General features: G+C 31.7%; 17 protein-coding genes, 2 non-coding genes and 3 pseudogenes across 22 annotated transcripts; 14 read left to right on the top strand and 8 right to left on the bottom strand.

Moving 5' to 3' along the window:
• Positions 1-14,317: 14,317 nt before the first annotated feature.
• Positions 14,318-14,944, bottom strand: LOC137825376 (uncharacterized). Its single transcript, XM_068631048.1, has one exon. The coding sequence runs from the start codon at positions 14,942-14,944 to the stop codon at positions 14,318-14,320; it is 627 nt and encodes a 208-aa protein (XP_068487149.1).
• Positions 14,945-17,340: 2,396 nt separating this feature from the next.
• On the top strand, positions 17,341-22,366 carry LOC137826682 (lysM domain receptor-like kinase 3). Its single transcript, XM_068632755.1, has 11 exons — positions 17,341-18,111; positions 18,994-19,027; positions 19,282-19,439; positions 19,913-20,091; positions 20,480-20,569; positions 20,650-20,743; positions 20,850-21,001; positions 21,092-21,186; positions 21,770-21,905; positions 22,028-22,126; positions 22,202-22,366. The coding sequence occupies exons 1-11, from the start codon at positions 17,490-17,492 to the stop codon at positions 22,364-22,366; spliced, it is 1,824 nt and encodes a 607-aa protein (XP_068488856.1). The 5' UTR covers positions 17,341-17,489.
• A 2,648-nt stretch (positions 22,367-25,014) lies between these two features.
• LOC137827025 (lysM domain receptor-like kinase 3) lies at positions 25,015-29,599 on the top strand (annotated as a pseudogene).
• A 2,989-nt stretch (positions 29,600-32,588) lies between these two features.
• On the top strand, positions 32,589-34,175 carry LOC137825797 (UPF0481 protein At3g47200-like). Its single transcript, XM_068631587.1, has 2 exons — positions 32,589-33,175; positions 33,261-34,175. The coding sequence occupies exons 1-2, from the start codon at positions 32,603-32,605 to the stop codon at positions 34,062-34,064; spliced, it is 1,377 nt and encodes a 458-aa protein (XP_068487688.1). The 5' UTR covers positions 32,589-32,602; the 3' UTR covers positions 34,065-34,175.
• Positions 34,176-38,472: 4,297 nt separating this feature from the next.
• Positions 38,473-43,256, top strand: LOC137824038 (uncharacterized). The gene is made up of 3 exons (XM_068629461.1): positions 38,473-38,900; positions 40,271-41,575; positions 42,645-43,256. The coding sequence occupies exons 1-3, from the start codon at positions 38,718-38,720 to the stop codon at positions 42,870-42,872; spliced, it is 1,716 nt and encodes a 571-aa protein (XP_068485562.1). The 5' UTR covers positions 38,473-38,717; the 3' UTR covers positions 42,873-43,256.
• A 1,812-nt stretch (positions 43,257-45,068) lies between these two features.
• Positions 45,069-45,139, top strand: TRNAG-GCC (transfer RNA glycine (anticodon GCC)). The gene has a single exon. It is a non-coding gene; the product is annotated as a tRNA-Gly (tRNA).
• Positions 45,140-45,144: 5 nt separating this feature from the next.
• Positions 45,145-45,230, top strand: LOC137827337 (small nucleolar RNA snoR114). The gene has a single exon (XR_011083728.1). It is a non-coding gene; the product is annotated as a small nucleolar RNA snoR114 (small nucleolar RNA).
• Positions 45,231-45,592: 362 nt separating this feature from the next.
• Positions 45,593-48,493, top strand: LOC137826256 (receptor-like protein Cf-9 homolog). Its single transcript, XM_068632151.1, has one exon. The coding sequence runs from the start codon at positions 45,668-45,670 to the stop codon at positions 48,485-48,487; it is 2,820 nt and encodes a 939-aa protein (XP_068488252.1). The 5' UTR covers positions 45,593-45,667; the 3' UTR covers positions 48,488-48,493.
• A 4,870-nt stretch (positions 48,494-53,363) lies between these two features.
• Positions 53,364-56,228, top strand: LOC137827072 (receptor like protein 27-like; annotated as a pseudogene).
• Positions 56,229-67,311: 11,083 nt separating this feature from the next.
• On the top strand, positions 67,312-73,041 carry LOC137826079 (CSC1-like protein At3g21620). Its single transcript, XM_068631925.1, is given in 12 exon segments — positions 67,312-67,686; positions 67,882-68,028; positions 68,362-68,497; positions 68,716-68,817; positions 69,331-69,450; positions 69,601-69,681; positions 70,044-70,384; positions 70,572-70,817; positions 71,412-71,736; positions 72,127-72,360; positions 72,526-72,717; positions 72,719-73,041. Coding segments are annotated over 12 exon segments (2,286 nt in total). The 5' UTR covers positions 67,312-67,366; the 3' UTR covers positions 72,761-73,041.
• Positions 73,042-75,679: 2,638 nt separating this feature from the next.
• Positions 75,680-78,100, bottom strand: LOC137826350 (protein BUNDLE SHEATH DEFECTIVE 2, chloroplastic). The gene is made up of 4 exons (XM_068632284.1): positions 77,777-78,100; positions 77,153-77,189; positions 76,112-76,195; positions 75,680-75,876 (listed from the first exon to the last, which is right to left on the bottom strand). The coding sequence occupies exons 1-4, from the start codon at positions 78,053-78,055 to the stop codon at positions 75,824-75,826; spliced, it is 453 nt and encodes a 150-aa protein (XP_068488385.1). The 5' UTR covers positions 78,056-78,100; the 3' UTR covers positions 75,680-75,823.
• A 7,747-nt stretch (positions 78,101-85,847) lies between these two features.
• On the top strand, positions 85,848-88,545 carry LOC137826242 (polygalacturonase 1 beta-like protein 1). Its single transcript, XM_068632136.1, has 2 exons — positions 85,848-86,329; positions 86,475-88,545. Exons 1-2 carry the CDS (start codon positions 86,285-86,287, stop codon positions 88,263-88,265), a joined length of 1,836 nt encoding a protein of 611 aa, XP_068488237.1. The 5' UTR covers positions 85,848-86,284; the 3' UTR covers positions 88,266-88,545.
• A 374-nt stretch (positions 88,546-88,919) lies between these two features.
• On the top strand, positions 88,920-89,023 carry LOC137827313 (U2 spliceosomal RNA; annotated as a pseudogene).
• A 15,075-nt stretch (positions 89,024-104,098) lies between these two features.
• On the bottom strand, positions 104,099-107,180 carry LOC137826817 (receptor-like protein Cf-9 homolog). The gene has a single exon (XM_068632955.1). The coding sequence runs from the start codon at positions 107,152-107,154 to the stop codon at positions 104,314-104,316; it is 2,841 nt and encodes a 946-aa protein (XP_068489056.1). The 5' UTR covers positions 107,155-107,180; the 3' UTR covers positions 104,099-104,313.
• Positions 107,181-113,709: 6,529 nt separating this feature from the next.
• LOC137827040 (ubiquitin C-terminal hydrolase 13-like) lies at positions 113,710-126,031 on the bottom strand. Its single transcript, XM_068633240.1, has 32 exons — positions 125,710-126,031; positions 125,277-125,346; positions 124,738-124,888; positions 124,489-124,646; positions 123,736-124,001; positions 123,417-123,635; positions 123,220-123,328; positions 123,018-123,133; positions 122,690-122,788; positions 121,986-122,095; positions 121,337-121,411; positions 120,167-120,245; positions 119,939-120,085; positions 119,663-119,743; positions 119,412-119,531; positions 118,192-118,314; positions 117,645-117,722; positions 117,461-117,549; positions 117,265-117,373; positions 116,991-117,059; positions 116,802-116,912; positions 116,517-116,572; positions 116,209-116,386; positions 116,025-116,126; positions 115,876-115,947; positions 115,607-115,672; positions 115,383-115,448; positions 115,115-115,201; positions 114,867-114,983; positions 114,639-114,713; positions 114,448-114,534; positions 113,710-114,283 (listed from the first exon to the last, which is right to left on the bottom strand). Exons 1-32 carry the CDS (start codon positions 125,737-125,739, stop codon positions 114,242-114,244), a joined length of 3,357 nt encoding a protein of 1,118 aa, XP_068489341.1. The 5' UTR covers positions 125,740-126,031; the 3' UTR covers positions 113,710-114,241.
• Positions 126,032-138,243: 12,212 nt separating this feature from the next.
• LOC137824112 (serine/threonine-protein kinase TOUSLED) lies at positions 138,244-146,915 on the top strand. 2 transcript variants are annotated; one of them, XM_068629569.1, is made up of 17 exons: positions 138,287-138,661; positions 138,794-139,039; positions 139,353-139,442; positions 139,674-139,880; positions 140,425-140,475; positions 140,684-140,791; positions 141,669-141,713; positions 142,200-142,312; positions 142,567-142,633; positions 143,181-143,247; positions 143,943-144,037; positions 144,110-144,289; positions 144,622-144,832; positions 144,990-145,254; positions 145,571-145,625; positions 145,844-146,005; positions 146,491-146,915. In XM_068629569.1, the coding sequence occupies exons 2-17, from the start codon at positions 138,812-138,814 to the stop codon at positions 146,584-146,586; spliced, it is 2,040 nt and encodes a 679-aa protein (XP_068485670.1). In that variant the 5' UTR covers positions 138,287-138,661; positions 138,794-138,811; the 3' UTR covers positions 146,587-146,915. The 2 variants fall into 2 exon arrangements, with proteins under 2 accessions (XP_068485671.1, XP_068485670.1); XM_068629570.1 differs by lacking the exon at positions 140,425-140,475 and having other exon boundaries at positions 138,244-138,661.
• A 3,093-nt stretch (positions 146,916-150,008) lies between these two features.
• On the bottom strand, positions 150,009-154,016 carry LOC137825516 (uncharacterized). Its single transcript, XM_068631198.1, has 10 exons — positions 153,870-154,016; positions 153,481-153,720; positions 153,082-153,286; positions 152,669-152,759; positions 152,437-152,582; positions 151,821-152,064; positions 151,517-151,621; positions 151,242-151,424; positions 150,962-151,166; positions 150,009-150,647 (listed from the first exon to the last, which is right to left on the bottom strand). Exons 2-10 carry the CDS (start codon positions 153,698-153,700, stop codon positions 150,163-150,165), a joined length of 1,884 nt encoding a protein of 627 aa, XP_068487299.1. The 5' UTR covers positions 153,701-153,720; positions 153,870-154,016; the 3' UTR covers positions 150,009-150,162.
• A 2,024-nt stretch (positions 154,017-156,040) lies between these two features.
• Positions 156,041-164,936, bottom strand: LOC137823413 (abscisic-aldehyde oxidase-like). The gene is made up of 10 exons (XM_068628532.1): positions 164,604-164,936; positions 162,535-164,229; positions 161,612-161,871; positions 161,292-161,501; positions 160,922-161,140; positions 158,488-159,453; positions 157,897-157,992; positions 157,625-157,723; positions 157,026-157,215; positions 156,041-156,532 (listed from the first exon to the last, which is right to left on the bottom strand). The coding sequence occupies exons 1-10, from the start codon at positions 164,749-164,751 to the stop codon at positions 156,315-156,317; spliced, it is 4,101 nt and encodes a 1,366-aa protein (XP_068484633.1). The 5' UTR covers positions 164,752-164,936; the 3' UTR covers positions 156,041-156,314.
• On the bottom strand, positions 164,604-175,883 carry LOC137823412 (abscisic-aldehyde oxidase-like). Of its 2 annotated transcripts, XM_068628531.1 has the most exons (11): positions 175,518-175,883; positions 173,438-175,132; positions 172,688-172,947; positions 172,368-172,577; positions 171,982-172,200; positions 170,548-171,513; positions 169,927-170,022; positions 169,645-169,743; positions 169,005-169,194; positions 168,321-168,587; positions 164,604-164,739 (listed from the first exon to the last, which is right to left on the bottom strand). In XM_068628531.1, exons 1-10 carry the CDS (start codon positions 175,663-175,665, stop codon positions 168,370-168,372), a joined length of 4,101 nt encoding a protein of 1,366 aa, XP_068484632.1. In that variant the 5' UTR covers positions 175,666-175,883; the 3' UTR covers positions 164,604-164,739; positions 168,321-168,369. The 2 variants fall into 2 exon arrangements, with proteins under 2 accessions (XP_068484632.1, XP_068484631.1); XM_068628530.1 differs by lacking the exon at positions 164,604-164,739 and having other exon boundaries at positions 168,235-168,587.
• A 5,572-nt stretch (positions 175,884-181,455) lies between these two features.
• Positions 181,456-182,840, top strand: LOC137826783 (inactive protein RESTRICTED TEV MOVEMENT 2-like). Its single transcript, XM_068632920.1, has 2 exons — positions 181,456-181,613; positions 181,982-182,840. The coding sequence occupies exons 1-2, from the start codon at positions 181,514-181,516 to the stop codon at positions 182,677-182,679; spliced, it is 798 nt and encodes a 265-aa protein (XP_068489021.1). The 5' UTR covers positions 181,456-181,513; the 3' UTR covers positions 182,680-182,840.
• A 2,333-nt stretch (positions 182,841-185,173) lies between these two features.
• On the top strand, positions 185,174-186,269 carry LOC137826520 (inactive protein RESTRICTED TEV MOVEMENT 2-like). The gene is made up of 2 exons (XM_068632510.1): positions 185,174-185,351; positions 185,532-186,269. The coding sequence occupies exons 1-2, from the start codon at positions 185,249-185,251 to the stop codon at positions 186,152-186,154; spliced, it is 726 nt and encodes a 241-aa protein (XP_068488611.1). The 5' UTR covers positions 185,174-185,248; the 3' UTR covers positions 186,155-186,269.
• Positions 186,270-190,293: 4,024 nt separating this feature from the next.
• Positions 190,294-199,803, bottom strand: LOC137823738 (molybdopterin biosynthesis protein CNX1). Of its 2 annotated transcripts, none has more exons than XM_068628988.1 (13): positions 199,315-199,803; positions 198,872-199,002; positions 198,589-198,690; positions 198,365-198,448; positions 197,556-197,783; positions 197,196-197,374; positions 197,013-197,117; positions 196,498-196,806; positions 194,025-194,182; positions 193,822-193,928; positions 192,845-192,901; positions 191,675-191,883; positions 190,294-190,999 (listed from the first exon to the last, which is right to left on the bottom strand). In XM_068628988.1, exons 1-13 carry the CDS (start codon positions 199,592-199,594, stop codon positions 190,939-190,941), a joined length of 2,010 nt encoding a protein of 669 aa, XP_068485089.1. In that variant the 5' UTR covers positions 199,595-199,803; the 3' UTR covers positions 190,294-190,938. The 2 variants fall into 2 exon arrangements, with proteins under 2 accessions (XP_068485089.1, XP_068485090.1); XM_068628989.1 differs by having other exon boundaries at positions 190,294-190,942; positions 199,315-199,800.
• Between the last annotated feature and the right edge of the window lie 3,644 nt (positions 199,804-203,447).

Genomic DNA, 203,447 nt, shown 5'->3' with positions numbered 1-203,447 from the left:
TGAAATTAATAAATTGCTACAAATAGATACCATATGATCTAAATAATATTTTCTCATTTCTTTACCTATAAACAGTGACGGTATGTAAAGAAGCAAACAGATTCTAAATAAGTTTTTTTTTCATACACTTTTTATGCCTTTTTTTTTTCATACTCAAAATATATTTTACATGTACCTACCTATTTCCATTCTACAAGCCATAAACAGTATATTTTACAAATTAATCAAGATCTCTAATAATTAGTCAAGAATATTTTACCTACCTACCTATTTTTATTATTAATCTATTTATGAAATTTCTGTTAATCATGTGATCATTACAGATAAGTTATCAGGCTCAGTTTCACAACTGCATCGAATAAAACTATGATAAAATCTATTGACCTTAAAAGGTTAATCAAATCTTTAAATGTTTTGTATTCTGTTTAATGTAAACAATTCAAAAGTCATTCTGATTCCGTACCCAGCATGTGCTCTCAATCATTTCATTTTTAAATCATTAAACAAAAAGTCTATTAATTATCACAAGATTGTTGAATCATTGTGGTCACAAATTAAAAATTCTGATGCTTTCTTACGCATTAAATCCTCTTCAATTAGTTCAATAAGCATGTCTGCATTTTTCTTCTAAATTTTTTCATACCTTCTGATATAAATTTCTTTCAAAATTAAATAAATTGAACCAATAATAATTAAACACATTTAGAATTTAATTAAAATACATTAAAAATATACATTTTTTTACAGTATTACCTAATAATAAATTATTATATTTGGGTAGATTTATCGTCATAACAATTAAGCTACAATTATTTTCTAATTAGTTGATAATGTAATGATACTTACACCGACCAACATTTCACAAAGAAACATTCATATTTTTAATATTACACAATATATTAAGCAATAAACAAATATTAAGTAATGTGAAAATTAATTTACGCAAAATTTTATACTAAGTTTAGATTATCATATTACATGTCTACAGAAAAATAAATAACGGAATATATATATATATATATATATATATATATGATTTTTTATTAAAAATATTTTTTAATCAATTATGTGTATTTTCTTATTGGCCAACTTTCTTTCCCCAATAAGTTGAAGCATAATTTTTAACATCGATTTGCAACTAATTTTAATATATTTTTAATGATATTTAACCAGTTTTACTATTCTTTTACTCTACCACTTTTTAAAAATTTAATATAGACCAATAACCAATAGTCTAAACGGCGTTTTAGAAATTATGAAAATTGTAATAGCTATTACCATTAACGTAGCTAGCGCGTGAATGGTCTCTAAAACAATCATCAATACTAACTTTTTTTGGTGCTTAACTAAATTTTTTATATTATTGGATTATTGTGATATCTACTTATTTATAATCTTTTTATAGTATTAAAAAGTTTAATATACATTACATAAATATTAATTGATGCCGATAACACATAATAAAATATCAGGTTAATATTATAAACCTGAATTTGTTTAATTTTTCGACACATCTTTTATGCTCTTTGAGAAAAAGAAAAGAAAGAAAATGAATGAAAGAAAAAAAAATGTGAGAAATGAGTATAAACAAAGGTTTTTTTGGTTGAAAAAAAAATAAAAATAAATAAGAGAATAGAAAAATGTATTTTATTAAAGAAAAGCAAAATAAAAATATTTATTATTATTGTTACTTACTATTGATATATGCAATGTTTTCCAAGAGGAAAATTATCATGTTTGTAATAAAGTTAAAAGAAACAATCTCTTAGGGACAATAATGCTAAAGAAATTGATGTTTAGAAGGAGATTTTAAATCACTCTTTATTCTTTAATTTTAATTGGAAATATGTTTCAAGATATAAAAAATCGTATGTATTTAAAATTCTAAGTATTTTTTAAATGTCATATATTATCAATCTACTTTTATATATATATATATATATTAAAATTGTGTTGTGATAATTTTAAAAATTGAATTTTTTATTTTCCTTCTCTAAAAATTTGTAGAAATAATTTTTGTGTAAATATATACAGTGAAAGGCACTTAAAATGGTGGTGGTGGTGGCTAGGCAAAGGGCAATGGACACTACCTGTGATGGAGAATATTATTTAATTTTGTTACTTTTGATTTATTTTCCAACTACACAATTATTTGCCTGAACCATGGTGTTCAAAAATCTACACGCGCACACCATAAAGGCTATAGCTGGAGGTGGTGGTGACCTTGGTGGGGTTCCTGTAACCAGAATTAGTATATGCACTTATTCCACCCTCTGTGGACCACAACCCCTCCACCTTAATTTCACACCCAAACCAAATCACTTCCAATTCCCTATGGATTTTGGGTGCATGCAACTGTTCATCTCTGTACCTTTTCTTCTTCCTAACTACCACCCTACCGTTTTGGAGAAAAATCTCTTTTTAAATCGCAAGTTCAAATGGAAAAAATAAATGTACAAGAGCTTCTGGGACCTCAATGTTATGTAGGTAGGGTGAGACTAAGAGCATGTGGACTCTATCACCTTCTGCCAACAAATATTCTTGTGTGTGCTCAAGATGATGGAGTTTTATTAATTATTTGCATGGTTGTTGTGTGGAGTAATGGGTATTAAACACACTGCATTCAAGCTTTGGGGCCTATCACACCAGAGGAGCCATAATGACTGAACTCTTTCATCACTCACGACTCACTGCATCCCATTTCATTTTCATATATTTTCAACTCAAGGGTCCCCCCCCCCTCTCTTCTTCCTCCCCGAAACAGAGCTAATTTGGAACAGTTTCAACATCAATTCATACAAAGCATGAAATCTCACAAAATCTGTTGGCCAACAACCCTGTGTTCTGTATTCTTCTTCTCTCAACAGTTGTTTTCAAGAGAGGAGGGCCTTTGCAAATATCTGATGGTGGATCCCCTAGTTTCACTTGTGAAAAAGAAAATTCATATGGTGTACTCAACAAATGCAACCCCAAAAACTGTCAATTATGGCCACCCGTGTTTGATTTTGAGCCGTGGAAGAAGAAGCTAAACTATGATGGTATGTATGAAGACTAAGGCATACAATTCTGATCTTAAAAAAACTGGCTTTAATTGCAATGCAACAGGGAAGTTTGGCTGAGGCAAGGAAAATGTAAAAACTGTACAAACAAACAAACAAACTCTAGTTTATAATATTTTGTTTCATACTTCTAAAGCTCAAAATCTCCTTTACCTTCTGTACAAGGACTCTGTACTAATCTAGCCAATAAAAAACAATCACTATTTCTAACATGACTCTGCTAGCATATAACATATAACATATATCTGTATTCCCTGTATATGACAAAGAAGGTACTGAATAAGAAACCATATCTGATTACACTATTTATCCTGCTACATAAAACCTGAGAAATCACGCTATCTCCTGTTGTGTAAAGGGTTGGACCCTGTTGGCACTCTGCGTTTCTCTGACATAAAAACTCTATCTCTGCTGCTGATTGGAGAATTTCCCCACGGATGAAAATCTTGATGGGTTGAAGTGGAGGGGCCTGAGAATTTGGTCCTGATGCAGTGAATTCTTGGTGTAAGGAACAGAAGCGTGATGAGGATGAGGATGAGCAAGTGGAAGTGCTTCATGGTCATGGTATTTTTTTTTTGTTTAACAAGGTCAAGGAGAAACAAACACAAAGTGATGGAACTGCAGAATTTGGTGTAGGCTACGCTTGTTATATTGTGTATATATTTATATGGACACGGTTAGGTCCAACATGTGCATACTAAATCTGGTGATATTTATGAAACACTTGTGGTGTTTCCGTGTGAGTTTGGGTGGTGGGGCATGGCCTAATTACCGTCTGATTGTGATCAAATGGTCAATGATGGGTGGATACATGAATGCTGTGAGTAGGGTCTGGCATTGGATCAGGGTGTCTAGAATGACGGTTGTGTGGGTGAGGGTGGTGGGGTGGCAATATTCAATGAAAGACAGTGACATACAAAACTCAACACACATAGGAACGACAGACATATATGTGAAAGCCTGAAACAAAGAAAGGTACTGTTTTTTTATTTTGCAAGCTATGACTTTAGTTAACTTCCTGAGATGGCCAAAACACCCTCAATGTTTCATTCTGAAAGAGTCAAAGCACGCGCATTATACCAGGGGTGTTCTTGTCATGAAAAGTCAAACATCGCCGACGCACTCGAGAGCCATGTGGCCTTGTAATACTACTATCTAATTAATCCTAAAGAGTTAAAATAATAAACATGTTGAAAGAGAACATACCACTGCTGTTGAGGCTATTCACATACACACCTCCATAAGGTAGGTTAAGTAGATCAGAATATGCTGGGTCTAAGTCAAAATGAGGATTTTGAATATTGGTCCCTTTTAAGGACTTCACATATGATATGCAAGAATTTGGACCCTTCAAATAGTTTCTATAACTGGCTTAGTCTTTCATGAAAATCAATGGGAAAGCTTTCATTTTTGACTAATGAAATGGTAAAAATATTTGTGATGATACCGTAATCTTTTTATGAATAGTATAGAAGTTTGTTTTAAGACTTATTCAGCAAACGCACCAATCAAAACCTGTTGCTTGTTATAAATGGTTCAAAATATAATAGATTAAGGGTGTCGTAATGCTGATAGTCTTGTGTTGAATGATTGTGTCATGTATAACGCATGTAATTAGTATCATACATTTAGACTATACCAGAAAAAGTATCATTTTAAAAAAAAGCATGTCAATAAAGAGAAGAGCACCAATTGTCAATGTTATTAGATCTAGTGGATGATGTATCTTCTTGCACGGGTGAGAATTGGCAAAGGCCCAAAGGCTTCATCGTGAAGCGTCTCTGAAAACTCGTTTCCACGTAGCTTTTTGCTTTTGGTATGGCAAAAGATGAAACCATTTATAATGAGAAGAAGAAGAACAACAAGAAGAAGAAACACTTTTGTTCTGTGACTGAGCTGTTTCACACTCAAAGCTGCAAGCATTCCTCAAAAGGGTATGCATATGGTTGGGCGTTAATTCAAGATTAAATATTGGAGACAAGTGAGTAGTCAAGAACTGTTGTAAAAGGGAAAGTGATTATAGACAGACAAATAGTAGTTTAGAGAAAGGGATATGTTGATTTTTGAAGAAATGAAAATTCTTGGCGGAAAGTTACTTAGATTATCTAACTAACCAACAAAATGGTAACCCTTCTTTATTACGTTTAGTGATTTATCACAGCTGATCTAATGTGAGAGAAACACAAGACAAAGTCATATATTTTGTTCAAAAAGAAAGAGAGAAAAAAAAGAGGTCAATAGATGCACTTTTTGAGGTTGTACGGCTCAAAGCCATCGTTTTCTCATCCAACCAAGTGAGACATTGGCACTGAAATTCTGTGGTCCGCCCACAAATGCAGATAAACTTTCAAATATGTGTTCATGTGGGCATATGCATTTTTTAACCTTTTTAAGGGGCAATGAAAATTGCACTTTGGTATCATTTTTACCACTCTATAAACTGTAGTGTAATAATAACAAGAGGCTACGTAGGATATGAGTTTCCAACTGGAATGACCCCACACAGGGAGTTAACTCATACCATATTTCACCCTCTTTCCAATTTTGCAGTTCATCCACATTTCTATTCATAATATATATGTACAGCTTCTATTCTTGTGTAAGGGCCATTTATGAGCATCATTAGCAACTAATGAGTGGTTTCATGGTGATTCAAAGTTTTATCTTCATAGCTGTCACAAACAGAAGATTTCAATCTGAATTAAGATATTAATTATAGCCATCAAATGTATCGTTGACTATTATGGTTTACAATTAAACTGATGTCTCCTGATCTCGGGTTTCACCTACTCTCAAAACCTGGTTAAAATTGCCACTATTCTTATAACTTTTAATCAATCTCTCAGGTAAATTATTGGAGATTCTGATTTGGAAGTCTAAAGATATCTTAATTTTCTAATCAATGAGCACAACATGGAGATTTTATTCTTAAATGCAGGATTAGTTAAGTATCATTAACTCATATGTATACTTAAAAGGAAGTTATGTCTTTCACACATTTATAACCTAAGCCAAGCATAATAATTAGATTTTATATTTGTTTACTGTGCAAAAAGAGCCCTAATAAAGAAACTTATGTTATGAACATGTTTAAGTGTTAGATCTTGATGATGAACTAGATTGGAAGCTATAGCCTAAAGATTGATGTTGTCACAGCACATAATTAGTGTCATTGGTAGAGACAACTTAATTTTGTTTGACCACCTGAACTTTGTTTGGATGAGATTAGTTAGCTGTATTAAAGTGTGTTTGAAGGAACTGAATTTAACAGTGTTGGATGTTGTAGAAGAGAAGCATTGAGAGAGAGAATTTGGTGAGTGAAAAATGTGTGTTGTTGTGTTGGGTGTGGGATGAAGTCCACTAGCTGAGAGACATCCTTTTACTTTTGTGCGGTTGATCAGAAGTTACTTGAGTGGTTTGTTGAACAAAGTTTACATTCACTACTTCTCTTTAATCTTTATGATGCCATATTACAGATAAGTCAACCCACTGGATTCAACTTTCAAGTGCTATTCATATGTTTCAGATGCTGCTTCTTGGTTAGGCTATAAATTAACAGATCTTAATTTGGCAATTACCAAAATACTAAATTAACATTTATTCATAATAGTATACAATGTAATATAATCAAATTTATTTAATTTTCCTCATTTAATAATATGATGAGAAACTTATTTTTTTATTTATTTTTTTACTCATATTTTATCAGAGATATTTCACATTTTAATTTAACTTAAGAATATTTTTAAAATAATGGTATTTAATTTGATTAAATTAGTTAAAAATAAATTATATTTTAGTCTATCAGACTTGCACTTTTTATTTATTTAAATATAAGCGATGACCAAACTTTTAATTCTCCACACCCTTCTTTGCAGTTTGTAAGAGTTACTTATTTTGGGCTTTCAAAGTTTGGAATGCCAAATCCTAGGATTGGGGGCATTAAAATTTGAAAATATATTTTAAAATGTGATCCAAAATGTATTAATATATTGTAGAATGTATATCTCATAATATATTTCCAAATCTAAAAATACATACTAAAATATATTAATATATTCTGAAATATATATTTAAAATGAAATATGTTAGAATGCATATTTTGTAATGATTTTCTGGAAATACATTCTAGAATATATTAATATATTATTATGTATATTAATATATTCAAGATTGTACATTCTATAATCATGATTATACATTTTTAAAAAATTAAAAATATATTTCAAAAATATGGTTCAATCTAAAATGTATTAATATATTCTGAATTGTATATTTTTGAAAGGTATTACATATTGCAATATGCAATCCATAATGTAATTTTTAAGGATAAATTTATCATTTCAGCCCTCATGGGGGTGCTGGTATAGAAACATGGGAGTGCAAAATGCAATGCCTTTTGGATGGTCACACAAATATTGGGCTTAGAGTTACTTAAATTTTGGGGTTACGAGTTGGCAAATATTTCTTGCACCTCTATTTCCCTTACTTCCATATAATTTTAAAATTCAAAACGTATCCATTTGTGTGTATTGGACTGAGCAATCCATAACACTTCCCATTTAAAATGCACACATCCGATTGAATAATTAGAAGCTAAAATCGGATCAGCATATTAAATTGTAATGCAGTTTGTAAATTTATTTGTTATATCGGAATCTACAGTCCAGTAGACAATCTTAATCCGATTTTAGCTTTCAAATCGTTCAATTTTAAAATCGTTCAATTTGTACATTTAATTTATATTGCAAATCGGATTGTAATCCGGTATGTATAATGGAATTGTACAATCTAATATTTAATTTTCTAATAATATTTTGAATTGTACGATCCGATATGTATGTCCCAGATTCGGATAACAAATTGTCCAATCCAATATGTTAATAAAAAAAAAATTGGATTGTATGATTTGATATCAATGTAACACAACAAAAAGTAGCAAGGTCGAAAAATAGTGTAAGAAAGATTCACATAACAAAAAAATTAAACTTACATTCACACAATAATGGAAGTCCTTCACGCTGTTGTTATCATTGTGGCAACCCGTATGGAGAGAGAAACTATACTTTCATGGATGCAGTTCAAATCATTTTTGGTAACAAAAATACACATTTATTATGAGTAGTTGTAGCGACTTCACAAGAGAAAGAGAAAGGAAATGAAGAGTGTAGTGTAATGTAAGGAGAGAATTAGGGTATTTAAATTTTTAAGAAAGGAACAAAAAGGAATTTCACATTTATTATGGAGATGTAGGAAGAACCTATAGAGGTGGAGGGAGAATTTGCCTTCAAAGTTTAGGTCACATTCATCCCACCAACATAGTTGAATTATGTGAAGGTCACTTCTTTTTTTCTGCAGTCTCATAGCTTCCATATGTAATCCCCATCGAGGTAATTAAAAGATCAAACATCGTGGTTCCCTGGTTGTTACCGTCGTGTTATGTTATGGATGAACTCAAAACCAAAGTATTTTAAATTATACAATTTTAAAGTATTTTTTACATTAAAAAAAACTTCTAAAGTGAATGTAGATTCTAAAGTGAATGTAGAATGAATTTTGAGATTGAACAATTGAAAAGTCAAAAATTGAATTTAAAATTGTAAAATCCAAAGTTTTTTTCATAAAAAATTAATTTTCAAATTACATAATTCAAAAAACAATTTTTCATAAGCTAGAAGAACAAAGTGAAAAAATTTCATATTTATGGGAAAGAAGAAAGAAATTATGGGATTAAAAAGAAAAACTATCTTATTATAAAATGAAAAATATCACTACTTTTAACTGTTTACATTTAGGTACTATTTTTACGTGTTTAGACAAACTACTTGTTCTTACAACAAGGACCAAGAACACTAGAATAAGGTTGATAAGATCAACTCCTTTACAAATCTTCCGGACTTGGGCTGGACTCTCTCGGCTTCTCCTCGAGTTGGGCTCTCGGCTTCTTCTCGGGTTGGGCTCTCGCGGCTTCTACTCGAGTTGGGCTCTCGGCTTCTTCTCCTCACAGGTGGGTGTGTGTACCTGCAAGGCGCTCCGATGCCAAAGTCAGATATAGTTTTATGTTCATCAGATCAATTGAATCTTACTTACCTCTTGAGTTGAACCTCTATTTATAAGGCTCTCTTATTGGGCTTAAGAGTTACTTGGGTATTTTCTTTTTGCACCTAACATTTTGAAAACACACACCTGTATATTTGGGTCCATCTTATGGGCTTTGCTATAATCACTAATTTAATTTTACTTATTTACTTTTTATATTTAACCTTTCGGTTGAGACTTTCGGTACAACCTTTCGGTCGAGACTTTTGGTACAACCTTTCGGTTGACCTTTCGGCCTAGACAGTACACTAGCCCCCCAGGCATGAGGATTTGAAAAAGACGTTATGCCTAATGAAAAGGACAAATTTTGTATTTAATACCTTTCGTATCAAAGTATTGCCTTGTTTCATGTACTTTTCTTGATTATGCCGCTTGACATGATGAGTTATAATTGTGATATCATAACGCTTCGTTTGGAAGGGTTTTTTGTTTTTATTGATTCAGAAAGATTGAACTGAATACTCTCAAAAGATATAATGTCTTCTTCAAGCTCTGTTTCTATTTCTGATGAATTTACAGAATTTTTGGACATGAGTAACGAGGCTATCAGGAAAGTAATTGAGATGAATGAGGATATTCATTCAATTGTTTCATCTGCCATCATTTCTGTTGTGAAGAATAAAGCTAGTAGTGATATGAGTTCAAGTGAAGAAGCTATAGATCTTGAAGCTGAATAAAGAGTTGGTTGAATCTAGCAAGAGTCTTGAATAACATAATTTTTTTTTTTGAAGATGTTTACCTTTCGGATTTCCTTTCGGTCAACCTTTCGGCCTATAACTAATAGAAAATTGATAACAATTGTTTGAAGCCGTTTACCTTTCGGATTTCCTTTCGGCCTATAACTTGTTGAAAATTGATAACAATTGTTTGAAGGCGTTTACCTTTCGGATTTCCTTTCGGCCAACTTTTCGGCCTATAACTTTCGGATTTTGTGCATACTAGTCCCAATGCTTCTTCTCGTGACATGTTCTCGTAGGCTACTATTCCTTCTCTTACAAATTCGGTGATTGAGCTTGCTAGTCGGACTTTACTAATTGGCAAAGCAATAAGAGAAGAGACTAAGGATGTTGTTTCTTCTTTTGAACTTGAAAAATTGAAAAAGGAAGCAACTGAATCAAATGAGAAGATCAGATCCTTAACTTCCCAAGTTGAAGAGTTGTCTAAGGCTAAGGATTGTTATGAAGCCGAGAAAGAGTCTGAAGGATGAGATTACTGAGTTAACGACTCATAAGTTATCCCTTGACGAAGAGATTCAACGTTTGAAAGGAAACTTCGCTGATCTTTCTGCTGCGAAGAAAGCTGAAGCTGATAATAATCTTCGTTTAGAATCTGTGATAAACCAGTTGAATTCAAGGGTTACTCGAGCTGAGGGTTATGTTGTTCAGCAACACAAGTTGGGTTTTGAAAAACCTCTCCAGCAAGCCGAGTATTTTTACAAGATTCCATTGGATGCTGGAAATTTCGACGTGGGCAAAGATTTTTATAATGACGAACTGATGCCCATCAGTGAAATTCCTTATGATGAAGATGAAGATGAAGATGGTGGGCTGATGATGATAGGCATGCCGGCGTCGAATAGCTTGTTTTAGTTTGTTGTTTTGTAAGAACTCCCAAGTAAAGTTCCAGGGTTCTTAACATGTTTTGTCCCAGCCACTTGATGGTTATTTTGGATGTATAACATCAAGTTATATATAATATTCTATTTACTTTGCACGTATCCCAATTATTTGCTAGTGAATAATCTTCATTTATCACAAATGTGCATGAAAGATAAAGTGAAGATGTGATTGTCCACGTTCACCGCACCATATATCACCTAATATAACCAACGTGTCGGATCTTAACTTTCGGTTTTAGTATTTTTCCAACCTAAAATAAATACATCTCGCATTTTCGGTTTCAGTATCCGGCTTAGTATTTGGCTAACTATGCTTAAAAGATATATCTTAGTTTAACTCATCTAATATAACAAACATGTTCGACCTCATCTTTCGGCATCATCAGTATTCGACATTAGTTTTCGATAATATTCGATAATTTTCGATGCACTTTGCCCAACTAAAAAAAAGCATCTTTGACGACGAGAACTACATATAATATTCTTTGGAAAAAAGTTTAAGTGAAAGTAGTTTATGCCTAAAGATTTACATGAAATAGTTCCTTTGGAAAGTTTTAGGTTCGTCGTGAAACCACCTTTTGAACTTAATATAATTGTTTATTGTTTTCTTTTAATTCGAGCCATTTTTTGTTACCAATTAAATATCATTTTAGACCTCTCGGCCTAACCAACTTGTTATTTGTTTGAAATATTTAATGTTATTTTTCGGTTACCCATAAATATTATCACAGACTTCTCAATCTTGTTCTTTCGGTTATGTGATCTGATTGATTAATTTTGTTTTTCGGTAGAGCAAATGCTATCATAGACTTCTCGGTCTTAACTTCTCCGTGCCAACCTAACCTTTCAGTCATTTGACTTAAATGCTTTAAATGTTATCTTTCGATCATAAGCTATTATTTATTTATTATTGACATAAAATCCTGAAGAAGTTATTTTGGATGTATAGCATCAAACCATATATAATATTTTACTTACTTAGCACGTAACCTAATTGCTTGCTAGTGAATAATCTTATTTAACATAAGTATGCAGAAAAGATAAAATTAGATCATCTAATATAACCAATTTATCCGTTCGGTTTTGAAGTATAAAATTATTTAAATACTTTGCAACCTGGACCTTTCGATTTTTGAGTTTGAACCGAAAATAATTGTTTATGAACTTCCTAATTAAAGTTCTCGGTTTTTCTAGTTAGAGACCAATTTTGACTATTTTTATAGGTTTGAACTTTTGGACTTGATACTGATACGCCAATGTTTATTTAGACTTCTCGATTTTGTCTTAAGACCTCTCGGTTTTGCATTAGAACCTTTCGGTTTTTTCGATAAGACCTCTCGGTTTTTGTTTTGTGCAATACAAAAAATGAGACATTTCGGTTTTGTATTATAACCTTTCGGTTTTTTATAAGATCTCTCGGTTTTTGTTTTCTGTCATGCAAAAAATGAGACCTCTCGGTTTTGTATTGGAACCTTTCGGTTTTTTCATAAGACCTCTCGGTTTTTGTATTAGAACCTTTCGATTTTTTAATAAGACCTCTCGGTTTTTGTTTTCTGCCATGCAAAAAATGAGACCTCTCGGTTTTTGTAATAGAACCTTTCGGTTTTTTTATAAGACCTCTCGGTTTTGTATTGGAACCTTTCGGTTTTTTTATAAGACCTCTCGGTTTTTGTTTTCTGACATGCAAAAAATGAGACCTCTCGGTTTTTGTATTAGAACCTTTCGGTTTTTTCATAAGACCTCTCGGTTTTTGTATTAGAACCTTTCGATTTTTTAATAAGACCTCTCGGTTTTTGTATTAGAACCTTTCGATTTTTTAATAAGACCTCTCGGTTTTTGTTTTCTGCCATGCAAAAAATGAGACCTCTCGGTTTTTGTAATAGAACCTTTCGGTTTTTTTATAAGACATCTCGGTTTTGTATTGGAACCTTTCGGTTTTTTGATAAGACCTCTCGGTTTTTGTTTTCTGACATGCAAAAAATGAGACCTCTCGGTTTTTGTATTAGAACCTTTCGGTTTTTTCATAAGACCTCTCGGTTTTTGTATTAGAACCTTTCGATTTTTTAATAAGACCTCTCGGTTTTTGTTTTCTGCCATGCAAAAAATGAGACATCTCGGTTTTTGTATTAGAACCTTTCGGTTTTTTCATAAGACCTCTCGGTTTTTGTATTAGAACCTTTCGATTTTTTAATAAGACCTCTCGGTTTTTGTATTAGAACCTTTCGATTTTTTAATAAGACCTCTCGGTTTTTGTTTTCTGCCATGCAAAAAATGAGACCTCTCGGTTTTTGTAATAGAACCTTTCGGTTTTTTTATAAGACATCTCGGTTTTGTATTGGAACCTTTCGGTTTTTTGATAAGACCTCTCGGTTTTTGTTTTCTGACATGCAAAAAATGAGACCTCTCGGTTTTTGTATTAGAACCTTTCGGTTTTTTCATAAGACCTCTCGGTTTTTGTATTAGAACCTTTCGGTTTTTTATAAGACCTCTCGGTTTTGTTTTAGAACCTTTCGGTTTTTTGATAAGACCTCTCGGTTTTTTGGTTTTCTGCCTACCTTTCGGACTATAACTTTTCGACTTCTTAAATAAGAACTCCGTTGATTGAGATTTGATTTGAATGAAACACACTCGAGAGAGGGATTTCACCTGGAGTGAAAGCATCTTGATCCGAGAGGCTTGAAGTATGAGATACACTCTCGGGAGGGATTTCACCTGAAGTGAAAACATCCTGGACCGAGAGGTTTGAAGTACGAGACACTCTCGGGAGGGATTTCACTTGAAGTGAAAGCATCCAGGACCGAGAGGTTTGAAGAACGAGATACACTCTCGGGAGGGATCTCACCTGGAGTGAAAACATCCTGGACCGAGAGGTTTGAAGTACGAGATACACTCTCGGGAGGGATTTCACTTGAAGTGAAAGCATCCAGGACCGATAGGTTTGAAGAACGAGATACACTCAGGAGGGATTTCACCTGGAGTGAAAACATCTTGATCCGAGAGGCTTGAAGTACGAGATACACTCTCGGGAGGGATTTCACCTGAAGTGAAAGCATCCTGGACCGAGAGGTTTGAAGTATACGAAGCATTGATGAATTTAACAGTTTGACTGTTCATATGAATAACTTCTTCATTAAGTGTTTCAATCTTGAATAAGACTTTCTTTATACATAAAAACCATCCTTGACCGAAAGGTTTTATATACAATGATGAGTGTTTAACTACCTTGGACTTTGTCTGCTCCTTATCCCTACATCTCTAACAAAGCGTTTCAACTGCCCAACTTGAATCAGTTCTTCAATTCTATCTTTCAAAGCTACACATTCTTCTGTATGACGACCATGATTCTTGTGGTATTGGCAATGTTTACTCTGATATGCTCTTTCTGAAGTTCTTTCCTTCTTTGGTGGTGGGATTATCTTTACTGCCATTGCTTATTGTAAGATTCTTGCTCCATTACTACTCAACAGTGTATATTGTTGAAACTTTCGGCTACAAAATTATTCTCTTCCTTTTCTAAACGAATGTCCTCCTTCCTTTTCACTTATTTTCTTATCATTTCCATCCGCCCTCGAAATTCTCTCAACTCTTCCATTTGCATAAACTTTGATGCACGTTGCCTTAACTCATCAAGATTGGTTGCCGGTTTTTTGCAAAGACTGTCGGCAAATGGTCCCGGTTTCAGTGCTGTAATCATATGATGCATTGTGACTTTCGGACTGAGATTGCGGATACTTAGTGCTACCTTTCCAAAGCGCTCCATAAATGTTCTTAGGGATTCTCCCTTTTCTTGCCTTATATTCACTAAGGCAATTGATGTCAGATGATATGATCGGCTTGTAGCAAAATGAGCTCCAAACTTTTTTACTAAAGTGTTGAAACAATCAATGGATAACGGTGGCAACCGAGTAAACCAACTCAGAGCCCCTCCCTTCAAAGTTGTTGGGAATACTCGGCACAAAATGGCATCATTCCACGTATACAAACTTATCTGCGTTGTGTATACTGCAATGTGTTCATCAGGATCTGTACCTCCATCATATTTCTCCATGGTAAAATTCTTCCAATTTTCGGGCAGTGGGGTTTCTATAATGGCTTCGGAAAATGGATGCCTCCTAACAGATATTCCTAACAGGTATTCTCTTCCTTGTAGTTTCAAATCTTTCCTCATTATGTACCCTTTTGTGGATATGTGTTCTTGGTTGAACAATTTCAAATGATGTGTTTAAAATCGTCTCTTCATTCAACTTCCTTTTCATGTATTCATTCTCCGCCCTTAACATACTTAACTCCTCTTCATTGCTTTTCTTTAGTGTTTCGAACTCTCTTTGTAACTGCATGAGCATAGCCATTGACATGGAATTTTGATTATCTCTCTGCTCCCCAGATTGCTCTCCACCTTGTTCTTCTCTTTGATTCATCTTGTGTTCAACCTTTTTCAGTTACTTCTCGGCCCCACGGTGGGCGCCAAAATGTTCTTACAACAAGGACCAAGAACACTAGAATAAGGTTGATAAGATCAACTCCTTTACAAATCTTCCGAACTTGGGCTGGACTCTCTCGGCTTCTCCTCGAGTTGGGCTCTCGGCTTCTTCTCGGGTTGGGCTCTCGCGGCTTCTACTCGAGTTGGGCTCTCGGCTTCTTCTCCTCACAGGTGGGTGTGTGTACCTGCAAGGCGCTCCGATGCCAAAGTCAGATATAGTTTTATGTTCATCAGATCAATTGAATCTTACTTACCTCTTGAGTTGAACCTCTATTTATAAGGCTCTCTTATTGGGCTTAAGAGTTACTTGGGTATTTTCTTTTTGCACCTAACATTTTGAAAACACACACCTGTATATTTGGGTCCATCTTATGGGCTTTGCTATAATCACTAATTTAATTTTACTTATTTACTTTTTATATTTAACCTTTCGGTTGAGACTTTCGGTACAACCTTTCGGTCGAGACTTTTGGTACAACCTTTCGGTTGACCTTTCGGCCTAGATAGTACACTACTAAAGTAAATTTTGTTTCTCTTAATAAAAGTATTTTCCATTAATCTGATCAGAAATCCAACCACGGAAATATATTTAAGAAATTGAAAAAACCATGCAAAACTTTATCGAGTGATTAGGGTTGAGCTAGTATGAGTGTGGATTAAGGTTAATAAAATGAATTAGTTTATGTTTAAACTTATTATATAAATGGAACATAAATTAATTTGCCAAGATATGTGCATAGAGGAGAAAAAGAAGCAGAATTAATGAAAGAGGAAGACTTGATGTGAAGAGGTGGAGAAGTCAATAGTCATTCTCAGCTTGTCGTGTGGGCAATGCCAACAAACCTTGTCAGAAAAATTTAACGAGTTAATATAAATTTTATTTCGAATTATAATACAGTATACTATTTTTTAATTTATTTTGTTCGATAAAAAAGTAATTAAAAACTCAATCCAATTAATTTATTAACAATTTTTTTATATATGAATATTCTAATCACCCATAAAAATAATATATTTTTAAAACAATTTTAAAGAGTAACTTTTGTAAAAGAATTTTAAAAAGTGTTTTTTTTTTTAAAAAGCTTTCAGAATAAAACAAGCTTACGTGTGAACAAAATTAATTAGACTAGTTTTGATATTGACCAGAGTATCTATTTTTTATAAAACAATATATGTATCATAAAATTAATTGAATGAATTTGAAATCATGAATGGATGGGATGAATTTACTTGTGGATGTATTAATAATGGAATATATAAATGAATTGTTTTGATTCTCCTAGTCATTAATATGAACATGTCTATGAAATATGAAAATTGTCTAAAGTTAAAAGTAAGGATATATTCGCATAGTTTTTAATTAATACAATTATATACCAGAATAAAATATGAAGGACCTACAGATAAACAAACAAAAGAAACTTAAGAGGAAAAAGAAGAAAAGTCTCTAAATTTATTTGAAAAACTGTCGCTTGAGAGAATAATCTAGAAAGTTATTAATATATGCTCAAGTCGTGAAAAGAAAATTATAATAAATATCAAAATTTATTCAGCATATAGTACATGGTATCTATAAGTAACCTATGTAGCAAGACACGGATATTGATATTATTATGGAGATACGTAAAATTTTTAAAATGTAGAATACGAGGACAAAGATCTATATATTATATAATTATGAATTATATAATTTGATAATAAAAATTTATGTGTACAAGTATGTTTTATATTATTTTTTTGGAACAAAAAGATGTTTTTCATGACTGATTCACAATTATTTATTTCTTATTTTTATAATCATAATAACAATTTATACAATAAAGTTTGAAGTTTTAAAAAATTAATGTATTTTTACTTTTTAAAATTATGTCAGAACTGAATTATAATTATTAGAAATCTAACAAAAAACTTTTTGAATTGAACACTTCACGGATACATGTCCTGTCATATGAATGATGTCAGTGTCCGATACAACTATCGAACACCGACACACGCCATTTAAGAAGAGGAGTGTCCAAATTTCATATTTAACAAATACATTCAAACATCTTTAAATCCGACATGCTCAACAAGTAAGGCAAAAGACTACTAAAGACTTTTGTAAAAGAGTACAACGTTTCAAATAGTGTTTCAGTTTAATATTCCAATCCCAATTTGGTGTGTTCAACACGTCCAGATTCTTGACTGTGTTCCTCTTGGATAGCTTCACAAAGCTGGTACACTCTACCACCCAATGGAGAACAGATTCAGTTTATCAGTTTTCTTCATGTTATGGGCTATGGTGCTTAGTGCAGAATCCAAGTGTAGGAGGGACTGTGATTTAGCTCTAGCTTCCTACTATCTAACAGGAGGTGATTTGACATATATATCAAAGATTATGAAATCTCAGGTTGTTTCAAAAGCTGAAGATATTCTCCCCTACAACAGTGAAACCATAAAAAACAAAGACCAGGTGCAAGCCTTTACCAGAGTGAACGTTCCATTCCCTTGTGATTGCATTGGAGAGTTTCTTGGCCATATATTCCATTATGACGTTGTATCAGGTGACACTTACACGTCCATTGCCAGTCAGAATTATTCCGATTTGACCACTACTCAGTTGTTGCAGAACTTCAACTCATATTCACCAACTGGTATTCCTGATACCGTGACTCTTGATGTCTTCATTAACTGTTCCTGTGGGAATAGTGAAGTTTCCAAGGATTATGGATTGTTCATCACATACCCGCTTAGACCTGAGGATTCTTTGCAGTCAATTGCCAACGAGACTAGGATAGAAAGTGACTTGCTGCTTAAGTACAACCCCGGTGTGAATTTTAGCCAAGGGAGTGGTTTGGTTTATATTCCAGGGAAAGGTACATTCTTGCTTTGCTGCCATGCCTTGTTCTTCTGATTTAAGTTTATGATGTTTTTGGACATATTTCATGTTTCATATGGATTGAAGGGTACTCTTTATTTATCTTTTTATATATATAAAAAAAAGATCTATGGGTAGAACTTCCTCTATAGCTGTTCTATAACTCTTCTTTGCGTTTTGATCTTAAACTTGAACCTCCAATTTGCTTATCCTGTGTTTGGAAATATGTTCACCGGGGAACAAATCACGTTAAATGATGCAAAAGTTACAACTGATGGCTTCTGTCTTGAAGTGAAAAACCAAGTTCCTAACTTGTGACCAAACACATTATTAGTTTGCTTCCTGAGAATTTGCTTTTGAAGAAAACATCTCAAAAGCATTAGTCATGTTCAATGGGATTTTGAATTTGTTGCATCTTCATCGATCTAATGAAATAATCTGAATTGCAATTTGAATGTACTGTACCAAGGTCTGTTTAAGCCAGAATATCATTGTTGACCTAGTTTAAAAGGCTCTTGCTCTCTTGTATATCGTAAATGAAGGGAAATTTTCATTCCTTTTTAGTCACTTTTCCAGTGTCCTGTGTTACTAAAATAGATTTTTAGTCTTGTCATGTCACTACCACATTAACTATGGTTTTGGCATTATTGACGATGATTTCATTCTTAGTCATTGAAAAATATGTATGTACATATACATGAAGAAATGCTCATAAATTTCTGATATCTTCAAGATGTTTACATGATAAGAATTACGCATTTAAAGAGTAGACTAATTTATATGCATCATGCTTATATCTATGGTTGTATCTTTCAACATATTTCCTTGGAACTGTTAACTTTGACACATGCGTCACATCTTCTTGTTTCTTTACTTTCAGACCAAAATGGTGGCTATGTGCCCCTTCATCTAAGGTGATTCTTTTTCCTTAATGTCCATTCTATTTGCAGATGAAGTTGACTAATTTTTCAATCTCAGTAACCTGCTAATTTTAACAGCTGTATTTTCATTACTTTTTCAGAACCGGAGGTTGGACCTTCTCACTCCCTCAGAAAGTTGTTTAGTTGATGAATGATTTCATTTGAGTTTGATTTTAGTATCAGACACAAGGTCAGGATATTCTCAAAGTACAATGTAAACCTACTCTCTTCTCATATATTGTTTCTACAAAAGCAGGTCTTGCACTTCGAGTTATCGCTGGAATATCTGTTGGAGTAGTAACGATACTTCTGCTATTGGCATTTTGTGTGTATGTTACATATTACCGAAGAAAGAAGAATTTGCTCCCAGAAGAATTCAGGATGAACTCGACTAGAGTTAAGAATGGTATATTTTCTTCTACTTTGATTTCATCTAGTTCTCCCTTAACTTTATAAAACTAACTTATAAAATAAATAGTCTGTACTCACTTTATATATATATATATTAATTTGACTCGTCTAATTCTCCTTTTTTTCTATTTTCTATTACAAAATGCACTTTTAACTCTAACTCATCTTTCCATAATCAATCAGATTTACACCTACTTATATATTATATTATATTTTGATCATATCTCTAAATCAGGATCTCCAATACTCCTCCCTCCACCTTGCAAATAATCTGAAGGGACAAAGTTTACAGTTTAATTCTGTCATTTAAAGTTTAATTCAGTTTTTGTTGCCAGTGTAAAACTAGTTTGGTGTTCTGATTGCACTCTGTCTTCCTCTGCTTTATATCATGAAATAGAAGAGCAGCACACATAGAAAATGAAAATATAGTTGATGATAGGGTATAGTAACTTCTGTTCATCGTCCCAGTTTCAGATGAAGCCTCTAGTGGCCCTGATGCAGAAAATGGAGCCAACACCATTAGGGTGGACAAATCAGGAGAGTTTTCATATGAAGAACTAGCCAATGCCACAAATAACTTCAATCTGGCTAATAAAATTGGTCAAGGTGGTTTCGGGGAAGTCTATTACGCAGAGCTTAATGGCGAGGTTTGTAATGTGTATTGTAATCTTTTACTTTCGATCACAAGTATTTGAAATAGAAATTGCATATTCTTCTAGTTATCATGTCTTCACGCGGTTTTCAATTAATATGTAGCATTATTCTCTCTCTGACTTTTCACCTTTTTCTAGAGCGAGTGCCTCCCTCACACAACATTACTTGTTACAGATTCTTTACATAATTGCCTTTTTGATCCTAAACAACAAACGAATACGGTTTTTTCATTTGACACATACATCAAGAAGCATAATTTTTATATATGACAATGCTACTAGGATCAAATATGCAATTGCTTATATTTCTATCTTTCCCAAGTTTCCCATTTTAATATTTATATCTCCTATTGTTATAAAGAAGTCCTCTCTAATTACACAGAAAGTTGCGGTAAAAAAGATGAACTTGCAAGCATCAAGAGAATTTTTAGCTGAACTGAAAGTGTTGACACGTGTTCATCACTTGAACCTGGTATTATTTGAAACTTGGAGCATTTTTTGTTTTGTTTTTCCTTTTAGAACCTAAATATCTTTCTATTGATAACCATGCAGGTGCGCTTGATTGGATATTGTATCAAGGATTCCCTTTTCCTTGTTTATGAATACATTGACAATGGCAACTTAAGACAACATCTACGTGGATCAGGTTATATGAGCACATTAAAAATGTCCATTTTCAGTACTATGCATTTGATTGATTGTTTAGTGTAATGCTTTTGTAAGTTAACGATCAAGTCAAAGTTTGTTTCCAGGTTTTGATCCTTTGCCATGGTCAGCCCGAGTGCAAATTGCTCTGGATTCAGCCAGAGGTCTGCAGTACTTTCATGAGCATACTGTGCCTGCATATATCCATCGCGACATAAAGTCAGAAAACATTTTAATAGACAAAAAATTGTGTGCCAAGGTACAATCTGTTTCAATGACTTTGTGGATCTTATTACTACTTTTCTACTTGGGAATTTTGTGAGAGATCCTATATTATTTTTTTTTGCAGGTTGCAGACTTTGGTTTAACCAAGTTGATTGATGTTGGAAGTTCGTCACTTCACACAGCTAATATGAAGGGCACATTTGGTTACATGCCACCAGAGTACGATGAATTGTGTTTCTCTCTTTTAAGTGATACCTTCCTTTTAGTAAATAGGATTTGTGGAGTTTGGGAATTAAGGATCAGAGAATCTTAACATATAGGTCTGTAGCACACCCATTCACTATCATAAAACTGATTCGTGTCGGTCACATTCAAATAAATGCACAATATGTAAGCATACAATAATCCTTAATGAACTAAAACTGAGAAATCCTTTATCATAATCAAATGCACATTTTGTCCAGTTTGAATCTTTGCCGGAAGAGACACTCACATTTAATGCTTGACTATGTCTCAAACAAGATTATCTTATATAAAGAATCTGTGTCACAAACTAAAACAAATCTTAAAAATTGGGTTGATAGATTGCTATATGGGTTTGTCCTGTTGGGTTATTGAAAGTCTGTTCTTTTCCCTTTTATGAATATTGAAAGTGTTAACTGTTGTGCAGCTCTTGTTTTACTTAAACTGCATTTGAGAGAGAAGTTTTTCATTGTTAACACATGCTTTTGTGGTTGTAGACATAAAAATAAGTATGCTTCTCATGAGCCTGAATTCAATTTTTCCGTTGTCTTGTCTTCAGATATGCATATGGCAATGTTTCTCCCAAAATAGATGTCTATGCTTTCGGAGTTGTTCTTTATGAACTAATTTCTGCTAAAGAAGCATTGTTCGTGGGTGGTGTACATGGTGCTGAATCAAAGGGCCTTGTGTCTTTGGTGAGTCTTCACACCCTACTATTTATCACTTTTCAATGACAACCTAGTAATCTTACATAAACAATCAAGAACTACATTTTCCCTTTCTTGTGTTTAATCTGTTAGTGATATATATATGACAGTTTGATGAAGTTTTTGATGAGCAAGATCCCACAGAAGGTCTTAAAAAACTGGTGGATCCTAGGTTAGGAGATAACTACCCAATCGATTCAGTTAGTAAGGTATGAGTTATCACAAAGCATAAACATTTTTTGTATTTCTGATTTAAGAAACTCAGGCCATTTTTCTTCTTGCAGATGGCACAACTTGGAAAAGCATGCACAGAGAGTAATCCACAACAACGTCCAAATATGAGTTCTGTTGTGGTTACTCTCACAGCACTTACTTCAACTAGTGAGGATTGGGATATTGCTTCCATCATTGAAAATCCAACTCTAGCAAATCTAATGTCAGGGAAATAGGAAAAAAAAATGCAGAACACAAAATGTCACCTTTCATCTACAAATTTTGTGATAACTCTATTTCCTTTCTCACAATTATCTACAACCGAAATCTGTATTGCTTGTAGCATGATTTGTAGCAGTGATTGTTTGCAGAAGTAAACAAACTCTGTTTCCTCACTGTTTTTTTCTTGCTTTGGGAAAAGTTGCATGGCAAAAACTTTCAAATATCAATATCTTACCTTTTCATGGAAATCAACACGCATTTGAATATCAAATTACATTTTAATATATTTTTTGTTTTATTACCTATTTTTCCAATATATCAAAGACTAAATACTGTTGATGATAATAACGTGATTATAATTGAATCCACAATTTTATTTGATTTTTGCATAAAAGAGAAATTGAACTTCTGAGTATATTTGAATAGACGGTAACTAACCTAAGTTTAAAATAAGGACAATTCACTAAAGTATTTCTTAATCCCAGAGATGCAGTAAGAAAAACGGCCAAAGATTAATATACCTGCTTAATTTAACGTGTTTTTGTTTCAAGGAAATTGAAAAATGAAGAAAAATAGTAAAAAATAGATTATTTGGATTAAGAGAAAAAGAGTAAATAGTAAAAGGAAAATGAAAAAAAAGTTTGTAAAAATTGAAGAATTATTTGATTGATGTAATAAATTTTAAAAAAATTATAAAGTTATATATTTATAAAATGATCAAATTACTGTTTTTTTATTATAGATTAGTTTTATTATTATATATTAATATTAATATTATTATTTTTATTTACTTTTTGGTATTAATTTTATTATTGTATAAATTTATTTTACTATTATTATTATAATAATATTGTTATTATGTAATTTTTTTATTATTCATTATTTAATTTTTTAATTTTTTAATTATTAATATTTATATTATTTAAATTTATTTTAATATTACTATTATTATTTAAATTTATTTTACTATTATTTTTTATTTTTTATTATTAACATCATTATATAAATTTATTTGACTACTACTATTATTATTATCATTTATTTTTTATTTTTTTACTTTTTATTATTAATATTATATAAAATTATTTTATTATATTATATAATGTAATAATAAAATTATATTATATACTATAATTATATAGCGTAAAATTATCTTTGCTAAAAGCAAGGACAGTTAAGTGATTTTTCTTTTATTGAGTTGACTATCTTCATATTTCTTTTCACAATTTTGAAAGACCACAAGAATTTTCCTCTAAACAAACAGGATGTAGAAGTTAACAATTAAAAGATATATGAATAACAACTAATTAATAATAAGATCTATGGTGAATAAAATAATTAAAAATATAATTTATCTATAAATAATAAATACAATCGAAAATTGAATGTATAAGAATAAAGACAAATGAATTATGTTTCTACATAGAGATTACAACAAATATAAAAATAACAAAAGAAGAGATTTTAATAAAGAAATTAACATAATACGTTATAATCAATTGGATAGTTTTGAATCCATGATAATACACGTAGAAAGAGAAAATAAATATATATAGAAGAGAAAACAAAAGATAAAATAAATAAGTGAGAAAGTAAAAACTAGAAAGATATTCCCTACAAAGAAAGAGAGAAGAGGGTAGAATAAAAACTTTAAATTTTAACCCCACCTACTAAGTAATTACCTGAAAAAATATATGTAAACCATCAAAATATTAAAAAATATATATGTGTAATAAACTTAACAAAAATCTATTTATGTAATTAATTAAGAGCCTAACTATTTTACATAAAAATAAATAAATTTTATATAAATAAATATTAAGTATACAGAAGGCAGTAGACCTCACCTTGAGTCATTTTAATTTATTTTAATTTTTTCCACTATAGCAGACTAATCAAATATTAACTATATTTTCAACTTTATCAAATGTCGTTTCTTATATTGATATTAGGTGTAATGAAGAGCATTAACAAAGTAAGAGAAAATATAATTAAAAAATAAAAATTATATTGTTTTAATTAATTGATAATGCTTATTAAGATAATATTAATTTATTAGGGGAGCATCAAATAACATTATCAATTAATTAATCTCTAGACATTAAGTCATTGATTGTTTCATATAAATTAGAAGAAAGATTCCATGTCAGATGAAGATTGTTGAGGTCACAAATCGTATTACAAAATATTTCTCCACGAAGAACTCTTTGAAGCTTCTAATAAAGCTAATAATATAGATTAGGCAGAGGATCTAGATTCTCCTATTCGAAGATGTGGGACTTTATATGGTATTGGTGTTATCACGCAGATTCCTTTTTGTTTGTTACGGGTGAAGTCAAGTTGGACCACAGGCGTGCTTCAAAATATAAAATGGAAAATTGTTCTTTGTTTGTTAGAATCATGAGAGGACGCAATACGAAGTGGTTAATTTGTTGGCACATTGGCAGACACTGTTGGCATTTCGGATACAAAGGATTAAACAAAGCCAACTTTGGCAATCACAAAGATTCCTTTCTGGTTGTGCAATGCATCCTCGTCAAACATAACAATTATTATATGCAAAGTTCAACAAATCTTCCCTCAATAAATGACATGCAAGTTGTTACCCAGAAATAAACAAATAAACAAATGACATGGAAGTCAACTTCAATAATTTTCTACCCAATTGTACTGTTTCCTTCCACACTCTAGTGGAAACTGTTAAACGTTATAACCTATCAGGTGTTTGAGCAGAAAAAAAAAAGAGCATAAACGTGTGCTATGAATTCATAGTTTATGTTCATTCACTTAAGTAATTACGCCTTTATACTTCTATTTTATGTTTGAGTTATTTTTTATAGTATGTGTGTTTAGAAGTGAAAGTGTGCATGGTTTCAAGACAAAGGAAATGAATATGATTATTGGCTTTTAGAAGTTGCAGAAAATACTAGAACTCCACTTTTCTGATTTACGTTTCTTTATGTTTCTCTTAGTGATCATTGATCCAATGGAACTCAAAAAAGGGCTGCTGCTGTTATTTTTGTTGCTGGAGTATGTTTGTTGCAATGTTGAAGCAAAGTGTTTGAAGGGATGTGGTGCAGCTTTAGCTTCCTATTATGTGAGTCCAGGAATTTCAACCTTGGATGATATAACACACTTGATGAAATCAAGTGTTGTGTCCAATTCTGACGATATAGTAAGCTACAATAAAGACAGAATATTCAATAAAAATGTCCTCTTCTTTTACAGAATCAATATTCCATTTCCCTGTGAATGTATCCGTGATGAGTTTCTGGGGCATGTGTTTGAGTACTCAGCTGCTGCAGGTGACACCTATGATTCGATTGCTAAAGTGACATATGCCAATCTCACCACTGTTGAGCTTTTGAGGAGGTTCAACAGTTATGGCCAAAATGATATACCCACAAATGCCAAGGTTAATGTCACGGTCAATTGTTCTTGTGGGAACAGCCAGGTTTCACAAGACTATGGGTTGTTTATTACCTATCCACTTAGGCCTGGCAATAATCTGCATGATATTGCCAACGAGACTCAACTTGATGCACAGTTGCTGCAGAATTATAATCCTGGAGTCAATTTCAGCCAAGAGAGTGGGATTGTTTTCATTCCAGGAAGAGGTATGCTCTCATCTTACTATCATGTTAGTTTGGTGTACTCGTCAATGTATTTTGACATTGACAAAATTTAGATACAGTTAGATACTTCTACTAATGTTTTTCAATGTTTTGGAGTTTTATTTTGGTAAGCTGTGCTAACCTTTAATGCAAACCTTATGATGTAAGTTACAAGACAAAAATTCAACAATTCTGATTAGAGAACAACACAATAAACAATTGTTTCTAAGTACCTTTCTATTGGTATTATTAGGGGTTAAATATAACCACTTTGTTCTTGTTCAAAGCATTTTGGATAACCTTTCATGCATTTGCTTGACGTTTTAATTTTATTTAACTTGCCAGATCAATTTGGAGACTATGTTCCCTTGCACCCTAGGTGGGTAACTTCGATTGTCTCACCTTCTATGCTGAATTATGCATATACAATTGAATATTGCTAAATGTTTGATTCTATCTTCTTAACTTTAATTTTCTTCTCCATCTTGCAGAAACACAGGTTTGGCTCTCAAACTTCATAGGGAGTTGGTTAAGATTATGATTTTCAGCTTAACGTTCACATAAATATGAGAACGCAAAGAAAAAGTCAGTGTCTCAGAGCTTAAATTCGCTTCTGTATTAAAGCAGGTCTATCTAGGGGTGCTGCTGCTGGAATATCCATAGCAGGAATATGCGGTCTTCTATTATTAGTAATTTGCATTTATGCTAAATTCTTCCAGAAGAAGGAAGGAGAGAAATCCAAATTGCCAACTATGGTGTTTTCAACTCAATATGGTACAGTTAAATTTTCGTAATCATACAACACATACCTTTTAAACTATTCACATAACATATTCTTGGTTACGGAGGAATGTTAGTGTGATACCCCTTATTTTCATTAACACATTCTCCTTTTAATCTTGCACCCCTTGTAAAAAATGCCTGCTATTTATCAACCTTTTCAAAGTTTACATGTCATCAACTCTTGCATACTCCTAGAATTTGATATGTGCTAGCTTAATGGCCATGGAACTACTTGTTGATTTTTCTTCCTCTTCCGAGTAAAGCCTCTGGAAGTGCAGAATATGAAACTTCAGGATCCAGTGGGACTGCTACTGCTACTGGGCTTACAGGCATTATGGTGGCAAAATCAATGGAGTTCACATATCAAGAACTAGCAAAGGCTACAAATAACTTCAGCTTGGAGAATAAAATTGGTCAAGGTGGATTTGGAGCTGTATATTATGCAGAATTGAGAGGCGAGGTACATACATCTATAACCAATTTTATGGCATAATCAGACAAAATATTGGTAAAGGAAAAAAGGAAAACAAAAATGAAAGATAGAAGATTTTACTTTTAGCCATGTGATTTATTGTTGATATATAAAGGCTTTTCCAGGTGATTGATATTTTAGAATTTAGATTAGAATAGTTGTGATGTGTTTAAATTGTAAGGCTCTAAGTTCATTATGTGGTGTATTAGATAAATAAAATAATTAATAGTGTAAGAAACAAGTAATTTCATTGAATATATGTTGTGTAGAATTGTTTAGTTATGAATGGATAATGTTCTTGAGTGTGTATATTCAAGTTCTTGCTTTTAATTCCATTTCAGATTAACCATTTACCTTTGTTACTTTATTCTCTCATTATGCAGAAAACTGCAATTAAAAAGATGGACGTGCAAGCATCCACTGAATTTCTTTGTGAGTTGAAGGTCTTAACTCATGTTCATCACTTGAATCTGGTACAACATCCTTCAAATCACTCCAAGCATGTGTATATCTGGGAAGGATACTTAATCATTTTCCGTATAGTTTGAATAACACTAAGTCTGTTACAAAATAAATATTCAGGGTGAGTTCGTGAATAAGAATTACAAAACAGTCTAAATTATCCTGAAAAATGATTTCTTCAAATCCACGTGATAATCCTACAAATTAACATGGATCTACATTACTTATATAACATGGCAAACATAACCTGTGAAATCTTATCTTACTTCTGTTGTGGTCGTTTGTGAGTATCAACGGGGTTTACTTTTTGGGCTAAACAGTTGAAAAGAGTGTTCTATATCTTCTTCTGCAATTACGTAACTACCTTTCATGTAAACCACAGGTGCGTTTGATTGGATATTGCGTTGAGGGATCTCTTTTCCTTGTGTATGAATACATTGACAACGGAAACTTAGGCCAATATTTGCATGGTATAGGTGAGATCAGCTTGGATTGATGAATGATTATCTTTATCTGTAATGTTACCTTATTGTCGAACGATCAATGATGATAATAACATGATTCCAGGGAAAGATCCTTTGCCATGGTCTAGCAGAGTGCAAATTGCGCTAGATTCTGCAAGAGGCCTTGAATATATTCACGAGCACACTGTGCCAGTGTATATCCACCGTGATGTAAAATCTGCAAACATATTAATAGACAAAAACTTCCGTGGAAAGGTTGCACTGCTACCACTCTTCATAAACCTGATTTTCCCATTCTTCTTGAAGACTAGATAAAAATAAGTAATATTTTAAATACAGGTAGCAGATTTTGGCTTGACTAAACTTATTGAAGTTGGAGGCTCCACACTTCACACTCGCCTTGTGGGAACATTTGGATACATGCCACCAGAGTATGATTTGTTATGTTGTGTTAAATGATACCACACCCCTGTATGAAATTTGGATTTAGTTGAAAAAAGAACGTGTGTGATCTGTATTATTATTAGTAGACCATCTTATAATTGATGAATCATATGCTTATCTTATTGATGAACAGATCATAATCATAAAAATGGGGTCAATATTGTTTGAATAAGTAGTAAAATCAAATTCAGTTTAGCTTCTTTTGTCCCTTTTCTTTAAAATGATCTTATCTCAATTGTGAAAAATCAGTCCTTGAGTTTTGATGGTGTATATTCACACAACTGAGTTTATTGATTATGTGAATTTTCTGCAGATATGCTCAATATGGTGACGTCTCTCCAAAAGTAGATGTATATGCTTTTGGAGTGGTTCTTTATGAACTTATTTCTGCAAAGAATGCTGTTCTGAAAACAGGTGAATATGTTGCTGAATCCAAGGGCCTTGTAGCTTTGGTGAGTCTACACACTCCTCTGAACCATTCTACTAACAAAACACTCCCAGTTCACAAATTTACATTTCAAAGCCAGTAAACAGAATGCACCCACCTGAACAGAAATCAATTTAGCCTTCACTTGTTTTGTGTTGCAGTTTGAAGAAGCACTTAATCAGAGTAATCCTTCAGAAGTTATTCGCAAACTGGTGGATCCCAGGCTTGGAGAAAACTATCCAATTGATTCAGTTCTCAAGGTGGAAACATTTTTCTGTGAAAATAATTTGAATGTTTAATATAGTTTTATCCTAGCCAAAACTTAGTATGTTGATTGTTTGAGTTGCAGATTGCTCAACTTGGGAGAGCTTGTACAAGGGATAATCCACTACTACGCCCAAGTATGAGGTCTATAGTTGTTGCTCTTATGACACTTTCATCACCTACTGAGGATTTGGACGATTCCTACGAAAATCAAACTCTCATAAATCTACTGTCTGTGAGATGAAGGTTCTTTGGACCTATTACACCCTGTGTAAGGTTTTACAAGTTTGTACATGAATGGAATTGGGAGTTTAAAATTAGTTTTGTAGATTTTCTTAAGATCTCCAAGTGTAGATAACTTGCAACCAACAAGCTTCATTTTCACATTCAGATAGGCTTGTGTTTGTAGTTTAGTTACTTTGAACTTAACCCCATGCAACGCCACTTTGCTTTTACCTTTTATCATTCGAAAGTGGAAAAATGTCCATTTAGCAAGATTTCAATGATAAAATCAAACGTGGTCCAATTTTGAATAGTTTAAGTGCAACAAAAAAAAGCTTTGTTTTTATGTCTAGTGGTAAGTTTAAATGTCCAATTTTAGAAATTTTAAGCTCAAATGGTAAGTTCAAAACCTTTTGATTATGAAAGCTCCTAACTGATCTTCTAGCCATACACATAACACATGCTGCATAATTCAGTTTAATTTTTTGTTTTGTGTTTTAATTGTAATGGGCTTGGTCCTTAGGTTTAAGTAGACTTTTTTTAGAATATAAAAAATGCAAAGGTCTTAAAAAATACATGCATAAGATTTTAGTTTATTTTATTTGGATCCCATTATATTATATTCTTATTGATAAATTATAAATTTGTTTCGAGGTGTTATAAGAATCACACTTTTATAAAAAAAACAATTGTATTTTAGATTTTTATAACTTAAAAAGTCAATTGAATTATTATAATTAATTTAATGTTGGTGTTGTGAAAATATATTGTTGATTTTGAAGATTAATTTTTATTCTTAAAATTTAATATCTTATCCAAGATCCCGTATTAATTTTAAGACCTTTAGGCCAAACTCAGCACGTTCCAATTTCTAATTTATAAAACTTCAATTTTAAATTTAAGATATTCATCACTTGATTCACTTCTCAACAGGAGATGTTTTTAGAACATGTTTTAGTAAGCCCCCACTAAAAAAAGCCCAAAAAGAAGAGACAACATAATGTTTAAGGATCGAGAACAATTAATCTCTTATCCTCTTTCTAGGTTTGAATGTTCCTGCTCCATTTTTATATGATTATGATCGAGTTCTTTCTTTAGTTTTTGAGATTAGACAATATAACACCACATGACTATTATTGTTCTTTCACACATGGTATCTCTTGGGTAAGCGGTGGAGCATGTGGTTTAATTAGATGCAAAGAACCTTACCAGGACTTCACAGATATCACAAATATTTAATAAAATAGGACTAACTAGGAAGTTTTTAACAATACTATAAATACTAATGGCCCTAATATTTCTCTAAGGTTTTTCAATATATTTTATGATGATTGTGTTTGATTCTTTTTAGGATATTTAGTAGTTCATATGCTTTTTATTGTCTTTTTTCTATTAAAATAAAAAAGTTGGATTATTGATAATTTTGTATTACAGAATATCCTTACAATACTCTCATTTATTTATTTTTTTATTTATTAATTGATATATATATATATTAATTATGGTAATTAATTCAATTTTTGGTTTCTAAATTAATTTATATTATTATTAAATGGTTTCTAAATTGATATCTAATTAGCAATCAAGGTTTTTGCTACCAAATTTAAAACTAATTTAGAAATCAATTTCTTTTAGTTTCTAAAATGGGTTCTAATTTAGTTAGTATATCAACTAATTATTTTTTTTGTCTCTAAAATTAGTTTCTAATTTAGAAATCAAATTATTTTTTTAGTTTCTAAAATGATTTCTAATTTAGTTAGTATTACAACTAATTATTTTTTGGTTTCTAAAATTAGTTTTTATTTCATGTTTTTCTTATAGAGTATAGTTAAAGTTAAAGTTTCTTCAACCGAAAACTTATGAAAATGGTGCATTTTTATTCGATAATATTTAAATGAACATATTTTTAAAAAGTTATGTTGATGGATATAAGTTATATTTACATAACACGATTTTTTTTTGAAGAAGTGGTGTTATATAAACACAAACACTATTTTTATGGTTTGAAAAGGTATTGTCGTCTTTCACACTATTAGGAGAAAATGACACAAAAAGATATTTGATCACCAACGAATGGAGACATGCGATGACTTCAGCTTCAATCGCACAACACTAAAGTCATGCACCCTACACCACCTCAACTTCAATTTCAATTACCTTAAAGTTGTAACATGTCTTAACAATTTTAGTGTAAATAAAATAAATTAATAAAAATAGAATATTGTGTCTTAACAACTTTAGTGTAAACAAAATAAATTAATAAAAATAAAATATTAACTCAAAATTATATTAAACAAATTTGTTCATGTGTCATACAACTTTCCCATTAACATAAAAGTTATTGAAAAATAACAATTTCACTTAAAATCTTTAGAGTCATATTTATATAACAGGATATTTTTTTACAATTAATATAGTTTCCTCATTTGAAGCATACTTTTTCCATAATGGAATTTTTAACAATTTGTCCATCCGATAAAAAAAAAAATCATTATTTTTGTAAATTTTTCTCCTTTTTAACTCTTTAAACATGTGAGAAACCATCATAAGTGATTTGTAAGACGAATATGTGGAACTCCTAGGTTGTCTAGATGAGTCATCCAAGGTGAATAATCCTCAAGCATATTAACGAGTTCCCTTTAACTTTGAGTTTCTTAATCCTTTACGTGATTTCCAAAATGCAGTTTTCATTTTCTGCAACTTTTTTCAATCATCTTTACCTCGTCTTCCATGACGGTTTATACATATAATATGTATATTTGCAAAATAACAACAAACCGGCAAATATAGCTGTCCAGTCTCTTAACAATTGAGCTTTAATGGCTTGTGACAGTCTTGTATACATTCCTTTCTTCGTATATAAGAGTACTCCAAGAAGAAATTAGAAGCAAGAAATGTTCAATTATAAATTACAGTTTCTTTACACACTATGTTGGTTAATATGCATAAAGTGAAGATTCCAATTAGACATTCATATCTTTGAGGCTTATGGTCGTGAATATTTTATCCTTGATTTTCACCTGCATAACATTCTATAAGATCCAGAAAAACCTATCCTTGTATATGTCATGATCAAGAGAGACACTGAAGAGATATATATGGAAGAAACGAAGTGGGTGGTCCAAATCAACGAGGAGCTCAAGAGCAATGGTATCTCATCAGTGCATGAGAAGGAGCAATGGAAGAGACATTCCATATACAGAATACCTTCACGAGTCACTGCGTTGAATGAAAAGGCCTACAAGCCTCAAGCAGTTTCATTTGGTCCTTATCACCATGGAGAGGAGCATCTGAAGGACATGGAAGATCACAAGCATCGAGCTCTGCTCCATTTTCTCAAGAGATGCAGAAAACCGATTGAGCTTATCTTCCACTGCATGGATCAAGTGGTGGAAGAGTTGAGAGGCTCGTACAATCCACTGGATGAAATTTGGATGCAGGATAGGGCAAGGTTCGTACAAATGATGATTGTTGATGGGTGTTTCATGTTGGAGATTCTGAGAGGCAGTGATGGTGTTCCGGATGATTATGCTGACAATGATCCTGTGTTTGGACAACACGGGAAACTGAATGTGGTGCCATATATCAAACGTGACATGCTTATGCTCCAGAATCAGCTTCCCTTGACCGTTCTTCGTATATTGATTGAGGTTGAGAATGACACAAACCAGGTAACCGATTGTTGTTGTTATGCAGAAGGCATGTAAATTATATTGCATGTTTCTGAACTGATTCTGAAATTCAAATACGTGACAGGGAGAAGAGTTACTGATGAAACAAATGTTGAAGTTCTTCTCCCCAGGCACACCCGAAACAAGAACCCTAGGCAGATGCATGCATGTGTTGGACGTCTACAGAAAAAGCCTCATCTACCAAGGACCCACTCACCGAACACGCGTCTCCAAACCAAAACGCAGAAGAAGGCTATGGCGGAGCGAGGAGGACCACGGCGAGGACGAGATCATCCGCTCCGCAACAGAGCTCCGCGACGCCGGAATCCGCTTCGTGAAAAGCCGCACCCAGAGCCTCGGCGACGTCTCCTTCGGCGGCGGCGTGCTTCGGCTCCCAACCCTAGTCGTTGACGACAGCACTGAGTACATGTTTCTGAACCTGATCGCCTTCGAGCGGCTCCACGCGGAAACAGGAAACGACGTGACCTCCTACATATTCTTCATGGACACGATCATCGACAGCGAGATGGACGTGGCGCTTCTCCACCGGAACGGGATTCTGGTGAACGCTCTCGGCAGCGATAAGGCCGTTGCGAAACTGTTCAACTCGCTTTCGAAGGACATTGCTGTGGATCCGCATGGAGTGTTAGATGTGGTGAGGATGAGCATGAGTAACTACTGCAAGAAACCCTGGAACATGTGGCGCGCCAATCTCATCCAGACCTACTTCAGAAACCCTTGGGCTATTGTGTCGCTTGTTGCTGCGGTTTTTCTCTTCGCTCTTACCATTGTTCAGACCGTTTACACTATTGCTCAGTTTTATCAACCTCCAACTCCTAACTCCTCCTCCTCCTTCAAACCTTCTCCAAAACCATGGCATCATCCCTGATTCATTCATATTCTTCACAACTTCTCCTTCTTCATCTTTTCTCTCCCTTCAACTTTTATTTATGCTGTTTCATTGTTTTTCATTCTCGCTCATGTATATTTCTGGTTTTTTTTTTATCTGATAGGTTTTTTTTTTTTTACCAAAATGGGATTGTTTTTAAAAAAATTAAAAATTTTGCCATGACTTTGCCACCTTAATCTTGGGTAATGTCATGTTTTGAAAACAATTATTAACTTCATTATAAACATAAACATGTTAATATTGTTAAAAGTAAAATATATAAATATGAATTAACTTACATCGTCAAATGACGATTCCTGAGCAGATATGTAACGGATAGTGTGATTAATGTATCACGGCATGTATGTTGTGGAATCATGCAAATGACCATTATAATTAAACTGAATGCCTTCTATTAGACAATTATGTCTATCAGTCCACATTACTTTCCTGATGGTATTCTGGCCAGTATCTGTCTATTCTGTCCCTCATATCTTCTCTGTAAACTCATCTAAGTTTTGTGACTTTAATGGAATATCTTGTTGAAAATCAAATTGTCGCACAACCGGGTCAGCTTGGTGAAATTCAACGATGGCAAAACAATAAGGGGAACAATTGCCCTACTAACTGGAGAAACATCATCAATGATACAACGATGTTTGGCCTGTTGTATGGAGTCCACAAGAACTACAAAATACTTGACATTATTAGTATTGGACAAAATATATACTTATACATTGGATTGAAAATATAAATTTATGTTTTTTATGAACCATTTTATCAAACTAATTGTCCTCGTAGGTGGGTTGTTCCTTATCACAAATCAAATAATAATTTTTTGTAAACTTATTTATTTGTTTAAATGTCATTTATATTAAAGTATAAAAATATATAAGTATGGGAATTCTTTTGAAATAATTAAATAATTGTAAATAATTATATATATTATGAATATAATTATATATAATTGCAATTTTGTCTCAATGTTTGATACTGTAAGAGTTTGCAAACAAATGTAGCCATGTAGCAAGATTTTTTGCCAATGTAGTTGGGGAAGAGAGGATTTTCATATCAAACGAGAATGTTATGGCTATAAAGATTCACAACTTATCAAATATTACTAATCCTATATAGAAAATAATTATTGTAATAAGTATATAAAAAAAATCTATAACAATTTTTATAAATTAAATCATACAACAAACACAATTTTGTGGTTGATGAGAACTTACAGGATGTACTATGGAGACTATGAATCAATGTGAGTTAGTAACACTCAGTTACAGTAAAGAACTCTACATATTGAACTGAAAGATAGATTCTTTCAACACTGTGCCTACAAGTAGGTTAGAGGTGTAGTTGGTAATAAGATTTCTTTTTTTTTTCCAGCATGGTTTGGCAACAAGGTGGTTTGGCTAAGGAGTGTAGGTTCATTGGCAAAGGAGTGGAGGTTGCTATTTAATTGTACATGAGTCTGTGTATCAGGCCAAAAAATATACTTCATTTTTTTCCTTCATTTAATGAGTCAAAATTGTTGAACAACGAATTTATCTTACTGTTTTGAACCACGTTTTGTTGGAGATCCCACATCGACTAGAGATTAGAGCCTTTCATTGTATATAAGTGGGTGCAAACCTCAACCTTATGAGCCGGTTTTATGGGGTTGAGTTAGGCTTAAAGTCCACTTTCGTAATATGGTATCAGAGCTCTAGCTGCGCTTCTCTCTGATTTTTATTTCCCTCTTTGCTGTTCTTGTTTTTTTTTTGTTTTTTTTTTCTTTCTTTCTTTAAATCCTTGTAGGCAACGGCTAATGCAAATCCCACACCGGCTTCCTCTTCAAATGGAAACCCTACACTGATGCCCCTTTTGGAACAGCCGATGAACAATTTCCTATACTTACACCCAAGCGAGAATCCTGCAGCCTCGTTGGTGTCGCCTGTTCTTGATTCAACAAACTACCATTCGTGGAGTCGGTCCTTCATCACTGCTCTTAGTGCCAAGAACAAAGTGGAGTTCATACTTGGCTCACACCCGTGCCCACAAAGGGATGATCCCACTTTCTCGTCTTGGACACGCTGTAACAACATGGTTGTCTCTTGGTTAGTACACTCTGTTTCAATCCCTATTAGGCAAAGCATTGTTTGGATGGACATAGCCTTTGACATCTGGAATGATTTAAAAGTTAGATATTCACAAGTGGATTTATCTCGCATTTCTGATTTGCAATTTGAAGCTATTTCTTTAAACCATGGGATATGTCTGTCACAGAGTATTTTACAAAATTGCGTATTATTTGGGACGAATTAGAGAATTTTAGACCTAATCCTGTGTGCACATGCCCAGTAAAATGTTCTTGTTCTGTCATTTCTATTATAAATCAAAGAAAATGTGAGGATCGTGCTATGCAATTTTTAAGAGGATTAAATGATCAGTATAAAAATATCTGTTCTCATGTTTTGCTCATGGATCCCATTCCTGCCATATCCAAAAAAATTTCATTGGTTGTTCAACAAGAGAGACAATTATGCATTGTTGTTCCTGCCCCTAGTCTTCATAGTCTTAACAGTAGTCGCACTACTACATGCAATTTTTGTGGTAAATACGGTCATACTGAAGCTGTTTGTTTTAGAAAAGTGGGTTTTCCTTCTGGTGATGTTAAAACCTCAAAGTTTTCTTCTACTAGAAAAAATTGTACTTTTTGTAATCGTCTTGGCCACACTGTCGACACCTGTTATAAAAAGCATGAGTTTCCTCCTGGCTACAAATCCATCAATAGGACATCCCAAGCCAACAATATGTTTACTACTAACTCTTCTTCTGAGTCTTTTTCTAAAGAACAAGATGTAAAGGGGATTCAACTTACATCACAACAGTGTCAATTCCTAACCAACATTTTGCGTCAGCAAAACCTTGAGGATCCTGCCCCTCACGCTCAAATTAATCAAGTCGGAACCTTCTCGACAGACAAAATCACCAATACCGAGCAATCTTCAACGGGTAAGTTTTTCTCTTCACTATCTGCTATAAAAGAATCTTGGCTTGTTGATTCTGGTGCCACTGATCATGTTTGCCACAATTTGAGCGCTTTTACTACTTGGACTAAAATCAAACCTGTCTTAATTAGTCTCCCAAATGGTCAAACTGTTTATGCCACATATTCTGGTTTAGTACACTTTTCGGCTAAGTTTTATTTGTCTTATGTGTTATATGTGCCTCATTTTCAATTAAACTTAATATTTGTTTCTAAACTCACACACCAACTTAAATGCACTTTAACTTTCACTTTAACTCTCACTGCATTATACAGGACAATCTCACCCAAGAGAGGATTGGTACAGTTGAAGCCACTGGTGGCTTGTACCCTGTGGCTACCTTGCCTGCTTCTAGTCGCTCTAAACCACATAACTTTGCTCCTCTTATTAATTGTAATATCACGGACAAAACACTGTGGTACTATAGACTGGGGCACCCTTCACATGAAAGATTGCATGTCTTACGTAAACAATACCCTTTTATTACTATTGATACTCATAATGTATGTGACACTTGTAGTCGTGCAAAACAAAGAAAACTTCATTTCACTTTATGTACTACTGCTACCTCTGCTATTTTTGATCTTGTACACTTTGATATTTGGGAACCCTGTTCCATAACTTCTATGCAAGGTTTTCGTTATTTCTTAACTATTGTTGATGATTACTCGCGTTATACTTGGGTTATTTTGTTGCATAATAAATCTGAAGTGCGTTCGCACATCATTAACTTCACTGTTTTTGTTCAAAATCATTTCCCAACTAATATCACTTTCGTAATACGTTTCTTAAATGTACTTTAAAGTTGCTGTGCATTTTGGAATTGAAAGATTTCCTTCTTTTACTAATGAAGACAAAAAAACCTGCCAACCTGTGAACTTGTGACCCTTGCATGTGAATTTAGTGCGTGAGTGAGAGAACCCGTCATGTTCTATAACCTACCAACCTGTGAACTTGTGACCTTCACATATAAATTTAGTGTGTGAGTGAGAGAACCCACAACATGTGAATTAATGCGTGAGTGAGAGAACCCACTATGATCTATAAAAACGAGAGTTTGAATAAGCTCGGTAGTCATGCAACTTAGATACTATATTTGGTGAGAATCCATCCTCAAACCATTGATCTCCTCATCTCTATGGGTAACAAATTATTATATTTTCTCTTCTAATATAATTTAATGCAGTTTTTTAACAAATAATTATATTTTCTCTTCTAATATAATTTAATGAATTTTTTAGAGTTACTTTAAGTGATATTCTAATACAATATAATTTATTTCCTGATTTATGAAAAGGGAGAAATGGAATGAAGGGTAGCAATGGAAGTTGTGTTTGTGATGACGATAGAAAGAAAACAAAATCGAATATTTACACGTTTCTTAAAACATGAAAGACGGGCTTTAGTTGATCGCAGAAGAAAGGCCCAGACTTTTCTAGAACCAAACAACTTAATATTAAAACATTAAATTAAATTAATCTTAGAAGCATAGCGACCAACAACAATAAAAGGGAAAACAAAAAACAACGGTTTATTCAAAATTCACTTCTTGTTTTGATTCGATTCGATTCATTCACAAATTGCAATTCCTTTTCTTAACCAACACACCACTTAGAGAGAGATGGATTTTGAACTGAGAAGAGCGAGAGAAAAGCTAGAGAAAGAGCAGAAGGAGAGGAAGGAAAGAGCAAGATTGAAATTGCAGAAGGAAAGAAAGGCCAAAGAAGAGGCTCAGAAGCAAAAGGAAGCCCTCGAAGCTGTTCAAAGATCTCGTCGTATTGATGCGGCACAAGCGCAACTCAAGGTATCCACACCCTTTTCACCCCTTTCATTACTATCAAACCTTTTTCAAGATTATTTTTAGGTAATCTTGTTATTGGGTCCTTCAGATTGATTTCTCTGTGTTCAATTTTTTGAAAACTAGAGATGCAATACTGTAGATTGTTCTTTAAAGATATTAACTTTGAAGCAAACATAGGTAGGGTTGGAGAATCTGACACGTGAAATTGATGGCATGTATTCCAACCCTTTTGTTGTCTCCAGTTATTATATTTTTCTTTTTTGTTTTTGGCTGTTCAGTATATTCTGTCTACCTTTTGCTATGATCAGGCCTCTTCAATTGTCAGATCATGCCCTAGGATGATTATCTCTCTCAATAAATTTATCCTTCAGTTGGTCCTTGCAGTTTAACGGCAAGGGTAGTCAAATTTCTACTTTTTATGATTTTTATGTCTATTTATGCTCCCTGATTTTCTACCTTTTTTTAATGCTGAATCGCTTTTATGCCCTTTACATATGTCTGTTGAATCGCTTTCTTTATACTTGTACGAAAATGTGATTCGACAATTATATTTATTGGAAAGTTACAAGTTGTGTGGAGTATTCAGAGTAGTCCATGCTGGATTTTTCTATGCCCCTTACTGGTACAAGCACCGGAATTGTTATGAGGTGTTATGTTATGGTGGTGTGATTGTCGAACCTTCAAAAAGTGGTATATTAAAAAGAGCTAGTTGCTATCAAACAACCATTCACACGAAAGCTTGAGAGTTGGTGGCCTAGAAATATATGTCTGTTGAATCGTTTTCTTTATACATGTACAAAAATGTGATTCAACAATTATATTCATCGGTTGGATTAAGAGTGGTATATTAAAAAGAGCTAGTTGCTATCGAACAACCATTCACACGAAAGCTTGAGAGTTGGTGGCCTAGAAATATATGTCTGTTGAATCGCTTTCTTTATACATGTACAAAAATGTGATTCAGCAATTATATTCATTGGTTGGATTCAGAGAAGTCCATGCTGGACTTTTCTATACCCCTTACTGGTGCAAGCACCAAAATTGTTATGAGGTGTTATGGTGGTGTGATTTGTCGAACCTTCAAAAAGTGGTATATTAAAAAATGCTAGTTGCTATCGAACAACCATTCACACGAAAGCTTGAGCTGTTAGTTGGTTGCCTTGAAAGAGTTTAATCTCTAACGTGGCCCTTCAAGCAATAAGCTTTTGAGGGGCTGACCTAGTGAGTTTAATCTCTAACTAGCGAAAATAATCTTGCTAATATAAGCATAAATGTTTACCTTACCTTCCAGCACAAAAGCTGTGGCTGCAAATATTTCCTTTTTGTCGACATTGTTAATGTGAAAACACTAAATGATTCTCTTCTCAATTCAGGCTGACCAACAGATGCAAGAAAACATTCTTGCTGGCAGAGGAATCGTATTTTATCGATTACTAGAGGCTGTGCCCTATCAAGGTGGTGGAGATAAGATCAAGCTTCCTCCTTCTTGCTTCACAGAACTGTCTGATCAGGGTGCTTTTGATAAGGGACCCATATACTTTCAACTGTCATTAGTTCACAAGGAAAGCTCTTCAAGCATCCAAGATATTGATAAAGAGAAACAAGGGACCACCCATTCAGGAGTTTTAGAATTCACTGCTGATGAAGGTTCAGTGGGACTTCCTCCTCATGTTTGGAATAATTTATTTTCCGAAGGCACTTCAGAATCTCCATTAGTTGAAGTCCGCTATGTTTGGCTTCCGAAAGGGACATATGCAAAACTTCAACCTGAAAGAGCAGGATTTTCTGACTTACCGAATCATAAGGCTATCCTTGAAACTTCTCTTCGGCAGCATGCTACCCTTTCTCAAGGTGACATTTTAATTGTAAACTATGGAGAACTTGCATACAAATTAAGGGTCCTGGAGTTAAAACCTTCTTCAAGTGTATCTGTTTTAGAAACAGATATTGAAGTTGACATAGTTGATCCTGATACCTCTTCAGAAAAGAGAGATGAGCATGTTTTAATGCCACTTTCATTTGGAATGTCACAAATTGGAACAGTAGAAGAAGGAAAGTTTGTGTATTATAAATTTTCTATAGACAATAATGTCATATGGGAGAAACTATCTTCTGGGAATTCTTGTATTGAGGTAAAATTAGAATCAGAGACTGGTGAGGGGGACACTGATCTTTTTATCTCTAAACATCCTCTCATATTTCCTACACGGCACCAGCATGAGTGGTCGTCTCATGATATTGGCTCAAAGACTTTGATTCTTAGCTGTAAAGATGAAAGCTTGGGTGTGGGGACTTACAGCATCGGTATCTATGGCTTCAAGGGAATGACTAAGTATAAAATATCAGTAGTGGTCCAGGATAACTTTAATCAAAAAGTTGGTCAGCAAGCATCATCTTCTGTGTCATCTATGGAAATAGATACTGAACAATGTAGGAACTGCAAGCATTATATTCCCACTAGGACTATTGCACTGCATGAAGCCTACTGTAGGAGGCACATTGTTGTATGTCCGCGTGCAGGCTGTGGAGTTGTTCTTAGGATTGAAGAGTCCAAGAACCACGTTCACTGTGACAGATGTGATCTGGCATTCCAGCAGGTAGAATTAGAAAAGCACATGAAAGTTTTTCACGAGCCACTTCAGTGCCCTTGTGGAATTATCCTCGAGAAAGAGAAAATGGTAAGCTGCACATCTCTTGTCCTTTCTTACCAGTTTTGTGTCTGCCCATGTTTCTTTCTCTTTTTGGTGTTCTAATTCTTGTTTCTGTCTCTATATCTGTGATTCATTATTTACTGGGTTCTGTTGATGCTGTTATGTCCATCCAAATTTATATTTTACTGAGATAGGTGAGTTTAATTTGGAGAATCAATGGCAAAAGCCTTCATCTTATTTAAATTTAATTGAAACAATGTTGAGGAGGCAATGAATAAACCGTTTCCAGTTGAAAGTGTAGTGTGCAAACTTTTTACTAGATAAAAAAAATTTATTGGGACTTCTTTCATTATTTACACAAACTTCTATGGAATTATACTCATTTTTCCAAAGGTATTATCTGACTGGCATGTTGGCCTTCTAAAAGTTGCAAGTTTAGTGTTGGGAGTTGAGCTTAAAGCCATTTCTAAGTCTCTTGAAATTTTGTTTTCAATAATACAGGGGGTTGGAGAGTGACTATTGAAATGATGTTTTTTTTTCCAAACCAAACCATGTGTTTTTACGACAAACCAAACCATGTGTTTTTACGACTACCTTTGTCTATGTTGAACAATGAACAGTAAGCCTCCTCTATTCGTATTTATTTCTACTCTCAACTCAACTATTAGAATCATTTTATTGACGGACTATCATGTGAATTGTGATGGGACTTCAAATTTTGAAGAAAGGAGAAGCTAAACTGTGATATTTGGCATGACGGCTGGCACACACATCCCTACTTTCCATTTTTATTCCAGATGATAGGAATCCCAAATTTTCTTTATATCTTGGTAGTAAAAAATGTCCTATGTTTTTTCCCAAACTTTTGGAGAGTAGGGTTTACTGCCTATCAACAACATTTGGAGAGGTTTAAGTAGATGGATGTATTTCAAACGAACAGGTTTGGCATAGAAATTACAAATAATTAAGAGGTCAATAGAAATTCTTGAAATGTGTATCTTAATTTCTTAATCTTAAGGAGTGGCAGGGTTCCTAAAGTTTGTCTTTTGTTGTGAATTTGTATAAAAACTGAGTATCTAAGATTTCCTTTTACCAGATGGAGCATCAAGCTTCAGTTTGCCCCCTGCGTCTTATTTCATGCCGGTTTTGTGGTGATATGGTTCAAGCTGGGAATTCAGCCATGGATGTCCGTGACAGATTAAGAGGTTTGTCAGAGCATGAGAGTGTTTGTGGTTCCAGGACTGCCCCCTGTGATTCTTGTGGGCGTTCTGTGATGTTGAAGGACATGGACATTCACCAAGTTGCTGTTCACCAAAAAGGCTAATTCTGATATTTCAGAACAGAAACTTGTGAAGGATTGCATGCATCTATGTAATAAATAGAAATGAATAGGAACAGAAGGAAATTAAAGCACAAGAAGACTGGTAGATGGTGGAGCATAAACATCTCTATGTTCTAGAATGGGCAACCGGCTGTTGATATATTTTACACCGGATGTAAGAAACTATGATTATGATTTGCTTCTCTTTCTTTGTGGAAAATGTTTGGTGCAGTATGTTTTAGATTACAATTGTTCTATGCAGAAGGAAAAATTACAATTCTTTTATGAATATTTGGTTAAAGAAACCACTTGCAAGCTGCAAGTGGGTTTATTGTACTAATATTTGACGAAATAGTGATTACTAGTGTAAGCTGTTGTGAGTTCTCAGGTGTGGCATGATAAAGAGGTTTTATGTTTTCTTCAAAATAAGCTATTTATCAGTTTAGAACATATAATTAAAAAAATCATTAATTAGAAATTAGCTCACTATATAAAATCTGAAAAATAATATCTATTTTATTAGCTATCTAGCTTACCAGGTAGTTTCTTACAAGCAACCTTAATATTAAAATACCAAATAAATACATACTAATGTGATCTCAAAAGCCAAGATAAGCATCTACTAATTTTTTAATTAAAATAAATAAATAAATTTAAATATAAATATTGTCTATATTTTTTTAATTATTTTAGAATAAATTAATAAATATTAACATATTTTATTTTTAGTACAATAAAAAGGATATAATCTTAGTATAAAAAATTTAATTCTATTAGTTATATATTATCATTAATTTTATTTTAATAAACATGTGATAATTTTAATTTTATTAATTATATATTATTATTAATTTTATTTTAATAAACATACGTGTGATAATTTACTAAAGACTAAATAAGTGTTCTTTTATATTATTATTAAAGAGTTTAAACAAAATGTTATCAACATCCCTGTTACTAAAGAATTTTCTATATGTGTATATCTCTCCGACCTATGTGGGCTTAGTCACATCCCTGTTATCAACATTTAGTGTAATTTCCTACATTAGTGCATATTACACAACATTTAGTGTAATTTTCTACATGAGTGCATATTACACCATGTGGATACAAATACAATCTATGATAGAATTGACACAATATTTTTTGTATGAGCTTCTTCCATACAGTCAATTCCTTAGGATCAAATTTGTTGCAATTTTTTATAACATTTTGATCAAACTTTTGTTTAACTTTTTATACGAATACATCTTACAAATTTAGACGTAACTACAATTATTATTTCTTCAAAATATAAGTATTTTATATTTTGATAAATTTATGTAATTATGTATAGATATTACAATGTTTTTGATAATTTATGTTTTATTTTAAAAAAAAATTAATGAGACTTGCATTAATCATAAAATTATTATTATATTTTTTCTTTAATTCAAAATAAATTCTTTGATATAAAATAAAAATGTAAATATATGTTATACATAAGTTTAGATGAATCACTAAGAATGAAAAACTTGCACATATATATCATACATACAATTTACGCTTTTAAATAATAAAAAAAGAAATAGAAAAATCTACACACTAACATATTATGTATATATTTTAATAAAAAGTTACCACATAACATTGTAGCGTTACTGTAATTATTAGTATTTAAAATAATTTATATTATTAAAAAAATTATAAATTAATTTATAAATTAATGTCTAATCAACATCAAAGTTTTAATTCTAATTTTAGAATTTAAAATAATTGATAGCTAAAATCTTCCTAGTTAATTAGATTCCAATTATAAAAATTAGTTTATAAATTTTATTAATAATAAAAACTATTTTAAATATCAATATTTTTTTGTCTTTAAAATAATATTTAATTTAATAAATATAATGGATAATTATTTTTTATCTCTGAAATTGATTTTTATTTAGTGTATATAATTATTAGTTTTAAAACTTTTATTATCTGTTCAGACGTTTTTCTCTAAATATTCTCTTACTTTTCCAAGCTACAAATATAATTTTCTTCATAAAATAACACTAAAAATAAATTATTGATTTGAAGATTTATTTCTACTAGGTGAAATAATCTTGAGAGTTTAACTATTATATTTAATCATGTCAAATGAATTCAAGGAAACCAAAATAAATTTGATAAGGATCGAAATTATTAATAAGAGGGAAAATCCTACCAACAGAAGCACCAGTGGTCTAGTGGTAGAATAGTACCCTGCCACGGTACAGACCCGGGTTCGATTCCCGGCTGGTGCATTTCATAGCTATGACGAATCTGTGTCCACAGTGATGGATGGGTTCATCACACTCCTCTGATCCTCAGAAGATCCGTGACACATCTGAGCTTTATATCTTTTTGCACTTTTTCTAACATCTCCTTCTAATCTCAACTTATTTGTTCTTTATCTATGTTTTTTTGTTTCTATATATTTAGATATAAGTTAATGTCAATGAAAAGTATTCAACCTTTGCTGTTGTTTTTATGTATTTGTCCTTTTTCTTTCTCTTTTATAATAATTAGTTACTTTCAATAAAATCATTATTGATTTCCCATAAAATTTATTTAAATTTTGGTTGCAGTAGTGTGATGGCTTGTTCTGTATGTCTTATTACATCCCAAAGTAGATAAAAAAAATGGAGAAAGAGAAAATAATAAATTTGATTAATCCTAGGAGCCTCACCTAGCTTATAAATTAAAGTTCTTCCATGGTTGCATTCAAAGTCTTTTACTTGAAGATAAGAAAAACAAGAGGAAAAGTATTTTGTAGAAAGTTGTTCTCCCATATGGGGTGGTTTCTATTGGCCTATGTTATGCTTCATTTGCTGCTTTTAAATTTTCCTTCTTACACTTGTTCATGCAACCATCATGATAAATCTTCCTTGTTACAATTCAAAAACTCAATTACTGTCAACACTTCCCATTATTATTCATGGCTTGATGTCTGTTCCTCTTTTTCTTCCAAGACAGAATCTTGGACAAATGGAACAAATTGTTGCCAGTGGAATGGAGTCACGTGCGACATGTCTGGCCACGTGATTGCTCTTGACCTTAGCTGCAGTCATCTTCAAGGTCAATTCCATCCCAATAGCTCCATCTTTAGGTTAAGGCACCTTCAACAACTCAATCTAGCCTACAATGATTTTTCTGGGTCTTCACTATCTTCTGGAATTGGTGATCTTGTGAATCTCGTGTATCTAAATTTATCATACTCTGTGATCAGTGGTGATGTTCCCTCCACAATCTCTCACTTGTCAAAGTTAGTATCACTTGATCTCAGTGCTGTCTGGGGACTAGTTGATGATCCTATGCCCATATACTTGTCTATCAGAATGCATCCATACACTTGGAACAAACTCATTCACAATGCAACTAAGTTAAGAGAGATCCATTTAGATGGCATGAACATGTTTTCTATCAAAGAGAACTCTTTGTCATTGCTAACCAATCTATCTTCCACTTTGGTTTCTCTTAGTCTCTCAAACACCAACTTGCAAGGCAAGTTTCCAAGTGACATACTTTGCTTACCAAATCTTCAAAAACTAGATCTTTCATCTAATGCATGGTTAAGAGGTGAGCTTCCAAAATCTAACTTGAGCCTTCTGTTGAGGTACTTGGATCTCTCTGGCACTGCTTTCTCAGGACAAATTCCTAATTCCATAGGTCATTCGAAGTATTTCAACCATATCAGTCTTTCTAGATGCAAATTTGATGGATTGATTCCCTCATCATTGTTTCATTTGACTCAGCTTTCTCTTTTAGATTTATCAGATAATGAGTTAGTTGGCCCGATTCCACATACAATCACTCAATTTCCAAAATTACACACTCTGGGTTTAACTGCTAACAAGTTAAATGGGACAATTCCAAGTTGGTGTTATTCTCTTCCATCCTTGTCACGGTTGTTTCTCAGTGGCAACCAGTTCACAGGCTCAGTTGGTGAATTCTCGACTTATTCTTTAGAATATTTGTATCTCTCTAATAACAAACTGCAAGGTAATATCCCATATTCAATATTTGAAATGGAAAATCTTGTTGACTTGCGTCTGTCATCAAATAATTTTACTAGTTTTGTGGATTCTCACCGATTTTTAAAGTTAAAAAATCTACTTTTACTTGATCTTTCACACAATACTTTTATCTCTATCAACTTTGATAGTAGTGTTGAAATCTTACCAAACCTTCAATTCTTATATTTATCCTCCTGTAACATGAGTACTTTTCCAAAATTCTTAGAAATTCTTCAAAATATGGTAGTATTGGATCTGTCTAATAACAAAATTCGTGGAAGCATTCCCCAAGGATTTCGTGAGCAACTCTTGCACTGGAAGGACATTGAAACTATTGATCTGAGTTATAACAGGCTGCAGGGAGATCTTCCAATTCCACCCAGTGGTATAGAATACTTTCTAATCTCAAATAATGAGCTAACTGGGGACATTTCTTCAACAATGTGCAACGCAAGCTCTCTCCGTATACTCAACTTGGCTCACAACAACTTGATAGGACACATTCCACAATGCCTTGCAACATTTCCTTTTCTTATAGTGTTGGATTTGCAAGTGAACAACCTTTACGGAAACATACCTCAGAACTTTCCTGAGAAAAATGCATTTGAGACAATAAAGTTGAATGGCAACAGGTTCAAGGGACCATTACCACAATCTTTGGCTCACTGCACAAAGCTCCAAGTTTTGGACCTTGGAAACAATGACATTCAGGATACATTTCCCCATTGGCTGGAAACTTTGCAAGAGTTACAGGTACTTAGTCTACGATCAAATAAACTTCATGGTGTCATCACTTGTTTGGGTACCGAGCATCCATTTCCCATGTTGAGAATATTTGATGTCTCTAATAACAGTTTCAGTGGCCCTTTGCCAACATCATACTTTAAGAACTTTCAAGGAATGAAGAACGTGAGTGACAGCCAAACTGGTTCGTTATATATGGATATTCACGAATCCTATAATGATTCTATAGTGGTCGTAATGAAAGGTCAATACATGGAGTTGGTGAGAATATTGACTGCTTTCACAACTATTGATTTATCAGACAACATGTTTGAAGGAGAAATTCCAAAAGTCATAGGAGAATTGCTTTCCCTTAGAGGGCTAAACCTTTCCCACAATGAAATCACTGGTACCATTCCACAATCTTTGAGTAATTTGAGAAATTTGGAATGGTTGGATCTCTCACGAAACCAGTTGAAAGGTGAGATTCCCATGGCTTTGAGTAATTTGAATTTTCTGGCGGTCTTGAACCTTTCACAAAACCAGTTTGAGGGAATGATACCTAGAGGTGGACAATTTGACACATTTGAAAATGATTCATATGCTGGAAATTTAATGTTATGTGGAAACCCTTTGTCAAAACGATGCAATGAGGATAAAAAATTGTCACCACATTCAACACTTGATCATAAAGAATTAGGATTTGGGTGGGAAATTGTGGTAGTGGGATATGCATGTGGGATGCTCTTTGGAATCATCTTGGGCTCTCATTTATTCTTCACTGGAAAACCTCAATGGCTTGCCACACTCGTTGAAGTTGTGTTAAATGTAAGAGTGACAAAAACAAAAGGCATAAACCTTGCAAATCGCTAAGGAATTGACTAGTTTAAATTGGTTCTGTGTTTCTATTATGTTATATATTAATAGTATATTTTTTAAATACATGTTTACGATTCTAGTTTATATGTACATTATGCATTTTTGTTTATTATATAGTGTTCCTACTGGAAATGAATATGGGGAGTGCAACTCGCGAGATTAGGATGTTCCTGAGGATCGATCTTTGTTTGTAAAGAGGATATTGGCATAATACGTGGTGGTAGGAGACTGATAGAATTGACACTCTTGATATGTCTTTTTCTAGTCGAGCTGGTAGGGCCACCACCAGTGATAGTGTTGATTTCTCCCCAACCGATGCTAACCCCGGATCTCTCCTGGTTCTCTAGCTCTTGATGGGATTCCCCATCTCGTGTTGGGTGGTTCTTGCCTTGCTCTTCTCTGGGGTGTCAGTTCAGCACGAGCTTCTTGCTTTGTTATCGCGTCCTCGTCCTAACCTGCCCCTATCGTGACCTCGATTTGACCTCCTACAACGGGTGTTATCAACCCGGTAGATGAAACGGGGCCCTCGATCTAACAAGTTCTTCAAGGAGGTCTTTTACCTTGAAGCATTCTCTTGTGTTATGCCCCTGGTTTCGGTGGTAGCTACAATCCCCTAGGGGGTTGTTATAGGTTGGAGATGGTAGGTGAACCAGCTCCAAGTTGCAGGCCTCCTGTAGTACAATCTCCCTCTAGGCGTTTAGAGGAGTGTAGCTCTCAAACTTCCCTGACCTATTTCTTTTCTAACTAGGGAAGGTCATCGTGGTTGATGCCTTCATCGCCTTCTTGTAGGCGTCGACGTTCTCTTCAATGTTCATATACCTTGTCGCCCTAACCCGTAGTTGGTCCATGTCTTTCGGTGGCTTAACATACAACGTGTTCAAGAATTTCCTTGGACGTAACCCTACTGACAAGGCGTGCATGAACACTGTCGGATGTAGGTCGAGTATGTTCAGCGTGGCCCGGGAAAATTTGGCCATGTACTGTCTCAAGCCTCTAATAGCTGTCGTTTTGCTGTCACATTAAAATGATTCCAATGTGGACCTGTCTTACGTTGGAGAGATGATAGTGTAATCGTGGTCAGATGACCCCAAGTCGTCTCCTAGCAAATCCAATAGTGAAATTAGTAAATCAATGTTTAGAAAGTATCTGCAAGCAATACAAGTTAACAATAACAATAAAGATAAAAAGGGGTTGAGATAGTTCTACAAAAAATATAAAAGAGATTAAAATAGTAATTAAAAAGTGGTTGATCCCAAGTTCTTTCAGCGTTGAATTCTTCACAGGTTCTTTAAAAATTAATCTTTTCTCAATCATCCAACAGAGTTAAACTAGATTGAATATGCGTCAATCTTGTTCAATTGAAACTCACCAATAAAGCATGTGTCTACTAGTTTAATCAGTACCTACTTTGTTCCATGCGTATACTCTATGGGAATGTTAATCTCCTCTCTCTTGAATCATACGCTCAATAAATTAATCAGAACAATATGAAGTAACTAAGAAACCAAAGTTTAAAATAAGGAAGACTCTCAATCATGCATTCAAGTATAACCTCTCAGAAAAACCAGTTTTCCAGAAGATTAGAATATTATAACAACTACTATAGAGAATTAAAAAATGAATTTTTTATTGATCAAAACCTCAGAACTCAATGGGAAATTACAAAGAATCAATCAAAAAGGTTTAGCCTTCCATGCTAAGGCGAAACAAAAGAATTACAAAGAAGAAAATAAACTAAGAAAATCCTATGAAGCTCTCCCCTTTCTCCTTAAGTCTTATGTCTTTTTATAGGTTTTTTTGCTCCAAGGATCTTGGAAAAATATTTTGGTTTAAATTTTGTTAACATTCTCTCAGTTTCCAACTTTCCAGAATTCTTGTATTTTGCAGAAGATTTGTTTCCAATTTTGTTTATGAGATATTGTACATTTTATTTTCTCCTATTTCTCTTTAAAATTTGTTTTATGTTTTGATTCAAAGAAGCAAGTTGGACTTTTGCATATTTGGCTCATTCACAAAGGTAGACACTTCCTTCAAACTAATATAAAAAACACAAAATTTACACAAAAAATAGTTAAGGCCCAAATAAACCCAATTATATGAATTTGAATTAAAAGAATGAATTTATTTATTATTATGGTCAATAATTTATGATTAAAACTATTGATTGTGAATAAATATATGTTTATCACCCCCCCCCCCTTTCCTTGTATCATGTTGTGCAAGGATGCTAAGGTTGTGATTATGGGCTTACAATCTGCAAATCGAGTCAGGAATCGGCCACACGAACTCAAAAGAGTCAACCAGGGCTACCCTTGCCAGAGTGGTGGGGAACAGCCTGCAATGCACGACCATATTTTTCGAGAACAAGTGAGCATGTGCCATTTAGGCCTTAACGTAGGCCTTAGGATCGGAGGTTCCCGAGTACTTCTCCAAATTGGGCCACCACGACCTCCGAGCTAACTGGGTGCCCATGACCTCGTTGGTAAATGGGTGGAAACCCTTCAAATTCGCCTTCATTTGCGGTTAATCAGTGGATTGTGAATCGCCTTGAAGGTTGGTGCTCGTGTCCCCATCTTTCCTGCCCCGTTGTACCCTGAGCGGTGCTTGTCAGGGTCCTCCTCCAAGATGATCTCCTAGTGTGAGTGCGGGACGCCGATTTCTCCCAAAGAGAGGAGTTCTTAGGGGAGTTTCGCTGGGACTCTACAATATGGCCCGAATATTCAAGGTCTTCCTGAGTGTGATCACCATCCCTGCAGGCCATCTGGTCCTGCGGTGCTAGCAACTCTACCCTGTGTTGTTCTTTCAGGGACACCATGTCCTGCTCCATCTTTTCCTACATTTGGCCTAGGGTGTCCCTCATGGTTCTATGCAAGTTTTCCTCACTCCTTCGGAGGAAAGCCTCGAGTTGTTGGTTTGTGTTATCTTGTTGGAAACTTATGTTAAGAGTGTATGTCTAGTTGTTATGGTGGTCTTGGAAAAAAAATTGTCAGACCCCACGGCGAGCGCCAAATGTTTCTACCAAAAATGAATTCCAGGAGTGCAACTCGATGAGGACAAGATGTTTCTCAGGGAACAAGCTTTCAGTTAGTCTTCGATGAGAGAGGGAGGTTCACCTGAAAATGGTTTTTCGATGCTTAGGTCAGTAGGAGCACAAAAATGATAAGTTCTTAACAATATGAGAGTTAAGAGTATGAGATAAAATAGATTATACTTCTTAAAGAGTGCATATTTATAGGTTCATTAGGTGGTATCCTATGTGTTAATAGTTACGAGTCCTTTAGATTGACCACATAACTGTTATTTATTATTCCATAAATAGTCACTCATCATTTAAGACTCATTGATTAGGCCGTTTTGTTCATAATGCTCATTAGTTGCCTCGATCTCTTAGACGTATCTCAACCTTTGGACGGGTAAGTACATTATTATAGTAATTATATTTTCTTTATTTTGTTTTATAATTTATTGAAGTTGTACTGTAATAAGGTAAAACATATACAAGAAAATATTAAAAATACTACGTTATACATAAGTGAAAAATACATAAAATTTTAAACACCTTTCATTATTTAGCAAGATTAACCACCTTTAAAAATTGGATTTTAATTAATCCAATTCTGGAGTTCATACTACATTCCCAAATTCTTAAAAAAACATAACCTAAAAGCTTAAAAATATTTTATTTTTCAAAATAAATGTGAGATCATATAAAAATGTGATTATTGCAGTGGTGCAAACACATTGTTGACGTGCGTGTATCATGTGTGGTGTGAGAAACATTTAAAAGTCTGAACCATAATTTTCATGTTCACAGTGAGAAGACTTTACGCTGTTAGACTATAAATGTTAAATGCTGAAAACATATATAGAACCCGTTCACACATTGTCTTATTGACAAGGGTAAAATAGTATTTTTATATTATATTTATTCTCACAGCCATTTTTAAATTATATTTTCGTTAGACATCGTAAATTAATATTTCGTATTTATTGTATTGTTAAGATTTTATTATCAAATTTTTAATAATAATGGATTAATTTATTTATCAAAATAATTTAAATTTAACTCATTTGTGCTTAGATTGTTTTATGAAACCGGAAAAACTCATCATCACCACAAAAAATCACCGTCCCTACATATTACATAATATCTGGCATTCGCTTTAAGGTTAAATAAGATTTTAATAACTCTAAATTTGTTTAATATTTTTTTAGTAAATATTAACACATGGACATCGTTCATTAAAAATAATATAATAATTATTACAATCAAAATTTTGTACTTATTAAATATTAAAAATGAAAAATGCCGAAATTTTGTTTAAAGTATATTTCCAGATTATTTTGGAGAAGCATTGACTATGAAATTTCTAATCATGCATAACATGGTATTTGTGAGTTGTCACTATTGTATTAGAAAGTCTTTAGTTCTTTATATGGAGCTAGGCTTGGAAATTTCAAACATACTACTTCCCCTTTCTAATTGATTTCGTATAATATAAATTAAATTAAGTATTATTATTATTTTTGTAAATTAAAAAAAAATATCGTAAAAATGACAAGAACCATAGAAAAAGAAGAGTGGTTTAACAAATGGCTTGCTTTCAAATAGCACAGCCTCTTATAAATAGACTTTTAAGGAAGTAAGATGACCATATATAATTCTAATTCATTCCCGTATAATACGAAATTTATTTTAAGTATTATTATGTTTTTGCAAATTTAAAACAGTCCAGCTTCCTATAAATAGATTAAACTTGATGGATTGGTTGCAACAAAAATGGGTTGCCTTATGCTCAAATACTTGATCATCTTCGAGTGCTTACTACTTCATTTTCCTGTTTACAATTGTTTGTTGTGCAACCCTGATGATAAATATGCCTTGTTGCAATTCAAACATTCATTTCTGGTTCTCAACTCTTCACTTCGTCTTTTTCCTGATTGCTCTCAATCTTCACTTAGAGAATCTTGGAACAACATCAGAGATTGTTGTGGGTGGGATGGGGTCACGTGCGACTCCAGGTCAGGCCACGTGATTGGCCTCGACCTTACCTGCAGTGATCTTAGAGGAGAGTTACTGGGTTCCAATAGCTCCATTTTCAGGCTAAGACACCTTCAACAACTCAACCTTGATTATAATGATTTCTCTGGATCTTCAATACACTCTGCCATTGGTGACCTTGTCAACCTCACCCATCTAACTTTGTCTGGCTCTGGAATCACTGGTGATGTTCCCTCCACAATCTCTCACTTGTCAAAATTACTATATCTTCATTTCAATACCATCGACTTATTACTACTTAATGATCCCACCACAAGCTACTCCAGAATGAGACTTCATTCATGCACTTGGAACAAACTCATTCAGAACGCAACTAATTTAAAAGAGATATTTTTAGGAGGAGTGAACATGTCCTCTGTCAGAGAGAGCTCTTTGTCATTGTTGACCAATTTGTCATCCTCTTTGGTTTCTCTATATCTCTTGGACACCCAAATCCAAGCCAAACTTCCAACTGACATCCTCCGTTTACCCAATCTCCAAGAAATAGATTTGTCATACAATGAAAACCTAAGAGGTCAACTTCCAAACTCCAACTGGACTACTCCTCTGAGATTCTTGTCTCTCTCTTCAACTGCTTTCTCAGGATACATTCCCGATTCCATAGCCCACTTGAAGTCTCTTAGCATACTATCTCTTTCGGGTTGCAATTTCAATGGATTTCTTCCACCATCATTATTTAATCTAACTCAACTTTATATCTTAGATTTATCAGATAATAAATTAGTTGGCCCCATTCCGACCCATATCACGAAACTCTCCAAATTAGTCGTCCTAAATTTGAATCATAACATGTTAAATGGACTAATTCCTCGTTGGTGTTATTCTTTGCCTTTCTTATTGTTTTTGGATCTTACTGACAACCAACTTGGAGGGTCAATAGGTCAATTCTCAACTAATTCTTTGCAATGTTTGTTGCTTTCTAATAACAAATTGCAAGGTAATTTTCCAAATTCAATATTTCAACTCCAAAATCTTAACTATTTGAGTTTATCATCAACGAACTTGAGTGGTATTGTGGACTTTCACCAATTTTCAAAGCTTAAAAATTTACATATTTTCGAACTTTCTCAAAATAGTTTTCTCTCTATAAACTTTGAAAATAATTTTGACTACATCTTACCCAACCTTCAATACTTGAATTTATCTTCAAGTAAACTAAGTAGTTTTCCAAAATTCTTAGCACCAATGCAAAATCTGCAAGTTTTCCAAAACTGAGATCTTTCTCATAACAGAATTCGTGGAAACATTCCCAAATGGTTTCATGAAAACCTCTTGCGCTCCTGGAAGAACATTAGTTCCATTGATCTCAGTTTCAACAAGTTGCAAGGACATCTTCCAATTCCACCAAATGGCATTGAAATCTTTTTAGTCTCAAATAACGAGCTGAGTGGGGACATTTCTTCAGCATTGTGCAACGCAAGCACCCTTTTTGTACTCAACTTGGCTTGCAACAACTTGACAGGGCTTATTCCAGAATGCTTGGGAACATTTCCTTCTCTTTGGGCGTTGGATTTGCAAAAGAACAACCTTTACGGAAGCCTACCTCATAACTTTTCTAAAGGAAATGCCTTTAAGACTATAAAGTTGAATAGAAATCAGTTGGAGGGACCTTTACCACAGTCTTTGGCTCACTGTACAACACTTGAAGTTTTGGACCTTGGAAACAATAACATAGAGGATACGTTTCCTTATTGGTTAGAAACTCTACCAACTTTACAGGTACTCAGTTTACGGTCTAATAAATTACATGGTGTCATCAATTCTTTTGGTACCAAACTTCCATTTCCCAGGTTGAGGATTTTTGACATCTCCAATAACTGTTTTACCGGACCCTTGCCAGCTTCATACATCCACAACTTTCAAGGAATGATGAATGCAAGTGACAACAAAGCTGGTTTGAAATATTTGGGTAATGGTTCATATATTGATTCAATAGTGATTGTAATGAAAGGGCAATACATGGAGCTGGAGAGGATATTGACTGTTTTGACAACCATTGATTTATCAAATAATATGTTTGAAGGAGAAGTTCCGAAAGCCATTGGAGAGTTGCATTCTCTCATAGGGCTTAACCTTTCACACAATAGAATCACTGGTACCATCCCACTTACATTGGCTAATTTAAGCAATTTGGAATCATTGGATCTCTCATGGAACCTGTTGAAGGGTGAGATTCCCATGGCTTTGAAAAATATGAATTTTTTGGAGGTATTGAACCTTTCACAAAACCAGTTTGAGGGAGTGATACCAACAGGTGGACAATTTAACACATTTGAAAACAATTCCTACGTTGGAAATCCAATGTTGTGTGGAATTCCTTTGTCAAAAGCCTGCAATGGGGATAAAGAAAGGGAAACACGTCCAACAGTTGATGAAGAAGAATCAGGATTTGGGTGGAAATGCGTTGTGGTGGGTTATGCATGTGGGATGATGTTTGGAATAATATTGGGTTATAATGTATTTTTTGTTGGAAAACCCCAATGGCTTGCAAGACTTGTTGAAGTCGTATTAAATGTGATACTGATAAGAACAAAGAACAGAAATCGTGCAAATAGTTAGGGAAGAGATTAATTTAATATAGTTTTTATCAGTACTTCTTTTTATTTTGTAAAACAAGAATAAAATCACAATAAAATCACAATTGGAATTGTTTTTTTATGGTTTACTACGAAGTCGTACTAAGGACCAACTCTGTATTAGCTTTTTTCTACCCAGCTCTCTATTAACTAACACATAATAATAGTTCAGTTAATATAATAGTATTCTATCATGTGAAAAAGTATTTCTCTATTAATTACATTTTAATTACAATTTTTTATTTGGAATCTTAATTGAGTTGAACCACCTTTCTCTGTTATTTCTCCATGTCATATTTAGAGTAGATGGCACTCCTTTTCTCTCCATATGTTGTTATTTATTGAATTTTCATTTCTATAGCAAACATCATTTTCTCTTATGGTTGAATATCATTAGTTTAGTTTACTCTCACTTTTGGATGTAAGGGACATTGATAAAGGACAAGAAATGTGTTGATAAGACAATACACTTTTCAAAATTCATAAACACATAATATAACTTTAAAAATGCAAATGTAAATTAATTACATATTCTTTTAAACATTATCGAAATAAAAAGTTATGAAGCATTGTGATTATAAATTACTTTATATATATATATATATATATATATATATATATATATATATATATATATACACACACGTAGAAATAACACTACCAATCTAAATAGTGTTTACATATTTTATATTACACATATTTTTATAAGTTTTTTTAAAATAATTTAAAAGTTTGGATACTTAACCAACATGAATAAAGTATCCAAAAACATCAGTATCTAATACTTGAAATATATATATATATATATATATATATATATATATATATTTTGATGGTTTAAATATGCTATCTATATGTATCAATAAATATCTTAAAATATCAAATTTGTATTAGACACAAATAGTTAAAATAAATTAAAGTTAAATATTTCATAGGTTACCTATTATTTCTCTTTTCATTTAGTAAGGAAGCATATATTGATTGTGTTCTAAGTGAGATTGTACATAATAAATCGATGAAGACACCAACTCATTATATCATCTTACATATAGAACTTTTCTTTTTGTAATGATTAGTTAAATTTTCATGTTCATTTGATACTTATTAAAATATTGATTTTTTTGTTTCTCGGTTAATGAATTATTATCTCCCTTAGTGGAGAGAAAATTGTTTACTCCTTAGTCCATCTTTTAGCTTTATATCTGGACAAGAAATTTTACAATTTTTTTACAAATATATATTAATTTTAATTATTTTTATTTCAGAGTATTTAACTTTTAAAATGTTTTATTTCATAAAAAAATTCAAATTTATTGAATTTAAATTTACTTGTTTGAATAGAATATTTCAATTACACAAAATATAAAATATATTTTTAGTATTAAATAATATTAAATAAATAAAAAAAATATCAATCAATAATGTTTTTCAATTGATATTGATTAAGATTATTTTTTAATTGAAATCTACTAAGATTTTTTTCAAGTTACATTGACACTAGCTTTTCTTTATTAAAAATCAGATAAGGTTATTTTTAGATGATATTGATTACAATTTAATGGAAAACAAAAATAGTTTCAGCGATAATTACTGAAAAAATAACTTCTATCAATGATGATTGAAAAAATCTTAAATAAATAATTAATTGTTATAAACAATAATAGATTATATTTGAGTGAGTCTATTAACTTATATGAAAATAATTGATTAAATGAAGCAGAAAGTATCAAAACCCTTATTCTACCTATTAAATAGGTGAATGAATTATGCTTAAATTAATTATTTGACTTTGTTTAATGAATTACATCTAATTTATCATCCGTAGAGGTTTATGAACTCAATTGAATTATCATATATTGTAATGGATGTTTAAAATTCTTGATGAATGATAAACGGGTTGATAGTAATGTATAAAACATCTTTATTTGTATAACTATCTTATCTTTAAATGGTATTGGATTTCCAAAAATAATTTTGAGAGTAAGATAAAATATGATAGAAAGATAGAAGGGAACACCACGAAAAAATTGTTAAATAAAAATTTAGAAATAAAAAATAATTAATTGTTATATAGACTGAATTGGATGTTATTTTATATATTAAAAAAACTATTAGTATCTAAATTAATTTCTATTATTAATAAATGATTTTCAAATTAGTATCTAATTAACTACCAAAATTTTAGAGACCAACTTATCAATAGAATCTAATTTAATTAATATAATAATTATATTGTACATTTTAAAAAATTAAAACCATTATATTAAATTGTTTTATATTGAACTTTAAAAAAATTGAAATGACGAACTTTTTATAATCTGAAAAATGGAAAATTTTTTGCTTTTAATATAAAAACTACAAATATGATTAAGTCTTTAATTATTTTTTAAAATCTGAAAGATAGAATAAGCGAATACCTGCGCACATCGAAACATGAATAAAGAAACAGTATATTAATATCATGAGTCCTATTTTCTTAAAATTAATAAATTAAGTTTCGTGAGTTCAGTATTCAAACTTTTTTCGTAACATATTCAAGCTTCGATACAAATAAATGGATAACAAAAGAAAAACTACATTCTATTTTTGGTTGGATTTTAATTAACCCAATTCTCCAGTGCAGTGGTGCAAACACATTGTTGACGTGCTTGTATCATGTGTGGTGTGAGAAACATTTAAAAGTCTGAACCATAATTTTCACGTTCACAGTCAGAAGACTTTACGCTGTTAGACTATAAATGTTAAATGCTGAAAACATATATAGAACCCGTTCACACATTGTCTTATTGACAAGGGTAAAATAGTATTTTTATATTATATTTATTCTCACAGCCATTTTTAAATTATATTTTCGTTAGAAATCGTAAATTAATATTTCGTATTTATTGTATTGTTAAGATTTTATTATCAAAATTTTAATAATAATGGATTAATTTATTTATCAAAATAATTTAAATTTAACTCATTTGTGTTTAGATTATTTTATGAAACCGGAAAAACTCAACATCACCTCAAAAAATCACCGTCAACATTTAATAAATAGATAAATCTGATTTTGATAATAATTTTATTATTTTCAAAATAATAACATTAAGTTATAACTATCATGGTATAATATTTGGAAATATGTTTTTATGAAATATTGTAAAAATTAACAGATAAACATCGTTAATTAAAAATATACTATTAGATATTGAGATGTCGAATCACACACCTCGAAACACAATCTAAATAAACCATTAATCCTAAACTCACGATAACTTAACCTTTCGACAAGTTTGATATACTTCTAAATTAATATTATAAAATATCACAACCAATTGAACTTTTAGACTGGGCAAATTAACACCTGTATAAGGTTAATTATAAATAAAATTTGATTACTCTTTAAAAGCATAATTAAGAAAACACTGGCCAAAAATAATCCCTCCCCAAAAAATGGCCCATGACAAAACTATGTGTATCTTTCATGGATTTAAATATGCTATCAATAGTATCAATAAACAACTTAAAGTATCAAATATGTATTACTGAGATGAGATTGTACATAATAAATCGATAAAGACACTAATTAATTATATACTAACACAAAACCTTTTTTTTGCAACTATTAGTTAATTTTTCTTTTTCATTGATACTTGCTAAGATATTGCATTTGTTTCACTGTTAATGAATTATTAATTCTCTCCCTTGATTAGTGGAGAGAAAAAATGTTTACTCCATAGTGCATCTTTTAACCTTCTGAACAAAAAGAATTATGATTTTAAAAATTAAATATATTAATTTGAATAAAAAAAATTCAAAATTATTTAATTTTAAAATATTTTATTTCATAAAACATTCAAATTTATTGAATTTAAATTTACTCGTTTGATTAGAATTTTTCAATTAAACAAAATATAAAAAAAAAACTTTTAGTATTAAATAATATATTAAATAAATAAAACATTTTTTTTTGTCTATGTTCGTTCAGATTATTTCTTAATTAAAATTTACCAAGATTTTCTTTATTAACATCATAACCTAATTAAAAAATGATGATTACTAAAAAATAACTCGTGTCGATGATGATTGAGAAATAACTTATTCTGCTGATTTTAGATTAAGTTTTAATTTTAACTTCACATAACAATAATAAATATAATGTTTATTATAAAATTGTCATTGAACCGTTTTTTTTAATTTGTTAATGCTCTATTACAGTTTTATCCGTAAAAGACATTAATCAGTTGGAGGATGTTCTAACACCTCATAATTTACATATAATTATTACAATAAAAGTTATATCCATTTCTATACAAACTTGGAGTTTTTCAAAACATTCATAATACATGATTAAGATTTATAGAAATATAAATATTTACATATCTATAGCTCAAATACATAGTACAGTCATCGTAGTTCAAACACAACACGAAAAGCAAGGATAAGCTAGTGCAAAGAAAATCCATAACATAATTCATGAAAATAGAACCAATTTAGACTAATAATTTATAAACATTTCTTTAAATGATTTCATGTAAAATTTCAATACTAATTCCATCATTCATATAGACCACACATGGATCTATTTTCAATCATAATCATTGGATTTCATTTCAATCCCACTTCGTCTTCCGAAAAACTCATTAAGTATGCCCCTACCAGAGATTAACACCTGATATAAAGATTATCAGCGAATCCAATAGAAAGGATCAGGGTAAGTTCAAACATCCAATACCGAGTGTCTACAGCGGGATCCAGTGTGTATGAACTTCCTCTCAGCTTCTCACCACCTAATATCTTAGTCTACATGACTTAGATCATTAGTGAAACCAGAGGATCTCCGTTAAACATAGACTTTTCATACTTAATGTACCAGCAAACAACAACTCATACATTATCCTAAATGTATGAGATCAATTTCATACAATTTACATCATTCATATATAATACATATCATTCAACCATATAACATTTAAATATTCATATCATTCAAGAACATTTCCAATATCAAAAACAATATTTAACTATCAAAATATAATATTTATAAAGTTTAAATAATATATAAACAAACACAATATATAAACAAACAACATCTGCAAGAGAAATTGAATATTGGGACCACGTCCCCTCCACATCCAAATCTTTTAACCTAGGGTTCTATTAAAAATTAAATTTAGTTTCCCTTACCTTAATTGCTTGCTTTTCAAACAACTTCTATAATTTTATCCCACTGTCTGAATAAGTTTCAAGATTTACGGGCTTAATGCAAGTTATCTAAATAGAACAAAAATTCAGTATATAGTAGAATAAGTTGAGAGGATTAAACTTCTCAACTGACCTCACCAAGATTGATAATTAAATCATAAGGAAAAACAGAAAACAAAGGATCTTAGAGCAAAAATGAACTTACTCTATTTGAAAATCTGATCGGGTAGAAATGTTCCTTAACTTCTCTGCTACAACGTGGTCCGAGCAAATTCTAAAATAGATGAGGTATGAAGTGAGAAATTAAGACAAAAGGGAGAAGAAAGAAGTTGGTAGAGAGAGAAAGTGATTTGGAAGAAAGAAGAAGAAAGTGATGGTGTAGGGTGAGGAAAAAACGCTGTTTTTTTTAGTATATAAACTGTTTTTGAGTTTAATACATAACTATGTGTTGTATATTGATAAAACATATTATATAAAAAACAGTTATGAAATTTACTTTTTTAATATTATATGAAGAATAGTTATGAATTAATTTTGTAGGCGTTAGAAATGTGTGAAGAAAAGTTTTGTGCAGGTAATTGCAATGAGTAATGGGTGTTGTGATTGTTAATGATGGGCTATAAAGAAAGGACAATTCACAAGAAAGGAGGTCCATTCAGTTTTCTTGTCTCTCTATTAGCTCTCTCTTTTCTCATTTCCCTTTCTTAATTCAATCATTTCTTCAACACTTTGGGCCATACTGGTCCACAACCTCCCAGCCCATGCCCCCAGTTTATGTCACTCAATTGGGCCTCCCAAGTCCCAACTACGTAATACACTGTCTCCTAACTACATCAAATCTCGTATCATCATCAGTGCATCATGCTTTTTATGAAAACAAAACCATTATGTTATACCAGTCAAATCTTTCATAAAATAATGTTCTTGGCAACATTATTTAAGAAAACAAAACTTTACATCTTTTATTCAGGATAACATTTAACGTTATCAATAAATTTCTGTAATCTTTTTTAATTAAATTTTAAGGGTTATTTCGATTGTTAAACGTGTTTTTTAAATTAAAAAGTGTCTCTTTATTTTGATTTTTTTTCTTTTAAAACACCTGTATAAAAATAGTAACAAATTTTTTTATTCTATTTTTATTATCCTATATATAAACTCGTAGAAAACAGAAAAAAATACAAATAAAGTATGTTTTTATAATTACAAGTAAAAGTAAAAAAGATAGAACATCTTTCTTTATTATAAAAATATGTAGCAGGAGATAGTGTTAGAGTCTAAGATAGAAAACATTTTCTAGACGCAAAGCGTATTTTCAGGAGTTGTTTAAAGAGACTGAAGAACTATTTTTCTCTTTTCGGTCAATTTTTTTTTATAGTTCTCCTTTTTAATCAAATAAAAGAGTGTAAATTGTTTAAGGTAGTGTCTTAAATTATTTTATATTTAATATAGACTCTTTATTGTATCAAAAGTCAAAAAATTAGAATATAAATATGATTAGTCAATCCAAATTATTTTCCATCAATTTAATTATAATCTCAGTTAAATGTTATTGATATATTATTTGTAAACAAATATTAATTAAAAAGAGCAATAAGTAAAAAGGAAGTTTTGTTGTGCAATAATTAAAAAAAATAAGGATAAAATGAGGTTCCAAGTCCATTCATTTTTAAATTCTTTATTAGTTGTTATATGATTTCTATCCATCCAAATTTTCAATCAAAATCAAATTTAATCAAAGTTTCAATCAATTCCAATAGAATATAACTAAAAAAACAAAGGTGTACTAATACCTCACTCGTATCTCAGCTTCTACTCATAATATTTTAGTTATTTAACTCTTGAATTTAGCAAACATATTATTGTTCAAAATAAATAAATAAAACAAAAAATTCAATTAAAAAATAAAACTGAATTATCAACTAACGTTCAAACACAATTTCAATAACAAAATTAGAATTTAAAAGATAAAACCGTTTAGCACAATCAATCTATTATAGAAATTGAAGAACAAATGTGAATTTCACAAAACCTTATAATTCAATGTTAGATCATAAGATAATCAATTCACTAAAGTTTAGGCTTTCATGTAAATACAAAACTAAGATAATTTATAAAGAAAAAAAAAACTAAAAAAACAACGCAACTAGATTATAATCTTCCCCTTGCTTGTATACATTTATAAGTTTAAGTTTCTTTTCCTTGTAGGTTTCGAATTCAAAATTTGTTTCAGTTCTAATATTATATTTTTCTCATATTTGTTTTTTAATTTTCAAATTTTGTTAATTTGTTTCTAAATCTATTTTAAATAAACGAATTGGACTTTGACTAATGAAGTCCACGTGCATCAGTGGAGCAAATTATTCCATAAGATCATCTATTGCAACAAGAATTGGTGAATTCTTCCTCCACTTCCACATTAATTATGAAAAGTCGATTTTAACATTTTTAAGAGTTTAAATAACTCCAAATGAAGCATAACCCCACATTTTTAAATAACCTTAACTCTCGCACCCCCATACTTCCCTTTCAACATATCTCTTTTCTAGCCACAACACTTCCATTATCTTTAGTTGTAGTGTTTGAGAGAGAAATCTCATCATTTGAGCGTGTACAAGAGGGTTGATAATAAGATATGTTGTATTTCACTTTTACACCTTGTTGGTTCTTTTTTGGATTTTGTGGCTTCCAAAAACATGAAAAAAAAAGATAATGAAAAACACCGCTACCACTAGTAAAAGCAATACAAAACTTATCTCAATTATCAACGTTCACCGTCACCCATCACAAACAACCATCACCACCACCCCTTGTAAATGAAAAGAAAAGTAACACACTCTCTCCAACATACTCGGGAAGACATTGCTGAAATTAAAAGAAAGTATGAAAGTGCAAGGGAAAGATATGAAGGTGCAAGAAGAATTTGTCCAAGAATTAAATTGTATACAGCATAGAAACACCGTTAAAGCCCAAATAAACCCAATCAGATAAATTCCAATTAAAAACATACAATTATAGTCCAAGAAAACTAATATTAAATGTTAAAGTTTTAATATTAAAAATAGAAAGTATTGTATTAATATAATATAATATCATTTGTTATTTTAATAAAAAGTTGTTCATATATATATATATATAACTTCTATCATCAGAGAAGTTTTTAAGTGATATTTTACTATTATAAAAATATTATTATTTATTTAATTATGGCTTTCTGATGTATAACCTGCAATATTTATTAATTAATTCGGTGTAAGATGTGATTTGAGGTTGCTAAATGTCGTTTTATGAGTTTATTTATTTCCAATAAATTATTTTTTCTTAGCTAACAAAATACGTTATTATTAAAACTTGTTATTATGTATCTATAAGTTGTTATTTAATTATTTTATATTTAGGCGTAATTGAAAACCTTATTGTTTTGTTTAACTATGACGTAAAAAGTAAGTATATCTTTTAGATTAGACAAATCTTTACTTACAAGTCCATTATTTTTTCATGTTGCGGTTATATTAATCTTTAATTATTACTTTTTTACAGTTAATCATCCTATTTAGAATCCCAACTTACTAAAATTATATAAAATAAGAGTTACATACTTTATAAATTTCTATCTTCCATTTATTATCTAAATAATTTTATGGATACATGGTTTTTTGGTGATATGTCTTCTAAATTTTTGTTGTGTAGTATGAAAAGAAATATTACAGGCTTTTGTTAAATAGAAGTCCCATCATATACAAGTTATAAAAGGTTTTACATTAAAGTCGATAAGCTATGATTTTTAAACACATTTGCATGATCTATTATTTGAATTTATTATATCAAAAGTATTATGTGAATATAATTAATGTAATATTTATAACAGAAATTACAAATTTTTCACCGTTTAATATGTAACAATATAATTTTTTTATGGTTCAATTAAAATAAAATCTTGATGTTCATGTACTCTACACTGTTTAATAGGCACTTGACAATGGAAACAATAAACATATTCATTAATTGAAAACTTTAAACTTATCTCAATAACTGCTTTCAACATTTTATCACGTGGGCCCGGGTTTATTTGAAACGTTAAACCTTATACCAACGATCAAGGGATGTGTCACTGTAAAATCAAAATTCTTCAGAATTAAGTCTCAATAATACAATAATTGTCAAAAATTAAAAACTTATATAAGAGAGGTCACAACTTAAATTAAAATAATAGAGTTGAAGTTACTTAGATAAAGAGTGTTCAAATATAAAATTTGATGACTATTATTGTACAAGTTTAACTGTACACATCTTCAACTGAATTAAAAATTATGTTCGGTTTAACTTTTAATGTGCAACTTTACACGTTTCTTGTTTTTTTAATTAGAGTTTAATTTCAAAAACCCTTAGTCTTAAAAAAACAATTTTCTTACCATAAACTATATGTATATTTTATGGAAGGCAATCATCACTGAGTCAAATAAAGTTAATATGAATCACAAAACTAACTTTATAAATATTTTGAACAATTAATAAGAATATTTGAATTCAAGCTCACTATTTAAGATTAAATAAGCTTTCTTTTAATTATTTAAACGTGGAGTATCAAAATATCTTTTTTTTTTTTAAAAAAAACCTCTCATTTTGGCTGGCCATGGCTTTTTAAACTGTTGTAGTGAATTAACAAAAGCAAAAAAAAAAAAATAGTAGCCGTTATGAAAAGAAAGGAAACGTCAAAGACACAGTATCTTCTTCTTTCTATAATACTCTCTCTCCGACCCAACCTCCTCGTGCCATGTGCAGCCAACCAAACATAATTTAATGTCAGAATTTTATTAATTCAAAATCCTAATTGTTTTATTTTAATTTTGTTTCATATTCCCTTACCATCATAGGATCATGTTATAAAAGGTAAAATAACAAAACTAATTGGAAAATATTCACTGTATTAGAAAAAGTAATTGTAATTTGTAAAATATCTTTTCACCATATGTTCATGAAATGATCCAAATTTGATTCACTGTTTTATCAATCCAATTTTCTTTTAGTTAAAGCTTTTGTTTTCAATTGCTTTTCATTATTTTACATGCAGGATTTATTATATACAGTGAATGGTCGACATGGTGTATATGAGTAGGCACGAATCTTACCTCACCTGACTAAGACGTGCCGCTACAAATTATAAATCCTTAACGCACCCCTTTGAAAAGAAATGCCATAAAGTTTGTAACTTTTGCTAATTGCTGACTTTCTGGCTTTTGGGTTTTCTCCCTGTGGTCGGTTGAACTAACAGTGGCAGTGTGATCATCTCAATTGCGTTGAAAAACTACTCCTTTCGTTTTTACCTTTTTGTTTCAGTTCGTTTTCTCCCGTCTTTCATTTTCTATTCGGAGAATTTGTTGTGGCAGACAAGGTAATGTACCCCAATGGAGTGGATCTATTGTGTAGTAATATTCAAGGACATTTTTTTTTTCATTGTGTTTTAGTTCCTTTGGTTTCCAATGCTGAATTTTTCTGGGTGCTGAACTCTGTTTTCTGTTGATTGGTGGCTAAGATGGTTAGAAGAACAAAATATGTCATTAAGTTTTGGCTTTAATTTTTGGTTTTGCATGGAAAATGGGAATTCAGAATCATGATCGGTTATGCCTAACAGAAAGACATTCTTTTGTTTAGAAGTGGATTATAGTTTGACCACCGAGAGATTTTGGGGTAGAAGGGTTGATTGTTACTTCCTCACTTGATTATGACTTTGGGTGAAAATTTGGGGAAGAGAAAACTTCATTTGACTGTGACTTTTCAGCCTCTCCCACTTGACAACTTTTTTTTTTAATATTATGGTTCTGTTTTTGTCTATATCATCACATGAAAATCAGTTTTACATCAGTTCTTATTTCAAATCGGATGTTAAATCTTCATGTCATTGTCTGCTTTGTCTTCCACCTATCACTGCTGCAAAATAAGGTTGTACTTTTAAGTTCAAAGCTTATAAAGAAATGGTGTTGATTTTGACATCATGCTTTATTTGTATATTTTACAGGGAGTAGCTTCTTACTTCTAAGTTGTCATATGCTTATGGCTTCTTTGAGTGATATCGGACTCGCAGCAGCAATTAACATCCTGAGTGCATTTACTTTCTTATTGGCTTTTGCCTTACTTCGAATTCAACCTATAAACGATAGGGTGTATTTTCCAAAATGGTATTTGAAGGGTTTAAGGAGCAGTCCATTGCAAGCAGGGTTATTTGTCAGCAAGTTTGTCAATTTGGACTTCAAGTCATATATAAGTTTCCTGAGCTGGATGCCTTCAGCATTGCAAATGCCAGAACCTGAACTAATTGACCATGCAGGCTTGGACTCTGCTGTTTTCTTGAGGATCTACTTACTTGGGTATGCTCTGATGAATCATTCTTTGTGGCATTTGTGGATGTCAACTATTCATTGCTTTCTTGCTTTCTCATCTGTTTTTTCCTTCACTTCCAATGGTAGTTTGTTTTTCAGAATTTCCCCAGTTTTTAGCTCCAACATTGCTTATGTCTTTTGATTTTTTTACTAACTGCGTATTCTTACCCGATTGAAATGCAGGCTGAAAATATTTGTCCCGATTGCATTCCTAGCATTTTCTGTTATGGTTCCTGTCAATTGGACAAATAGCACCTTGGAGCGTTCCAATTTGACTTATAGTGAGATTGATAAGCTTTCTATTTCAAATATTCCAACCGGATCAAATAGGTATGCAAACTTTTCAACGGTAGGATTGTTTGCTTTATTTTCTACCTTCCTTTGGCCTTGTACATATTCTTTCATCTGATATGAACTTTCTATTGATATGTGTTTGTTAATTTTAAAGAATTGCACATTAGTATTAGTATGTTGCGTACATTCATTTTTGTCCCTGTTGTAGAGTGGGTGAATTGGTATATACATCTGGTATTCCATGCAAATCTTCTAAGTCAAGTTGAAACAAATTAATAACTACTTGCAGAACCTTACTCTCTTCCTGAAGTAACTGCCTATTTTCGAACAAGCATGATTATCTTCCAATGCTTTTTACATGAATTGCAGATTCTGGACTCATTTGGTAATGGCCTATGCTTTTACCTTCTGGACATGCTATATCTTGAAAAGGGAGTATCAAATAGTTGCAACAATGAGATTGCATTTTCTAGCATCAGAAAGACGCCGTCCAGACCAATTTACAGTAAGAATAAGTTTTATAGCTGAACAAGACGATATGTTCATACTCGTAGTTCCACTGTTTCTGTAATAAGGATTTATATCCTAAGATTAGTAAAGTCCACATATCTCCTACCTTCTTACATCAAAAGGACTGTCCTTTCAAGTAGCGATCCAATTGTACCTTCATAAATATAGAAGAAAAACTTGTGACAATAAACTTTGTCCTTTACATCTGTGCAGGTACTTGTTAGAAATGTACCACCTGATCCTGATGAATCAGTTAGTGAGCTAGTGGAACATTTCTTTTTGGTCAACCATCCAGATCACTATCTCACTCACCAGGTCTGATCCTTTTTTATTACAATCACACTTGCCTAATTATTATTTTTTGTTTCAAAGCTTGTAATATGGTTTTTGCATTTGAGTGTATCAGATTAACAATATTTACCATTTATATCCTTATATTAATTTTGTTTTATTCAAATGGATAGTTATTTCCTAATCCTTTTTGTAGGATTGGTTATAATCAAAGAAATACATATTTCTTAGTTGGGTTTTATTGTACTATAGCTTCTCATAGTATATTTGACAAACTTCCTCTTCTGTTTTGTTTCTGTTAGCTAAAGATTACTTATTGGGCTAGAAACTTTCTGGCGATACCTATGTCAACTCTTCTCTTTGTAGCATGATCAAGTCAACCAAGATTTATTATGTTAAATGCACTGTTGATATAATGATACTTTGATATCAAGTTCAATCCGTCTTAACCCTTCATTCACAGACTGTTCATTCTGTTTTATCCTACGAAGTACTTTTGTTTTTGTTTTTCTCTTACTTTTAAAGATATTCCTGCAGGTTGTTCGCAATGCAAAGAAACTTTCTAGTCTAGTTTCTAAGAAGAAGAAAACCCAGAATTGGCTTGACTACTATGAACTTAAATATTCTAGAAATCAATCCACAAGGCCATATAAAAAGGTATGCCATTTTCACTAATCTGGTTCTTATGAGTTCTAAACTATCTTCCATTTTTAAAAAATTTCAGCATAAACTCTTGCTATTTTTCTAAAGGCATTCCAATTTTTTTTCGCCTGCACTATAATTCCATTATCTTGTACTTGCTTGCAGACTGGTTGTCTAGGTCTTTGGGGTGATCGAGTGGATGCAATTGATTTTTACACTGCTGAAATTGACAGATTATCAGAAGAAGTAAGCAGTGCTTTCTATGTTTATTTTACAATGCTGATAACTAGAAAGAAATTTTATTCCACTTAATTGTGAAAATAAAAAAGATGGAAGAGATCTGAGCTAATTATCGGCAGGCATACTTATCTGAAATGATTTTCTTTCACCTAAAACAGAATAAGAGATCCTTCTATCAGAGGTGTTTTCCATCAGTGATATAATTTGTCCTCATCTTTGAAATTCAAATATTCGCTTATGATCATCATCATTATACATCTCCAAATCCATTTTCTGTTATCTATGTTTCTTGCATCATAGATTATTGAGTTGTTAACTAATTTTCTTTTAAGAAAATGATTGAGTGTTATGTTCCTCTGCACTTTCAGATAGAGTTAGAGAAAGATAAGGTGATGAAGAATCCTAAATATATAATGCCAGCGGCTTTTGTTTCCTTCCGAACTCGTTGGGGTGCAGCTGTTTGTGCGCAAACACAACAGTCCAGAAATCCAACCGTATGGTTGACTGAGTGGGCTCCAGAACCTCGTGATGTGTATTGGGACAACATGGCAATACCATATGTTTCACTCACAATAAGGAGGCTTATAATTGCTGTAGCTTTCTTCTTTCTGACATTCTTTTTCATGATCCCCATTGCTTTTGTTCAGTCATTAGCTAACATTGAAGGCATTGAAAAAGCAGCACCTTTCCTTAAACCTTTTATTGAAATGTAAGTGCTATTATTTTTAATATCATCTCCTTTTCCTTTTTGCATAATACATATTTCCGCCTGAACAAAATTTATTGAACATAATATGATCGCAACCCAGAATATGTTACTGATAACCCTGTATTGCTCTTTGATATCTTAATGGTGTCTGTGGTGGAAACTAATCTTATGCTTCTCTTTTATCCAGGAAAGTCATAAAAGCTTTCGTACAAGGTTTCCTTCCCGGTATTGCTTTGAAGATATTTCTCATATTTCTGCCATCAATATTGATGATGATGTCCAAGTTCGAAGGGTATATTAGCACTTCTTCTCTGGAAATGAGAGCAGCCACAAGATATTACATCTTCCAGTTCATTAATGTATTTCTTGGGAGCATAATTACTGGGACTGCATTCCAACAGCTAGATAAATTTCTCCACCAGTCAGCAAATGAGTAAGCCCTCGTAGTACTACTATTACTATTGCATTTAACTTTCATTTATGTTAGCAATTCAGTTTGAATAAATTATATCTTGGAAACTAATTATTTTCGCTCATTCTTCTGGTCAACACAGTCAATTAGATAATAGTAAAACAATCACAGAAAATATCCTTTCATTAATGACCATGTGCTTCTTTGTTTTCCATTCAGTTCCCATTTTTCACTTTCCAAACGTTCAACTCAATCCACCTCTCACAATGAATTAACGTTAAACATGATTCAACTGAAGTATAGACACAGTCATATTGTATAAACTTGTTTGGCATTCCCCAGATTTTCCATTTTTTCCTCATGAAAATTGAGTTAAAAATAAGATTAGCGAATCGCACATGCAAGGTTATGTTTGTGTAAAATGTCTGAGGATTGAACAACATGAAATCAAGTGTTTGGTTGAATTTCTGGTTGTCTCTTCATTTTTAAGTAGTGGTATTTTGTGGCAAACTCTTCTAATTCTAGAGTTTTAATAACCTGAAGTAAAAAAGTGAGGTTATAAACCGTCACAAATAGCTTTCAATAACGTAAAGTAAACATATGCTGTGTATGCAGAATTCCAATAACAGTTGGTGTCTCAATTCCAATGAAGGCAACATTCTTCATAACTTACATAATGGTGGATGGGTGGGCTGGATGTGCTGGTGAGATTTTAAGGTTGAAGCCATTGATATTTTATCACTTGAAAATTTTCTTCTTAGTGAAGACTGAAAAGGATCGTGAAGAAGCAATGGATCCAGGGACCTTTGGTTTCAATACAGGAGAACCTCAGATACAACTTTATTTCTTACTTGGCCTTGTGTATGCTGTGGTCACACCATTTCTTCTTCCATACATCATAGTGTTCTTTGGCTTCGCATATGTCGTCTACCGTCATCAGGTAAAAGCTGGTTCATGACAGGTTTCTGTTTCTGTACATTTAGTTACTGTTTTCATAAACTGGCCACATACACACAAAAAATTCTGTATGATTATTCAACTTAAACATGGCACAAGGTATTTGCATAAAATTGATTACATAAAATGTTCTACAATATTATGGCATTATACTTACACCATAGCTTTTGAACGATAAATTATGTTACCTACAATGCAAGCTTATCATAGTTTGTGTCTGAAATTTTTTAGCAAGTGTTTATTAAAATTTCAACTGTTACGTAGAACTTAAACAGTATGTTCTAACATAAAAGTCTTCTCATTTATTTACTATGTGAGTGGAGTTCCAACTTGAGTTTTAATATCTAAGTTAATGCACGATATCTGATGGCAGATCATAAATGTCTACAACCAAGAGTATGAGAGTGCTGCAGCATTCTGGCCTGATGTTCATGGACGTATCATATTTGCATTAGTGATCTCACAGCTTCTGTTAATGGGATTATTGAGTACAAAAGAAGCTGCTAACTCAACTCCATTGCTCATCACTCTCCCAGTTTTGACAATATCATTCCATTTGTATTGCAAGGGACGATATCAACCTGCTTTCATTAAGCATCCATTACAGGTTGGTCTTGATATTGCAACACTGTTGGCATACAGCTTTTAACTTTGCAAGAAACCATTTGTTTTGAAATTGCTTTTTTTATCCTTTTCTTGATCATGGCATCTTAGCTCACCCATTTCTTCACCAAATTCGTGTTAATTTTCCTCTCTTTTGGTGAAACTTCAGGAAGCAATGATGAAGGACACATTGGAGCGTGCAAGAGAGCCAAACTTCAATTTGAAAGAGTTCCTTCAGAGTGCATATATCCATCCTGTATTTAAAGGTGATGATGATAGTGATAGTGAAGTAATGAGCGAAAAGTGGGAAGAGCAAGAGCCAGTAGTTGTACAAACAAAACGCCAGTCCCGGAGGAACACACACACCATTGGCAAGCAAACATAGCGGCTCATTGTCATCTTGAGTGAGTTTGAATGTGATGAAAATCACGTTTAATGCAGAGAATAAAACTAGCATTAGATAGTTTTTGAAGTTCACTATTGGTAGCATTGCTATATAATATCATAACTCTGCTACCTTTTCCTGTATATAAATCAAAGGCATGTGAATTTTCAATGAAGTATATAACAGAGATATTCAGGTCAAATTTTGACATTCTGATCTGTTGTCACAAATTTACTACTACTTTTTTTGTCATGTAGATGATATATGAATAAATTTTTAGTTACTGTTTGACACCAACTACATGTTTTTTCACTGTTTTGGAAGAAAAAAAAGGATGCAAAAGGGTTTGGTACCAAGTAGTTTGCAAATTTAGTATCACCTTTTTCTGTCAACTGACAACAATTTGGATATTTCAAATGCAAATAGCCAAATTCAATGAATGATTTTATTTAGTACATGTCATTGTCAAATAATTAAAATAACCTGTTTGTCTGATTTATCATCCCTATTAATACATGAAAATAACCAAACTCAATAAATGATTTTAGTGCACGTCATTGTCAAATAATTAAAATTATTTGTCGGATTCATTAATTAATTCATTTTTAAAAATTAAATAAAGATTAAATTTATTTAGAACCTGAATTCCATTAAAACCATCCGTGGTATTGATTTGAGAGGGTTAGCTGGTATAATAAGACCACAATTCAGGTGGTGGGTTCTATCAAAAAAATCTAATGTATTTTCTTGCAACTATTTAAATAAATAAAGAACTAAAATTCAAATTAAAAAAAAAGTACTTATACAATTAAGGGTTTTTGTAATTCTTTCTCCTTTTTATAGGAAAGTGCATTTCAAGTATATTTTTGTGACTTGGCAAAAAGTTATCTTTATAAATCGTCTCAAACTGTCATATCTATATATACACTTTTTTTAAAATGGGTATCCATTTTAATTTAGAAATATCTCATATCACCATTTAATTTTTTTATTATAAATTGAAGATTTAATTTATACATTTATTATGAATTACAATAATAAATTCATAAAAATAAATATTTATCTTATACACTACACAATATAAAACACTAGTCAAAACTAAAAGTATGCATATTAATAAAATAAAATAAAAAAATATATGCAGGATTTAATCTAAGTTCTATGATAACAAAAAATTATGCCATAAGAGTAAATTAAATAAAACTGTGATGGTTTGGAATGAAAAGTGATGGGTGCATCATATTTCAGAAGGTGAAATGAAATGGGGAGTTTTTATTTCATTTGAGAAATGAACAATTGTAGAAGAATTTTTGAATTATTTCTTTCTTACATTTTTATTATTAAATATTTGATGTTGTGTTTGCCCAATGATATATTATTGGCATTCTTATTCAGTATACACCGTGTTTGGTGGAAAATGAATTGGACAAAAAAAATATGTAGACTCTTCAGAGCAATTCCAAATAATACTAACAGTGAAAGTATGATATATAATTAATTATAAGTTGTGTTGCTTTTTAATGATAGTTTCTGTTGACTTATCAACTCATTTATTTTCAGATCATTATCAAATAATTTGTCAACGTTTATTCATCAACTTAAGTCCAATCCCTTCAACTTTTAATGATTTTTGTTTTCAATACAAAAGATTTTTAATTTTTTTAATTACATTATGTTTTGGTTTGTCTATGATTTTAATTTTAATACATTCTTTCAACTATTATATTAAGTAATCACATGTTCAATTTAATAACATTTAAGTTTAATGACAACTAATTGTTTTAATGATTTTTTTCCCTTTCAAACATCATTATAAGATAATCATTTGATAAAAATCAATATTTAATTATTATATTTATTAAATTAGATACTATTTTAAATATTAAAATAATTATTAATATTTAAATGAATTCTATTATTAATAAATAATTTCTAAATAAATATCTATTAACTACTGATTTTTTAATTTGGTAACTAAAATTTTAGTAGCTAATTAGATATTAATTTAAAAATTATTTATTAATAATAAAAATTAGTTTAAATATTAATATTTTTTAATATCTAATTTAATCAATATAATAATTAATTATTAAATAATTTTTTAATAGTGTATTGTTTGATAAAAGTTTTCATTAAAATTAAAAGAGAAGACGTTAATATTCTCATAATTTTTTATTATAATATATATATTACTTTATCAGATAACTTTTGGATAGTTCCCTTAATGATTTAATGATAAGTTTTGTCGATAATTTCTTCTATTAATATAAAAAAAGAATTTGATTCTAACCCATAGAATGCTAGCCTTCATATCAGATATATTAATTTTAGAACTTAAATAAAGAAAGACTAATACAAATAAATGGATTAAATAAGCTTTTCTTTATAATCAATGTTTTTCGTGATTTTTAATCATCGATAATTCTTTTAATTTTAGTAAATATTTTTATCGAGTAATGTTTAAAAGATAAAAATCATAATAAAAGATAGTTATCACTAAAAGTAATAAAATATTATTAAACTTAACATTACATATTCACTTAATGATAATAATTAAAAAAAAACACTTTAAAATAATAGACGAGATCAAAATACGATATACGAATACTAGTCCAATTTTAACTAATTGGTTAAAAATAAAAATCAGTGAATAACTTTTTTAATAAAAACCCAAAATGAAGTTACTGTGAGCAACTTCTTTAAAAAACAACTCTTTGTTTGGTTTTTGAAACTACTTTTTCCCTCCTTTTCTTTTACAAAAACTATGCTTCTTTGGTAAAAACAAAAACTATGTTTGTTAATCTTTTAAGTTTTTTTCTAAGCATGTTTTACCTAACTTACATTGTCAAGAAGAAGAAAAAACCAGATTAAACACTCCCCTAGTCAAATTTACATGACTACAACCATTTTTTACCTGTTATGATCAAAATTTGACTGATTCAATAGCTAAGACCTCAAAGGGCTTCAGAATAACTTGATTAAAATGATTCACAGAAAAAAAACACTATGAACAATAAAATTGTTACAAGATCTTACATATTTCAGAACAGATGGTTTTAATATATAACAGGAATTTCACAGCTCATAGCCGACGGGAATAGCCAGAACCTCCACATTTCTTGCAGAATATCAATCCTATAAGGTGGAAACATATGCATAAACAGAAAGAACAAGGAAGACCTTAAGTAAGACATTGTTGAACGTGGGGAAAAAGAGTATAATCTCTTCTTTTCCCCTCGAGGGGATACAATATGTTGATTTTCTCATACCAACATCAAACAATTTCTTAAAGGTGGTAACCCAAAATATTCATGTAAGAAAATGCAATCATAATAATTTGTTTTACGCATATGAGAACAGAAAGATATACCTGAACCCTTGCATACTTTACAGTTAATTAACCCCGTATCTTGCTTCATCTTGCCATTGTCACAAAACACGCATTTTGTCCCACCTGTTTGTCACCAATGTTATTCAAAATATAGTATCTTCTTTCAATACTAAAACAAGTTCCCCTTAATTTCACATGCAATGTAAAAACGCAGGTCAATGCAGACTTACAGGAATCCCAATAGTGAGAGGGACAATGACAGTAGAAAGTAGATCTCTCATTCATAACCATCACTAAAATAGGTACTAGACTTTCTTTATCCAGTCCAAATGACCTATTGCCATAGAGTACATCTCCATTCACAGTGATATAATTATTGAAGGAAGAAAGCATACGTGAAAAGGGGTAAGAAGAGAAAACTTTGAAGTTATTGGGATAATAGAAGCGCAATCTTATAATGCATAAACAATTGGTAGAAGCTTTATGCTCTATACCATACATTATAGTGGCTGAGAAACACAACACCTGTCATCTAGCATAAAATTCGAAGATCATATGTTATCCACAAACTTCTACATATTACCCTCATCCAAGCACTTGCCAGCACTCCCCTTATGAAAATACAATAGTCAGGCATGTAGTTGCTGGGAATACTTTTTGAAACTTCAACCAATTGCCCCTATATGTCTTCTTGGTTGAATAGGTGGAAATAAGAGGTGAAGATTTTCACATGAAAAGCACTACACATTTGATTGGTATAACAAAAACACGAAGAGTGGGAAATAAAACAATCTCCTTTCAATTCTCACCAATAACTTTAGTTCAAAACTGTTTTTATTTTCCACCTTCTCACTTGCTCAATCAAGCAGACCACAAGTATCCTCAGCCAAAACAATCATTATCCCACAAACTACAGTCATTCAAGTCAAGGTCCTAAACACATGAATAATGATATCCTCGTTACCAATATCTAAAATATTCCTCGTACTGTTACCATCATGATTCATGCCTCAATAATTCCCCTAAAATTCAACACTAAAGCACAACAATGTTTAAGTTCAAATGCAGAAAGATAATTACCGTTGCCAGCACATCGCTCACAAGGCACCGGATCACCCTGCAAAACCCCATCACTCGTTACCAAACATAAGTATCAACTTTAACCCACAGTGTTACTGTTAGAAAGTAGCCAACAAGCAAATGTTGATGCAATTATGCATATGAATACAACATTACACTTCTGAATGAGGTAGGTTGTCAACATTCACCACGACCACCACCCCTCCCAAAAAAATGTTTATCACTTTATCAAATCAAAACCTAAAAGTTTCAAAAGATAATTACAAGTGTACATTTTTTTCTTTCAACGTTTTCTATCACATCACTTATCTCATTTATCATTCCCACTCCACAATTTTCCAAAACCAAAATTGAAGCAGCAGAGAGTAAGCACTAAGCAGAAGTAAATGTCTTAATCAAAGCCAAAAAACATCATTCAACAAAAGGAAATAATTAGCAACATTGGAGCCATGATAAGCTAAACTGAACACATTTCTGAAATAATAGATAACTGAATACATAAACAATAAATGCATGTGGGTAGTATAGTAAGTCTTACATTACATCTAAAAAGGAAAATAAAAAAGTTTTGATTTTTATGTGAAGTCAGAGAAGCCCATAATTAAAAGAATGAAAATGAAGAACCTTGAGGCCAAGGAAGAGAGAAAGAGCAATGGCGGCCAACACACTGACAGTAACGATGACAGTTTGGGTGTCGAAATAGAAAGTGGTGGCGACGCCGTTAAAGAGCAAAATGGGGTGGACGATCATGAAGAGCCTGGGCTTCTTGGTGGGTTTGCGTCTGAGAATGGAGGGGAATTGGAGAAGATAAGAAGGAGAACGTGTGGAAGAGCATGAAGAAAGGTGAAGCGAAGTGGAAGAAGAAGATAGAGGATGCAGAGTGTAGTAAGGAAGAGTGGCCATTGATAAAACTAAATCAAATAATATTATTATTAGTATGTGGAGCTAAGCTCTTCAAACATGTCACATCGCGCCTTTTTCTTTTTCTTTTCTTTCACTTAATTTTTGTATTCTTTAATTTATTTACCAAAATAGATTTGATAAAAAGAATCATAGGCTTGGGCCATAATTCATGACCCAAACACAACAAAGCACGGGCAGTTTCTTCCTGCACGCCTACATTTTTCTTCCTGCACCCCCACAATTTTGTAAATTTCGAAACTGACCCCACTATTTTGGGATTTGGGAGTGTGCTACGGATTCATCAATCCGGAAGTCAATCATGTTGCATTCTGGATGAGGGAGTGTTCCAGAAGCAAAGTTTGTATAAATTATTGATTTCCAGATTGTTGAATCCGGAAGCCTAATTTCTATTACAGATTGGTGGATCCGGAATGATTTTTTTCAATTATGGATTTCTAAATTCTGAATGCATATTTTGAATTACGGATTGACGGATCTGGAATGATTTTTTCAAATATGGATGTTTTGCATTTTTTTATTTTGGATTAACACTATCATTCATGTTCTACCGGAAGCATCAATCCGGGAGATTACCGGATGCACCAATCTGAAAATTTACCGGAAGCACCAATCCGAAAATTTACCGGATTTCATAATCCAAAATACAAAAAAAAATGTACAATTTATATAGGGACACTTTTGTCTTTGCACAATCTTGTGGGGGTGCAGGAAGAAAAATGTAGGGGTGCAGAAAGAAACTCCCCAAAGAACGCATGGGTGTTTCTTCCTTCATCCCAACAAATATCTTCCTGTACCCATCAATTTCGGAAAAGACTGTTTTAACCCTTTTAAAAATGGCTTTCAGGTTTTTTTTTCTGGAATATTTTTGGAACATATTTTATGAATTCCGAATTTTTCATACCAAAAACAAAAAAATATGTTTCAGAATAGATATTCTGAAATAATTTTGTCTTCTGAATTTTCTATTCCAAAAACACCTTTTACTAATAAAACTTCTATTCCAGAAACATTTTTTCTTATAGAATCTCTACTTCAAATCATCAAAACTATCAAGAATAATTTCAATATTTTAAAGAATATATGGGTGCAGGAAGAAGAATGTAGGGATGTAAGAAAAAAAATATAGCGGTCCAGCCCAGCACACACATACCCTGCCTCCTCCTTTGCGGATGGCTATTTTTTCCTGCACCTTCATAGTTTCTCTTGACACCCCTACAGGCGAAAAGACCATTTTATTCTTACAAAATACATTATTATTCTAAAATCCAAAAATGTTATTTTTTCTATTTACACTGGACTAGATTGTAAAATTTAGAAGGTATAATCTATAACACCTGGACCACATCCAGAAATTTAGAATAATTTACTTTTTAAAAGTTCATTTAAATTATAGAATACGAAAGATATTTAATAGCTTTGGATTGTATAATCTATAACACCTTATAATATGTATTTCAAATTCTATAATTTATCATGTATTTTGAATTATATAATATGAGAGATATTTTTGGATTTAGAATTATATTTTAAATTACATAATTTAAAATACATATTATAATAGAAGAGTGTTACGGATTTTATAATTTTAAAATAAATGAAAAACATAAACAAATAAAAAACTCTAACATATACTCTGAAGGATATGATTGAAATTAAAAAAATATATAAAAATGTAGGAAAAATATATATGAAGGTGTAGAAAGAAGGTATAGATGCAAAAGGGCTTGCCTATTAACAATACCATTATTCACTGATTAACAATACCATTATTTGATTTCACGATTAAAGTTAACAATATAAGCTTAAATCCACTTATCATTCTTATAAAACTTTTTTTAGAATATGATATTGTTACAAATTATTATTTACTCCTGAAACTAACATTATGGGAACTTTAACACATTCTATTTCTTTCCTAATATGATTTATTTTGCAAATAAAGTGATTATAAAACTTTAATAACATTGGTTCTCCAGTTTTCCAAATTTAAATAATTTTAGTCCAATATTAAATTGTTTTCAGAATAACAATTTAGAATACTATTTTTTTTAAATTATTGGTCTTTGAGTCAGATTTGTTGTGCTTTTATATTGAAGTTCATGTACCACATAGCAGTGTCACCAGCCGCCATTGTCAAATCATAAAGCTTCAATTCAAATTTTAACAAATTTTATGCCAGGGTTAAATTTTAACAAATTTCAAATTAAATTTCGAGAAATATTAAAATTCTTAACACTTTAAAAATTAGTTTTTAGAACGTGTTAAAATGGTAAAATTTCTTAAATAAATTTAGAGACATAATTTCTGAAACTTGATTTGGAAAAATGCCTTCAGAAAAATAGCGAAAAAATGTATAAATAAAAGAAGTGTAAAATGCAAGGCCTATAACAAAGTGCAATTAATGGTTCTTGTTTTCAGCCGCCATCACATAGTGCGTTACACGTCGAGACCCACCCAAATAATAATGGGCTTTCAACATTTATTATAATATCTTATAAGTGAAGAAAAGGGAAAAAAAATATTATAATAACATGTGAATACAATTGTTGATTTGGAAAACTCTAGAAAATAAATTTCAAAGTACAAAATGTAAACCCAACAAATTGGTATACATTATTTTATTATATTTTTTATAATGAAAAGGTTTATTTTTTTTTATTTCTTATTAACCACATAATTTCTCTCATAATAGTGAAAACTATTATTTTAAATAAATATGTCGTTTTAATTTAATTTGATAAGCTTAGTCACACTTAAGTGTGTTTTTGTAGTTTTTCCGGTTTTTATTGTTTTCGGCTTTATAACTCATTGTTTTGTTCTTTTAGTGATAAATTTATTTTTTCTGCAAATGCTCTTTTCATGTACAGAGTTTTCGTATTTATTTTCTTTTCTTTTTTATTCTGCTTTTCATTTTACATGAATCTTTTACATTTTACTGCAAGCAAGATAACATGTAGTTCCAGTTCTTTAATGACTACAAGGATTTTAAGATGGTATCTCTTTCTCTTTCTTTATTATTTTAATCTCTTTCTTGATTTGCTTCTTCTTTCTTCAAAAAAGGTTTCAGGTGTTTTTTTTCCTTATTTTTTCGGTTGTGTTTGGATTCAAAGTGAATATGTGAATATTTGAGGAAAATGATGCGTGAAAGAAAAATATGAAGAAAATGAAAATGAATGTGTTTAGAATATGGTACGTTGGAGTCAATTTGTGAGAAAAAGTTATCAAAATTTATAACTAATGAGATGATCGTGATAAATTTTTTTATATTTTTAAAAAGTTTAAAATGTAAGTTTATAAATTTATTATTTTTTAAAAATATTTGAATAATAAAATATGATATATTTTTATATAGATTTGAGTTAATTAAAATTTTGTAAATTATTTTTTTATTGTTAAATAATTATTTTTACAAGAATTATGAGTTATTATCATTGTAAAAAAATTTAATAAAAATAAATTTTTTCCGTTATAAATTTAATTGTAATATTCAAAATTGTAAAAAATATTTTGAAAAATAATTTAAAATGAATTAAAATATTTATTTTTAGAAGATAACCTTGATATATATAAAAATATAATTATTAATCTTTTTATTATATAAAAATCATTAAATAAAAATAAATAATATTTAAATATTCATTATTACAAAAAAATTAATTAAAAGTAATTTTTATTTCAAATTTAAATAATAATAATAATAATTTTATATTTATAATCAACATTATTATTGTATAAATTATTTTTTTATTATAAATGATTATATATTCATTATTATTAATTTTTAATATTTATTTTTATTAATAATTATTATTATTTAACATTATTTTATTATATTATATAATCGATTATAATATTTATATAAATAATAATAAATTAATTATTATATTTTAAAATTAGTTTTAAATTTAAATTATAAATTGATATTTTGTAAAGATATGTAAATACAAAACCAAATAAAATGTAAATAAAAAAAGTAACAAAAATAAAATACATTTACTATTTAAATGAAAATGACATTGCTTAAGTGGCTTTCCTCTCAAATCTCAGCATCTATGTGAGGAACAATTTTGAACTCCTCCACTCTTTTCTACACTTTCAATTCTTCACAATTAAATTGATACAAACATACTTACTTCCTCCAAATCAATATCTTTCTATCCGAGTGAACTGTTCACTCGGATCCAAATTGAGCATTCATGATGACCGAAGAATTTACTCTTCTTTTATCTATACATAATTATATATACTTACACAGAATTCAACTATAACTCGTGTTTTTTTTGTTTTTGACTCTAATAACTATCACTTATGGCACTACAAGAAAATCATCAAATAGAAACCAATTTTTAGAAACCAAAATAATTAGTTGCAATAGTAACTAAATTAGAGACCATTTTAGAAACTAAAACAAAAATTGGTTTCTAAATTAGTTTCTATTATTTTCTATTTTTGTTAAATAGTTTCTAAATTAGTATCTAATTAGCCACCAGTGTTTTAACTACCAATTATTTAGTTTCTAAATTTAGTCTCTAAAACCTTGGTTGCTAATTACATACCAATTTAGAAACTATTTAACAATAATAGAAAATAATATAAACTAATTTAGAAACCAATTTTTGTTTTAGTTTCCAAAATGGTCTCTATTTTAGTTACTATTGTAACTAATTATTTTGGTCTCTAAAAATTGGTTTCTATTTCATAATTTTCTTGTAGTGTGGAGTAGATCTATGATCACAATCTTGAGTGCAAAGAACAAGCTCAAACTTATTAATGGGTTCACTATTGAATCATTGAAGGATGATGCATCTTATCAAGCTTAGAAGTAATGCAAGGCGGTTTCATGGCTTTTGCATTCCATGTCACCACCTATTTTACAAAGCATTCTTTGAATGGAGAAAGCACAAGACATATGAAACAACTTGAAGTCTAGATTTTTTTCAAGGAGACCTTTTAAGAGCATATAGTTACAAATGGAGGTCACATATCTAAAAGAGAGAGAATATACCATCACAAATTTTTTTACAAAAGTTTTATAATTATATGGGATGCGTTAGAGAACTTTAGACTTGATCTTATTTGCAGTTGCAACACGAGATGTTCTTGTGGGATTACATCTTTAATTGCATAGAGAAAAATAAAAGGTAGTGACATATAGTTTTTAAGAAGTCTAAATGATCGATCCTATATCTCCCATTTCTAAGAAAAATTCCTATGTCGCGCAACAAGAAAGACAATAGTTTTTTCACTAAATTAGAAATCAAGGTTGCGATTGCTACCATTTTAACATCTTGTGCATATTGTGGAAAGAATAGTTATGATGAATCTGTTTGTTTTAAGAAATAAGGGTTCCCTTAAAAGAGTTTCAAGAACCCTACAAAATGAAAAGTTTGTATTCATTGTGTGAAAGGTGAGCACATGGTTGATGTTTGCTATATAAAGCATGATTTCTACCTGGTCACGAGCACTATAGTGGAAAACAACAATTTGGCTAAGACTCAAGATACAAAGCAAGAAATAGAATCTAATAATGTTGAGCAAGATATATGGTTCACTCAATAGCATTATCGAGCTTTGACAGCTTTGATTAATCAAACAAATATTGATAAAGATACAAGCACATTGCATATAAAGTAAATAAGTGTTATCATTCCAAATTTTTGTAATCAAGGTAAAAGTTATTTAAGCTGAAGGTAAAAGTTTTTTCAGCATTAATTCTTTTAAGACAAATAGTGTGACAACATGTGTGTTAGATTCAGGAGTCACTAATCATGTGACTTCCTCTTTTGATAAATTTTATTCTAATAAGAAAATTGATTATGTTATTATTAATTTTCTTAATGGAACAAAGGTTAAAGCTACTCACATAGGAACAATCAAAATCAGTAATGAAATTTTGTTTTTATTTATTCTAGATTTTGCATATAACTTAATTTTTATTTCAAAATTGGTATCCTTCCATGACATTGATCCTTTTACAAAGAATGTATATGTGATCCAAGACCAGAAAATAAAAGGAAGGATTAGTACAATTGAAATCCATGTTGATCTCTATATTTTTAAAGGCTCAAATTGTTCACTTAATATGGTTGATAGGATTTAAATTTGTAAAATTGACAACGACAATCTTTGACATAATAGATTGAGCAAAAGTATTTACACATTAATGATTCTAGAACCGATGGTTGTAATGTTTGCCACTTAACCAAACAAAAAAGTTACCTTTCCACAAAATATATACCATGCATGCTAAGATATTTGATGTTATTTATCTTGATATTTATGGACCTTGTCCCATATCTTCATAAATATTTCTTTATCATTATTGATCATTACTCACATTATACTGGGATTTATCTAATGCATAATAAGTCTAAAACATGTATACATCTTGTTAATTTCATAGCGTATGTAAAAAACCAGGTTGCCGCTGCTATTAAAATCATAAGATCCAATAATGGGTGTGAATCTGCTATGAAGGAATTTTGCATCAAACTAGTTATGTTGAAACACCTAAACAAAATGTGATAATAAAAAAAATAAAATAAAACATCAACACCTCTTAAATGTTACTATAACTTTGATTTTCAATCTAATGTTTCTGCTCAATTTTGGACATATGTTGTCAATTATGTCAAGAGTTTGGTGTATTTTCTTGTAAAGAATTTCGTTTTTAGTGAAAATCACCTTGGTGTCAGGTGGGATTGGATGTAACTTTGTATATGAGTGAACTAATATAAAATTCTTGGTGTTTTTCTATATTTTTTATTCTACTTTATGAATTGTTTACATAATAATTTTTTTTTATATGATCAATTTGTTGGTTTTTTTTAAATAATTTATTTCTTTTGATGTTTCCAAACTTGTATTGATTTTCTGTAAAACTAGAGTTACTCAAATAATTGATATTGATTGTTATATCAAATCTTAATATATTTTGTTGTAATTTGTATCAATTTATGATTAATAAAATTATTTGAAACATAAACAATTTAATAAAATTCTGTTGATCTTTATACAATCAATGTTTTATAAAACAATTGATTATTTTTTCTGAAATATATATCTATCATATTAAATGTAAAATTATTTTTCTCTCCATTGTTGTTATATTTGACTGTGGAGGTTTGTTTTGTGTGTTGGAAAAAGTTTAAAAATTTCAATTACAAATTGTTTCTAGTTTTAATAAATTTTATATCAGTAAATTAATCTATTAATCCGGAAAACAATATTTTGAAATTATTTTTGATAAATTATTTTTTTTAAACATATTTAAGTCTTTTAAATGTAAATCTTATTTAAAATATAATCTGTTATTTTTCAAAATAATATATTAAAAATTATCACTAAATTTGAATTAAACAAATGGTTGTCCTCGTGATCTAACAGAGACCCTACATCCTATAGAATACTTATATATAGGGAGGCATATCTATTTTACTAATATAAGTGAAGATATAACACATGTGGTTCATCATCTTAGTCAGCTTTTTCTGCTTCTATAACTGCACATCATCAAGCTTCTTTTCGAATTCTGCATTATCTAAAAGGAATCTTTCTTAATGCTAACAATGAAGTTAAATTCAAACCCTTCAGTAACTTTGACTGAACAGGATGCCCTAATGCTAAAAAATTTATCACCGAATACATTTTACATGTTGAAAATTCACGCAATATAAGAAATAGTAAATTATTTCTAAAAGTTCTACAAAAGTTGAGTACAGAGTTCTTGTTAAGACCACTCTGAGAGTTGTAATGGTTGATCTATCTCATTAAAGATCTTCATATATCTCATTCTTAACCAACTATTATTTATTGTAATATAACTTGTCTGTCATAAAAAATTACATGCAACCAAGTGTTTCATGAGTGCACTAAGTGTATAGAGATACATTGGCACATTATGAGGGATTAGTGAAACTCCTCCCAATTCCTTCCAATTTGCAAAACTTGTTGACATATTTACCAAAATCTTGCCACCTTCAACTTTTCACTCTTTGTGCTTAAAGCTTGAAATGCTAAACATCTATTTTCAGTTTCAGGGGCTCTCTTAAAAGTGAAAACTATGATTCCAAACAAAATCTGCAACTTTCATTCAATATAGAGATCAGAACAATATTGACAGCAGCAGCCGCCGCTAAGTAGTATAAGTACACAACCCAAAATTCTCCATCACCACCATTCACATCACAACTGTCAGTGTCCATAAACATGATCACCCGCATCTTTCTCCTTCTCCTCCTTTCATCTCTCACTGTAATCACCTTTCTTTATCTCCATTTTCTTCCAACATTACTCTTCCCTACTTACTCCACTCTTTTAAATCTCAATTAACCAATTAACAAAATGTCAAATTCTATTTATATATTTCTATTATTCATGCTCATTATCAATATTGCAGGTTGCCAGCGTCAGAGATAAAAACCAAAATCCTTTCTCCCCAAAGGCTTTCTTAATTCGTTACTGGGACAACAAAATCACCAACAAATCACCAAAGCCACATTTTCTTCTCTCCAAGGCCTCTCCACTCACCGTAGCGGAAACCGCCACCTTCGCCAAACTTGCCGCCAACAACACCCTCTCCGCGCACCTCCCACGCTTCTGCTCCGCCGCACGCTTACTCTGTCATTCCAAACCTCTCTCTCTCTCCGCCCAACGCACCAGCAGAGACGCTAAATTTGCTGTCTACAACAACAGAAACTTCTCCGACTACGGAACGAGTCGACTCGGTGGACTCAACTCGTTCAAGAACTACTCCGACAACCAGCGCGAAAACGGCCCCCAAAATGACTTCCGCCAATACAGCAAAGCCTCCGTAAACCACAGCGACGATTTCATAACCTACGGCTCCTTCGGCAACGTCATCAACGACACATTCCGAAGCTATGGAGGCGGCGCCACCGCCGGCACCTCCAGTTACAAAAACTACGCCGAACCGGTCAACGGCTTTGACGACCTCGAATTCGCCTCCTACTCCGACGACGCCAGAAAAAGAACCCAATCCTTCATTGGATACACCGAGAACGGTAACGGCGGCCAACAATCGTTCGCCGGTTACGGGAAACGCGGCAATGAGACGGAAAACTCGTTCCAAAACTACGGCACAAGCTCCAACCCTACCCTAACCGGATTCTCGAGCTACGGCAACGACGGAGTTAGAGTGAACGACACGTTCAAGAACTACGCTAACCAAGGGAACAATCCAACGAACACGTTCGAGAGCTACGGTAACGGTGGAGACGGCGCCGTTGACAGGTTCGATACTTACAGGGTTGAGTCCAACGGTGGGAGTGACTCGTTTCAGAATTACGGAAAAGAATCTAACGGTGGTGACGTGGATTTCAAGGGGTATGATAAATCGGATAATAGTAACTCGGATAAGTTCATTGGGTATGGAAAGGGTGGTGAGAAACAGAGGTTTGGATTCTCTGGCTACCGAATCAACTCCTCTTTCACTGAGTATGCCAAACAGGGCGCTCAAACATTTGCGAGCTACAAAAACGAGAGTTTCAGTGGCACAATAGTAAAAAATTGGGTTGAGGAGGGTAAGTTTTTTCGGGAGTTTATGCTGAAAGAGGGAACGGTGATGGCTATGCCTGATATTAGAGATAAAATGCCTGAAAGGTCGTTTTTGCCCCGGGTAATTTTGTCTAAGTTACCGTTTACCGTTAGTGGGGTGAACCGGGTTTTTGAGGTTGGTGCCGGTTCAAGTTTGGATAAGATTGTGAAGGATTCAGTGAGCGAGTGCGAGAGAGTACCGAGCCAAGGTGAGAGCAAGAGGTGCGTGGGGTCCATGGAGGATATGGTGGACTTCGCCACAGGGGTGTTGGGTTCCAACGTTGTGGTTCGAACCACAGAGAACGTGAAGGGGTCGAAGGGGAATGTGATGGTGGGTTGGGTGAATGGGATTAACGGTGGGAGAGTTACTGAATCCGTTTCTTGTCACCAGAGTTTGTTTCCTTATTTGCTTTATTACTGCCATTCGGTTCCAAAGGTTCGGGTCTACGAAGCGGATCTGTTGGACCCGAAAAGCAAGGCCAAGATCAACCGTGGTGTTGCCATCTGTCACTTGGACACGTCAGCTTGGAGCCCATCTCACGGAGCTTTCTTGGCTCTCGGGTCGGGTCCGGGGCAAATTGAGGTGTGTCATTGGATCTTTGAGAATGACATGACTTGGACCATTGGTGATTAACTTGTTGAAGAATGGGAGCGTCTCTTCAAATGTTGGTGTTCTTGGCACCACGTTGTCTTTGGAAGCTTCACATATTGTCACTGAAATGAGAAGCTAGGGCAGCTTGGAATTGCGCTGCTAAGACCGATAAGTGCTTTTGCCATGCAACTGAGTAAGCAGCATAAAAAAGTGAAAATAAAGGGCGTTCAGAATCTTACAATTTCAAAGAAATTCAAATATATTAAATTTGAATTTCTTTACCTTCAATTTGTTGTTTTAAATAAGAGAATGCTTTTATCAATTGAGTTTAGTTGAAATTATTTTGCTTTTTTTTTCTTTTTTTTAACAGCAAATTATTTTGCTTGATATTGCCTACTGTATGTTTTCTTATGATGTTGATATATTATTTTTTATATATTATCAAAGAGAATTTTAGTCAAATTGAAAATTATGTAATTAATATTAAGAAAACAAATCTCTATCGACTTTTGATAAAAAAAATAAAACTAATGGTATAAATAAAAATAATAATCTCTATAATATTTTAAAAAAGAACTTAAATAGAGGTCAAGTAAAAGAATTCTTAATGACGTCAATCAAAATATAATCTTATTAATATTGGTAGACTTTTTTTTAACTTGATTAGAAATAATTCTACTACATAACAATACAAAAATATCTTTCTCGGCGTTTTGGCTAAGATCAAGTGTAGTTTTCTGTTTTGAATCATTGGTTCACAAGATATTATATTAATTTTTTAAATGAGAGAGTCAACTTAAGTAGTTTGCTATTGAAGCTTTGAAACATTGTTGTTTTTGCTTTGAATATATATATATATATATATATATATATATATATATATATATATATATATTACCTGTTTAGCTTCGGACGATTAATAGTTTGGGATGACTTTTCTACTTAGTAACGGAGTCGTTATTTGTTATTAATGATCATTATAAGTAAAACGATCTAATTAATGAACTTATAAAGTAGTTACATGGTCAATGTAAGGGCTCACAAACATCAACTCAAAAAATATCACTTGATGAATTTATAAATACGCACTCTCGAGGAATCTTTTCTCATACTCTTAACACTCACATTGTTAATAACTAGCTATCTTTGTGCTCTTAATGGCCTAATCATCATAAAGTCATTTTGAGGTGAACATTTCCTTTTCATCGGAGACCAACTGAAAGTTCATTCCTTGAGGAATATTCTGTCTTTGTCGAGTTGCACTCTCCGAGTTCAAACCCGGTAGGAACATATATACGAATTTAACTGTATCCGATTACATATAAGAACTAGTACGATGTCTGAATTGTTTAGAAAAATTTAAATAACAATATTAACAAATTAAGTAGATAACACAACATAATATCATTTCAGCAAGTAAATATGCAATAAATAAAAATAAAAGTAAAAATTAAATCTAACAATAGTAATTCCAAACATAGGTATGAATTATACTATTTTAATGTAGTTGTCAAATTTGAAGTGTAGACCACATGATAGGATCAAGTCAACACATTTTAAATAAGACAACACGTACGATTTAAATATAATACTATAGAAGCAAAATAAAAGAAAAAACCATAAATATAGTTGTAGAAATGTAATTACCAATATATACATTTGTATATGAAACAATATTACTTTAAAGTACATTATATTATTGAATTAACAAATTTAAATCAACAAATTTAAAATAAGCAACTCAATATGAAGAAGCAGTTATTAACGAATTTAATAACTATTACATAACGATATTGACAAAAAGTAGAAAAAAAATAAGAGAAAAAGGCAATCTTAATGACAAAATATGTCAACCAACAAATAATAGGCACTAGTACAAAAAGAAGAAAATGATACGCTTAATTTAGTGCGGTTTTTGCGCTACCCGCTTTCGTAAAAAACGCGGTGGCATTTTTGAAATTATTTTGATTTACAAATGCGGCTATTTGAATAGCCGCATTCGTAAATCAAAGCACTTAATTTACGAATGCGGCTATTTGTATAACCGCACTTGTAAATCAAAGAGCTTGATTTACGAATGCGGTTTTACCTTTAGCCGCATTCGTAAATCCTTTTTTACCCTAAATTTTGAAGCGCGCCACACACAATTTCAAACTTTCTTTCTCGTCTTTGCCTTCGTTTCGCGTTCGCACTCTGAGTTCGTCTCCTTCTGCTGCATCTGCATTCCATTTGTGCAATGTAAGTTTCTCGAACTCTCTTTCTTCTTCTTCATCTTCACAAATATATGCATAAATGTTTTCGTTTTTCTTATATATGTTTTTTCCTTGCATTGGTGGTCTCGAAGCACTGTTTTGTTGGCTGACATTCGTTTTTCTTACATTGTTTGGTTTCTTGCATTGCTCAGTACTCTTTCATTGTCTTCGTGGTTTCTTGTGGATTTTTTGGTTTGCTCCGTTGCTGCTTCCATGTCCGCCGTCGCTTCTACTGTCGCCACCGTTGTTGGCGCTCCCGTGACTCTTCATCAACGTTGCCTTCACACAAGATTGACGATGTTTTAAAATTTTTTTTTAATGATTTGCCATATACAAGTGCGGTTAAAGCAAATAACCGCACTTGTAAATGGTATATATAAATGCGGCTATATAGCCGCATTTATATTTCTTGATTTACAAGTGCGTGTTGATCAAATGCAGCCGCATTTGTTTCATGTTTCTGCACTAGTGAGGAAATGAATTAGATAAGTTTCTTGCTTTAGCTGCCATAAATTAAGTGTTGAGCAATATTAGATTATAATGTCAACACATTTCAATGACCACAACAGATAACTTAAATGTAAAATTGGTGAAAATATATGAAAAATAAGAGACTAATTTTGTACTGGTCATACTTGTATTGTTACGTCTTAAAAAAACAGTAAGTAAAAGTATTATTTTGTCCAAATGCAAACATATCAATAGAAGATTTTGATAAGACATTATATTTATTACAATTTTGTAGCAGAAGCACAACTATAATAAGAAAAACTATGTTATCATGCAAATTCAAATAAGAAACAATTAGTAAAAAAACAAATGTTATATTGACGGGTGGAGTTCACATTGGCCAAGAAAAAAGTAGATATTTGTACTTGTAATTATTGAAGTGTTATTTTCATGTAATAAGTCAAGAAATAGTGAGTTAAAAAATAGAAATGAGAAAGATAACTATTTTTTAATCCAAGAGCACAACTGTCATTACAATATGAAAAAACATTATTAGGTTATTTAATAACAAACTTATAATTACAAATTAAATTATTAAAAATTTCATAATGTTCATACCTCTTATTTATGATGTAATGTTTCACATATGATTGAATGCCATGTAAGTTTTGAAAAGAAAGTTGTCTCACCAAGAGCATATTCAAATTAGAGAGCAATATGCAACAAAACATTTATGATATATATAGTGGAATGACATATATGTTATGACAAAGCATATCATATTTTTTGATAAGATAATTTGAAATATAGTAAATATTTTAAAAGTTCAAATGCTTACCTATCGGATTCAACTGTTTTCTTCATCAAATGATTAAATGAACACTATTGAAATAAAACCATAAATTACTCCATCGTAGTTGATGAAGGTGATGGGTGACATCCTCGGTCAGAATGAAACCATGTTCACCTGGTGCACCGTTCTGAGGTGCTTCTTCCGGACGTTGTTGGAGCTTCCACCACCGGCAAACCCTCTATCGATGGTGTTGATGACTTCCCGGTCACCTCCCTCTCGTTCTCCCATGAGCGATCTTCTTTACGTGGAGGGTCATCCCTCCTCGGGTCGACGGTCATCCCGCGCCCTTGGAAGGGAGTGGTTCCTCCGCTTCACGGGCTAGTCCCACCTGGGGGATCATCTTGTGCCTCGATCACCTTGGACGAATCTTTGCAGGTGCCCGACCTGGATAAGTTTTTCTATCTTATCCTTGAGGGTCTGACATTCCTCAGTGGAATGTCCGTTGTTCTTGTGATACCGACACCGTTTCCTATAGTCAACATTCTCTGGGTTTTATGCTTTCCTGGGTGGAGGGATCAACTTGGTTGAGAGCCTCTTCCAGGATTCTTCCCCTCTCGGTCGTCAAGGTGGTGTATATTGAGAATTGGTTGCTTCGGTTATCCATGTGCATGTCTCCCTTATTGGTCGATCAGCCCTGGCGTTCCTTCTCCTCCTTTCCCTTCTCGGCGCTGGCTTTCGCCCGGGCCTGGTTACGGAACTTTCTCACTTCCTCCAACTGAATATACTTGGTAGCTCACTTCCGAAGCTTGTCCAAGCTAGCGGCCGGCTACATGCAGAGGTTGTCGGCAAACGGCCCCAACCGTAAGGCCGTTAACATTTGGTGCATGGCCATGTCCGGACTAAGGTTCTGAATGCTCATTGTTACCTTGTCGAACCTATCGACAAAGGTCCTCAAGGATTCTCCCTTCTTCTGGCGGATACCAACCAGGGTAATGGAGGTCAGGTGGTGCAGTCGGCTTGTGGCACATTGTGTCTCGAACTTAGACATCAGCGTCGCGAAGCTATCAACGGAGTTGGGAGAGAGCTTTGTGAACTAGTTAAGAGCTCCTCCCTTCAACGACGTAGGAAACACTCGGCATAAGACCGCATCGTTCGAGGTATACAGGCTCATGTGCGTAGTGTACGCATCCATGTGCCCATCTGGATCGGTTGTGTCATCATAGCGATCCTTGTTGAAGCCTTTCCACTTATCCCGTAGTGGAACCCGATGATAGAATCAGTGAAAGGGTGTCGACGCACCGAATCCATGGTACGGGTCGTGCGGACCGACTTGTTAGGAAAATACTCACTATCCATCTCCTGAGTCAGGGCCTTGTCCTTGGTCTCTCCAACAGCTCTCGGGTTGGGAGGGGAGGTGAATGACCTACCGACAAGGTTAGTCGGCACAACGGATGGTCCTCCCTTAACCAACTTCTTCTTCATATACTCGTTCTTCCTATGGAGAGCTTGGATGTCCTACTCACTTCTTCATTTCTCCTCCTCAACTCAGCCATCTCTATCTACAAAGACATCAACAACGTCAACTAGTCAGCTTCGGTCATCCTCTCGCTTGTCATGCTGCAGGTTGATACCATCTACTTGTTGAACCAAGTAGTGTTCAAGCTTTGAAGAATCCAAATCCTTTGAAGGATGTTGAAGCCTTTGTTGTGCTTCGTGTTGCTGTGCTGGTTTAGTATAGTTCTGGGGTAGTTTGAGTTTTGTAATCCACCCTTTGATTAAATCTAAAGCATAAGCATCTCAATCTTTGTGAAAGTAAAATGTTTTCAAACTAAGTTAAAACAACCGATTGTTTTGTCGAAACAACCAATTGTTTGTACTTAGGTATTTTGAGAAAAAGATTGAAAACTGTTTTTCAAATGGTTGAACTGTTAAGAACCAAAACAACCGATTGATTCGAGGAAACAACCGATTGTTTGTTTTGGGACCATAATAGAAAAACTGTTTTATCTTTGACTGAGCTTTAAATGATTTAACTGCTTACGCTCCAGTCATTAAATGCTTTGACCGATCTTTTAATGCAATTTAAGAGTTTGTTAAGACTTGATAACAAACTACATCTTTGAATAAATTCAAATAACAGATTTAAGAATATAATCTTTTGACAAGTTTTCACTAAGAGTTTTTGAGTTTTTCAAAGAGCTGAGATTGCTAAGAGTTTGTGATTGATCAAAGTTTGTGGAATAGGATTCTGCTTGTATTGATTTCAGATTATCTTTTGTAACAAGTGTAATCCTTGTACTTTGTAAACAACTTTGTTTCTGTGTTTGCTAAGATTGGCTGTGTGTTCTTGAGGGGATCAAGATCAGCAATCTTGGTGTTGTTGTGTTGACCAAGGAGAGTGTGTTTCTTGAGGTGTTCAAGGTCATTCTCTTGGTTGTTGTGTAAGTGATCAAGTTGTGGTTGCTTAGTGGATTTCCTCAGGGTTTCTGAGAAGACTGGATGTAGCTCTGGGTTTGGAGTGAACCAGTATAAACATCTGTGTACAATCTCTCTATCCTTATATCTTTAAATTCAGTTATGTTATTTGATAACTGGTATAAACAACCGATTGTTTCGGTAAAACAACCGATTGTTTTTCCAGTATTGTGTTTTTGCTTTATGTTTTGAAAAACTGATTTCTTAATCAAGGTTCTCTTGAAGTATTTTCATTCTAAGGCATAAAAGTTTACGAAAATCTTTATTAAACAATTCAGCCCCCCCCCCCCCTCTCGTTTAAGGCCATACATTCTAACAATTGGCATCAAAAGCTTGGTTCTTTAAAGTTATTCAAGTTGATCAAAAATCTTTTTTATGGCTGGAAAACTATCTTTTGAGGAAGGTGCTTCAATCTACAAACCACCTTTATTATGTGGATTGAATTATAAGTTTTGGGAAGCAAGAATGAAAATCTTTATTGAATCTATTGATCAAAGAATTTGGGATTCAATTGAGAATGGTCCTTACATTCCAAAGTTCAAAAAGAATAATTCTTTCATTTCAAAACCTTTGTCTCAATGGACAAATGATGAATGTAAGATGGCCCAGCTTGATAGATCTGCTCAAAACATTATAGCTTATGCACTGGATACTAATGAATTTTTCAGGATATCAAAGTGCAAAACTGCTAAGGAAATGTGGGACACACTCAAGGCTGCTCATGAACCAAAGGAAGCAATGACAAAGAGTCAAGCAAAAAGAAAAAGGAGGCAAAATAAGAAAAGAATCAATCTTTGCTTCATGGCCAGAAGGGAGGATGACTCAAATAGTGTAAGTTCATCAAACTCCTCAAACTCTGAAAATTATGGTCAATTACTTCAAGCCTTTCAAGAAACACATGAAGAAGCCAACCGATTGGCTCTCTTGAACAATCGGTTAAAAGAAAAGAACAACTGGCTTGAAAATAGAGTAAAGGCACTGGAAGAGGATTTAGAAAATTCAAAAACAGACTTTGAAAATCTGGAAATCATTTACAAAAACTCCTCCTGCAAGTGTGATACTCTAGTTTGTGAAAATTGCGAAAATCTTGAAAAGAAGGTCCACTATCTTGTTAAAACAGTGGATAAGCTTTGTAAAGGCCAATCCAACTTTGAGAGTGTTCTAGCATCTCAAAACTGTGTTTTTGGAAAAGCTGGATTGAGTTTTAATCCACAAAACAAACAAGATAGATTTTCAAAATCATTTTTGAAAATGCCAGAAAAACAATCGATTGGAAACCGATTGTTACATGCTTCTATTGCATGAAAAGAGGCCATTCTGTGAGGTTCTGTAAAATCAGAAAACATGTTGTTCCTAAAGGTCTTATGAAGTGGATTCCTAAGGGAAATAAAACTTTAATTGATGAGTATAAACTAGATAGACCCACATTCATAAGGGGACCAAATCTTTGTACTTGAAAATCTCTTTTGTAGGAAATCTTGGAGGAAGGCAAACAACTATGGTACTTGGATAGTGGATGCTCCAAACATATGACAGGGGATAAATCAAAGTTCCTGAGAATCTCCTTCAAGCAAGAGGGTCATGTCACCTATGGAGACAACAACAAAGGAAGAATTTTTGGGAGAGGATCCATAGGAGATGAGAACATCTTGGTGATCCATGATGTACTTTTTGTTGAAGGCCTAAAGCATAATCTGCTAAGCATTAGCCAACTATGTGACAAGGGATATCGAGTGATGTTCAAGACAAACACATGTGAAATCTGTCTACCTAACACCAAAGAGGTAATGTTGGTAGGTAAGAGAGTTAATAATGTGTATCTTCTAGATATCTCTTCACCATGTTCAATTGGATGTCTTCTATCCAAGCAAGATGAATCTTGGCTTTGGCATAGAAGAATTGCTCATATTCACATGAATCATTTGAACAAGCTTATTTCAAAGGATCTTGTGATTGGGCTGCCAAAACTCAAGTTTGAGAGGGATCACATTTGTGAAGCATGCCAAAAAGGGAAACAAGTGAAAAGTTCTTTCAAAATTAAAAATGTTGTTTCATCTTTGAGACCTCTTAAACTTCTTCACATGGATCTCTTTGGACCCTTAAGAACTATGAGTTTTGGTGGAAATTATTATGCTCTTGTTATTGTTGATGACTTCTCTAGGTACACTTGGACTCTTTTCTTGGAATCAAAGAGTGATGCCTTTTCTACATTCAAGAAGCTAGCAAGAAGGCTACAAAATACAAAGAACAGCAACATAGGTTCTATTAGAAGTGATCATGGAGGAGAATTTCAGAATGAGAAGTTTAGCAAATTCTGTGAGAAGTTGGGAATTCTGCACAATTTCTCTGCTCCAAGAACACCACAGCAGAATGGAGTGGTTGAAAGGAAGAACAAGTCTCTTGAAGAGCTTGCAAGGACAATGCTTAGTGAATCATCACTTCCTAAGTATTTTTGGGCAGATGCAGTGAGCACCTCTTGTTATGTGATGAATAGGGTGCTTATAAGGCCCATTTTGAAGAAAACTCCATATGAACTCTTCAATGGAAGGAAGCCTAACATCAGTCATCTCAAAGTCTTTTGCTGCAGTTGTTTCGTTCTCAACAATGGAAAGGAAAACTTGGAAAAGTTTGATGAGAAAGCGGACCTTGGTATCTTCATTGGTTATTCACTCACAAGTCATGCATATAGAGTCTACAACAAGAGGTTGATGACTGTAGAAGAATCAGTTCACGTTGTCTTTGATGAGGTAGATCGCAGAGTCAATCAAATCCCAAAAGACCAGTGTTGAGGAAGATGAACAGAGCATCAGTTTGGAGAAGCTGGATATCTATGCAAAAAAACAACCGGTTGATTCGCAGAAACAACCGTTTGAAATTCTGCAACAGAGTGAGCTGCCCAAAGAGTGGAGGATTCCTAGAGATCTGTCAGTGGACAACATCATAGGGCAGATAAAGGAAGGTGTCTCCACACGTAGCTCCATCTCAAACTTCTGCAGGCACACAACCTTTGTCTCTCAAATTGAACCAAAATCAATTGAGGAAGCTCTCAAGGATGAGAAATGGGTTGAAGCTATGCATGAAGAGTTGAATCAGTTTGCAAGGAATGAGGTATGGTTTCTGGTCCCTAAAACTAATGAAATGAATATTATTGGTTCGAAATGGGTTTTCAGGAACAAGCTAGATGAGGATGGTGTGATCACAAGGAACAAAGCAAGGCTAGTTGCAAAAGGCTACAATCAAGAAGAGGGCATAGATTATGGTGAGACCTTTGCTCTTGTTGCTAGATTGGAGGCTGTGAGGTTGCTGCTGGCGTTTGCGTGTATGAGTGGTTTTAAACTCTTTCAAATGGATGTCAAGAGTGCCTTCTTGAATGACTACATCAATGAGGAAGTCTTTGTAGATCAACCACCGGGCTTTGAAGATCATAAGTATCCCAACCATGTATTCAAGTTGAAGAAAGCTTTGTATGGACTGAAACAAGCTCCAAGGCAGTGGTATGAGAGGCTTAGCAACTTTCTGCTATCTCATGGTTATGAAAGAGGAATGGTAGACAAGACTCTCTTCATCAAGAAATCAAATGCAGAAATAATCCTTGTGCAAATCTATGTTGATGATATCATCTTTGGTGCTACTCAAGATAGATTGTGTGAAGAATTTGTGGCTGCAATGAAAGGTGAGTTTGAAATGTCTATGATGGGAGAACTATCTTTCTTTCTTGGATTGCAGGTTAAGCAAACAAAGGATGGGATCTTCTTAAGTCAATCAAAGTATTGCAAAGAGATTCTCAAGAAATTTAAAATGGAGAGTTGCAAAGAAGCAAGCACTTCAATGCCATCAAGCTGCTACATGGATGCGGATGCTGCTGGAAAATGTGTAGATAAAAAAAAATACAGAGGATTGATTGGATCTTTGCTCTATCTAACAGCTAGTAGGCCGAATATCATGTTTGCGGTATGTCTTTGTGCAAGATATCAAGCAAATCCTAAGGAGTCACACTTCAAAGCTGCAAAAAGAATTATGAAATATCTCAAAGGAACATCATCTGTAGGATTATGGTATCCTTCTCACTCTCCAATTCATTTAATTGGTTATTCAGATTCTGACTTTGCAGGTTGCAAGCTAGATAGAAAGAGCACAAGTGGCACTTGTCACCTTCTTGGCTCAAGCTTAATCTCATGGCATAGCAAGAAACAAGCATGTGTTGCTCTCTCTACTGCTGAGGCTGAATATATAGTTGTTGGTAGCTGCTATGCACAAATTATGTGGCTTAAGCAACAACTTGCAGATTTTGGTTTGCAAATCAGCAAGGTTCCTTTGATGTGTGATAACACAAGTGCCATCAATCTTACCAAAAATCAGATTCAGCACTCAAGGACCAAACATATTGAGATAAGGCATCATTTCATCAAGGATCATGTAAACAATGGGAACTGTGAAGTGAAGTTTGTGGAGACCAAACTGCAGTTAGCTGACATCTTCACAAAGCCTTTACCAAAAGAGAGGTTTTTCTTCTTAAGAAATGAGTTAGGTATCCTTGATCTTAATAATCTCTCCTAAATCTGTTTTTGTTTTCATGCTAAAGTCTATTTGTGAAGACAAATAGGGGGAGAATTGGTTGGTTCTTGTATATCTTTATCTGATACTGAATAATCTGTTAAAATCTCTGATATAAAAGGTTTTCTCTGCTGCTGATAAAAACAACCGATTGTTTCGTGTAAACAACCAATTGTTTATCATGGTTTATGCTTGAGATATGTAAAAAATCTAACTTGCTGTTGTTAGAAGCATTTGATAGGTTAAATGTTATTTTTACAGGTACTGCTTCAGATTCAATCAGTTCAAACATAAGCACCAGGGATTTGTCTTCATCAAATAGGGGGAGATTGTTGAACCAAGTAGTGTTCAAGATTTGAAGAATACAAATCTTTTGAAGGATGTTGAAGCCTTTGTTGTGCTTGGTGTTGTTGTGCTGGTTTAGTATAGTTCTGGGGTAGTTTGAGTTTTGTAAATTAAATCTAAAGAATAAGCATCTCAATCTTTGTGAAAGTAAAATGTTTTCAAACTAAGTTAAAACAACCGCTTGTTTTGTCAAAACAACCGATTGTTTGTACTTAGGTGTTTTGAGAAAAAGATTGAAAACTGTTTTTCAAATGGTTGAACTGTTAAGAACCAAAACAACCGATTGATTCGAGGAAACAACCGATTGTTTGTTTTGGGACCATAACAGAAAAACTGTTTTATCTTTGACTGAGCTTTAAATGATTTAACTGCTTACGCTCCAGTCATTAAATGCTTTGACCAATCTTTTAATGCAATTTAAGAGTTTGTTAAGATTTGATAACAAATTACATCTTTGAATAAATTCAAATAACAGATTTAAGAATGTAATCTTTTGACAAGTTTTCACTAAGAGTTTTTTAGTTTTTTAAAGAGCTGAGATTGCTAAGAGTTTGTGATTGATCAAAGTTTGTGGAATAGGATTCTGCTTGTATTGAATTCAGATTATCTTTTGTAACAAGTGTAATCCTTGTACTCTATAAACAACTTCGTTTTTGTGTTTGCTAAGATTGACTGTGTGTTCTTGAGGGGATCAAGATCCACAATCTTGGTGTTGTTGTGTTGACCAAGGAGAATGTGTTTCTTGAGGTGTTCAAGGTCATTCTCTTGGTTGTTGTGTAAGTGATCAAGTTGTGGTTGCTTAGTGGATTTCCTCAGGGTTTCTGAGAAGATTGGATGTAGCTCTGGGTTTGGAGTGAACCAGTATAAACATCTGTGTACAATCTCTCTATTCCTATCTCTTTAAATTCAGCTTTGTTATTTGATAACTAGTATAAACAACCGATTATTTTGTTAAAACAACCGATTTTTTTTCCAGTATTGTGTTTTTGCTTTATGTTTTGAAAAACTGATTTCTTAATCAAGGTTCTCTTGAAGTATTTTCATTCTAAGGCATAAAAGTTTACGAAAATCTTTATTAAACAATTCACCCCCCTCTCGTTTAAGGCCATACATTCTAACACTACTAGCGTTCTTTACTCAACTTCTTTCGGCCCCACGGTGGACGCCAATTGTTCTCGTACGGGGGTTGGGGCCTAGAGAACTATTGAGAGGATTCCTTCTATCGGTCGATCCTACTTTCCTTCAGCTCCCTTGCAAACTCCTCACTCTTCCTTCCTAACATCGATTCTTCGTCTTCTCGTAATCCAGACTCAGAGGGTACGTGTAGAAGGCACTCTGACACTCAAGTCAGCAAAGACGTTCGGTACTCTGTTCTCAGAGCACTACATATGATGACTTACCTAATTCTTGGAATATGTGCTATTTATATTACCTTTGGTGGGTTTTCCTTATTGGGTCAGGTTAAGGAGTTGGATCGCGTTTAGGGCTGCATTACCTAGCTTTTAATCGAGGATTAGCTTCGTTGACCTTGATTGAGCGTAATTGGACTTGTGTTGTTGGTCAGCCCTATGGACGTGGGCCTTTACCTCGGTTGATCCAGTGATGAGGACCCATACGTGACATCAGTCGTACGACCCTCACCGGTACAATGTCCTTCCCCATTGTCGTGATTCAACCCAATTACAGAAGCAAACTAGGCTAAATTATTTTTCCCATTCAGTTTCTATAAGTTGATGCTTTCTATCCCAAAAACAGAGAAAAGAGAACCTTGTGATTTCTCACCATTAGATTTTCCTGGTTATTGTGGAACCACTATTGTGTATGGATGGGTGTGCAGAGTGTGTTTCACAACATTACATTGCTAAATTTTTCACAGTTTAGGATGTGCAATGTGCCTGCTTCGGTAAATGAGGTTTGGGGAGTGATTTGGATTGCAGTAGTCAACGAGATTTGGAAGCATAAAAACAGTGTAATCTTTAAAGGGGGTGTAGTAGAGGTATTAGAAGTTTTTACTTTGGTCCAATTGGTCTTGTGTTACATCCAAGTCACATTCTGCGTTTTTCTCCTTTTCTGATTGGTGTCTTGATCCTCTGGTTTGTATGAGGATGATCTCATGATGTACTCATTTAAGATGTATGTTTGATTGCCTCAGGTGATTATCTATGGGTGCAGTTAGAAGTGTTATGTATAAGCATATATGAGAGTATGTCTAGTAAGAGAGATTAAAGGTTGTGTTTATGTATAAGGGTTATATCACTCCTAAAGTGGATCATATTTATTTATTTATTATCGATTAAAAAAAAACATTAGGGTTTACTGATGCCATTTTCCAACATTACAACGATGAGGAAACAACACAATGACAATGGCACTAAGACCCAAACCCCTAACCGTAAAACCACAATGAAACGTTAAATTAGAGACACAAAATACACAGACACGGTGCAACAAGTAGATTTGTATATATATACACTTCTCGATTAAGTGATTAATTACATTTGAATAATTGTTCTTGTACCGTCCCGTCCCCGGGCGTTGACCAAGGTCAAAGTCAAAGTCAAAGTCAACATATGGTGGGACCCATCAAGGGGTCCAATGGGAGAAAGTCAACGGGTTGACCGCTTGAGGCGTCGCCAGGACAAGGTGTCGCCAGGTTGAAGCGTCGCCAAGTTGAGGCATCGCCAGGTGGAGGGGTCGCCAAGTTGAGGCGTCGCCAAGATTGAGACATCGACAATGTTACCCCCGATACCCATAGGTAGGAAAGACCGTGGAGGGGGCGACACCACGAGGAGGTCTCGGGCCCCGATACATTAGAACAGTAATAAAGAGAAGAGAAATGTGGCTTCAAGGCCATATTCCCAGTACTAGTGAGGAGTAACCTGACTCGTGAAGTACTCATGCCACCTCGGGGAGACCCCTGGGATAGATACGACCCATGAGAGGGTCATGCCCAGGGGCGAACCATGTGCGTAGTGCGAGAGGAAGGTAGATACACTCCCAGGGCGAGTGATTAGAGGCTGGGGCGCATGAGTTGGCACCCAAAAAGTCACCCCCTGCGCCAGATGCACTTCAAATAGGGAGGACTTACACGATAGAATGTCCCTAAGTTGGGTTATGACGCTGTGAGGTTCTCCACGTAGAATAGTAATCAAGTCAGAAGAACACGTGGCAGTAAGCACTGAAACATCAATGTTTTCCTGAAAGTTTGCTAAGGTACGCTTTAATTTAGTTTACGTTTCGAACGCTTTAAAGCACTTTAAACGCTTTAAATGCTTTGAACGTTTTAAACGCGTTGAATGTTTTTAAGCGCCTTATATGCGCTTTAAGACGCTTTAAATGCGCTTTAAGATGCTTTAAATGCGCTTTAAGACGCTTTAAACGCTTTAGACGTTTAAAAGGGGCTTTAGCCGTTTGAGACGGAAAAAAAAAAATTGAGGCTCAGTTTACGCACACACTCTAGTTGCTTGCTCACATACCCACTGTATGCACAGGCAATTAGAGAGAAAATCATTTACTCAGTTATTGGACCACCTTCAGAGCATCCGTTCACGGTGTTCCGATACGGAGGTGCGTCCCCTTTGATGTTTCTCACTAGCTGACTTGATCGTCGGAGTGCAAACGACCGCGAGGGCGCTCCTTTGTTCACTTCTTTTCATGTACTCACAGACGGTACAGAACGAAAGTGCCCTAACTCACAAGGATAAGCCACGCACAAAGATGTCTCTGGTCAACCGGCGGGAACATTTCTATACATTAAACTTTGTTACCATAAATCATATCACCATTTCCAACAGAAACTACAGTCTCTAAATTTTCATAGCATTTTAGAAGTAAAAGCACAAAGCTCAAACAAACAAACAAACCTTGTGTAGACTCATAACCAAGCTACTTTATTTAATCGCGTCACCTAATATATTTAAATAACTTTCGAGTTCCCCAATCATTTTTATTTTGAATATTTAATAATTTCGTTTCTTTATATTAGGTATTTAATAAGTTAAACATTTGTATTAAATGTTCTTAAAGTTGAAAATTATGTTACATGATTTGAAGGGTTCATGAATTATATATATATATATATATATATATATATTATGTTATTAAATTTGTTTTTAAGCCCCAAATTTCTATTAGAGTAAGAATCATCATATAATTACATTAATAAGTCTTTATAATATATATCCAAATCATTAAATAAGTCTTTATTTTTTACAGCATCTTATAATATATATATCCAATTATCGTTTTTTAAATTATTCTGACATAATTTGTATCTTATTGGACATTAATAAATAGAGAAAAAATGTCCATTTTCAACATTAAAGAGTTGATAGAGTTGCAGAAATGAGTTCATATATGTCTCCTTCAAAGAATTTATACACCCACTCTCGCTCCACAAGCTTTTCATGTATTCTACTCAAGCATTATCTCCTTTCCCTAAATTTTCTATAATAAATAAAATTTTCAATTTTTCTTTTTGCTTTTACTTTAAACAATAAAAATATTACTTCGTTTTTGTTTTTTTTTTCTGTTTTTATGAATTTTTATATAAGATGATAAAAAGAGAGAATAACAAAAAAAAGTTGTTTTAATAATTTTATATTTCAAAATCAACAATAAATTCATATATTCTTAATTAAAAAAAGTAAAAATATATTATGAAAGAAACCTCTTTGAAGCTTCATTAAAAATTATTATAGAAATTTATTGATTTTACCTTAATGTTAATGCAGGTTTGACATTTTACCCCATATAAGGATTCATAATAACAATTCTTTATTATTTGCAAATTCAACAACATGAAATTGATCTCTTAAGATAGAGTAGAGAGAAATTAAAACTACAAAAGACATATAGGCACACACAAAAAATAACCATATTAAAGTAAAATTGTACTAATTCCTTCTCCAACGATTTGTACGGTTTTTGTTGTTTGTTTTTATCAGTCTCACATTTAATACGGTTTCAACAAGTCTTGCAAGTCATTGGGGTTTTCCAACAAAGAATACATTATAACCCAATATTATTCCAAACATCATCCCACATGCATACCCCACCACAACGCTTTTCCACCCAAAGCCTGATTCTACTTCATCAACGGACGTGCTTCCCTTTCAACTACATGAAATTGATCGTTTAAGATACAGTAAAGAGAAGTTAAAACTACATATAGGCACACAAAACCAACCATATTAAAGTAAAACTAAACTAATTCCTTCATCTATGATTTGTACGGTTTCTTGTTTGTTCTTATGAGCCTCATATTTAACACAACTTCAACAAGTCTTGCAAGCCATTGGGGTTTTCCAACGAAGAATACATTACAACCTAATATTATTCCAAACATTATCCCGCATGCATACCCCACCACAACGCATTTCCACCCAAATCCCGATTCTTCTTCATCAACTATTGAACGTGTTGCCCTTTCTTTATCCTCATTGCAGAATTTTGACAAAGGGATTCCACACAACATTGGATTTCCAACATACGAATCATTTTCAAATGTGTTAAATTGTCCACCTGTTGGTATCACTCCCTCAAATTGGTTTTGTGAAAGGTTCAATACCTCTAGAAAATTCATATTTGTCAAAGCCATGGGAATCTCACCCTTCAACTGGTTCCATGAGAGATCCAACCATTCCAAATTGCTTAAATTAGCCAATGTCAGTGGGATGGTTCCAGTGATTCTATTGTGTGAAAGGTTAAGCCCTATGAGAGAATGCAACTCTCCAATGGCTTTCGGAACTTCTCCTTCAAACATATTATTTGAAAAATCAATGGTTGTCAAAACAGTCAATATCCTCTCTAGCTCAATGGATTGCCCTTTCATTACAATCACTATTGAATCAGTATATGAACTATCATTACCCAAATATTTCAAACCAGTTTGGTTGTCATTCGCATTCATCATTCCTTGAAAATTATGGATGTATGACGCTGGCAAGGGTCCGATAAAGTAGTTATTGGAGATGTCAAAAATCTTCAACCTGGGAAATGGAAGTTTGGTATGGAAAGAATTGATGACACCGTGAAATTTATTAGACCGTAAACTGAGTACCTGTAAAGTTGGTAGAGTTTCTAACCAATAGGGAAACATATCCTCTATGTTATTGTTTCCGAGGTCCAAAACTTCGAGTTTTGTACAGTGGGTCAAAGACTGTGGTAACGGTCCATTCAACTGATTTCCATTCAACTTTAAAGTCTGAAAGGAATTTCCTTTAGAAAAGTTATGAGGTAGGCTTCCGTAAAGGTTGTTGTTTTGCAAATCCAACGCCCAGAGAGAAGGAAATGTTCCCAAGCATTGTGGAATAAGTCCTGTCAAGTTGTTGTGAGCCAAGTTGAGTACATAAAGGGTGGTTGCGTTGCACATTGCTGAAGAAATGTCCCCACTAAACTTGTTATTTGAGACTAAAAAGATTTGAATTCCATTTGGTGGAATTGGAAGATGTCCTTGCAACTTGTTGAAACTGAGATCAATGGAACTAATGTTCTTCCAGGAGCGCAAGAGGTTCTCACGAAACCAATTGGGAATGCTTCCACGAATTCTGTTATGAGAAAGATCTAAACCTTGCAAATTTTGCATTGGTGCTAAGAATTTTGGAAAACTAATTAGTTTACTTGAAAATAAATTTAAGTATTGAAGGTTGGGTAAGATGTAGTCAAAATTATTTTCAAAGTTTACAGAGAGAAAATTATTGCTAGAAAGATCCAAATAAACTAGAGCTCTAAGCTTTGAAAATTGGTGACAGTCCACAATACCACTCAAGTTCGTTGATGACAAACCCAAAAACTTAAGATTTTGGAGTTGAAATATTGAATTTGGAAAATTACCTTGCAGTTTGTTATTAGACAGCAACAAATATTGCAAAAAATTAGTTGAGAATTCACCGATTGACCCTGTGAGTTGGTTGTCTTGAAGATCCAAGGACAACATGGAAGGAAAAGAATAACACCAACGAGGAATCGGTCCATTTAACATGTTACCAGACAAATATAGGTACGATAATTTGGAGAGTTTCGTGATATGGGTCGGAATGGGGCCAACTAATTTATTTTCTGATAAATCTAACTGATCAAGTTGAGTTAGATTAAACAATGATAGTGGAAGAAGTCCATTGAAATTGCAATCCCGAAGAGTTAGTGAGCTAAGAGACTTCAAGTGGGCTATGGAATCGGGAATGTATCCTGAGAAAGCAGTTGAAGAGAGAGACAAGAATCTTAGAGGAGTAGTCCAGTTGGAGTTTGGAAGTTCACCTCTGAGGTTTTCATTGTATGAAAGATCTATTTCTTGGAGATTGGGTAAACGGAAGATGTCAGTTGGAAGTTTGGCTTGAATTTGGGTGTCTAAGAGATATAGAGAAACCAAAGAGGATGACAGATTGGTTAACAATGACAAAGAGCTCTCTCTGATGGAGGACATGTTCACTCTTCCTAAAGAAATCTCTTTTAAATTAGTTGCGTTCTGAATGAGTTTGTTCCAAGTGTATGGATCAAGTCTCATTTCGGAGTAGCTTGTGGTGGGATCATTAAGTAGTAATAATAAGTCGATGGAAATGAGACCAAGATATAGTAATTTTGACAAGTGAGAGATTGTGGAGGGAACATGACCAGTGATTCCAGAGCCAGACAAAGTTAGATGGGTGAGGTTGACAAGGTCACCAATGGCAGAGTGTATTGAAGATCCAGAAAAATCATTAAAATCAAGGTAGAGTTGTTGAAGGTGCCTTAGTCTGAAAATGGAGCTATTGGAACCCAGTAACTCTCCTCTAAGATCACTGCAGGTAAGGTCGAGGCCAATCACGTGGCCTGACTTGGAGTCGCACGTGACCCCATCCCACCCACAACAATCTGTGATGTTGTTCCAAGATTCCATCATTGAGAAATGGGAGGAACAAGGATCAAAGGCAAGTGAAGAGTTGGGAACAAGAAATGTGTTTTTGAATTGCAGCAAGGCATATTTGTCATCATGGTTGCACACTAAACAAATGTAGGAAGGAAAATGAAGTAGGAAGCAAAGGAAGATGATCAAGTATGAGAGTAGAACCCAATTCATTTTCATATGGATTTTGGTTGCAACCAATCCATTGAGTTTGATCTATTTATAACAAGGTAGACTATTTTAAATTTTCAAAATAAATAATAATGCTTAATTTACTTTTGTATTATACACAAATCAATTAGAATTATATATGGTGATCTAAAACTTCTTTCTTAAAGATTTTTTTATAATTTTATGACAGTTTTTTGAAAATTAGCTATCATGAAACTAATTCTTAAATTTGTATTTTTTGGAATTTTTCATTTTTCATTTTTTATTTTCCTATTTCGTATTTAAATCTTACGTCGTGAAGATGGCTAGGAATTTCCAAAATGAAATGGCATGTTTGAAATTTCCAGGTCTTGCATCCCTTCAAAAGGGCTAAAGACTTTCAAATAGAAATGACAATGGCAAGAGTAATATGTGTGACAATTTTCTAATTTTATCTTCACCAACACCACTAACAATTTCATAAAAGGATGCTTAAAAACGTTTTTGAAATCTCTAAAAATAATCTATATTCAAATGTATATTTCCAAAAGAAATATTTAGAATTTTTATATTTAATATTGAATAAATATATTAATTTGAGCTCAATAATTATTTTATTACTTTTAATTAATGGTATTACCCATCACAATATGTAGAAGTGTCAAGTCTCAATTTAGAAACGTCATTATCCGTTACAACTCATCACAACAATTGCAGCAATAATATGACTCTTAATTTTCCACTCTCAATAATTTTATTCCATTGCTGAAAGAAAAGAAGAAATACATAGAAGTTGGGAGTATTTTATATAATATAGAAGTGTGATTAAAATAAAAGGTCAAATTTGAACTAACATAAATATAAAATATAACACTTAAACTAAACAACGAAACCTTGATTCAATCATGCTCAAAGATTAAAAGAAACAAAGATTCGTAAATTAGAAAGAATGTAAGTTTGATGAAATGTATTTAAAAGAAAAACTTGCCAATTAAATTTGAGTATCACAAGTCCAACATAAGGTTCCGTAGTCTAACAGCTTATATTGTTGTCTTTGTCAAAATGAAAATTATGGTTGAAAAGTATTATTTATAACAGGTTATAGTATACCTATAATAGATGTAACACCCCATAATTTACATATAACTATTACAATAAAAGTTCTTCCAGTTTCTATACAAACTTGGAGTTTTTCAAAATATTCCTAATACATGATTAGGATTTATAGAAATATAAATATTTACAATACAAGTTTCAAAATCAACATCCTAAAGCTCTTCAGACCCTCCGATACCTGTAAAATCATCTGCTCGTGTACGTAGTACAGTCATCGCAGTTCAAACACAGCAAGAAAAGCAAGGGTAAGCTAATGTAAAGAAAATCCATAACATAATTCATGGAAATAGAACCAATTTATACTAATAATTTATAAACATTTCTTTAGTAATTTCATGTAAAATTCCAATATCAATTCCATCATTCATATAGACCACACATGGATCTATTTTCAATCACAATCATTGGATTTTATTTCAATCCCACTTCGTCTTCTGGAAGACTCATTAAGTATGCCCCTACCAGAGACTAACACCTGACCCAAAGATTACCAGTGAATCCAATAGAAAGGATCAGGGTAAGTTCAAACATTCAATAACGAGTGTCTACAGTGGGACCCGGTGTGTATGAACTCCCTCTCAGCTTCTCACCACCTAATATCTTAGTCTACATGACTTAGATCATTAGTGAAGCCAGAGGATCTCCGTTAAACATAGGTTTTTTCATACTTAACGTACCATCAAACAACAACTCATACATTATCCCAAATGTATGACATCAATTTCATACAATTTACATCATTCGTATATAATACATATCATTCAATCACATAACATTTAAAAATTCATATCATTCCAGAACTTTTCCAACGTCAAAAACAATATTTAACTCTCAAACTATCAAAATATAATATTTATAAATTTTAAATAATATATAAACAAACACACAATATATAAACAAATAACACCCCTGCAAGAGAAATTCAATATTGGGACCACGTTCCTTCCGCATTCAGATCTTCTATCCTAGGGTGCTATAAAAAAATTAAATTAGTTTCCCTTACCTCAATTGCTTGTTTTCCAAACAACTTCTATAATTTTATTCCCCACAGTCTGGATAAACTTCAAGATTTACGGGCCTAATGCAAATTATCCAAACAGAACAAAAATTCAGTATATAATAGAATAAGTTGAGAGGATTAAACTTCTCAACTGACCCCACGAAGATTGGTGACTAAATCTTAAAAAAAAACAGATAACAAAGGATATTTAGAATAAAAATGAACTTACTCTGTTTGAAAATCTGATCTGGTAGAAATGTTCCTTAACTCCTCTGCTACAGCGTGATATGATCAGATTTTAAAATAGATGAGGTATGAAGTGAGAAATTAAGAAAAAATGAAGAAGAGAGAAGTTGGTAGAGAGAGAAAGTGATTTGGAAAAAAGAGGAAGAAAGAAGAAGAAAAAAAAGAATGGTGGGGTGGGGTCTGCTTTTTTTTTTTAAAAAAAGCGCTGTTACAATAGATACAATATAATTAATTAAATACTAATTGAAACAGATACTAATTTGAGTAACAGGTTATATTGTTGTCTTTGTCTAAATGAAAATTATGGTTGAAAAGTATTATTTATAATATGTTATAGTATACCTATAATGGATACAATATAATTAATTATATAATACTAATTGAAACAGATACGCTTACATTTCTGTAGATTTGTCTCTACTTTTTACTATCATAATAAAAAATAAAAAACTAAAAAACATAGAAAAGATATTCAAAAAATACTAAAAAAAATTATAATTTTGTTATAAGTAGTTTTTTTTAGAGCGTAGATTTATTGTAAGTACACCATTAAGTTTAAAATGAGTTACAGAATCTAAAAGGTAAAATAGTAAAAAGTTGTTAAAAAGAAGTAGTTAAAAGGAAGAATTTTCTATTAATATTATAATCATTATAATTTTTTAAAATGTGTAGTTAGTTTTTGTTAATTAAATTAATTAATTAATTTTTTAAAAATTAAAAAATTTAAAGATAAGAAAAATTTGTATATCCAAATAAAATAGTTAAAAAGAAAAATATATTTATTAATGTTATAAATAATCTAATAAAAAGATAAATTAATAACAATAATACTAAAATTATTAAATAAATAAATAAATTATATTATATTATATTTAATTAAAATTAATTTACAATAATAAGAATAATTGAATTATTTGATATAATGACTCTATAATTTTTTTATATATAAACATTTATAAATAATTTTCATAGATTAAATTTATATATATATATATATAAATTACTAATAATATTTAAATATATCATTATTAAAAGTATATACATTAAACAATAATGTTTTTTAAAATTGATTAGAATATAATATATATATATATATATATATATTCATGGATATCAAGTACGTATATATATATATATATATATATATATATAAATATATATATATAAATGTTTAAAAATAAATTTTATTTTGATATATTTAATTTTCGTACATATGAATCACAAAGAACTTTATTTGTAAAGTTTTTACATTTAATAACATACGTCAAATATAAAAGAATATCTTTTTAATATTGTTTAAAGTATTCTTTTTACACATGTATATTATGTAATCACATGTCATTCATGATTGTCATAGTTATAAAAATATGAATAAGAAGAATAAGCTTAACTATTTAAATTGTTCATATAACTTAATTAGCTATGATAATTAAAGACAACCATTTATATTAAGTTATACAAATTATTATATTAGCTACAAACTCGCACACTAACAGACAATTGAATCTTCACAGAATATTGATTTTGATGAACATAATTTTAATTATAATTTTCTTGGATTATATTATTAAATAAATTCACATATTTTTAATTAGAATTTAAGTTTATTTGAACTCAACTGTTTTTATTAATAATCTTGTACTTTTAGTTACAATAAACATACTAATAATCTTGCATTTTTAACCACAATAAATATATTATCTAATTAGATAGTTTTATTAAATAATTAGATAAATAGGAGTATTTATTGAAGTGCTGTACAAGTTTGATAGACCTGTGAGTGGATCTAATCAAACAAAGATATTATATGAATCAAAATGAGAAAATAGAAGAATAAGTAAGAGCCAAGTTTGATAGATCTATGGGTGGATCTAGTTAAACAAAGATATTATATGAATCAAAATGAAAAACTAAAATGAAAAAAATAGAAGAATAAAAAAATAAAATCTAACTGAAAAATTTAGAATAATATATAAATTGAAATATAATTTTAAAATCCTTAAAATAAAATAAAAAAACAAACTTGAAAAAATGGTACGAAAAATTTAAACTAAACCAAGAGGAAAAAATTTAATTTAAAAATTCAAAATTTAACTATAGATTAGTTTGTGTTCTTTTTCTGAGTCATACTATCTATACTCCTTCAAACATGTCATGCCTAAATTCCTTCTTGACTTTGTTTTGCTTTTGATTGACTCAAATGTAAGTGGACCTCCTTGTCTTTGGGTGACTTAAAAATATTTGTTATTTCCTTTTCCTCTATCTTTTAATATTTATTTCTTCTAACTTTATTGTAAATAATAGCTCTAAATACAAAGTTATTATTTAACATAAAAAATTAATATGAATATTTAATTTCTAAAACTTACTATCAAAATAATATTCTATTCTACAATAATTTATTTAGTTAAGACCTATTTAATATCTTCATTTCCATAAACTCAAAAATTTCAACACATTTCAAAATTATACAGACACAGGGTAATATATATTCATGATCAATTACAGGAATTTTTTAAGAACGAAGATGTAGTAATTATGTTGTTTTTTATAATTAATTCTTACAAATGAAATTTTACAAATTTAAAATAATACAAGTTAGAAAGAGCGATTTTAGAAGAAAAATATTTTATAATTAACTCCAATAATTTTTCATTGAATATAATACAGTGTTTTGCTGTTAAATATATTAACAATAGCATATAGTACATGTTTTTTGTATTTATAGAATTAATAGAAAACTTAAATAATGGTAATATATAAGATTTTGAACAAATAATAGAAAATATATTATACCACTAAGATGGGTTAGGCCACATCCGTACAGTTAACTGGGTCTGGACAGCATGACGAACTTATCTCGGTCATCTAACAATTAGTTTATAATTTGAATTCCTCATCAAATTTTATGACAAGTTCAAAGGCAAGGGTTTGGTTTAATAGTGCAAAAACATCTCATAACTGCAAATGTTTTCTATGATCATAATTTGCTAATAAACAAAATTCCAAAATCCTACATAGAAAAATTGACTGCAGTAAAACACCAGGGGTGGCTGGAAGTGAGTCAGCACTAACCATTTACTTTCAATCTGAATTCTGAAGAACTAATCATACTGCAACTCTTGTATTTCCTATACACTAGTCATGGAGAGGCAGAAATGAAAAAAAATAACGAAATGATTATTTTTTTCTAAGCTTTCTATCCAAATACCAAAAAGAGTTTTAAAAATAAATAAAAAATTATCATCAAAGATATAATAGGATTACGAATAGATATTTCATTATATTTATATAATTATAATTAATTATATTTTTAGACATGATTATGTTTAAATAAATATAATATTACTCTAAAATTATAATACGATAAATAATATTATAATAATAAATAAAAGAATTTGAATATTAATATTTTACAAAATAAATTATTTTAAACTAGTTTGTTAGAAAAAAAATTAAGTTAAATCAATTGAATTTTAATGTAATTTATACATTTTTAAATTGATATGTAATAAATATTTCTAATTATATTTTACTACTATAATAAAATGAATAATTAAAATAAAAACATCAAAATAATTAATATAATAAAAAAATTAATATTTTGTTAACAACCTTTATATAAAAATAAATAATTAAATAAAATTATTTATTTAAATTTTGATATTTTTATTAAAAATTTATAATAATTTGTATTTTAATTTAAATTTTATTTTAACTTTAATTCACATTTTCAAAATAAATATTTTTTTACCGTAAATTCCTTTTAAACATATTAAAATAAAACCAATTTTATTCTATCACATCAATTTAGTGCAAATTTCTTTCTTATTTTCCATTCATTTTCTTTCTATCCAAACAATTCCAGTCTGTCATCCTTTCTGTCCTTTTTCAGTCTTCCGTAAGTCCAAACAAAGCCGTAATAAACCATTAGAGAAAAATGTTTCTAACTACGCAACATGAAAATTTAATCTTTGGTTGCATTGGATGGAAAAATAATAAAGTGCCATATAAAGCAGATTATACTATTGTCATCATGTCCAACAAAGTTGAAAATATGAAATGAAGGAATAGGCACATGTGGCAATAACCCATATATCAATGCATTACTTCTACTCTAAAGTTAATTGAGACTACCATGATAACGCTTATTCAGCTCTTACTAAAGATGGGTCAGGTGCAGGAAGAAACAGAAAATAAAAAGGTAAAACAGCCAAAGGAAATAGAAATGGACCAAATGGTGCGGCAGGAAACTATATTTATGCTATCGGGTTATACTGAGGCTGACAGGTCTCTTTTACAACATTACATGAACTCTGCTACACCATTCCACAGCTCTCACATAATTTGACAACTACTGACTGAACAAAATCTGGAAGCAATTAAGATGAACAAAAAAAAAGTCAACCAACTATACCCTGTATACACTCACTAATCCAAAAATCTTATGTACTGATACAGTGCAGCGATGATGATCAATGACCTCAACTTGAAGAACTTCCACAGTTGGAAGTAGTAAAGCTCAACGGGCTGTGGTCAGCAGATAGTGTTGAGAGCAATGTCACTCCTTTTGACAGAAAGAATTACATACCACAATTTTAATATAAAATCTGCAGAAACCACCTGGATTGCTGATCTCACTAGTTGGCCTATACAGAGTAGCTTTTGCTGTTTCCCTGTTTTTACAAGCCCATAGATGTAGAAGAATGCCAAATTCATCCCACGCAAGACGAGAGCTCGTCAATACCAAGTTTTCTAATTATAAATCTTTACTGGCTTCTCAAATGTATGGCGATTCTGAAACAAAACCCAAGAAATTTGAAATGGTGTAATCAAACCAGTTTTCTTAAACTTCAAAACTAAACTCCAGTATTATCAGAATAGTGAACAAACTCAACAAAAATAAATAAAAGACAAAAAATGTACTTAAGAAATTAGTTCTTGCAGACAAGGTTACTAACCTGGTTGACAGCATATGATCTTTTTGGAGCATTATCAGTATGCTCCAAGCCAAGATACTGCTCCCAAGCACCATAAACATCTCTCCTCTATATCACAAGATACATTAATTCAAATACATGCAAATGTTACAAAAAATGAATGGAATTAACACAACTAAAAATAAAAGGAATTAGCCTATAAATGGATGTACCTGAAAACGACTGGATACAATGTCAGAATCCTGAAGGTACTCAGGACGCCCTAAAGAAAAAAAAGCAAATTTCCACTGGCCAAACAAAAAATATAATAAAAAATTAGATAGACTAACATCAAATTTAATAATATTTATGGACAATGAAACTTCCACCAAACAAAAGAAAGTTACCCAAAAGGGAAGAAACAAAATATAAACACATAACACAAAAAAAGGAGGAAATACCTTTGCAAACTCATCATCAGGAACTTGAAGTTTCTTTTGTATTCGAACTTTAATTTCTGTCAAAGTCTCCCCTTCATGTATGACCAAGAAAAATGGTTCCCCAAAGTTCTGAATTTGCTGTCATACCAAATCAAATGGGAAAAACATTACAATTGATTTGGCATACAACTAAGTCAGAATGAAGTATCAAAGCCCATTACGATATTACAAACTGCATTAAGCAAAATGGATCAAATACAATTATATACCATTTGGTTCTGAGCCGTATCTTTAGTGAAATGATACACATGGATTAGGCGATCATGAGGACCCAGATTTTTCTCCTCTTCTGGAATCTGCAAACCACAAGAACAGCAACTCATTTATATTGTCACATAAACTGAATACGGTAATTGATTATGCATTTAGAAAAATCCACTGATGCAATAATTTCAGTAAATTAAAGCATGAACACTTCATGGACTAAAAGCTAACACCTCCCTTCCCAGCCCACTACAAACAGAAAGAGACTACTACCTCCTCTGCACGTAAAGTCCAGTATTGATCATTAATGTTTTCAATCTTTTCATTGGGAGGGAAAACCTGCACAAGCAGAGAGGCAGGGTAACAATTAATTGCAAGATCACAAGTCAATGTAAATTTAGTATTGTATTGAATTCCGAATCATCTTTTTTTGTCAGAAAAATATAAAAGAATAAGCAATAAATCCAGGATCAGTTAAAATAGAGGTAACACAAGACCTTGTATATCTTGTGATAGAAAACTTCAAGCAACCTAAGCTCAGCTTCAGGGTCGGACAATTCCACCTGTGAACAATAATAAATGAGCACAAGACTTACATTCAAACAGTCGCTACTCTATAACAACCTGGAGCACTCAACAAAAACAGTAAACATGCTTCACATATCTATTTTTTTAAAATAAAGGAGATTGATGATATGATTTCAGTGGTGAGTAAGAATACAATTTAGACATGTTAATGAACTGAACAATACTGAGGCAAAATCACCTTTGTTTTCAGATCATCAAGGACATCCCCCACAGTGCTCTGCTTTGGAAGTCTGGTGGTATGAATAACCACCTGAATAAAAATTTAAAAAAAGGGTCAGAAAAAATCTAGATAAAAACCAAAAGAAAATCAGATCACTATATACTCACTTCATCCTTGGTAGCATGGTGAAATGCAACTTTCAGAGTTTTCAAACCTTGTAATTCTGGCAGAGGGATGTCAAGTACTTCATAGTACAATATGTCCGAAGTCTGACATGCATGAAGGGAAATAAGATGTTTTGATTTTAAATAAGAAACAAAATGAAAGATTGTGCATTAAGTCAATGATTACCTGATTATAGTGAACCAGCATTTCAGACAAATGCTCCACACCCCGATACTTAACCGGCTGAGGTTTTGGCTGCTGAGAGTAACAATTGTGAGGAGTAAGCCTGATTATGGATGGATCATCCAAACCTAGTTGTTGAGCCACTCTCTCCACTACATCATCGTATTTATATAGCCTTGACCTAGAAATTAATGTGCAGAGCATATCCTAAGGATGTAATTCCAAGAAAAATAACAAGTACTTAATGTTCTCTCTGCTACTACAATATAATAGATCTAATGATTTGCTCCAATAAATTACACAATACTTACATCTCCAGACAGAAGTCATCTTCCTTGGGTTTATCAAGAGATCGAAAGTGAACAACCTAAAATCCATCAATTGGATATTAAAAAACTAGCTAACATCTTACACTAAAAATATAATGAAAAACACATGGTACATTGGTTACAAACATACAGATATGCACAGGCATGGACAGAGGAGGAAGGTGCAGAAAATCAAACATAATACAATTGAATGTTGGGTGGTGATCATTTTTGCATCACATCAATTTATACATATTGCCTTTAATTGAACCAAAAAAGGAAAAGTACCTGGCGGTTGTGCACATATTCTAGGTATGACGGCACATCTGGATAGCGTACATGTTCCACATTGTATATAGCAGGAGCTTTCTGAAAGCATATAATATCTCCATCTTCTAACTGCAAATTTAGAAAAACAAATCAATGAACAAATCAACAATAGTAGCACGAAGTGCTCCAATGGTGTTTATAATTTACCTGGCTAGCTCGAAATGTCAATTTCTTATCAATAGGTTCACACATAACATTTGGCTCAAACTTAATTTCCTGCACAATAATAGTAGGCACAGTAAATTTACAAATGCCACGAGTAAAGTCACTCATTGAGATCAGATCCAAACTTCTCTCGGAACATGATGCACTTTATTATCATCAATCATCAGTAAGTGTAGTTGTTAAACAAATATATAGTGTTTAGATCATACAAGGATGAAGTGCAATCTAAAAATATTAAATGAGAAGACAAACAAACCTCATATAGTCCAATCTCTTCATCAGGGTCATAACCAGCCATTTTGTTTAACTTTGTCAAGATTTCCAATGGCTTACCAGTATTCTTCACAAAGAGCCTTCCAACATAACTGCCACAAGAGGGAAATACATCTGATGTCAACAAAAACTCGTGTTTTACCACAACCAGACGTTAAAATATAGATATTACTCAGTACCGTAGCTCCTCTTTCTCAGGATCATATAACTTGAAGAAAAGTAATATATCATCCTTTGTCTTGTCAGGTGGTGCAATGGGACGTAAATCCTAAAGATTGATGTAGTTTGTCAGAAAGACAGAATTTGGATATTCATGTTCATGCAATCAAAGTGGAATACAACTTCCATAAACACAAATGTTACCAGCCCAAGCTCCACTTCCAAAAACAATTTCAATTCTGCATTGGGAACCTTGTTTGATACCTCTCTCAATTGTCCAACCTGCAACGCAAATTAGATTAACAAAAAGTTTGAACTTCAGATAACACAGAAAGACATGGCAGAAATTAACCAAAAGCAGAAAGATAAAAATAACAGTAGAATATCCACCACTCCCAACACAAAAAGCAAACCTCAGGGTCACAAAAATAGTTTAAAAAATGTTTACAGTTGCTTTCCTTATTCATTTTCAGAAATAAAATCAAATAAAATAAACTACCCAACCATGGGAGAAATGAAATGATTGAAAAAGCAAAGCCAACACAGAATTAACTGTTAGTCCAGCCCAAGAAATAAAATTCAAAATAGGCAAACAGCCAGGACAATTACGAAATAGGCATATTGATTAGACATGAAGCATAAAACACATTCAACATACAAGTGTGGGGCAACAAGCAATGCATATTAAGCTTGAAGGGGAGTATATAAGCAAAATAATACAGAAAAGCTTTAATCAAGCTCATGAACTTACAGATTGTGCTTCTTCCATGAGTGTCAACGGTCGGTTTGGACGGTATGTATGGTTTTGCCGCTTTGCCCATAGCCAAAAGCGCTGGAATTGGACTGGTATGCCAAACTCTTTAGCAACCTCTTCCTGTTTATCACACGGATCAACCAGTGATCAGATAAAAAAAATCAAACTAATGAAAATAGGATGTGTTTTGAACAAGCATATAGGAAAGCATTGATACTTCTTAATAGTAGTTGTAATGTCATAGCTGTGTTAGATAAGTATCCATGCTGAACACTTCATATACTTTTAGTTGCATTTTCTATTATTTTTAACCTTTTATGCTATATTAAACTAAAATACCATAATAAGTAGATAACACTGTTTAGTCAACAATAACTTGAGGTCATTTTTAAGACATGTACTCTTTTTTTCATTTAAGACTTTTCAAATTTGTGTGCTTATGTCCATATCAATCAAATCTGTGTCCAGCGTCACTTTTGGCTTTTCTTTATATCATCTTCAAATTCAAATAGAAAATCAAAGATCACAAAGTTGCATATGCGATATTTTTCATGCAGCTAAAGCATCGTAAGTTTTATATTTTAACAGTGTTCTAAAAATAATTATCATCTCAGAAGAAGCAACAAAACTAATGATTTTTCTTTAGTAGACAAATTAAACTTCTAGTTCCATAAATCACAAGTATAAAATTTTTAGTAGTAAGAAAAACTAAGATACTAAATCCTACTTGGATTACAACATATTATCAGTATTCCCACATCCCAAATCCTACGTGGGTTATATTCAGTCAAATGATATCTAGACAACTCATCAACTGTGAACATAATTTAGTGAAAGGAAGGGGCAATTTCCATATGCCACTGAATCCCTCTCCCAAGAAAAGAAAAAAAAATTATGTAGTGTTGCCCTTTCTTAGAAAAATAATTCTACTGAAAAAATACTCCTTTTTCAATCCTATTTTGATTTATTTTTCCATTCAACAGCATTTATAATAATATAATTTTCTGTCAATGGACAGTTTATAATATCCGCCTCAAAACAATCATAAACAAACAAGGCATGCTGTCGGAAATGTAGTTTGTCCTGAATTCCAATTTTTGCAGAGACTAAGAGAGATTTACTACAGAGACCAGACCAAACAAGACAAGAAATGAAAAAGATATGCCAAGTCAAAACACATCTAGCAGGAGAGCTAAAAGTGCAATTAAAGATTATACCTTAAAAAAGTTAAAAGAAATCTGTTTTTGAACACGGAAAGACCTCACTTTGGCATGGTCTACAAGATCAAAATATATATCCTTTCCAAGCTGCTCTCCAAGGTCTTCGTCTCGTGCCACCTAAGAAGTATGACATGCTATCAGGTTATATCTAAATACAATTTGATTAGGTAGCCTACGGCATATATGTACAGACACACACAAACAGTATTAAATTCTGAATAGCAAGTTAGAAACTAGCAACAAGGAACCTTTATAATAGTGTAAAGGTGAGCCTCCGCCTTTTCTTTCTTTTTGTGCTCCTTTTCTTCTTGTTCTTTCTTCAACCTCTCCTGCATTAATCCATTGAAGAAATTCAATGCAAATTTTCCAGAATAAAGCAGAAACAACAAAAAATAGAAATTTAAATGACAATTTGTTTGATTTTGGCTTGAAATACTTCTAAAAAACTTATCACGTACAAAAAATAACTTGTTGGTTTAGCATGACTTATATTGAGCCCAAAGTAACTAAGAATGATCGCTTACCCTTAAATGTTCAGCGATGTCTTTCTCATCCACGTTGCATATTACTTTGTCTTTGTCAGCTTCACGTATATACACCAGCATATAAGCATTTGAATATTTGGTGAATTTAAAAGGAGTGTTGTTAAACCCAGGATTTGTCTGTGGTAGCTGTTAAAATAGTTTAAACAATGAATAAGTAAATGTTCAAATATGTGGATCAATTTCACAGCCAATTGAAAAAATAATTACCTCTTCCTCACCACCATATTGCTCCTCTAATGCCCGTTTAGTGTCTTCTTTAGTTACCCTCTCGTCATCAAATTTATACCTAATAAGTCATATACATTCTATTAAAGCATGCAGTGAAGAGCTCAGTAAAAAAAAGCAAGAAAAGCAATTCAAAATAACAAAAAAAGGTGAAGGGACTATCAGAAAATTGCATGCTATATCCAAGTTCATTGACAACCATTATGAATTATCAATCTAACAAAAAGTGCGAAAAAAAAGATTCAGCATTTCAACTGTTTACCTTTGCAACACATTCATTTGAAATGTAAGATATGACCTACTCTTCGCACAACTAATAATGGTATCATTTACAGGCTACACATATAAATCAATGAATTCGAATTTTCAGTTTATGTTTAACTCACTGTTACCATTTACAAAATATATTCCTTATCTACGTCATCTCAATAACATGTATACTTTATTATTTTATCTGTTAAAAGAAACTCCTTATTTTGATTTATTGTGGTTCTGACTTTGATTTTTTAACTTTGATGGTAAAGCTTTAGCTCACATGTGAGCTGGTTATTAAATACTAGCTTCAGTTTTAAAATATTTGCTAACAATCCTATAAAATATGTTATGTACACTAATTTGACTAAGATTATATACTACAGATAAATATTAACAAAATTAGATTGTGTATTTTAAAACCATGTATTCATGTTCATAAATTAATATATACTTATCAACAATTTGTAAACACATAGTTATCACATATCCTATGCAGTATTTATAGTAACTCATAATAACAGGGTACTATCAATAGAACACTTAAAAATCAGTATTTATCAAGTTAACTAAAGTATGTTACACAAAGATTACATAGGTTAGTATGAGTTTATGGAAAGTTACCAGTATAAAATATGAATGTGAATTTTAAAATTAAGTTAAATGCTATCTTTTACAGGATATTTTCCTTCTATGTCATGTTTATCACATGTACATTCTATTTTATCAGTAATTGTGCATTTTGGTAGGATCCTATGAACCATTACAATGAATGCAGCAAAATCAACATTTAAGCATGTTGGAATGTGACCCCTGGTAGTCATCATCACAAATGCACAAAAGCACCTAGCTTGTATGGCACTGAACAATTCAGACCTGGTAATTCTAGTATATACATACCACTGCTCAGAGAGAGTTGGCCGGATAAAAGCGTAATAGTGTCCACCATGTACACCACCGCTGTGAACCAAAACACTGTGGAAAAAATTTAAATCTGTCAAAAAATATGCATTTGGAGAAAAAGTTGTAATTTCACAGTAATGGAAATCATCAGCATTGAGAAAGAAAAATTACAAATTTGATGGACTTTATTAAATTTTAATATTAACGATACAAATTGTATTGTTCCAAGATGATTTAAAAATTCAATGCCCCACTTTATTTGGAAAATTCAGAAAGCTTTAGACAGTGAACCCCAAGATAAAAAAATTTGTTCTTTTTATCCTCTATCCTCACAGCATTTTCTCCTTATTTTACTTAATCATTTTTTTTTTCTTTCTTTAGATTGTAGAAGTCATTGATTGATTGTACTTGACTCAAGTATATGGGTAAAATTACGATAAAATATATAATGCTGCCATTACCACAACATTACCTATGATAAAACACGCACCATGCACCAATCACAAACAACAAAATAAAATATCATGAAACAAGCACAAGTAATAAATAAGTCATGAAAAGATTCAAAAAAATCACTAGAAGACCAGTCCCAAAAAAAAACCATGTAGTCTGGCAACAAATACTGCTGCAATTACCACAACATTACCTATGAAGTGTGTAAAGATTGCGGACATTCCTATCAGCCTCGGGTGATAAATATTTTCCATTCTCACGATCAAGGTCGAGTTGCATGGGAAACTCATAACGGTCATTAATCTACATGGAAGAAGAAAAAAAATTAAACTTCCATTTATTGAAAAGAGAGTTTAACCATTCCATCAAATGAGAACCTATGGACAAAAACGTAAACTAAGTAATGCCCATGATCCCTCTAGCAGAAAATATTCCTTCAGGTGATTGTTTCAAATGAGGTACACAAATTTTAAATACATGGATATACACATGCAAACAAAAGAACCAACCAAAAGATTTCCCACCCAGAGCAAAGAAAAGCAAAATAGCAGTTTACATTTCAAAAAGGTATTAAGAAAAATGCTTGCAGAAATTCTTCATTATTTTCAACATCTTGGGGCACTATTGTCCCACACAAGATGTGCTGAATCACTTTCTTGCATGAAGTAACAGTATTGTAGATGAATACATACCACAAATGAAGAAGGATATCACAGTAGATAGTCCAGCATAAGGAATTAATTTAATCGAAATAATCTTCAATTGGCATTAATAGTTGAGCTACAGGAAATTGTTTGAACCTTACTCTGACTGAACGCGAACTAAATCAAATGGCAGCAAATAAAGCACCTAGAGAAAAAAAATATCCTATAGAGCAGAGTCTGTTTGACTACCAACCTTTACCATGGTATCCCGCATAAAGTCATATTCAAATCTTTTCAGCTGAAGCTGAAGAACAGGAGGGAAATCAATAAATAGGACACCCTTCTTAGCATCCTGAAAAAAAAATGAAAAATTGTCAGTTTATATATGAAACTATATTGAAAACTTGTATGTTTGAGTGCATTCAGACAGTAACTATAAAAAACTAAAAGGATTCAGTTCAGAACTTAAAATTTGAAAACAAAAATTAATTTTGTTAAGTCAAAATATAAGAACTAAAGATTTAGAACTTCTACAGATGATTTATTACAACCAGACTCAGAAATTAACGATTGCAACCAACCTGCAAGCCATATTGTTCGGCATGATATTTGTTGTCCCCTTCAAGACGTTCAACTTCAACATATTTGTCAAAGGAAGCATATACGTCAGGACAGCCTTTCACATCAAGCTGAAGATCTGCAAGCATATGTAAACCTAAATTAGAATCAAGTGGCATGGTACAATTAAACAAATAATTAACTTCAAAATGAACACGGAAGTACCATAAAACGACTCCTTTCTAGTTGATTTATAGTCCACATTAATGCATTCAATATAGTTCATATGATGTCCTTCAAATAACTTCTGTATAGTTCCCTCAACAACAGTTCCCTAATGACAAAATAAACATAATCATCATGAATTTGAGAGAATAATCCACAAAAAGTTGTTGACAAAACATCCAAATGCCATCCATTACCTTCATTTTGTCTTCAAGTTTTTCAGAAAGGACTCTGTTCAGTTCTTGAACATCATGCTGCATGAAAGAATCATACGTGTCCCATCCAAAAGATTTAGTGAGCTCCTTTGTTGCAACACTGGTGTCACTATACTGGAGCTTGTAGAATAAACTTTGCAATGCCAAAGGGATGCTTGCAGAGGGCATGTCATTCTCTGTTGTTGGCATGTGATACACAGCCTGAAATATGACCACCAGGACCCAAGTCCCAACTTCGTCATCACTATCAAGTCAAACAACTAAACTTACAAGAGAAAAGAAAAGAAAAATAGGGCCTGACCTTTCGAAAATAAGGAATGTGATATAAAGTTTGGAGTAGAGAATTCATATAACATGTAGCACCCTGGTTCTTAAGTCCAACATAGCCAGTCTCTTTTTTTGAATCATAAGTCCAGTAATCAACAATTCTACGGACAAGAACCTCGGCTTCAACTACAAGAGTGTCATTCACAAGATACCCTCTGGTAGGATCATACAATTCACCAAGTGGCATAAAGGACGTGAAACCCCAATCACTTTCTCGCGCATTGAATTGGTGTTGTGTGTCTATATCATGTAAAACAAAGTTAGAACACGACATACGAAATAAGTATACCCAAAAACCATGAGCATTTTCACTTTCTTCCCTTATTACTTTTATTCCATGGTAAATTAAAAAAAATAACAAATTATTAAATAAAAGGTCAAACACTTTAAATTCCCAACACATTACATGCACTAAATAATAAATACTTACCATTTATTTCTTAACCAATAACCAGTACCATTAGAGCATTCATTTGCAAAAGCCTTGTTTTATTTAGCATGTTAATGATGACAGTTCATTCAAGAGGTAATATAATATATCTAGATTTAGATACAATTCTACAAGGAAATAAATACACACACATGTATAAACTGTTCTTAAATTAATTGCAACAAAAATCCCACCACTTTCTATAACTTTAGTTCAAGCAATGATCTTTTCTACATACATACATATTACATCATCTTGTAACAATAACAATTGCAAGGAACAAACTTAAGAGACTACCTTTTCTGACAGAATATTTATTATGGATTTGATTAATAACAGCCAAGCTAAACTGTGCGTATCTACTCCAGCCATAGGGCAAATTAGATGAATCTGCAACATCCAAATACATGGACAAATAGTCCACATTGTTCCCTTTTGGGAAAATAAGTACACGCCTGCTCAGTAAAGACAAGAATCAGAAGAGATCATTAAAGATAAGCACATCATTAATCAACTAAGCCAATGTGAAAACACGATTGTCGTTACCATTTATATCCACCAACAACAAATATTTCTGAATAGAGCTTCTTCGAATTCATTCTAGAAAAGTTGTCAATTTTCCATGTGAATCTTGTCGATGAAGGATCCTCGACAGGCTGGCTCTCCACAGTGTTGGCAGCATCAGGTTGTGCCACAACTAACGATCAATAAAATCAATGAAAAAGAACAACTAAGTATCTGCTTTAAATGCTGAAACCAGGGCAAGAAACAAAAAATGAACTAGGCCATCCACTTGTTCAAAAAAAAAAGAGTAAGACGAGGAGAAAGAAAGACATTGAAAATACACAACATCCCTAGAATGTAAACTAACAAGAAATCACTTTTTGTCTAGAAAACCTAAAACTCTTGGACGAATTCGTCACTTAGTCCTTCTCTCTCTGTCTCTCTGGCAATCAAAAAATGCACGAAGTGGCTCCCTGTACTCTAACAGGAATACCAATCGATCACATAACAGCCAATAAATAGAGTAACAAAAATAGCGGGGGTTTCTCGACGGATCAAAAGAGTAAGAAAGCAACAAGTACCTTCCATGGGTTGGTGATTATTCTCCGGCAAATCAGTGTGTGGGACAAGCATCTCCTCATCCTCCTGCTGCTGCAAGAACCAAACACCCAACAAAAAATAATCACTATCACCGTACTTCGGATCCAGCGAAGAAACAAAACCAATTAAATCCCGAAAATCCGAGCACGAAATGCATCGCCAAATTGAAGCAAATTCCAGTCGCGCAGATCAAAAGCACAACCCCTGGACGAAACCCCATCAGTCCCCGCCAACCCAACCCTCCCACCAAAACGACAATCAAATTGACACCATTCGCCGGAAGAGCAAAAGGCACAAAATCATGCAAGCAGATAAGATAAAACGAGAAACGAGAAGCGAAATTGAAAAGGCGCGAGTGAATGGAGGCGTGAAAAGGAGCACGGGGAAGTTGCGGAGTGAGGGTAAGAAACGTACGTCAATGGGAGCAGGAGTCATGACAGTCATGGCGATTACGCAATTGACCTCGCGTTGCGTTACTTGTGGTGTAGCAATGGAAGAGAGAGAAAGATAAACAGAGAAAGAGAAAGAGAAAAGGGGGAAGAGCACTGTGAAAAAACGAGATCACCAGAAGCTATTGCTGTGTTCCTATTGCTCGAGACGAGAGGGAGAAATGTCTTTGGTTTTTATTTGGGGGGTTTACCCACTTTCGGTATTTCACCCCTCACTTTCTTGGACAAATTTGTATCTTCTTCTCTCTTCATTGTCTCTCTGCAAATTAAAATATCGAATTTCTTACACTTTTCTTAACACCTCTCTCATCATCTATAATTACTCTAATTCTAATTCATTTTCTGCTTTTACTTTTACTATTCCCTTCAATAATATATATATATATTATATTAATATAATTATTTCTCACACCTAGTTTTGAAAAAAAACTGGTCATTCTTTAAGATTATTATAATTCTTTTTTTATCTTTTTGATAAAAGAACATGACAGTGTTTAGTACATTGTCTTAAATACTTACCTAAATTAACTACAGTTAGTTTTACTCATACGTGTGAACATATTAAAAATATTCCATCTGAAGGATAGAACAAAACAAATTATTCAATTGTTTAATTAACAAATTTGTTTTTATAACAAAATAATTAATAAAAAACATATCATTATGATTTTTTTTCTCTCATTTATATACATGCGACAAGATATAAATATAAATATTTATTATGACTATTATAGTATAGATTAAGGATTTTAGCTCCTTTAAATGAGAAAATGAATTTTAGATAATAGTGTGCAATATTAGTTATTAATTAAAAGGATTTAAACTTGTTAAAAAGTATACATATATATAAAAAAAAATTGGTTTCTAAATTAGTTTATATTATTGTTATTTAGATTCTAAATTTGGTAGCAAAATCCTTAGTTGCTAATTAGATACCAATTTATAAACCATTTAACAATAATATAAATTAATTTGAAAACTAAACTTTTTTTTAATCTTTAAAATTGTTTCTAATTTATTTACTATAACAACTAAATATTTTTTTTTCTAAAATTGATTTTTATTTCATCATTTTGTTGTAGTGTAACAAAATATAAATCTAATTCATTTTGCAATAATGATTGTTATGGTTGCATTCTCTTCACTTTTAGAAAAGTCATGAAGATAAACCATTTTAAAATAATAGTAACCTTTTTTAGCATTTATTAATAATTATTATTTTCATAAATTGTTAATACATGCAATCCATTAATAGCATTTATTGAGATTTTTTTTTTTTAATGTTTTACTTCCTTCAAGTCATCCATTTCTATGTTAATATGCTATTGGCTAAGTAAGGAACATAGATCACTTAATTAAGTAGAATGGTTTAAGTGCCTTCCATTTTTACTAAACCCTCAATCGGCAAAAAGTGAACGCACTGAAACAAAGACATCATATATAAGTCACTCTAGTGAGTTTTTAGTCAGATACACTTAAATATGTGAGTTGTCTTCACTCTAGTGGAGTTATAGTTTAATGCTCATACTCTAATTAAAGAGATCACTAGCTTCATTAATTATCTGTTACATAAACTAAGACATTAGGTGACGAGAAGTTGGATGAGAATTTATTGCATATTTAGCACGCTACAAGTCCCGTTATAAACTCGTATCCATTGAAGCAAAGTGTGAGATGCTTATATGAAAAATGTGTTTGTCTCTAATATGACTTTTTCAATAGGAGTATTTTGAAAAATGTGAATAAATATATGTGTGCATGTGATGAGCATATGATGATTTGTAACAAATTGTGAATTTTGTAGTGGATGCAATAATATCAAATTCTAGTGTCTTCATGTTCGTTTTTTACAAACTGTCCTCATGTTTGTTGTCTGTGTGCTTGACATGCTATAAATGTACTGTGTACAAAATAAACTCAAATACAAACTTTGGGAACTATGTTTGGTGGTGCGTATGAAAACATGTGTAGATATCACCATGGAGTTTTCTACTATATCAGTGGACCGCCCTTTTATGTTTTTATTTCTTTTTGTTGTGACCAGTTTAATTTTGGTGTATATGAATTTGTTACATCAACTTTTTATTGAATGTTATCCTTTCTATAGTTTTTTTTGTTATATTATATAGATAAAATTTATATTTTTTAGATAAAAATATATTATTATGTAGTTATAAATTTAGATTTTTTTTAATATTGTTTTATTAAAAAAGTACTTCAATTTAATTTCCAAATTTTATATATAATTTTAAATATATACAATAATTTTATTCAAGCTAATTGATGTCATTGAATACTGATTAAATTTATTTTTTATTTATTTTAAAAAATGATTTCTCAATTTAAATTATCGTTACAGTGGTTTTTTTTAACAATTTTCAATGTGTGTAATTTTTACATTGATGTTATAAAATATTAATTATCTTAGTTTGTAATGTTAATTTTTTCAACTTGATATGCATAAAAATAAAAAGCAATTCAACAATTACTACAAATAAGTAAAAAGTTATTGTCGGTGTCAAATTGAAAATAAGAAAAAAAACAAAGAATGATAAAAAAAATATAAGAAAATAAATAAGCTACAAGTAAAAACTATTTGAAGTAACTTACTACATATGTTGAGTACAATAAATTAATTATCTTATATATTAATAAAAAATAGTCGATTCAATGTGATAAGTACATATTTTATTTTTAGTAAAATAAAAAAAAAAATTATGTAAGAATCCTTAAATATGAAAGAAAAAAAAACCGACCCTATCTCTTTCACTTTCTATTTCTCTCCCATAACTCGTCTATTTTTCAAAATTTGACCACACCGTGTAATAGCCGATGAGTCAGACTACATTTCTATCTGATCAAATTTTTAAACGAAGTAAATTCATTTTTGTTCTAAAAATCTTTTATTCTCTGTTTTTCCTCGAGATTTAGTCACCAATCTTTGTGGGGTCAGTCGAGAAGAGTAATCATCTCAACTTATTATACTATATACTAAATTTCTATTATGTTTTGATAACTTGCATTAGGCCCTTAAATCTTAAAGTTTATCCATAATGAAGAGATAAAATTATAGAAGTTGCTTTGACAACAAGTAATTAAGGTAAGAGAATCTAACTTTAATTTTTAATAACACCCTGGACTGGAAGATCTGGATGTGAAGGGGACGTGATCCCAATATTCAATTTTTCTTTCAGGGATGTTGTGTGTTTATATATTGTGTTGTTTGTTTATGTATTATTTAAACTTGTAGAAATATTAGATTTGTGTGGTTTAATATTTAAGTGTTGTTTTTTATGTTAAATAAACTTTTGAATGTTATGGATCGCGTTTTGAATGATACTGTATGATGAAAAATGGTATGAAATTGAATTCATACACTTTGGATAATGTATGAATGGATGTTTGTTTGTATATTAAGTAATGATGCCTATGTGATAACAGAGATCTTTGAGCTTCACTGGTAGACTAAGATATTAAGTGATGAGAAGCTGATGAGAGAGTTCATGCACACCGTGACATATGAGATGCACGACTTGGGTTGTATTGAACTTACCATTATCCTTTCTCTTGGATTCGCTGGTAATCTTTGGATCAAGTGTTAGTATTTTGTATGACTTACTTAATACGGGTATTCTGGAATATGTCAGTTGTTATTATGTTTGTTGAATATCCTAGATGTGTAGATCCATGTGAGATCTATGTGATTATTTTATGTTGGGATTTAAAGAAGATTGAATAATTGAGAAATTGATCAATGTAATTTAGTTTTCTCTTTTGAATTAATTGTATATTATAAAATTTTATTTTCACTTGTTTTATTGTTATGTTGTGAACTGCAATAATACAGGAGTAGATGATCATACATGTATTGGAGGATCTGAAAAGCTTTAGAGTGCTGTTTTGAAACTTATATTGTAAATATTTGTATTTCTATAAACTCTATGTATTAGGAAATTTGGAAAAACCCTAAGTTTATATAAAAATATGTAAAACTTGTATTATAATAGTTAGATGTATTTTTGAGGTGTTACAATAGTTTTAATGCAACAATTTGTATTTATTCTCTTAATGCAACAATTTGTATTTATTCTCTTAATGCAACAATTAGTAATTATTATAGTTTTATTTAAACTTCGTTACTAATTAATATCATTATTACTAATTAATATAATTGAACATGTATTTAATATTTAATAATTATCACATGTATTTAACATTAATATGTAATTATTTCTGAAATAATCATTAAAAAAAATTAATTTACACAAAAAAGGATAAAAAGACTTCAATTACATATTGACATTAATTTTCCATTTAATTAATAAACCCACATGATCATCAATAAAGGTAAATCACCTATGCAATTACCTTAAGCATTAACAAACTTAAAAATAAATTAATAAAATTGAATTTTTTATTGTATTTAGAAGGAAACATGTCAATACTTGTACTAAATTAACCATTTACCGTACAAGTTATAAGTCATTTCAGCTAACTGTTAACTTATCATTTTTCCATTACTACTTTATATAATTTAATATATTTTCTTATAATCTCTATTTTTATTTTACTTATTATTATATATTTAATTTTTATAAATACAATAATTACTATTGCATTATTTTTAGTACTTTTTAGGTGATTTTTGAATTTTATATTCTATTTAAATTAAAAAATTAATATTACAAATTTAAGTAACAAAAATGTCCTTACATGATGTTCTATTCAAATTACACACTATAAAAAATGTAAGAAAAATCGTTCAATGTAACAATAGTTTAAATTTAAAAAATTAAATAATTAACTCATTTAATTAAATTTACTTGTTCAAACATATATATTTAAAAAATATAAGTATTAAAAGGTTTAACAATAAATTAACTATTTAAAGAAATATATCTTATAACTACATCATAACATTTTTTTAGAAACATAAATTTATTTTATACAATAAAATTCATATAATTATATTTCTATTTTATATTTATCAATTAATTTATCATCTATTAGTTTAATTTATTCACTCAAAACTTAGAAATTAAAAGTTATCAATTGTCAGTTGGCTAGCTTTTCAACTACTAATTAACTTATAAGTCAGTTTTGTCAAATTTACTATATAATTCATAAACAAAAATAACTCATAATAAGTTATGTTGATGCATTAATTATGAAACATTTTTATACTGATTAAATTAATTTAAAATTAGTTAAATAAATTAGTAGCAACGTATTAGTATGAAACATATTTTATTTAGAAACTCTTGTAAAATTTAACCTTTAACAAAATTAACAAATATTTGCAACCTTGTGTGTATATGTATTTAGTATTTTTGAGGGTTTTTTTATTAAAAATTTGTAAATAATTAAAAAATATTATTACGATGTAAAATGTCTATTGTGTAATTTATATTTTAGCATATTTAGTTGTTATACTTTGATCGTAATATTTTTAAAAATTATTATTTTTATAAATATTAGTTGTATCAATAAAACATTTATTTTGCATAATACACCTACTAAAATATTCATATTTTTTAATTTTATTATTTTAAATAGACTTTTGAGACATGTGCAAAAACACGACCACGCATGTGTGTGTTATTTTCATCAATTTCTGTGTCTCGTTTGCATTTAAAAAACCAAAAATAGGTTTCAGAAGAATTCCTTTTTAATAAAAAATTAATTCATTTTTTAAAATAAAATATATTACAGTATTATTGTTATGCTCTCCCATCTTATTTTCTCGTTTACTTTCTTCCAACACATCTTAAAAACATGTTTTAAAGTTATTATAAAAGTATTGAATGAAGAAACAAAAAACATAATTAAAGATGTTTTAAAAAAACCATGGTTGACGGTGTCTGAGAACAAAATTTAAATGTTTGCACTCTAAAACAAAGAAAATAATCTATTAACTTTTTTCACTCTAAAAAATTATTTTAATTTTTGTTCGAACTTTTTTTATAAGATTGTGGAAGGATAAAGTTACTCTTATGTAATTTATTTCGGTATAAATTTGAGCTGTAATTAATACATATATATATATATATATTTTAAAAATTTATGATTATTAATTAGATTGTGTAAGTGAAAATCTAGATTTAACATTTATGTAGATAACTTTTCTTAAGTCGAAATGAGTGTAAGTAAATTACAATTTTTTAAACTTTATCTTTTAAATTTGGCCTTTTAAAGATCTTACATAAAAGATAAAATTATGAGTTGTTAAGTTCTGTATTTGTTTGATGAATAAGGAAAATTTATCCTTATATTTAATTATTTTTTAATTAAGTATCAACTCACAATAAAAACTTTTTTTCAAAATTAATTACTTTTGAAAAGGTTTTCATTTTCATGAGTGAGAGTAGAAAAAGAAGAAAATCAAGGAAAAATATGAAAATGAATTTGTTTATATTAAGAAAACTAATAATTAGAAACTAGTGAAAAGTTTGTAATAGATTTTATTGATATAATAGATTTTTTTTAAAAATAATTAAATAATATAATAAATTGCAATAATATCCCTAATTTAATTTAAAGAAGAATGAGTATGAATTATTTTAAAAAAATAACTATTAAGTAATTATTTTATAAATTTGAAAATAATATTTAAATTTATTTTGTTAATAAATTTCATAATATTGATTTGAAAAATAATTAATTTTTTCATATAAATTTATACTTTTACATAAATTTAATTTATTTTTTAACATTATTTTACAAAGTTTCAATTTCAAATAAAAGAAAATTAAGATTTGTTTAAAATAGGAGTGAACAAAAACATTAACTATTTTAATATATATATATTATTACAATTATTTGTACCAAAATATTTTTATCACATATTTTTGTCATATTTAATTTTCATCTTATTTTTTTTATATTTTTTCAATTCAAAGTAAATACAAACTACTTTAAAACGTTTTAAAATTTATAACTATTGTATTTATTAATTATATTTATTAATCGTGTTAATAGTTTTTAAATTCATAACCATTACATCCATTAATTTCATTTATTACTAGTGTTGTAGTGGAAAGAAGGTAGATGATCAATCATATCAAAAGACATAATCAATTATTTTATAAGACATAATCCATCATGCATATCATTCCACACTATTAATAATGCAATTAATTTTCAATCAATGTAATTAATTACATTAAATAATAATTTTCATGCATTAATTAATTTTATAATTTATTATATCATATAAATTTCATAAAAAATCAAAATTTATGAATAGAAAAATATTGTATAGGTTATAATTGTTTTTTTTTTAGAGTTGAGTTTGGGATAAATTTTAATCCCAAACAAAATCAATTTTTCAAAGAATATTTTTTTATATTTTTTCTATTTTTATTTTAGTTTTCTAAATAATTCAAGACATTTTGAGTGTATTTAAGTTTTTGTCATAAATTTATGGTCATCATACTTCTTAGTTGAATTTATAATAAAGGATGTGTTCAAGGAAACTCATACATGTTTTCACGTCCAAGATCCTTTAATTTATTTTATACCTTGTGTTAAGATCATTTTTCAAATTACGTAAACATTGAACATGTGAAAAAAATCAAATAAATATTTTTAAAATATATTAGGTAATTTTCGAAATCAGAACTTGTACACTTTTCTATTTATATATAATTATTTAATAAACAAAATCTAGGTTAATCTATTAGTAAATAATGAGAATTTAAAACATAATATATGATTATGGTGCTCAAGTAACCAAATCAAATTAATAGTCTTTTTTATTTTACATGTAATTCGAGAATTAATGTAGGTTTCATACAAATGATTATGAATTATACATATCATTATGATTATGGATTGTATTTTTTAAAATTAAGGTCACATCCAATCCATATCCAATAAAATAGGTTGTATATAAAATTCATATTATTTTAACTAGATCAAATTTATTTAGATTTTTTTAAGTCAGTTTAAATTAGATTAAATTTGATATGAGATTGACCTGACGTGGGATCAACTCAACTCAGTCGACTCAACCTTGTTCAGGTTGACTCAACTCGATCTAATCGGGTTGACTCGACTTGACCTGACTCAGGACAACTTGACTTAACTTGTCTAAGCCGACTCAGCTTGATCTAGACCAAGATTGACTTCCAATTTAACACTTTGATTTTTTTTTTCAATTTTTCATGCATATCAATATTTTAGTATTATAATCGATCTTGTGACCAATTTTTGTTAAACTTAATTTAGTTTGGTCATTAGTTCAATTATACATATCAATATTCAGTACTATACAAATTGAAACAATGTTAGTATTTTAATTTGTGTTATACAAAAGTGTTTATTTTATTAACACTTACATCAAATAACTATTTTTCTTTTAGTATTATGATCAGAAAACTAATATAAATCATTACAAGAAAATCATGAAATAGAAATCAATTTTAGACACCAAAATAATTAGTTGTTAGGGACTAAATTATAGACAATTTTAAAGATTAAAAAACCTTTAGTTTCTAAATTAGTTTCTATTATTGTTAAATGTTTTCTAAATTGTTATCTAATTAACAACAAATATTTTTCTACCAAATTTATAATTTAAATAATTGATAATTAAAACTTTGATAGTTAATTAAATATCAATTTAAAAATTATTTAACAATAATAACAAATAATTTAAAAATTATTTCTTTTTAATTTTTAAAATATCTCTTATTTAGTCGGTAACTAATTTTTTTCTAGTGAATTATATTATAAAGTCATGATAACTATTACTTTACAGAGACTATTACTTTATAGAGAGATAACAACTACATTGATAATCAGAAAGGGTTTTCTTAGTTCTATATTATAGACATGAATATTTATTAATTTTACTGAACACTAAATTTTACACGACATTCTAGATACTCACTTGAATTTTGCAAAATTTTAAACTTAATAATTTTTTAAATGATCTAAAATCATTTTTTTTAGATCAACAATACATTAATATAATGTCTGGAAAGAAATGAAATTTAAAACTAAATCGCCGATATATCTCATTAGATAAATAGTGTGTTTAATAATAAAAGAAATATAACTATTATTAAATCCTATAACTATTTTTTATTCTTAAAATAATCATAGAAAAAAATATTTGCTATCTTCTTATTATGCTCAAAATATCATTTAAATAGTACGTGTTACAAATAAAGTTTAAGTTTAAGTTTCATTATTCTCACGAAAGCACCACACAAACTCATTATTAAGTGCATGTAACAACAATAAAGTTCTTGAAAACCAGATTATTTTAATAAATTATACTTTTTATTTTATTTAAAATGTTATAAGTATGCAAGCATATCCATTCAAAATACTTTATAATATGAACTATAATTTAACTTGAAAATTATAACTAAACTAGTTTCTTTTATGTTAAAATTTTCTTACCATTTTAAATAAAGAAAAATATGAAATAAAATGCCAGACAAAGTCCTTGATCATCTTCAAACTCAAGTTCATAGTCATGAAATTTCCAAATTAACCTCAAGCTCATAAAATTATCTCTTTCCCCAACAAAAACCCCATGGATGTAAGCTTCCATATATATATATATATATATATATATATATATATATATATATAGTTCAACCGATGAACAAATCAAATTAATTTAAATAAAAATGGGTTATGTGCGTAACTTTAATTTACTTAAGTGATCTAATTAATTATTGCACATCATCAAATTGTCTTTACATGAACTGTATTATTTTTTACTTAATTTACTTAAGTGATCCAATTAAGATTGTTGCATATCATCAAATTATTTTTACATGAACTATATTTTATATTATTTTTTACTTTTTTTTGTGAGGTAGAAAACATTGACATGAATTTTGGTCCTACAAATATGTATTGTGTTTTAAAATAATTGAACAATAATTATCAAATATCTTAAAAATCCAATAAACATGAGTAAGTTATTTGAAAATCTATTCACTATTTTGAAGTTTTTGGTTGGAGATGATGTTAAATCCTTTATATGAGTTTGACTTATGTCTTATTGTTGTTGAATCTCACTGGTAAATTCTCCCTTGAAAGACCCAACAATGGTATTAGAGCGAATGATGGTCCTTGTATTGAAAGTTTTCCTCACGAAACTTTTAAGCAAATTTGTCTCGTTATGATGAATGACAATACAAGTAAGGATCATCATTGAGGTACTCATGGTTATAAATGTTTTCGCTTGAGGGAAGTGTATCAATATGGAAGGAACTCACCCAATAGGAAAATTATTAAAAATCCAAGTGTGAGTTTAGGTTCCGCATTACATATAAATAATAAAGTTGAACAACATATAAAAAAGAAGACCTATAAATATCCATTATCTGGTAATTTAGGGTTGGAGTTGGTGTCAATCCCTTATATAGATTTGACTCATATCTCATTGTTGTTGAATCTCTTCTATTAATCTCCCTCGAAAGACCAAACAAAGGTACTCGTTGCTATAAATTATTATGCTTGAGGAAAGTGTCCAATATGAAAGCAACTCACACTTGAGGAGGAGATTCTTGAGAATTAAAGTGAGTCCAAGTCTCATATTATGTAGAATTAAGTAAGTTAAACAACATATAAAGAATATGACTCAAATCCATTATCTCAATGTGGTGTCAATCATTTATACGAGTTTAACTTGTGTCTCATTGTTGTTGAAACTATCCGATAAATTACTTCAAACAAAATGTATGCTTAATTGTTATTTTAGATTATAAGTACCACAAAATAAATCTATGCAAGTTGAGAGTATTTTATGACGATGCTTAATTGTTATTTTAGATTATAAGTACCACACAATAAATCTATGCAAGTTGAGAGTATTTCATGATGATTCTTTTATGAACACATTCCTTATAATCAAATAATAAATTATAACTAATATAAGTTTACAAAGTCAATTTTACATAAATATAATATCACATATAAAAAAATACTTTGTCCTTTACATAAATATAATATCACATATAAAATACTTTGTCCTTTTTATTTTATTCATTATGGCGTATGATTTAGGTTTATATTACATCTCAAGTCATTGGTAGCAAAGTTCACATAAACACATGATATCATAATACTTAATTACCATCAATAAATAAGTAATCATGATACTTAATCGATCTTTTTATGAAGTTTTTTTTGATAAGATAGTTTAACTTGATACATTGAGATCAACTCAACCTTAAAATCATTATCAATGATATCTTCCAAAAAAACGACAGAATCAGCTTATGATCCTATATACAAGTATAGATAAAATAAGAATAAAATATTTATTGTGTAATTTGCCTTTCCTATCTAAGACATTATCCTGAATTTGAGACATTAACACTTTTATTTGTTATATTTTCATAACATCATTTTAGCCCATAATAAACTTGTGATTAAGCATTGTACTAATGTACATTATATGCACATCTTGTAAATATCTTAAATAACTAATTTTAGTGTAAATTAACTCTATATTCGATATTAGATATAAGTTATCTCAATATTTTAGTGGATCCAAAAGCTTATAAATTTAATATCAGAGTACTGATTTCAACAACTGAATATTTTTTTATTCACTCATCCCTTAACCTATTTCTAAATTTTTATTGACTTAAACGTAAAATAATCTTTTATAGATTATCAAAACTCCACTCTTTAAGAAAAAAATAAACTAACCTGCACAATTTGTACATTTACTTTGAACCTTTGAGGAGAACAAGTATATTTTATTTAATCTTTCAATTTATCAACCAAAAGTTATTTTCACAAATTTTGATGTGAAGAGATCTTATCCAAATAAAGATCTTGAACTTCCCCCAATCTAAGTCCTAAATCTTCTTACTTAATTAAGTGTACCTATTTATTCCCTATAAATACATAGGATCCTCACAAAATTTTGAATTTAAAACACCATTATCATATATGAATAAAATAGGTAAGAACAAACTGCCATCATTGTTCACAATAATACCTCACCAGATTTAAGAAGCACTCACATCACATTCAAACACACTCTGCACCTACATGTGCAACATTTTTTAGTTCTGGTCCATTTTAACTTCTCTGCTACTATTCTCATGTCATACATTTACACCCACAGCAACTTCTTTCAATAAAAACAGCCCAAAACAAATTCAAACAACCCACATTCTCTCAGAAAAAAAAACATTATTTGTTACTCTAAGCAGGAGTGGTTCAGTGTCTTTAACCCAAGAACTGTACTGTGCAGTTGAGACATTGTCAACCGTTTGATTTTATACATGCTTCAGATTTTGCCACTTGTCATTTAAATACATGTAACGGTCAATGCACCTGAACATCTCCATACCGACAAAACAATCACCAAGACATCAGGTACATTTGAATTTGCATTTGAGGTAAACACAATGCAATTAATTAACTATTACATTTCTCAAATGAAAAAAAAGTTGAATTTCTCAGAGAAGATACAAGGAAAGTAATGGTGATTAAAAAATATCCAAGGACACATGGCAAAATCTGAAGCATTTATTAAATCAAATGGCTCATAGTATCTCAATTGCATGATGCAGTTCCTGAGATAAAGTCACTGAATTTACTCTCTACTGTCGCCTGTTATTTGCAGTCATGCCTTTTTCATTCACTTCCCCAGTGTTCATTCTTCCCTCTCAATCTTTTGATTCCTTCACCCCTTTACCAAACATCAAAACCCTAGATTCTCTATTTGGCTTAATTCTCTGAGTTCTTCAACCAAAAGGCAAAAGATACTCAAAATTTCCCAAAGTTTCATTTTTTTTTTCTTTCAATCACATCGCCGTATCAGTTCTCTGATTACCTGATTTCTTCAACTTTTCTGCCGTTTTCCCTTTTCATAAACCCCAATTCTTTCACGTGGGGGTCTATGGAAAATTGGCATCTTTAATCACGAATGGGTATGGCCTAGTTCTATTCACCATTTTCCTTTTCCACATTTAAAAGCCATTTTCCCCCTAAATCGGTTGAATTTTCTAGATTGCTGGTTTATTTTGAATTGAGACGTTTTTTTTTTCTTTGTTTCCAAACAGTTTGTAGTTGCAGCAACAATGTCAGATGACATGCTCATTCATTTCTCGTCCAACTCTTCAAACCAATCCGATCATTCCCTGCCTACAAAAATTGCGAAGTTGGAAGCTCGTATGGTTGGCAAGGGTTCCTCAACTTCTGCTCAGCAACCAGGTTGGTCCACTGTGTCTGTTCCTTCTGCTGGGAAATTTGGTCGAGCTGCTGAAAATTCGGCTGAACCGTCAACTTCAAGTGATTCTGATGATGATGTAAGTTTTATCCTTATACAGTGCATGGGTTTGGTACTTTGACTTCATTTAGCGGGACGTTTGTTTTTAGGTTTTGGCTTTGTTCTTGTGGTACCAGGGATTTTCAATGTTAATATTTGTAGTTTTTTTTTGTTTATTTTGGAGGTTTATTGCTTGGGTATTTATCTATGGTTTAGGATATAATAAATGTAGGTGGTATGTTTTGTGTTCATTGCCGCTGTTTCTATCTCGTTGAACCGGTAGATGTAAGGAAACATGTTTCTCTGATAACTTGACTGATTAGATTGTTGGTATCTTCGTATTTCTGTTCCAGAATGGCGGGGCATTCTTGATACAAGCCAACACACAGAAGCGCCAAAAACTTCAAGAAGATGGCAACGCCAGTGTTTTTGAACGTGTTGAGGTTGGTTTTTATGACTTGATACACTCTTTGATTTTATACAATAACTGCATCTGTTGTTGAAATACAGCTACTTACTGGATAAGTTGCATCCTTTATAAATTTATTGTTCTCATCATCTTCTGTATCTAGTATTTGATGACTTTAACAACCACGGGTAAAATGTGTACATTTTGTCTCAGAAACTGGTCATCTTGTGATTTCTAATCCAACTGAAAATAATTTACATATTAGGTTGTTACTGATGGAAGGCAAACTAGTTTGGATTCTGTGGAGACAAAAATGCATGTTGAAATGAATAGAAAGAAACATGGTCGTGGAAGAGGGAGTTCTGGTTCGGGTAGAGGCCGGGGTTCCAGAGTTAATGATCAGACCAAAATACTAATTTCTCCTCCAACTGTTTTGGCTTCAAATGGTCAGATCGACAATGTATACCATAAAGTATGCTCATTCCCATGAAATATTTGTTTCTGTAATTGTAATTTTTCAATTGTCCCTATTGTGTTTTTCTAAACTGGTCTTATTATTGTGATCCTGTCTGTTGTCTATACATGATTGGAAGCATAGTTGCACACCTGGTCTTCTTTAACTGATATTAATGGAGTTCTGAAGTTTAAACTTCTTGGCTGAAAGGATTTCAGCAGTAAGGATTGATTATATCATCTATAGTCTGTAGCTGAAAGGAAATTTGATTGCATTGGTTTTGGGTGCCCTTTTTTTTGCTTGTTTTTTCAATGGTTACTAAATATCAGTGTAATGTCTTATAAACCACTCTGTCTTCTCTATTCTGCAATGGTTATTTGATATTGTTGTCTGGTTGCGTCTTTTTACCTGTTGTTATACAAATTAGAATCTTTTCTGATCCCTACGAATGGAAGATTCATAAGTTTAGGAATGTCATATTGCTTAAGCAATTAATTTTACTCGTTAATAATTTATTTTGTACTCCTTGATTGTACCCTATAGAGCTTGTATTTATTTGCAGGGTGGCAAACCCAGTGATCAGTTTCATAGTGATAATTGTGTTTCATTAGAGGTATGGCTTTTGCCTAATTCCACTTGTAAAATGTGTGGCTTTATATGAAAATAAATAGGAGTTTGGTATGACTTCTTTCAGTTCTACCTCCTTCCGCCATATCCAAGGACATTGATGATACTTTAACTCCATTGTTGTTTATTGAGGTATCACAAGCTTGTAATTTTCAAACTTTATCTCATTTTATTTCATCTCTGTCTTAAATTAGGATGAAGTTGCATCTTTACAAGCTAAAGTTGTTGCTTTGGAGGAGGAATTGCGTAAATCAAAGCAAGAAGCAGTTGATTATCAGAATCTTACTCAACAGTTAGAACAGGTATATGGATGACATAGTCATGTCACAATTAGATGGATGATGTCTGAATCTTGAATTGTATCAAATAATTGTAAGATATTATCACGAATTGAAAAATAGTTTCAAAGAGGCATACCTCAATGGATTAACATATGATTTTAATCCAAATTTAACTATTTTAATACCAAACATGGCACTTAATTTGTTATAACAATAACAACTAATCATGTCTTACATAAATTTCAAATTCAAAGATAGAGTCCAGACTTGAATATAAAAAATTGATTCATGATACATTTCCACTAGGAGGTAAAGCTGGGCAATTGCTATTATGTCACCATTCTTGTTTTTGGATCCAAGAAAGGTCTTCCTGTCATGTTTAATAAATTCTACCTTATTTGTTGTTCTTTGAAAAAAAGTGTTTTGATTTCAAATTTGTGTATTTTCTGTTTGGGTCTAGCAGATTTGAACTGCTCTGTTGCAATCTCACTGCCAAACCAAAACACAGTTAAATCTTCTGTGCAATTGCATTTTGTAATAGTACCATAAAGTCTCAGATATAGTTTTTTTAATATTCACGTTTCTGAAGAAGGTACAAAGTTTAAAATTTTCATATCTTTTACCGTTTTGGCCACACAGATATAAACCATGGCTGTTGTGGCCTGAAAAATACTAGATGCTAGTGAAAAGGACCAAATCGTGTGATTCTATTTGCAAATTTCATGATTTTTGATAACATTGACTAATGAAAGTACTCCCAATTTTGGGGACAAAATAACAAGGAATATATACTGAATTGCAAAATATATTTTAAATTATAGAGAATTGAGAATTATTGAATTGATGTGTTGATTTTTTGTTCTTATAATATTGTTGCTTGATTTTTTGGCACATGCAGGAACTGAAGGAGATGACTGATCATGAACAACAAATGAAGCCTAAGGTGTGATATTCTCAGCTTCTTGAGTCTATCGAAACACTTCATCACTAATTATGTACTTTTATTTAAACAATGAGCACTGGCTGTCCTTACGGTGCATGAAACTGAATGCAGACACTAAATCTTGTTTGTTTGAATTCTGTATGTAAAAGTGAACTAGAAATCTTAGACAGCTCCTTGCTGTTATACAATAAATGGGAGGCTCCTCTAAAAGCTATTCACTTTAGAGAGTATAGTAAGCATTAAGTAATATCAATCATTGATGAGAAAATCACCAGTTGATATGAAGTGCACATGTATAGTAAATCATGCATGTGTTGGAATATTAAACAATTATTTTCTCAATGAGCAAGATTACTTTCTTAACCTTTACTCACTTTACAGGAGTTAAATCCCCATTACCTCCCCCCAACTAAATAGTTAATTAGCATTCTCTGTATCATGCATCAATTAGGCAGCATATTCACATCTGATCTTTCTATTTTGCAGAGAATGAAAATAATATCTGACTTGCTGATATCCGTTTCAAAGGCTGAAAGACAAGAAGCAAGGCTGAAAGTACGACAAGACTCGTTGAGACTTGGAAATGTTGGTGTAATCAGGTATGCATGGAGCATTTTAAGAAATTACATAATTATCAATCCCGGATAGCAGTGTGGAGCAGCTGACACCAAAACTGCTTTGCTATTGTGAATTTTAAAAATAAAAGTTAATAATTTATACATATACATATATTTACCCTAAACTAGAGACATTCATATTCTGGCAACCGAAATACAGAAATGAAACTGAGAAATTATATTTCACATTATCTTTTCTTACTAAGTTTCTTATTAGTTAAAATAATGAATTGTAGAGCTGGAACTGTAATATCTGAGACCTGGGAAGATGGTCAAGCTTTAAAGGATCTGAATGCCCAGCTTGTATGTCCCATTTCCTTTCTCCTTCTTCATGACTTTTCTTTTTAATTTTTGTACTGGAGATTATTAATGATTGTGATTAGTTTATCAGATTCAACTAGGATTTATTGTGAGATTTTCTGATTTAGGAATTATTATAACAGATTCTTAGGATTCTGATTCTTTCCTAATTTTCTGTGATCAATATCATTAAAATTGATTGTTTCTGATTGAACATTTCATATTCAATTAAATTGTCATTATCTGAAGATACTTTCATGTTCAATTGTGCAGTGAAATTACAAAGTTTTTACTATCCTTATATTATAAATACTACCAAATCTGAATTCTTTTGCTTCACTTGAGTGAATAAAATTATAGGATATTGTTTTTGGAGTGTCAAGTGTTTTCCTTCTCAGTATCTTTTAGCTATAGCACCGGGTATATAATGTCAATTTCACCATAGCTTCTGTTTGTTAGTTTTTTGCAATTTAAACCTTGCCTATCTTGATAGTGTTCATTAGTGATGCCAAGAATTCCTTTTCCTTTTCATTCTTTGTTTTTTCCCCAGAAACAACTAGTAGAAACAAAGGAGGCGATAGAGCGGCAGCGCAAATTATTTAAGAAAAAGCAATCTGGTAAATTCTGTTTCCTTTTTTTCTTTCAGCACTATCCTTCTAATATTAGGGAGGAGAGGTTGATTGGACCAAATTTGGGACCAGTCATTATGACTTCCTCATTCCCCTTAGTTTATACCATCCATTGGTATGAACATTCCATGCATGTTGTCAAATCTCTACATTAGGTACTTTGTGTATATTGAATCTCAATAACATCGCTAGAAATTATACAAATCATGATAATCCATATGCTCCTTAAGGATGTTGATGGGAACTTGGGTGTTATGGTTGCCTAAGTCCCTCATTGAGTAGTATGGGATGTCCAGTGAATTATTTAAGTGTTTTGTTTCCCCCCTTAATAGCTAGCCTTTGAGGGTGGGTTCCCCAAGTGATTGATATAAAACTGGTTGCCTGTCTCAGGGGCAGTGCTATAGAGGAACTTGGGTATTATGGATCGGAGTGCCTATGTCTCACATGAATTAGAATGGAATACTTGGTAGAATATTTGAGTGATTGGTTTTCACCGTTAATAGCTAGCTTTTGAGGGTGGATTCCCTGAGTGCTAGGGTACTTATCAGATGTTCAAATGAATAGTTTGATATAAAAAATATCTGTTTCACACACAAATCGCTGGACTATATCTTGTACTATACTACTCTACTCCCTGTGTTAATAGTGTGTTTTGTTTTTGTTTGTCTTTTCTTTTGTTGAAGATAAGGGTGATGGGACAGATGCAGAGGCTGCATTGCCAGAAGATATTCTAATTCACGATGAAATTTACAAATGTCGATTAGCTAGCCTTAAAAGAGTAAGTTGCAATTTCTTCTGGTCCAACTGTTTTCTTTCTTCTTTATGCTTCTAATGGCATGGAAATGTTCAGGAAGAGGAAATCGTTTTGCGAGAGAGGGATCGATATGAAATAGACAAGGGGAGGTTAATTCGGGAGATGAAACGCATACGAGATGAAGATGGTTCACGGTTTAACAACTTTCAGATTCTAAATCATCGTTATGCCCTTCTTAACCTTCTTGGGAAGGGAGGATTCAGTGAGGTGTACAAGGTCAGATCAGAAATAATAATCATTTGATCATGTTGATATTGTTTTTGCTGGAAAAATGCTAGCAAGACACTAAACACACTTCTAGAAACTATTTATCATTGACAAAATGATTATATATCACAAATTCTGTATCAACATTCAATACTTCCACTAATGCTTTTGTACTTTTCAATAAATTTTAACTCAAAATGTGTCTGGTCTACTCTTTTAGCAAATATTATAAAAGGTTTTGAAAAAACTAAAAACCAGAGTCTAGACAATTACATGGCCTACATGGGCAATTGTAAATAAATACCTTTTTGCAGTAATTTGAAGTAAGAAATTTCCAGCAGGCTTTCGATTTGGTGGACCATAGATATGTTGCGTGCAAACTTCATGGTTTAAATGCTCAATGGAGTGAAGAGAAGAAGCAAAGTTACATACGACATGCAATTCGGGAGTATAATATTCACAAGACTCTTGTACATCGCCACATTGTTCGTTTGTGGGACATCTTTGAGATTGATCAAAACACATTCTGCACCGTTCTAGAGTATTGTAGTGGTATACACTGTTAACTATTTTATGAAGTTCATTATTTTTATTTATTTTACAGACTCCAAATATTTTTTTGGAGTTTGAACTGGAATAACTTCATTGTTTTTGTATGATTTCTTGTTTAATCTACCCCTTAGCGCTTGACTTTCCTTTATTCTCCCAGGTAAGGATCTTGATGCTGTTCTTAAAGCAACACCTATATTATCCGAGAGGGAGGCTAAGGTTATCATAGTTCAGATTTTTCAAGGCCTCATTTACATGAATAAAAGAACACAGAAGATTATCCATTATGATTTGAAGCCTGGAAATGTTCTGTTTGATGAGCTTGGTGTTGCCAAAGTGACTGATTTTGGTCTTAGTAAGATAGTGGAGGATGATGTGGGATCCCAAGGTATGGAACTTACATCCCAGGGAGCTGGAACATATTGGTAAGTGGTGACAATCTTTGTTGGAATCCAAAATTTGAAGTAGTCCAAATTTGTATGTTTTAGGCTTCATTCTCCTCAATCTGACTTAACCTTTGGTGCTCCTTTTTATGTTTCCTTGAGATTCTAGTATTTACTTTGGTAAAACCTCTATTAAAAGAAAAGGAAGAATAGGGTAAATCCCTTGTGTATATTGAACACATAGGGTTATGTTTATATATAAAAAAGAAACATATGAACTAAGCCCATTACATAAATAGAAATATCTAATAATATCTAACAACCTCTTTATCCGCTCTTTTTGTTTTTCAATTTGCAGGTATTTGCCTCCTGAATGCTTTGAGCTCAGCAAGACACCTCTTATATCATCAAAGGTCAATCATTTTCTAAGTTGTAAATACACAGATAATTTTTTTTTTCTATTTTTTTTTCGTTGTTGTTATTCTAACTCAATTACTTTGGTCAAAGGATATTTCACTTTGACACAAGTGTCATGATGACTGGGATTATGCAAACAACGAACTCTTTGATCATAACGTTAGAGATTTTTATCATTTGGCTCATATTTTCTGACATGTTTTGTGGAAGTCAGGTTGATGTCTGGTCTGCTGGTATTTTGTATTATCAAATGCTCTTTGGCCGACGTCCTTTTGGGCATCACCAAACCCAAGAGAGAATACTTCGTGAGGACACAATTATTAAGGCTCGCAAGGTTGACTTTCCTTCTAGACCTACCATTTCTAACGAGGCAAAGGTGAGTTTCACCCTTTTACCGATATTATCTGCCCATAGTTGATCCCTTTTTGCCTTGCGTCAATTTTTTATTGAAGGGTATTTTGCAAATGAATGTCATGCACTGATTGAGGAATCAGCGTTGAGGTGCATTAAAAATCATAGTAGAAGTGCATTATCGTATTTCTCAATAGAGCTTTTCTCTTTTAGCTTCTTAGCTTGTGCAGTTGCCTTTATTCTGTTCTATTATTCAGTGATGGACACAACTATGCTTCTTGAAAGGTTGTATGTATGTTATGATCGTTTTGACATAATAAAATATTCAAACATGATTCCACATGCAAGTGTAGGAACTAGGAAGGTTGTGGTTTCCATTGAAGACCTCAATGTATATACACTTTCTTATATCCGGTTTACTGTAGGAAGAATATAGTATCATGTGCCTACTATCTACAATACTGTCAAACCTGACAATAGTCTGTTGCGTATGTACACTTTTTTTGTCAGGATTTTATCCGAAGGTGTCTAACATATAACCAGGCTGAGAGACCAGATGTGTTAACCATTGCTCAAGACCCATATCTCACTTTCTCAAAGAAGTAATGGCATTCATTATCCTCCAGACTCCACAGAGAAAAGTTGGAGTTCTCATCTTCTGATGTCAGTTACTGATTCTGTTAAATTTTGTATAGGATGTAAAGATTTTGTAATCATCAACGAGGCAGAGAAGGGGTTTTCCCCAGTCTGAAAGAAAGTTGTATTGCTTTCATGCATCATCTTTTGGTTTAAAGTATGGGGGGAGCAAATGGTATGTGTATTTGTTTTTTACCTTAAAAGGGGCCAGGAAGTATACAGGCAAGTGATAGCTTTTGTTGTTTTTTAAAACATTTTTGCTCCCAAAATATAGAATTTCAATGGATTTTGATAGACTACTTTATCCTTTTGGTTTTGGTACCAACTAAAGGAAAACAAATGAATGTGGGGTCATCATGATCCGAGATTAGTCTAATAGCTCTTTTAGGATAATATGGTTTATTATTAGAAGAATAGATTAGTGAATTCCGTGGAAGGATGTTTTTCATATCTAAGAACTTTTGTTTTAACTTAAATATGCAAAATTAATTTAATTTTAAAAATATTTCTTTTTAATTTAAACAAAATTAAACTATTTGTTATTTATTACTTTTTAGAAAAGGAATATTTATGAAAATATTTACCTGAGCTTGACAAGATATGGATTTTGTTACATAAATGTTTTCATAAAAATGATTTTGTTGAAAGTTGATAAATTGTAATATTTTTTAAATTCGAGTGAAATTATACTTTTTAATAAATAATTTTCTTATAGTCTACGCATGAAATGAAGAATACGGTGTAAATTATACATAGGATGTTTAGGATTTTATGTAGATTTTATTTTAAAAGTATCATTCTTAATAATTTTTTTATTATATATATTTATGTATTTAAAAGAATTAAGTACAGAATATAAAATTCTTTATATATTTAAACAATTACGTTTTTTAAAGTTTGTTATATCTAACAATTTTTAAATATTTAAATAAAATGATGTATATGGTCATTTATATATAGTTATTATAATGTAACATATTAAATAATTTTTTATTTATAATTGAAATATATATATATATATATATATTAATAAGTACTATATATAAGATGAAACATAATTATACATATGTTTAATAAATTTTTAATATTTATAAAAACGATGTAAATCACATAATTATATAAAAAGTTCGTATAAATTAATTAGAATATACGATAAAATGGATTGTTTATTTATTATAAAATCATTATCAATGAATATAGTGCATCTATTAATATTCATAAAAAATTTAGAGTGAACTTTAATAAAAGGCTAACCATTATACAATTATGAATATGATCATGTCTATAATTAAAAAAATACTCTAATATATAAAGGTAACAACGTATTTATATATAAAAAAATTAATATAAAAAATTAAATATTTATGATTAATCTTTACAGTTAGTTATTAAATTGTTAAAGATTTTAAGAGTTAGATAAAACTTATATGTAGAAGTAATGTATTTTGTACTATGTTCATATTTAATAAGTGGGTGAATTCAAATAAAAAAGTTTTAATTAAAATTATTTTAAGAGAGATCTTTAATTCATTGAAGGATGCGTGTATGTGTGAGAATAAGGGTGTAGTTAGTGGATAGAGAGAGTTAGTCTTGATTTAATTGGGCTATATGTGGGCTAAACCAGGTGTTGTTTAAAAAGAAACGATAAAGAAGAGAGTGAAATTTAGAGGAAAAGGGGTGTAACTCGAAATCTTATTTTATTTCCTTCCCTAAAAATTTGAACAGAAACATTTCTAACTTTCATTCTGGGAAATTTTATCCTGCACCTCCATAGTTTCTCTATGCACCTCCATACTTTTTTTGTGAAAAGTCAGATTTAGTATAAATAGTATTCTGAGTTCTACAATTTATATAAAAATAAAAGTTATTTTTTAATTAAAAAATGACTTATGTATAATTTGAAATACAAAATTCCCTTCCAAATTCTATAATTTGGACGTCATAACTCAATGTAAAATTCCAAATTTTATAATTTGAAAGCCAACTTTTTATTCTAATTTCTACTATTTGGAAGTCATGTGAATTGAAGAATTTACAATACAAAGTTGGCTTACAAATTCTACAATTTAAAAGTAGGCAATTGCTTCCTGCACCATATCACTGAACCCAATCATAGGGGAAACTACGAAAATACCCTTAAAAAAAGGGTACATATAAAATTACACTCCGGACCCTTTTTCCGAAACACAATAATCTCTTATGGATAAATTTTTACAGAATGAATTATTTTCAATTCCGGAATTTTTTATCCAGAAGGGAATTTTGATTTTTTTATCCGGATTTTTATATCCAGAACACAAAAATCTCTTTTGGATCTACTTTTCCGGAATGCATTATTTTTAATTCTAGATTTTCATTTCCAAAATAAAGGGTATTTTTGGAATTTTTTAAATTGTGTTGGGTGCAGGTTCAAAAGTGTTGGGTGCAGGGAGCATTTTCCTAAAAGTATTTATGAATTCAGAAAATCACTTTTTAATTTTAAAATTTTGAATACAAATTCATAAGGGTATTTTTAAAATTACAATAATTATGGAGGTGTAAAAAGAAACTAAGGAGGTGCAAGAACAAATTATGGAGGTGCCGGAAAAATTGCCTTCATTCTCCTTTCACCGTTTCTTCTCCCCTTAGCCGTAAAAAAGCACCAAATCTCCTTCTTTTCCTTAATTGAGATTTTCTTCCATAATTTCATTTAAAAGGAAAGCTAGAGCATAAGTTTGATGTTTCCTTACTCAGGGTAAACTTCTTTTTTCTTTCCTTCTATTCTTACATCTTTTCAAAGACTTGAATGCAAGTGTCTAGGGTTTCTAAGATTCGAGAGAAATTGAGGTTTATAATTTTTTTTTGGGTGGTGATTGATGTTTAGCTAATTGGTTTGGATTGATCTAGAAGCTGCTGAGGGTGTGTGTTTCACATATCCTTACCATTTTAGTTCCGTGGGGTACAAGAAAATTAAGGTGTGAGAAACTAATTCAATTTTGAAAGTTTATTTGAATGAAGTTAGAATTGGAAATTAGATGGAAGTCAATGCATCTTTGATAATTGGAATAAAATGTTAGAAATTGTGGATTGATTTTGGTTTTCCGAAAGGAAATTATTTTATTTATAAAGTTTGAAGTACGTAAGGTGATTTCTAGATGATGTTGGGATCTTTGCATATGAATGATAAGGGACCTTGTAGAATTGGAATGGTAACTTATGTGGTTGAAATTTCTTGGTGATTAAGTTGTTCTACTTGTGTTGTGAGTGAGAAGTGTATATAGAACTGCACTTTAAATCTGTCAAGTTGAAAAATCACAGCTATTTTTTTTGTTTTGTTTCATCTCTATCCTTTGCAATCAACACTTTTATTTACTTATCCGAGCACACTATAATGTTAAATTCATAAGATAAAATTGTCAAAACAGTAAATTTTATTTTCTAGTGCTAAGTTTCTCTAAGGTTTTCATTACAAACATACATGTGTGATCATTCACTTGCCGAAGACAATTCAGAATCTCCTTGGTGAAAAGGAGCCGTGAGACTTGAGTAGTAATCTCAAATATTGTTTTAGTGCTTGGTGGGATTTGTAGATAAGCCAAATCCAAATGGAAAGAGAGGATCATAATATTTATCACCAACATTCATTGGAAGTTGGTTAACTGTCTTGAACCATGTTCTTGCCAGCTTGCCAGTGAATCCATAATCACCAAATAGAAGATCAGCGACACCTTGGCCTTCAGTTCCTGGAAGCCATGCAGCCACAAGAGCGTCTATTTTTGATAGATATGGCTGAATCATTACTGGACGGCCAGTGATGAGAACTACCACGCATTGGATAGATTCACATACATTGGTAATGGTGCTTGGACCTGGCTCAGCTATAGTTAGATTCAAGCTATCACCAAGTGTTTCTGCATAAGGGGGTTCACCTACAATGACTATGGCATAAGAAAAGTTGTTGGACTTGACAAAGGTGGAGTCAGGACTTTCCTTGTAGAAAACTTTAGTAGCAGGATCAATTGTCTGTTTTACAGCATCAAGGATTGTTGTACCTGTTAGGAAAGTGATATTTTTTTGTCAGATAAACCGTAAATATCCTACAAAAAGAAAACCATAATCAGATAATCCAAGTTGCAGTGTGTATGAATGTTTTACATGCTTATCCATGCAGGTTTTAGATGGTTAAGAGTTAATGTTTTGGGCAAATTACATTGGCACCGGTGGTTTGTTGAAACTTCACACCATACTCTTACCTTTTTAACACCCAAAACCCTTCTTGATTATTTGAAACACATTATATCGTATACCAAGGCCTCTTACCTTAAAAATATACATTATTACACCAAAATTAAGCGTGTTGGCTTACCAACTGTGTGATTATTGCCACCAAGCCCCTGCCAGGTAATTGTCCATCCTCCACATTGATAACCCAAATTGTCAGCATGGCTTCCTGCCACCAGTATATTTGCAGCTTTCTTGGGAAGGGGAAGTAGAGGCTTCTCAGCAGATTTACCATTCTTTAGCAACACAAGAGATTTTCTTACAGCTTCCCTTGCTAACTGTCTATGCTCCTGTTCAAGGCACAGTAATTCATAAAAAAATATTCATTTGAAAGATATTAAAAGTACATCCTTCTGGAAATATACCTCACTACCAAGTTGATTCACCAGGCTTGGATCAGCAAGTGGATTCTCAAATAGGCCCATGACAAATTTTACTCTTAAGATTCTTTCCACAGCATCATCAATCCTACTTTCAGGGATAATATTGTTCTTTACTTGATAAACCAGCACATCAATGAATTCAGTGAAATTAAAAGGAACCATGATCTGTAAAATAATGTAAACGTAGATATAAATGAAAAAGTCATGATACTAAATATCAGTCACAAAAGTCATAAAAAATTTCTTTCTTTTGTTACCATGTCAATTCCAGCACCAACACCAGCTTGAATAGAGTACGAATAGTTAGAATGAGGAGGAGAAGTAATCCTGTCAATGCCTAGCCAATCTGATATGACAAAACCCTGAAAAATGCCAAAAAGACTACATCAGAAACTGCATGTTTACTCATTGAATTTGATGGAAGATCTTTTCTTATATATTTAAAAATAGGTAAAAAACGAAACTTGAGAAACCAAAATCACATGTAATGTAAATTAAAAGAACCAAAAGTACACTTCAATTGCTTTATTAGAGACTAATCAAATAAGTTTTATTTGTTACCCTGAACTTCAGTTTGTTCTTGAGGTAATCAGTGACAAGAAAATGATTGGCATGCATCTTCTTGCCATTCCAGCTAGAGTAGGAGACCATTACTGTTGAAACCCCCTTGAGGATGGAGTCATGATATGCAGGCATGTGAATGTTAAGCAATCCTCTATAACTGATCAAAGTATTATTCTCATTAATGCCCTTGGATGTGCCACCATCTCCTACATAATGCTTAGCACAAGCCGCCACCTTGTTCCTGTGTCAAATTAATTACAATGTTGAAACAATATTCAAGTTTAAATAATGTAACACTTTTTGTAGAAGCAAAACTCACAAAATTTTACACAGAAATTCCAGAACCCAAAATCTTAAAGAAAATTGCATAAATACAATTAAAGACAATAATACAATGCTTTTGCATAAAAAAAACAGAACAAAAGCTTAAAATAATTTACAAACACAGAAAATCTTTTAACAACAATAAACTATAAACAAGAGGTGAGAAGGAACAGAGTGATTATTACCATCCAACATATGTGCATGGAACTATGGAAGTATTTAAAAAGTTTAGGATGATCAATTAACCAAATGGTTCACACTGAACTCAAGCTACTATTAAGAATCTTACTTTCCAGCAACATAGGGAACCCCCTTTCTGGAATTTCCACTGATGTCTCCTTGCAAACCAAGAATAATTTCAGTCATTGCTTTAACAATCTCAGGGTCCTCACTGTAGCTTTCATAGCAACGCCCCCATCTAGGATCTCTGGAGACCTATGGAAGAAAAAGGTTACCAAACATACATTTGATCAATGTTAAACTTTTACTTGATGTAAAAGGAACGGAATCATCAACATTACCGCAATGCATGGAGCAAAAACATACTGAATTCCAGTAGCTCTAACTTCAAGGGCAGTTGCATCTCCAATCTTCTTTATCAGCACTGGATCCCTATTAGCATTATATAATTAGTTTATGTATTCAGCTAAGAAGAAAGGTAGTGAGAAGAGATAAAAATGAAATAATAATTCATTTTAAAGATCTAAAATGTCCCAATAATGAATTCCTATAGTTCAATTTGGTTTATCATTGAATGGAGGATAATAATTGAAGGGTGTAGTGAAAATGTCAACATGTTGAAATATGGCTTTCAACTGCATACGGCACCATTAGCATTTGAAAACCAAGGTCTTCAAATTACAAACAAAAAAAGTTATCTTGTCACAAAAGAAAATGACCATGACTACTCATTAAGTATATCATGCATACTTGCCTGGTAACTCCTAGCCCAACATTGTGAGGAAAGATGGTGGCCTTGTAGACATTATTGTGGCCATGAACTGCATCTATGCCATAAATCATTGGAATCCCAAGGCGGGTAGACAAAGATCCATTCTGAATCCCATTCACCATTTGGATCCAAGTCTCAGCAGATGCATTTGTTTCTGGAACACTGCCTCCCCCACTCAGCACGCTCCCTGCCCATCAATCATCACATCACATGTATTTCTATAATGTCACCTCCATAATTGCAAACACTGTTATACCCCTTATATCCAACAACTCATACACTTATTATATGAGGAAAATAGAAAAACATTACTAACCACCATGCATAGTATAGTAGCATATAAGGCACTGGTAGTTTTTCAGAGATTGGGTGAGAGCTTACCAATGAAGTACTTCTTCATCACTTGAGGGGTGGCAATACTTCGTTCAATCTGCACCATTTGACCTATCTTCTCCTCCAGGGTCATCCGCTTCAGCAAGTCCTTGATTCTAACATTCAGTGACTGTGTTGGGTCTTTGTACTTCAAGTATTCTGCTTGTGAAACAGAAACTAGGCAGCAAAATAGAAGAACAACCACAAGGGGTGTTGCAATTGCCCCCATTTCAACACTTGAAGTTGAACCTGTATATAATCAGCATGTAGTTGAGATATTTTCACAATAGCCATAAGATGTGAATTCCATTATTTGACATGCATATGAAGCAAGTGAAAAACATGTAGTTTTCTAAACACATGAAATGGAGCATAGTTAATGGCATTAAGAAGGTTACCACTACTTCAGGCACTGAAGTGAAGAAGCTGAAAGGAAGAAGTTGAATGGAGATAACAAAGTGGGTTTGAGAGTGAGGTGTCTTAATGTGTTTTGTGCAGTTCTCAGGATAAATTATAAGATACTCATGATCATAAATACCAGTAGTTTTATTTTTCTAAACTTATAAATTAACTTATATTCCCATTTTCAGCAAAAATATTAATTTTATTTCTCAGATCAATTATATCAATGTTTGTATTTGTAATATATAAAAATAAGAATTTATTAAGACAAACATACACTTATTATTTATTGTTGTTCTTGAAAAACTTTAAACTACTATTATTTTAGAATGAGAGAATATAGAAATTAACTGAAATTATAATAAATAATAATCATGGAATCACTTAATAATTTAGTATGAGACTAAAATTTTGTTTGATTTACGAGATGGAATAATTTTGTGTAACTAGAAGTAAGCTAAGATGGTTTGTTTTTATGGGATTGAGAGGAAAAATAATTTTGAAATTGATAAAAATCAATATTTATTTTTATTTATTTATTTCAATTTTCTTTCTCTCTTCTTCTTTTATATACTTCTCTTAAACTAAAACTTTTAATTTCTCTTTTATTTATTTATATATCTACTTTTACTTATTTTTATTTTATTTTATTTGCATATACCTTTTCCTGATATTGCAGGGCAGCTGTGAGTGATTTGTTGCAGTACAATTACAGGCTGTGTTTCTAATATTTGCTTCTGATGTTAACATACAAACAAATGAGTACCAGAGAAGGCACTCGTAAAATGGTATTTTTTTATGCTAAAATTATTTCTTTTGTTTCAAATAATGTTTATTATTTAATTATGATTAATCTCATTTTATTTTTGCGTGGTTACATCCCAAATTTTTCATTCATAATCATGTGCGAAAATATAGAACATGTATTTTTAAAATGATCATAAACATATTCCTTTCAATGAAAAAAATGTTAGGAATTTAAGTATAAAATAAAAGTTGTGCACTAATTAAAAATAAAAAAGTTGGGACATATTAAAAAATACAATCACATATTATTAACGAATTATTAAGATAAAATTATATCATGATCTCTTGTATTATTTGTTCATAACCTATTAATATAAGATTTATCTCCTGTATCCCGTAAAAAATTCTAATACAAAATTGATGGAATGAATGAGCTTTTGAATAAATGATAATTTAAATGCTTTAAGTTGTAAATATTTTAAGGATACTAACATAAGATAAGATGATTAAGTTGCTCGTACGTTGTAGATAATAATGAAAATCATGACTCCAACCTCTCAAAGTTAGAAACTAACAAAGGAACAATGCAATTATAAACATTTAAACATGATATTTAAGGTGATTTTCTTATGTCAGTTATTTATATGTTACCAAAAGATCACATAAAAAATTAGTCATAATTAAGTAATTGATTCTCATTAATGAGATGATAAACTTTAGTATGTGATAAAAATAATGGTTTAAGGTCATGGTGTGTAACTAAATAAATAGAAATTATATATATGATTCATACTAAAACATTATTGTATGGTGAGTGAATAAGTGAGTTAGAAATTTAGATTGACTGAACTCACCAGAACCACTAAACCTCTATCTGTTCAAAATGGCTTAAAAAAATAAAAATGCATTTTTTAGATGAGTGTATAAACCTACTTAATTTTGAAAAAAGAAAATTTAATTAACTAAAAACTTGAAACTACCACAACACATAATTTAAATTCAAATAATTAAAAATATAACCAAACCATAAATCTATTTCGATTTTAGAGATAAAAATTGGATAAAAGGATGTTTAAAGTATAGGAATATAATGCAATATTTCATATATTCATCTTTAAAATGTAATATAAACTAAAAGAAATGCTATCTGTTACCAGTGTTTGACACATTGCTTATGATGCAGATGCAGCATTTATTATCAAATTAATATGGATGAATCTCATCATGCAGAATTTGGTGAACTTCGTACATGTAATAAAAAAGGTAGTCCTTACAAAATAACATATTGCAGAATAAAATTTTGTCGGCAAACATGTTCCTTTTAAGAAACAGACCATTTCTCAAATAAAATTATTTTTTATAAATTTTAAAATTAATTTCTACATAAATTAGTTTTTATAAATTAAAACATGTTTATACCGATAAAGCAATGCACATCACTTTAAGCACTTTATGCATAACTAAAGTACATTACTGTCCAGATATACCTTATTCTTGCAGCAAAAACTGCCCCACAAGAAATAGCCTGTGTTTCTTATTGTGAACATAAGAAAAAATTGCAAGTTTTGCACTAGCATGATCATCATGAGAAATAAAATAATAAAAACTCAACTTATTTTAAATTTTTACCAGAAGGACTGAAAAATGGATAGAATAAAATTATTCTTCTAACTAATCTAGGATATTCAACAGTATTATGTCCTTCCCATTTTCCATTTCAAGTATCTTTCAACATTGTCCAGTCCACAGAGTACCTTTACCACAGGCATGGTTGCAGGGACCCCCAACTCAAATGTTGAATCTGCTTCATCTTGGTTGCTCCATGAAAGAACCTGTTTCCTTGCTTCTTTCACTGCTGCTCTAGTGGCACAGTGAATGGAAGCTGCTAGAACTAATGGTGGCTCCCCAGATGCTGCAGCAACAAATTTCAATTTTTTTTTTCATATTAGATTTTCAAACAGGAATAGGTGAAGCTTTCTCAATCTTATTAAGATTCTAACATAAAAAATAGGCTGCAGCATGCCTACAAGTTATAACCACAATTTTCCCCCCAAACTATTATGCAGAAGAAATTGAATTGATTATTCAGTTCCATCCACTTCCACCTTAGCTTTGATACCAAACCTTTTTTTTAATTCCTGCTCTAGATGTATAACTATAACATGTATCTCATATTCAAGCTACTACACTAATTAACTAGTTAGTTTACGCCACAACAAGTATATGGTTAACAAATATTTGCTCATTTCATCCCAACATTTTGGAATTAACAGTTAGAATGAACTGATAATGAATCAATGGAGGAGAATTCACAAAACTTCCTTTTCATCACGTGATGTGCATTCATGAGGACAATAAATAGATAAGAACAATGCACTGACAGATTTTTTGTGATTTAGTCATACCTTTTGAAGAGAGAACTCGTTGCTGGTGGTGCCCACTGTTGAGGATTTCAACATTAAACTGTAATGGTATAGTGTCTATTGTAGGGATTTTGTAGTTCCAAGTGCCATCTTGCAACACCAAACCATCAAGATTTGTTTCGTATTCTTCAAGCATGAAAAACCCCAATCCCTGGACAAAAGCTCCTTCAATCTGCAGGATGTGTTATATGATTAGGAGGAATACACACACATAGTTGAACAACTGAACAGTATTTGTAACTTTTAACATTCCAAGATCTCCAACTAAATTCTCAAGCGTTTTGGTTGAGTTTGTTCTTAACAAGATATTTTTGGCTAAAGGAATTAAAGCCTCTTTGGTGTTTCTTAACAAGGTATCAGAAAGTTATCAGGAGTTGATTCTTGCCTTTTCCATTTCTAATAATTAACTGTAATTTTTTAGGAAGGAAAAGTGTGCCAGTTCTTAGTCTCCTCTTGACTTCCCAGAGGGCCTTTATGCGAGAGGCCGTGTTAATAAAACCTATTATTGGGCCTCGAACTATTGTATTGTGTTATTCCATGATTAGAGTTGGCTTTGCATAACAAATATGTAGTCAGCTTACCTGTCCTAAATCCACAGCAGGGTTGAGACTCTGTCCACAATCATAAATAATATCTGTTTGCAAAAATCTGGTTTCACCATTCAGAAGATCTATTTCCACCTGAGATATAATTTCCATCATTTAGAATATCAGTACTTACATTCTACAACATGGCTTATGTGAAAATATGACATTAGTGCTTACATTCAAGAGAAGTAACTATCAGTGAACTCGAAAAGAATATCAATTTGATTTGAAATGTGTACAGAAAACCAAAAGTAAGACCAACCTACCTCACTTATTGCAGCACCATAATTAAGGTAACTCATGGAGCTCATGCTGGGTGCATAAAATGAAGATGCTGATAAGTTCACAGCTTGCATGTATGCCTGTATTCAATAAATTGTCAGCAACGTGGTAATTAATATTATGCTTGTGGACTAGGAAAATAAGAAGTTCTCTATACTTAATTCCATTTCCAGAGCACTCCCCTAATACTTTCTTAATTGAAAGGAGTTAATTATGATCCCATAAATTATGAGAACACTGAGTACCTACAAGAACTTAACGGGAAAACCCTGAAGCAATACATCCTATGCACAATTACAAATACCAATATACATTCATCGATATAAATTAGAAAAAAAAAAGTTTCTAAACCTTAAGGCAAACAGTAGTGAAATTCAATCATGAATAATCTATCTATATGGATCATAAAGAGAGAAACAGTTACAGATCCACTTGCTTCATTTTTACAGAATGATTATGAAGAGAACCAATTTTATCTCAAGGGAACTTCCTCCCATGATGAGAACGAGAATTCCTTGAGAGGAAAATCTATCAATGTTTAAAACTAAGCTCTTTAAATTTATTATAGTAGATACCTGAAGAATAAGGGTCTCCCACTTGACAGAGCCCATTTCCTCCTGCAGGTTTTCCTTAAGAGGCTTTAGCCTCTCTACCAAGATATTACAGCTAAGCCTAACTGCTTCGCAGCTTGATTCTGATGTAGTGCTCCCAGCAGTGAATCCTCCTTGAATCAAGCTCACACTATCAGATTGTACAACCCGTATTTTGTCGAAGAGACCTCCAATTCCATCACATTGAATAGCCCCAAGAGCATATGCAGCCATCTGTTTCACCTTCGTCCAGAGACCCTGACCCAGTTCAATTCCTCCAACTTCAACAACCACAGACCCGTCTGAAAAAATACTTACTTTTCCAGGAGTTGGTCTTTGAATCAATTGAAACACAACCGGTACTCGAGAGATTCCCCTTTTCTTCCATGTGTTAATCCTGTTAAACTCTTGCACCATATTGGTTCTCTGGTCATAGTTTGCAGAAACAGCTAACTTATTCCATATTGTAGGCAAGGTATACTCGTGAGGTTCACCATGACAGTACTCATAGAATGACTGAAGACTATTGTATGTGTGAAGATTAATGCTTCTGACAGAGTCTACATCCTTTGAAAGTGTAGCTGCTACATTTTCTATAATAGCTTCAGCAATAAACGATCCCTGCACTTCCCCAGGGCCCCTCATAGCAGATCTACTGGGATGGTTTGTTCTGCATACCTTTATATCAAAAGCTAAGGCACCCCAATCGTACTTTTTAAGTGCAGAAACTACATTATGTGGCATTACTGCACTTATATCCACATATATCCCTGCATTGACCAGAATTTGAAGTTCTAGTGCTGTAATCTTACCATCATTCCTAAACCCAACACTGTAAGTTATCTTCATAGGATGCCTTCCTCCAGCCATTATCATATCTGTCTTTCGATTTAGATATATCCTAACTGGGCGCTGTAATTTATGTGCTGCCAGTGCACATGATGTGGCAACCTGCAAGATCCAATTGTTAGTACTACACACACACACGAAGACATATAAATTTTCGTATATAAGAGAATTTGAGAGAATTAGTAAGGAAGTGGGTAGCTACTGTTACAAAATAAGAGGGAATCAGTTGTATGTTAGTTAGAAATTTTGTAGAAATGAGACCCTAGACCTCAGGCTCAGTAGAAGGAGATTTGCCTAGGTAAGGATACTGTACTTCCTGTTCGATAATAAAGATTTCATTGCACCCTTTGTTCTTTCTTGGTTTCCTTTGACACTTAGGGATAATTTTAGGGGAAGTAGCTATAATTCCTAACAACCAAGCAGTCTTTGGACATGAAATTTCCAGAGGCCATGGATTCAAATTTAAAAAAACCTCTCTGCTTACAAGGGTAAGGCTTCATACAACTACCCTCCTTGGACTCCACTAAGTGGAAATCTCATGCACAAATAAGTCTTTAGTCTTTGGTAGTAAATTTGGATGTAACCTTCCCTAATCTCAATTCTTTAAGTAACTATTTGAGCATTAGCATTGGGATCTATAGGTGCGTCAAGGGACTTGGAATTCATTAGTCCAGTCTCCTTTAAAATATCCAATGTATACTTCTGAAATATTTATGTTTGTCAAGGTCTTTTGTCTAAAAATGATGACAAAGGTGTTGTTTTATTTGTAAAATGTCATGGTGATTGCTACATGTAAGAACAAAGTCATCAACATACACTACTAGGTAGATACACCCAACAATAGAATGACGATATACCATATAAAGATTTGCGGAGATGACAAACCAAGTCGAAAGATTCCCCTTGATCAACAAAACCAAGAGGTTGTTCTATATAAATTTCCTCTATTAAATCACCATGTAGGAAGACATTGTTTACATCCAACTGATAGAGGAGGCAACATCAAAAAACAATTATGGCTAAAAATAATTTGATAGAGACCATCTTGTTGACTGGAGAAAAGGTGTAACCATACTTTAACCCGAAAATCTGAGTAAGGGCCTAGGCCCATATTGTAAAACACATCTAACAATTGGGATAGTAGCTTATCAAAGAGGATCTTTTCACCTAATGTTTTAATATTTTCTTCTGTCTTGTTTCGTTTGCTTATCTGACAACTTTTTACCCTTCCTCCCACTTAACATTAATTTTTTATCCAAGAGAAGAATTCAATTTCTAATTTATTACATTCAAAATACACATTTCAAGAGCAAATGGTTGCTTTAATAAACAAAACCATTGTCAAAGACAATAGAAGGACGTCTCCAGATTGCTGAATATAATATATAAATAACATAAGTGGAATGACTATAGACACATTCTTTTCTTTTCTTTCACATTATTAGTGTATTTCCTTTACAACAGGAGATGAAAGTTCATGTCTACACTCTACAAAATTTATTAGTTAGTCAATGAAAAAAACAATAGAGATAAAATAAAGTTATATTTTCAAAGAATTATAAATACTTACAGGCATGGCTTTTATAGACTTTCCACCAAAACCACCCCCAACCCTTCTTGTAATTACACGAACATTATTTTCTGGAATACCGAGGCATCTTGCTATAATAGAATGCGTATTCTCAGGGCATTGGTTTGAAGAGTAAACTGTAATGCTATTGTCTTCATCTGGAACAGCAAGTGCAGTCTGTGGCTCCATATAAAAATAGTATTGAGACCCAAGTTTCATCTGTAGTTCACATATTTTATTCAGCATAACCATTTAAACAGTAATTATTCAGGAGCAAACTTCAACATTGCCTAGGAAACCAAGGAGCACAAAGGCACGAAATGAGAGGAAGTGGGAAACAAAGGAGAGCAACAAATAAATTCTAATGTACCTCAGCAGAAAGAATCTTGTGATCTGCTTCAGCCATTCCTTTTGATATATCACCAACATGTTTTGGATACAGAAAAGGAGGAACATCAAAAAAGCTAGATCTTTCAACAGCATCTTCAACGGATAGAATAGGAAGCTCAAGATTTTCAGTATCATAATCAACAACAGCTGAGTTTGCAGCCAAATCTGCAACTTTCTGAGTATCTGCAACCTAAAGATGACATTCCGTGACTAAAATGGTAGTATTATCATATCAATCTCCAAACAAATGAAAAATAAGCTCCTACATTGTTGGATCACAATGAGGGATTAAGAACTCACAACAAAGGCAAGGCGTTCACCAACACATCTGGCTTTTTCTTCTGCAAATAGAGGTTCGATCCCAAATATAGTCTTAGATCCAATGTTTTCCCCACCATTGGGAATGTCATTACTTGAAATGATATCCCTTACTCCATCCAGTTGCAACTCAGGCGTGAGTTTTATACTCCTTACCCTTGCTAAAGGTTTAGCACTATATATGTATGCTCCATGTAAGCAATTTGATGGTGATGGAATGTCATCCACAAACACAGCCTCACCTATATTTGATTATTCACAAATATGTACTTGTGTTACTGAACATAAATTTAAACAACTAAACATGAAAAGTCATAATTCACAGGCATCAAAACAGGATAAAATAAGACACATACAAACTAGTCTGTGACTATGAAAGTGAGCTTTTGAGCATGGTTAAGGAAACCAGAGACTTTAAGATGCAAAATATGGATGCAGAATTTATCAGAACCAAAAGCATTTTGGAACAAGTTTTTATGACCTGGACATTGGACCTTTTAACATAGTTATCTCGACAATAGTTATAAGATAACCAGAGACTATAAGATGCAAATTATGGATACACAATTCATCAGAACCAAGAGCATGGAGAACAGTTATTTTTTTAACTTACTGATTTTGAGACTCTCATCCATTTACAGGATCGAGAGAGGCTAAGATGTATACAAATTAACCATCGTAGTTGAGAGGCTGTTTGTGAGACATAAAAATTTCATCACCAAGGTCACAAGCTTTACAATCTTATAATAGCACTAAGACTCACTTCAAAGGAAATGGAATTTAATACAAAAAGGTACCAACTTCGTATGTAAATATTTTAGTTTACTGCTCTGAAATTTGATAGAAATGCAAAGAAAAGACAGCAGTCAGTGAAAAAACTTAAAACTTAATGATACAAAACACACCTGAAGCTTGTAGTGCAGCTCCAGATTTCACAATTGGCTCACCAACAGGATGATACTCACAGCCTGCTTCAAGGACTTGCTTGCCAGATGTTAGTAAAGTTGGAACTTTGTCATGAGGTACGTTCTTCAGACTGACTTTTAATTCAAAATCCTCAGCAAAAGGATGATTATTATTTCCATTCAAATAACCATTGCCTATTCTATCAGAACTGTCAATAAGAGGGTTAAAGAACTGAAAAATAAAACCTGCTGCCAAACTTGAACGATAAGCAGTTTTTGTGTTCTCATCTTGAGATACAATAGTGGCTGTAATCAAGTTGACAGCATCGTACAAAACGCTAGAACTTAAAAGTTTTCCAGCTAAAAGTTCTTCAACTTTTTTTGCTCTGATTGCATGCTTACTCCCGTAAACACCAAAAGACAGCCTACAAGTATCTATCACAGTTCCACCAGAATCGTTGCATGGAGACACCTTAACCAGGAAAGCAGCATTTAAGTAGGGAAGGGCATTTCCAAGGGGCCGTGGGGAAGCTCGGTATGTTTCGAAGAGGAAGCTACCTCTTGGTTTTGATGATTCACTTTGATTGTGTTCCAAACTAGGAATTTTAATGCTTAAAAGCACACTTTCCAAACCTAAGGCTGGTCTTTCCAGAAATTCTTCCAGTGTCAGCCACTCAAATTGTGCACCAGTCATAATGTGAACCATTGCATTTACAGCAAGAAGTATTACAGCAATGTCCGAGGGAAAATTATTCCTTTGTGCCATGACTAAATTTCCGCCTACACTGGCTGTGTTCCGGATAAATTCAGAGGCAACTTTGCTCATATGATCAGCAATCTTTTCAAGTATCATTACATAATCTGAGAGAAACTCACTTCTGAGATCTTCTCTCAGTGCTTCAATAGCTTTAGATATCGTCACTGCTGCTCCAATTTCAATCGCTGTTCGGTCCTTTCTGATCTTTGAAAGCTCAGAAATTCCCCTTAGATCAATGTACTTATCATAGCCTTCTTTATCTTTGTAATATCCCATACCTGTATTACTAACTACAATTTTTATCCGTGTTCCATTGGAATTGTTTAGTTTTAATAAACTCTGAAGCTCAGTTAGACTAGTAGGTCTGTGCCAACTGTGCTTCTCAGAAGCCAAGAGCACATCATGCTTGATTTCCTTCAAAAACGTAGGAAATCTACTACTCAATTGACCACGGTCATATCGAGGCAACCTACTAATCTTTAACTCCTTGTTCTCTTCCTTTCTCCAGAACGAGTTGAACCCCAAATCCTCCACATCAACATCAGCTGCAAAGCTTTTGCAGACATCAGCAATTGGTCTGTACCCAGTACAGCGACAAAGATTCCCTGCGATGGCCTTCTCAGCCTCACTAACAGTTACTTTCGAGAAGCCATCTGGTGGCTCTGCACGATCGGTCTTTTCAGCATTGACAAGAGTTCCAAAGAGGGAAACACACATTCCAGGTGTACAAAAGCCACATTGAGTGGCATGGAATCCTGCAAATCTTTCATGAATTGGGTGGAATCCTTCTTTAGTATTCCCAATGCCTTCACTGGTTGTAATTGAACACCCATGTATGCTGCAAAGTAGTGTGAGACAAGAGCTTGCAGTAAAATCCTCAACTTGTTCAAGCACAGCATCATATTTGGAGATTAAAACTACACAAGCACCACACCCCCCTGAAACCAACCATTTCAAAACATCAAGTACCAGATTGAAAACAATAATTAGGACTACTTAAAGCCAACACCTTCTCCTTCATCTTCATGAGTAGACCACTAGAAAAATAAGATGAAACATTAAAATCACACTTGTCCAAGATTAATCTTACAGACAAAAAAAAAAGGAAAAGATGAATCCCTACAGTAAATACCAAGCTTACAGAAATTGAAAGGCAAAAATAAAAAATAAAAAAGATCGGAAATTCAAATACACCTATGAAGGGGAACAGCTCTAAAACTAATTCGGCAATGAAGCAAACGAATGAATAAACTCCATGACCTTCAGTAGATAAAAAATGGTTGAACGCAGAGAACGACAGAGATGCATGTACCTTCACCACAGCCAAGCTTGGCACTCTTGAAACGAGTGTGAATACGCAAGAATTCTAGTAAAGTGGTTGACGGATGAACATGGGAGAGCTCAAACCTCTCACCATTAATACCAAAAACCAAACTTGTTGGAGTCTTCTGCAGTTCCATAATTTCAGCAACTCGTGTTTCAGTTTTCAGTAACAGAACAGAAGAGAACCTTAAACTATTACAATGTGTGTGAGTTGTGTTGTGTTGTGAGAGTAAACATTCCGTAGTGATCAACCTCTCTTTATAACATAGTCAACTGCTTGAGACTGACATGACAACATTTGGAAAAGATACTCTGGTCCCATTTTCTTTCATATTTTTTTTACTAAATTAATTAATTAATTTTTTTATATAAAAAGTTTTTCTACTAACATCACATCAAATCAACTAACAACAATCTTTTATCATATAAAAAATATTATTAAAAAATAAGAAAAAAATAAAAATATTAAGAAATTAAAACAAAACTCATATTTCACAAATTTAAATATTTTAAATTAATTTTTCAGTTTATTATGTATTTTTTATACTGTGAATAGATCACATAATATTTTATTCTTCACATCAACTATCAACTAAAGATGAAAATAATATCAGACCATAAAATTTTTATAAGAATAGAAAAATATTTAAAACAATTAATAAAATAAATTCTGTTAATTAAAAATGCTTTTATAAGTTATTTAAAATTTAATTAAGTCTTATATTTTTCAAACTACTATATTATCATCAAAGAGGACCCTGAGTTTACAAATATCTTTTAGAAATAAATGAATAAAATTATATCAATAGGCTTTTGAAGGAATAAAATCTGGTTTTCTGGATAAGAAGGATCAATTCTGAATTATTGAACCTTCTTCCTATGCGACATGACAAAGATGCTATTATCTTAGTAAAGTTTTTTTAATTTAAGTCAAAAGTAATTTTAAATTTTACTTTTGATATAATATTTTTTTTAATTTTGTAATAAATTATATAAAATTATAGTTTATTATGAAAATAATTATTTAAAGTGTGTTGTAATCCGAATAGTTTATATATGATAGATTAAATAATCAAATATAGATTTTAAGATACTAAATTCTAATTAAGTTGATTAGCCTAAAGACCAACCACTATTCATATTTATCATTAATCATTATATATAATTGAATATTATTTTATTGCCTAATTCATGACATTATCCTTTTACTTTTAATAATCATTATAAAATTAAGTTCATAAAACAAATATTTTTGTTTATGTTATTATATTTAATGTTTAAGTGAAATATTTTTATATGTATTACACTATTACTCAACATTGTAAACAGTGTAACACGTGTTTCAATTTTAAAAAAACTCACTGACACCGATAAAGATAATATTAAATGTTTCTATTAAAAAAATTAATTTACAAGATATTTAATTTAAAAAATTTATTTGGTAAAAAAAGTTAATCCTATTTTTTTTCCAACTTGTGAGTTAACTCGTTTTAAAAAAAAGCAGATTTTTTGGCGAAAAAATTTGAAAAATATAGAAATGATGACAGAAGTTGATCTTCGAATTAGAGATGAAAAAACGAAAACAATATTTATATCATCCTAAAAAAAAAACTTAAACAACATGATACTCAGATTAAAATAAAAAAATAGATAAATAATCAGTATAATAATTATTGATATATTTCATCTTAACATTTATTAACTCGTTAATTTTCTCCTTTATTAAACAGATGTGATAATCAAACAAGTGAATTTTTATAATCATAATAATAATTTATACAATAAAGTTTGAATTTTTAATTCTTTTTAAAATTAGGTTAGAATCATAATAAAATTGTTAGAAATTTAACAAATATTTTTAAATTGAACAGTTCACTACAAGTATCCGACACACCATTTAAAAGGAGTGTACAAGGTTACTTGACCGAATTCAAATAAAATTAATAAAATTGTAAAGTTTATGTATTATCACAGTTTTTAATTTATTTTATTTTAATATACTAAATGAAATATATCAATATAATTATTACATTGGACGGACTATTTACTTACAAAAATATTTTAAGCATTAACAAATTTGTAATTGAATTTAATTCAAAATATCCAAATTTATAAAGTATTTAAAATTTATTTAAATCTTTTTTAAATAGCTAATTTTATTATCTACATTTATTATTTAATTAAACATTAAATTTTTATTATTATTATAATTAATGCTTTTTATTTTCTACATTAAACTATTTAATATCAATAAATAGTTATCATTAATTAGCAGCACGTTTGTTAACCATAGGTTACCATGATTATCATTAATTTTATTTCTGATTTTATCTAACATTAATATAAATCATTAATATTTTTCTAGTGTGTATAAGTCAACATCAATTGTTAATTATTTTATTTATTTATTTATTTATTTAATATGATTAAATAATTGATTAATTTAAAAATTGATCGATATTAAAATTAAGATTTTTGTTTATTGTAAATTTGATTATTTTTAATTGAGTATATATTAAAATATTTTATTTTATTACATATTTAAAATTATTATATTTTTCAGTTGAGATAGTTATGTTTTTTTATTAATTAAATAATGTGATTATTATCATATAAGTTGTTTTAATGTATTAAAAATTGTAAAATTTTAAGATAAGATGACATTATAGTTAATGAAAAACGAAAAGTGATTTTTATTACTGAAAACATGTCAAATAATAAGTTTATAATGTTTCTCTACTACACTTACATTATGATGAAGTAATCGTCTTCACCAATATCATATCTTTAAAGAAAGTAATAAAAATCACTTATTATTTTTTATTAATTGTTATATTAATTATAAAATTTCACATTTCTTAATAATAGAGACAAGATAAGTAAGTAAAATGATAAAACAAGATATTAGTTTTATAAAAAAAATTAAATGACAAAAACTCACTCGAAAAATATGAAATTAAAAAAAACTTAAATATAATATTAGTCATGAGACGAGTGTGTGTTTTGATTTCAATACGGGTATTTTTCTTGGTATTTAGTAATTTTTCAAATTTGAAATGCCTTTTTTTTATGTTTAGTTTTATATAACATTTATTAATTAATTATGTATCTAACAAAAGTTCAAGTGAACATTTTAAGTGGTCTCAAGCATTAATGTGATATATTACAATGATTTAATATCTGTATATAAAATTTATTTATTTTTAAATATCTTATTTATTTATCCTTTATATGAGTATTAAAGATTAAAATTACTTAGTTACAATTTTATAAGATGAAGAATAAAAAAATATAAAAACAAAAATCAAAACTCATTTATTTTATAAGAGTTAAAAAACATATATTTTTAAAAAACTAAAGTTAAATGTAAATAAAAATCTCATATAAAAAACCAATTGAAGTTTATGTGATAGAACTTATATTTTTATTTAAATATTCATGTTTTATTTTTTAGTTTAAAAATATGGTTTGTTTTAAAACTTTCCCAAAGCTCTGTGTCTGAATTTATTTTGACAAATAAAAATAAAAATTTCTAAACATGGTAAAGTTATTTTTTTTTTCAAATTTTATATTTTTATTGTTAGACATATTTGTTATACTTTTTAATTAAATATGATTGCTTTCAAATAGAAATACATTTTATTTTTTATTATTTCCAATCAATTAATTTATTATCTAACAATTCATGGGAAGAAATCCTTCAAACCTGTGACTGTCACAAGTGAGCAAGATTATTGCAGACCTAGTTAACCTTTTTACTTGTTGCTCATTTTCCATTTCAAGTATGCTTGTACAGTGTGAAGTCCACAGAGTTCTTTCACCACAGGCATGGTTGCAGGGACCTCCAACTGAAATGTTGAATCTTCTCCATCTTGGTTGCTCCATGAAAGAAGCTGTGTTCTTGCTTCTTTCACTGCTGCTCTTGTGGCACAGTGAATGGAGGCTGCTAGAAGCAGTGGCGGCTCTCCAGAAGCTGCACCAACAAATTTCATTTTTTAACACTGAAGCTTTCTCAATTTTATTAACAGTCTAAAATAAAACATGGGCTGCAACATCCAAACTATATGCAGATGAAATTGAACTCAATATTACTTCTTTCATCCACTTCAATCCTTATGCTTGATACCAAACTTTTTACTTTTTACAATATATTCTATAGAGGTGTTACATGAATCTGTATTCAAACTACTGCTATTTAACTAGTAAGTTTGCACTACAAAATATATGGTTAACACATTTTTTCTGTCTTCATCACTAGATTTTGGAATGTAACTGCTAGAATAATGAATCAATGACAGAATCACAAAACTCCCCTTTTCATGTATGACTGACTTGCATTCATGAGGAAAAATAAATAAGATCAATGCATGAACAGGTTTTTCTGTCATACCTTTTGAAGAGAGAACACGATGCTGGTGGTGCCCACTGTTGAGGATTTGAATGTTAAACTGCATAGGTATAGTGTCTACAGTAGGAATTTTATAGTTCCAAGTGCTGTCTTGCAACACCAAACCATCGAGATTTGTTTCGTATTCTTCAAGCATGAAAAATCCTAAGCCCTGGACAAAAGCTCCCTCAATCTGCAGGAAAGGAGTGTTTTGTTAAGAAGGATAAACATTCATAGTGGAATAACTGTAACTTGTAAGAGACCACAGACATCTTATAGGACCTCTACTTAATATCTCAGGTTCTTGGTTGAATTGGTTCTTGGCAAGATATTTTTAGCATAAGGAGTTGAAGACTCTTTGTTCTTAACAAGGCTCCTCAACCTCTGATCTTGGTTGTTAACAAAATATCAAACTTAAAAACTATTTAGCAAAGTGAACAGGAGTTGATTCTAGCTTTTCCCTCTTAGAATATTGAATTTAATTTATAGCATAGGTAATTGTTTCCCAATTCTTTCTCCTTTCTCCACTCCCAGAGAGCCATGATGTGAGAGGCTGTATTAATACAAACTTTTTTTGGGCCCAACTCCTGTTTATTCCTTTTGTTATGGCTGAGCATGCATAGCAAGTATGTAGTCAACTTACCTGTCCTAAATCCACAGCAGGGTTTAGACTCTGTCCACAATCATAAATAATATCTGTTTGCAAAAATCTGGTTTCTCCATTCAGAAGATCAATTTCCACCTGAGAAAAAATTTCCATTATTTAGCATGGCATATGAGATAAGTTGGCTCAGTTACTTCAGTAACTTGGTTTGTGTGTAAATATGACACAAACACTTAACATTCTAGAGAAGTAGTGACTACCAGTGGACTTAAGAAAATACCATTTTGATTTGAGATATGCATAGGAAAAAAGACAACTAACCTCACTTACTGCAGCACCATAATTAAGGTAACTGGTGGAGTCATTACTGGGTGTATACAATGCAGAGGCTGATAAGTTCACAGCTCGCAGGTTTGCCTGTATGTTAATAAATTGTCAGTAACATGGTAATTAAAATTTTATGCTCGTGGGCTAGGAAAATAAGAAGAAATTATATTCTCTCAACTCCATTTCCACATTTAATTCTCTGAATAATTCTCTTAATTAAAAGGAGTTAACCATGATCTCACAAATTATGAGAATGCTTAAGTGCCAATGTGCCTTTTTCCGTACTACATACTCCAAGACCTTAACAAGAAAAACTTGAAGCTATACATCAAAATTACAAATACCAATATATACATGCATCAATGTGAACAGAAAAACAAAGTTTCAAAACCTTCAAAAGTCATTAGCGAACTTCAATCATAAAATAGTCTCCCCATATGGATGATCACAAAGAGAAAAAATAGTTAAAATGCCAATTGCTTCATGTTACAACATGATTATGAAGAGAACTGGTTTTATCTTCGGAGAAATTCCTCCCACATTCGTGAAGATAACTGAAAGGAAAATCAATCAATGTTCAAAATTGAGGTGTTATACTTTATTTATAGTAGCTACCTGAATAATAAGGGTATCCCAGTTGATAGAGCCCATTTTCTCCTGCAGTTCTTCTTTAAGAGGCTTTAGTCTCTCGACCAAGATGTTGCAGCTAATCCTAACTGCTTCGCAACTTGACTCTGATGTAGTGCTCCCAGCAGTGAAGCCTCCTTGAATCAGGCTCACACTATCAGATTGTACAACCCGTACTTTATCAAAGAGACCTTCAGTTCCTTCACATTGAATAGCACTGAGACCATATGCAGCCATCTGTTTCACCTTTGTCCAAAGACCTTGACCTAATTCAATTCCTCCAACTTCAACCACCACAGACCCGTCTGAAAAAATACTTACTTTTCCAGGGGTTGGTCTCAGAGTCAGTTGAATCACAACTGGTACTCGAGAAATTCCCCTTTTCTTCCAAGTGTTAATCCTGTTAAACTCTTTCACCATTTTGGTTCTCTGATCATAGTTTGAAGAAACAGCCAACTTACTCCATATTGAAGGCAAGGTATACTCATAAGGTTCACCACTAGACTTCTCATAGAACGACTGAAGGCTTTTGTGCGTGTGAAGATTAATGCTTCTGACAGAATCTACATCCATTGAAAGTGTAACTGCAACATTTTCTAAAATAGCTTCAGCAATAAATGATCCCTGCACCTCCCCAGGACCCCTCATAGCAGATCTACTAGGATGATTTGTTCTGCATACCTTTATATCAAAAGCTAGTGCACCCCAATCGTACTTTTTAAGTGCAAAAACTAAATTATGTGGCATAATTGCACTTACATCCACATAGATCCCAGCATTGACCAAAATCTGAAGTTCCAATGCTGTAATCTTACCATCATTCCTGAATCCAACACTGTAAGTTATCTTCATAGGATGCCTTCCTCCAGCCATTATCATATCTATCTTTCGATTTAGATATATCCTAACTGGACGCTGTAATTTATGTGCTGCCAGTGCACATGTTGCGGCAACCTGCAAAATCTAATCGTTAGTAATATACACACACATGCATGCACGTATAATTTTCATATTTAACTTCTTAATTGGTGAATCTTTTCTGCAATCGTACAATAGAATCAGAGAAGTACAAAGACATTTTATTCTAATCGTTCGTTAACAGTTATATCATACAACATACAATGGATATAGCCACATTGAAAGAAGCATCAAAGTTGGATATTTTGAAAGATGATGTTACAAATGACACAAGATTTTATTCATAATCCACTGGGTAAATATTTTGTACTGTTTCAGAAAATTCAACAAGAGCACATAGTATATTTCTAAGGAAAATTGTTGGTGACTTCTCCAAACGACAGAAGTTTGAAGCTTCATGTTTACACTCTACAATATTTATTGGTAAATTATAATGAAAAAAAGTGAAAGAGATGTAGTAATGAATAAGATTTTCAAAATATTAAAACATAACTCAATACTTACAGGTATGGACTTCATGGCCTTTCCACCAAAACCACCCCCAACCCTTCTCGTAATTACACGAACATTATTTTCAGGAATTCCTAGGCATCTTGCTATAGTAGAATGAATAGATTCAGGGCATTGACTTGAGGAGTAAACTGTAATGCAATTGTCTTCATCTGGAACAGCAAGTGCAGTTTGTGTCTCCATATAGAAATAGTATTGAGACCCAAGTTTCATCTGTATTTCACATCAAATAAGATGGATAACAATGAATGTTTTTTCAGCATAACCATTTAAACATTCAGGAGCAAACTTAAACATTTTATTGAAACCACGGCGCACAAAGTTGTGAAATGAGAGAATGAGGGAAAACAAATAAAAGAAATAAACATATAGCAATGTACCTCAGCAGAAAGAATCTTGTGATCTGCTTCAGCCATTCCTTTTGATATATCACCAACATGTTTTGGATCGAGAAATGGAGGAACTTCAAAAAAGCTGGATCTTTGAACAGCATCTTCAACGGATAGAATAGGTGGCTCAAGATTTTCAGTATCATAATCAACAACAGCCGAGTTTGCAGCCATATCTGCAACTTTCTGAGTATCTGCAACCTGAAGAAGCCATTCAGTGACTAAAATGGTGGTATTATCATATCAATCTCCAAAGAAAGGAAAAATAAGCTTATACATTGTTGGATCACAATGAGGGATTAAGAACTCACAACAAAGGCAAGGCGATCACCAACACATCTGGCTTTTTCTTCTGCAAATAGAGGTTCGATCCCAAATATAGTCTTAGATCCAATGTTTTCCCCACCATTGGGAATGTCATTACTTGAAATGATATCCCTTACTCCATCCAGTTGCAACTCAGGCGTGAGTTTTATACTCCTTATCCTTGCTAAAGGTTTAGCACTATAAATGTATGCTCCATGTAAGCAATTTGATGGTGATGGAATGTCATCCACAAACACAGCCTCACCTATAAGTGATTATTCACAAATATGTACTTGTGTTACTGAACATAAATTTAAACAACTAAACATGAAAAGTCATAATTCACAGGCATCGAAACAGGATAAAATAAGACACATAAAAACTAGTCCGTGACCATGAAAGTGAAATTTTGAGCATAGTTAGAAGGAAACCAGAGACTTTAAGATGCAGAATATGGATGCAGCATTCATCATAACCGAAAGCATTTGGAACACGTTTTTATGACCTGGAAATTGGAACTTTTAGCATAGTTATCTCGACAATAGTTACAAGGTACCCAGAGACTATAAGATGCAAAATATGGATACACAATTCATCAAAACCCAGAGCATGGAGAACAGTTATTTCTTTAATACAAAAAGGTCCCAACTTTGTATGTAAATATTTTAGTTTACTACTCTGAAACGTTGATAGAAATGCAAAGAAAAGACAGCAGTCAGTAAATCAACTTAAAACTTAAATGATACAAAACACACCTGAAGCTTGTAGTGCAGCTCCAGATTTCACGATTGGCTCACCAACAGGATGATACTCACAGCCTGCTTCAAGGACTTGCTTGCCAGATGTTAGTAAAGTTGGAATTTTGTCACGAGGTACCTTCTTCTCACTGACTTTTAATTCAAGATCCTCAGCAAAAGGATCATTATTGTTTCCGTTCAAATAACTATTGCTTATTCTTTCAGGACTGTCAATAAGAGGGTTAAAGAACTGAAAAATAAAACCAGCAGCCAAACTTGAACGATAAGCTGTGATTGCGTTATCATCTTGACATACAATAGTGGCTGTAATCAAGTTGACAGCATCGTACAGAGCGCTAGAACTTAAAAGTTTTCCACCTAAAAGTTCTTCAACTTTTTTTGCTCTGATTGCATGCTTACTCCCGTAAACACCAAAAGACAGCCTACAAGTATCTATCACAGTTCCACCAGAATCCTTGCAGGGAGACACCTTAACCAGGAAAGCAGCATTTAAGTAGGGAAGAGCATTTCCAAGGGGCCTTGGAGAAGCTCGGTATGTTTCGAAGAGGAAGCTACTTCTTGGTTTTGATGATTCACTTTGATTGTGTTCTAAACTAGGAATTTTAATGCTTAAAAGCACACTTTCCAAACCTAAGGCTGGTCTTGCCAGAAATTCTTCCAGTGTCAACCACTCCAATTGTGCACCAGTCATAATGTGAACCATTGCATCTACAGCAAGAAGTATTACAGCAATGTCCGAGGGAAAATTATTCCTTTGTGCCATGACTAAATTGCCACCTACACTGGCTGTGTTCCGGATAAATCCAGAGGCAACTTTGCTCATATGATCAGCAATCTTTTCAAGTATCATTACATAATCTGAGAGAAACTCACTTCTGATATCTTCCTTCAGTGCTTCAATAGCTTTAGATATTGTCACTGCTGCTCCAATTTCAATCCCTGTTCGGTCTTTTCTGATATTTGAAAGCTCAGAAATTCCACTTAGATCAATATACTTATCATAGACTTCTTTATCTTTGTAATATCCCATACTTGTATTACTAACTACAATTTTTATGCGTGTTCCATTGGAATTGTTTAACTTTAATAAACTCTGAGTCTCAGTTAGACTAATAGGTCGGTGCCAACTGTGCTTCTCAGAAGCCAAGAACACATCATGCTTGATTTCCTTCAAAAACGTAGGAAATCTACTATTCAGTTGATTACGGTCATATCGAGGCAACCTACTAATCTTCAAGTCCTTGTTCTCTCCCTTTCTCCAGAACGAGTTGAACCCCAAATCCTCCATATCAACATCAGCTGCAAAGCTTTTGCAGACATCAGCAATTGGTCTGTATCCAGTACAGCGACAAAGGTTCCCTGCAATAGCTTTCTCAGCCTCACTAACAGTCACTTTTGAGAAGCCATCCGGTGGCTCTGCACGGTCGGTCTTTTCAGCATTGACAAGTGTTCCAAAGAGGGAAACACACATTCCAGGAGTGCAAAAGCCACATTGAGTGGCATGGAATCCTGCAAATCTTTCATGAATTGGGTGGAATCCTTCTTTAGAATTTCCAATTCCATCACTAGTTGTTATTGAACAACCATGTATGCTGCAAAGTAGTGTGAGACAAGAGCTTGCAGTAAAATCCTCAACTTGTTCAAGCACAGCATCATATTTGGAGATTAAAACTACACAAGCACCACAACCCCCTGAAACCAACCATGTCTAAACATCAAGTACCAACCAATACAGAAACAAACAGAGTATATCAAATTACTCTGAAATAACTATTGGATCCTATTTTATTCGTCCGTGTACAAGACAACCACTATAATTAGGACAACATCCTAAAGATAAAGGTGATGTAACTCTAATCCTGAACTAATATCTTTACTGAAAAGATATAGCTCAAGTGTAATCTATATATTGACAGTAAGCAGAAACAAAGAATAAACAACCGCAAAAACTGAAACACCATGCATCCTACAAGGGCACAACAACTTTCAACTAAACCATTGAAAAACAAAAAAAAACAAAGATTGTCGAACACATAGAACCATATATGTATACATAGATAGATATAGATATAGATACCTTCACCACAACCGAGTTTTACACTCTTGAAACGAGTGCGAGTGCGTAAAAAATGGAGCAAGGTAGTTGATGGGTCCACGTGGGAGAGCTCAAACCTCTCACCATTAACAGCAAAAACCAAACTTGTTGGAGTCTTCTGCAGTTCCATAGTCGAGGAACTGTTATATCAGTTTTCAGCAAGACAAGAGGACTTTAAACTCTTATGATGTGTGAGTTTGTAAGTATATATCTTTCTTCACATCACAGTGTAAAATTCAAAAGTGTTGGAGAACACTCCTCATCGTTTAGCTACCTCTTTTTTGTTTCCTTGTCATTTCTTCAGTGATAACATGAATTTGGATTCTCCATTGGACTTTTGTTCAGTGTTGTCTTCATTTTATTTTTCAAAATATATTAAGAATATTTTTTAATATATTAAATCTAGTATATTTTAAAGAAAAACATTATCAATAGGTTCAATACTAAAAAAAACACTGCATCGACGTGGAAACATGTGATACATGTCTTGCACTCTCTTCCTGGTCCCCCGTTTATGACCTTCAGATTATCAAAACAAAATTATTCAACTCATTCGGAGATCCCAAAATAAAATATTCCACTGTATTCTTCAAGATGCTTTTTATAAAATATTTTGTCTTATTATATATTTGTGGTGTGTTTTTTTTATTAAAAAATAAATAATAAGAGGAAAATTATAAAAATTACTATCGGTTAATACAATTTAGCTAAAGTTACTCCTACATTTTTATTTTTATGTTGACTCTTCTTGTATTTCTTTCAACGTAATAAATGATACTGTGTTTAATTTTCTCAATTACATACCTACCCACTTGAAATAACATTATTTAGAGAATTATGTAAGTAATTAAATAATTGAGTGATTAGTAGAAAAACTGGAGTAGGCTTTCTAGTTGCTGTCATGGCCAAACAAACTACTAGAAAAATTGTATAGGAATTTGGAATAAATCTTTTGGGGACATTAATTATGAATTATTATAAATATTTTGGAAAAGAAAAATATAGAGAAACACAAGATAAGGATAGAGAAGTGAGATAAGATGAAATTGTCATATTTTATTATTGATTATTGATGTGATTGTCATCAATGAAGAAGAAGGTGTGAATGTACCCCATTTTTCTCGATCAGGATAGAACTCAATAAAAAAATAGTAAATTAATCTAATATCCTACAATCGAACTTCAAATATTTAAAAGAAAAACTAGTCTAAAAATTTGAGTGTAAAAAATAGAAAAAAAAATGGTAAAAACTAATGGATTATAGTTATTATGAAAAAATATTTTAAATATTTAAACGTTAACGTGAAAGTTAAAAAAAATAAAACTTATAATAGTTGCATAAAACTGTCACACTTAGAATATTTAATTAAAAAATTTATAAATAGAAAAGTTAACTTTAACATTTATTTTACATAAAATATTATCTCTTTAGAATATTTTTTTATTTTCCCTCTAAATTTTTAAAATAGGTTCAAGTCCACTTTAGAGATTTTGGTAGAGAGTTTTGCATGAATAACTTTTGAGTAAGTTTCTCTTTATTTTTATTTTTTCTTGAGTTGATTTCATGAGAAAAGATGCATGCCCAAGGTTAAGGTTTTGCATGTGATAAAGATGAATCTTTGTTTGTCTATGATCTTTAAATTATTAATCACAGTATTTTATGTACATGCCCCGTCTTCTTGTGAAAGTAGTGAAGTTGAAAGTTTAAGTTTGATTAAGCAAGTTATATAGATAAGTGAAATTGTAATTATAATTTTTATAGCACATAGGGTAGATGTGACTTGTGTTTTGGTATGCTAGATTCCCTTTATTAATATGATGGATGTTTCCCACTAATTAATTCTCCTTTCTTCTAAGTTTCATTGGACTATTTATAAGAGGTTGTTTATCTTAATACATCATTTCCACTTTATTTAGATGGAAGAACTTGGATTGTAAGGTATTTTGACATGTTTTCGATTGTGCCCTAGATAAGTGTCACATATACATGATTGCTTTAGGTGATGATGCTTCTTTCAGGGTTAGTTTGCCACTTGAGTGGAAGAGTCAGACAATGATCAAGTCCTAAGCATAACACATGGCAACTTAGTCATCATCCCTGATCTCAACACACATCCAAGAATCATCTAGATCCTATTGGTCTAATGACCAAATCAAGATGAAAATATATTTAACAATCGGTGTAGTAATGACGTGTACCTTACCATGCAATTCAGTCACAATATTGAGTTTTGGGCAAATATTACATTTTGTTTGAGAATATTCAAAATGTTTTGAATTTTTATATGAATAATATATTTGATAATGAGTTTTGAAATATTTGTGATAATCCTTCCATGTCTGCAACATAGTTAATGTTCATTATAGATATTTTTTTTTTATCGGAAATAAAAAATAAGGGTATTTAAGGATACCTCAATCCTTTTACAAAATATATTTCTTTCAACTCTTCCTAAACTATTTGTCAAAGGTTAGTAATGTATTGTATGGATGCGATGAAGAATTGTTGAAAGTGATGAATATAATAAATGATATAGTTTGTGTGGGTGAAATTCTAAGTGATATATATTGTATGATTTGTCATTAAAAATGTAAAATATTTCAAGTAGATCAAACCAGTTCAAAATATGCTTATTTAGAAATCAATTACTCAATTTTATGTATAAGAAAAAAAGTAGAACAATTTTTGTACCAATTTGGTATAATTGTGAAATTTTGTAAAAATATGATTTAAACAGTATTGTTGGTGACCAAATTCTCACTGGATAAAATTCATTAATTGAAAACTTGGGAGGTTTAGTTGGATAATCGATTTTTTGTTGACAAAATTTATTTAATTAAAAACTCAAAAAGTTTAATCGTTGAACGATCACTTTGATCGTTGGACGAACATAGCTTTGATTGAACGAGCAAAATGATGGTTGGGTGAATTTAAACATGTACTTAATCCGATAAGCGAAAATAATAGTGATTGAGTGAGACAATATTTTTTAAACTTTGAACAAATATGTTTTAAATGATTTTAAATGCTAAAATTATTTTATTTCATTAAATTGTTATATTTTATCAACATGTTATACTTGAATATTATTATATTGTGATGAATGATAAATTTGAAATCTATTATTATTTAAATTAAGTTTAAATGTATATGGATAAGAATATAATTAAGATTGTGACATAAACATGTGATGTGTCGTAAACATAATTATTTCTAGAAAGGGAATATTATGTTGAGATGTTTAAGTTGTGTGTTGAATTTGAGATTCTGGAGGAAATATCGTGACTTTACTAATATTTCACTCACATAGACAAAATTATCAAATGATAAGAGTTAATGATGAGCATATATTTATTCACACACAATAGCCTTAATCATAGATTATTGGACTATAGTAATAAATAAATCCATTGTTTTAATTAATATTCTTATAATTGGGTTTATTTGGGCCTTAACTATTATTATTGTTAATTTTGTGTTTTTAGAGTAAATTATCTGGAGGAAGCATCTACCTTTATAAATGGGCCAAATATGCAAAAGTCTAAGTTGCTTCTTGAACCAAAACAGGAAACAAATTCCGAGGAGAAGAAAGAGAAAATAAAATCTACAATATCTTCTGCAAAATACAATAATTCTGGAAAGATAGAAACTTGGAAACGGTTAACAAAATATAAACTACAATATTCTCTCAAGATCCTTGGAGCAGAAAAGCCTATAAAAGGACACAAGCATCAAGGAGAAGAGAGAGAGTTTCATAGGGTTTTCTTAGTTTATTTTCTTCTTTGTAATTCTTTTGTTTTGCCTCCGCATGGAAGACTAAACCTTTTTGGTTGATTCCTTTGTAATTTCCCATTGAGCTCTGAGGTTTTGTTCAATAAAAGTTTCGATTTTTAATTCTCTATAGTAGTTGTTTTTATTGTCTAATCTCCTGGAAAACTAGTTTTTGTGAGAGGTTGTACTTGAACGCATGATTGAGAGTCTTCCTTGTCTTAAACTTTGGTTTCTTAGTTAGTTCACATTGTTCTAATTAATTTCTTGGGCGCATGATTCAAGAGAGAGGAGGTAAGCATTCCCATGGAGTATACGCATGGAACAAAGTGGGTATCGATTAAACTAGTAGACGCATGCTTTACTGGTGAGTTTCAGTTGAATTAGATCGGCGCATGTTCAATCTGGTTTAGCTCTGTTGAAGGATTGAGAAAAGATTAATCTTTAGAGAACCTGTGAAGAATTCAATGGTGGAAGAACTTGGGATCAACCGCTTTTTATTTGCTATTTTAATCTCTTTTATATTTTTTGCACAACTATCTCAAATCCCCTTTTCATCTTTATTGTTATTGCTAACTTTCATTGCTTGCAGATAGATTTTAAACCCCTGATCAACTGATTTTACTATTGGATTCGTTGGGAGACGACTTGGGGACATTTGTCCACAATTATACTATCATCTCTCTAGTGTTAGACAAGTCTACGCTAGAACATATTAATTTGACAGCAAAACGACAACTATCAGTTAAAGAAAATTCTAATGACCTAATCCTTAGTGTGAGAAATGACTTGTATCTAGTAGATTATAGGGATGTCTCCTCTCACAAAAGTGGATATGTTCTTATTATATTGTTTTATTATATTTGACAACTTAGTGAAGATAAAAACAAACTTTGAATCTAATTTAACACATGTGACTTTGAATGCATAATAGTCTATCTAATGTATTAGTGATTAATTAATGACATGAAATATAGTGAATAAATTTAGAATTAATTAATACTTAATTATGATATATGTGTATTGAATTATATATTGAATGAATTAAATGTGCATCCACAAAAATATGCTTATGAAGATGTGAATGGACGATATAAATTATAAAAATATATGTATATAATTTTATTACATATACGAAACTTTAAAGCAATAGCTTCTTTTATTGAAATATGTATATATCATAATTCTATAATAAATTTTTTTTTTAAAAGACTTGTAAAATGAGTTTATCTTTTAATAATTTATATATTAATATCTTAGAAACGAGATACTGTATTAAAATATAAATAATTCAATTAATATACAAACAAGCATTTTTTTTCCTCTCAAACGGTAAACAAAACACCAAGGTGGTAATTATTAGACTTTGGAAAGAACCAAGTTTCTCATGTATTTTTTCCCCAAAAGATTCCAAAATAAAGTTGTAAACAAGATTGATTATAACTCAAATTCTTTTCTTCTTTTAACTTTTCTAGAATACCTAGTACAGGAAGAAAATGAATACAAAATTGCAATTATATATTCTTTTAAATATCTTACACTTGACGTACACTTAAGTATACCTAAGCATTCAATTATTATAACACATCAAACTGATTAAAGGATTAATTAACAATTTGTGTGTGTACTGTTATTTATATTAATAAAAACCCTTAACCAATAACTAAGTCACTGTTCACAAGTAGTGTATCTATATGTAGATATATAGATAGATAGATAAATATATAGATACATTATAATTCAAGTTCTTGATACTGTAAAAAAAAGATAGAGAAATAAAGTGAACATAATATAATAACTATTCTTTTTTCTGGTGAGATATATAGCCATTCTTTTGAAGAAGTCGGTTCCTTAAAATATAGTGTTTTTGAAATCTTTATTTTGAAAAGGAATAAAGAAACCAAAATGCTTAACTTTTGTGAAATCAATATATTTGCAGTGAAGAATGAGTTGGAGGTTTAGTATCACTTACCTCTTCTCTTAGACCAAAGCATATAGTTTTTCGTGCATCACTGCCCTAATAACAGAGACAAAATTGTTTGCACGAAAAGAAAGTAATAAAGCAAAAGAGAAATATCAGGAACTAGAATTTTGCGTGTAAAAATGCATAACAATCTTCCATCAGCACACATATAAAAGCACACTTCTGCAACAAAAGAGAGAAACAAGAGAAGCCAAAAGCAAAATATCAACAACATCAACTAAAAACATGGCACAATCAGCACCTAATTTTGAATACCAAGATTTTGATCCCTATTTTGAATGGTCTGAAGACGAAGGAAGTGCCACCCTCACTGTGATGCTGCCAGGTAATTAAACTTCTTCTACCCTATCTTTTGAACCCTAGTATGATTAAATTTATATAATATACTTCATTCAACTACCTTCTATATTATATATGTGTCACTCAATGATTCAATACATGTTCTTAAATGTTATTTTCTTTAAAATAATCATTCATGAACTATGGAGTAATATATATATACACTAATAATATATACTTTTATATTCTTATTTCAATCACAGATCATTATATTAAATTTGAAATGGTTATATATCTTAGAAGTCATTATGATTGATTAACTATATAAATTGTTCTGATTAAAAAGGATGAACATTATATATGTACTTTCTCAAAAACGTTACATTTTGTTGTATATACTTTGGAAATGCAAAGGATTCACAAAGGAACAACTGAGGGTTCAAGTGACTTCAACTCCTGCACTAAGGATCAATGGTGAACGACAGATTATTGAGAACAAGCGTCGTCGTTTTGGTAGAGAGTTCTCCATTCCCCCATATTGTGACACCAATGAAGTGAGTGCTAAGTTTGAGGGTGGTGTTCTAACCATCAAGTTTCCCAAGCTGATCACCCTTGCTAGGGCACAGTCACAGGTAGCTCCAGTGTCTCAGAAAGAGAAAGAAGAAGCACAAGATCAAGATCATGTGGATAAGCAAGAGCCAACCAGTGATGAAAAAGAAGAGAAGAAAACAGAAGGGCCGAAAGAGAATGAAGCAATTAGTGAAGAGAAAGAAAAGGGTGAGAAGAAAGAAGAAGTGGCACCTAAAGAAGTTGCTGAAAAGAAGGTGAGGACTAATGTGCCAGAAACATCACAAGTGAAGCCAAAAGCTAGGATGACTCAGAGACTGAAAACAAAGGTTTTAGATTTCACTGTGAGTTTGAGATCAGTGGAAGACCAAGATGTTAAGCAAGGGTTTGGTGATAACAAGTGTGCTAATCTGATTAAGAGGCCGAAGATCTTGATGAACATTGGTGTGGTGATCTTATTGGTTATGGTGGTAGGGTTGTATGTGAAAAATGCATTCAGGTCATCTCAGGGAGGACCAGAATTTGAGAAATTCAAGGAATTTTAATTTCCATGTGCATGTTCATGCTTGTGAAAGCATGATTGAATTCAATAAAGGAGTGTGAAACTGGTCTGGTTGAATATCTGGATTCAAATAGACCAATTTTCCCTGTGTAATAAGAGGTATTAAAGATCACACAATTGATATTCCTTTTTATTATTCCCTTACGTATATGTTAGTTGCGTGGTGAAGATGTCAATATTTGTTTCCTGTGATATATACACAAATAAAATTATGCAGTAATCAGTGCTAACTAATAAATGTATACACCTTTATAGATTTCATGAAACTAACAAAAAGGTTTATTCATTATAATATCAGAAAACACGTGACAGATTATAAGATGCGTAAGCACAATACTATGAAAGTACCAAGTAGGAAAAGTATGGCCTATAAATACGTAAACAAAATAATTGAATATTTCCTTGATTTGAGTAAACAAATCTTAAACCACTGTTATAAAGAGAAGATGGAGTATATAATAATTTGAGTCTAAATAAAAGTATAAACTCTGACACTAACAAACCATACATATATCCTATCTTTTATGAAATAAAAAAAGTTAACAAAAAAAAAAAACAAAAAAACAAAAAAAAAAACATATATATATATATATATATTGAATTACTACATAATACACACTCAACAAAAATATTTACTAAAAAACATTAAATAAAAATTAATTTTAAAAACAAAAAATAATTAATTATTATATTGATTAATTATTATATAAAATTGTTATATAATCTGCAAAATTAATGTCCTTGTGAACTTTAGTTTTTATTTGTATTTTGTTGGTTTGTAATACTTTGGATTGTAAGCTACAAGGTATGATTTTCACAATTGTATAAGAGTTAAAATACTCTTGTCTTTTTAATTTCATTTATTATTTGTTGATAAAAAAATTAACAAAATTAAATATTAACTTAAATATTACAAAAAATTATTGATATTTAAAATTGGTTGAGATTTTCTTGTAGTGGTTTAGGTCAATAAAATATGTGAGGTATAAAAACAAATAAAAAGTTAAGGCTAAAAAAATAATTTGTGTTCCTATTAGTTGTCCTATTAGTTAAGAATATCCGAGATGCTTAGATTTTATATTCCAACACAGATTAGTTGTTATTAACACATTACATAGTAATTAAAGATAAGACTCAACTATACTATTTCCAAAATTATTTTCAACATATTATTTAGTTATAAATATATGATATAATTTAATAAAAAAATAAATATACAAAAGTTAGAACTTATACATATGAATAAGTAACTCATAATAAGGCTTATAAGTCAATTTAATAACTTCACTTATTACAAAGAGACTCACCCAATTCATTCATTTGGTAGTTATGTTAATAAAAAAGTTTGCACTCTTTCCTAAATCATTAATCAAGATGTGAGACCTTATTGAAATATTTTAAGAATCATATGTGGATTATAGTACAAGATTTTACATTGAGAAAAAATCTCTCATTTATTTATTTGTTATTAAATAATTATTAACATATAATATAATATTATTGTACTTGATCTTCTATATTCTGGTGCTCTAGAATTTGAATATAAATTTCAATTACTCCTACCAAAAAATATCATCACACAATTGCAATATATCCACTAAATTAAGCATTATTGAGTGATTTTAACATAATTTTTATATAACTCTACTTCTCATGTTTACATAGGTGTGACTATACTCATGTCTGCAGCGTACTTTATAAGATATTGCACTTTAAGATCACGTTTTATAATGTATAAATATCGTTTAATTGTAGTCGGAATTTCTCAAAATGTAGCATTTTTGAAAGTGTAAGATTATGGTAGATGCATATGCATAAATTTAAAAAAGGGAAAATGCTACATTTGTTTATTTCACTTGTTTAAAACTTATTTTTTTGTAACTTAACGTATAATAAATAATTTGTACTAAAAAAATAATATAGTAAAACCTTTACTTTTTTTTACATAAAATTATCTTTTAATTATCATAAAAAAAAATTATTTCACTTACTCTTCTACTCATCCAAACAAAAAAACAAAAAAGATCTCCATTTGTTTTCATCTATGTAAACAATTGTCACTCAACAAATCTATTTTTGTTGCATTAATTATAAGATAAAATGGTATCCTCCAAATTGATGATTAAATTTGAAATTTTGAGTTAACCTTGAGAGATATGTTTTTGAGTTTTTATTGTTTATGTTTGAGAGGGGAACAAAAAAGAATTGGAATTACACGTGCAAATAGTATATCTTGAGCAGGGAGGAATTTGTCGGTAAAAGATTTGGTCTGGGAACAAAATTTTGCTTTTAGGTTTTAGCATCACCAAAGGACGAGGTCACCTCCTCCCATTACTAAAGCATATTATTTTCCTTGCACCACACAAACCAACACTGTTTTCACCATTCACAAGAAACTTAAAAAGCAAACTAAATGCTACATTTTGCGTGCAAAATGCTCCTTATTATTGCCTCATCACCTATCAGTATAAAAGAAACCCTAGGTGCAATTCATTACCAACCAAACATACATCAAACTCAGAAGCTAAAGAGAAAGAAACTAGGGCTCAAATATGGCTTCAAGTACACAGCCAGCATCTGGTGTTGTCTACGATGACTTTGAACCACTCTATGAATGGGTTAGAGAAGAAAGGCTTGTCAAAGTAATGCTACCAGGTAAATGCATTCATTATTCTCAACTTCTCAAACCTTATACCCTCTGGAATCATATCAACTTCATTATGCTTTCAATGTATAAATTTTCCAAATTTGTTAATGAAACAGATACTCATGTTGAAAATAGTTTACTAATTATAACAATGAAATATCTATCATATGGTTTTGAACTATGAGTAGGTTTTAGAAGGGATCAATTGAAGGTTCAAGTGACCTCCAAGCCTACCCTAAGGCTAATAGGTGAACGAGTGATCGTTCAGAACAGATGGCGTCGTTTCAACTTAGAATTGCCCATTCAGTCTGATTATGACACCGACGATGTCACTGCCAAGTTTGAGGGTTCCACTCTATCAATCAAATTTGGAAAACTCTCACCCAATAAGCCCAAGGAATCAGCACCAACTCCACCACAGAAGATTGAACAGCAAAAACAAGATACCCCAAAAGCAGAAGCAAAAACCAATGGTGAAGTCTCTGCAGACCAGAAGCCACCCCAGAAGGAGGAAGAAGCCAAGGCTAATGGCTCAAGTGAGACAAAAGAAGAAACCCCATCAGCCCCTAAAACTAGGCCTGTTTCAAGAACCAAAACTAGGCTGATAGATTTTGCACTCGGTTCTGGAAATCAGGTTGATGATGAAGTGAACGGAGATTCTGACGCAGGGAGAAACAAGTGCAAGAAAATTGTGAAATGGATGGTGCTAATCTATGCGGTTGTGGCCCTTGTAGCGCTTGGTCTTTATGCTAAAAATGCATTCATATCCAATGGAGAATCAGAAACAGAATTGTTCTTCCAAGAGCTGTGATTTTCTTCTTCTTCAGGTACTTGTGCACGTAAAGAGAACACTGTATTCGTTTGCGTGTAAATGCATGATTTCAATAAATGAATAATAAAGAAAAGCATTATACGATTTCTCATAACTATCTGCTGCACGTTGTGTTGTATCCATTATGTTATGTTTCTTTTACGTGAATTCACCTGCAATTAAATATAACACACCTTTTCTGTAGTATAATTTTCCATGGTTTTTGCTTCTTAAAATTTCTCTCCAATGATTTAGGAGCAATGCGAATGAAAGAAGATTAATGAATATCCTTACGGTGTTGATGAAATAAATCTAATTACATACCAATTAAAATTCTTATTAAATCCAACCAAAAAAATTGAATATATATATATATTAAACAGAAATTATTTTTAAAAAGTAATAATAATTAATTATTATATAGATTAAATTAAATATTATTTTATAAATTACAAAAATTATTGATATATAAATTAATTTTTATTATTAATAAAATTTATAAACTAGTTTCTAAATTAATATCAGTATATATGTTTCAACAATTAAATTGTCAACGTTTTGGCCACATCACCAGTTGTCAAATGGGAGTGGGTTCCTCTCACGAACAAAATCAACTAACAAATAGTTTGAAGATGTGATTGTATGTCTAACAAAGTAATTAATTTGATATTAGAGTGAGGCTCAAAGTGAAAACGAAATACATTGTTGAAATTAATTGTATGTTAACTTCGTTTCAACATAAAAAAAAATTTGAGAAGATCCCCTTTAGATGGCTTCTTAGATTGGAAGAGTCATTGCATATTCCAAAAACCATTCTACATGAATTGGTCAATAGGTGGACCAATGATGATTAATGTTTTAGGATCAGAGAATATTATTTAGTCCTCTGGATGTATGTATTGGGGTGGGCTTGGGTGCCGAGGAAACAATTAAGTTGGAAGATGATGGTGGTGGGTTAGTCAAAAATTTGTTTGGCAAGGAGGATATCACAATAAGTGTTATTGTTAAGAAACTTAGCGATAGTAAAATAAAAAATATGTTATGTTGATGCCTTTTGTAAGTTGTATATATTGATTGGGTTTGTAGTTCTTTATTTCCCTCAAATGTTTAGGTTTGTGACTAGTTTTTTTCATTTTGGTTGTTGCATAGGTTAGACCAATTGAATGTGTAAAATTGGGAGAAATATGTTCATGGCTTATTGGTTAGGAGTTCGAACAAGGCTTCCCAAGTTTTCAACCACCAGAAGAATGAAGAATGCACATTGAATTCACTTAGTCGGTTGTTTTACAGTGTTGTAAGTTAGTGTAATTACTTTTGTATAATAAAAAATGAAAAACTATAGTATGTATTTTTTTATATTGGTGAGATCGAAAAATGTAGTATTTATTTTATATGTTAACTTGAGTTTTTTGGCAACAATTGTGAGTTCAACACGTTAGTATGGGGTGATACTAGTGGTAGTTCTTGCTTTCCACGGTTTCTTCAATGATAGTGTGTAAACATTTTATCCTCTAAAATTCATGGTGCATTCATATCCAACGAGGTAGTGTTGATTTTATTAAGCAATTTTGTAAATTTTGGTACGGTATGTTATGTTTTAGCTGAGAAGAAATAATTAATTTTTTGTAAAATTATATGGAATTGGGTCCTTTTAGAAAAAGAATATATGTTGGGGATAGTGCATGAAGCACTACAATCTACTAGAAAGGGTTCTTCAAAACCGAGTGATAATGATGATTTTCCCTTATCGAATAAGTGGGAAAGCATTATTTCTGATGAGTAAATATATAGGGATAAGATTGAAGCAAATGATAAACACATTGTTGTCCTTGAAGAATAGATAAGATTTCTACAAGAAGAATTCTTTAATGCCTCGGGAAAAGGTTTTGAGGGAGCATCATGGATGACTCTGACACAATCTTTGATGGTGTTGATTGTAGCCAACTTTATCGGACTCATACTTCAGGTGGTGATGGAGATAACATTAGGTTTGTGCATATTAAGATGGCAAAATCAATTTAGTAATGATGCTTAAAACTTGATTTGTTGATGTTATGTTTGTATTTGTGTAGAGTGGCAGTTCAGGTAAACAACAAATTTTGACAAAAACAAATTTCCATACACTTAGATCGAGGACGAAAATTGACAATATGGTAAAAGTTTGTGTTACATATAATAATGTCTTATATAAAAATAATTGTTTAATGTGTTTATAGGTTATGTTATTTGTATCCAACACCCTACGATGAAATGAAGAGAGGAGAAATTGTAAAATGAGTTTGCTTGAATTCATTTTTTTTTAGTACGCTTTATCCAATATATGTTGAATTAATAAGTATAAAAGAAATTAGTATTGATAGTTGTTTCAATCACACACTTTATATTATTATACAATTCTTTTGCAAACTAATATAATTCAAAACATGAAAATTCGAAATCCAAAGTGCGAGTTTGGACCTAGAATGATTATAAAGTTTGTTAACTTGAGGTCTTGTTTCATTTGGAAGAAATTTTGATTGTTGAATTTGTGAGTTCTTTAAACCCTAACTTAATACAACGTTTCTATAATGTATTCATTCTGGTTTAAATGTACATCTTTATCCCAATGGTTCATGATGACCACTAGTGGTGTTATGTGGCCAACTGTGAGACTAGAAATCATTTGTGGTGTTGGATTCCCTGTGACACAAAGGTCATTCAAATAAGCATATTGGTAAGATAGTGGTAAGTTAATAAGGATTTGAAACTCATTCAATAAATAACAAGTTATTTTTTAAGTATATCGTATATGCCTCAAAATTTATATGCATGTTAACAGACACGTCAACCTGAGCATCTGTTTGGTATGTTAAGTAATGTAAACACATAGATCGTCCTCTTAAGGTTATTGAGGAAAAAATGTCATTACAACTAAATATGTTAGTCTATACCTCTATATTATGTTCATAGATAGGTGTAGATAGATGTACTATTAGTGTATATATATAATGGATAATGTGATTAATGTTTTGAAAATATGATTGTGGACTAATGGTGTTCAAATATGTGGAGTTATGGGTCAGTAGGCCTTGGTTCGATGGGAATAACATATCAGAATACACTTTCGATTGGTTTAATTTCATTATATTTATATGTTTTGTTGTTGTGGTAATTTTGTTGGTGCATAAATTTATGGATGATATTGTTTTGTCATGATTAAATTCAGAGTTTCCAACAAGATTTTGTATGCAAACATATACTTCATGAAAACAACATTCATCGAAAAGTTGTGGTGGGAAATTTTGAGTTAAGTGGCCATAAAGTACGAGAAATTATTAGGATAAAGTTGATGTAATAAATAGAATTGACTGGTTCTTTTGAACTAGGTTAGTGGCAAGCGAAATTGTTTAACATTGTGAACTAAGTAGACCTTCCAATTATTTTGTTCAAAGTTCTGGTTCAATTATTTTGACATTTCATGACGTTTTAGTATGTAGAATTGTAGAAATTGGTAAAATACAACCATTACTTTGTGTTTTATATTTGTAAATAAGTAATGAGTTCGAAAAAATTGTGAAATTTGACCTTTTGAAGTTTGCTTCATTTTGACCTTACTCAAAACAATTAGATTTAGCAATGTTTAATAGAAAAAGACTTATTTTTCGACTTGATACAAACACTGCAACCATTTTGATTCATTTTATTAGGTTCACTGCATAATGACTGTTAACATGATTAATGTTTCTAAAAAATAGAAATACAGGTTGGCCAAAAATTTAACCAGTGTAACCACATTGTTAATCTTACAGTAAGATAAATGCAAGTATACACCCATAGGTGAATTGTTAACTCTGATTTTATGAATTATTTAGTCACTAACCAAATAATAATTAAACTTAAATTCAATGCATGTGATGGTCAAATTTGATGGAAGTGTTCGTTGGTACCCCCACACCAGTTACCAATGTCCAACAACAAACTTATACCTGTCTACGGTATTTGAACCAATGTTGACTCGTTCATAAATTGGTTGGTTTGCATCCATTACTAAATACTAAATAGCCATATGAAATAGAAATGATGGAGTGGAGACAAACTATTTTTGGTGTGAAAAAAATAACCTAGCTTACCATTAAGCTGTAAATCCCTAATAAAGGAAAAGAATAAACAGGAGAAATCTCTTATGTGGGCAAATCTCTCATGTGTAGTGAGTACAAAAGGTTATGTTACAAAATATAAATAGATAAAAATATCTAAAAATATCCAGAAATATTTAACAATCATCTAACAAATGAACTAAAACAAAGGCATGCCCTTACAAAATAGTGGTTGGCCACTTCAATTATGTGGCCACTGACTATACCATTTTGATAAATGTTGACTGATGACCACAACTAGAAACAACTCCAAATATTTTTCTTTTTTATGTTCACTACAACCGCATGGGGTCATTTGCATGTATACTAAGGTAGTAATGAAAGCAAAGGCACCAATTCAGGAAATTGGTGAACTCAAGTTGTACATTAGGGAAGTTGTGGTTTACCCTCCATCAATTATATGGACACCTTTGAAAGATTTCTACAATATCTTTGATACATGTGCACCATGACCATCAGTTCAAAATTGGACACCCTATCAAGCTAGACACTCTCCCTCATCAGGATGCTTTCCATTGACACCCTTACACAAATATTCAAAAGTAGAAACCCTTAAAATCAACTTACCAGATGCAATGATGATAATGCCAACATTTCCACTTTTATGAAATCACTCCTCTCCTTCAATACTTCTGATGTGTGACATATTCATCTGCAAGGTTCAATGGCGATTCTGCAATCACTCCTCACTCCAGGTTTCACAACGGATCTACAAAATTTTCTCCCGAAATGAATCTCACGCCTACTCTCTTTCTTCCCCTCCCCTTTCACACTTTTTCAAAAAATAATTTGTTTGCATAGACAAAAAAACCCTTAATCACGTACACAAAATGTGTCAAATCACGACTGTCAAATGGCAGTTATTTTTCAAAAGGTGTAAAAATTTGCTTAAACATTGTAAAGGATTAGATGTAGAATTGAATAATAGTAGGGTCAAACCATATAAAATATTGTATTGATCATTTTCTCCCTTGCATATGCTTACACGCTTTCAATAAAAGTAGAGATTAAGTTTTGAAGTAATTTTCAAATATTTGAAAAGAAAAACAATTTTTCTTCAAAATTATTTTCACTGCCCACCGGCCATAAACAAAATTCTCTCATAAAGGACTAACCTTACTTTGTATACTTTTTTTAAAGGCTTTTGTTAATAAAATCACTTGATCTATCAAATTGCTATTAATTAAAGATTACATAGCATAATTCAATTCTCCTGCTCCTCCTGATTCTTATTTGTATTTTTCAATGATCTTTCAAGTTAATTAGGATTGTCACCCATCAAAATTTTAGTTTTCTGATAAAATAGTGTTTCCGAACATTGATTGCTATTGAAAAACATGGGAGCCAAACGTTGAAACCGATAAGAAAATATAATTAACTTTACTTGCAACAGGAACAAGAGACGTCATCGCCAGTGGCTAGCCTATAACTCTGCTCCCACACATCTGCAGGAACTGCTTCGACATGTGGAACGTGACGAGGATGCTTTTCTTTCTTGTCTCCCCTGATCTGCTTCAGACCATGCTTAAGCGCTGGCAGTAAAGCTCCCATACACTCAGCAACAGCATTAGGGTTTCCAGGCATGTTAATGATCTGAATGTCAACAAATCAAGCACCATAAATAGCCAGTAAATACAAGTCTAAAAGAAACACAGATTACATGTCTGGACTCAGGGTGTACTAGTTACACCAACAAAATAACGCAAGATTTACCTTAAATCCTAATGCAGCATCATTTAGAAGTAAAGAGCACTCGTATTGTATACCAAAACTAAGTAAATGAAACCCAAATAACTAGAAATAAATACAAATGATCATATGAAAATGCTTTAAAATATATATGATGATTTGTGTTTCATGAAAATAGTAATTATTCAACTAAAACAACCACACTGTAACGGTGATAAGTGAAATGAAACCCAAGTAACTAGTAATAAATACAAATTATCATATGAAAATGCTTTAAAATCTACATGATGATTTGAGTTTCCTGAAAATAATACTATTCAAGTAAAACAACCACACTGTAACGGTGAAGACTGAAATGAAAACAATTGCTACCTTCAAACTCCTGTCTAAAATCGAACAAGACATGTAAACCATTTTTCTGACTTCAAACGGCAGTTAATTACTTTCTCATTTGTTGCTACTGATAAGAAGATATTGTACAAGTGGGAGAATAAAATATTTTCCTAGAGAAGAGCATAAAAAGAGCAGAACCATACAAATCCAACAAAGAACATTTGAAAAATAAAATCAACTATTAATGAGATGAAATAACCCTTTACAAATTAACAAGACATTTGAGAGTTGAGACGCTCAATTCACATTCAGGAATTTCTTTTTTCATGAGTAAGAGAAGATTGACAAGCAATCTTACATGGAATACTGTGCTGTCAAAAAAGCTGTACGATGCATGAAAAGATATGGTCACAAAGCAAATCCCATTATAACATTAAAATGAGGTGCAAAAACTCCAGGAGACAAAGCACAGCACAGCTTTCATACGGTACTTTAAAAGTAGATATTAATATCATTAGCATTTTTCCCTTACCAAGGTTGATCCTCTGATTCCAGCTGCAGAGCGAGAAAGCATTGCAAATGGGGTCACCTATTTAAACATAAATCAATTATGCCCTTCAGAAATCAACAAACACTAACTATAGACTTTCCAAGGAAGCAGGCCTGATATCAGCATAGCTAAGTATGCAGAAAACAGAATTAATCAAACAGACTAAAGAGAAAATTAAAATTCAAAAAATTGATCTTCCTTTAGACATATACACAAGCTCTATAACTAATCAATGTAAGTAATGCTATGCTACACTCAAACTTCTATACACAAACTCTTCACAAACTCATTGTTTATTTAATTACTAACTCATTTCGCTACAAAGAAAATCATTAAATAGAAACCAATTTTATAAAAAAAAAATGGTTTCTAAATTAGTTATCATTATTGTTAAATAGTTTCTAAATTGGTATATCTAATTAGCTAACAATGTTTTAACTACTAATTATTTAAATTCTAAATTTGGTAGCAAAACCTTCATAGCTAATTAGATACCAATTTAAAAACTATTTAACAATAATAGAAGTTAATTTAGAAACTAGAAATTTTTTTAGTCTCTATTTAGTCAATATAAGAACTAATTATTTTTTGTTTCTAAAATTGGTTTTTATTTAATGATTTTCTTATAGTGTTTCTTTACTTTGTTATCAAATGAATGTTTTGGTTATTATTCTCGTCCAAATAACAAAGCAAGAAGCTTGTGAATAGAAGTTTGAAAAAAGTGCATTACTATAAATATGTTGGTTTCTGGTTACGGTTATAGCCATTATATAGCAGAGTCTGATGACAGACTGACCAGTCCAGGTAAATCAGTCAGGTCAAGGCTCTTTTAACATTGATTTGGAAAAAATAGAAGGTTTTAAAAAAGAAACTAAAGAAGCAAGAAAATGAGAAACCACAAAATGCAAAAGACATCACAAGAATTACTCATCTAACTACTATGAACATAGTTGCAATACCTTTAAACTCTCTTGCATCATTACATACAGAAGACCAGGTGTTTCTTTCTCAATCAATGGTTTTGTAGCTTCTGGAGTTAAATCTCGTGAGGTAAAGCCAGTCCCCCCTGGATTGGAAAAGCAAAAATAAAGCAGAAGTCAACTCAACAAAACTACAATTTTTTAAATACTTTAGGGAGGCTGACAGTTAGATAAAAATGCACCGAGAGTAATTATGAGATCCATTTGTTCAATGTCACTCCATCTTCTTAGAATGTCCTGAATCTTTGCCACATTATCTGGAACAACAGCACTTGCTACAACTCTTGCTCCTCCTAGCCTTTCTGATGAAGAATTAATAACAGAAACTGCCCTGGGACCACTGTTTATTTGTAAAGGGTCAGCACATTTTGATATCGACACCAATGTTTTAAAAAAACAACTGAACTGACTGATTGAACCAATTGAATCATGAACCAGACATGTCTCTGGACAAATTTATCTTTATTATATTAGCAAGTTCAATCACGGCTATAACCAATTGAACTAACCAGATCATGACATAGTGATTCCTCATAAAGTCAGGTAAGTTAAATTTAAATAACATTCTTATGGCATAGAAGGGACAAATACTACAAAAACTTCAGTTCTTTTAATGGATGCCAAAGCATTCATTCTATTCCAATATTTTGGCCAGGGGAAATCTAAAGGAACTTCACTTTATTTAGTACAGAAATTCATAGATAACAAAATCACAGGCCAAAGCTCTTAGTTCACTCGCAATTTTTCTTTTGGGTTCAACCTGAACCCAAGTGTTTCCAGCACAGAGGGATGCTATTTTTTAATCAAGTAGTAACATCAGACCTAGAACAACAGAGAAGGAGAAATGTCTAATGCCAAGGATGACTGAGAAAAAGCTTCCACTTTCCAATTATGTCCAGAGCAACTTGGCAGTCAAACCCTTTATTTCTAATTGTTATTGAACTGAATAAAAATGGGACATTGCCATTTTCTTTAATAGTGATTAGGGTGAATTTTAGTTCAAGGTTCCACAACTCCTTAACTCATTCACAAGGCAGTGAGCAAATAACAAATTAAGAAAGAGAATGAAGAAATAAACAAGACAACAGAAAAAATGTACAATCCTTAAATGCATAAAATACTATAAACCCCAATGAAGGATGTGTGAAAAATCAATAATATGAACCACAGCCAGACGTACTGCAGATAAGGTTATGCAGTCAACAGAACACACTTCTACACTATGACGGATCAATGCCCAAAACAGAAATTTTATCTTTAAACACTTAAAAGTTTGAGACTGTTGCAAGACACTCAGTAGATCTCATGCCCCTTTTGGCATTGACTAACATCAAGCTCGCTCTTTAGTTTTGCATCAACTTTGTGACCTCTTTCAAACAATGATTTAAAGAGGTGTATCTAGATGCCTTTCAACATTATCCAACTGGGAATATGATTTAACAATTAATACCTTTGTGCCCATATATATAAGAGCCTTTTAAGAAATTTCTCTTTCCCTTTTCACAAGGCATTCAGATTGTCTCCTGCATTAATTATTTGTTTAACTTAATTATTTTATAGTTTTTGTAGTCAATAAAGAATAGAAGTTATTCTCTCTCTTGTGCAGATGTGAAAATATGACCAGCACACATTAACCAACTAGGTGAAAAGAATGAGAAGATGAGCCCAATAATCTTAAGGGTAATTTCGAAAAGCAATATAAAATGTTAACAAATATAATGTCATTCGTTGGATAAAAAGTATGTGTGTGTTTATATAGCAACAGTGATGGTATTCCAACATTGGTTAATTTGACTCCTTCAACATGTGAATGTTGTGCATATGAGCATACTAAAAATCTACAGCATGTGAATGCTGATGCATATGAGCATACTAAAATCTAGCTTTAATAATAACAAATGCCACACTGCTCCATTATTTTCATATCTACAGAAAAAAAAATCTTTGGTTTGGAAGAGGATACTAGATGCACTCAATTAATGACAAAAAATTACTAGTTGACTTTGGCGATCAAGAACAAAGATTATGAATATGGCCAGCACCTCATTAACCTTTTTTATATATGATAGGTTTGGTATTGTATATAAGAGAAGAAATAATTGACAGCTGTATCTAAACTATATAAATAGTCGAGAAACAGAGTTGGGAGGGACTTTTTGGTTGGAGAAAAAAAAGAGGAACTGTATGTGTGTGGAGAGTGAGGTTCTCTCGAACAACCTCAGTGGGGTATTTTGTAATCATACTTGGTTCTGGGACGGTTCTACCAAATTGATAGGAACTGGATTAGAGAATTCTAATAAAGATTTGGCAGTATCAAGTCTATTAACTCTCTTTCTAACATCGGAATACTCAGTTTCTATCAATATAGTATTGTGTTGTAGCAATTTCAAAAATAAAAGGTGTGGTGTCACATTTCTTCTTTTGCAAGATTTCATTAGAAGTATCTAGAAGCTGCTTTATCTAGAAAGTAGAAAAACTTTTTTAGTCTAAAGCATTATTCATAAATTGATCAAATGCAGAAAAATCAATTAAAGGGCTCTCCTGATTCAAAAAACAAATACAGATAGGCCAAAAAAAGGTTTAATTTTGATCTTCAGATGTATGTCTGTCTCTTTGTTTGCATACACCTATCAAATATAATATGAATATCAATACCTTCTATCTGGGCCAGCCCCCATAGCAACTGTATCACTAACTGTAAGAATAGCCACTCTGACTTCAGCATCCCCTGAAGAATCAGTAGTTATTTTGTGTGATTTAATTCCTGGCAAAGAAAATGCCGCATCTGATGACATATGATTCTCATCAAAAGCCATGGATCTTAGGTCAGAAATTATGATAGCTGATACAGTGGTCCCTGCAGGAACTACTCTTCCTGTTGCTGGAAACTCCAACAAAGCATTAGCTGACTTCATACTTAGCAGTCGACTGCTTACCTGATGACCAGTGCTCTCAGCAACAAAACTGAGATTCATGGACAGCATAAAAATTTCATTCATTAAGAGAGAACAGATAAAAGATAACAGCCCCTCTGACCCTCCACATAACAACCTCCCTATATTAAATTAATAAAAACACACAATAGAGAGAACAGATCTGCATGTAGATTACAGATATGCAGTAGATTCAGCTAGACCCAGACCAAAACAAACAATTCATCATCGACTTACCCTGGATTGCCTGTTCCATCATTGTCAGTCCATATAACAGAAGCACGATGATATTCAGGTCTAAACGAATCTGTCTTTATGGGCTGATGAAGTCGAGCTTGTACCCTGCATAGAAAATAATTAAATGAATAAACTCAAAAGGCAAGCAAACCATCATAAAAACAAACTTTGGAATTAAGTAACCTCAAATGATGAGGATTTGTCCACCCTGCAAGGAGGCGTATTGCAGGGACCACAAAGAGATAGAAGCAAACTAAAGAACTGGCAGGATTTCCTGGTAGTCCAAAAGCTAGAATTTTACTTTCTGTTGACGGAAAGTCAATCTCTGCAAATGTAAATGGCTTGCCTGGTTTAATAAGCACCTGAAAGATGAAAAGAAAATCTAAATTAAGAAAACATGATTTACAAATTATACTCACCAGAGATTATACGGACTAGTAAGATTTCTACAACTACAACATACACATTGCATCCATGGCACAGATTAACAGGATGTCAGAACATTTTTAATTAATAGACAATCAAATAGAAGAATGGCATAACCTTGTCAAAATGTACTTTTCCTCGCTTTTCAAGCAAAGGCTTGATAAAATCCTTGTCTCCCATTGAAACACCTCCTGAAGTTATAAGAATATTAATTCCAGAAGCAAAAGCTTTATCCAAGATCCTTCCTAGACTTTCTTTGTCATCCTTAGCAATACCAAGGTCCAGAACTTTGCACTGAAGTTGTACTGCAGCTGCCAGGAGCATGGCACGATTAGAGTCCCTAATCTGCAAAGCAACTACATTAGCTTACATCCATTTTAATTACATTTACCCAGCAACTCTTGCGAATTATTGCACAAACCCAAATACATAGTCTACAAATAAGTAGTTGAATAATGTGGTAAAAAAAGTGCTGGGTTGCCCAACAAATCTTAAACACCATCTATGCAGCAGAGTAAGAAATTTACATCTATGCAGCAGAGTAAGAAATTTACATCTATGCAGCAGAGTAATATGTTTAAGCCTCTGCCAGACTGAGAATTATAGGTCCATTATAATGCTCGGTTGAACCTTCTTTCTTCAACAAACTACTCATGCTAAAATCAAAGCAAGCAGCCTAATTAATGTTGGTATTGCCTATAGGTTGATTCAGATAAGACTTTAGTAATCTATTCCAAATATTATCACATTAATAATCCTTTAAGAAAATACCTGAAGCTGACATGCATTTTTAGTCAATTATAAGTTACAACCACTAGCTTCCATCCATATGATAGTTCTAATAACTGAAAACATTATTGTTATGCTAAACATTTTTCATACACTAGTCTCACTAGTCCTAGGATCCTAGCAGAACATAACAATACCTGACCACGACTCAGATGCCCAGTACTTGGCTCTACAAGCTCATCTCCAGTAGAAAGAACAGCAACTGTTGGAGCAGGATAAACCTGCACTTAAGCAATAATTCCCATCATTAAATGTATCAATACTCAATATTAGACAAAACATGTCAAAGTTCAGGAAGTATTAGCTAATACAGGGAGAAGCTTGCTTGGTTACAGAATCCAGGAACTCTCTAAAAGAATACCTTAACCATTGTCACACCAACCGTAGCAAGCAAACCAATTTCCGAAGCACCAAGCCTTTCTCCAGATGTCAACACCATTGCATCTTTCTCAATATCAAGTCCCTGTCAATGAATACCAAAATGCAGTGAACAAAACAGCTAATAAACTTCGATATTATACAGAACTTAAACTAGTAAACAACGAATCCGTGTCAAATTTGGCGACATTAAAAATGACACGCAATTTAAAACATAAACTCAACATTATGATCAGAGTTACAGCAGAGAAGCGACAAGAGCATACCACTGGACGTATATCATTCCCTTTGGTGGTTTGTACCAATATTCTGACTCGTTTAGTCCCATCTGAGGCATCGTTCACAACTTCCGTATTCTCAACCTGAACAACCGCATCAGCACCTTCAGGTATTGGTCCTAAATCAAGAGAGAGAGAAACGTGACAAAGAATATTAACCATAAATCAATAATCCATGATATAAATATATAAAGCTCTACTCCGATAAACTATACTGGAAGCATTAACAACAAGAGAAGAAGAAAAGACAAAATGAACTGAACTGAACTGAACTTCTCGTGCAAGCTAGTATCAATTTATCGACTTAACTTCCATTAAATTAACTTAAAACTCTAGAATATAACTTCTTCAGAAACTGAAATACAGTTGCGAGAGAAGCAAAACTTATTTTACATTTTTTTCTAGGAAAATGAAAACGGAAAAAGGCGAACCTCCGGTAGTAACGTAAGCGACAGTTCCAGGGGAGAGAGTGACGCCAAGAGCGTCGTCTCCAGCTCTAGACTCAGCAACGACTGGATATTCGCCGGGGCCATCGGCGGCGATCACCGCGTAACCGTCCTTGACGGAGGCGGCGTAGGGCGGGAGAGGATCGGGAGCGCGAACGTCTTGCGCGAGGACCTTGCCTAGGGCATCGTGAAGAGGCACAGTGAGTGGAGGAAGACGTTTAGAGACGTTAAGGATTGTTTGGATGGCGTGAGTGACGGAGATCATTGTTTGGTATAGTAGACTTACGGTGAACAGGGGACAGTGGTGTATTTGATGGAATAGAGTTTTATAGTTATCCACTTCTTGAATTGGATTAATTTGAAGGTTGGACTATGAGACATAGCAGCATTGAACAGTGTCCCTTGACGCCGCAAAAGGTCGCGCACGGACACACCACCACCCCTTTCATGACACCTTTGCTTCTGTACTGTAGTGTTTATCAGTATTTTTTATTTTTATTATAAAAAAACTTATTTTATTAAACTTATTTTATAGATTAAATGATTATTCGTATCAATGTTTTGGAATAAATACGAAATATTATATACTTACAGGAAACTTTAATAAGATTTACTAACAAAATAATTAGATACAGTTGACCCATTTTTATGCATTAAATGATTATTTTAGTTTTCTTTTATTGTTTAAAAAATGAATGAAAAAAATAGAGAATAAAGTGATTTGAATTAAGAGAAATAAAATATAAATAAATGAAAAGTAAGATAATTCATTTATTTGTTAATAACTTATATTCCTTATTTTAATCTTATTCTTTAATTATTTTTACTACTTTAATATATTTTTTAAATTATTGTTATAGATACTGAAGAGGAAAAGCATTATTAAAAATTACAGTAATTGAATATTTCTTTTTAGTATACTTGTGAACTTTTCAGATACTTGAAGACCAGAATTATAAAAATATTTAATCCTTATCCATTTGATTTTAATTTTTTTAAGATATGAGCTAAGATTGTGAAATTTCAACGAGATATATTCATTATAATGGAATTAGTCGAATTCTTTCTTCATAAATGAAACATAGAATTAATAGTTTTCCTTTAAATTTAATATATATGTTAATTTAAGTTTTAATACATACTATATATATTTTTAAACTAATATAATTATATTAACAGTTCCTAAATTGAAATTCAATAGTTATAAAATGTCTTATAATTTACAAAGTTAATTGTAAATTTGTAAAAGTAGTCTTCTAAAATAGAATTTCTCTTCTTTGCAGAATTATAAAATTATGATGAATAATTGTCAAAACATAAATATTAAAAACAAAAATATTAAAATAAGGGAAAAATAAACATAAAATAATCAGATTTTAACATTAAAAAAATAAGAATAAGTTTAAATATCTCATGAATGTAAATATTTTTAATTTGTTGTTAAAAATTTTGGTTTTATTAAAAATATTTTTCTTCTTGTGTTTGATATTTAATATAAATGAAATGGATGGAACTATTATTTCTATCTTCTCCTTTGATCAATTTGTTTCTTCTTTTCTCAATATCCTCTGATTAATTTATTATTTTTTAATAGTGAGTTGACTAACAAATTAAAAATAAAAATACTAAAAAATAATAATGTAAATTAATAAACAAGTAGAGGATAAATAGGCAGGTTGATAAAATTAACAGGAAGAATACGAAAATAAAAAATACATCAAACACTTGATGAAACAAAAAATTATAATAAAAGTAACATTATTAAACTTAAATAATCTTATAATATATTGAGTATTTAGGAGGAATTTTGATAAAATTAAATAAGATTGGAATATAAATAATTAAAAAATAGTAAAATTGTAAATTTAATAAAAACTTAATAAATAAATCGAAATTAATATAAAAAATTAACATCTAATTAATATTAAATTAAACCATAAATACAATATGAGAAAAGAAGTATATGTTCTTAAAATAATTTTTCTATTAGTTAATTGTTTTACATCTTTAATGTTTTACTTTTGATAATTTGTGTTTTGTCATAAAATCGGCTCATGTTAGGATAATATATTATGGGTGGTCCGATAACGGTCCGATAGCGGGTGGTCTGATAAGGTCAATAAACACTCGTTAATATAGGTTTGAAATGGCTCTGATACCATATTACGAAGTAGACTTTAAGCTTAAGTTAACACTATAAAACCGACTCATGAAATGAGATTTGTACTCAATTATATACAATGAAATAAAATGCTAATTTGGCAACTATTGGACTCAAAAAATTTCTTCTTCTATCCATGTGATGATGACTCCACTTTTAAATAAAAATTTGAATTTTAAATATTAAATATTAAGATTTTTTAATTTACTTTTTTTTTTCAATAGCATTAAAGCAAAAAACATGAATTCATAAGTTAGAAACTAAAAGACAAAAGTAATAAATAAATTATTATATTGACAGAATTTATTATTTTAATAAATTAATTATTAAAAATTGATTATTTTATTTATTCAAAGACTTTATTAAACATTATTCTCTTTATTGACTTTATTGGACTATGTCTCTGCGGTTTCATTTTCCTTGCCTATTTTTACTTTAAGTTGTAAAATTTGTTTACAGCATTCCATTTTTATCTGTTCCCACCTCATTCCTATATTCACTTTCTACCAACCATCATTATAATGTTTCTCATCGCACTGATTGTTTTGCTGGGATTTGATTTACACATATATTATTCTATCGCACAACGAAGAAATATTATATTGCAATTTGGCAAATGAGTGGAAATGTGGACTTAAATGACTGGAAGGTTCACTAGAACTATTCATTATGGACGAAAAAGCAATGGAAAAATATAAAACAATAATCCAAATGCATAATCCATATGTGTTGTCCTCCTCACAGAATTTATTACCATTTTTCATTTTTTTTCTTAAACAATTGTAAAACGGCAACAATAAAACAGATCAATTTTGGGTTGATTTCCACATTGAATCTAATTACAGCAAAATGAAGATGAAGTAACGTGTTAATATATATATATATATATATATATATATATTTTGTTTATGGAGAGTTAAATTTGAAGAGGAGAATCTAATTACAGTAAAATGAAGAAAAGACGATGACACTTGACAAATATTTTAAGCAAAGATAGATGGCACAACATAGTGTGTTTGTCTTCACAGAGGATGAGAAGAGAACGTATATAGCTACGTACCTCGTAAAATTGTAACACTTTTCCAAAATTGCAATCCTTTTTCCCTTGCTTATATCACGAACTTTTACAGCAAACCATGTTGGAGGAAGCCATTCAGTATGTGAAGTACCTCAAAACTCATATTTGGCTCCACCAAACCATGATCAATTTCTTTGATGATATCGCATTCTCCTATGTACCTTAGTGATTGCTACTTCCCTTCTCCTATGTACCTTAATTGATGGAACTCATGATTTTTCAGTTGATCAGACAGGTTAAAATTTCTTATAAAAGACTTACCTCAAGTGGTGGAACTTCAAGCTCTCACAATAGAAGTTTCCAAGCTCCCTCAAACAAATGAAATAAAAAAACACGGTGTTGAGAATCATTCTAGAATCTTTAGGGCTAGATCTTCAAAATAAAATTACACAACACACACCTCAACCAATATAACGAAAAAAGAAAGAAATCGAGATGGGGCAAAACCTAGGGTTGAGTCTTCAACTCGCAGAGACTGAAAAAGGAAAGGAATGTGAAACTCACGGTTGCATGTTCTCACGGTCGCTCCTTAGGTCATGTTCTTAAGTCGCACTGCTCAACAGCAGCTAGGTCGCATTCTCAGGTCGAACTGTTCAATAGCTAGGTCGCGTTCTCAGGTCGCACTGCTCAACAGCTAGGGCACGTTCTCAATGTACATTCTCTGGTCGCGTTTTCAACTTAAACCCAAGCTTTGAAAAGTTTTCACTCTTTTCTCCACACATCAGCGCCATTTTCAAATAAATAAAAGATTAATTATTTGCGTAGGTTGAACCTTAACAATTTTGTTATTTATTTAAATTTAATTTCAAAATGCATAGTGTGAGCTTAATCTTCAAACTTTAAATTTTTATTATTATTTATATTTTCAACAGTGACCAT

Source organism: Phaseolus vulgaris, chromosome 8 (genome assembly GCF_000499845.2).
Source record: "Phaseolus vulgaris cultivar G19833 chromosome 8, P. vulgaris v2.0, whole genome shotgun sequence".
Taxonomy (NCBI): Eukaryota; Viridiplantae; Streptophyta; class Magnoliopsida; order Fabales; family Fabaceae; genus Phaseolus; species Phaseolus vulgaris.
This window is presented reverse-complemented; position numbering and strand designations above follow the sequence as displayed.

Coding starts and splice junctions, on each gene's coding strand:
- LOC137825376 (XM_068631048.1), bottom strand. CDS start 14,944: ATGAGGAAAGATTTGAAACTACAAGGAAGAGAATACCTGTTAGGAATA.
- LOC137826682 (XM_068632755.1), top strand. CDS start 17,490: ATGGAGAACAGATTCAGTTTATCAGTTTTCTTCATGTTATGGGCTATG. Junction 19,440..19,912: donor CTCGACTAGAGTTAAGAATG/GTATATTTTCTT, acceptor TCATCGTCCCAG/TTTCAGATGAAGCCTCTAGT. Junction 21,002..21,091: donor ACAAAAAATTGTGTGCCAAG/GTACAATCTGTT, acceptor TTTTTTTTGCAG/GTTGCAGACTTTGGTTTAAC.
- LOC137825797 (XM_068631587.1), top strand. CDS start 32,603: ATGGAAGAAACGAAGTGGGTGGTCCAAATCAACGAGGAGCTCAAGAGC. Junction 33,176..33,260: donor TTGAGAATGACACAAACCAG/GTAACCGATTGT, acceptor AATACGTGACAG/GGAGAAGAGTTACTGATGAA.
- LOC137824038 (XM_068629461.1), top strand. CDS start 38,718: ATGGATTTTGAACTGAGAAGAGCGAGAGAAAAGCTAGAGAAAGAGCAG. Junction 38,901..40,270: donor CGGCACAAGCGCAACTCAAG/GTATCCACACCC, acceptor TTCTCAATTCAG/GCTGACCAACAGATGCAAGA. Junction 41,576..42,644: donor TCCTCGAGAAAGAGAAAATG/GTAAGCTGCACA, acceptor TCCTTTTACCAG/ATGGAGCATCAAGCTTCAGT.
- LOC137826256 (XM_068632151.1), top strand. CDS start 45,668: ATGGGGTGGTTTCTATTGGCCTATGTTATGCTTCATTTGCTGCTTTTA.
- LOC137826350 (XM_068632284.1), bottom strand. CDS start 78,055: ATGGCCACTCTTCCTTACTACACTCTGCATCCTCTATCTTCTTCTTCC. Junction 76,196..77,152: donor TGAGCGATGTGCTGGCAACG/GTAATTATCTTT, acceptor GGTGACAAACAG/GTGGGACAAAATGCGTGTTT. Junction 75,877..76,111: donor TAAAGTATGCAAGGGTTCAG/GTATATCTTTCT, acceptor TCCACCTTATAG/GATTGATATTCTGCAAGAAA.
- LOC137826242 (XM_068632136.1), top strand. CDS start 86,285: ATGATCACCCGCATCTTTCTCCTTCTCCTCCTTTCATCTCTCACT. Junction 86,330..86,474: donor TCCTCCTTTCATCTCTCACT/GTAATCACCTTT, acceptor TCAATATTGCAG/GTTGCCAGCGTCAGAGATAA.
- LOC137826817 (XM_068632955.1), bottom strand. CDS start 107,154: ATGAAAATGAATTGGGTTCTACTCTCATACTTGATCATCTTCCTTTGC.
- LOC137827040 (XM_068633240.1), bottom strand. CDS start 125,739: ATGACTGTCATGACTCCTGCTCCCATTGAC. Junction 120,086..120,166: donor AATATGGTGGTGAGGAAGAG/GTAATTATTTTT, acceptor CTATTTTAACAG/CTACCACAGACAAATCCTGG. Junction 117,374..117,460: donor CCTGAGAAAGAGGAGCTACG/GTACTGAGTAAT, acceptor CTCTTGTGGCAG/TTATGTTGGAAGGCTCTTTG.
- LOC137824112 (XM_068629569.1), top strand. CDS start 138,812: ATGTCAGATGACATGCTCATTCATTTCTCGTCCAACTCTTCAAACCAA. Junction 140,476..140,683: donor ATAATTGTGTTTCATTAGAG/GTATGGCTTTTG, acceptor GTCTTAAATTAG/GATGAAGTTGCATCTTTACA. Junction 143,248..143,942: donor ATTTAAGAAAAAGCAATCTG/GTAAATTCTGTT, acceptor CTTTTGTTGAAG/ATAAGGGTGATGGGACAGAT.
- LOC137825516 (XM_068631198.1), bottom strand. CDS start 153,700: ATGGGGGCAATTGCAACACCCCTTGTGGTTGTTCTTCTATTTTGCTGC. Junction 153,287..153,480: donor GATGAAGAAGTACTTCATTG/GTAAGCTCTCAC, acceptor ATTGATGGGCAG/GGAGCGTGCTGAGTGGGGGA. Junction 152,065..152,436: donor GTTCCCTATGTTGCTGGAAA/GTAAGATTCTTA, acceptor AATTTGACACAG/GAACAAGGTGGCGGCTTGTG.
- LOC137823413 (XM_068628532.1), bottom strand. CDS start 164,751: ATGGAACTGCAGAAGACTCCAACAAGTTTGGTTTTTGGTATTAATGGT. Junction 164,230..164,603: donor CAAGCTTGGCTGTGGTGAAG/GTACATGCATCT, acceptor GGTTGGTTTCAG/GGGGGTGTGGTGCTTGTGTA. Junction 161,872..162,534: donor AGCTGCACTACAAGCTTCAG/GTGTGTTTTGTA, acceptor AATCAAATATAG/GTGAGGCTGTGTTTGTGGAT.
- LOC137823412 (XM_068628531.1), bottom strand. CDS start 175,665: ATGGAACTGCAGAAGACTCCAACAAGTTTGGTTTTTGCTGTTAATGGT. Junction 175,133..175,517: donor AAAACTCGGTTGTGGTGAAG/GTATCTATATCT, acceptor GGTTGGTTTCAG/GGGGTTGTGGTGCTTGTGTA. Junction 171,514..171,981: donor AGGCCATGAAGTCCATACCT/GTAAGTATTGAG, acceptor TAGATTTTGCAG/GTTGCCGCAACATGTGCACT.
- LOC137826783 (XM_068632920.1), top strand. CDS start 181,514: ATGGCACAATCAGCACCTAATTTTGAATACCAAGATTTTGATCCCTAT. Junction 181,614..181,981: donor CCTCACTGTGATGCTGCCAG/GTAATTAAACTT, acceptor GGAAATGCAAAG/GATTCACAAAGGAACAACTG.
- LOC137826520 (XM_068632510.1), top strand. CDS start 185,249: ATGGCTTCAAGTACACAGCCAGCATCTGGTGTTGTCTACGATGACTTT. Junction 185,352..185,531: donor TGTCAAAGTAATGCTACCAG/GTAAATGCATTC, acceptor AACTATGAGTAG/GTTTTAGAAGGGATCAATTG.
- LOC137823738 (XM_068628988.1), bottom strand. CDS start 199,594: ATGATCTCCGTCACTCACGCCATCCAAACAATCCTTAACGTCTCTAAA. Junction 199,003..199,314: donor CGCTTACGTTACTACCGGAG/GTTCGCCTTTTT, acceptor CTCTTGATTTAG/GACCAATACCTGAAGGTGCT. Junction 193,929..194,024: donor GGATCTCATAATTACTCTCG/GTGCATTTTTAT, acceptor TTTCCAATCCAG/GGGGGACTGGCTTTACCTCA.